The sequence below is a fragment of the Heptranchias perlo genome, chromosome 2 (assembly GCF_035084215.1).
Source record: "Heptranchias perlo isolate sHepPer1 chromosome 2, sHepPer1.hap1, whole genome shotgun sequence".
Classification (NCBI taxonomy): Eukaryota; Metazoa; Chordata; class Chondrichthyes; order Hexanchiformes; family Hexanchidae; genus Heptranchias; species Heptranchias perlo.
In genome coordinates, this window is record NC_090326.1 from 148373989 (window position 1) to 148617781 (window position 243793).

The 243793-nt window shown below is 43.1% G+C and overlaps 1 protein-coding gene across 2 annotated transcripts; it reads right to left on the reverse strand.

Annotated features, from left to right (window-relative positions):
- Nucleotides 1-40251: 40251 nt before the first annotated feature.
- ube3c (ubiquitin protein ligase E3C) lies at nucleotides 40252-239471 on the reverse strand. Of its 2 annotated transcripts, none has more exons than XM_068008212.1 (24): nucleotides 239411-239471; nucleotides 238242-238343; nucleotides 216401-216454; nucleotides 207780-207854; nucleotides 206889-207035; nucleotides 206107-206222; nucleotides 204381-204538; nucleotides 199931-200093; nucleotides 197390-197622; nucleotides 196620-196774; nucleotides 194141-194328; nucleotides 161820-161906; nucleotides 149725-149885; nucleotides 143906-144138; nucleotides 133135-133239; nucleotides 131377-131464; nucleotides 115560-115657; nucleotides 114182-114314; nucleotides 110313-110560; nucleotides 75365-75577; nucleotides 71907-72095; nucleotides 70223-70289; nucleotides 58370-58500; nucleotides 40252-41429 (listed from the first exon to the last, which is right to left on the reverse strand). In XM_068008212.1, the coding sequence occupies exons 2-24, from the start codon at nucleotides 238305-238307 to the stop codon at nucleotides 41259-41261; spliced, it is 3279 nt and encodes a 1092-aa protein (XP_067864313.1). In that variant the 5' UTR covers nucleotides 238308-238343; nucleotides 239411-239471; the 3' UTR covers nucleotides 40252-41258. The 2 variants fall into 2 exon arrangements, with proteins under 2 accessions (XP_067864313.1, XP_067864317.1); XM_068008216.1 differs by lacking the exon at nucleotides 239411-239471 and adding an exon at nucleotides 239194-239386.
- Nucleotides 239472-243793: the final 4322 nt, after the last annotated feature.

Sequence of the window (243793 nt, forward strand, 5' to 3'; positions counted from 1 at the left end):
CCCCGAAAATGGGCACAGGGATCGCGGTATATGATTAACCCATGCCCGTTTATAGCAATGCAGGTTAAATTTGTGTTGCCTGCTGTTTTAAATGATTGCTGCCTGCAGCCATCGCTACCTGCGCTGTTGATTGGCTGAACACATCACCAGGGGGCCCGATATCGCAAGTGGCTCGCGCTTCTTCAAGGCAGCATGCACCTATTAAAGGGGAGGTACATTGTGGCTGCAAGAAGTGTTGGGAATCCTTCGTGAAGCGATTCGGTGCTCTAATACTTTGAAGAATGGCTGAGTCCGGGAGAGAGCGTGCACCAAGGTTCTCTGATATTGCACTGGAGGCCTTGGTGTAAGAGGTTGAGAGAAGGAGGGGCATCCTGTATCTGCAGGGCTGCAGGAGGCCCTCCAGGCATATGCTGAAGAGGCAATGGGAGCAAGTGGCGGAGGAGAGCAAATGCCAGGAGCATGTCTCCAAGAACATGGACGCAGTACAGGAAGAAGTTAAATGATTTAACACCAGTTGTCAAGGTGAGTGAGTAAGTTCAATCTTCAAGTGGCAACTGCCAACTGCACCACTAGTCTCATCCACTGCTCAATTCACTACATCTCCATCACCCACCTACCAACAACTCAATCAATCAGTACTCAACCCTCCAATTCATATGGTTTATCTCACTCTCACATTTAGCACTGTTGCAAGCCTTACACCCACAACTCACAGCTCACACATAAGAACATAAGAAATAGGAGCAGGAGTAGGCCAATCGGCCCCTCGAGCCTGCTCCGCCATTCAATAAGAACATGGCTGATCTGATCCTAATCTCAAATCTAAATTCATGTCCAATTTCCTGCCCGCTCCCCGTAACCCCTAATTCCCTTTACTTCTAGGAAACTGTCTATTTCTGTTTTAAATTTATTTAATGATGTAGCTTCCACAGCTTCCTGGGGCAGCAAATTCCACAGACCTACAACCCTCTGAGTGAAGAAGTTTCTCCTCATCTCAGTTTTGAAAGAGCAGCCCCTTATTCTAAGATTATACCCCCTAGTTCTAGTTTCACCCATCCTTGGGAACATCCTTACCGCATCCACCCGATCAAGCCCCTTCACAATCTTATATGTTTCAATAAGATCGCCTCTCATTCTTCTGAACTCCAATGAGTAGAGTCCCAATCTACTCAACCTCTCCTCATATGTCCACCCCCTCATCCCCGGGATTAACCGAGTGAACCTTCTTTGTACTGCCTCGAGAGCAAGTATGTCTTTTCTTAAGTATGGACACCAAAACTGTATGCAGTATTCCAGGTGCGGTCTCACCAAAACTTATGTAACTGCAGCAATACCTCCCTGTTCTTATATTCTATCCCCCTAGCAATAAAAGCCAACATTCCGTTGGCCTTCTTGATCACCTGCTGCACCTGCTTACTAACTTTTTGATTTTCTTGCACTAGGACCCCCAGATCCCTTTGTACTGCAGTACTTTCCAGTTTCTCGCCATTAAGATAATAACTTGCTCTCTGATTTTTCCTGCCAAAGTGCATAACCTCACATTTTCCAATATTGTATTGTATCTGCCAAATCTCTGCCCACTCACCCAGCCTGTCTGTATCCCCCTGTAGGTTTTTTTATGTCCTCCTCACTCTCCACTTTCCCTCCCATCTTTGTATCATCCTCAAACTTTGATATGTTACACTCGGTCCCCTCCTCCAAATCGTTAATATAGATTGTAAAGAGTTGGGGACCCAGCACCGACCCATGCGGAACACCACTGGCTACTGGTTGCCAGTCCGAAAATGAACCATTTATCCCAACTCTCTGCTTCCTGTTAGATAACCAATCCTCCACCCATGCCAGAATATTACCCCCAATCCAGTGATTCTTTATCTTGAGCAATAATCTTTTGTGTGGCACCTTGTCGAATGGAGATGCTGTCACTCTGCCAGTGCCCTTGCTGTTGCCTGTCAGCCAGCCGGTCCAGACTGCTGCAGACCAGGCTGAGATAGTGCAGTCTGAGGCTGGCCCCACTAGGCCCAAAGCTGGTCAAAGTCATCCTCTAAGGCCATGTGCTGTCTCCACAATTGAATGTCAGCAGCCTTCCACCTCCCATACTCCAGCCACTGGGGAAGCACCTTGTAGGGGCACTAGGAAAGGAAAGGCACACAAAAGATCGGCACTAAGGGAATGCACAAGGGTGAATAGCCTCATATTGTATGCATTATTTCATAAGTTAATTTATAAATATGGATTTAAATTTGCATTTATTGGTGGTTTTTATTTCTGCAGTGAGCTGAGGGAGGAACCAATGTATAATCATAAAGAGGACAATTTGTTGGTCTTGTAAGAGAGGAGAGATAAGGAGTGATGAACCGTTGGTGAATGAGGTGTAGATGAGGTTGTTGGTATCGCTCATTAATAATCTGATCACGTAGATCCCTGGCAGAAAGGGCCTGCCTACGTTGTAGCCTCCCATCCTCTTGCACTTCCTCCTTCCACATTGCCTCCTCCTCCAATTCTTCCTCCTCCTCCTACTCTTGCTCATGCTCCTCAGGTTCTCGCTTGATAGAAGGTGGCAAGGGGACTGTTCCCTCATGATGGCCAGGTTGTGCAGCAGGCAGCATACAACCACAAATCTTGATACCTGCTCAGCTGAGTACTACAGAGCTCCTCCAGAGCGGTCCAGGCAGCGAAAGCGTTGCTTGAGGATGCCTATGGTGTGCTGTATGATGTTCCCTGTGACAGCATGGCTCTCATTGTGGGCTTTCTGTGTGCGTGGATTCCTGACCGGAATCATGAACTGTTTCGTGAGGAGATAACCCTTGTCGCCCATTTGCCAGCTTTTGACTTGCTGTGCTGCTTCATATACGGGTGGAACAGAGGACTGCCTCAAAATGAACGAATCATGACTGCTGCCAGGATAGCGGGCTTTGACTTCCATGATGCGCTGGGTGTGGTTGCAAACCAGCTGCACGTTGAGGGAGTGGAATCCCTTTCTGTTGATAAATGTGGCCGTGTTCAGATGCGGAGCACACAAGGCAATTGTAATAAACTGGATAGCCAGGTGGTGAAGGATAGAATACTAGAGGCTGGTCTTCAGTTGCTTCCAAGCCTTTATTCACAGAGATCCATATTATCCACTCCACACTCTAGCTAAGCTCTCATATAAATGGATACAAGAGAGTACCCCAATTGATATCCATCACCTGAATACAATTAACACTAATTGATATGGATACATTTAACAGATTCCCTCCTCTCAATAAAAAAAATAAACTTTATATATACAATACAAACAAAAATTTCAAAAATCAAAAACTTCCATACTCTGTACAATTTATACTATTCTAAGCATTACATTGTGAGGCGACCTTTCTCCAGGACCCCTAATAATTTCTTCGTACGTGTACTTCTTTTAGTAAAACAATCAGACAGTTAGTGGCTTGAATCCACCCATTTAATTTTAGAGATTTCCTTTCTCTCCAGCATTTATTTCAAGCCAGCAAGGTCAATCCGTAATCTCTTCCCACTCAAATATTTCGTAGAGTGTACATTATCCCACAATGAATGATTGTCTATATTACATTCAATGGGTATACTATCTTCATTACTCACATTGTACAGGATGTTACTCAAAATATTTGCCAAATAGAATTCCATATTCACTGTGTCAACAAGAGCCAGAGTTTCAGCAGCCAGAGTACTTCCAACAACCCTTTTTATTTTCTTAGCTTCCCTAGCTAAAGGACAACATTTCCCATTCTCACCCATAAGAAACACTATGGGCTCAATTTTGAAATGGTGGTGGGTTGGCAGTGGGGGGGCGGGGGGGTGAAGGTGCGTGTGGCAAACTCAAATAAACAAAACTTAACCGTTTCCGACGCGATCGTATTATAATTGATGGTGATTAACGTGCTCTCTGGGTTTCGCGCCTGGCAGCCAGCATGATTGACAGGCTGGCTGCTGTCAGGAGCTGCAATGCGAGGCAGGGAGGCAAAGGAGAGAAAGAGAGAGTGAGATGTCATCCGGCGCTGGAACGGAAGATAGGGGGGAGAGGGGAAGATCGGGGGGGGACAGAGGGGAAGATTGGGGGGGCGGGGGTGAAGGGGGGAGATCAGAGAGGGAGACACCGGAGCAGGGTGGAAAGGTAGGTTGGTTTTGTATTTTAACTTCGTGCAGTGGTTTTTTATGTAATTTATTTTGTTTCTTTTTGCCTGATCCGGCCCTTCACGCCTGGTTTTACCTCATTGAGGTACTTGAGGCACTTTACTTGTGACATATTAGGTAGATAGAACAATTTTTAAACTTACCTGGGCGGCTTTCCCACGGCTTCTGATTCACGCCTGGTTTTACCAGGCGTGAATCAGAAGCCGTGGAAAAGCCGCCCATGTAAGTTTAAAAATTGTTCTATCTACCTAATATGTCACAAGTAAAGTGCCTCAAGTACCTCAATGAGGTACATTTGGCTCTTTAACTATCATGTGGACTTCCAGATTTGGGACGCCCGCGCGCACACGGTGTGTCCGTGGGGAACTTGGAAGCCGGTGGTTTGAAGCCGGGCTCCAAACTGGAACTGGATTTCCCCGATTTTCAGAGCCCCCCACCCCCAAAGCACCCGCAATTTCCCAGGAAAATCAAGCCCTATGAAACTAGAAATACTATAATAAGAAACACTATGCACTAGAATACCCATCAGGAAGATTAACATGTGAAGCATCGCTAAAGATAACTAGCTTCATTTTCTTTGGGTCACCTAAGGATGGGAACTTAAGTACGCATTTATCTATATTTAATTTTCGTAATGTTTTATTTGCCCTTAAAACATTCTCTACTATGGGGTGTTTCATTGAAGTTCTTAACTCAAACACATCAAAACTAGCATCTGGTCTAATCTGAGTGCACAACCAGTTCAACTGACCAATCAAGCTTTGTAATTGCTCCGTCTCTTCTTTAGATATAATATCACCTTTCTGTGATGACCTAGTACGATTCACTGGGATGGGAGTAACACTGTCTAAATGGGACTGTTGATTTAAAGTTATACCTGACCCACTCTGCTTAATATCTAAACCAATATATTTAAAAGCCCCACAGGCCTGACTCCCAATATTAAATTCTATTCTAATCTCATTAATGATGAATTTCTCAAATTCCGCAGTAAGAAATCATCAACATGCATCATGAAGATGCCTGAAAGTTTTCCGTTGTGGTGCCCAATAAAACATTGCAGGATCTGATTTTAGTTGAACACAATCTATTTTAAGCAAAACAGATCTCACCAAAAAATACCATACCTGGAAGCATTATTCAGGCCATAGGCGCATTTGTTTCGTTTCCATAGTTTTCCTTCCACATTTGCTGACTTTTTAGGTGGTTTCAGAACCACTTCTCTCTGAAAAGTATTGCCTTGCAGAAATGGGGCTCTTATGTCAATTGACCTACACTCCCATGAATATGTTGCTAAAAGAGCCAAAAAGATTTTTTAAGATTACCTTTCCAGCAGTGGGAGAATCCATTCAAACATCTGTATCACCCAGTTTCTCTTCAAAACCCCTAGCTACCAACCTAGCTTTAGCCTTATAAGTCCCATCTGCAAGGACTTTTTCAGTACAAACCCACCCATGCGACAAAGCTGGTTGACCCTTGTACCTCAGAATAAACTCCAAATTCTTTCCAACTAACTCCCTTTGTTTTGCCTCTCTTACTCGTTTATCCTCAAGTTTCTTGGCAGCCACCAAAACTTCATGATCATGAGGACTTCTGCTTCTCGTTCTGTTACGTGACTTCTGTGTTATTTGTTTCATTGTCTGACTAGTCAAGCTACGTCTTCTACTTCCACTTCTACATCTGTAGGAAATACTGCGGTGAGCTCTCCCTCTTTCATCTCTAGTTCGCAATTGTTTTCTGTCATGAGATTCTCTTCCAGATTCCCTATCTCTACTTGTACTCTGCTTTCATACTCTCCACTCTTTTACCCCACTCTGCCAATCCATGGACCTCGCTGCATGGCCTGAACATTCAACCAAAATTTAAACCTACTAGTAGCTTTGCCTGTACGTCCCAAAATTGTTGCATCCCTCCATTCATTAGTCCCTTCTGGAACATATGTCACCCGTGTACCCACTTTGGGTAATTGTTCTGTGGATGTGATAGCTCTGACATGTGTGACATTACCACTGTCCAGCCCTTGATCTACCTCAGTCTGTACCTCAGGACCTCATCAAAAAAAATCATGAACATCTGAGGCACAAGGTCCCACATTTACATTTACTTCTATCAACTGCTCAGAGTCCGAGATTTTATAATTAATTCCAATTAATCGTGAGGAATTAACAGTTTGATTTCCATGTTGGACAATTACTGTCTTACCATCACGACCTATTACCTCACCAGGGCCTTTCCATTCCCTATGACCCACTCTTTTATAATATACCAAATTTCCTGAAAAGAACTCTGTCTCAGATGGTCCAATACAATGCCTCAGTGTTCTATGAATTTTCTCTGATACCTCAGCCTTGATAAAAGCCTGTCTCCCTGCATGCATAGCATTTAAATGCTCAGAAAAAACAGCGCTAATTGTAGTACCTTCTAGAGTAGGAGGATTATCACAAAGAACAGAAGGCAATTTGGGATTGCGTCCATAGAATAGTTGGTAAAGATTATATTCTCCAACCATCTGAAGAGAATTCTTTGCATGAACTGCCTATGGTAGGGCAGTTGACAATTTACGCTCTGTTTGATCAGCCAAAATTTTATGCACTATGCTATCAATCACAGCATGATTCCTTTCACAAAGACCATTGCTAAAATGGCTCTCAGCTGCTGTATTCATGACAATTATATTCATATTCTCACATATATCTCTGAACTCTGCGTTAGCGAATTCAGCTCATTTATCAGTCAAAAACTTTGCTGGTGTCCCAAGTCCAATCCCTATCCATTTTTCCATAATTTTATCTAGAACAATTTTCTTACTAAATATTAGTGTAGAAATACTAAATCTTGTAGTCAGGTCAATAAAATGTAAGATGAAAACATTTCTGTCTTTGCCCCATAACTTTAGATCCATGGCAGCTACCTTGTTAAAGTCACGTGCTAATGGAACACTTAAAGTAGGATGTGGGGGTGTCTATACTTCTTACGGATTTCACAGTTCTCACTAATCTCTCCCATGAGCCTCGTATATCAACTACACCTGCATCTTTTAGCAAGATCTTTAAACTTTGACAAGTAGGGTGGGCAAATTGTCTATGTAACTTTAAGACAATTTGTTTTTTTCTCTCTTATCCTTATCACCTGAGGCCATTAATATTTGCCTAACACGCTGATGAGAAACATTAGATTTTATTAAGGGTTACAATAATGCCCTGACTGGGTAAACCGCAAATCAACCAATTTCCCAAAAATTATTGCCTCATCGTGTTCCATGTGAAGTTTCATTTTTACCTTTTTCATGGAAGGTTTACCCAAAAGAATAGGTATCTCACTAGATACTACGAGCTAGAAAGTGGGCCGTATAGCGCCAGTTGTTTCGGCACTATGCGGCTTCCCGAAGTGCCAAGATGGCGTCTTGGCTGTGCACGCATGTTTCCAGCATGACGTGTGCCGGACGCCATCTTGGTATAGGTATTAGCGCATGCGCAAATACCGAATGCCAGCAGCATGGAAAGTAGGGAGAAAATGCGTACAATCAGTGTGCAATGCTGATTTTAAAGTGATCGACACCATTTTGGGACTTAACACTCAACTCAACACAGAGTCTTAACCATGCATATTTGAACATGAGGACCTCCCACCAGTGCAATTTAAAGGGACCATGCAAGCGTTGCAGGTTATTTGCTAGACTATTGCTTGTGGCTGCTGGTAGAATAGGAAGTATTTTTTGAAGCTCCCTATACTTATTACGAGATGCTACAGTACATTTGAGAGTGGTTTGACAGGTACTGCCTTATGGTTCGGAAAGTTACAACCGTGGTTGAACAACATTCCTGGCAACCATGGATAGTCTGCTAGGGTTGCCGCTGGGCATTGAGCACGACTGGGAGCATGCAGAGAGGCCAGGTACAGTAGGTCAAACTGCGAGGAGAGGGAGAACGAGGAGGCTCAGGGCACTGAGCAGGAGGCCATATCCACTGAGGGCCTTCCGGAACCAATTCTCTTACCTCAACATGAGCGAGGGGCATTGCATCTGACGGCTGTGGTTCACCAAGGAGGCAGTGACGAAGATCTGTCAACTGGTGTGGCAACAACTGCAGTCTCAGAGCAGGGCAAGGACAGCATTGCCTGTGGCTGTCAAGGTAACCGTGGCGCTGAAGTCGTACCCCTCAGGATCATTTCAGGCCTCTGCTGTGCAATCTCTCACAGTATGCAATGCGCTGCTGCATAAGGGAGGTCACAGACACATTGTATGAGATGAGGATCAGGTTCATCATCTTCCCTCTTGACAGAGACAAGCAGAACGAGCAAGCACGGGGGTTCGCTCGCATTGCTGGCTTCCCCATGATGCAGGGTGCCATTGACTGCACGCACATTGCCCTGCGTGCCCCGCATATCAACTCGGCCGTCTTCGTCAACTGAAAGTCCTTCCACTCCCTGAACGTGCAGCTGGTGTGCGACCACCCGCATCGAATCATGGAGGTCGATGCCCGCTACCCTGGGAGCAGTAACAATGCCTTCGTTACGCGGCAGTCCAACATGCCAGCTTTCTTTCATATGGCTCAGCAAGTCAAAGACTGGCTACTGGGCGACTAGAGCTATCCCCTCACGCCATGACTCAGGATACCAGACAGGAATCCATATGCACGTGCACAGCAGGCCTACGTCGTGGAGCACACCATAGGCCTCCTGAAACAATGCTTCCACTGCCTGGACTGAGGAGCCCTCCAGTACTCTGCTGAGTGGGTGGGAAGATTCGTGGGGCTATGCTGCATGCTGCACAACCTCACCATCATGAGAGACCAGCGCTTGCCACCAATGATCAGAGAAGATCCTGAGAAAGGCAAAACCTTCATCATTATCCAAAAGACCTGCATCAATCTCAAAGAATACCTTACTTCTGATTTTCGTTGAGGAAGCGACAACGCCAAGGCCATGCCTTGTTTTCTCTTTGGCAGAGTCGTAACCCGTGTCCACATATCAACCTCATTCTTCCACTGATCCTACGGTTCAAACTCCAAGTACATTGGAGGGAAATCTTACATCGACAATTTAAACTTGCTTTCTGCCGTTTTCCACAATGGCCATTAGGCTTTCAAGTTTTGTTTTTTATGTCCAAAAAAAATCGTAGTTTCCAACCTTCACCTTTAGGCAACCATTCTCAGCTACCATGTAATAAACTGGTAGCCTGGTGGTGAAGGATAGAATACTAGAGCTTGGTCTTCAGTTGCTTCCAAGCCTTTATTCACGAGCTCCACATTACCCACTCCACACCCTGGATAAGTTCTCTTTTTTTTTTATTCGTTCACGGGATGTGGGCGTCGCTGGCGAGGCCAGCATTTATTGCCCATCCCTAATTGCCCTCGAGAAGGTGGTGGTGAGCCGCCTTCTTGAACCGCTGCAGTCCGTGTGGTGACGGTTCTCCCACAGTGCTGTTAGGAAGGGAGTTCCAGGATTTTGACCCAGCGACGATGAAGGAACGGCGATATATTTCCAAGTCGGGATGGTGTGTGACTTGGATGGGAACGTGCAGGTGGTGTTGTTCCCATGTGCCTGCTGCTCTTGTCCTTCTAGGTGGTAGAGGTCGCGGGTTTGGGAGGTGCTGTCGAAGAAGCCTTGGCGAGTTGCTGCAGTGCATCCTGTGGATGGTACACACTGCAGCCACAGTGCGCCGGTGGTGAAGGGAGTGAATGTTTAGGGTGATGGATGGGGTGCCAATCAAGCGGGCTGCTTTATCTTGGATGGTGTCGAGCTTCTTGAGTGTTGTTGGAGCTGCACTCATCCAGGCAAGTGGAGAGTATTCCATCACACTCCTGACTTATGCCTTGTAGATGGTGGAAAGGCTTTGGGGAGTCAGGAGGTGAGTCACTCGCCGCAGAACACCCAGCCTCTGACCTGCTCTCGTAGCCACAGTATTTATATGGCTGGTCCAGTTCAGTTTCTGGTCAATGGTGACCCCCAGGATGTTGATGGTGGGGGATTCGGCGATGGTAATGCCGTTGAATGTCAAGGGGAGGTGGTTAGACTCTCTCTTGTTGGAGATGGTCATTGCCTGGCACTTATCTGGCGCGAATGTTACTTGCCACTTATCAGCCCAAGCCTGGATGTTGTCCAGGTCTTGCTGCATGCGGGCTCAGACTGCTTCATTATCTGAGGGGTTGCGAATGGAACTGAACACTGTGCAGTCATCAGCGAACATCCCCATTTCTGACCTTATGATGGAGGGAAGGTCATTGATGAAGCAGCTGAAGATGGTTGGGCCTAGGACACTGCCCTGAGGAACTCCTGCAGCAATGCCCTGGGGCTGAGATGATTGGCCTCCAACAACCACTACCATCTTCCTTTGTGCTAGGTATGACTCCAGCCACTGGAGAGTTTTCCCCCTGATTCCCATGGACTTCAATTTTACTAGGGCTCCTTGGTGCCACACTCGGTCAAATGCTGCCTTGGATACAAGAGAGTCCACCAATTGATACGCTCCACCTGAATACAATTAACACTAATTGATATAAATCATATGGAAACAATTAACAGCAATATGCGAGCAGTCAATGGCACCCTGCACCAAGGGGAAGCCTGCAATCCGAGCAAAACCTCGTGCTTGCTCCCCCTGCTTGACTCTGTGAAGAGGGAACGAGATGAATGTGTTTCTCATTGTATAGAGAGCCTCAGTGACCTCCCTTATACTGCAGTGCACTGCAAACTGCGAGATGTTGCTTATATCTCCAGCAGAAGCCTGAAAGGACCCAGAGGCATAAAAATTAAGAACCACGGCCACCTTGACAGCCACGGGCAATGCTGTCCTTGCCCTGCTTTGAAGCTGCAGTTGTGACTGCAACAATTGACAGATTTCACTCACCACCTCTTTTGTAAACTGAAGATGCCTCGTGCACTGGTGGTCGCTGAAGCTGAGGTAAGAGAATTGCTCCCCGAAGACCCTTCGCAGATATGGCTTCCTGCTGAGTGCCCTGCTCCCCCTCCTCCTCTCTCCTCGAGCAGCTTGTCCTGCTCAGCGTGGCCTCTCTTCATTATCCCAGCCTTGTTCAATTCCCAGAGGAAGCCCGACCAGGCCACCCATGCCTGGAAACAACTTTTTTCAGCATATTATTTTAAATGACACTAGAAGTACTGCAAGATCAGCCAGACCACTCATTTAAACTTTAGCCAAGTATAGGAAACCTCCAAAAACACATACAATTGCACCAGCAGCCAGAAGAAATAATCCAGCAACTAACCTGTAAGTACTTCATGATCCCTTTAAATCGCGCTGTTGGGGGGGTCCTTCAAACCGTTTAACATCGTGTTCAGCTGTGCGAGGTTAAGACAGGGCTTTGACTGGAGTGTGGAATTCCCAAGTAACAGCAGTGCCTTCAAATCGGCGCTGCACACTGATTCACACCATATTCTCCCTACTCTCCATGCTGCCGGCGGTCGTTAGGTGCGCACGCGCAAACCCCTTTACCAGATGGTGTCCTGCATACTTACCATTGGAAGTGTGCACGTGCATCTCGGACTCCATTTTTGAGGCTTAGTTGTCTGCGTAGCGCCTAAAAATGGTTGCTATATGGCCCAATTTCACCCCCTTTGCCTCTATTAATAAAGCCAAGGATCCCATATGTTTTTTTAACAGCCTTCTCAACTAGTTCAGCCACCTTCAAAGATTTGTGTACATACACCCTCTGGTCTCTCTGTTCCTGCACTCCCTTTAAAATTGTACTATTTAGTTTATATTGCCTCTCCTCATTCTTCCTACCAAAATGTATCACTTCACATTTCTCTTCATTAAATTTCATCTGCCATGTGTCTGCTCATTTCACCAGCCTCCTGAGATCTGTTACTATCCACCACATTGTTAACTACATTTCCAAGTTTCGTGTCATCTGCAAACTTTGAAATTATACCCTGTATACCCAAGTCCACGTAATTAATATATATCAAAAAGAGCAATGGTCCTAATACCAACCCCTGGGGAACACCACTGTGCACTTCCCTCCAGTCTGAAAAACAACCGTTCACCAGTACTCTCTACTTTCTGTCCTTAGCCAATTTTGTATCCACGCTGCCACTGTCCCTTTAATCCCATGGGTTTTAATTTTGCTAACAAGTCTATTATGTGGTACTTTATCAAATGCCTTTTGAAAGTCCATATACACATTAACCGCACTACCCTCATCAACCCTCTCCATTCCTTCATCAAAGAACTCAATCAAATTAGTTAAACATGATTTGCCTTTACCAAATCCGTGCTGGCTTTCCTTTATTAATCCACACTTGTCCAAGTGACTATCAATTTTGTCCCAGATTATCGTTTCTAAAAGCTTCCCCACCACCGAGGTTAAACCGACTGGCCTGTAGTTGCCAGGAATATAGAAGATTGAGGGGTGATTTGAGGTTTTTAGGATTTTGAAAGGAATTGATAGGGTAGATAGAGAAACTTTTTCCACTGGAGGGGGAGTCTAGGACAAGGGGATATAACCTTAAAATCAGAGCCAGGCCATTCAGAAGAGAAGTTGGCAAACACTTCTTCATGCAAAGAGTGGTAGAAGTGTGGAACTCTCTCCTACAAAAAGCAGTTGATGCTAGCTCAATTAATAATTTTAAATCTGAGATTGATAGATTTTTGCTAGCCAAGGTTATTAAGGGATATGGAGCCAAGACAGTTAAATGGAGTTAGGATACAGATCAGCCATGATCTCATTGAATAGTGGAACAGGCTCAAGGGGCTGAATGGCCTACTCATGTTCCTATGTTCCAATCTAAAAAGTTCCTTAACCAAAGGGCAGTTAACATACAGAGTGACCTCAGGCTGTGTTTAGTTATAGCAATTAGATGTTGTAGTCTTAAAGAGATAGGCCATTTAAATACAACTCCATCCTAGCAGCAGAATGATGCATTGTGCATCACTTGGTATAATATAAAACACTGGATCGTTACTGTGAGGAATGGCACAGGAGATCTGCCAGTGCACAAAAAGAACACTAAATATTTATTCACCTACCTATAACTGTATTTAACTGAACGGCTCATTTTATCACATGTACAGATTAGCCTTCAGAAGACTGGAAGTAGCTCTAACCAGCAACATCCTGGAGGAAGGAGGTTTGCTGCTTTACACCAGAGTGGCAAGCAGGTTGATTAGACATCTAACATGTTCCACCAACTATAACTAGACTGATTAGTCAATATTATGCAATATAGTCATGTCATTGTGCTTCTGAAGATATCTCAATAGTATGTTGTACTGCATTATGTAGCAAAAATACCTTCCCTCAGTGTAGTATGTTGAAGGACCAGCACACCTTTCATCTCTGGCTGATGTGAACCCTGATCTTCTACGGTTGGCCCTCTACTTTGGGCAGTCCAAGGAAGGTTCATGTGGAGAATTCTACTATTTGCTTCTGATCTAAGGAATGGAAGAATCAGCTGGATTTTTCCACTTTTGATTGCTAACTATTGACTCCTCCTGGAAGGTGTGTGGATGAAAACAGAATCGTGCTAGGCTGTGAAGCCCCTTGAATCCTATTTGAAGAATTTGGAGCTGCTAACACTCATGGAATTGGAATAAAGTTACAGTATCAGAGTACTGAAAGTTGAAACAATCCACTAGTTTAGTAGCTTTTTGCTAAGTTTTACAGTAGACTAAATCTGCAGAACAGAAGTATTTGTAACAAACCATTCCACCACCAAAGTGGGAAATCTGTCAGTTGACCTTTAAAATGTAATGACAGATCTGATTCGGTTTGGATAGCTATTCACTGTTTGTCTGAAAGGACTCTTTCTCTGATTCTTTTCAGAGTGAGCTGTGTAAAACTGCACCAATTAATTTTTGTTTGTCAGTGTTTCTAGTTGTTTAATGAACAGTGTCCATGGGGTACGGTAGCATAGTGGTTATGTTACTGGGCTAGTAATCCAGAGGCCTGGACTAAAATCCAGAGTCACGAGTTCAAATCCCGCCACGGCGGCTGGTGAATTTAAATTCAATTAATTAAATAAATAAAAAATTTAAATTAAATTTAAAAATCTGGAATTAAAATACTAGTATCAGTAATGATAGCCATGAAACTACCGGATTGTCGTAAAAACCCATCTGGTTCACTAATGTCCTTTAGGGAAGGAAAACCTGCCGTCCTTACCCGGTCTGGCCTATATGTGACTCCAGACCCACAGCAATGTGGTTGATTCTTAATTGCCCTCTGAAATGGCCTAGCAAGCCACTCAGTTGTAAAAATCTCGCTAGGGATGGGCAATAAATGCCGGCCTTGCCAGCGACGCCCACATCCCGTGAACGAATAAAAAAAAATAACAAATGTTTGTACGAGAATGAACGGAAACCCATGGAGAGGTTTTTACACAAGGTAACAATGTTTAATAGGAAGTTTTCTATTTTATTACGAACATTGTTAAAAATGATTCCTTTTTTAAAAAATAAGCTGCTGTTACAACTTTCATCACTTATTTGTCTTTGGGCAGATGCCCTCAAAACGAGACTAGGTTCTGGTCATTGTACAAATATTTTTTTTCTCTTTTCAATAAAGAACAATAGCTTAGTAGGTAGCAAAACCCCAGGTTTGACCTTTTGTCTGTGCTGAGTTAGTTGATCTCAGCTGATGCAGTGATGCTATATTTGACTTCAGCCCTACTGGGCTAGCAAGGGGAAAAAGCCAGGATTTCAATTTCTTATCATTATTCAGTGATTCCTGTTGGAAAGTTTGACTGGGCATTAGGTGAAGGCAATCTCGGGCTCAGCTGTGATAGTGTGTCAGTATTTACATTAAGAATGGCCACTTGGCACGGTACCAGAGGAAGCCAGTGCTCGTGGAACTGTAACCCAGCAGGAGTCACTGACTTCTGGAAAGAAGGGATGGAAAGAGGAGAAAATTGAGAAAACAAACAAACTTGACTAATAATCAGCTGGATTCCATTGACATTGACTGGATACTTGGAGTGAATGAGTACTAACCTAGCCAAATATTTTTCCTTTTCCACATGTGCCAATGGAACCTAACGTATCCATTGTGTACCTTGTGTTTGATTTCCCCTCATTTTACTGTTTTGATTTAATTTTAGTTACTTGTGTAGTTTATTTTGTAAAATCAGTTTTGGTGTGCTAATTCCTCCCTGAACTTTTATTGGTGCCCTCCCTATAACTAAGGGGCTTCAACTTCTCCACTCCATTTTACACCTGAAACAAGATAGATCCTGGTCATCCAGTATTTTCACTAATTTCATCTCTGGCTTTGTTTCTTGTTCCTACTTTTTGCTTAGCCAGAATTCTGATTGATTTCTCCTTTGCATGAAATGGTTGCATTACTTAAAAAGAGATTACAGTAAAATATCACATACAAAAAAAATGTCTTTCTTCTAACTGTGGAAATGACAGATTTGTTCATTTATTGAGACAGCATCTTGGGAAATTAGATGAAGTGATTCAGCTGTCATAAGAACATAAGAAATAGTAGCAGGAGTAGGCCATATGTCCTCTTGAGCCTGCTCCGCCATTCAATAAGATCATGGCTGATCTTTGACCTCAACTCCACTTTCCCGCCCAATCCCCATATCCCTTGGTTCCCTTAGAGTCCAAAAATCTATCTTTCTCAGTCTTGAATATACTCAACAACTGAGCATCCAGAGCCTTATGAGGGAAGAGAATTCCAAAGATTCACAACCCTCTGAGTGAAGAAATTCCATCTCAGTCCTAAATGTCCGACTATGCCCCCTAGTTCCAGACTGTCACGGAGGTGTCACTGCTTGTTTGCAACGGCAACAACAAGGCTACCAGAGATTCCTCTGTAACCAGTTTAAGAGAGTGTTAAAATGATAAAAAATAAATGTCCAAGCTGGAAATTAAAACAAAAACAACATGTAAATGAGGAACATTTAGGCTATTTTGGTTCACTTAACCCTATAATTAAACTGTGCTTGTTAACAGGGTTCACGTTTATTGCTTGGCCCTATGTCATCGAATGTTGGTGTTCTATTGGTCTGATGCATGGTAATGTAGGACATTTGCCCTCTCAGCAAGCTTCCAATCACAAACATTTAGGGGAAATACTAAGTAGAAGAGAGACCCAAGGAGGGAGCCCAATCAGAAAGAAAGGCAGAATTGAATATCACCTGAATGAGCAAGTTTGGGGAAGACAATTTGGCTGCTTGTCCAACCATCCTTCCAGTGGAGGAATTACTCACTGTATGGGAGAACAACCTAAAACAGTAAAAAAAAAACAAGTTAAAAAGGGGGAGTTAATGATTTACTTTTACAACCAATCTTTCTTTTTTATCCTACAGTTAAAATTATTTTCCTCAACAATTTTTTTAATGCAAACTGTATATTTTTACAGTTCCACTTCTTAGGTGTAAAAAATCCATATTTCTACTACACAAGGATACCCATTAAAAGTGACGGGTCAAGAAAGAGTAATAGTTCATCACTCATTAAAGGTGCACAAGCAGTTTGAGTGGGTATAGGGAAAGCAAATAGGAATTTAGGGTGTATTGCTAAGACTATTGAGTACAAAACTGGGCGTTATATGAAGCTGTGGTGCATCCACACTTCATAGAATCATAGAATGGTTACAGCATAAAAGGAGGGCATTCGGCCCATCGAGCCTATGCTGGCTCTTTGTAAGAGCATTCCAGTTAGTCCCATTCCCCCGATCTTTCCCTGTAGTCCTGCAAATTTTTTTCTCTTCAAGTATTTATCTAATTTTTTTTGAAAGCCATGATTGAATTTGCTTCCAGCATCCTTTCAGGCAGCGCATTCTAGATCATAACTACTCGCTGCTTGAAAAAAGTTTTCCTCATGTCGCCTTTGGTTCTTTTGCCAGTCACCTTAAATCTGCGTCCTCTGGTTCTCGACCCTTCCACCAATGGGAACAGTTTTTCTTTATTTACTTTATCTAAACCCTTCATAATTTTGAACACTTCCATCAAATCTCCTCTTAACCTTCTCTACTCTAAGGAGAACAACCCCGGCTTCTCCAGTCTATCCACGTAACTGAAGTCCCACATCCCTGGAACCATTCTAGTAAATCTTTTCTGCACCGTCTCTAAGGCCTTCATATCCTTCCTAAAGTGTGGTGCCCAGAATTGGACACAATACTCCAGTTGTGGCCAAACCAGTGTTTTATAAAGGTCCAACATAACTTCCTTGCTTTTGTACTCTATGGGCTTGATTTTCGGACGTCCGAGACGGCGGGTTTGTGGTGGGGGGGCTCCGAAAATCGGGGATTCCCGGGGTGGGTCCAGAGCCCGGCTCCAACCCGCTCGCTTCCGGGTTCCCACTTAAACCAATTAATTAGATAGTTCAGGTCGTTTGCAGACCTGATTTGTAGGATATTTTAGGAGGGGTGGGATTTTCAACTCAACTGAGCATGTTTCCCGTACTGGGGGAAACACTCCCAGTTGAAATGGATGTGTTGTAGCCACCAGCCTGTGGCAGCTGCAAAGGTCCATTTGACAGGTGGTGGGGGGGGTGGAGGGTGGGAGACGGGGGGGGGGGGGTGACGTGGGGGGAGACGGGGGGGCGGTGGTGGGGGGGGTGGGAGGAGATGGGGTGGGGGGGGGAGAAAGACCCTCACTCATTGCAGGAGACCACTCTGTCACTTTGGACAAAGTTTGGCCTGCACCACCCTCCTAACAGACTTGCAACCTCAACCCCGGTGTGCAGACACATTTACCTACCTTGCGGATCCCATCAAACGTACATCTTCCGGATGGGGGCCGCATTGCTGCAGTCATGACCTCCTCGGAGGACGAACAGCATCACCAGCCTCGCCGGCCACACCGTCCACCTCTGACACGTGGAGCTCCACAACACAGCGCTGTGACACATCCACCTGCACAGCAGGAGGGAGGGCAACTGCAGAGAGAGATGCGTTGCAGAAGGCACTACCCTCGCCACAGGGTCCACAGACTCAGCTTCCTGGACCTCTCTGAGGAGCAGTGCACACGGAGGCTCAGAGTCACTCGACATGTCGTCATGGACATCTGCAGCCTCCTTCATGCCGAGCTGCTCCCGGCTGACCCGAGCACCATCTTCTTACCTGTCGCTGTCAAAGTCACCACTGCCCTTAACAACTTCTCCTCCGCATCCTTCCAGTGTGCCACCAGGGACATCGCCGACATCTCTCAGTCGTCTGCACAAAAGAGCCCTGCAAATACACCTAAACCCACTCTGCAGTGACACAATGGGTGGCATCAGGTGTGGGTCTTCATGGTGATCCTCAGGAAACGGCATTATTGCACAAACTAGACAAGATTTGCAAAGACGTGGCAGTAGTGGTGACAATATAATATGTAATGTGAGTTGATCAGAAATCAAATATAAGTAAAAACCATGACAAACCCTCAAACACCCTTGTACATCCCCTTCATGCACACGATACGTTTGCCTTACGCTTCCTACTGCACATTTGTGATGCATGCCCTGTGGCTGCAGCATAGGTAGTGGCAGGTTAGGTGAGGCTGACCGTGAAAGAGATGCATGAGAGGGTTGAGTATGAGACGGAGCCATGAGATTGTATGAGGATTGGGTTGAGTGGTAATGGTGGGATGAGTACTGGCGAGGTGAGTAAGTGCAGGTAAGATGAGGATGAGCTTTGAGTGGGTGTGAGGAGTGATGTGATAGAGTAGTGTTGGCAGTGCAGAAGGAGATGTGGGGTGGGGGCAGTGATGTGGCAGACGGAGTGTAGGGGAATGAGTAAGTGTACTACTTAGGTCATTGAAGCGCCTCCTGCACTGTATGCAGGTGCGTGATGTGTTGGTGGTGCTGGTGACCTCCTCTGCCACCTCGAGCCAGGCCTTCGTGGTGGCAGAGGCAGACCACTTCCTCCCGTCCGCCGGGGAGAAGAACTCTGTCCTCCTCCTCCTCACCCCATCCAGTAGGATCTGGATTGAGGCATCATTAAACCTGGGAGCAGCCTTCCCCCTGGGCTGCTCCATGCTGTAATTTTGGCTCCTTTCTGCAGCATCAGTCAGTGGAGGACTGCCCCTTTAAATAGGGCTCCTCCAGCTGACAGCCTATGATGCGGCTGCGCTGTCTGCCTGCTGCGCAGCTTTCCAGCACGAAACCCGGAAGCCAAGGTAAGTGCCTTCAATTAGGCTGCGATCGCGTGCGGAGCAACCCGAATTAACTGGGCGCGTGGCCCCCGCTGCCAACCCGCCTCCCTCCTAAAATCGAGCCCTGTGTCTCTATTAATAAAGCCACGGATCCCATATGCTTTTGTAACGGCCTTCTCAACTTGTCCTGCCACCATCAAAGATTTGTGTACATACACCCCCAGATCTCTCGGTTCCTCCCCATCCTTTAAAATTGTACCATTTAGTTTATATTGCCTCTCCTCATTCTTCCTGCCAGAATGGATCACTTCGCAATTCTCTGTGTTAAATTTCATTTGCCATGTGTCCACCCATTCCACCAGCCTGTCTATGTCCTCTTGAAGTCGATCACTATCCTCCTGCCTGTTTAATACAATGCCAAGTTTTGTGTCCTCTGCAAATTTTGAAATTGTGCCCTGTGCACCCAAGTCCAAGTCATTAATATATACCAAAAAAAGCAGTGGTCCTAGTACCGACCCCTGGGGAACACCACTGTATGCCTTCCTCCAGTCCGAAAAACAACCGTTCACCACTACTCTCTGTTTCCTGTCACTCAGATAATTTCGTATCCATGTTGTTACTGCCCCTTTTATTCCATGGTCTTCAATTTTGTGACAAGCCTATTATGTGGCACTTTATCAAACGCCTTTTGAAAGTCCATATACACAACATCAACCACATTGCCCTCATCTGATCTCTTACCTCATCAAAAAACTCAATCAAGTTAAGTTAAACACGATTTGCCTTTAACAAATCCTTTGTTGTGCTGGCTTTCCTTTAATACATCCACACTTTTCCAAGTGACTATTAATTTTGTCCCGGATTATCGTTTCTAAAAGCTTCCCCACCACTGAGGTTAAACTGACTGGCCTGTAGTTGCTGGGTTTATCCTTACACCCTTTTTGAACAAGGGTGTAACGTTTGCAATCCTTCAGCCCTCTGGTACTACCCCCATATCTAAAGAGGATTGGAAGATTATGGCCAGTTTCCACCCTTACTTCCCTCAGCAATCTAGGATGTATCCCATCCAGACCGGGTGACCTATCTACTTTAAGTACTGCCAGCCTTTCTGGTACCTCCGCTTTAGCAATTTTTAGCCCATCCAGTATCTCAACTACCTCCTCTTACTGTGACTATGGCAGCATCTTTTTTGTGTGCAGTTTAGGTTCTCGTACTGGAGGGCAGGATGACCACAGTGATACCATATCTTAGAGCTCTTAGATATGAAGAAAGGCTCTAAGAGTTAGGGTTATTTGCCTTAAACAAATATAGGCATTAGTGAGATTATGATAGAGGTTTTTCAAATGATGAAGAAATTCAATACAGTTTTTTTTTATTCGTTCACGGGATGTGGGCGTCGCTGGCGAGGCCAGCATTTATTGCCCATCCCTAATTGCCCTCGAGAAGGTGGTGGTGAGCCGCCTTCTTGAACCGCTGCAGTCCGTGTGGTGATGGTTCTCCCACAGTGCTGTTAGGAAGGGAGTTCCAGGATTTTGACCCAGCGACAATGAAGGAACGGCGATATATTTCCAAGTCGGGATGGTGTGTGACTTGGAGGGGAACGTGCAGGTGGTGGTGTTCCCATGCGCCTGCTGCTCTTGTCCTTCTAGGTGGTAGAGGTCGCGGGTTTGGGAGGTGCTGTCGAAGAAGCCTTGGCGAGTTGCTGCAGTGCATCCTGTGGATGGTGCACACTGCAGCCACAGTGCGCCGGTGGTGAAGGGAGTGAATGTTTAGGGTGGTGGATGGGGTGCCAATCAAGCGGGCTGCTTTATCTTGGATGGTGTCGAGCTTCTTGAGTGTTGTTGGAGCTGCACTCATCCAGGCAAGTGGAGAGTATTCCATCACACTCCTGACTTGTGCCTTGTAGATGCTGGAAAGGCTTTGGGGAGTCAGGAGGTGAGTCACTCGCTGCAGAATACCCAGCCTCTGACCTGCTCTCGTAGCCACAGTATTTATATGGCTGGTCCAGTTAAGTTTCTGGTCAACGGTGACCCCCAGGATGTTGATGGTGGGGGATTCGGCGATGGTAATGCCGTTGAATGTCAAGGGGAGGTGGTTAGACTCTCTCTTGTTGGAGATGGTCATTGCCTGGCACTTGTCTGGCGCGAATGTTACTTGCCACTTATGAGCCCAAGCCTGGATGTTGTCCAGGTCTTGCTGCATGCAGGCTCGGACTGCTTCATTATCTGAGGGGTTGCGAATGGAACTGAACACTGTGCAGTCGTCAGCGAACATCCCCATTTCTGACCTTATGATGGAGGGAAGGTCATTGATGAAGCAGCTGAAGATGGTTGGGCCTAGGACACTGCCCTGAGGAACTCCTGCAGCAATGCCCTGGGGCTGAGATGATTGGCCTCCAACAACCACTACCATCTTCCTTTGTGCTAGGTATGACTCCAGCCACTGGAGAGTTTTCCCCCTGATTCCCATTGACTTCAATTTTACTAGGGCTCCTTGGTGCCACACTCGGTCAAATGCTGCCTTGATGTCAAGGGCAGTAACTCTCACCTCACCTCTGGAATTCAGCTCTTTTGTCCATGTTTGGACCAAGGCTGTAATGAGGTCTGGAGCCGAGTGGTCCTGGCGGAACCCAAACTGAGCATCAGTGAGCAGGTTATTGGTGAGTAAGTGCCGCTTGATAGCACTGTCGACGACACCTTCCATCACTTTGCTGATGATTGAGAGTAGACTGATGGGGCGGTAATTGGCCGGATTGGATTTGTCCTGCTTTTTCTGGACAGGACATACCTGGGCAATTTTCCACATTGTCGGGTAGATGCCAGTGTTGTAGCTGTACTGGAACAGCTTGGCTAGAGGCGCAGCTAGTTCTGGAGCACAAGTCTTCAGCACTACAGCTGGGATGTTGTCGGGGCCCATAGCCTTTGCTGTATCCAGTGCACTCAGCCGTTTCTTGATATCACGTGGAGTGAATCGAATTGGCCGAAGACTGGCTTCCGTGATGGTGGGGATATCGGGAGGAGGCTGAGATGGATCATCCACTCGGCACTTCTGGCTGAAGATGGTTGCAAACGCTTCAGCCTTGTCTGTTGCACTCACGTGCTGGACTCCGCCATCATTGAGAATGGGGATGTTTGCAGAGCCTCCTCCTCCCGTTAGTTGTTTAATTGTCCACCACCATTCACGACTGGATGTGGCAGGACTGCAGAGCTTTGATCTGATTCGTTGGTTGTGGAATCGCTTAGCTCTGTCTATAGCATGTTGCTTCCGCTGTTCAGCATGCATGTAGTCCTGAGTTGTAGCTTCACCAGGTTGGCACCTCATTTTTAGGTACGCCTGGTGCTGCTCCTGGCATGCTCTTCTACACTCCTCATTGAACCAGGGTTGATCCCCTGGCTTGTTGGTAATGGTAGAGTGAGGAATATGCCGGGCCATGAGGTTACAGATTGTGCTGGAATACAATTCTGCTGCTGCTGATGGCCCACAGCGCCTCATGGATGCCCAGTTTTGAGCTGCTAGATCCATTCTGAATCTATCCCATTTAGCACGGTGGTAGTGCCACACAACACGTTGGATGGTGTCCTCAGTGCGAAGACGGGACTTCATCTCCACGAGGACTGTGCGGTGGTCACTCCTACCAATACTGTCATGGACAGATGCATTTGCGACAGGTAGATTGGTGAGGACGAGGTCAAGTAAGTTTTTCCCTCGTGTTGGTTCGCTCACCACCTGCCGCAGGCCCAGTCTAGCAGCTATGTCCTTCAGGACTCGGCCAGCTCGGTCAGTAGTGGTGCTACCGAGCCACTCTTGGTGATGGACATTGAAGTCCCCCACCCAGAGTACATTTTGTGCCCTTGCTACCCTCAGTGCTTCCTCCAAGTGGTGCTCAACATGGAGGAGGACTGATTCATCAGCTGAGGGAGGACGGTAGGTGGTAATCAGCAGGAGGTTTCCTTGCCCATGTTTGACCTGATGCCATGAGATCTCATGGGGTCCAGAGTCAATGTTGAGGACTCCCAGGGCCACTCCCTCCTGACTGTATACAAACTGCTTAGATAGGTTGGACAGGGATAGCAGGACTAGAATTCATGCCTATAAAATTCCTTATGTCAAAGAGCTTAGATGCCAAGAAGTATTTCTTTTCAGAGGGAGTCATCGTTCCTGGAATGGATTACTAAAGTGTGCAGTGAAAGGAGTTGCTTCAGCTCTTTCAAAGGGAACTGGACAAGTTCCTGAGACCAGGTGACATTTACAGTTATAAGGGGTAAGTTTCTAGTTAGTTGAGATTCAAAGGAGTTATGGGCCATCATAGTCTCCTGATTGCCATAGGAAGTTTGAGAGGAATTTCCAGAGTTTTCTTTTGTGAATTCGTCACAGATTTTTCCCCCCAGTCTTTGCCTCTCCCAGGAGATAGCATGATTAAGGGTGGGTGAATGGTGCACTGTTGATTGAATGGGCTAGGCTTAATGGCTTTATTTCAAATGTTTGTATATATTCAGCCCAGCTCAGTTGATAGCATATGCATTCAAGCCCCATTACAGACTTCAGCAGATAATCTGGACTGACACTTCAGTGCAGCACTGAAGAAATGCTTCATTGTCAGAAGTGCTGACTTTCAAATGAGGCGTTGGACCTAGTCCCTATCTGCCTGCACAAGTGAATTTAAAACATTGCTTATTTGAAAAAAGCAGGAAGTTCGCCCAGTGTCCTGGCCAACATTCTTCCCACAACCAACACCACCAAAAAACAGATTTTCTAGTGCTTCATTCATTTTCTGTTTGTGGGGCTTAATGTGCACAAATTGGCTGTCACACTTGCCTATGTAACAATAGTACCTGCACTTCAAAAAATAATTTGTTGCCTGGAAAGCACTTTGAGACCTCAAGGCTGTGATAAAATGCTACATAAATGCAAGTTCATTCTGTTCCTATTTTATTAAGACTTAAGCTGTAGATGCTAATGGATGACATGCAAATGCTTAATAATTGCCAATAAAAGTAAATTAGGAGTTTGAGGTCCTTTCCATCCTTTATTGGAAGACCTTATATTTTATTGGATTGAAATCTAAAATGCCTTTCACCTTTTGCAGAAAGCACTTTCTGTCATCGTGACATACACACAGGTCCACTAGAGGGCAGACACAGTTTACTTAAAGAACATTTGCAGTGCCCTTTCAGCAAAGTCTTTGAGAGCTATACAAAAACGTTATAGTAAGAAAGGTCATACTATAAATAGAGAGGGGCTCTGTTTTTTTCAATGTATTAATGAGTAATCAATAAACAATGGAGTTCATTTCCGCCTTCCATGATGCTGTTGTTAATCTTGCCACAGGCTCGGTACAGTGGATTGGGTAGGAGTGCTACAAATGATTCAATATTAGCAGAAAGACGAAGGAGAATCTGATTGCTACTAAAAAATCCATGAAGGCCACTGGGGTGGGTGGGTGGTGGGTGGGTGGGTGGGGGGGGGGCGGTGGTGGGGGTGTGTGGAGGGATCCTCTCACCCCTGAGACATTCTTGCAGAGGGAAAAACCCTGAGCGTTGCGTAGAGGTAGATGTGACTGGCTGGAAACAATGATTTTATTCAAGTTTGTATCTTGAGCACTTGAAATGTTTCAAAAGCACTAGCACTTTTCAAGACTAGTGACAAAGAGTGTGAACCATGGCTAATTTTTCCCTTCCTCATTCCATTGCTGTTATGCTGAATTGATACACAGCAACTGGGGGAGAGACTGCATCATATAGAAGGTAAGTGTCTTAATAGATCCATCTGATCTCCTGGACTGGTTTCGATCGTCTGAGGGGGCCGGAGAGGGATTTTCCAGAATATTTTTTCCCTTATTGGCCTTGGGTTTTTCCTCTTTTATTGCCTCTCCCAGGAGATTACATGGCTGTGGGGGGAGGGTAAGGAAGTGTCTTGTCATGACGCTCCAGGCATCATGGTGTGGAGCAGGCTTGATGGACCAGCTGGTCTTTTCCTACCCGTCAATTTTGTATCTTCGTAACTGCTGCTCCAGCTGAAATTAGTTTGAATGTTGAAACTAAGATATTCGTGGGCCTGGTCATACGTTCGTATGTTGGTCAGTATGGCTAAGTACCACACGTTTACCCACCAAGTAATCAAGGTATCATTGAAAGCTCTGTACTAAGGTTTACTAAGGACTTAAAAGGACTTAACAGCATTGTTTTAAAGGGAAGGCTGCACTATATCTCCAAGTGCTAGCTGGATGAAAGAATATTTTAAAATTAATCTCCAATTGCCCTTCCAGTTTTTTACTTTGTTTTGTGGGTGAAGAGCCAAAACCCACAGTGCAGGACATCACCAAGGTTGAAAAAAGGCAAACAAATACAAGGTTAATCAGGAAGTAATGATCAGGTGATGCCAAACTTGGGTTTCAAAAGCCAGGAGGAGGAAGGAAAGGCTGAAGAACATAAATATTGATGATCTAGTTCCCCTTCTATTAACTGATAAAGGATGTAAGTACACACTGGTAGTTGGAAGATTATTTTACTAAAATGGACAGCCCATGAACGGAACAGTAGTGGAAGAATTCATTTGTAGATTTAGAGAGTCACGTCTATTAAATATTGTACTACAAAGGAATAGAAGTAGCTATGATTTTCTAAGTAGCTATCCTGAGTCTAGGAAATGTACAACATCCTTGGCATTCAGAAAATTGAATGGCTATCCACTTCAATCAATCTGCGAAAGAAAGACTTTTTTTAGTCTTACTGATGAATCAAAGAATTATCACCACTAAGAGAGACTTCTGGTCAGCAATTTATTAAACCACAGTCCAATGTAAAACAAGATTTTTAGTGTGAAATTAATTTGTCAATTGAACTTGTGTTTCACAGTCTGGAGGACTATTACTTCAGTTAGATAATGTTCTGTTTAATTATATCCCTGAATTTTGTTATTCCATGTGACTTGTTAACTGACATGAAAATAATTGTTTGGGATTGGAAGTTTTCCCACAGGACCTACTTAAATACCTCATGAATGCAGTTGTTTTATGTGAGATTACACTTGTGACTGAATATAGAAAACTGTCCCTCCTGACTATATAAAGCCTAGTATGGTAAACCTAACAGTAAGATGGTTAATGGACATACTGAGGCAATAATTATTTCAACTTCACAGATCAATTCAACAATAAAGTCATTATTAAAGTTCTTTACCACAAATCCCGTTCTTCCTTTGATCATTTATTGAACCGCAGTGGGCTCGATTTTTGGATGTCCTAGTGGGTACGTTGGTGGCGGGGAGGCTCCGAAAATTGGGGATTCCTGGAGCGGGTCTGGAGCCCTGCTCCAACCTGCCCACTTACGGGTTCCCCAATGACGTGCTTAGATGCGCGCGCAGCCCCCGCCTGTGGCAGCTGTAAAGGTCCATTTGACAGGTGGGGGCAGACCCTCACTCATTGCAGGAGGCCACTCTGTCACTTTGGACAAATTTGGCCTGCACCACCCTCCTCCTAACACAAAAAAATCACAAACTTGCAACCGCAACCCCGGTGTGCAGACACATGTACCTACCTTGCGGACCCCCTCAAACATACATCTTCCGGATGGGGGCCGCCATAACTGCAGTCATGACCTCCTCGGAGGACGAACAGCCTCACCGTCCATGCCGTCCACCTCTGACACGTGGAGCTCCACAACACAGTGCTGTGACACATCCACTTGCACAGCAGGAGGGAGGACAACTGCAGAGAGAGATGCGTCGCAGAAGGCACTACCCTCACCACAGGGTCTACAGACCGAGGCTCAGCTTTCTGGACCTCTCTGAGGAGCAGTGCACACGGAGGCTCAGAGTCACTCAACGTAGTCGTGGACATCTGCAGCCTCCTTCATGCCGAGCTGCTCCTGGCTGGCCCGAGCACCATCTTCTTACCTGTTGCTGTCAAAGTCACCACTGCCCTCAACAACTTCTCCTCCGCATCCTTCCAGGGTACCACCGGGGACATCGCCGACGTCTCTCAGTTGTCTGCACAAAAGAGCCCTGCAAATACACCTACACCCACTCTGCAGTGACACAATGGGTGGCATCAGGTGTGGGTCTTCATGGTGATCCTCAGGAAAAGGCATTATTGCACAAACCAGACAAGATTTGCAAAGTCGTGGCAGCAGTGGTGATAACAAATTTTTATGTTTTTTTGCAAAACAAACAAAAGTAAATCAAAAACATGACCTTTTGTCTTACACCCTTGTGCATCCCCTTTATGCTCACAAAACCTTCGCCTTACCTTTACGGGAACCCCTACGTGGTGCTACCCCTGTGGCTTCAGCAGAGGTAGTGGCAGGTTGCTCTTGTCCGTGCCCTGACCGATGAAATGCTTTGCGCGGACGCCCTCTGGGTTTCAGTGCCCGTGAGGGCCCCTCCAAAGACTGCTCCGCCTGCAGCTGTGCAGGGACAGACTTGGCCACCTGGAGAGGGGGCAGCATTACTGGTTTACAGGGGGGCAACGGGTGAGACGTGGGAGCACGTTGAGTGGAGTCCCCACTTCCATATCCCCTTTCACCATCATCCCTCTCCTGGCCCAGGCCCAGGCCCACATCACTCTTCCACCCTGCTGGACGACAGTTTGGAGGACTTGTGTGAAGCCTTGGAAGGCCAGTTGTAAGGTATCTGTCAGCCTGTTTAAGGCGGCAGAATGTTGCTCACCCTGAATCCGAACGGCCGTTATCAGGGCCTGAACGGACTCATCGTTGAGCCGTGCTTGAAGCTCGATGGAGGCTAGCCTTTCCTCCATCGCAGACATTCCCGCACCTACCCGCGACACTATCTCAGAGATGCCTTCACGTTCCTGTGACACTATCTTGGAGATACCTTCCTGTACCTGTACCACCATTCCACTCATGCAGGAGTTGGACTCCTCCATCCTCTGCTCGATTGTGGAGAGTGTGCATGGCAACTGTTCCAGTACCTCGGCAATGTGCTACTGGACCTCGATGACTCTCCTTTTCATGGCTGGCCCCCAGGGTTTAGCATCTGGGTCCAGCTGAGCAGAGCCTGGAGAAGAGTGCTCCCACCGACGCGGACTCTCCACGGCTGCCTCTGCCACCAGGGTCTGTTTTTGCTCACGTGCGTGGTGACTCACCATGTGCAAGCCCAACTAAGTGAGGACAGGGACCCACTGAGGTTTGTGTATCTGTGCTGGTAGATGGCTGACTCAGATGTGACGATACACCCTCAGAGGCCGGCAGGTTGTCTGAGGAATCGCCCTCCGCAGTCATGGCGCTCGCAGATGGCCCTGCAAAAGAACAGAAAGCAATATTAAGCATGTGGACAGATGTTGAGGTGCTGCAGATGCCATGTGATGCTAAGATCATTCGCAATCATGAGTGCTGAGTGTTAGATTTCTGTCACCAGCTGTTTGTGCACTCCCAGTCTCGGCGTCCGCCACGGACAAACACTCCAGCATCCGGCTTATTTCTAGTGCCTGCTGCTCCGCGTTTGGTGTGGCAGGCCCCCTCCAGTCCTTGCCCTCTCCCGGGCATTCTGGCATCTCTTCTATCAAGGCAAAACACAGAGGTGTGATTGAGTGATGGTTGCATGGTGACCTTCTGCATGCATTGGTGTGGGTGGGAGTGAGCGTGAGGGAGATGCATGGGAGGGTGCGTGTGAGACATAGCCATGAGATTGTATGAGGATTGGGTTGCGTGTAGTGTTCGAATGGGAACTGCGGCGGTGAGTAAGTGCAGGCAAGGTGAGGATAATGGTTGAGTGGATGTGAGGAGTGATGCGAGAGCGTTGTGGTGGCAGTGCAGAAGGACCTGGTTAGGTCATTAAAGCACTTACTGCACTGGACCCAGGTTCTGCACACATTGCCGCTACTGCTGACCTCTTCAGCCACCTCCAGCCAGGCCTTCTTGGTGGCGTTGGGAGGCCACCTCCTCCCATCCGATGGAAAAAAAAATTCCCTCCTCCTCCTCCTCACCCCATCGAGCAGCACCTGGAATGAGGAGTCAGAGAACCTTGGAGCAGCCTTGCCTCTGGCCTGCTCCATACTCCAAAATTGGTTCTTTGCTGCAGGAGGAGCATTGGAGGACTGCCCCTTTAAATTGGGCTCCTCCTGCTGACAGCCTGTGATGTGGGTGCACAGTGCGCCCGCTGGGCAGGTCTGGAACGGGAAACCTGGAAGCACGCGTAAGTAACTTCAATTAAGGCTGCGATCGCGTGTGGAGCACCCCGAATTCACTGGGCGGGTTACCCACGCGCCCAGTCGACCCCCCACTGCCAACTCGCCTCCCTCCTAATATCGGGCCCTGTATATTGGGATTTCAACAGCAACAACTTGCATTTCTCTAGTGCCTATAACCTAGGAAAATGTCCCAGGGAGCTTCACAGGTGCATAATCAGACAAAGATTGACAAAGAAGGAAATATTAGGAAGGGTAACTAAAAGCTTGGTGAAAGAGGTAGGTTTTAAGGGGATTTGAAAACAAGGATAAGAATTTTAAATTTGAAGCATTGGTGGACTAGGAGCCAATGTAGGTCAGTGCGCACAGGGGTGATGGATAAAAGGGACTTGATGCGGTTCGGATATGGGCAGCAAAGTTTTAGATGAGCTCAAATTTATGGAGGTTGGAAGATGGGAGGTTGGCCAGGAGATCATTGGAATAGTTGAGTCTGAAGATAACAAAAGCATAGGTGAAGGTTTCAGCATCAGAATGGCTGAGGCGGGGCAATGTTATGGGGGTAGACGTAGATGATCTTTGTGATGGAGAAGATATGGGGTTAGATGCTCAGCTTAGGGGTAAATAGAACGCTGAGGTTGTGAACAGTCTGGTCCAGCCCGAGATAGTGGTCGGGGTGGAGGGGATGGAATCAGTGGCAAGGGAGCAGAGATTGTGGCGGGGATGAAGACAATGGCTTCAGCCTTCCCAATGTTTAATTTCCTTTCCTACAATGATCTGTTTTGGTTGGTTAATGTAGATGGTTTGGAAAAAGCTCTTCAAGGAGAGTATGATAATGTTTGTTGTGTAGATAATGGAGTAATTCCAGAGCTTAAACCGGTCACCAGCTTTGTCATTTGTTTTGCCACATCTATCTCAGCTGTCACTTGCATAATAGTTTGGCATTTTTGACTGTATCTCTCCACTTTGCTTCTCGGATGTTTACCTACTGGTTTCCAGTCAAAAGCTTCTAATAATATGCTCAGTTGACATGATAAAATGGACCTCCACTGTCGAAAGACAAACTGTGATAGTTATTTTTGTCTTAGGACAGTTACAGCTATCTTTGTCCAGTCATTTTTCATGTTCCATTAAGATTTGAATTCAGTTGGCTCATGCTGATCTTCTAACAGATTCTTCATTGCAAGTTAAAGTGGCAAATTACTGTAACTGACAATACAAATAACTAGTCCTGGCATGTCAAACACTTGGCTCCAATCACTGCAGTTAATAGGGAATCCACAATGAGGTAAAACTTTAGGCTCAAACATTAACTGTTGAGTTGCTTCAAATGCAGCTCTATATTAATGTGGTGTTGCTTCAAATGCAACTCTACATTAATGTGGTGTTGCTTCAAATTCAGCTCTATATTAATGTGGTATTAAAAGGTTATAATGGGTTCTAGCTCTGAGTCAAGATAAATTACAGGCCCCTATGTGGAATTCAAAGTGAATTAGCTCAAAAGAAAATTTCGATCATTTCTGTGAGTTTGATGGTTATTTAAATATAAATTTAAATACAAGGGAAACATTTTAGGTATGTGAGAATTTTATGGAAACCAGTACTAGTAGTTTTACCATTGCTTTTGAAACATTATGGGTTCAATTTTGAAACGGAGCCGGGAAGGGGGCGGGGGACAATTTGAGGTCGGGAAACCCATTAGTACAGGTTCCTGAACATCCTTACGATTTTGACGTAAGGACGGCGTTTATTTTTTTTTCCGTCTGACTGACCGGCTCATCGACAGGCTGGTCTCAGTTGGACGGGAGACCAGTCAAGAGAGAACATCTGCAAGTAAGTCTTTGTTTGCGTGGAAGTGGGGGGGGGTGGGGGGGGGAACAGGGGGATAGGTGGGCAAGGGGCACAGGTGAGCAAGGGGCATAGGTGGGCACGGGGGTCGTGAGTCATGGGGGATGGGATCGGGGGTCAGTCAGGGGGGCAGGATCAGGGATCATCACGGGGTCAGGGGATCGGGGTCGGAGGATCGGGTCAGAGGGGGAAGATCGGGGTCGCATGATCGGAGTCGGGGTCCACGATCGGGGAGGAGGTGTCGGTGTGGGTAGGTTTGTTGGGCCTGAGGGAAGCACGCTTCCCGGCCCACAAGCTGTGCCTTTCTAGGCACTTACCTGCAGTCTGGGGCCTTCTCGCCTCCTTTCACGAGGCGTAAAACAGAAGGCCCAGGAATACCGGCCCCCCGGGGTTGAAATCAGGAATTAGTTAAAAATGGAGGGCCTGACACCTCCTTGAAAGGTTTTAAGGCCCGACCCTCTTCCTGGGAGTGGGTTGGCTGCCTGCCCCTCATCCCGCCAGAATGGCCGTGTTGGGGGCGGGTCTGAAATGGCAATATTCAATGCCCCCCTACCAGCCCACCTGTTTTTTACTTTTAAAATCGAGCCCTATGTCTTTATCCCCATGAACAAGAGTCTAACATTTAAATGCTATTATATTTTCCTTCCAAAAGTACATACTGCTGGATAGTGACACGTTAGTAACAAAGTTGGGCCTTTCCAATAAAGGTGCCTGCCCATCTGTATATGTTAAATTATTGCAAGGGCGTTACACAGGTATATATCCCAGAGTTGCTTTTATAACAACATAGGCCTCAAATCAATGAAGCATCCGATACACTTTAGTAATTATGTGGTTTCATTTTAAAAGAAACACTGGACTCCTATGTACAGTATCTTTTGCAAAATACATTGGACGCTAAATTGGGCCGTGTAGCGCCCATTGTTTCGGCGCTACGCAGTCTCTCAAACATTCAAGATGGCATCTTGGCTGCACACGCACGTTTCCAGCGTGACGTGTGCCGGACACCATCTTGGTATAGGAGTTAGCGCATGCGCAAATACTGAATGCCGGAAGCATGAAAATTAAGGAGAAAATGTGTGCAATCAGCGTGCAACGCTGATTTAAAGTGATAGACACTATTTTGGACCTTAATGCACTGTCTTAACCATGCACACCTGAATGTGTCTTAGAGCGCCTGGAGGATTCCCCACCAGTACTATTTAAAGGGACCATACAGGATTTACAGGTTAGTTGCTGGATTATTGCTTCTGGCTGCTGGTGGAATAGGAAGTGTTTTTTGAAGTTCCCTATACTTACTGAGAGTTTCTAGAGTACATTTGAGAGTGTTTTGGCAGGTGCTGCCTTACGGTTCGTGAAGTTACAACCGTGGTTGAACAACATTCCTGGCAACCATGGGTGGTCTGCTAGGGCTCCCGCTGGACATTGAGCACGACTGGGAACATGCAGAGAAGCCACGCACAGCAAGTTAAGCTGTGAGGAGAGAGAGGACGAGGAGGCGCAGGAAACTGAGCAGGAGGCCGTATCCAATGAGGGCTTTCCGGGATCAATTCTCTTACCTCAACATGACCGAGGAGGATTGCATCTAACGCCTGAGGTTCACCAAGGAAGCCGTGACCGAGATCTGTCAACTGGTGCGGCCACAATTGCAGCTTTAGAGCAGGGCAAGGACAGCATTGCCTGTGGCTATGAAGGTAACTGTGGCGCTGGATTTCTATGGCTCAGGATCATTTCAGGCCTCTGCTGGCGACATGTGCAATATCTCACAGTATGCAGTGCACTGCTGCATAAGGGAGATCACAGATGCACTGTACCAGATGAGGAACAGGTTCATCACCTTCCCTCTTGACAGAGACAAGCAGAACGAGCGAGCACAGGGGTTTGCTCGCATTGCTGGCTTCCCCATGGTGCAGGGTGCCATTGACTGCACACAAATTGCTCTGCATGCCCCACATATCAACACAGCCGTCTTCATCAATCAAAAGGGTTTCCACTCCCTGAACATGCAACTGGTGTGTAACCACACGCATCGAACCATGGAGGTCGATGCCCGCTACTCTGGGAGCAGTCACGATGCTTTCGTCATGCGGTAATCCAACGTGCCAGCTACCTTTCACCCGGCTCGGCAAGTCAAAGGCTAGCTACTGCGCAACAAGGGCTATCCCCTCACGCCGTGGCTCATGACTCTGGTCAGGAACCCACGCACACGTGCACTGCAGGCCTATAAGGAGATCCATGCTGCCACATGCAACATCGTGGAGCACACCATAGGCCTCCTCAAACAAGGCTTCCACTGCCTGGAGTGGTCTGGAGGAGCCCTGCAGTACTCCGCTTAGCGGGTGGGCAGATTTGTGGTGGTATACTGCATGCTGCACAGCTTTGCCATCATGAGGGACCAGCCCTTGTCACCGATGATTGGGGAGGACCCTGAGCCAGAGGTTGAGGAAGAGGAGGAGGGGGAGGAGCTAGAAGAGGAAGTGGAGGAGACGCAAGGCGACGCAAGGGTGCAACAAGGACCATACGCCTTGTCTGCAAGTGCTCTGTGTGCTCGCCTGATCCGTGCCCGCTATCAATTATATCAACTACTTCCTCCAACTCACCAACAGTCCTACACTCCCCACCTTGCCGCTCCCACAAGACAACAAAATCGCCCTCCATCTGATTGCACATTGGTTTCCCCCTCAGCTCACAAATGAAAACTACCACCAAATGCAAATTCAAAGTCACATTTATCAATAAATATATGAAATTAGAACAGAACAATTCACCCTTGTGCATTGCGTTAGTGCCTGTTGTTCATGTGGCTTTACCTATCCTAGTGCTTCCCCACTGGCTGGAGCATGGGTGGTGGGAGGCTGCTGGCCTTCAATGGAGGAGTGTGTAGATGGCCTTGGAGGACAACCTCCAGCAGCTCTGGGCTGGAAGGGCCCGGCTTCAGACTGCACCATCTCAGCTGTAGCTGTCTGGCCGATAGATAACAATGGAACTGGTGGAGGGGTGGGGTAGTAGGAGCAGGAATGCTGTCTTCCTGAGAGAGGACAGCAGGTCCGACTACCATGGCACCACTGCCACTCTCCCGGGGTGGCGCCTCAGCATTCCTGGTGATTAGCTGGAGAACGGATTGCTGGGGTGCTGAGATGCCCTGTAAGCCCCATTCCACAGTGGTCCCCAGAGCTACGATAGCAGATGTCTGAGCTTCTATTGCAGCAGTCCGAGCAGCAACCGTAGCTTGCAGACCTTTGATGACATCGGTTTGTACTGCAATGGAAGCAGTCACATCAGCCATCAGACGCTGCATCATGGTGGGTTCCATGTTGGAAAGCATAGGCTCCAAGCTCTGCGCAAAGCTCTGTACCAAGTTGGAGCTGGACTCCTCCATGCCCCTTGTCATTGTGCACAGGCTTTCTGGCAGGCTTTCCAGTGCCCCAAGCATTTGGCTGTGTACGCCCATCAGCTGCCTTCTGTAGCCTGGCCCACTAAAGTCCTCATCTGACTCCTCTGTAGCAGAACTAGTGAGCGACTTTGCCCTCCGGCAAGCTGGCACCTGTGGTATCCGTTCCCTCCTTGCCGGCTCCTGCGTACTTATGCCCGGTGTCTCACCACGTGCAGATCCCTCCTCTAAATTAGCCTCTAAACGACGCTGGGCTGGTGGAAGCGAGTGTCAGATCAAGCGACAGTGTGGCTTCAGTGTCCCCCTGCTCCTCCTCGGATGGTGCCGGCACCTGTTCTTAGATATCTGCAATGACAAAGGGAAACAGGTTGAGCGGGGAGAGGAGTAAGTAGGATATGCTTGCCGACAGCATCTGCCGCACGTGGGAGGAAGGAGATGTGGGAAAGGAGAAGGAGCATTGGAAATAGAGACCCCCTTCATGGGACCTCCAGCGCGACATGTTGTCACGGCTGCAGTAACGGCCCGCCCAATGATCCGAAGAACGGTCTCCTGTAGGGGGGTGAGGACATTTAAGCATCCCCATCCACCCTCATGTCTCTCTTGCTGCTGGCTGTTATGCGCCACCTTCTCCTGCAAGACAGAGGACAGTGTGAATCCTGCAAGGTGTGTGGGTGATGTGCCTGTCGTGGTTGAATAGCTGCCAGTGTGTGTGACCTGTGAGTGGCAATTGTGTGGTACAATGTGCGGGTGAGATGCAGCATGTCGAGTGCAGAATTGCTTATGGATGGGTAGGGTTGGTGGGTAGGTGTGATGCATGGAGCAGTTGGTTGGATGTGCCACTTGACACTTGCATTCACTCACCTTGACCACTCGTGTCAAATTATTGAACTTCTTTCGGCACTGCACCCACGTGCATGGTGCTATGCTCCTGGCATTCACTTTCTGTGCCACAGCCTGCCAATGCCTGCGGAGCTGCAGTCTAGAGGATCTCCTGCAACCCTGCAGGTACATGTTGGCCCTCTTTCGTCCACCTCTTCTATCAGGGCCTCCACTGCACCATCCGAGAAGAGTGGGGCCCTCTCTTGCACCGGTCCTGCCATCTTTCCCTCCTCCTAGCAGACTGTGCATATCCCATTTAAAATGTGCACCTGCGCCTTTAAGAGGTGCAGGCTGCCGATGATTTGTGCTGAGCACGCCCAATTTCCGACTTCCTCATTCCCCGTGCAACATCTCAACAGCGCGGGTAGCGCTGGCTGCACGGAGATATCATGGTAAGTAGCAGGCAGCTTGAAATTCACACGCTGCCTGCGTAGGGGCCGTTGGACGCGGGGTAATAGCGGATCATGCTAACCGCGCCTGAAAATGGGCCCAATCGAATATTCTCCCCCCAGTTTCCTACATACCATGCTGAATGACCTGAAAAGGTAATACAAGTTAGTGACATATGCAAGCTAAATAAAACTTTACAGGACCAGTTAGAAGAGCTTCTCATTTAACACATGTATAGATGTATAGGCACATTTTGTATAAATTTTGATTTTTAATTAAGAATGTGAAAGGTATCAAAAGCAAAATACTGCGGATGTTGGAAATCTGAAATAAAGACAGAAAATGCTGGAAATACTCAGATCAGGCAGCATCTGTGGAGAGTGAAACAGAGTTAACGATTCAGGTCGATGACTGTTCATTAGAACTGGAAGTAGAAAAGATTTAACAGCTTTTAAGCAAGTACAGAGCCAGAGAATGTGGGCGGCGCGGGGGATTGGAGGAAAAGAGAAGGGGAGGCGAGGAAAGAACAAAAAGGGAAGGTCTGTGAAAGGGTGGAGGGCAGGAGTGATTAAATGACAAAAGGGATGATGGTGTAAGGCAGTTCTGACGAAAGGTCATTGACCTGAAACATTAACTCTGTTTCTCTCTCCACAGATGCTGCCTAACCTGCTGAGTATTCCCAGCGTTTTCTGTTCTTATATTTGAAAGGTATATTCATTTCAGAACATTCCCTCCAGTTTCCCCCTCCAAAATCTATAAGGTTAACAAACTTCCATTCCTGTAAATTTTAATGTAATTCATAACATACAAGTTACACTGAGAATTTCTTCCACCCACTAAATTATTTGTCTTAAAACTAAATCATACATGTAGACAATCTTGAGTATCAACTGACAATGAGATTGCAGTCTCCCTGGAAGTACTTGTTGAAATGAGTTGTTTAGACCCTATCCACACAGATTTCTAAATGGTGGTTGTGCTTCTAGAATTCTTTGAAGAAATAATGATAGATAAGAGATGCAGTGTATGCAGCTTATATGGATTTTCAAAAAATATTTAGTAAGGTACTACATTAGATACCAATGGCAGATGGTAAGAGTAAATGGAAATTTCTTGGACTGGAAAGATGCGGTGAGTGGTGTTTCACACGGGTCTGTGTTAAGGCCGCTGTTATTTACAATATTCATAAATAATCTACACTGGTTCAATACATGAACCATGGTTATAAACAGAATATCCAAAGTCATCTTTAAGAACTAGGAAGACATTCTACTTATGATTTGATCTACATAACCCACAAGTTTAAGAAACTTTAAGGGTGTTCATAGGAATGGAAGTAGGCCATTCAGCCCCTCAAACCTGTTTTTCCATTCAGTTAGATCATGGCTGATCTGTATCTCAACTCCATTTACCTACCTTTGTTTCATATCCATCGAGACCCTTACTGAACAAAAAAAAAATCTATTGATCTCAGTCTTGAGAATTTCAATTGGCCCAGCATCCAAAGCCTTTTGGGGAAGAGAATTCCAGATTTCCACTACCCTTTCTATAAAACATTCCTGATTTCACTCCTAAATAGCCTGGCTCTGTTTTAAGATTATGCTCCCTTGTTCTGGATTCCCCCCCAGAGAAAAGAGTTTTTCTATATCTACCCTATTGAATCCCATTATTATTTTAAATATATCATAGAGAGTCATAGAGTCATAGAGCACGGATAGAGGCCCTTCGGCCCAACGTGTCCGCGCCGGCCATCAGCCCTGTCTACTCTAATCCCATATTCCAGCATTTGGTCCGTAGCCTTGTATGCTATGGCATTTCAAGTGCTCATCCAAATGCTTCTTGAATGTTGTGAGGGTTCCTGCCTCCACAACCCTTTCAGGCAGTGAGTTCCAGACTCCAACCACCCTCTGGGTGAAAAAGTTCTTTCTCAAATCCCCTCTAAACCTCCCGCCTTTTACCTTGAATCTATGTCCCCTTGTTATAGTACCCTCAACGAAGGGAAAAAGCTCCTTAGTATCCATCCTATCTGTGCCCCTCATAATTTTGTACACCTCAATCATGTCCCCCCTCAGCCTCCTCTGCTCCAAGGAAAACAAACCCAATCTTCCCAGTCTCTCTTCATAGCTGAAGCGCTCCAGCCCTGGTAACATCCTGGTGAATCTCCTCTGCACCCTCTCCAAAGCGATCACATCCTTCCTGTAGTGTGGCGACCAGAACTGCACACAGTACTCCAGCTGTGGCCTAACCAGTGTTTTATACAGCGCCATCATAACCTCCTTGCTCTTATATTCTATGCCTCGGCTAATAAAGGCAAGTATCCCATATGCCTTCTTTACCACCTTATCTACCTGTTCCGCCGCCTTCAGGGATCTGTGAACTTGCACACCAAGATCCCTCTGACCCTCTGTCTTGCCTAGGGTCCTCCCATTCATTGTGTATTCCCTTGCCTTGTTAGTCCCTCCAAAGTGCATCACCTCGCACTTTTCCGGGTTAAATTCCATTTGCCACTGTTCCGCCCATCTGACCAACCCATCTATATCGTCCTGCAGACTGAGGCTATCCTCCTCGCTATTTACCACCCTACCAATTTTTGTATCATCAGCGAACTTACTGATCATACCTTTTACATTCATATCCAAGTCATTAATGTAGACCACAAACAGCAAGGGACCCAGCACCGATCCCTGTGGTACCCCACTGGCCACAGGCTTCCAGTCACAAAAACAACCTTCGACCATCACCCTCTGCCTTCTGCCACTAAGCCAGTTTTGTATCCAAAGTGCCAAGGCACCCTGGATTCCATGGGCTCGTACCTTCTTGACCAGTCTCCTGTGCGGGACTTTATCGAAGGCCTTACTGAAATCCATGTATACCACATCCACTGCGTTACCCTCATCCACACGCCTAGTCACCCCCTCAAAAAATTCAATCAAATTAGTCAGACATGATCTTCCCTTGACAAAGCCATGTTGACTATCCCTGATTAATCCTTGCTTCTCCAAGTGGAGACTAATTTTGTCCTTCAGAATTTTTTCCAATAATTTTCCTACCACTGATGTTAGGCTCACTGGCCTGTAGTTCCCCGGTTTTTCCCTACTCCCCTTCTTGAATAATGGTATTACATTAGCGGTTCTCCAGTCCTCTGGCACATCCCCTGTGGCCAGAGAGGTTCTGAATATATGTGTCAGAGCCCCCGCAATCTCCTCCTTTGCCTCACACAGTAGCCTGGGATACATTTCGTCCGGGCCTGGGGATTTATCCATTTTTAGGCCTGCTAAAACCGCCAATACCTCCTCCCGCTCGATGTTAATATGTTTGAGTATATCACAGTCCCCCTGCCGTATTTCTATGTCTACATCGTCCTTCTCCATAGTGAAAACAGATGCAAAAAATTCATTTAGAACCCCTCCTACATCTGCCGGCTCCACACACAGATTGCCATTTTTGTCCCTAATGGGCCCTATTTTTTCCCTAGTCATCCTCTTACCCTTAATATACTTATAAAACAATTAGATCAACCTTCTAAACTGAAGGGAATACAAAGCAAGTTTATGCAACCTGTCCTCATAATTTAACCCTTTAAGCCCTGGTATAATTTTGATGAATCAGCACTGCACCCCCTCCACAACCAATATATCTTTCCCGAGGATTGATGCTGGATGCAGTAATCCATATGGTATCTGGTCAAGGCTCGGTACAACAGAAGCATCACTTCCTCACTTCTGCATTCCAACCTCTGAGATAGAGGCCACCATTCCATTAGCCTTTGTGATTACTCACTGAATATGAATACAAGTAAATATCTTCTGTAATAGCTGATAATGATATGAATCAGAGTAGGTTTCATTAAAGCTAATTTCGCAAATCACAGAATAATATTGACTTGAAAAACTGAACAAACAGGAATGGTGGATCAGAACTGTGTGGTGTAATATAGGTTTCATATAATGCAAAGATGGCTAATAACTGACATTACAAACACAAAATTATTTACTGGATTATTAATTCTGGTAAATAGTTTATGTGGGACTGCATTACTGTTTTTGATTCCAGCAGGTTATTCATTAGCTTTAGAAGTATAATCTTAGAATATGTGTTCCTCAAAACAACTCTGGAGTGTTGGAAATAAAGACCATACACCCAATGCTTCTTAAGCATTTTTTCCCCTGAAAAATCCTTTTATTGAATAAAGGATGAGATCATCAGATAAATTTATAAAGGCATTTGGTAATTAATCATAATTAGTGTTCAAATACTGTTAGCATCAAACAAGTTTCTTTGCAAAAAAAAACCAAAACCCAGATGGAGCACCTTTGTTTTCTTTAACCCTACTTTCGCATGTAATTTGCAGTAATTATCTTTCATTATGGAAGACAAAGTATGCAAATATATGATACACACCAGTTCCATTATTCAAATTTTGTTTAATAGCTGTTAAAGTTATAACTCATTTAACAGTTCTGATACCACAGAAGTTTAATACACAAGGAAAAACTGTACAGATACAGAACAAAAACATTAAGTATTCACAGATGCAGAGAAAACATATATGTATTCACATCTCTGTTTACAGAAACTGCTGACTAAATCCTGGTCTCAAAAACGTTTACCATAGCATAATGGAACAATTTGTATGAGCAAGCTGAATCCTATTGCAATCAAGAAAAGTAATCTCCTATCCACATAATATCTCATCCACTTAATGCGTCTTTTTCAGAATTCACACCACAGTTATGCAGAAGGGACATATAATTAATAGCACAGATAATGTCACACCGTACAATTTTAATCTAGGTTTTAAATTGCAACTATGTTTTATTGGGTTCCATATAGGGACATAATTGTGATTTAAAACACAGATTGTAAGAAATGTGCAACTTTTTAAAAAAAATGTAAAATGCAGCAGTATTACATGGTCTATGTGCTCCCACCTAACCATGATGTTAAATGCAAGAAACCAGTATGAAATTTTAAAAAAAAACTATATTAGCCACATAAAGATAGGCTTCTGATGAGGAGGCCAACTTTAAATGCAAATATCTTCCATTATTATGGCTTGCTTTATTGCCTGTTTTGACCAACACATAACATTTGCTGAATCTTTGGTTAATGTCACACAGCACAGGCTTATTTTTCTGTTAATGTATAGTGATGATCTGATCATCACTACTAAGAGGCCTCTTGCCCAGAATGTAGTCTCCATTTTAACAGTAAAAACTCCCAACGTGTACCCATATGATCATAAATCCATCTGAGCTACAAACATATTAAAAGAAGCCTTATCTTTGCAGTGCACTTCATTAAAACCTCTTTGATTCTATACAATTCAGTTCGAGTCCATTTTGAGAACTTTGATTGTTGGTACGTGTCTTAAGCACCATCCATCATTCTCACAAGTATCAGCAGTCTCATTCTTCAGCTTAGCTCAAAGCCTGCTGCTGATTCAATTGCATAAAGTAATTTGCTCCTCATAAGATTTTCATCGTAAAACTCTGGAAGTTTCAGAAGGTTCATGCAAGTGCTAGCTGTGGGTAATCGCTCTAGGTCAGTCCCTCCATTGTGTATACAAAATGCTGGATACAGTTCCTAAAGAAAAATTAAAAAAGGGGTTAGGCTATCTTTCTACAAAGGAAACAATATTGTCCATTTACAGGTAAACTTAATTATAGCAGTTTTTTAAAAAAAGCAATTCCAGCTAATTTTCCTTCATATCCACCCCCCCCCCGACCAAAACACTCCTAGGGGTAGCCAGAGTACGAACATGAATCAAGATTGTAATTTAAATTCACTCAAGACTTGAATGCTTGTGTTTTTAGCTACTGGAACATCTCAACATTCTCAAGCGGAGTACTAAAAGATTCAAACATTATAATTCAAAGCCTATTACATGTTTATAAAACCTTGAATAAATTCACAAAAGCTGTATAGAAAAGTAAAGTTTTAGAAATCACTTGTCTATATTACTTTCAAAGTCACTTCATCTAAAACTGTCAAGTAAGCAGTTATTTACGAGAAACCAATTTGGTCCTTTCCTGACAGTTGAAGCTAGAGTGACTGGTTACTTTAACCGTGAAAATTTATTGGACAGATTTGGATGAGGAAGGCCATTTGGCCCATCCTAGTTCATCCATTTGGAACGATCCAAAACCTCCCCCCACCCAATGAAGGTATACAATTGCTTCTTAAATGATTCTAGGGTTTTTGCTAACACAAGCTGGAAATCCTTCCTTGTATTGATCACATTGTGTGTGAAGAACAGCTTCTTAACACAAATGCTAACTTTGACTTTTACTAACTTGAATTTGAATAATTGTTAATTTTTAATGTGACTCACTGTTTAGCATTCTGGATTTACCATTTCCTTATTGTTTACTATTTTTATATACTTCTATAAGATCAGTTCCTCCGTTCAAGGCTAAGAGAAAACCCAAGCTTCCGCAGTCTTTCCTCAACTTAGTCCTCAAATGCTGCGCATCAACTTTGAATTGCCTCGAAGGCCTGAACGTCACGATGATCAGAATGGAAAATACTCAAGGTGTGATCTGACAAGAGTTCATAATAGATCATATTTATCATGATAGATATATATATATATATATATATATCTCATCATCATCATCATCAAGATATATATTGCAAATGTTACACCCTGTTCAAAAAGGGGGAGAGGGATAAACCCGGCAATTACAGGTCAGTCAGCCTAACGTCAGTGGTGGGGAAACTTTTAGATTCAATAATCAGGGACAAAAATTAATCGGCACTTGGAAAAGTATGGGCTAATAAATGAAAGTCAGCATGGATTTGTTAAAGGAAAATCGTGTTTGACTAACTTGATTGAGTTCTTTGATGACGTAACGGAGAGGGTTGATGAGGGTAGTGCAGTTGTTGTGTATATGGACTTTCAAAAGGCATTTGATAAAGTACTACATAATAGACTTGTTAGCAAAATTAAAGCCCATGGGATTAAAGGGACAATGGCAACGTGCATACAAAATTGGCTAGGGGACAGAAAGCAGAGAGTAGTGGTGAACAGTTGTTTTTCAGGCTGGAGAGAAGTATACAGTGGTGTTCCCCAAGGGTCAGCATTAGAACCACTGCTTTTTTTGATATATATTAATAAGCTGGACTTGGGTATACAGGGTATAATTTCAAAGTTTGCAGGTGACACAGAATTTGGAAATGTAGTAAACAATGCGGAGGATAGTAACAGACTTCGGGAGGACATAAACAGACTGGTGAAATGGGCAGACACATGGCAGATGAAATTTATGGCAGAGAAGTGTGAAGTGACGCATTTTGGTAGGAAGAATGAGGAGAGGCAAGATAAACTAAATGGTACAATTTTAAAAGGTAACAGAGAGATCTGGGGGTGCACATACATAAATCTTTGAAGGTGGCAGGACAAGTTGAGAAGGCAGTTAAAAAAGGGCTTTATTAATAGAAAGCGAGGAAGTTATGCTGAACCTTTATAAAACATTGGTTAGGCCTCAGCTGGAGTATTCTGTTCAATTCTGGGCACCACACTTTAGGGAGGGTGCAGAAGAGATTTACTAGAATGGTGCCAGTGATGAGGGACTTCTGTTATGTGGAGAGACTGGAGAAGCTGGGGTTGTTCTCCTTAGAATTTTGAGAAAAGAGATTTTATAAGTGTTGAAAATCATGAACGGCTTTGACAGAGTAAAGAAGGAGAAACTGTTAACATCAGCAGAAGGGTCGGTAACCAAAGGATACAGATTTAAGGTGATCGGCAAAAGAGCCAAAGGTGACATGGGGAAATTTTTTTTTAAAAACACAGCCAGTTGTAATGGTCTGGAATGCACTGCCTGAAAGGGTGGTGGAAACAGATTCAATAGTAATTTTCAAAAGCTAATTGGATAAATACTTGATGGGAAAAAAATTATAGGGCTATGGGGAAAGAGCAGGCGAATGGGATTAATTGGATAGCTCTCTCAAAGAGCCGGCACAGGCACGATGGGCTGAATGGCCGCCTCCTGTGTGTATCTGCTATGATAACACATCTTTTCATACACAATGTTAAATTGCCTCTTTTTTTCCTGAATTGTGGAAGATTTTTGGGAATTGTGCAAAACCACTATATCAGAAAGCATGGAATGAGAAGATGTTATTCACCATCGAGTCCACTCCTTCCAGACCATATATCAATCTGTCCCATCATGAATTCCATCTCCTGATGTAAAAACTCACCAGGACACACTTACATTGGTCCTTCTGTAAATATCAGAAAAATGGACTTACCTGAACTGGTTGGCAGATAATCTTAACAGGGTTAATTTACTACCTGATGAATTTAAGATTTTGGTAAAAGGAAGAAAATATAAGTAAAAACACAACAATCTCATACATCATTCATGGTGGTGTTGGAGGGCAATAAGAAAACAAGGCCTTGAAAGAGGACTTTCCTCTGAAGTTTCTGATGCCAGAGCAGTAGCTTTTTGAGGGCTAGCAATGGAACCATAAACGTTCACAGCATGGAAGGAGGCTATTCAGCATATCATCTCTGTACCAGCTCCTTCCTAGAGCAATCCAAAACTAATCCCTCTGCTGTAGTCTCTTCCCTATAGCCCTGTATGTTTCTGTGCTTCAAATGTTTATCAACTCGTCCCTTAAGATATAATGGTCTCTGCCTCAACATCTCCGTGGCAAAGCATTACATGCTCGAATAACTCTGCATAAAGAAACTTCTCCTAACCTCTCTCCACACACTCTAACTGACAATTTTAAATTGATGACTCCTTCATCACGGACTCCCCAACCAGAGGAAATAGTCTTTCCCCATTTACTATATCCAAATTTCATAATTTTAAAAACCTCTTAAATCTAAGCCTTCTTTGCTCCAATTGAAATAGTCCTAGCATTTCAATCTCTCCTCATAATTTAAGTTGAACAGAGAAATGACAAGAAGGGGAAACCATATGGACAGAACTGGTTGCAATGATTAAACTAGACTATTGCATTATTGCAAAATTTGCTTATTTAGCTATATATATAGAACCTCTAATCAAGTACCATTTTAGAAAATAGGAAGAAGGTGTGTCTGCAAACACATGGGGCTCGATATTACCAGGGCTGCGGGGGGCGGGCGACTGGGCGCGTGGGTAACGTGCCTGGTGAAATCAGTCTGCCCCGCGCGCGATCGCAGCTTAATTGGATCCACTTACCTGGTCTTCCGGGTTCCCCGCTGCTGAGCTGCGCATCGGGTGGACTGCGCATGCGCAGTAAGGTCTGTCAGCTGGAGGAGTTCCAATTAAAGGGGTAGTCCTCCACTGACTGATACTGCAAGAAATAGGAAAAAATACAGCATGGAGCAGCCCAGGGGGAAGGCTGCTCCCAGATTTAATGATGCCTCACTCCAGGTATCATTGGATGGGGTGAGGAGGAGGGGGAGGACAGAGATCTTCCCCCTGGCGGGCGGGAGAAAGCCGCCTGCCTCTGCCACCAAGGAGGCCTGGCTCAAGATGGCAGAGGAGGTCACCTGCACCACCAACATATCACCCACCTGCATACAGTGCAGGAGGCGCTGCAATGACCTAAGTAGGTCAGCCAAAGTGAGTACACTTACTCATTCCCCTACACTCCGTCTGCCACATCACCGCCCCCACCCCACTCCTCCTTCTGCACTGCCAACACTACTCTGTCACATCACTCCTCACACCCACTCAAAGCTCATCCTCATCTTACCTGCACTTACTCATCTCGCCAGTACTCATCCCGCCATTACCATTCAACCCAATCCTCATACGATCTCATGGCTCTATCTCATACTCACCCTCTCATGCATCTCAATCACGGTCATCCTCACTCAACCTGCCACTACCTATGCTGCAGCCATACGGCATGCATCACATATGTGCAGTAGGCAGCATAAGGCAAACGTGTTGTGAGCATGAAGGGGATGCACAAGGGTGTTTGAGGGTTTGTCATGGTTTTTACTTACATTTAATTTCTGACCAACTCACATCACATATTATATTGGCACCACTACTGCCACATCTTTGCGAATCCTGTCTGGTTTGTGCAATAATGCCCTTTCCTGAGGATCACAATGAAGATCCACACCTGATGCCACCCATTGTGTCACTGCAGAGTGGGTGTAGGTGTATTTGCAGGGCTCTTTTGTGCAGACGACAGAGACGTCGGCGATGTCCCCGGTTGCACCCTGGAAGGATGCGGAGAAGTTGTTGAGGGCAGTGGTGACTTTGACAGCAACAGGTAAGAAGATGGTGCTCGGGAGCAGCTCGGCAGGAAGGAGGCTGCAGATGTCCACGACTACATGTCGAGTGACTCTGAGCCTCCGTGTGCACTGCTGCTCAGAGAGGACCAGGAAGCTGAGCCTCGGTCTGTAGACCCTGTGGCGAGGGTGGTGCCCTCTGCGACGCATCTCTCTCTGCCTTTGCCCTCCCTCCTGCTGTGCAGGTGGATGTGTCACAGCACTGTATTGTGGAGCTCCAAGTGTCAGAGGTGGACGGTGTGGCCGGCGAGGCTGGTGATGCTGTTCGCCCTCCGAGGAGGTCATGACTGCAGCTACGGCGGCCCCCATCCGGAAGATGTACATCTGAGGGGGTCCGCAAGGTAGGTACATGTCTCTGGACCCCGTGGTAAGTATGCAAGTTGGTGAATTTGATTGTTAGGAGGAGGGTGGTGGAGGCCAAACTTTGTCCCAAGTGACAGAGTGGCCTCCTGCAATGAGTGAGGGTCTCCCCCCACCTATCAAATGGACCTTTGCAGCTGCCACAGGCGGACAGCTACAATACGTCCATTTCAACTGGGAGTGTTTCCCCCAGTACGGGAAACAGTCCCAGTTGTTTGTAAAATCCCACCCCTCCTAATATAACAGGTCAATCAGGTCTGTAAACGACCTGAAATAGCAAGATAAATACTGTTAAGTGGCACCCCGCCGGCTTTAATTGCCTGCGGGAGTCCCACATGCAGGGGCTGCGCGCGCACCTCGGCGCGTCTGTGGGGAACCCGGAAGTGGGCGGGTTGGAGCCGGGCTCCCGACCTGCTCCGGGATTCCCCGATTTTCGAAGCCCCCTGCCAGGAACGCACCCAATAGCGGGTGCTAATATCGGGCCCATGTTATCAGTTCCTTGGTGGCTGTTATAGACCAATCTCATTTGGTGATAAAGTTTTATCTAGTTTTGCATTTATTTATCAAACTCAGCAAAAATCTATTTTATAAATGTGGCTGAATGAAATATGTAACAAAAATATCATTTTATTAAGGGACTATTTACAGGTAAGTACATCACTGTGCAATTTTGGAGCAAAAGTGGCGATATTTCTTCAGTACAATAAAAATAAAAGCCAAGTTTTGCAATGCAAAAATTGAAAATGAACAATTTCTGCAGGTACAGTTTATACAGACTGTATGATTAGAGATTCTGGATTTCCCACAACATTCCGCAGCTCCTTGGCCTTTAAAATCAACATGATTCCTGCTCAGATAGTGTCTTAATAATTCTTGTAAAAAGGATCATAAAACTCTTATGTAAAATTAAATGATACTTCCCAGAAATTTGCAGTTGGCAGGGGTATTGTCAATTTATTCAGTGATCCTAATGAATAGCAGAGATTTAGCAATTTAAGGCTGTGGTGAAATGGCCCCTTGAACTTTCCCAACAACAACCCATTTTTCTGCCTATTAACTTATTAAACTATCATTGCCTGCAGGATGCTTTATTCTGGAACAGATGATTTTCTGAAAAAGATTTCAATCATCTTCTAAAATGGATTAGCGTTGACAGTGCTATTTCTTTTCTAATGAATTTTTGGACATTTATTGCACTTAATTAAAGATAAGGCAGCATTAGTACAGGGCAAAGTCAAAGTGCAGCCTTTGAGCAGAATGCTTATCAAGCAATGAAACTGCTGGTGAAAATAAATGCAAAGTAGTAACAGCTAAAAATGGATGGCTTAGAAGCTTTATATGCTTGGCAGATTGTGTTCTGATTCACATTACATTACTCTGGGCACTTCAGTCTCCTTAGTGCATATATAAATCTGTCTACTTATATTACACATGTCCATCTAGCTGTGCCTTCTCTATATTAGAAGATTGCATAGTCTGTTCATGCTACCTACTCATCTTGAAGATGCTTTTGTCAATTCACTTTAGATTGAGAATTGTTGAGAGATGGAAAGATGGTACCACAAAAGAAAAGCATAAACGAACTCCACCAATGGCTCAACAGGACACTCAAGACACTTTTAAAGTTGACACTCCTGTAGTTCAGACAATGGGAGAGCAATATCTGTGCACCAGCACTCCACATTCGCATTGCTAAAACTGGCTCCCTTATACCAACAGCAGAATTATAGACTCACTACAAAGCACTAAATGTAAAACTACCTTCAGTAGCTAGCTGAACTATACAGTCTAGGAAAGTCGCAGCCTGCTGAATTAACTGATCTCAGCTGGGGTGGTGGTGAGGGGGTCACAATTGGCCTTGGGAGGATAATGGAAATGGAAAAAAAAGCATACAAACTGCTGAATACAGACCAAATGGAGAGGTATGCAGTACTTTTCCTTACCATTAGATGTTTCTAATGTACATGTGTAGGTATCTCCAATAATGCCTTCAATTGGCAGTATGTCTAAACATACCATTTTCCTTTTTAAAAAAGCAAGAGTCATGGGGTGATCATTTCACAGGATACCCAATGTGCCATACATCTGAACATTCTAATTTATGTGATACTTTCTGGTTTTAGATGAAATTTTATGCGACTCAAAGCTTAGAATCATAGAAAGGTTACAGCACAGAAGGAGGCCATTCAGCCCATCGAGTCTGTGCTGGCTCGATGCAAGAGCAATCCAGATAGTCCCACTCCCCCACCCTATCACCAAAGCCCTGCAAATTTTTTCCTTTCAAGTACTTATCCAGTTCCCTTTTGAGGGCCAGGACTGAATCTGCCTCCACCACCCCCTCGGGCAGTGCATTCCAGATCCGAACCACTCGCTGCGTAAAAAAATTTTCCTCATGACACCTTTGGTTCTTTTGCCAATCACCTTCAATCTATATCCTCTGGTTCTTGACCCTTCCGCCAATGGGAACAGTTTCTCTCTATCGATTCTGTCTGGACCCTTCATGATTTTAAATACCTCAATCAAATCTCCTCGCAACCTTCTCTGTTCCAAGGAGAACAACCCCAGCTTCTCCCGTCTTTCCATGTAACTAAAGTCCTTCATCCCTGGAATCGTTCCAGTAAATCTCTTCTGCACCCTCTCTAAGGCCTTCACATCTTTCCTAAAGTGCGGTGCCCAGAACTGGACACAATACTCCAGCTGTGGCCGAACCAGTTTTATAAAGGTTCATTATGACTGCCTTGCTTTTGTACTCTATGCCTCTATTTATAAAGCCCAGGATCCCCTATGCTTTTTTAACTACTTTCTCAACCTGCCCTTCCACCTTCAACGATTTGTGCACATATACCCCCAGATCTCTCTGTTTCTGTACCCCTTTTACAGTTGTGCCCTCTAGTTTATATTGCCTCTCCTCATTCTTCCTACCAAAATGTATCACTTCGCATTTTTCTGCATTAAATTTCATCTGCCACGTGTCCGCCCATGCCACCAGCCTGTCTATATCCTCTTGAAGTCTATCACTATCCTCCTCACTGTTTACTACCCTTCCAAGTTTTGTGTCATTTGTGTCCTGTACACCCAAGTCCAAGTCATTAATATATATATTAAAAAATAGTCCTAGTACCGACCCCTGGGGAACACCACTGTACACCTCCCTCCAGTCCGAGAAACAACCTTTCACCACTACTTTCTGTTCCCTGTTACTTAGTCAATTCTGTATCCATGCTGCTCCTGCCCCTTTTGTTCCATGGGCCTCAATCTTGATGACAAGCCTATTTATGCGGCACTTTATCAAACACCGTTTGAAAGTCTGTATACATCACATCAACTGCATTGTCCTCATCTACCCTCTCTGTTACTTCATCAAAAAACTCTCAAGTTAGTTAAACACAATTTGTAGAAAACATTATGGTGAGCTAAAAGAAGTCAAGTTTACTGCAACAAAATGTCTTTATATTACTGGGGACATATAGTCTGTAAGTTTCTCAATTCCAACAGCTGGATGCAAACTCAGCTTTGTAAAAATGTATACTTGGTATGCAAATGTATATAATTTGAAAAATGATTTCCATTTCTGGTTCTCACACAAATGTTCAACCAGTCAAAATTGCTAGCAAACACAACACTCTTGACTATATCAACTGAGTCTCAAATCGCAATATAATGTGAAAGGTAAAGAACTGTAAAGGCTAACAAGGATCAACTCAACCAGCAGAATGCATACATTAGTTAAGGACAATATGGGCACTTTTATCTGGTAGTTATTTGGAAGTGATTAGTCAAATACTTCCTAATGACAGCTATTTATTCTTCTCAAATTAAGTGATTACTATCTGGCAAATTCATCCTGTTTTATTGATTGATAGGTATTAACTGAAACCCTCTAACAACAGTACCACAGCAAGGAAGACTTACAGCTCAGTCCTAGGTTATCATGCTCTGGATAAATAATTAGAAAAATATATGCATAGCACTGCATTGTAAAAATATAAAAGCTCAAGCACAGTTCATGACAGAGCATTTCAAACTTCCCCTAGGTATTACACAGAACAAGTTAGCTCACGTTTATCATATACAATTTACTGAAGTTAATTCTACTAAAAATACTAAATTCATACAAAATTATACAATAATAAAGTAAATTGCATAAATTTGCAGTTTATATTAGTTAAATTGCAGAAGTGTAAAAATCTAAACACTTAGTTTTTTTTTAAAAAAACAAATGTATCCCTTCGGGGATACTTCTTCCTTCCACTCAATTTTCTTGCCTTCTCTCCTGAAGGCTGACATTCAATTGAAATCCAGCTTTCGGTGTACAGTTCCACAGCTACCCTCTAGTACCTCAACCAAACTACCACAGGCATCTGTGCTTCTAGTCAGATTGTAGTGGCAGGCGAGTCTATCATGGATGGGATGTTATAACCAGGCTTGAATTGCATCCTCACACTTTCCAGTAGGGAATGCTGACTGATTTTTTTTCCTCCTTCATAGCTCAAGGATATTATAGTCAATTGTACTGCTACAACTTCCACCTCAGCTGAGATCAGCCAACACAGCAGAAAAAAATGAACTGAACCTTGGATCTTCCTGATGTGCGCACTTCAGTCCACACCATGCACTCCATTTACAGTGAACCATTGGGGATGCCCTATATTTCTTTTTCTAAGATAACACAAATAAGCTGGTCACATGGATCTGAGTTAACAGGAAACGAATGTAAGGATGTTACTATAAACTACGCAACACATATGAAAACACACCTGTTGACATTTCTGGTGTAGACCCTTCAACAACTGTCTGTTCTCTCCACAGATGCTGACTGACCTGCTGAGTGTTACAGAATTTTCTGTTTCAGATTTACTGCATCTGCAGTTTTTTGCTTTTTGAAAACACACTATAACACCTAGGGGGTAATATAACATTTTATGCTGGTCTTGCATACTCAGGTTTTTAGCTGGTCAGCCTTTGAATTCCACTATTCTTTCCCCCCCGAATGGAAATATGCATCAGAATGTACACAAATTACACCACACATGACATGATTTGGCTGGTTGTATTGTTACCCACACTTCTATCATTGAAGAGGGCTGCTCCACACTGCATGTGCTGTGTAAACAAGGTAAGTTTGATCATACTGTTTCAGCATCTGGAGTGAACAAAGTGGGATCATTTCAGGCCCACAGAAGCACCTGCTTAAATATGTCAATCATAAAATATCAGACACTGCATTTAAGTAAAACTACTGCTTTTGATAGTCTGTAGCAATCAATAATGACCCATATATTGAGCCTGCAAAGATGTCCTAATTCAGCATCAGCAAATGTTTCACTAGGCTTATTTAGTGTAATTGGTACCAATGCACTATAGGAAAAATTGTATTTAAGCCAATACACTTTAATGTTATGTTGTGCTCGTAAATTCATTACCTCAAATTGCTCCACTACCATCAACAGTGACTAGCCAGTATCCACCCAAGTGCTGTATAGCTCACAACTTAAGTTGTTAAGGACAAAAATCAGTATTTATACTGCTGGGCATTTTTCATCATAGAAACATAGAAAATAGGAGCAAAAGTCGGCCATTTGGCCCTTCGAGCCTGCTCCAACATTCAAAATGATCACGGCTGATAGTCCAACTCACTACCCCGTTCCCGCTTTTTCCCCATAGCCCTTGATCCCTTTAGCATTAAGAAATATATCTACCTCCTTCTTGAATACATCTAACGACTTGGCCTCCAGTACCTTCTGTGGTAGAGAATTCCACAGGTTCACCACCCTCTGAGGGAAGAAATTTCTCCTCATCTCGGTTCCAAATGGCATACCCCGTATCCTGAGACTGGTTCTGGACTCCCCAGCCATCGGGAACATCCTCCCTGCATCTAGTCTGTCTAGTCCTGTTACAATTTTATATGTTTCGATGAGATCACCTCTCATTCTTCTAAACTCTAGTGAATACAGGCCGAGTCGACCCAATCTCTCCTCATACGTCAGTACTGCCATCCCAGGAATCAGTCTGCTAAACCTTTGTTGCACTCCCTCCTTGGCAAGGACATCCTTCCTCAGATAAGGAGACCAAAACTGCACACAATACTCCAGATGTGGTCTCACCAAGGCCCTGTACAACTGCAGTAAGACATCCCAGCTCCTGTACTCAAATCCTCTTGCAATGAAGGCCAATATACCATTCGCCTTCCTAACTGCTTGCTGCACCTGAATGCTCGCTTTCAGCGACTGGTGTACAAGGACACCCAGGTCTCGTTGCACCTCCCCTTTTCCCAATCTATCACCATTCAGATAATAATCTGCCTTTCTGTTTTTACAACCAAAGTGGATAACCTCACATTTATCCACGTTATACTGCATCTGCCATGATCTTGCCCACTCACCCAACTTGTCTAAATCACATTGGAGCTTCTTTGCATCCTCCTCACAGCCCACATTCCACCCCAGCTTTGTGTCGTCTGCAAACTTGGAAATGTTACATTTAGTTCCCTCATCCAAATCATTGATATATGTTGTGAATAGCTGGGGCCCAAGCACGGATCCCTGCGGTACCCCACTAGTCACTGCCTGCCACCCGGAAAAAGACCCATTTATTCCTATTCTCTGTTTCCTATCCATCAACCAATTCTCAATCCATGCCAGTATATTCCCCCCAATCCCATGTGCTTTAATTTTGCACACTAACCTCTTGTGTGGGACCTTATCAAAAGCCTTCTGAAAATCCAAGTACACCACATCCACTGGTTCTCCCCAATCTATTCTACTAGTTACATCCTCAAAAAACTCCAGTAGATTTGTTAAGCATGATTTCCCGTTCATAAACCCATGCTGACTTTGTCCAATCCCGTTAATGCCTTCCAAGTGTTCTGTTATCCCATCTTTTATAATAGACTCTAGCATTTTCCCCACTACTGATGTTAGGCTAACTGGTCTGTAATTCCGTTTTTTCTTTCCCTCCTTTTTTAAATAGTGGGGATACATTTGCCACCCTCCAATCTGTAGGAACTGTTCCAGAGTCCAAAGAATTTTGGAAGATGATCACCAATGCATCCACTATTTCCAGAGCCACTTCCTTTAGTACTCTGGGATGTAGATTATCAGGCCCTGGGGATTTGTCAGCCTTTAACCCCATTAATTTCCCTAGCACTATTTTTTTTTACTAATACTGGTTTCCTTCAGTTCCTCCCTCTCACTAGATCCTTGGTTCTCTAACATTTCTGGCAGGTTATTTGTGTCTTCCTTTGTGAAGACAGAACCAAAGTATGTGTTTAATTGTTCTGCCATTTCTTTGTTCCCCATTATAATTTCCCCCATTTCTGACTGTAAGGGACCTAATTTGTCTTCACTAATCTTCTTCTCTTGACATATTTATAGAAGCTTTTACAGTCAGTTTTTATGTTCCCTGCTCATTTACTCTCATACTCTATTTTCCCCCTCTTAATCAATCTTTGTCTTCCTTTGCTGAATTCTGAACTGCTCCCAATCCTTAGGCTTGCCGCTTTTTCTGGCAATTTTATTTGTCTCCTCTTTGGATATAATACTATCCCTAATTTCTTTTGTAAGCCACGGTTGAGCCACCTTTCCTGTTCTATTTTTGCGCCAGACAGGAATGAATAATTGTTGTAATTCCTGCACACATTCTTTAAATATTAGTCATTGCCTATCCACCATCATCCCTTTTAGTAAAGTTCCCCAATCTATCATAGCCAACTCGCACCTCATACTTTCATAATTTCCTTTATTTAGATTCAGGCCCCTAGTTTCGGATTCAACTACTTCACTCTCCATCTTAATGAGGAATTCTATCATGTTATGGTCGCTCTTCCCTAAGGGACCCCGCACAACAAGATTGTTAATTAATCTTTTCTCATTGCACAAAACCCAGTCTAGGATCGCCTGTTCTCTCGTCGGTTCCTCAACGTATTGGTCTAAAAAACCATCACGTACACGCTCCAGGAATTCCTCCCCCACAGTATTATTGCTAATTTGGTTTGACCAATCTATATGTAGATTAAAGTCACCCATGATTATAGTTGTAGCCTTCTTGCATGCGTCTCTAATTTCCTGTTTAATGCCCTCCCCTACATCTCCACTAATGTTTTCTGCCCCATAGACAACCCCCATTAATGTTTTCTGCCCCTTGATGTTTCTTAGCTCCACCCATACAGATTCCACATCATGATTTTCTGAGCCAATATCCTTCCTCATTATTGCATTGATTTCCTCCTTTACTAACTCTACCCCATGTGGACTTAGTACAAAATCTTCACACACCAACTATTAATCTTTACTGCAATCCCATTGGGGGGAAAAGACCACCCACAATAAGGATGTGTGAAATCTCACATGCTTATTACACTTCATTGAAATCTCAGTGACAACACTGATTGTGCAACCATTTGAATAACGCGTCAGTTTCCTGGGCTTTGCAGAGCAGCTCTTAAATTTTACTTTGCAAAGTTAGAAGAATGTTAGAATTCACCACATGACAAACACAAGGGAGGCAAGTGCTTCATATTCAAAGTACTTGATATTCAAAGTACTTGGCCCTACAGTTACATTTTCCCTTAATTACACCACTGACAGTTAAAGTGAATGTGAACTGACACCATCAGAAGGTTATAATAATCTGCTAAAATGCTGTTACTGCAAATAATATAGACAAGTGATTCATGAAAGGGTAGAATCATATTGTATATAGCAGATAACATAACTGACACTTGAATACGCACCTGTATGAACTGACATACAATTTACACTCCAAAAGGAAAGAATACGGTTACAGTCAAAGTACGATGGAATTTCCAAGCTTTGATCAGTTCATGTCAGCCCTACTCTTTCCTTAGTTATCCTCTTGCTCTTAATGTCTTTGGGTTTTCCTTGATTTTACTTGCCAGTATTCTTTCATGCCCTCTCTTTGCTTTCCTAATTTCCTTTTTAATTTCACCCCTGCACTTTCTACACTCTTCTGGGCTTTCTGCAGTATTGAGTTCTCGGTCACTGACAAAAGCTTTCCTTTTCTGCCTCATCTTACCCTGTATCCAAGGGGCTGTAGAATTGGCAGTCCCATCCTTTTTCTTTGTGGGAACATGTTTATTCTGAACCCCTTGAATCTCCCCTTTGAACGCCTCCCACTGCTCTGATGTTGATTTACCTTGAAGTAGCCGTTTCCAGTCCATTTTTGCTAAATCACTTCTCAGCTTAGTAAAATTGGCCTTTCCCCAATTGAGAACTTTAACTCTTGTTCTATCTTTGTCCTTTTCCATAACTATGCTAAAACTAACTGAATTATGATCACTACCACCAAAATGCTCTCCCACTGATACTCCTTCGACCTGCCCAGCCTCATTTCCTAAAACTAAATCCAGAACTGCGCCCTCTCTTATTGGGCTTGCTACGTACTGGCTAAAAAAGTTCTCTTGAATGCAATTTAAGAATTTTGTGCCCTCTATGCCTTTCACTCTGTTTGTATCCCAGTTAATATTAGGGTAGTTGAAATCCGCTACTATTACTGCCCTATTATTTTTGCACTTCTCAGAAATTTGCCTACACATTTGCTCTTCTATCTCCCTATGACTGTTTGGGGATCTATAGTACACTCCCAGCAGTGTGACTGCCCCTTTTTTGTTCCTTAGCTCAACCCTTATGGCCTCATTTGATGATCCTACTAACAGATCATCCCTCCTCACAGCTGTAATTGTGTCTTTATCCAAAATTGCTGACCACCCTCCTTTTTTATCCCCCTCTCTATCTAGTCTGAAAACCCTGTAACCAGGAACGTTGAGCTTTATTGTCCCCTTGCAATAACGGCCAACATACCATTTGCTTTCCTAATTGCTTGCTGTACCTGCATGTTAATTTTCTGTGCTTCGTGTACAAGGACACCCAAATCCCTCTGAACATCAACATTTAAAAAATATTCTGTTTTTCTATTCTTCCTACGAAGTGAATAACCTCACATTTCCCCACATTATACTCCTTCTGCCACCTTCTTGCCCACTCATTTAACCTGTCTATATCCTTTTGCAAACTCTGTGTCCCCCTCACAGCTTACTTTCCCACCGAACTTTGTATCGTCAGCAAACTTGGATACATTACACTCCCTTCATCTACATCATTAACATAGATTGTAAATAGCTGAGGCCCAAGCACTGATCCTTGCAGCACCCCACTAGTTACAGCCTGCCAACCTGAAAATGACCAGTTATTCCTACTCTCTGTTTTCTGTCCATTAACGAATCCTCTATCCATGCCAATATATTACCCCGAACCCCATGAGCCCTTATCTTGTGTAACAACCTTTTGTGTGGCAACTTATCGAATGCTTTTTGAAAATCCAAATACACTACATCCACTGGTTCCCCTTTAACTACCCTGCTAGTTACATACTCAAAAAACTCTAATAGATTTGTCAAAATGATTTCCCTTTCATTAAACCATGCTGACTATGCTTAACATATGATTTTCTAAGTGCCCTATTACCACTTCCTTAATAATAGATTCCAGCATTTTCCCGACGACTGATGACCGGCTAACTGGCCTGTAGTTCCCTGTTTTCTCTCTCCCCCCTTTCTTGAATAGCGGTGTTACATTTGCTACCTTTCAATCCACTGGGACCATTCTAGAATCTGGGGAACTTTGGAAGATCACAACCAATGCATCCACCATCTTTGCAGCCACCTCTTTTAGAACCCTCGGATGTCGACCATCAGGTCCAGGGGATTTGTGGGCTTTTAGTCCCATTAATTTTCCCAGTACTTTTTCTTTACTAATAATAATTACTTTAAATTCCTAACTCTCATTAGACCCTTGGTTCCCCACTATTTCTGGTATATTTTATGTGTCTTCTACTGTGAAGACAGATACAAAATATTTGTTTAACGTCTCTGCCATTTCCTTAATCCCCATTATAATTTCTTCTGTCTCTGCCTCTAAGGGACCCACATTTACTTTTGCTACTGTCTTCCCTTTTACATACTTGTAGAAGCTCTTACAATCTGTTTTTATATTTCTTGCTAGTTTACTCTCGTATTCTATTTTCTCCCTTTTTATCAATTTTTTGGTCATCCTTTGTTGGTTTCTAAAACGCTCCCAATCCTTGGGCTTACTACTCTTCTTGGCAACATTATAAGCCTCTTCTTTTAATCTAATACTATCCTTAACTTCTTTAGTTAGCCGTGGATAGATCACTTTTCCCGTGGAGTTTTTCTTCCTCAGTGGAATGTATATTCATTGAGAATTAGGAAATATTTCTTTAAATGTTCACCATTGCTTATCTACAGACATATCTTTTAATCTAATTTCCCAATCAACCTTAGTCAACTCGCCCCTCATATCTATGTAATTGGCTTTGTTTAAGTTTTAAGACTCTAGCTTTGGACTTAAGTACATCACTCTCAAACTCGATGTGAAATTCTATCATATTATGATCACTCTTTCCCAGAGGATCCCTTACTATGAGATTACTAATTAACCCTGTCTTACACATTACACAAGACAAGATCTAAAATAGCCTGTTTCCTGGTTGGTTCCAAGTAATATTGTTCTAGGAAACTGCCTCGAATGCATTCAATGAATTTGTCTCCAAACTACTTTTGCCAATTTGATTTGCCCAGTCTATATGCAGATTAAAGTCCCCCACGATTATTGCATTACCTTTGTTACAAGCTCCTCTCATTTCTTGATTAATACTCTGTCCAACAGTATAACCACTGGTAGGGGCCTATAAACTACTCCCAGTAGTGTTTTCTGCCCCACTGACTCGTGCATAGAAATTATTGTATTTCTCTGTTACACTGTGCTATAAAGTTTAAAAATATGGGATTTAGATTTTCCGTTAAAAAAATCCCATCGAAGTATTTACAGGTCAGTATGTTTCCTTTAAGTGCAGAATATCTATAAAGGTTCTTATTCTTTACCTTAAATCCCAGCAGAGGTGGTCGAGAGCAACTGGTGACAAACTTCAGCAACTTGCGCTTTTCATCGTTAGTGAAACTCTCTACCACATTCCAGAATATTTTAATGACAGCATGGTCTGCTGAATAACCACCTAAAAAGGGGACAGAAAGTACAGACAGTCACTCTTCAGAGGCACTTCTAAAGTTATGATTTATCATGTCATATTTTGAAAAATATCAGCAAGCCAATTTGAATGTCACTTGCTAGTTCTTGGTAAACGTCAAAACATTCAATGATAGTTAAGAGCTCGTCTTCTGGAAATACTCAATCACTTTCAGGGCACTACTCATGGTAAGTCAGAGGATGTACTGTTTAATGAGCACGATACAATGTAAAACGAAGGCTTGGAGTTTCCTACGCATTTGTGCCTCGTTACACCAGTAATCTGGATGCAAACGAATTATGTGGCTTAAAAGATCGGGGAATTTTGCGCATAACTGAATTTATGCGCGTAACTACAAAAAGCCCACGTCTCCTCGATCTTTTATGACTGTCCATCAAACCCTCCGTCCAAACGAATTTCCGTCCACAAAATTAGCCACATGCCTGACTCTCAAATGTGAGTATCCTCCAATTGTGCCTGTTCGGGGTGGAGAGGAGAGAGGGCGGGTCTCAATATTGTGACCAGATTTACAGGCGCAGCAGGAAAGAGTCATTTTTCTGGTCTTTTTTTGACAGTTTAAAAAAAAATGTCCTCACTGAGACCTGCTCTGTATTTTCTAAGTCATATCAAAAATTGAAAAGCTTCCCTGATTGCAGGTTCCTAAACATGTGTATAAATGATGGTTAAATGAGTTGAAACTTACATTTTCATATTCGAAGAAGAAATATACGATGGGGGTTCAGCACTTTCATTGGGCACTATTTGTTCACGCTATTTTACACCTATTTTTAAGTTTGAGTGTATTCTAATGAGATTGGGCGGATATTTGGGTGAACTTGACATCGGCAAGATGGGCACAACATGGGGCGCATTTTCAGGTTGCACCCGGGGAGGAAAATTGTTCTATTAGTAAACGCATGTCTATCTTTCTTTTAGTAAAATATACAACAAATTGTAATTGCTTTACATTCCTGAAATACTCAGGTCACTTATTTGTCAGGCTGCAGGTCAGAACCCTGGCTGTGTTTGTGTAAAGGCCAATGCAAGCATTCTGGCATTATGTATGATAAACAAACGTGCATTAGATAGCGTATAACGTCTGGAGTGTTGACATACCGTTTTATATAATGCCTCTCTCATACATTTACATCTATCTGTAAATATTTTGTTTCAGGTGTCACATTTTCTTACAGATGCAAAGGAATCTTTTTAACAAGTATAAAAGTGAAAGAAAGTTGGTCATTCTTGCTGTTTTTCTGACCTAGTGAAGCAGCAGAGATTTACAAACAGCTACCAATCTACAGAGGAACATTTACCCTCTAGAACTGACCTCAAGAAGTACCTATATAAGCAATTATACTTTGTAGCCTTAAAAAGGTACAAGTTAGGTTGTACACATTCCATCCCAGCAATAGAATAACACCGTGCATAACACAGTATAAAGTGATAATGAAATAATGAAATAGTTTATCTTCCAACTTAGTGAGCAACACTAGGAGATTTGAAAATATTAAAAGTACAAAAAAAATCTAGAGGTGAAATCAGTGTTCCTTTCACCTCCGGGACCTAGATCTAAATCAACCTAAGCCTGATGGATGAAAATCTCCTGGTCCAACGACTAACTAAAAAAAAGTCACTAATTTTCACGAACTGGCATTTTACTTACAGCTGCTACTGGGTTGGGTGATGAGAAATGGGAGAAAAAAATGCAGTTGAGAATGCTCCTTTGAGGGTTAGTTATGGCATATTTTTGAGGGAGAACAGATAGACCTTTACTCTGCACCTGGCCATATTGCAAGTGCGCAGGAATTGTTGGATACCGACAACAGACGCTTGAAATATAAAAGTGATTTTCTACAGTATTGAAAAAAAATGTTTGAGAAGTACTCAGGTAGTCTAAGAACTTCAGTTACATTTCTCATGATAGAGAGCTGACTCCTTTCAATACGTAACCTTTTAAATAGTCTCTAACTAGAATCTAATTTTTTTTTTTCGGAAAGTATAGCAGTCACACATCCGTGAGCAGAACAGTATCCATGCATTTCCACATGTCCAAACTGAACTGTGCTTTCACTGATTGAACAGGACAAGCAGGCAGTATCCTGTGGCTGGTTGCTTTCACTGCTGGGTATAGAATAACTGGGGCGTCAAACATACAAGCTTGTCACCAGAGGTCTCCTATGTACTGCAATTCGATCATTCTTACAGATAATGTCAGATAAAAAGGAAAATACTAATTAGCAGAACCCAGATTATCAATGGTGGAAGGTGTTATTCTACAGTGTTTAATAAGCCCAGTAAGGCTATTTGAGGAACAGACAGAGACACACAGCAAGCAGAAGGAAATGGAAGATGTGCAAGGACAGACAGTAAGTCAAAAAATGGGGATAGTGAATGTATTGGATTGCTGCCTGCTGTTCAAAATCAATACACATGAATGACTGAGCATCTGGCTAAGTATCCATGCTGTGATCTTTCTATCTTCATATTCCTGCATTCACTGTCTGAGGTACCATCACATCTCAGAATGATGATTTTCTCTCAAAGAAAATGATTTCAATTTCACTATAAACAACGGGATCCATTTTAGCACCCGCTATCGGGTGCGTTCCTGGCAGGGGGGCTCCGAAAATCGGGGAATCCCGGAGCGGGTAGGGAGCCCGGCTCCAACCTGCCCACTTCCAGGTTCCCCACAGACGCGCAGACGTGTGCGCACTGCCCCCACATGTGGGACTCCCGCAGGCAATTAAAGCCGGCGGGCTGCCACTTGAGAGTATTTATCTTGTCATTTCAGGTCATTAACAGACTTGATTAAGGGAATATGTCAGGAGGGGTGGGATTTTAGAAACAACTGGGACTGTTTCCCATACCAGGGGAAACACTCCCAGTTGAAATGGACGTGTTGCAGCTGTCAGCCTGTGGCAGCTGCAAAGGTCCATTTGACAGGTTGTGTGTGGGGGGGGGGGGGGGGGGAAAGAGACCCTCACTCATTGCAGGAGGCCACTCTGTCACTTGGGACAAAGTTTGGCCTCCACCATCCTCCTCCTAACAATCAAATTCACCAACTTGCACACTTACCCTGGGGTCCAGAGACATGTACATACCTTGCGGACCCCCTCAGATGGACATCTTCCGGATGGGGGCCGCCGTAGCTGCAGTCATGACCTCCTCGGAGGGCGAACAGCCTCACCAGCCTCGCCGGCCAAGCCGTCCACCTCTGACACATGGAGCTCCACAACACAGTGCTGTGACACATCCACCTGCACAGCAGGAGGGAGGGCAACCGCAGAGAGAGATGCATCGCAGGGGGCACTACCCTCGCCACACAGGGCTGTATTAACGCAACAGTGACAGCTGCCAGCATGTTATGAATTCACATGCAAGAAGCTATGTCATCACAAATGAGCTGTACATTTAAGGAACAGAAGCCTCTGTGGTACATATAAATAAGGAGACATATTTGGGGCACGCAATGATATGGGCGCAATCAATAGTTCCCGCAACCCTACAGAATTCTGGCAACTGGAAAAAATTGATAGCCCTTTCAGTCACCTGCCTGGGAGAACTGTTGGACTATATAAATTGAGATGCCATGGCAATGAGCGTGTGCGTGACTTGCCTTGTGGAGGAATGCACAGCAAACTGGCTGATCTGCCAAAAGTTCCCTGCGGCTTCCTGGAATGCGCCTGTGGTATACAAGATGCCATCTGTGGTCGCACTCTGCCACAAACAGAGCTGTGCAGCTGTGGGTCTTGGTTACAGATCTGGCTTCAGCAAGAAACAAGAGTTCCTCCAAAGCTTCATGACTGAAAAGCAGCCTCCTGAGACAGAGCTCCTGGGGAAGAAAGTGCACCTGGGTCTATACATCCTGCTGGATGGATAGTGCCGGGATGGTCTCGCCCTCTTCTATGGCTGCCTGATCAATCTAATTCCCTTATAGACTCCTGTTGCTCCCTCTTCCTCCAGCATATATAACATGTAAAGTGGGATTCCCATTGGGAAGCCCTCAGGTATTCTTTTGAAATACAATGCTTTCCATTGTATCGCAGGGAAATTACAGAGAGGTGCAAGAACCATAGAGTAGTGATAATGGGGGACTTCAACTACTCGAATATAGACTGGGGCAGAAATAATGTAAACGGCAAAGAAGGGGAAGAATTTCTGAAGTGTGTACAGGAGAACTTTCTTGATCAATATATTTCCGGCCCAACGAGGAAGGAGGCACTGCTGGATCTGATTCTGGGGAATGAGGTGGGTTAAGTGGAGCAAGTGTCAGTGGGGGAATATTTAGGGAATAGTGATCATAGTATCATAAGATTTAGATTAGCTATGGAAAAGGACACAGAAGGCCAATTTTATTGAGTTGAGAACGGATCTGTCCTGGGTAAATTGGAATCAAAGATTGGCAGGCAAAACTGTAATCGAACAATGGGTGGCCTTTAAAGAAGAGATGGTTCGGGTACAGTCCAGGTACATTCCCACAAGGGGGAAAGGTAGGACAATCAAAGTCAGACCTCCCTGGATGACAAAGAGAGAGAGCAAGATGAAGCAGAAAAGGGGGCAAATGACAGATGTCAGGTTGTTAATACAAGTAAGAACCAGGCCGAGTATAGAAAGTTCAGAGGGGAAGTAAAAAAAGGAAATAAGAGGGGCAAAGAGAAAGTATAAGAATAGACAGGAAGCTAACAAAAGGGAACCCAAAAGTCTTCTATAGGCATTTAAATAGTAAACAGGTAGTAAGGGGAGGGATGGGACCGATTAGGGACCAAAAAGGGGATATACACATGGAGGCAGAGGTATTAAATAAGTACTTTGCATCTGTCTTTACCAAGGAAGAAGATACGGCCAAAGCCACAGTAAAAGAGGAGGTAGTTGAGATACTGTATGGGATAAAAAAAAATGAAGAAGAGGTACTAGAAAGGCAGGCTGTACTTAAAGTAGATGTCACCAGGTCCGAATGGGATACATCCTAGGTTGCTGAGGGAAGTAAGGGTGGAAATTGCAGAAGTACTGGCCACAATCTTCCAATCCTCCTTAGACATGGGGGTGGTGCAATTGCAAATGTTACACCCTTGTTCAAAAAAGGGTATAAACGATAAACCCAGCAACTACAAGCCAGTCAGTTTAACTTCAGTGGTGGGGAAGCTTTTAGAAACAAAAATCCGGGATAAAATTAATAGTTACTTGGGCAATTGTGGATTAATATGGGAAAGCCAACACGGATTTGTTAAAGGCAAATCATGTTTCACTAACTTGATTGAGTTTTTTGATGAGGTATCAGAGTTGATGAGGGCAATGCAGTTGATGTTGTGTACATCATTTACATTTGGGTCCCACTGGGAGTGTAGGCTCTTCTTGAGCGCACCCTGAAATGCCACAAAATTTATATTCTGCAGCAGAATTCTAGCTCCATAAAGGCACAATTGTCGACCCTCTCTCAATCCAGGAATTTCAGTGCCAGAATTCTTCTGAGCTGAGATTTCCAAGTGAGACAGCAGTCAGCCCCAAGTCCCAACCAATTGCGTTGGGCAGCAAAATTCAACAAACATAACTGATACTACTGTGAATCTCCATTCAGCAAACACAGTCATGCAAAATAGGTCCACGGTATAGAATACTCGGGGTCTTATTTCTCACCATCTTCCTTTTACAAAATAACAATGGCAATTTAATTTATTTGTAGGTTCTTTCTCGTAACTTGTGTTTTTGCTCGTGATGGTTGACAGTATGCATTATACCCATGATGTGGAAGGACACTCACAAAAGGGTATTGTCTAGGATGTTGACATATGAATAATTTTCAACCTATGGTTGATGATGATTCAGTCTAGTTCATTTGTATTATGTAGAGAACTGGAGATTTGGCAATGAGTACAAGTAATCCAATCAACGGGTTTAAATGGAATCATAAGACTGCATTTGTACTGCAACTTTAACACTACAGTACACAGTATTTTTCTGGGTAGAAACAATGCAATACTGTAGTGTAAACAAAGTACTACCTAGGCTGGAACCCATATTGCAGCACCATTACTTAGACTGGTAGCTGCAGTATAAATGCAGCCCTAATCACGTGGGAATAGTTAGGAACATAGAAATAGGAGTAGGCCATTCAACCCCTCAAGCTGTGAAGCCATTCAATTAGATCATGAGTGATCGCCATGTACTTACTGTCTAAAGATAAGAACATAAGAACATAAGAAATAGGAGCAGCAGTAGGCCAATCGGCCCCTCGAGCCTGCTCCACCATTCAATAAGATCATGGCTGATCTGATCCGAACCTCAAATCTAAATTCATGTCCAATTTCCTGCCCGCTCCCCGTAACCCCTAATTCCCTTTACTTCTAGGAAACTGTCGATTTCTGTTTTAAATTTATTTAATGATGTAGCTTCCACAGCTTCCTGGGGCAGCAAATTCCACAGACCTACTACCCTCTGAGTGAAGAAGTTTCTCCTCATCTCAGTTTTGAAAGAGCAGCCCCCTAGTTCTAGTTTCACCCATCCTTGGGAACATCCTTACCGCATCCACCCGATCAAGCCCCTTCACAATCTTATATGTTTCAATAAGATCGCCTCTCATTCTTCTGAACTCCAATAAGTAGAGTCCCAATCTACTCAACCTCTCCTCATATGTCCGCCCCCTCATCCCCGGGATTAACCGAGTGAACCTTCTTTGTACTGCCTCGAGAGCAAGTATGTCTTTTCTTAAGTATGGACACCAAAACTGTATGCAGTATTCCAGGTGCGGTCTCATCAATACCTTATATAACTGCAGCAATACCTCCCTGTTTTTATATTCTATCCCCCTTGCAATAAAAGCCAACATTCCGTTGGCCTTCTTGATCACCTGCTGCACCTGCATATTAACTTTTTGATCTTCTTGCACTAGGACCCCCAGATCCCTTTGTACTGCAGTACTTTCCAGTTTCTCGCCATTAAGATAATAACTTGCACTCTGATTTTTCCTCCCAAAGTGCATAACCTCACATTTTCCAATATCTTACCATTCGGTTGATTTTCCAATTGGACATTATAGAAAGGGTCCAAATAGATGTTATCCAAATAGGATGCCAGAGACGTCAAAGGACTAAAAGATAGGGTGGTGTAGTACTGATGTTCTGTTCTAGGTGGCACCAGCACATTTAGTAAATACCAAGGTACACAAATATAGCCAGAGGCAGAAATTAGCCGAATTTCTAAAATTTTTAAAATTAGGCTGTGTCGTAATACCTACATTTTTTTGTGATAGCCAGTTAACACCATCACGTTAACAAAGACACACACAAAAGCACTAACCAACATCTGAAGACCATACAAACCAGGAGAGCTAATGAGAAAGGAAATTAAATGCAGCTGTTTCTCAAACTATAAAAAGGTGAATTATGGTCACCATTTTCAATATGTTCTGTCCTTCAAACATATTAATCAAACAGCATCTTTTATTCAGGGGACTCATCAATTTTAGATTACTTGGATTCTAAAATTAATGCTAAAACATCAGCACTTTAGCACACTGACAGGCACAAAGAATAACAGCAAGCTTACTTCAATAAAAGGATGATGTATAGTATTAGGACTATGTTACATGTGGTGGAAATATCGACAAAACAATGTAAACAACTGGACACAATTGCATTGTAGGTGGTCGAGATGGAAATGATTGCACTTTGTTGGATGCAAATTGTAAACCCTGAATATTGCCATGCAACGCCAGGCTTTATTTGCCTTTTCTTTGCTATACTGCATTCCAAAGTTAATTTCTGGAGTTCTGCAAATCAGGAAGTAGACATGTATGTTATGATCAAATGCTAACTAGAGGTTATGTGAATTTACGAAGGTCTGTGAAGCACCTTTAATTACAAGTGTGATTTATACACACAGTTAACATATTTCATTATTAGAGTGACCATTTTCTTATTGCCATTAAATATAGTGCACTCGGATTAAAATTTTAAACACGAAAGATGATTAGCAAAATTTACTACCAGAATATGTTTCACCTCTTTCTACCTATACAGAAAAAACTGCAATCAGAAACAGCATCAAACTACACAGAATAAAATATTTGGAAAAGTTTCAATTATGTGTACATCGTCAAAAAAAAAATACAGCAATACGAGTTTAAATGTTTCACTGAATGACACTGCAATAACTAACTCTGGCTTTCCCCACACATTTTCCTTCTTTATTCATCATTACAATACACTGAGTAGCAGTACTTTACAGATTAATGATAAAAAACATTCCTGCAAACAAGACAAACTCAAATGTTTAGCTGACTAACGAATAAATCGTCCTCAGACTTGCCATAAAAAAAGATTTCAAAATGGTGAGGAGAGTTATTTTAACCCTGACATTTAATCCATGGACATAAATCACTTGAAGGTTTCTTATTCTTTAACAATGAGTTGAACAAACATGAAGGCAATTATAAAACTAAACCACATAATAAAAAAATCAAATCTATGATCAAATTAGACCTCAGCCCAGATATAGCACCAACATAATAAATATACTTATTAATCACAAATTATGGTAATTAACTGACAACTGATCTATAACCACAAGTTAACATTACAAACAATAATTAAATAGTAACTGATATTTATTATTTCACCAAATTGAAGCACAAGGACAGTTTGCTTTGTTACGATTAAAAGCAGCAGTGTTGGTCTTGGCTATTAGGCCAGAGAAATCTATTGGCAAAGCTTATATCAAGCTCAAGCAGGTTTTGCTATGTATACTGGGCCAAAAATGTTATCAGTCATGCCACAGAGCTACTAAATCTGTTTGCACAGTCTCTTTAGATGATACTTATGAAATAAGCTAAAATTAAGTTTTTGGTTTACAATCCTGGTTTGAGGCACAGCTTCACAATTAACCATAACAGGGATGGAATATAGACAAGCCACTCCATCTATTTGTAATATAGAAAGCAAATGGAGTACTTTTAGGCATTTTTGTTTGACAGTGACTTTCCTGGATTGTATTGTAAGTTATGTATGGTGAATGAACTGTGACCACGATAGATTTTGTGCATAAATTCATAATTAGCTTCAGAGGGCTCGATTCATTTTTTTTCTTATCTGTTCTGGGGACGTTGTTGACGCTGGCAAGACCAGATTTATTGCCCAGCCCAAATTCCCCGGAGAAGGTGCTAGCGCCCACCTCTTGAATCACTCGAGTCCTTGTGACAATGGAGCTATACTTGGCCCGCTCCACGTCCTCATCTACTTGCTGCCCCTTGGCAACGTCAATAGCCAATGTTGCTTCTTACATCCTCCTCCATTCACATCCTCCTACTGCCTTCCAACCCCACGTCCTTATGCACCACCCTGGGAGGGGGGGGGGGGGGGGGAGGGGGAAATAAAAACTTCCCAAATCACTTACAACTGTCTAAGCCTTTGGCTCTTCATTCACCACAATATTTCTGTAGCCGTTGATCTGCTCAATCACTCCCTCATCTCAGCCTTTGATGCCCTTGTTCCCAGTAAAATCTTTACTCTCTCATATCCTTGTCATTTCCCCTGGTATGGTCCCCACCCTCATTCCTTCAAGTCCAAGAACGCAGGCTTGCACATATCTGGCACACAACTAGTTTAGCCATTTATCGCCAAATCAGGCTGGACCACATCAAGCACTGACGGGCTCTGCTCTCCTACACCAGGACTGCTCACCATTCCAGGATCATCCTGGAAAGCAAAGATAACCCCTGGCTTCTTTTCTCCACTACCAGCAGTCTCCTTAATCCCTTCCCTTCTGCCACCTCCACCCGCACATCCAACGTGTGAGGACTCCTGGATGTCTTTGTCCTCAAGATTGAGACCATCCGTTCAGTTGCTTCTGCTACATCCCTTCTGCCCCACCAAGGCAAGCCTCCCCGAGGTACTCCCAGCACCCTAGCTCTCAACCTGCATCTCCTCTAGTTTCTCTTCTGTCCCCCCTCATGCCTTCTCCGAGCTTATCTTGTCCATGAGACCCATCTTCTGCTCTCCCAACCCCACTTCCACTAAACTGCTGACCACCCATCTTCCCTTCCTGGCCCCCACTGTCCCCCTCCTTAAAAAAATTCCACCCTCTATCCTTGCAAACTACTGCCCATCTCCAATCTCCCTTACCTCTCCAAAGTCCTTAAATGTATTGTCGCCTCCCAAATCCGTGCCCATCTTTCCTACAACTCCATATTTGAATCTTTCCAATCAGGTTTCCGACCCAGCCACAGCACTGAAACAGCCCTAATCAAAGTCAAAAATGACATTCTCTGTGACTGAGATATGGGGTCCTTCTCAACCTCTCTGTAGCCTTCGACACAGTCAATACTCTTACCTATGGCAACCTGTAATGGTGTAGAGGACCTCTGCAGCCTCTTCCAAAGCCTCATCTAGTTGTAAACCTCAATGGTATCATCCAAAGACGCTGACGACACTCACCCATCCCCTCTGTGCTTATTGATATACATTGGCTCCAGGTGCCCAACGCCTTCAATGTAAAATTCTCATCCTTGTGTTCAAATCCCTTCATGGCCTTGCCCCACTCTATTTCTGTAACCTCCTCTGGTCCTCAAACTCTGAGAATTCTGCATTCCTCTAACTCTTGGCTCAAATGCATGCCCCAGTCCCTTCTAACAATCACTGGCCATGTTTTCAGCCATTTCGGTCCTAAACTCTGGAATTCCCTCCTTAAACCTCTCTGCTTCTCCGTGAAGACCATCCATTAAAACATACCTCTTCGACTACGGTTTTAGTTAACTCTACCAATATCATCTTCATTAGCGTGGTGTCATTTTTTCTCTGATTACACTTCTGTGAAGTGCCTTAGGATGTTTTTTCTACATTGAAGGCACTATATATGTTGTTGCCGTTGACCAGAGCATATCCAGCAATAGCTTCTCTTCTTGCCCCTGCAAGATTACTTCTGGAGTCCTCCAAGGATCTATCCTTGGCCCTCTCCTCTTCCTATGTTCATCTACCTGCTTTTCCTTGGTGACCTCATCCGAAGTCTTTGGGTCTGCTTCCATGTGTTTGCTGACGACACCTAGCTTTACCTCTCCATCACCTCCCTTGACCCCTCCACTGCCTCTTTCCAAAATCCAGTCCTGAATGAGCTGCAATTTCCTACAGTCAAGTATTGAAAAGACCTAAGCCATCGTCATCAAGACCAGGGAGAGATTGAAACACAAGGATGAAACATTTTAATTTTGAGATACAACAACAATTTGTATTTTTATAGTGCCTTTGATGTAGAAAAACATCCTGAAGAAAGAGATTCAGGCAGGGTGACTAAAAGTTTGGTCATTATGATTGGTCACTTGAAGTAATGGCGGGCTGCAGGAGACTCTGGAACCATGCCCCACTATGCGTCAGAATCTTCAGGGGAGGAGGAGAAAAATCAGGAGATTTTTTTTGGGGGGGGGGCTGCTGGGTGGGAGGGGTGGAAACACAATTAGTTTGCTTTGCTTTCTGTACTTTTCCTCATTTCTTCTCAGCAAGGATCATGTACCATATCGTTAGCACACGGATTTAAATGCTCAATGTACATATATCTATAAGTTTTGCATATAGCATGAATTTCCTGTAAGCATCACACTTGCTTCCCATCGCACATCCAATGTCACAATTCAGTGCATCCTCTGATTCGCCATGAGCAATGCCATGCAAAATCTGCTAGTAATTAAGAATAACCCATGGGCTTAGGTTAAAAGTATCTATACCTGAATAGTTTGTGAAGTTTTTGAGATCCTCCAGATTTATTGGTATTTGTGCTCCAGATATCAAAACCTAATAACAGAAAAAAAAAATTGTAATATTTGAAAATGTAATAGCTTTGTAATAGACATTAGGCTCTCCATTTCCCCACAATTTTCCTTAAGAAAAAAAATAATACCTTTCTGTATGAAATTTATGGTAATATTCTGCCATTATTACATTGCAATCTAAATTTCATTCCCCAGTTTCCCTTCCGCTCATCATTCACCATATCCAACACCCTTTAAAGTGCTTTGAGACATCTTTCTTTATGGTGGGAGCATTATACAAATCTAAGTTGCTGTGATCAGGCATATTATTCAGTTATTGCAATTTTTTATCGGCTATAATACAACTGCCAATTTATACCATACAATAAAAATAATCCTGATGCATAAAAGAATCTGCAACTATAGCCTAGCAGTATCAGCAGAAAAAATGTGTAAGTATTATGTTATAAAAACATATGAAAGTAAATGAGTAACAGACAGCTAATTAAGAGGTTTGCATTCTCATGATTTAGGTCATCATCTGGACCCCTTCATTAAAAGGCAGATTTATTAATTGATATACAAGCCATTGACTATTTAAAAACATCTGGCTCAGTTGATAGATGTAATGTCCAATGTGGATCTGAGCTATATAGACCCAGAATGCTCCAGGTTTGATCCTTGGTCTGACATGTCAGCAGAAATCCTAGCTCATTTTTCCCCACTTCCCCTAGCCCAGAGACTCAGATCAATTGCAACCACTTCATCCTCCCACCCCACCACTACAATGAGCCAACTGATCACAGATCTGGTATGCACCACCAGGAAGCAGAATCAATAGTAGCTTTCAAAAGGGAATGGGATATATAACTGAAAAGGAGACACTTGCAGGGCTATGGGGAAAGAGCAGCGGAGTGGAACTATTTGGACAGGTCTTTCAAAGAACCGGCACTGACATGATGGGCCACATGACCTCCTTCTGTGCTGTTTGATTCTATGTCGTCAGCAATTGAACCTGGAACTTATCTTGTCTGTATGCTCGGTTCCACACCACATGTTGCAATGACTCTGGGCTACAGAAGAATTTAAAAATTCATAATCAAAAGGGACCTGAATATTTTCTCATAATTATGTAATGTTACCAGCCTTCATTCTATGAAAAGTTTCTAGAAAGTGCGGTTATTAACTAAATTAGTCAAGATAAAACAATGCTATTCTATGAGAAATATTGCTAGTAATCTTTGTAACTCCTGTATGTAACTGTTGGAAGTAATTTATGAAGTACACCACTGATGTTAGAAAAAGAGCTATTGGAGCTGTGAAACAAAACTTCTATCCATCTTTAAAAGCTGAATAAAATTTGGAAACTGTAAATGCTATTAAGTCTTCAAACTTCAATAGTTGTAAAAGCGTAGTTAAGCTAAAGCTACCATTGCATTATTCCTACAAAAATAACAGATTTCCCAGAACAGTATTGTTGGAGTTTGGATCACAAAAAATGTTATCAGGCTAGATTTTTAATTCTTATCGGGATATTTTATATTTCTTAAAAGCGATAATAAAATCCACTAACAAGTTTCTTCCATCAGATGGTGAATGAATGCCTTTGGTGAAGAAAGTTTCTGGTGGTGTGACATTACATATTATATAGATGGTTTACCTGAAGCTCTTGTTGATCAAACATCCTCAGCCACTCCAGGTTCACAACATTAGCCACCCCCTGTCTGAATGCAAGGCAGTGTGGTCGGATCTGCTTGTTAAGCCTGTAGTCCGCAACAAGATGAATGTAGGCTATCCTGTTAGCACTGGTAACGGGAATATCCTTCCCACCAGCCTTCAGCTCCACCACCTAACACACAAAAGGTTTTCAGTCAGAATACCGTAGAAATCTTTTAATTGCACTCAGTAAACATTTAAGGAACATACAGGGCCAGAAACAACCACTGCGGACCATCTGCCCTCATCATCTGGAAATACCACATCCCATAATACCTCTGAGCTCTTTCCCAAATGTTTGCAGAGATTGTGCACTAAATTTTAAACTTTCCCTTCATGTCACGCTCTCTGTAATTGGGTATTTTTGCAGTGATCATATTTTTTGCAGACCAGCCATTTCAGAGAAAGCAGCAAAAATATTTTTTATGCGAAGTAACAACTTGTACAGCATACATACATTTTGATTAACATGTATATTTTTGATATTGTGGTTTTGATATCACTCTAGAAAATGTAATTCTAATTAACAAATTTATTCAAATATGTCATTACCAACTCAGCACATTTGTTGACATTAATATTGGATATTTATACATTAATTTAAGTTGTTTATCCGCCTTTAGATACAGAAACTTTGCCTAATGATTTACACTTCCAGCTTAGCATTGGTGAGAGGATGAAATCGCTGAATCAAACCTAAACTTGCAGTGTAAATGCATCATTCGAAGAACAGAATTCAAAGTTACTTTGGCTCACTCAGTATATGGTGACGTTATTATTTTAAACCTACATTAAACCTCAGGGCAGTGTCCTCGGCCCAACCATCTTCAGCTGCTTCATCAATGACCTTCCCTCCATCATAAGGTCAGAAATGGGGATGTTCGCTGATGATTGCAGTGTTCAGTTCCATTCGCAACCCCTCAAATAATGAAGCTGTCCGAGCCCGCATGCAGCAAGACCTGGACAACATCCAGGTTTGGGCTCATAAGTGGCAAGTAACATTCGCGCCAGACAAGTGCCAGGCAATGACCATCTCCAACAAGAGAGAGTCTAATCACCTCCCCTTGACATTCAACGGCATTACCATTGCCGAATCCCCCACCATCAACATCCTGGGGGTCACCATTGACCAGAAACTTAACTGGACCAGCCATATAAATACTGTGGCTACAAGAGCAGGTCAGAGGCTGGGTATTCTGCAGCGAGTGACTCGCCTCCTGGCTCCCCAAAGCCTTTCGACCATCTACAAGGCACAAGTCAGGAGTGTGATGGAATACTCTCCACTTGCCTGGATGAGTGCAGCTCCAACAACACTCAAGAAGCTCGACGCCATCCAGGACAAAGCAACCCACTTGATTGGCACCCCATCCACCACCCTAAACATTCACTCCCTTCACCACCGCATCACTGTGGCTGCAGTGTGTACCATCCACAGGATGCACAGCAGCAACTCACCAAGGCTTCTTCGACAGCACCTTCCAAACCCGAGACCTCTAACACCTAGAAGGACAAGAGCAGCAGGGACATGGGAATACCACCACCTGCACATTCCCCTCCAAGTCACACGCCATCCCGACTTGGAAATACGTCACCGTTCCTTCATTGTCGCTGGGTCAAAATCCTGGAAATCCCTTCCTAACAGCACTGTGGGAGAACCTTCACCACACGGACTGCAGCGGTTCAAGAAGGCGGCTCACCACCACCTTCTCAAGGGCAATAAATGCCGGCCTGGCCAGCGACGCCCACATCCCATGAACGAATAAAAAAAAAGGCTGGGTATTCTGTGGCGAGTGACTCACCTCCTGACTCCCCAAAGCCTTTCCATCATCTACAAAGCACAAGTCAGGAGTGTGATGGAATACTCTCCACTTGACTGGGTGAGTGCAACTCCAACAACACTCAAGGAGCTCAACACCATTCAGGACAAAGCAGCCTGCTTGATTGGTACCCCATCCACCACCCTAAACATTCACTCCCTTCACCACCAGCACAGAGTGTGTACTATATTTACAGCTGGCTAGTCTAATGAGTGCAGGAGTCACCAATGCAGCCCTACGTGGCCAGAGGAGCTTTGCTGAGGTGCATTATAGGGAGACATCGGCATTGCGTGATCCATTCCAATCCTGCAGTGATTTTTGTTTTAAATGAGGAGATTCAGATAAGTGAACAGCAGAGTTAAAATACTAATGGTCATGTATGGGGATGCACTGATGGACCAGAAAAGTATGAGCCATTGTTGCACTGAAATATACTGCCTTTCCAGGGATTTTCACAGTTGGTATAGAATAACACATTTTTTAAAAAAGTTAGGTAAGAATTATCTTTTTGTTAAGATGTCATTTTTATCGTCTTTGTGGGTTCAAGGAATTGCTACACAAAAATAAGTTTGGCAAGGGAGGGTACATTTTTGCATTAAACTACAATTTTAAAATATACCACGATTACAGGGCTACAGCAACTGTACAGCTATAAAAAAAATCCTGAACAGCATTCAGTTGCTGGAGTTAATTTCAATTTAAAAATCTATCAATACAAGTTTGTTTTAGGGACTTCAGTTTTTCCTCTCAATTAAATGCAACAAACATGTTTCTACAGCAATCTTGAAGGAAATCTCTGAAATGTGTTGAGCAAAGGATATTATTGTCAGTCATGCATTCTGAATTACAAATGTCAAAGGTCAGTGCCATAGTAATTACAGCAGAACTATTCAAACACTAAAGCCTTGTGTTGCTGTGTAAAACTGCCTGTGGAAATTAGCTGAAAGGTTAGCAATTTTTACTACTGATTTTAGGACTGCACCAGTAAAGTAATGATTTTATTTAAAGCTAAGGGGAAGACAGACCAAAGGTCACAATGTTAAAATCATTTATTCTATTCTCAATTCAAGAGCTCTCTAGTTTACTGAAGTTTGCTTTATGCTAAGTCATGATTTACGAAAACCAGTGTACACAACTTTCTTGTGCTCAAATTATAATTCAAATAATGTTAAAATTACTTCAGAAAACATATATAAAGAGAAGTTAATAACACAAGTAAAACTAAGCAAACAGGTATGGTAATAAACAGGTGACAACCACACTGAGGAAACACTGCTCTAACTTCAAATAACATAGCTAGGGTCCAAATTACCAGTGTTTATGACAGTGGAAAAGGACAATGATAAAAACTAGAAAAATAATTGAGAAAAAGATAATTGTCAGCTGTTTTGTACACAGTTACACCAGGCCGGACATACAACCTCATTCACACCTCAAACTATTGAAATGGTCAATAAAACTGTATCTCCGTCGAAGAATTGTACAAAGATCACTGCCACAAGTGTGCTCTATCTGTTCAATCTGTCCTGCAATCAGATAATTTCATTAATTATTAACTGTGATTCAAAAAATTTGCAGGACCAACCTGTGCTTCTCCAAGCTCATTGTTTACCACTGTGAAATTGAGTCCAAGTTCCTCAACATCATCTTCATAGCTCTTTAGGAAAAGCAGGTTTTTGTACATTTCAGGATCTAATGAGGCAAGGTGATGAATGTCAACGTCTGCACTAGTCCCCAAGAGCTTGGACAAAAAGAAGCTGGCAAATGGAAGCTCTACCAACATGTTTTCATATAGGGCCTGCAACAAAACAAAACAAGAGAATTAGGCAATAATCAGCATTTCTTTGATTTTTCCGTCGGAGCAGCAGCAATCACCTTAGTTCCCACTCTCAGTCAATCATCTGATTTACTTGAGTACACACTCTACCACAGCCAAACACCAGGGGTCGCTAACGCAATTATGAAAATCAAACATCCAGGCTTTCAATTTGACAGTACAAATTTCACTCCTTAAATATTAGTGGATTAAAATGTAAAAGAATGATTGTGTCCTCATGACTACAAGCAAGCTACGCACTCAGTAATTAAGAACATAAAAACATAAGACACAATGGGCCGAATGGCCTCCTTCTGTGCCATGAATTTCTATGATTCTATAATAGGAGAAGCAGTAGTCCAGAAAGCCCCTCGAGCCTTTCAATAAGATCAAGGCTGATCTTCGACCTCAACTCCACTTTCCCACCCGATCCCCATATCCCTTGATTCCCCTAGAGTCCAAAAATCGATCAATCTCAGCCTTGAATATATGCAACAACTGAGCACCCACAGCCCTTTGGGGTAGAGAATGCCAAAGATTCACAACCCTCAGTGAAGAAATTTCTCCTCATTTCAGTCCGAAATGGCCGACCTCTTCTCCTGAGACGATGCCCCCTAGTTCTAGACTCTCCAGCCAGGGGAAACATTCTTTTTTTTATTATTCGTTCATGGGATGTGGGCATCGCTGGTGAGGCCGGCATTTATTGCCCATCCCTAATCGCCCTTGAGAAGGTGGTGGTGAGCCGCCTTCTTGAACTGTTGCAGTCCGTGTGGCGAAGGTTCTCCCACAGAGCTGTTAGGAAGGGAGTTCCAGGATTTTGACCGAGCGACAATGAAGGAACGGCAATATATTTCCAAGTCGGGATGGTGTGTGACTTGGAGGGGAATGTGCAGATGGTGTTGTTCCCATGCACCTGCTGCTCTCGTCCTTCCAGGTGGTAGAGGTCGCGGGTTTGGGAGGTGCTGTCGAAGAAGCCTTGGCGAGTTGTTGCAGTGCATCCTGTGGATGGTATACACTGCAGCCACTGTGCGCCGGTGGTGAAGGGAGTGACTGTTAAGGGAGGTGGATGGGGTGCCAATCAAGCGGGCTGTTTTGTCCTGGATGGTGTCGAGCTTCTTGAGTGTTGTTGGAGCTGCACTCATCCAGGCAAGTGGAGAGTATTCCATCACATTCCTGACTTGTGCCTTGTAGATGGTGGAAAGGCTTTTGGGGGGGGGGGGCGGGGGCGGGGGTTGTCAGGAGCTGAGTCACTCGCTGCAGAATACCCAGCCTCTGACCTGCTCTTGTAGCCACAGTATTTATATGGCTGGTCCAGTTAAGTTTCTGGTCAATGGTGACCCGCAGGATGTTGATGGTGGGGGATTCGGCGATGGTAATGCCGTTGAATGTTAAGGGGAGGTGGTTAGACTCTCTCTTGTTGGAGATGGTCATTGCCTAGCATTTGTCTGGCACGAATGTTACTTGCCACTTATGAGCCCAAGCCTGGATGTTGTCCAGGTCTTGCTGCATGCGGGCTCGGACTGCTTCATTATCTGAGGGGTTGTGAATGGAACTGAACACAGTGCAATCATCTGCGAACATCCCCATTTCTGACCTTATGATGGAGGGCAGGTCATTGATGAAGCAGCTGAAGATGGTTGGGCCTAGGACACTGCCTTGAGGAACTCCTGCAGCAATGTCCTGGGGCTGAGATGATTGGCCTCCAACAACTACTGCCATCTTCCTTTGTGCTAGGTATGACTCTAACCACTGGAGAGTTCTCCCCGATTCCCATTGACTTCAATTTTACAAGGGCTCCTTGGTGCCACACTCGGTCAAATGCTGCCTTGATGTCAAGAGCAGTCACTCTCACCTCACCTCACCTCTGGAATTCAGCTCTTTTGTCCACGTTTGGACCAAGGCTGTAATGAGGTCTGGAGCCGAGTGGTCCTGGCTGAACCCAAACTGAGCATCGGTGAGCAGGTTATTGGTGAGTAAGTGCCGCTTGATAGCACTGTCGACGACACCTTCCATCACTTTGCTGATGATTGAGTGGACTGATGGGGCGGGAATTGGCCGGATTGGATTTGTCCTGCCTTTTGTGGACAGGACATACCTGGGCAATTTTCCACATTGTCGGGTAGATGCCAGTGTTGAGGCTGTACTGGAACAGCTTGGCTAGAGGCGCAGCTAGTTCTGGGGCACAAGTCTTCAGCACTACAGCCGGGATGTTGTCGGGGCCCATAGCCTTTGCTCTATCCAGTGCACTCAGCCGTTTCTTGATATCGCGTGGAGTGAATCGAATTGGCTGAAGACTGGCTTCTGTGATGGTGGGGATATCGGGAGGAGGCGGAGATGGATCATCCACTCGGCACTTCTGGCTGAAGATGGTTGCAAACACTTCAGCCTTGTCTTTTGCATTCACGTGCTGGACTCCGCCATCATTGAGGATGGGGATGTTTGCAGAGCCTCCTCCTGTTAGTTGTTTAACTGTCCACCACCATTCACGACTGGATGTGGCAGGACTGCAGAGCTTTGATCTGATCCATTGGTTGTGGAATCGCTTAGTTCTGTCTATAGCATGTTGCTTCTGCTGTTTAGCATGCATGTAGTCCTGAGTTGTCGCTTCACCAGGTTGGCACCTCATTTTTAGGTACATCTGGTGCTGCTCCTGGCATGCTCGTCTACACTCCTCATTGATCCAGGGTTGACCCCTGGCTTGTTGGTAATGGTAGAGTGAGGAATATGCCGGGCCATGAGGTTACAGATTGTGCTGGAATACAATTCTGCTGCTGCCTCATGGATGCCCAGTTTTGAGCTGCTAGATCTGTTCTGAATCTATCCCATTTAGCACAGTGGTAGTGCCACACAACACGTTGGATGGTATCCTCCACGAGGACTGTGCGGTGGTCACTCCTACCAACACGGTCATGGACAGATGCATTTGCGACAGGTGGATTGGTGAGGACGAGGTCAAGTAGGTTTTTCCCTCGTGTTGGTTCACTCACTGGATGTTCGCTGATGACTGCACAGTGTTCGGTTCCATTCGCAACCCCTCAGATAATGAAGCAGTCCGAGCCTGCATGCAGCAAGACCTGGACAACATCCAGGCTTGGGCTGATAAGTGGCAAGTAACATTCGCGCCAGATAAGTGCCAGGCAATGACCATCTCCAACAAGAGAGAGTCTAACCACCTCCCCTTGACATTCAACGGCATTACCATCGCCGAATCCCCCACCATCAACATCCTGGGGGTCACCATTGACCAGAAACTTAACTGGACCAGCCATATAAATACTGTGGCTACGAGAGCAGGTCAGAGGCTGGGTATTCTGCGTCGAGTGACTCACCTCCTAACTCCCCAAAGCCTTTCCACCATCTACAAGGCACAAGTCAGGAGTGTGATGGAATACTCTCCACTTGCCTGGATGAGTGCAGCTCCAACAACACTCAAGAAGCTCGACACCATCCAAGATAAAGCAGCCCGCTTGATTGGCACCCCATCCACCACCCTAAACATTCACTCCCTTCACCACCGGCGCATTGTGGCTGCAGTGTGCACCATCCACAGGATGCACTGCAGCAACTCGCCAAGGCTTCTTCGACAGCACCTCCCAAACCCGCGACCTCTACCACCTAGAAGGACAAGGGCAGCAGGCGCATGGGAACAACACCACCTGCACGTTCCCCTCCAAGTCACACACCATCCCGACTTGGAAATATATCGCCGTTCCTTCATTGTCGCTGGGTCAAAATCCTGGAACTCCCTTCCTAACAGCACTGTGGGAGAACCGTCACCACACGGACTGCAGCGGTTCAAGAAGGCGGCTCACCACCACCTTCTCGAGGGCAATTAGGGATGGGCAATAAATGCCGGCCTTGCCAGCGACGCCCACAACCCGTGAACGAATTAAAAAAAAAAAAAACCTGCCGCAGGCCCAGTCTGGCAGCTCTGTCCTTCAAGACTCGGCCAGCTCGGTCAGTTGTGGTGCTCCCGAGCCACTCTTGGTGATGGACATTGAAGTCCCCCACCCAGAGTACATTCTGTGCCCTTGCTTCCCTCAGTGCTTCCTCCAAGTGGTGCTCAACATGGACGACTACTGATTCATCAGCTGAGGGAGGACGGTAGGTGGTAATCAGCAGGAGGTTTCCTTGCCCATGTTTGACCTGATGCCATGAGATTTCATGGGGTCCAGAGTCAATGTTGAGGACTCAGGGCCACTCCCTCCTGACTGTATATCACTGTACCGCCACCTCTGGTGGGACTGTCCTGCCGGTGGGACAGGACATAGCCAGGGATAGTGATGGAAGAGTCTGGGACGTTGGCTGAAAGGTATGATTCTGTGAGTATGGCTGTATCAGGCTGTTGCTTGACTCGTCTGTGGGACAAATCTCCCAATTTTGGCACAAGTCCCCAGATGTTAGTGAGGAGGACTTTGCAGGGTCGACTGGGCTTGGTTTGCCTTTGTCGTGTCCGGTGCCTGGTGGTCCGATGCCGCGTGGTCCATCCAGTTTTACTCATGACTTTTTTTTTTAAGCGAGACTGTGTAACGGAGTGGCTTGCTGGGCCATTTCAGTGGGCAATTGAGAATCAACCACATTGCTGTGGGTCTGGAGTCACATATAGGCCCAGACTGGGTAAGGACATTAGTGAACCAGATGGGTTTTTACGGCAATCCGGTCGTTTCATGGCCACCATTGCTGAGTATGGCACCAAGGAGTCCTAGTAAAATTGAAGTCAATGGGAATCAGGGGGAAAACTCTCCAGTGGCTGAAGTCATACCTAGCACAAAGAAACATGGTAGTGGTTGTTGGAGGCCAATCATCGCAGCCCCAGGACATTGCTGCAGGAGTTCCTCAGGGCAGTGTCCTGGGCCCAACCAACTTCAGCTGCTTCATCAATGACCTTCCCTCCATCATAAGATCAGAAATGGGTACGTTCGCTGATGATTGCACAGTGTTCAGTTCCATTCACAACCCCTCAGATAATGAAGCAGTCTGAGCCCACATTCACCTGACGAAGGAGAAAGCCTCCGAAAGCTTGTGATTTTCAAATAAAATTGTTGGACTATAACCTGGTGTTGTAAGATTCCTTACAGTTCCCATTGGCGGAAGGGTCAAGAATCAGAGGACACAGATTTAAGGTGATTGGCAAAAGAATCAAAGGCGACATGTGAAAAAACTTTTTTTTTTACACAGCAAGTGGTTACAATCTGGAATGCACTGACAAAGTGGGTAGTGGAGGCAGATTCAATCGTGGCTTTCAAAAAGGGAATTGGATAAATACTAGAAGGGAAAAAATTTGCAGGGCTACGGGGAAAGGGTGGGGGGAGTTGGGCCAGCTGGATTGCTCTCAGAGAACTGGCATGGGCTCGACGGGCTGAATGGTCTCCATCTGTGCTGTAACCATTCTACGATTCCAACTGTGTTCTGTGAGCTGTGAGGAACATAGGGACAGGAGTAGGCCATTCAGCCCCTCGTGCCTACTCCGCCATTTGATAAGATAATGGCTGATCTGTGATCTAACTCCATATACCTGCCTTTGGCCCATATCCCTTAAGGATGCAAAGAGGCTCCAATGTGATTTAGACAAGTTGGGTAAGTGGGCAAGAACATGGCAGATGCAGTATAACGTGGATAAATGTGAGGTTATCCACTTTGGTTGTAAAAACAGAGAGACAGATTATTATCTGAATGGTGATAGATTGGGAAAAGGGGAGGTGCAGAGAGACCTGGGTGTCCTTGTACACCAGTCGCTGAAAGCGAGCATTCAGGTGCAGCAAGCAGTTAGGAAGGCGAATAGTATGTTGGCCTTCATTGCAAGAGGATTTAAGTACAGGAGCAGGGATGTCTTACTGCAGTTATACAGGGCCTTGGTGAGACCACAACTGGAGTATTGTGTGCAGTTTTGGTCTCCTTATCTGAGGAAGGATGTCCTTGCCATGGAGGGAGTGCAACGAAGGTTTACCAGACTGATTCCTGGGATGGCAGGACTGACGTATGAGGAGAGATTGGGTCGATTAGGCCTATATTCACTAGAGTTTAGAAAAATGCGAGGTGATCTGATCGAAACATATAAAATTCTAACAGGACTGGACAGACTAGATGCAGGGAGGATGTTCCCGATGGCTGGGGAGTCCAGAACCAGGGGTCAGTGTCTCCGGGGTATGCCATTTAGAACCGGGATGAGGAGAAATTTCTTCACTCAGAGGGTGGTGAACCTGGGGAATTCTCTACCACAGAAGGCAGTGGAGGCCAAGTCATTAGATGTATTCAAGGAGGAGATAGATATATTTCTTAATGCTAAAGGGATCAAGGGATATGGGGAAAAAGCGGGAACAGAGTACTGAGTTAGACGATCAGCCATGATCATTTTGAATGGCAGAGCAGGCCCGAAGGGCCGAATGGCCTACTCTTGCTCCTATTTTCTATGTTTCTATGTCTATATTTTCTATGTTCTACAAGTGGCCTTACTAATCTTGTGTCAACCTTGGCCTAGGAACATAGGCCCCTCGTACCTGCTCCGCCATTTGATAAGATCATGGCTGATCTGTGATCTAACTCCATATACCCGCCTTTGGCCCATATCCCTTAATACCTTTGATTGCCAAAAAGCTATCTATCTCAGATTTAAATTTAGCAATTGAGCTAGTATCAATTGCCATTTGCAGAAGAGAGTTCCAAACTTCTACTACCCTTTGTGTGTAGAAATGTTTTCTAATCTCACTCCTGAAAGGTCTGGCTCTAATTTTTAGACTGTGCCCCCTACTCCCAGAATCCCCAACCAGCGGAAATAGTTTCTCTCTATCCCCCCAACCGTTCCCCTTAATATCTTATAAACTTCGATCAGATCACCCCTTAACCTTCGAAACCCCAGAGAATACAACCCCAATTTGTGTAATCTCTCCTCGTAACTTAATCCTTGAAGTCCAGGTATAATTCTAGTAAACCTACGCTGCACTCCCTCCAAGGCCAGTATGTCCTTCCGAAGATGCGGAGCCCAGAACTGCTCACAGTACTCCAGGTGCGGTCTAACCAGGGTTTTGTATAGCTGCAGCATAACTTCTGCCCCCTTGTACTCCAGTCCTCTAGATATAAAGGCCAGCATTCCATTAGCCTTATTGATTATTTTCTGCACCTGTTCATGACACTTCAATCATCTATTTACCTGAAGCCCTAAGTCCCTTTGGACATCCACTGTTTTTAAACTTTTTACCATTTAGGAAGTACCCTGTTCTATCCTTTTTTGAACCAAAGTGGATGACCTCACATTTGTCTACATTGAATTCCATTTGCCACAGTTTTGCTCATTCACCTAATCTATCAATATCACTTTGTAATTTTATGTTTTCATCTACACTGCTTACAATGCCACCAATCTTTGTATCATCGGCAAACTTAGATATGACACTTTCTATGCCTTCATCTAAGTAGTTAATAAATATTGTGAATAACTGAGGCCCCAAGACAGATCCCTGCGGGACTCCACTAGTCACATCCTGCCAATGTGAATACTTACCCATTATCCCTACTCTCTGTCGCCTTTCGCTCAGCCAACTTCCTAACCAAGTCCGTACTTTTCCCTCGATTCCATGGGCTTCTATCTTAGCTAACAGTCTCTTACGTGGGACCTTATCAAATGCCTTCTGGAAGTCCATATAAATAACATCCATTGACATTCCCCCGACCACTACTTTAGTCACCTCTTCAAAAAATTCAAATCAGGTTTGTCAGGCACAACCTACCTTTTACAAATTCATGCTGGCTCTCTCTGATTAACTGAAACTTCGAGGTGTTCAGTCACCCTATCCTTAATTATAGACTCCAGCATTTTCCCCACAACAGATGTTAGGCTAACTGGTCTATAATTCCCTGGTTTCCCTCTCTCTCCTTTCTTAAAAAGCGGAGTGTCAGAAAGTCATTCATCAACGCCAAACCAGCACATAAACTAATAGGACACTCCATTGCAACACTGACGGATGACTATGACACTACTTGGAGAAGGGGAGTTTTTCCAGTATCCTAGTTAGCACTTACCCCTCCACCGCCAAAAAAATACTTGCTGTTATGGAACCTCGCTGTGCGCAAATTGGCTACCGCGTTTGCCTATAAAACGGTGACTTGAAAAAGAATTAATTGGTTGTAAAGCATTTTGGGCATCCTGAGGACATGACAGGCTCTATATAAATGCAAGTTTGTTTTTTTAGATGGTTAAACTGCTCTTTTTAAGCCTATAATCAGTTGTACTGGGATACACTTCAAAGCCTTGATTAATCTTGTTGATAATACATTGCACTAACTGGATACTTGGTGAGTAATCAGCATTGTACACAAATCCTTTTCCATTTTGTTTATAGATACCATTTATTGTACAAGTAATTTATGTTTCAGTGTGCATTACAATACTTTTATCTGTATCAAAATCCATATGCCATTCCTTGCCTAAACCGCTAAACTGGTCCACATCTTTAAATTCCATCAATATTCTATGCATTTATTATCCTTCCACTTGTCTTGGTATTTTCAGCAATTTTTACATTGATAGACTAGAAGTACTTCAGTATTGTTTATAGACAGTGAAAACAATAAAGGGATCCAGAACAGACCCCTGCAGAACTCCACTAGTCGCTGTACACAGAAAGAATCTTTTCTTTGGATCACTATTAGCCTTCCATTACCAGCTAGTTCAGTCCAGCTATCTAACCTAAGTTTGGGAGACTAATCCTCTCACGTGCAGAACTTTATTAAATATTTCATGACAATCCAAATATAAATTATATACACTGTAAAATCACTGCCTGTGAAATTGGCTACATTCTCAAAAGATTGCAGTACATTGAGTGCCTATCTCAACTGCTACAGGTCTCAGGCAGATACTTAATTGTTTGAGTTTCCTTATGATACATGCTTTATTGGCTCCCAGCCAATTTAAGTCAATCTGGAATCTGTTCAATTTGCTTGAAATAATTTAACACAATTGGACCAATTCCCCACCATATTTTGCCCCCCCCCAAAGGTTTTCCCCTTAAAAGGACCAGTTAATCCTTAATATTCAGTCTAGAGTATCAAAACAAAAGTATTTATCTACCTAAAGACTCCCAAATTCATTACACCTAATGACTCCTAAATTCATTACTCTTTCCTTGTGTATACATATCTTTAAAACTATTGTTCACCTGTCGGGCAACGTTTGGCCTCCTTACTCAGCCACAATAGTATATGATGTGGAGATGCCGGTGATGGACTGGGGTTGACAATTGTAAACAATTTTACAACACCAAGTTATAGTCCAGCAATTTTATTTTAAATTCACAAGCTTCACATCGTTCACCTGACGAAGGAGGAAGCCTCCGAAAGCTTGTGAATTTAAAATAAAATTGCTGGACTATAACTTGGTGTTGTAAAATTGTTTACAACAATAGTATATGTTAGACTTAAGGTGGCATATCTGAACCAGCATCATGGCAACAATGAAAGATAATTTGACAATACAGCAACTATTCACGCTGATGGTGCTGTGACAACTCTATTCATATGAATACAGCATGGTTCACTGTCAAATGAGGCCGCTGGAGGGGTTTGGGTCGTCAGTTTTGACTAATCGCTGACACCAGAGGCAGGCTTTTATATTTTTTAAAAGCCAGATAGTGAAGTGCTGATAGAAGGTTAAAAAGTACGAGACTGCAGAAGGAGAGGTTCTGCCCTTGACTGTAGGACAAAATGCAGAGGAACTGTGTTTAAGTTAAAGATGACCCACTGAACTAGGGATGCTCATGTTCTGTATGTTATATTATTAAACAGATATGTGTTATAACTATTGATCTAAGCAACTCTGGTTATACTGTCACTGTACACCTCAGTACTGCAGAATAAAGCAGGTTGATAATTTGAAGCAAACTTCACCTCATCTAACGCTAACGCAAGCTGTCGGGAGAAATTGAAAAGATACACATGCAATAAGCATGAATGTCCTGGTCCAGATCACAAAGGGATCCTACTGTTGTATCCCAGGTTATGCTGTACAGGTATATATAGGGCAGTCACAGTCAACTCAAATAAAAGCTCCTCACACCACTTATAGGAGCAACTGTTGCCACTGAACCCAAGATATCTATGGCAGTCCCAAATTCATAATCTACTTTCTAGGATCCTGACGGTCTCTCTTTTTTAAAAAAAAGAGAATTAATTTTTCATTTCACTTCATCCAATCTTAGAGCTCTTCATAATACACATCAATAGTCCACTTTAAAAGTCCAAAAATTTAAAATGCAAATTTGTGTTATCACATTTAAATAATATGCAAGAAAACCAAATTCTAATTTACTTTCAATTTTGAACAGTTACTTTTGCAGCACTGCTATTGCTTTAGGTTGCACTGCAAACTAATTTAAATGCAGTCCACGCTTTTAAATGCACATTTAAATGTAATTTAAAATGTATTTTAGGTTAACCGTGTAACCTTAAACACCAGGGTTTTTATATTTGTTAATCAATTTCTAATGTGAATTGATGATCTTTGTAATATGCAAACCGACTCATTTTTTTTGAATATGTACACTCTTTGACCCAGTCCTGTTAATATTCCAGTTACAAAGCTGGATCAACAACAGTATTAAGGAAAGCTATAAGAAACATTTCAAGGATCTATGTTTTATGGATATATTTACTGCCCAAAATTGTGCCAAAATGATTGAGCTAAAAAGGATTAATTATGCAGGAAACCTTTTTAATACAAGTAAGTGCTGTGCAATTAATGCAAATGGTGGTGCTATCTGGAAAATAAATGTGAACAATATCAAAAGCTGCCAAATAGATTTAGTTACTTATGGCATCGAGAATCAATAAAGAAACAAAATGCCTACTTTTCTTTGGCCATCAATCGGAATTATACTTTGCACAAACACTCACCTTCACAACACATTTTTGCTTGGAATACAATATTGTTGCCAAATGAATATTTTTATAACTGGAGGAAAGTTATTGGGTAACCTATTTGTGCAGGATACTATAAATTATTCTCTAAGAGTCAAATACAGGTTCCAATATAAGAGAATAAGCAGACAGAACCTTGCAAAAAATATTTTTGTATGAAATGTACATCAGATGAACAGGGCACAAGAACTTTTTTTAAAATTAGACTATAGAATATAAAATTGTGTTAATATAGCAGTTATTTAAAACCTGTGTGTGAGGAAAAATGATTTAGAATTTGTTAAAGGGAGATTGCACTAATTCCTGTGACTAGTGTACAAGAGACTTTACTGTACTAGAATAGAACGGAGCTGGAATTATTCTCAACAAAAAAAAATCAGGTGATGATTACTAGCAAAACAAAAAAGTTTTTCTGCAATTGGTGACCCGCTAACAAGATTGCTACAAGCATAGCCTTGAAACCTGCAAGATCTGAAAATGTGATTGTCAGCAAATTGACTACAGGATGTTGACACTTTTCATTAAAAAAGGATATTGACTCCCTATAAAATCTGGTGCAATATTGATTCATGCAAGTACAGTAAGTTCTGCTCATCAGAGTAAGGAAAATACTCAGTGAAGTAGGAAGAAATGCTTCCATACAAGCTGCATTTTCAAGAATATGTTAGCCCATAATTTGCTGTCAAAGTAACAGTGAGGCTAATCGCGCTTGCCGTTATTTATGCGCAAATGCTACAGCAACTTCAGGCGAGGGTGTGTGATTAAACGCGAAAATCCAAAAGTTACTGTCCAAGACGTGCCGCTCCGCCGTTAGTTTTGCGAAAATGGCATCCCACTGTCCGGCTCACCATTGAAATACATTGAATGGGGTGAAGCTGCCGTATTTGGGTGGTAGAAACGAATTAAACTCGCCACAGAAAGTTGAAGCTGGTCTGAAGTGACGTTGGGAGCCTGTCTTGGAGCTATGTGAGGTCTGCACATATTTCATTAAGCCTAGATTAGCGGTCAGAGATTCTTTTAATGATGTGCTAAGTGTTAATTACTGCCAATCAACCTCTCTGGCAAAGAAAATTAAATATTTCAAGTGTGAAGCCTCATTCCTTCAGGTTTTAATTGTTGTTGGAGATTTTAAAAATGTAAAATGAAAACTTTTTTTTTAAACTTCTCCTTTGTCTCTTTCCTCTCTCTCAATACATCTTTTTCTCACTAGTTCTCTTTCTGTACCTGATTTGACATTGAATTCACCCATTCTAATTTACACTTCCTTCTCAGTCCTTGCGCTGGTAATTTCACAATTCTTCAATCTTAAGGAGGTACACAGTTGCTTGCCCTGTTCACTCAGGTCCCAGATGCCTGGTTTGCCTTGCTGCGATGTCATCAGCTTGCACTTCTAGCAACTTGCTGCGCAAAATATTGTTGAGATAAAATGGGAAAGTCTAATTAAAGGCGGACACCGTCCGTTGCCCTGCTACAGCAAATTATGAGCCATTATGTTGGTAGCAGAAAGATGAGAATAAGGCTCAAAGCCAGATACTTAGGATTTGAAACTTCAATAAAACTTCAAGATTCTTAATGTTCAAGAACACAGCAACTTTAAACCGACATTGGGTTACTTGGGTAAACTTGGGTTACTGACCACTTGAGAACCATGACAGACCAGTACAAAAGAGCTTTTAATATAAACAGGAAGATTCCCCACGTAGCGGGTTTCTTGAATTATGTTTCTGCGGGGAGTTGCCAAGCCAAGACCAGATGCTTCCCCACAGGGAGTGAAAGAAAAAATCCCCTCCTGCCAGCTGGCATCTTAAAGCTAAAAGCACAGCTACACACCAGCTACTTGTCCAAAGAAACTGCATACATTAGGAGAACAGAATAAAATAGCAAAAACAAAAGCCACTCTATATACATGGCAGTTTAATGCAAAAATCCTTACACTTCACTAACAATCTTCTATTTAAAGCACTATACATGTGATACATGCTATTTATTAATTTCAAGAATGCAGAACAATTGTACCTTATAGCCTTGAATGGATACACAACTACATTCCATTTAACATGGTATAATTTCTCTGTCCTTATAAAACAGCATAACCTCTGACTTACTGTAAGCATTCCACAGGAGATTCATTTCAATATTATTACAACCGATGTACTTTAATATATTATATTATTGGTCATGACAAAGCTACAGTATTGATATTTGTGTCAGATCCATCAGCTTGCACTATAAGTATGCACAACTACTATTAACACTATAACATTAGGAAACTATGTTTTGTCGCTTGGCTTATATTTCAATGTGTATTACCATAAATAACAATGATGTCTATTGGGATCTTCCTTACAAGTCTGCAGTCCCTTAGGCAATGGTTGTAAAAAGCAATAACAGCATCCACTCCCACACAATCTGAATTTTCTCAATAGTATCAGCTTAGTTCAGATGGTAGCAATCTTGCACCTGAAGCAGAAAGTTGTGGGTTCCAGACTCACCAGGACTTGATTTTATAATCTCAGGTAAAAGTACCACTCACTAACATTTACTTTTCTAATGCGCAGCTGGTCTTGTAAATTGGCTGTACTGTTCAGGCCCGTATAGCTTGACTATTTTTGCTAGTTCATGTTCACAGTGTACTGATGTCAAGGTGTTGCATCATGACATCACTAGAGGGAATAGTGATGTTTGTACATGCTGCTGCTGATATCATAGCATCGCCAATGTGTGCTGCTGCCACGAAAAGAGTGATCTTTGGTCTCAGTAGCTATCAGGAAGACCCAATAAGAAAACAGATCTTTCTGGTTACAGGTCTAAACACTATTTTTGAAAAGATCAGGGAGTTGTCGTATTCTGGAGAAGAGGAATTTTAACCAATATTTTTAATTTATTTATTTGTTCCTACATTACAACAGTGACTACACTTCGAAAGTACTTCATTGGCTGTAAAGTGCTTCGGGATGTCCTGAGGTCATGAAAAGAGCTATGTAAATGCACGTCTTTCTTTCTTTGATGGAACATGGACAATGTCAGCAAGGCTGCATTTATTGCCCATTCTAGTTCCCCTGATTGTCTGTGCTACTAAGTATCTTGACAGGCTACTTCAGAGGGCATTCAGAGTCAACCATGTGGACTAGAATCCAGTGTAGGCCAGATCACAGAGATGGCAGGTTTCCTTCCTTTTTGGAAAACCTAACGCCAGACCAGACTTACATGTTCAGGTGGAATTTGAACTCATGACTTCTGGGTTGCTAGTTTAATCCCATAACCACATCATACTGTTGAGTTACTGGTATTTGCCTATATAACAATAGCCAGTGTATTCCAAAAAGTAATTCAAAGTGTGAAGTGCTTCGAGACATTTGAACATAAGGACCAAATCATTCTTTGTTGGCACTTCCTACAGAAAGGCCCATAGCCCCATTGTTTGACTACTGTAGTAACTTTATTATAGGAAAAGATTAGTAGATTTAGAAATAGACAATTATCAAAAACAAAAATTCTAGTATGAGAATAGATTAGCAGCTAACATAAAAGGGAACCCAAAAGTCTTATTAACAAATAGTAAAAGGATAGTCATAGGAAGAGTGGGCTGATTAGGGCCAGAAAGGAGATCTTCTTGTGGAGGCAGAGGGTACTAAATGAATACTTCGTATCCGTCTTCACAGAGAAGAGGATGCTGCCAATGTTGCAGTAAAGGAGGAGGTAGTAGCAATATTGGATAGGATAAAAATAGATAAAGAGGAGGTACATAAAAAATTGGCCGTACTCAAAGTAGAATAGTCACCCAGTTCAGATGGGGTGCATCACAGGTTACTGCGGGAAGTAAGGGTAGAAATTGCAGAGGCTCTGGCCACGATCTTCCAATTCTCCTTAGATATAGGGATGGTGCCAGAAGATATGGGGATTGCAAATCTTACACCCACTGTTCAAAAAAAGGGGCGGGGCATAAACCAGGCAAATACAAGCCAGTCAGCCTAACGTTGGTGGTGGGGAAACTTTGAGACACAATAATCCAGGAAAAAATTAATTGGCACTTGGAAAAGTATGGACTGATAAATGAAAGTCAGCATGGATTTGTTAACGGAAAATCATGTTTGACTAACTTGATTGAATTCCGTGATGAAGTAACAGAGAGGGTTGATGATAGTGCGGTTGATGTTGTGTATATGGCCTTTCAAAAGGCATTTGATTAAGTATCACATAATAGATTTGTTAGCAAAATTAAAGCCCATTGGATAAAAGGGACAGTGGCAGCATGGATACAAAATTGGCTAAGGAAAGAAAACAGAGTTGTGGTGAACGGTTGTTTTTCAGGCTGGAAGGAAGTATACAGTGGTGTTCCCCAGGGGTCGGTATTAGGACTACTGCTCTTTTTGATATATATTAATGGCCTGGACTTGACTATACAGGGTATAAATTTCAAACTTTGCAGAAGACACAAAACTCGGAAATATAGTAAGCAATGAGGAGGATAGGAACAGACTTTAGGTGGACATAGACAGACTGGTGAAATGGACAGACACATGGCAGATGAAATTTAATACAGAGAAGTGTGAAGTGATACATTTTGATACGAAGAATGAGGAGAGGCAATATAAACTAAATGGTACAATTTTAAAGTGAGTACAGGAACAGAGAAACCTGGGGGTGTATGCACACAAATATTTAAAAGGTGGCAGGACAAGTTGAGAAGGCTGTTAAAAAAGCATATGGAATCCTTGGCTTTATAAACAGAGGCATATAGAACAAAAGCAAGGAAGTTAAGCTAAATCATTTTAAAACACTGGTTAGGCCTCAGCTGGAGTATTGTGTTTAATTCTGGGCACCACACTTCAGGAAGGATATCACGGCCTTAGAGAGGGTGTAGAAGAGATTTACTAAAATAGTACCAGGGATGAGGGACTTTAGTTATGTGGAGAGATTGAAAAAGCTGGGGTTGTTCTTCTTAGAGCAAAGAAGGTTAAGAAGAGATTTGATAGAGTTGTTCAAAATCATGAATGGTTTTGATAGAGTAAATAAGGAGAAACTGTTTCCAGTGGCAGAAGGGTCCATAACTAGAGGACACAGATTTAAGGTGATTGGCAAAAGAACCAGAGGTAACATGAGGGAACAATTTTTTTTTACACAGCAAGTTGTTATGATCTGGAATGCACTGTCCGAGAGGGTGATGGAAGCAGATTTAATAACTTTCAAAAAGGGAACTGGATAAATACTTGAAGGGAAAAAATTTACAGGACTGTTGGGGGGAAAGCAGGGGAGTGGGACTAACTGGATAGCTCTTTCAAAGAGCCGGCACAGGCACGATGGGCCAAATAGCCTCCTTCTGTGCTGTATCATATTATGAAACTATCCTCCAACTAGAAATGCCTTCCATCAGAAAAAAACAGCACAAATTGAGAAATAGATAAGGATTCAATAAATAAGATATGGTAATCATCTTCTGGGAGGAGTACTTCCAGTATACAGTATATGGATTCTGAATTTGAGAGATATTTATAAACCAGATGTCTGCAATAAAAAGCCTTTGATATATTGCTTGCACCCACTGATCACCATTTTCAACCTTTCACAGTTTGCACATTTGATTTCCATTATGAGTTCTTAAGTCAATACATATAATGCTTATAACTTTGATAACAAAAAAATATTAAATTTTCCAGTTTGGGAACAAATCAATACAAACTGCAATTTAGTGCCAATCCATTCTGGAATCTGTGTTATATCATTGAACAATCATACTCCGGTTATTTGAGGAATATCTATAGACTCACTGTGACCAGCTATATTTGAAAACTTTCAAAATTACACTTATGGGAAGCTCCCTCAATGGGTGTCTGCCAGTTAAGACAATGACTAACAGTCACATACACCAGGAAAGTTCATGCTTCAATCCCTCATTTGTGCTGCGTCAGCTTGGTACAGTGGTAACACTCGCCTTTGAATCAGATGATTGTAAGTTTAAACACATAATCTAGACTGACATTTCAGTGCAGTATTGGGGGAGTGCTGCTTTGTAGGAGATGCCATCTTTTGGACAAGATGTGAAATTCAGGCTAATAATTTCAGTTTAAAACACAAGTCTGCCTGAAGTAGCTGCAGCTTTGATGGATTACTGATGACTTATTACGGATTGCAGACCTCCTCACTGCCGCCCAACCATTCTCCCAATGTCATCAGTCTGTATTCTTGATTTTTAGGTTGGACTTCAAAGTAAATGCAGGAATCACTGTAGATCTGGATGCACTCCAACAGCATTATTCCAGTTTGAAGCAGGCATTAATCCTCAACAGGTTCGTTCCACTTCAAAATGTGATACTGATTTGATAATCCTGTTCAGAGACTGCAATCAGCATGGGAAAGAAAAGTGCAATAATTGTACAGAAGGAGATGCTCTTCTGGGATTAGTGTTTGAACAGATCAAAGACAAAACAGTAATACAACTGCAAAATGCCATGACCCATGGATCCATGCATTTCCTCTATACATACGAGAGACACCAAGAAACACACGAAAAACACATTCCTTTTCTTAGTGTGATGGTATTCTTTAGTGTATCAGAAAATGTCAGAAGGAGTGTGGTACGAGATACAGGAAGCATGCATATTATGGCAACACTATGAAAGAAGAAGAAAACTGGATGAGGGAGGGCTACAGAGCTTGATCTGTTGATTGTGGGACTGCTTAGCTCTGTTTACAGCCTATGCTTATTGTATTCAGCCTACAGGTAGCCCTGTCATGGTTTCATTAGGTTAGAAACATAAAAATATACGGCATAGAAAGAGGCCATTTGGCTTAAATAAGGGCAATTATAAAGATGAGGGCGGAATTGGCTAAAGTGGACTGGGTAAACAGATTAGATGGTATGATGGTGGATAAGCAGTGGCAAACATTTAAAAAGATATTTTATGACTTGCAACAAAAATATATCCCTGTGAGGAGGAAAGACTCCACAAAAAGGGTGAACCAACGATGGCTAACTAAGGAAGTAAATGATGGTATCAGGTTAAAAGAAAAAGCATACAACATGGCAAAGATTTCTGGTAAGCCCGAAGATTGGGAAAACTTTAAAAACCAGCAAAGGATGACTAAAAGAATAAGAGGGAGAAAATAAATTATGAGAATAAACTAGCAAGAAATATAAAAACTAACAGTAAAAACTTCTACAAGTATATAAAAAGGAAGAGGGTAGCTAAAGTAAACATTGGTCCCTTTGAGGATGAGACTGGGGAAATAATAATGGAAAACAAGGAAATGGCAGAGGAATTGAACAGATTTTGTATCTGTCTTCACAGTAGAAGACACTAATAATATACCAATAACAGTGGAAAATCAAGGAGAAAAGGGGAGGGAGGAACTAAAAACAATCTCTATCACAAGAGAAAAAGTACTAGGTAAACTAATGGGTCCAAAGGCTGACAAGTCCCCTGGACCTGATGGCTTGCATCCGAGGGTCTTAAAGGAAGTGGCTACAGAGATAGTGGATGCACTGGTTGTAATCTTCCAGAATTCACGAGATTCTGGAAAGGTCCCAGCGGATTAGAAAACCGCAAACGTAACACCCCTATTCAAGAAGGGAGTGAAACAGAAAGCAGATATCTATAGACCAGTTAGCCTAACATCTGTCATTGGGAAAATGCTGGAATCCATCATTAAGGAAGTAGTAGCAGGATATTTGGAGATTCACAATACAATCAAGGAGAGTCAACATGGTTTTATGAAGGGGATATCATGTCTGGCAAATTTATTAGGCCAGGACCTACTCAGTTAATGGTAGGGCGTTGGGGAGAGTTATAGAACAAAGATCTAGGAGTACAGGTTCATAGCTCCTTGAAAGTGGAGTCACAGGTGGATAGGGTGGTGAAGGAGGCATTCAGCATGCTTGGTTTCATTGGTCAGAACATTGAATACAGGAGTTGGGATGTCTTGATGAAGTTGTACAGGACATTAGTACGGCCACACTTGGAATACTGTGTACAGTTCTGGTCACCCTATTATAAAAAGGATATTATTAAACTAGAGGCAGTTCAGAGAAGGTTCACTAGGTTGATTCTGGGTATGGAAGGGTTGTCTTATGAGGAAAGATTGAACAGGTTGGGTCTATACTCATTGGAGTTTAGAAGAATGAGAGGAGATCTTATTAAAACAGACAAGATTCTGAGGGGACTCGATGGGGTAGATGCTGAGAGGATGTTACCCCTCATGGGGGGGGATCTAAAACTAGGGGACATAGTCTCAGAAAAAGGGGTCGCCCGTTTAAGATGGAAATGAGGAGGAATTTCTTCTCCCAGAGGGTCGTGAATCTTTGGAATTCTTTACCCCAAAAAGCTGTGGAGGCTGAGTCATTGAATACATTCAAGGCTGAGTTAGACAAATTTTTGATCAGCAAGGGAGTCAAAGGATATAGTCAAAGGTACAGTAGCAGAGTGGTTATGTTACTGGGCTAGTAATCCAGAGGCCTGGACTAAAATCCAGAGTCATGAGTTCAAATCCCACCACGGCAGCTGGTGAATTTAAATTCAATTAATTAAATAAAAATCTGGAATTAAAATACTAGTATCAGTAATGATGGCCATGAAACTACCGGATTGTCGTAAAAACCCATCTGGTTCACTAATGTCCTTTAGGGAAGGAAGCCTGCCGCCCTTACCCGGTCTGGCCTATATGTGACTCCAGACCCACAGCAATGTGGTTGATTCTTAATTGCCCTCTGAAATAGCCTAGCAAGCCACTCAGTTGGAAAATCTCGCTACGAAAAGTCATAATAAGAATAAAACCGGACAGACCACCCGGCATCAGACTACGAGGCACCAGACACGACAACGGCAAAACACCAAGCCCAGTCGACCCTGCAAGGTCCTCCTTACTAACATCTGGGGACTTGTGCCAAAATTGGGAGAGCTGTCCCACAGACTAGTCAAGCAACAGCCCGACATAGCCAAACTCACAGAATCAGATCTTTCAGCCAATGTCCCAGACTCCTCCATCACCAACCCTGGGTATGTCCTGTCCCACCGGCAGGACAGACCCACCAGAGGTGGCGGTACAGTGATATACAGTCAGGAGGGAGTGGCCCTGGGAGTCCTCAACATTGACTCTGGACCCCCATGAAATCTCATGGCATCAGGTCAAACATGGGCAAGAAAACCTCCTGCTGATTACCACCTACCGTCCTTCCTCAGCTGATGAATCAGTCCTCCTCCATGTTGAACACCACTTGGAGGAAGCACTGAGGGTAGCAAGGGCACAAAATGTACTCTGGGTGGGGGACTTCAATGTCCATCACCAAGAGTGGCTCGGTAGCACCACTACTGACTGAGCCCTGAAGGACCGACCTGCGGCAGGTGGTGAGCGAACCAACACGAGGGAAAAACTTACTTGACCTCGTCCTCACCAATCTACCTGTCGCAAATGCATCTGTCCATGACAGTATTGGTAGGAGTGACCACCGCACAGTCCTCGTGGAGATGAAGTCCCATCTTCGCACTGAGGACACCATCCAACGTGTCGTGTGGCACTACCACCGTGCTAAATGGGATAGATTCAGAATGGATCTAGCAGCTCAAAACTGGGCATCCATGAGGCGCTGTGGGCCATCAGCAGCAGAATTGTATTCCAGCACAATCTGTAACCTCATGGCCCGGCATATTCCTCACTCTACCATTACCAACAAGCCAGGGGATCAACCCTGGTTCAATGAGAAGTGTAGAAGAGCATGCCAGGAGCAGCACCAGGCGTACCTAAAAATGAGGTGCCAACCTGGTGAAGCTACAACTCAGGACCACATGCATGCTAAACAGCGGAAGCAACATGCTATAGACAGAGCTAAGCGATTCCACAACCAACGGATCAGATCAAAGCTCTGCAGTCCTGCCACATCCAGTCGTGAATGGTGGTGGACAATTAAACAACAAATGGGAGGAGGAGGCTCTGCAAAGATCCCCATTCTCAATGATGGCGGAGTCCAGCACGTGAGTGTAAAAGACAAGGCTGAAGCGTTTGCAACCATCTTCAGCCAGAAGTGCCGAGTGGATGATCCATCTCCGCCTCCTCCCGATATCCCCACCATCACGGAAGCCAGTCTTCGGCCAATTCGATTCACTCCACGTGATATCAAGAAACGGCTGAGTGCATTGGATACAGCAAAGGCTATGGGCCCCGACAACATCCCAGCTGTAGTGCTGAAGACTTGTGCTCCAGAACGAGCTGCGCCTCTAGCCAAGCTGTTCCAGTACAGCTACAACACTGGCATCTACCCGACAATGTGGAAAATTGCCCAGGTATGTCCTGTCCACAAAAAGCAGGACAAATCCAATCCGGCCAATTACTGCCCCATCAGTCTACTCTCAATCATCAGCAAAGTGATGGAAGGTGTCGTCGACAGTGCTATCAAGCGGCACTTACTCACCAATAACCTGCTCACCGATGCTCAGTTTGGGTTCCGCCAGGACCACTCGGCTCCAGACCTCATTACAGCCTTGGTCCAAACATGGACAAAAGAGCTGAATTCCAGAGGTGAGGTGAGAGTGACTGCCCTTGACATCAAGGCAGCATTTGACCGAGTGTGGCACCAAGGAGCCCTAGTAAAATTGAAGTCAATGGGAATCAGGGGGAAAACTCTCCAGTGGCTGGATTCATACCTAGCACAAAGGAAGATGGTAGTGGTTGTTGGAGGCCAATCATCTCAGCCCCAGGGCATTGCTGCAGGAGTTCCTCAGGGCAGTGTCCTAGGCCCAACCATCTTCAGCTGCTTCCTCAATGACCTTCCCTCCATCATAAGGTCAGAAATGGGGATGTTCGCTGACGACTGCACAGTGTTCAGTTCCATTCGCAACCCCTCAGATAATGAAGCAGTCCGAGCCTGCATGCAGCAAGACCTGGACAACATCCAGGCTTGGGCTCATAAGTGGCAAGTAACATTCGCGCCAGATAAGTGCCAGGCAATGACCATCTCCAACAAGAGAGAGTCTAACCACCTCCCCTTGACATTCAACGGCATTACCATCGCCGAATCCCCCACCATCAACATCCTGGGGGTCACCGTTGACCAGAAACTTAACTGGACCAGCCATATAAATACTGTGGCTACGAGAGCAGGTCAGAGGCTGGGTATTCTGCGGCGAGTGACTCACCTCCTGACTCCCCAAAGCCTTTCCACCATCTACAAGGCACAAGTCAGGAGTGTGATGGAATACTCTCCACTTGCCTGGATGAGTGCAGCTCCAACAACACTCAAGAAGCTCGACACCATCCAAGATAAAGCAGCCCGCTTGATTGGCACCCCATCCACCACCCTAAACATTCACTCCCTTCACCACCGGCGCACTGTGGCTGCAGTGTGCACCATCCACAGGATGCACTGCAGCAACTCGCCAAGGCTTCTTCGACAGCACCTCCCAAACCCGCGACCTCTACCACCCAGAAGGACAAGGGCAGCAGGTACATGGGAACAACACCACCTGCACGTTCCCCTCCAAGTCACACACCATCCCGACTTGGAAATATATCGCCGTTCCTTCATTGTCGCTGGGTCAAAATCCTGGAACTCCCTTCCTAACAGCACTGTGGGAGAACCGTCACCACACTGACTGCAGCGGTTCAAGAAGGCGGCTCACCACCACCTTCTCGAGGGCAATTAGGGATGGGCAATAAATGCTGGCCTTGCCAGCAACGCCCACATCCCGTGAACGAATAAAAACAAAAATATGGGGAAAAGGCGGGAAAGTGGAGTTGAGGTAAAAATCTGATCAGCCATGATCTCATTGAATGGCGGAGCAGGCTCGAGGGGCCAAATGGCCTACTCCTGCTCCTGTCTCTTATGGCCCATCATGTCTGTGCCAGTCGAAGTAGAGCATTCAACCCAATCCCACTTTCCAGCACTTGGTCCGTAGTCCAGTGGGTTATGGCTCTTCAAGTGCAAATCCAAGTACTTTTTAAATATGAGGATTTCTGCCTCAACCCCCTTTCAGGTAGTGAGTTCCAGACCCCAACTACCCTCTGGGTGAAAAATTTTTTCCTCAACTCCCCTCTAATTCTTCTGCCAATTACATTAAATCTATGTTCCCTAGTTATTAACCTCTCAAAGGCAAATAGGTCCTTCCTGACAACTATCAAGGCCTCTCAATTTTGTACACTTCAATTAAATCACCCCTCAGCCTCCTCTGTTCCAAAGAAAACAACCCCAGCCAATCCAATTTTTACTCAGATAAAATTCTCCAGTCCTGGCAACATCCTCATAAATCTCCTCTGTCCCCACTCCAGTGCAATCACATCTTTCCTGTAATGCGGTGACCAGAACTGTATGTAGCACTCCAGCTGTGGCCCAACTAGTGTTTTATACAGTTCGAGCACAACCTCCCTGCTCTTATAGTCTATGCCTCGGCTAATAAAGGGAAGAAAAGGTTAGGTCTTCGTTCTAAGGTATGCCTGGTGCCGTGCCTGGCACATCCTAATACAGTCCCCATTGAACGAGGGTTGGTTTTCTGGCTTGTTGGTACATAGGAACATAGGAACAGGAGGAGGCCATTCAGCCCCTTGTGCCTGCTCCGCCATTTGATAAGATCATGGCTGATCTGTGATCTAGCTCCATATACCTGCCTTTGGCCCATATCCTTTAATACCTTTGGTTGCCAAAAAGCTATCCATCTCAAATTTAAATTTAGCAATTGAACTAGTATCAATTGCCGTTTGCGAAAGAGAGTTCCAAATTTCTACAACCCTTTGTGTGTAGAAATGTTTTCTAATCTCACTCCTGAAAGGTCTGGCTCTAATTTTTAAGACTGTGCCCCCGACTCCTAGAAACCCCAACCAGCGGAAATAGTTTCTCTCTATCGACTCTATCCATTCCCCTTAAAACTTAACTTCGATCAGATCACCCCTTAACCTCTAAACTCTGGAGAATACAACCCCAATTTGTGTAATCTCTCCTCGTAACTTAACCCTTGAAGTCCAGGTATCATTCTAGTAAACCTACGCTGCACTCCCTCCAAGGCCAATATGTCCTTCCGAAGGTGCGGTGCCCAGAACTGCTCACAGTACTCCAGCTGCGGTCTAACCAGGGTTTTGTATAGCTGCAGCATAACTTCTGCCCCCTTGTACTCTAGTCCTCCAGATATAAAGGCCAGCATTCCATTAGCCTTCTTGATTAATTTCTGCACCTGTTCATGACACTTCAATGATCTATGTACCTGAACCCCTAAGTCCCTTTGGACATCCACTGTTTTTAACTATTTACCATTTAGAAAGTACCCTGTTCTATCCTTTTTTGATCCAAAGTGGATGACCTCACATTTGCCACATTGAATTCCATCTGCCACAGTTTTGCCCATTCACCTAATCAATATCCCTTTGTAATTTTATGTTTTCATCTACACTGCTTACAATGCCACCAATCTTTGTGTCATCGGCAAACTTAGATATGAGACTTTCTATGCCTTCATCTAAGTCGTTAATAAATATTGTGAATAATTGAGGCCCCAAGACAGATCCCTGCGGGACTCCACTAGTCACATCCTGCCAATGTGAATACTTACCCATTATCCCTACTCTCTGTCGCCTTTCACCCAGCCAATTTCCTAACCAAGTCCGTACTTTTCCCTCAATTCCATAGGCTTCCAACTTAGCTAACAGTCTCTTATGTGGGACCTTATCAAATGCCTTCTGGAAGTCCATATAAATAACATCCACTGACATTCCCCTGTCCACTACTTTAGTCACCTCTTCAAAAAATTCAAATCAGGTTTGTCAGGTACGACCTACCTTTCACAAATCCATGCTGGCTCTCCCTGATTAACTGAAAATTCTCGAGGTGTTCAGTCACCCTATCCTTAATTATAGAATCCAGCAATTTCCCCACAACAGGTGTTAAGCTAACTGATCTATAATTCCCTGGTTTCCCTCCCTCTCCTTTCTTAAAAAGCGGAGTGACATGTGCAATTTCCAATCTAGAGGGACAGTTCCTGAATCTACAGAACTTTGAAAGATTATCGTTAGGGTATCTGCAATGTGCTCACCTACTTCCTTTAAAACCCTGGGATGGAAACCATCTGGTCCTGGGGATTTGTCACTCTTTAGTGCTATTATTTTCATCATTACTGTTGCTTTACTTATGTTAATTTTATCGAGTCCCTGTCCCCGATTCAATATTAGTTTTCTTGGGATTTCCGGCATGCTATCCTCTTTTTCTAATGTAAATACTGACGCAAAGTAATTATTCAACATGTCCGCCATTTCCCCATTGTCAATGACAATATCCCCACTTTCAGTTTTTAAGGGGCCAACACTGCTCCTGACCACCCTCTTTTTCCTAATATAACTATAAAAGTTGTTCGTATTGCTATTGATATCCCTTGCAAGTTTCTTTTCATACTTTCTTTTTGTAGCTCTTACAATCTGTTTTGTGACCGTTTGTTGATCTTTGTATCTTTCCCATTCGCCAGGATCTGTGCCATTTTTGCATGCCCTTTCCTTATGTCTTATACTTTTCTTTATTATTCGTTCATGGGATGTGGGCGTCGCTGGTGAGGCCGGCATTTATTGCCCATCCCTAATTGCCCTCGAGAAGGTGGTGGTGAGCCGCCTTCTTGAACCGCTGCAGTCCGTGTGGTGACAGTTCTCCCACAGTGCTGTTAGGAAGGCAGTTCCAGGATTTTGACCCAGCGACGATGAAGGAACGGCGATATATTTCCAAGTCGGGATGGTGTGTGACTTGGAGGGGAACGTGCAGGTGGTGTTGTTCCCATGTGCCTGTTGCTCTTGTCCTTCTAGGTGGTAGAGGTCGCGGGTTTGGGAGGTTGTGTTGAAGAAGCCTTGGCGAGTTGCTGCAGTGCATCCTGCGGATGGTACACACTGCAGCCACAGTGCGCCGGTGGTGAAGGGAGTGAATGTTTAGGATGATGGATGGGGTGCCAATCAAGCGGGCTGCTTTATCTTGGATGGTGTCGAGCTTCTTGAGTGTTGTTGAAGCTGCACTCATCCAAGCAAGTGGAGAGTATTCCATCACACGCCTGACTTGTGCCTTGTAGATGATGAAAAGGCTTTGGGGAGTCAGGTGAGTCACTCGCCGCAGAATACCCAGCCTCTAACCTAATCTCATAGCCAGAGTATTTATATGGCTGGTCCAGTTAAGTTTCTGGTCAATGGTGACCCCCAGGATGTTGATGGTGGGGGATTCGGCGATGGTAATGCCATTGAATGTCAAGGGGAGGTGGTTAGACTCTTTCTTGTTGGAAATGGTCATTGCCAGGCACTTATCTGGCGCGAATGTTACTTAACACTTATGAGCCCAAGTCTGGATGTTGTCCAGGTCTTGCTGCATGCGGGCTCGGACTGCTTCATTATTTGAGGGGTTGCGAATGGAACTGAACATTGTGCAATCATCAGCGAACATCCCCATTTCTGACCTTATGATGGAGGGAAGGTCATTGATGAAGCAGCTGAAGATGGTTGGGCCTCGGACACTGCCCTCCAACAACCACTACCATCTTCCTTTGTGCTCGGTATGACTCCAGCCACTGGAGAGTTTTTCCTCTGATTCCCATTGACTTCAATTTTACTAGGGCTCCTTGGTGCCACACTCGGTCAAATGCTGCCTTGATGTCAAGGGCGGTCACTCTCACCTCACCTCTTTTGTCCATGTTTGGACCAAGGCTGTAATGAGGTGTGGAGCCGAGTGGTCCTGGGCAGAACCCAAACTGAGCATCGGTGAGCAGGTTATTGGTGAATAAGTGCTGCTTGATAGCACTGTCGACGACACCTTCCATCACTTTGCTGATGATTGAGAGTAGACTGATGGGGCGGTAATTGGCTGGATTGGATTTGTCCTGCTTTTTGTGGACAGGACATACCTGGGCAATTTTCCACATTGTCGGGTAAATGCCAGTGTTGTCGCTGTACTGGAACAACTTGGCTGGAGGCGCAGCTAGTTCTGGAGCACAAGTCTTCAGCACTACAGCTGGGATGTTGTCGGGGCCCATAGCCTTTGCTGTATCCAGTGCACTCAGCTGTTTCTTGACATCACGTGGAGTAAATCGAATTGGCTGAAGACAGGCTTCTGTGATGGTGGGGATTTCGGGAGGAGGCGGAGATGGATCATCCACTCGGTACTTCTGGCTGAAGATGGTTGCAAACGCTTCAGCCTTGTCTTTTGCACTCACGTGCTGGACTCCGCCATCATTGAGGATGGGGATGTTTGCAGAGCCTCCTCCTGCCGTTAGTTGTTTAATTATCCACCACCATTCACGACTGGATGTGGCAGGAGTGCAGAGTTTTGATCTGATCCGTTGGTTGTGGAATCGTTTAGCTCTGTCTATAGCATGTTGCTTCCGCTGTTTAGAATGCATGTAGTCCTGAGTTGTAACTTCACCGGTGCTGCTCTTCTACACTCCTCATTGAACCAGGGTTGATCCCCTGGCTTGTTGGTAATGGCAGAGCGAGGAATATGCCGGGCCATGAGGTTACAGAATGTGCTGGAATACAATTCTGCTGCTGCTGATGGCCCACAGTACCTCATGGATGCCCAGTTTTGAGCTGCTAGATCTGCTCTGAATCTATCCCATTTAGCACGGTGGTAGTGCCACACAACACATTGGATGGTATCCTCAGTGCGAAGGCAGGACTTCGTCTCCACGAGGACTGTGCGGTGGTCACTCCTACCAATACTATCATGGACAGATGCATTTGCGACAGGTGGATTGGTGAGGACGAGGTCAAGTAAGTTTTTCCCTCATGTTGGTTTGCTCACCACCTGCCGCAGGCCCAGTCTGGCAGCTATGTCCTTCAGGACTCGGCCAGCTCAGACAGTAGTGGTGCTACCGAGTCACTCTTGGTGATGGACATTGAAGTCCCCCACCCAGAGTACATTTTGTGCCCTTGCTTCCCTCAGTGCTTCCTCGAAGTGGTGCTCAACATGGACGACGACTGATTCATCAGCTGAGGGAGGACGGTAGGTGGTAATCAGCAGGAGGTTTCCTTGCCCATGTTTGACCTGATGCTATGAGATTTCATGGGGTCCAGAGTCAATGTTGAGGACTCCCAGGGCCACTCCCTCCTGACTGTATACCACTGTATCACCACCTCTGGTGGGTCTGTCCTGCCAGTGGGACAGGACATACCCAGGGATGGTGATGGAAGAGTCTGGGACGTTGGCTGAAAGGTATGATTCTGTGAGTATGGCTGTGTCAGGCTGTTGCTTGACTAGTCTATGGGACAGCTCTCCCAATTTTGACACAAGTCCCCAGATGTTATTGAGGACGACTTTGCAGGGTCGACTGGGCTTGGTTTGCCGTTGTCGTGTCCGGTGCCTAGTGGTCCAATGCCGGGTGGTCCGTCCGGTTTTATTCTTGTGACTTTTCGTAGCGAGATTTTACAACTGAGTGGCTTGCTCGGCCATTTCAGAGGGCAATTAAGAATCAACCACACTGCTGTGGGTCTGGAGTCACTGTCCCGTACCTCTTCAGTTGTCCATGGCTGTTTTTTTTGGCAAGTGGAGTTCTTGCCCCTCAGGGGTATAAACCGGTTCCTGTATCTAGTTAAATGTTTCTTTAAACATTTCCCACTGATCATCAGTCGTTTTACCCATTAACAGATTTGCCCAGTTTACTGTGGACAGTCTGTCTCATCCCATTGAAGTCGGCCTGGAATCTTAGCAGCTGATTCACTTTTTTCTGTTTCAAACACGACTTTGAACTCGATCATGTTATGATCACTACTGGATAGATGTTCACGCACAGTTAAGTGGTTAACTAAATCTGGCTGATTACTCATTACTAAATCTAGTATGGCTTGCCCCCTTGTTGCCTCTAGGACATACTGCTGTAGAAAACTATCCCGGACACACAAGAAATTCACTACCTTTCTGACAGTTGCTAGTCTGCTTTCCCCCATTAAAAGGTTAAAGTCCCCCATTAAGACCACTATGCCTTTGTTAGACGCTTGTCTAATGTCTGCATGTATGCAATCTAGCACTTCAGAGCTGAAGAAGTGATGTGATACATCAATGATGATATTGCAAATGGTGGCGGCACACAATTCTATTGCTGCTGATGGCCCACAGCACTTTACAGAAGTCCAGTATTGGGCTGCCAAATCTGTCCCACCTGGAACACAGTTGTGTCATAGTACACAATGGAGAATGTCTTCACTGTAGAAATTAGACTTTTGTCTTCACAAGGACTGTGCGATAGTTACTTCTCCCAATGCTAAGAACAGGCTTCCACCAAGTGTTGTTCAATGTAAAAAAGTACACATTGAACAACACTTGTTACAGGGAGCACTTGGGAGTGAACTTTGGGCTTGCAAGGTTGAGGTGGAGTTGTTATTGGACAGTTTCTAATGGTGATGCTTACGGAGCACTTTACGCTCTCTTGACAGCAATCATTTGAGGGTGTGGAGTCTTCTCCACCACTATTATTGACATGAGGGTCTTGGAATAGTATTCACAGATAAGTCAAGAGGTTATTTTTTCCCTGAATCTGTTGCACTTCCCTTTTCTCTGTTAACTTGTCCCCGTGTCTCAGTTACTCCTCCTCTTTCATCATCACCATTGATGCCCCTGTTTTCTTCATTATTCTCTCAATGCTCCTGGTGCTTTCTCTGTTACTCCAGCAATCTTTGACAACTGTGTCTTTTTTCCCCAGTGATCTGAAACTACTTCTTCCTCCAGTAATCTCATGAAGGGTTCAGAGCTGTGGGAATGAGGGCCAGTACCTTGACACTGCAGAGAGCTGCAAGTGGAGTAGGAAAGTGGGCAGTGGTCTGACTGGCAACAATTGTAGAATCACGAGAGAGTACAGCAGCCAGAGATGGCACCAGAAGATGAGGTAGCATGGATTACTAAATCACAAATGACCAGATATAATTTTGGGAAGTAATTTGTTGGCCCCTAGTTTGCATTAAAAATGTCGGATTGAAAGTTAACCCATTCCATCTTCTATCATGAAGAAAGCACTAAACATAGTACAAAACTCCTATAGTTTTTCTCGAGATTATACAGTGTACAGAAAGACAAGCTTGCTTTGGAGCAATAGTTACAAATTTGCATACCTGCATGTTAGAACACCATGAACTTCTCTTACTGATGCCACATTACAAAAGTGAATACACTTCAAAAGTACTTCACTGGCCGTAAAGCGCTTGGGGACGTCCTGAGGTCATGAAAGGTGCTATATAAATACAAGTCCCTTCCTTTAATGCTACCTAATTTTGAACTCTGATAGGGTCAATGGAATACAAATGCATGCTCGTTAGAAAATAAAAGACTGCAAAATTGTATTAAAACCAGCTGACTAGACATTACAAAGGTGAGCCGCATGCAAAGTGGAACTTACTTTAATAAATATTACAAGATAAATCAACTGAGATAACCTTAAAGGTCTTTCTAACTGTGAAACAGATCAAAATGTCATTACCACATATTTTGACTGCTTATTTATGCTCTGTCTGGCTGCTTGATTTAAAGCCAACAAAATGCAATCACTACACAAACAGAATCAAGAATCATCTCCTAATGGAAAGTTTAATTGAGAAGTGACCAGCGACATGAGGTAATCCCTTCTGTTAAGATGGCTATAAAGACCTTAGTGCACTGAATCACACTAAACAATCACTACACATGCATTAAAGAATATTTGAATTCATTATGCCCCAATAAATATAGATAGCAATCAATATCCTCCTAAAAGGCATTTTTTGTTCATAGACTTTGAACATTCAGTATTTATTATCTACATCCTGTTTTCATTTGTAATCAAAATATAATTAGTTCCGTTATAGACGACTTTGCAACTTGCTGTCTGTCATAGATTTAAAGTAATCTGGATGGGTAAATACTTGGAAGTAATTCATGTATTACTGACTAAACCCATTCTGCATCACATTTTTTTCCAACTTGTAAAACACAAGCACATTTGCATTGAAATGTCTGAATACTACATTGGATACCTTCAAATATTACAAATCAGTAAATAGTTTACAAAAATAATAAGTCTTTTCCGAAAACAAGTGTATATGCTCAGCTTCATGTAAAACTTTTCTTTCTAGGACTATAAGTCTTCATCGTGGTATTTACCACCGATGGAAGCTAATTCATTGCCAACAATCTTAGTCTGAGGCTTGTTGAGAAGGAGGAACTTGTACATAAGGAACAATACATATGTACAACTGTGGCAGAAGGCCTGGCTGGAGTTGCTATCTTTAAGCTGAAAAGTTGTGCAAGCCATTATTGCTGAGACTACAAAGCATTTATTATAATGATCACTGTTGCTTCCATGCAAACCTTTTTTTTGCAAACTGTGAGAGAGTAAAAACTTGCTCTTAAGTTCTGAGTCCTTGAATTAAACCAATGATGTTAAATCAGTTTCTACATAACTTCACTTAGAGATAGGAAATTTACCATGTCTGTTTAAAAGAGGTTACACTCTAGTTCTGTCACTATCACTGTCTAACCTCATTAGGTACTGAGGTGAGTATTAACTGGTGCTCGCTTCTCCAGTCACCTGGCTGGATAATATGAAGGAAAAATGAGATTCCCCTCTCCTTGTTTATGAACAGATCATCCAACCTCAAGCACCACGTATAGATTATCTCACAAAATAAAAAAAAATAGAATGTTACCTACATGGGTCACAATTTTAAAAAATATGTCATTTGGACTAGAAGGGATTTTATCATCCCTTATCTTGAAAATATGTGCCGATTTCCTTTGGGATATTTCGGTCACTAGTGTCAGAGAAATAGGCTATGGTTGCAACTTGAATTTACAGACTATCTTGGGATTTGGGTCATCACCAGTGCAATGCTATTGCAGAGTCTTGGCTAATCAATACCTCGGCCAGAGAAGTATAGGTGTCCATTTGCGTGAGCAATTTGGTTGCCGCTGCAGACCCAAGCCTATTACTTAGATTTTTTTTCCCCCGTCTTGAATCTCAGTTCATTGTCTCAGGCTGAACCAGACTGTTCGCAATCTTGGTGTCCTATTAAAACCCTGAGCAGACCTTCCGATCCCAAAGACCACCTCCTGCCCTGACCCTGCCTCAGTAACCCTCATCCATAGCCTCGACACCACCACAATTGACTATTCAATGCTTTTGACCATCCATCCTCCACACTCTAAACTTCAGCTCATCCAAAACTCTGCTGCCCATATCTGATCCCACACCGTTCCGCTTATCCATCAGCTCTGTTCTTGCTGATCTGCATTGGCTCCTGGTCACCTAATGCTTCCAATCTCCAGTTTCAAATTCTTCTCCATGTGTTCAAATCCCTTCATGGCCTCACACCTTCCTAGCTCTGCAATATCCTACAAATCTACCCCTTCCCACCAGAACTCTGTTCCTCTGAATGGCTTTTTGTGTATTCTCCCTCCCTTCATTCCACCATTGGCGGTCATGCCTTCACCCGTCTATACCCCATGCTCTGGAATTCTTTCCCTAAACCCTCTGCCTCTCCATCTCCTCCATTAAGACCCTCCTTAAAACCCACCTCTTTTGACCAAGCTTTTGGTCACCGTTCCTAATCTTCTCGGTGGTCGATTTCTCTGTGAAACACCTCGAAACAGTTTTTTTTTCTCCATTAAAGGCACTATATAAATGCAAGCTGCTGTTGTTTTTGTATGTTAGGGAGATTAAGTGAAGAGATCCAGTTGCACAACTTACGTAAAAAAAGCTATGCATGGGAAGTCACAAAAATGCTGCTGGCATCAGCCCTAAGCCACAGCACTGGTGGGATCTCTAGTCCCTGAAAAACCAAAGAGACAATTTCTTGGTGCAAAGCTCCCTTTTAAAAAATAAATTTCAACAGTAACCAGTTACCCAACAGTGGAAATTAAAAGGACACTGTCCCTTTAAGACTTCTTGACCTATAATCCAAAATCATTCCATTCTATTCACAGATACGTATACATTTTGCACTTGGTCTATTCCTCAGTAATTTTCAACAAAGGAACTAGAATTAAAAATCCAAGGATTACAGAAACTACATTAAAATCCAGGTCATCATGTCTCAACACAAAAAATATTTTACATGAAGATCAATTTAAACAGAAAAATGACGAGCCTTATAATGACGATGGGTGAACCACACTTCTGCTTTATTTATTGTCCTCCACCTCCCAATGCATTCTACCCAGTGATACCCTATGATTCAGATCCTAGACCCGCATCTAGAATTACTCTGCCAAAACTAATGAAGTCTTTGGAAAACACTAAGCAAATTAGCAGCTGAATGGCAAATGACATTTAATGCTGACAAACATACAAGTAATGTATTGTGTCCAAATAGCAAGTATCATACAACAAAGAAGGGTATATTGTAAAATAAAGCAGGGAAGGAAAATTATTCCAGTAGAACAACTGACCAAACATTAAGTGTCATCACACTGTACTGCATTAATTAGCATAGCAAATTAATAGAGGTATATGTGTAGAGTCATCAAATACAACACTCAAACATGCTAATCAAATCCCACTGATTTATGAATTGGTAACTGAAAAACCTGGAAACAATTCCCTTGTAGACTTCAAAATATGATTTGAGAATCAGTGGGTAGCAAGTAAAATATTAAATTTTTCTTTAAGGGAATAATATTGGGAAAAAATTGCATTCGTGAAAAATACAGCACAATAAAAGATGGATATCCATCCCACTGAGAACAGGATAAAGAGTCTTTATTTCCAATGGCAACTTGACACAGTCGGTGATGCCCATACAACCTGATTAAGAAACCAAACGGTTTCTATTTTCTCCACAAGATTACAGAAAATCCTATGGATTAAAAAAAGGAAACCCTTTGTGAGGATCAAATTGAAATCATACATTACATTTAGGTTTTCTTTATCCTGCTAAATTTCTACCCTCCCCTCTTTTGACTCTTTGCTATAGTACAGGTTCACAAGTGTTTGGCACCCTCTGCTCAAGTGTCCATTACTCAATGGAGAACCTGGAGTGTCAGCAGACTATTTAGCATGGGGTGCATCACAACTAAACCTGTCTTATCTTCACCCAACCTCCAGCATAGGTCACTGTACAGAGATCAAGACGTGAACCCAGGGACTTTAAAGCCAACTGTGGTGCCATTATTGCTGCCATAACTGAGATGAGCTAACAGCACACTTTGTAGAGAAATTGCAATGTTAAAAGCTGAATTTCTGCCAATATTTTGTTTTTGCAAAACCATGGCAGTAAATTACGGAGTGTTGAAGTATATGTTTTTGAACAGGATTGATGGCTCCTTTAATTCAGCTTTTTCTTCTTTTCAGTTATATCACTTAAACTTACCAATTCTATAATATAACACCCTGCTTCCTCAATTAGAAATTAGAGATGGAGCGCACGTTGACTCAGAGAGGGATCAAACCTGGGGGCTTTCCAGTCTGTACGGCTCAACTATTCATATAATGAAGTCTCCGAGTCAATGTGAGCTTCATCTCTATTTTCTAATTGAGGAAGCGGGGTTTTATGTTATATGGGATTGGTAGTTTAAGTGATTAACTGAAAAGAAGAAAAGGCTGAATTAAGAGCCGTCAATCCTGTTCAAAAACATATACTTGAACACTCTGTAATTTTCTGCCATGGTTTTGCAAAAGCAAAATATTGGCAGAGATTCAGCTTTTAACATTGCAATTTCTCTACAATGTGTGCTTTTTAAAGACAATCCTGCAAAATGCATGGATTCCAAGGCTAACAATTTGTGGCAAGCATACATTGTTTCTTAAAGCTAGTTTGAATAAAGAGGTTTGATTACCTCCTTCCAGCTGTTTCCCAAGATAACATTCATTTTGTCAAGGCACATTTGATATTTAAAGAATTCAATTCTCACCTTTCCCAACATTCTTCCTAGAAAGTAGTAATGTCTGGTGAAGTGATCTCCAACCAGCATTTTTGCTGCAGGATTCGGATACAGAAGCCCTTCGTTTGTTGTTTTGAAAAATCCCTGGTTTGGGTTAAACCCTGTCTTGAGCAGTTCATTAAGAAACTCTCTGAATATTCCTCCACCATCAATTCCAGCTTCATCTAAACCATGTGCATTTAATAAGTGAACACGTATTCTTTTTCTCAGGTCAGATTCTGGAAAATAGGGCAAAAAGGATATTTTTAAGCAAGTATTGCTCTTAATTGTTGTTTTACAATGTAACACATACTCTTCTGCTAAAGTAATGAGTAAATGTTTAGTTTGTCTCATTTAATTCAGAATAAAGTCCCTCAGAAATCAGCTATTATCTGTGAAAGAAGTTTGTGAAAGGCCCTTTCAAAACAAATCACTTAGTTTTGATTTTATTAACTGGTTTTAAAGAAGTTGAATAAAATTTAATTAACACAATACAATCCTCCGTCAAGTGCCAATTATCAAATTATTTTTCTGGGCAAATTCAGCTTGAAACATTGAGGGTGGCAGAGTCTTCTCCTTGCTGGGAAAGCCTGACTTAGATGTAGCAGGTTCTTCGTAAAATGGGCGAGGCTTCGCATTCAAAGTCATTTGTTAAAAAAATTCTGTCCTGTAATCAGTAATTAGTGTTCCTGAAGCAAGGATCACGGAGTGATGCGGGAGGTAAGTCTGTGATAGATCATACATTGGCTCCGGATGGGGCAATCTGGATGGGTTGAAGGATCTTTTCTTGCTCTTGATTTTATTTTTTAAATTGGTCAGTGGGGCAGAATTTTTTTTTTTTAAATCACACTATTTTGGATAACAGGTTTCATTTAGGCTTACGGCAAGTGATTTTTTTTTGCGGCACAATTTCCTCTACAAACCCTATGAATTTCTACTTAATACAGAGAGTTTGATTTGCTGTCAGAGTACAATTTTGCATAAAAGGTCCCAAAGGCTATGAAAATGCTGCTTTCTGAATGAATCCGAGCAATAAAAAAAAAATCACTTGTCACAAATCATTTGCCTCATGATAGCCACCATTAATTAAGAAGGAATATTAATAGACTTTGGGTTGAAAAACAATAATGTTACAAGCTGTATTTCTCCAAACATTTGATAAGTCAAAACAGCAGATTGCAATGGTGAATGATGAAATGCACTCATTTTAAGCTCCCCATTAACTTGTATTAATAGAACGCAGTTTCCCCAAACATCAACACAAGCACTACTACTGTTGATTTAGCATTTTTCTTGTGGTACGAGATCACCTGGAAGAGTCTTGCACCAGTTATAGATGCTCAATTTTGAAATTCCAATGTCAAACACAGTTCGCAGGATTGAATTCTTCTTAAACTTTGTTAAAAAAGAGCTATGAGACAATCAGTTCATTTTCAACTTTAAACAGGTCATTGGCATTTGTACAAAAATACACTTTCTGAATAAGCTCGATATCTATAAATATACTAAATGAGTTTGGTTGTATACAGTCGTACAATATTGTCACCAGAATTTTAGTCAAACACAATGGTGGTCATGTGAAATTTGCACACTATGAAAAATTCCCCGCAGTACAATTACACATTCTGTCCGTCGAAATTTGCATTGTTTCTAGAGAGCATTTTCAACCATATAACACAAGGGTGAAGTTTACGCCTGTCGCTAATTGTTGCAGTAATGGTAGGAGCAATAGGAGCCGATGAACTAAGCGTACTTCACAAGTACAAGAACTTAGATTTATTTAGTGCCTTTAACTGAATAAAGATATGAAAGCACTCCAGAGAGGTGGAGCCATTCACAAAGCAATGATTGGAGAAGAATTAGGGGAGGTGACCGAAGGCATGATCAAAGAGGTAAGTTTTGAAAGAATGGAGAGAGGTGGCAAGGCAGGGGACCTGAGGGAGAAGAGTTCCAGAATGTTGGGCCAAGACAGCTGCTGGGTATGCAACTGAAGGTGCATTGGAGAGAGGGAAGGATGCAAAGTCAGCCAGAGTTGGAATAGTGGAGGGTAAGCGCTTACACGTAGGGTTCCAGGAAATAGCAGAGGAAGAGAGGCCGCGGAGGCACCTGCAGATGAAGACTCTAGCAATATTCTACATAATGGAGGGGGGTAAAATTTAAGGCTGAATCAAGCACCCGCACAACTTGTGAGATCACCAAAAATAGTCCAGGAGCCAAATTGTGAAAAGTGTCTAAATAAACAAAATCACAGCAATCTCCATGACAGAAAAGGGACTGTTTCCATTTCTAGAAATGTTTTTTACCTACACTCTATCACACAGAAGTCTAAAACATTTTCTGTCAAGGACTGCTATGGTGCCAAATTTATCAGGTTTTGACTGCAAGACTGAAACCTTTGAATGTATCAGAGCACCATAACAAATCATTCATTCTTCTAGGCTTATTAATCTACTGCTTTTATTTTTTTCAAACATGCATTAAACAATAAGAAAATGCCCCAAAATGGCTGTTGGTGCACCGTAATGTTGATTCTATCTGTATTGCAGTGATAAGATATTACTACAGATAATATAAATTTTGAACAATCTTACTTTGTATTTTTTTTTGTATGTTCTACTTTGTTATTATTTTATATATCCTACTTTGTTTATTCTTATATTAAAAATGAATGATCAGTGAGGCACTTCTGCACTTGATGAAGTAGTTATCACACTGACCAGAAATATCTGGCTGATTGGAGCTATTTTGTGCAAAACACATTTTTTGCATATCTTTAATTAATATAAATTTTCAAATAAGTTTTTCATAAACTGTGTTTAGCAGCAGTACAGGTGGCAAACTGTAATAAGTGATTTCTACATGAGTCGATTGGGCTAAAAATAACTTTGCCACATCATTAGACAAAAACCATCACTCACAGGCTCTAAAGCAAATTTATCACAGGCAGACCATTTGGCTCCATGAGGGAAGAAAGTGTGAAACAGTTTAATAACATTATTAAGTAAGAAACCTGCTGTTCAGAGACAGTTTCCAAAAACATGTTTATAAGAAGCGCTGATTAATGGAAGCAGTTTTATTTTCTGGCTGATCAGATCTATTAATCTTGAATCATATTAAAATTATTTTTTGTTAATACACAGTAAAAGAATAAAATAATTTTACTGTTCAGCATACAAATAATCTCATCTGTATGATCCACAATAATTTTGCAGCTTGCATGTACATCAAAAGCAATTAGGGATGGGCAATAAATGCAGCAACGCTCACATCCCATGAATGAATTTTTAAAAATTAATAGAAGTTTAAATTTTGCACACCGTAAGTTAAATAAATGAATTTAAAAATCTTAGTCTTGTAGTGAATAGCAAGGTCATATTCATGCATTACAAGAGTGTGAAATGAGCTAGGTCAGTCCCAAACCAGTTTCCAATAAATGCAAGTCCAACAAACAAAGCAACCCATGATTTGGCAGTTTAAGAGAGGCTGATGCAGAGAATTGAGATGTCAGTGGTGCAGTCTGAACTGTTCTTCTGAGGTTATAACTTGAAGCATTGCACAGGAAGCACTGCTCTGAACCTAACTTGCACAGTACCTAAAAATAGTAATTACCAGTATTTTTAAAACTAAAGTAATATAAAATGTGTTTATAACACCTTGCAACAAAAGGTGTGTTGTTGACAATCTTAAATCCCCTGACCATTCTCGGCATTTTTGTATTTAATGAAGACGACAGAGGGAAATCGTTTCTTAACCATGGGGTGTTCAACTGACAAGAAAATTATCTTAGTTACATAAACATATCATTGAATATATTTTATTCAAAAGCAAATGAAAATGGTGCCACTCTCCACCTCACCTACCGTTTTCTGGTGACAGCTTGTCATATGCATCTTCATAAATATAATTGCGTCGAATTGTGACATTAATCCCATCCAAAAATGGTCCCTCCCCTTGCACTTCCTGTTTGTCGGCAAAGATCAATCTTTGGAAGATCTTAAAAAGAAATCACTGTAGGTAAAATGAAGGCAAACTGACAAAAAAAAAACACTGCCAAATAGACACCAATTTTGATATATTCATTTTATTAGTTCAATTGGCATGTAAATAGCAGTGATTAATCTATTTAGTTGGTCATCTAATTTTCCTACACTTGTGCCCAAATTACAATTACAAAACTTTTATACGTCGCAGCATATCCAGGATCCTACTTTATCTGGGTGATGAATACTCACACTATAGCACCTCAGATTAAACTGAAGTTATTTTTTTGAAGTGCAGTGACTAGTTCTGTCAGCAAAAAGTAGACAATACCACAATAAATGTTACATTAATGAAATTACCCATGACAATGAAACACCTTCATTTAAAGGAGTATTAATGAATATTAGCCACATAATTTTTCACTTTTCTGTGAGTTATAATCTTTGATGTTGTTAGAACAATCATGGAATACTGCTTCTGAGTACTTGGTCTTTTTCTCATGCATGCCGAATTCCATACAGATCTACAGGATATACATGCAGAGTCTGGATATACATGGAATCACTTGGGAACATAATTTGTGATGTCAGGGGTTAATTGGGCAATAGCCACATAGTGTTAGGTTTTGATGTCAAGTGTTCTAACTTCACATATTCAATGAATGTTGTGAAATTCTACTGTGGTTTTATTTTTATAATAACATAGGTGACATGTAAACCAGCTACATCAGTGAATAAGTCAGAGATTAACTTGTATATTCCAGACAAACACAGGTGCCTTCATGTATGTGGCTCAATTATTCCCACTGTGAGTAACATGCAATCTGTAAAAATAAAATATGTGCAATGGGCTTTAAGCAACCAGAATTAGGATGAGCACAGACATCACATGAATTTGACCCTGGTGGTTACTGGGAACAAAAAAAATTTACTCTGTGGGAGTAATTATCAGAATAATCTAACAAAGAGCAAAATTTGAGGTGGAACCAAGTAAATTGAGAATTTGGAGTGAACTTTTCATAACAGTAGAAATTCTAACGTGCACTGCTTTTTAAACTAAAAAAAGGCCTAAAAATTACTTTTTTTTTTGCAAGGTTAGCAGGAGACACTTTATGGAGACATTAACCGATTTCAAATAACAAGTACCCTGTCCATTAAAACAGCAGACAGAAAACTTGTATGAATGCATAAGGCAGTCAGACACTAACATTGCAAACAGTAGTTTCTAGGATGTAGTTTAAAGCAGAATACTATTTACCTTTACTCTTTCTTCAAATGGAACAACAAATGGTAGTTCAGTTAAAATGGCAAGATGACGTTCTTCAGATACCGATAACTGAGCTGGCTCCTGCCCAACTGAAAAAATACGATAGGAAAAAAAATGAGAGGCAATGCCCAGAATTTCATTACCAAATTCCAAAATATCTCTAACACAAATCCAGCACACTGATGCTACCAGATACGCAGGAATAATTCCATGTTCAAATGACACTTAGAACTTAATTACGCACATACATATATATACACACACACATTCTCATGTATTTTATACATTATAACAGAGACTACACTTCAAAAATACTTCATTGGCAGTAAAGCACTTCAGGACATCCAGGGGTTGTGAAAGGTGCTATATAAATGCAAGTCTTTTTTTCTATCTTGCCATTTTCTTTTTCATATTTTTCTTGAGAAAACCAGGAACTTTTAGCAGTGCAAACTACAAGTACATTGTGTACACAAGCCTTCAAATAACTCAACCACCGGTGGGAAGCATCCCGAACTTCAAGAAGAATATTTTTCATCTGGCATTTGTAAGTTATGACTAAAGTACATAGAACAGAAGCAGCAATAAAAGAGTGTTCATTAGGGTTCATATATGCACAGAAGAAAGCAATAGAAGATTCCTCCCAATAGCATCATACTGCGAAACATATTTTACTGAACCATGACAGAATCTCATTCAGCAGGAGGGGAGGAAATATCAAGGGTCGCAAACCTTTCTGTCCGCAAAATAAAATCACTTGGGAGACAAACATTAATTAAAGGTGTTTTTTGCCAATCACTGTTCACACTACTCCAATGAGGGAATCCATAATTTTATGAATGTATCCTGATTTCACTGCCAATTACACACTGCTATTTTCCAGAGCATTTGTATCAAGGCAAACTGCTTCGGCAGTAGTGTCTGGTACCGCAAGACTGGGATACATCATGAAGCGTACAGGGGGAGCTTGGTAAGTTAGTCCACGGTAGCTCAAAGAGGATGTCCACTGGGAGTCATAAAAGTTAAAGATTTGGGTCATTGGTCATCCCTGTGATGGACTTAAACTCCAATACATTAGTCGAGAATGATTGCACCATGTGGATGAGATCTTAATATGTGGAAAAGTCTTCAACAGCAACATCTTCGGCATATTCATCTATTGATAGATTCTAAAAGTGCACAGGAATGGATTCTAAGGTCCCCAAACTAAAACCTATTATAAGAGATAGTTATGAAGCTGGAATGCTCCTATTCCAGCTTCATAACTGGAGGAACAATACCCACCTTCTGCATTGCAGATCCTTGGCATTGAAAGCCGAATGGTAGATGGAAAGTAAAACTAGTTTTGTTGCAGAAGTAACTATGAGCAAAAAGGGTATCACCCAGGAATCTATCAAGACTTCCTGAAACAAATAACGTGCCAGATCATGAGGTAATGAAATTATTACACCCTTCAAGGTGCTATTTGTGCTGCAATGAGTTGTATGGTGAGACAGATTAATTCTCCAAAAGTCTGAAGAGGTGAATGCTCTTGTCCCATCGCTATGGTGAATTTCTCTGCCTATAGAATTAGGGAGGATCAGGATTATATTATAAATGTGAAATGATAGTTAAACTGACTGAATATAGCAAAAGTGATGTGACCCTCCAAATGTACAGAACTGCCCAAAAGTGGGAAATTGGTGCACAGTACTGCTGTTTTATCTCTCTCCAAGGGTATTTACAGAGAGTATGAATTCAGTCCAATATGAACTAAATCTAAGGTAATAGAACAATTAGAAACACTTAAATATCCTATTTTTCATTTGCCAGATTGAGGAGACCAGAGAGAAAATTAGTTGTGCATTAGCTACAGTAATGAAAGATTCATTGGATGCTGAAGAGGGTCCACAAGTCTGGAAGAAAGTGCTTAAAAAGGGGGATAAATTGAGCCCAGATAGCTACAGGCTCTTAACACTTAACAATACCTAGTAAAATAATAGAAATTATACTGAGTAAGTTGGAGAAGTACCTAATGAAACACAGGAACAGGCAATGCATTCTTTGACATCCTAGAGTACATTACAAAAAAAAGTATGTCAAAGTCCCTACGATGCAGCTTCTTTGGGCTTGCAGAAGGCCTTTGTCAAAGTCACGCATGAAAGACTATTAATTGAACTGAAATCTATCAGAATCCAGGATAGAATGTGGGAATCGGTAAGAAATTGGATTAAAAAGTAATGAGTACTCATGAGAAGCATCATAGCAACTGGGATGAGGATACTAAGTGCAGCACTGGGGAAGAGTCAATTTGTGAACCCTTATATCGCGACACTACAGACTTCCTACAAAAACTCAGCACCCACGGACCAGTTGAACCAGGAACACTCCTCACCACAATGGACGTCTCGGCACTCTACACCAGTATCCCCCACGATGACGGCATCGCTGCGACAGCCTCAATACTCAACACCAACAACAGCCAATCTCCAGACGCCATCCTACAACTCATCCACTTCATCCTGGATCACAATGTCTTCACCTTCGACAACCAGTTCTTTACCCAAACACACGGAACTGCCATGGGGACCGAATTCGCACCCCAATACGCCAACATTTTCATGCACAAGTTCGAGCACGACTTCTTCACTGCACAGGACCTCCAACCAACGCTATACACCAGATACATCGACAACATTTTCTTCCTATGGACCCACGGTGAAGAATCACTGAAGAGACTACACGATAACATCAACAAGTTCCATCCCACCATCAAACTCACCATGGACTACTCCTCAGAATCGGTTTCATTCTTGGACACACAAATCTCCATCAAAGACGGGCACCTCAGCACCTCACTCTACCGCAAGCCCACGGACAACCTCACGATGCTCCACTTCTCCAGCTTCCACCCTAACCACGTCAAAGAGGCCATCCCCTATGGACACGCCCTGCGAATACACAGGATCTGCTCAGACAAGGAGGAACGCGATGGACACCTACAGACGCTGAAAGATGCCCTCGTAAGAACGGGATAGGACGCTCGACTCGTCGATCGACAGTTCCGACGGGCCACAGCGAAAAATCGCATGGACCTCCTCAGAAGACTAACACGGGACACAACCAACAGAGTACCCTTCGTCGTCCAGTACTTCCCCGGAGCGGAGAAACTACGCCATGTACTTCGCAGCCTTCAACATGTCATCGATGACGACGCACACCTCGCTAAGGCCATCCCCACGCCTCCACTACTTGCCTTCAAACAGCCACCTAACCTCACAGACCATCGATCGCAGCAAATTACCCAGCTTTCAGGAGAACAGCGTCCACGACACCACACAACCCCGCCACGGCAACCTCTGCAAGACATGCCAGATCATCGACACAGATACCACCATCACACAAGAGGACACCACCCACCAGGTACATGGTTCATACTCCTGTGACTCGGCCAACGTTGTCTACCTCATACGTCGCAGGAAAGGATGCCCCGGAGCATGGTACATTGGCGAGACCATGCAGACACTGTGACAACGGATGAACGGACACCGCACAACAATCGCCAGACAGGAGGGTTCCCTCCCAGTCGGGGAACACTTCAGCAGTCAAGGACATTCAGCCTCCGATCTTCGGGTAAGCATTCTCCAAGGTGGCCTTCGAGACACACGACAACCCAAAATCGTCAGCAGAAATTGATAGCCAAGTTCCGCACCCATGAGGACGGCCTCAACCGGGATCTTGAGTTCATGTCACACTACATGTAACCTCACCTGACGTAGAGTCATCCAGACTCAAGTCGTTGTTGGCTTGTTCTCCATACACAGATGCGGCCGGACCTGCTGCGATTTCCAGCAAAAAAAAGTTATCTGTTTTTAATACAAACCCCAGCATCTGCTACATTTGACCCCTGGTGACCCCACCTCAGTATTCTTGGATGTAATGTTTCCCTGACTAACCTGTTTGAACACCATTCACTTCTTTGATTGCTGTGATTATCTCTCTGCCGAGGTGTGATAAAGGGCAGTTAGAAAGATTATCTGTAATCACCAGACATTGTTCTCTGACTATATATGCTGTGCCTTTATGCAACTCTTCTCTTCACCTGACGAAGGAGCAAAGCTCCGAAAGCTTGTGATTTCAAATAAAGCTGTTGGACGATAACCTGGTGTCGCGCAACTCCTTACACTTATTATTTTAATCCTACATCAATGACCTGGGTGCAGAAACCAACTGCAGACTTGTTAAAGTTGTAGAAAACACTAAGATAGGGACTGCAGTAGAGAAAGAGAATGCAGGTCAGAATTTCCGAGAAGGTTTTAGATCTGTTATGCAGATAGCAAATAAAAAAGCAAATAGAATGATGGGACATATAGCTAGAAAGTGGAGTACAAGTCTAGGGAGAATATGCTTGGCTTCATAATGCACTTGTCACTTAGAATACTATGTCATGAGTAAGGGAAGAATAATTATCTCTAGTACTCCAATTTTGAGTGATCTGTATTGATAGAATCATAGAAAGGTTATACCACGGAAGGAGGCCATTCGGCCCATTAAGTCCACGGCAGCTTGATGCAAGAGCAATCCAGCTGGTCTCACTCCCCCGCCCTATCCCCGTAGCCCTGCAATTTTTTTCCTTTCAAGTACTTATCCAGTTCCCTTTTGAAGGCCATGATTGAATCTGCTTCTGCCCCCACCACCCCCTTGGGCTTTGCATTCAAGATCCTAACCACTCACTGCGTAAAAAAGTTTTTCCTCATGTCACCATTGGTTCTTTTGCCAATCACCTTAAATCTATGTCCTCTGGTTCTTGACCCTTCCGCCAATGGGAACAGTTTCTCCCCATCTACTCTGTCTGGACCCTTCATGATTTTAAATACCTCTATCAAATCTCCTCGCAACTGTCTCTGTTCCAAGGAGAACAACGCCAGCTTCTCAGTCTGTCCACATAACTAAAGTCCCTCATCCCTGGAATCATTCTAGTAAATCTCTTCTGCACCCTCTCTAAGGCCTTCACATCTTTCTTAAAGCATGGGGCCCAGAACTGGACACAATACTCCAGCTGTGGCTAAACTATTGTTTTATAAAGGCTCATCATGACTTCCTTACTTTTGTACTCTATGCCTCTATTTATAAAACCCAGGCTCCTGTATGATCTTTTAACCGCTGTCTCAACCTGCCCTGCCACCTTCAACGATTTGTGTACATATACCCCCAGTTCTCTCTGTTCCTGTACCCCTATTAGAGTTTCGCTCTTTAGTTTATATTGCCTCACATTTTTCTGCAATAAATTTCATCTGCCACCTGTCCGCCCATGCCACCAGCCTGTCCATATCCTCTTGAAGTCCATCACTATCCTCCTCTCTGTTATTCCATGGGCCGCAATCTCGATAAGCCTATCATGCGGCACTTTATCAAATGCCTTTTGAAAGTCCATAAACACCTACCCTCTCTGTCAACTCATCAAAAAACTATCAAGTTAGTTAAACATGATTTGCCTGTAACAAATCCGTGCTGGCTTTTTCTAATCAATCCTCACTTGTCCAAGTGACTGCTAATTCTGTCCCAGATTATCGTTTCTAAAAGTTTCCCCACCACCGAGGTTAAACTGACAGGCCTATAGTTGCTGGGCTTATCCTTAAACCCTTTTTTGATCAAGGGTATAACATTTGCAATTCTCTAGTCCTCTAAGGATGTTTGGAAGATTATGGCTAGTACCTCCCTTACTTCCCTCAGTAACCTAGGATGCATCCCATCCGGACCGGGTGACTTATCTACTTTAAGTACAGCTAGCCTTTCTAGTACCTGCTCTATCAATTTTTAGCCCATCCAGTATCTCAACTGCATCTTCCTTTACTGAGACTCTGGCAGCATCTTCTTCCTTAGTAAAATACTCATTTAGTACCTCGGCCATGCCCTCTGCCTCACATGGCAACATCAACCAGTACACATTATAAAGAATAAATGGCTGGCAGATACAAACAGTTAAATCTTGTAGTGTTACCATTCTTAAAGTGCTTGTGTTTCAGAGTTGAAGTTTAGGATACAATATATTACATATATATCTCTGTGTAGAGTTTCACAACACACAGGACTGTGGTAAACTGGATTTGCACCATTTTGCACGATAGTTTTAACCACTGCCCAAAGTTGTCTTTACCTTGCTACTGAGTGTTGAGTGGTACATTTAAATGACCAACTGTCTCAGTCTAGTGCGCCAGAAATTAAAACATTGTTTACTTGTTCTAGTTGAGGTAATGAGTTTTCATTATACAGGCTCTTTTGAAATTGATGTCTGCAGTTAGTGTTTCCAAATTTAGTGTTAATATTCCTTTTGTAAAGGGCTTCATTACAATAGTGCCTACACTTCAAAAGTATTTCATAGAAACATAGAAAATAGGAGCAAGAATAGGCCATTCAGCCCTTCGGGCCTGCTCCGCCATTCAAAATGATCATGGCTGATCGTCTAACTCAGTACCCTGTTCCCGCTTTTTCCCCCATATCCCTTGATCCCTTTAGCATTAAGGACATCCTTCCTCAGATAAGGAGACCAAAACTGCACACAATACTCCACATATGGTCTCACCATGTCCCAAAGTGTTTCACAGGCAATCATGAGGTCATGAATGATGCGATATAAATGAAAGATTCTTTTTTTCAAATTAATATTAATGTTATCTGACATCTTTACCAGTTAAAATCAGCAGCTACACTACAAACATAAATCAAAACAAATGCGTTTTCAAGTTAATACATTTAAAACTGTTGGCAATATCCCAAACATAATTTCAGCAGTGAATTTCACTTTTTTTTGAATGATAAGTTTATAGAAATGAAAAAATCGTAACTCCTGATACAAATATGTCTCCAAGATTTATGAAGAAAGCCACTGGTTTTTACATTGGCAAGATTAAATTGGGGAGGGGTCAAAGTGGAAAAGGACTTCTCTGCAAAGTAATCTCCTGCATCTAAACAAAATCAGTGCTCCCTGAAACAGTTTAATACCATCAGTGCTACCATTTTTATATAGTAATGCACAGGAACAGAAAAGACCATAACAGTCCATCTGGCTGGTCCCAGTCCCAATTTCCATAGGTTTATTTTTATACCACACGCATAACAGGAGATACTCAATTGGTTACTTACACACCGCTTTCCCTGCAGCAACCATCATACCACAGATCAAGGACAATTAGCATCACTTACATTATAGCCAAAAGAAAAATAAAGTTCAAGAATATAAAATTTACTTTAAAAAAAATTATGTTCATTCTTGCCATTTTCCAGCTTATGCCAGCTCCTATATTTGCTTCTTATTCCACAAGCTGACAGCTTTCTTCCATCAGCAGAATCCTGGCCAACATTTATCCCTCGATCAACATCAATAAAATAAAACAAATTACCTGGTCATTTATCTTACTGCTGTTTGTGAGAACTTGCTGTACCACAAATTGGCTACTGAATATCCCTACATTACAACACTTCAGAAGCACTTCATTCGCTATGAAGCACTTATTTTACTTGTGCATCCCCAATTTTCATCATTCCACCATTGGCCGCCATGCCTTTAGCTGCCTAGGCCCTACGCTCTGGAATTCCCTCCCTAAACCTCTCCCCCTCCACCCTTCTCTCCTCCTTTAAGTCGCTCCTTAAAACCCATCTATTTCACCAAGCTTTTGGTCACCTGTTCTAGTATCTATGTGGCTCGGTGTCAAATTTTGTCTGATGATGCTCCTGTGAAGTGTCTTGGGACCTTTTTATGTTGAAGACGTTATATGAATGCAAGTTGTTATGTCCTATTTACTCCACACCTGCTGCACTAGTTTACTTCTTTCAAAACACTTCAATCTGGTCTCGTTCAAGGGTGTCAAACATATGGTCCATGGGCCGGATCCAGCCCGCAGAGTTCCCATGAGTCTTCATTTATCTTGCTGGAGTGACACCCTGGCCAAGCTTGCTGGGCTTATAACAAGTTGAAATCACTTACACGACCCTCCCCTATTTAATAGCCATAACGGCCAAGACCTGGTAATCGCGTCAGCCACTGTTGGTCTGACCCAATTTTTCAATATATCCTAACACTGACCACATCTTGCAACACGTTTCAACATCTTGTAATATTGATCCCTGATTTTTAATTTCTATAGTGACAAGTGGTCCCCATCTTTATCCAAGAAGAGAAAGGTAGATAAAGAGTGCCATGCATTTCAACAGAAATGGAGAATTTCGTATTTCTTTGTGGACATGAATGGAAAGCCCACGTGCTTGATTTGTAAGCAACAGGTAGCTGTAGTGAATGAATACAACATTTGAAGACACTGTTAAGGAAACCATGGTGAGAAATATGATCAATACCCAGAAGTTATGTGAAGATAAATTTTCTGAAATACCACAGCTGTTGGAAAAGCAACAATCAATATTTACTAATGCTCACCATGTGAAGCAGCTACAGCGAGCCATGTGATTGTCCATGTAATAGCTGTTATCAGAACCATTCTCTGAGGGAGAATTTTTGAAGAACTGTATGCTAAAAGCTGCAGAAACACAGTGTCCAGATCCAGATAAACCGCATGTTTTTACAAATATCAGCTACTCAAAAAACACCATCGCTGAAAGAATCAATGATTTAGCTGATAATTTGAACAGTCAACCTTGGGACAAAGCAAAGTCCTCTGCTGTTTTTTGAATTGCAATTGATGATAGACTGCAGAAGCTGGGGTTATTCTCATTAGAGCAGAGAAGATTTGATAGACGTATTCAAAATCATGACGTGTTTAGACATAGTAAATAGAGAGAAACTGTTCTCATTGGCGAAAGGGCAGAGACAGATTTAAGGCAAAAGAACCAAAGGCGATATGAGGAAAAACTTTTTTTTTTACGCAGTAAGTGGTTAGCATCTGGAATGCATCGTCTGAGGGGGTGGAGGAGGCAGATTCAATCATGACTTTCAAAAAATTGGCTAAGTACTTCAAGGGAAAAAATTTTCAAGGCTACGGGGAAAGATCGGGGGAGTGGGAACATAGGAACAGGAGTGGGCCATTCAGCCCCTCGTGCCTGCTCCGCCATTTGATAAGATCATGGCTGATCTGTGATCTAGCTCCATATACCTGCCTTTGGCCCATATCCCTTAATACCTTTGATTGCCAAAAAGCTATCTTATCTCACATTTAAATTTAGCAATTGAGCTAGTATCAATTGCCATTTGCAGAAGAGAGTTCCAAACTTCTACCACCCTTTGTGTGTAGAAATGTTTTCTAATCGCGCTCCTGAAAGGTCTGCCTCTAATTTTTAAGACTGTGCCTCCTACTCCTAGAATCCCCAACCAGCGGAAATAGTTTCTCTCTATCCACCCTATCCGTTCCCCTTAATATCTTATAAACTTCAATCAGATCAGCCCTTAACCTTCGAAACTCCAGAGAATACAACCCCAATTTGTGTAATCTCTCCTCGTAACTTAACCCTTGAAGTCCGGATATCATTCTAGTAAACCTACACTGCACTCCCTCCAAGGCCAATATGTCCTTCCAAAGGTGCGGTGCCCAGAACTGCTCACAGTACTCCATACCAGGTTATAGTCCAACTGTTTTATTTGAAAATCACAAGCTTTCGGAGGCTTTCTCTGGAGAAAGCCTCCGAAAGCTTGTGATTTTCAAATAAAACAGTTGGACTATAACCTGGTGTTGTAAGATTCCTTACATTTGTCAACCCCAGTCCATCACCGGCATGTCCACATCACAGTACCCCAGGTGCGGTCTAACCAGGGTTTTGTATAGCTGCAACATAACTTCTGCCGCCTTCTACTCTTGTCCTCTAGATATAAGGGCCAGCATTCCATTAGCGTTATTGATTATTTTCTGCACCTGTTCATGACACTTCAATGATCTATGTACCTGAACCCCTAAGTCCCTTTGGAATCCACTGTTTTTAAACTTTTTACCATTTAGAAAGTACCCTGTTCTATCCTTTTTTGAACCAAAGTGGATGACCTCACATTTGTCTACATTGAATTCCATTTGCCACAATTTTGCTCATTCACCTAATCTATCAATATCCCTTTGTAATTTTATGTTTTCATCTACACTGCTTACAATGCCACCAATCTTTGTGTCATTGGCAAACTTAGATATGACACTTTCTATGCCTTCATCTAAGTCATTAATAAATATTGTGAATAATTGAGGCCCCAAGACAGATCCCTGCGGGACCCCACTAGTCACATCCTGCCAATGTGAATACTTACCCATTATCCTACTTTCTGTCGCCTTTCGCTCAGCCAATTTCCAAACCAAGTCCGTACTTTTCCCTCGATTCCATGGGCTTCTAACTTAGCTAACAGTCTCTTATGTGGGACCTCATCAAATGCCTTCTGGAAGTCCATATAAATAACATCCATTGACATTCTCCTGTCCACTACTTTAGTCACGTCTTCAAAAAATTCAATCAGGTTTGTCAGGCACGACCTACCTTTCATAAATCCATGCTGGCTCTGCCTGATTAACTGAAAATTCTCGAGGTGTTCAGTCACCCTATCCTTAATTATAGACTCCAGCAATTTCCCCACAACAGACGTTAGGCTAACTGGTCTAAAATTCCCTGGTTTCCCTCTCTCTCCTTTCTTAAAAAGCGGAGTGACATGTGCAATTTTCCAATCTAGAGGGACAGTTCCTGAATCTACAGAACTTTGAAAGATTATAGTTCGGGCATCTGCAATGTGCTCACCTACTTCCTTTAAAACCCTGGGATGGAAACCATCTGGTCCTGGGGATTTGTCACTCTTTAGTGCTATTATTTTCTTCATTACTGTTGCTTTACTTATGTTAATTTTATCGAGTCCCTGTCCCCGATTCAATATTAGTTTTCTTGGGATTTCCGGCATGCTATCCTCTTTTTCTACTGTAAATACTGATGCAAAGTAATTATTCAACATGTCCGCCATTTCCCCATTGTCAACAGACTAGCTGGATTGCTATCGCAGAGAGTCAGCATGGGTTAGTCAGGCCGAATGGCCTCCTTCTGTGCTGTAACCATTCTATGAAAGCCCTGATGTAACTGCCATGGCTCAGTTAGCAGTGTTCATTCATTTGGTTGATGAGAGCACGTGCATTACAGAGGAGCTTGTAGAATTAGTGCCAATGAGAGACATAACAGCAAATGACTCCAACAACTTTGTAGGAACTCTGGACAAATTGGATGTGGGTTGGACAAGAGTGGAGATTCTGGCCAGCCTCAATGATGGGCAAAAAAGCTGGAGTCGTGGCAAATTTGATGGCCAAATTGCAAACTATCCACCCAAACCACCAGTTTCGTTGTTTTCATGGCATTTTACATCAAGAAGCTCTGAATAGTAAAACTTTGAAATAATCCTATGGATTGTTTATTTGAAGTGCAGGTCTCAATCACTGGCAGTTTAGCCTCTGTTGGAAGAATGTGAAATTCACTGGATTGAAATATCACACTACTGCTGGGGAGATGTGTTGAAACACTTTTTTGAATTGCATGGGGAAATCCAAGTTTACTTGGATCAGAAAGGGAAAGAAGTTACTGAATTACAGGACAATGAATGGCTTTAAGACCTGGCTTTCATGGTAGATATTACGGAGCACCTGAACTTGCTCAATAGAAAAATGCAGTTGCGCAACTTCGTGACAAATTACTATGAGAACATTCGCATCTTTGAGAATAAGCTTCAGATGTGGGACAAGCAACTTTCCCAGAGTAATTAGACACATTTTTCCACCTTGAAATTACTACATGACACTGTTGGGATTCAATGTGATAGTGCCACAGAACAGTACATCAGCAAAACTACTGAACTGAGAATGGAATTTCAAGAATGATTCCTGACTTCAAGAACCACGAAGTAGAGTTTGCAATTTTCAGCACACCATTTTCTGTCAATATGTATGATGTGCCAGAGGAGTTCCAACTGCAGTGTGACACTCTATTGAAGGACAAGTTTTCTGATATTGGTATTACCAAGGTTGATGAATTCCTGACAACAAATTATCCCAAACTGAAGATCTTTGCATCAAGAATTCTTTCCAAATTTTGGACCACGTACGTGTGTGAATACGTATGCGGCGTCATGAATATTAACAAGTCTAAACCAAATTCTCAACTTCGTGACACAAACCTGAACTTGATACTCTAGATAGCTTCAGCCCAGTCAGTTGATGCAATGGTTCAAGCTGTGAGATGCCAGGTATTGGGGAGCAGCAGTAGCAGTAAATAAAATCCAAATATAAGTATCAATATGATTTATCTTAATTTCTATTTTAATAACTTTAACTGAATGTGGCCCATGCCAAGTGCCTGGACATTGGATCAGGTTCGCATATAAAATGAGTTCGACACCCCTGGTCTAGTTGCCATGCTGCTGTATTGTTGGTTTCTTTCAGTGAACCATTAATGAAGTTAATCTGGATCGAGATGCCATAGCACTTGACCTGTCACCACTGTGGAACATGTTAGCCCTGCTCATCATCATAGCTCACATGCAAACAAAGATAAATCATTATGTTAACACCCAGTCCCAGAGTGATACATTTATACCTGACCAAACAAAATCCCAAATTTGTCACTCAGGTTATCTCGTTGGATCAAAGAGTTTATAATGTAATATCGTACCAGCAAGTTACCTGTATCCTTCTTAGTTGGAAGGTTACAGAGCACTCAGGAAAACCAACACTGCAGCATAATGGTACTACTCTGCCTTAGAAACTGCATTTTCTAAGTAGAGCACTGATTACAAGCAGCAGGAACTATCAAAGAAAAAAAAATATGGAGCTTAACATAGTGTCCACTGTTACTGCGTAAGAATTAGGAATCAGAGACAATACAAGACTTCTTGATAGTGAAAAATTATTTATAGGCAGGCATGGGGCCATTAATGGCATTTGTATAGGAAAGTAATATCAATCTATGGAAGTTACTTCATGATGACAAGTGATTTTTAATTCTGTTGGTTATGTATCCACATATAATGGAACTTTTAACTTAATTCAATGCAAGAATAAAGATATAGTCACAATATAAACACTTACTGCAAAAATTGGTAGAAATTTATCAGGTGGATACTTTTCATTAAGTCAATGTTTGTTGTTCATTCACAAAGGGTTAAAGGCATTTAAAGCAAAAACTGCCTGTACAGCAAAGCGAAACCACTATCCTACTACTAGAGCTCAATTATTCTGGTCAATTAGTCAATTTTATCTGCATTTCTCCATCAAGTTTCTATCTTTTACGAGAAATATGTTCTCTACTGGTCAATGCAGTCGATTTATCATTCTAGTGGCTGCCATTTAAGTAAATGAAAAAGGCCAAACAAACACAGCCATATGTGCTTCAACAGTACTTTCACACTAATTGGGTTTATTCCATATGGAGTCAAGTGGCATTAAACAAATCATACACACATTGTTATCTGCTTGTTTCACACTGTACTGCTAGCTGAACTATATTCAAAATTCAAGTTGTTTAAGGCTTAGTTGCTCTAACAAGAAAGTACCTCAGAACCTGGAGTACACTCATGAAAACTACCCAATGCTACTAAAAATGAAAGTAAAATTTCAGTTCATTATAAAGCAATTCACAAGAATGGATTTACGAATCTACATTTTACTAATTCAGTATCTTTAAACCAAAGTGAAAAATCTTCCAAAATCAGACTACAAGGAACTTGCAATAATAAATGAACACCATATCAAGACTGGACATTTTTGTTTCACAAGATCAAACGATAGATATGGATAAGGATTCGGCCCATTCCAACTCATCCATTCAGGAAAAATCCTACAACTCCATTATTACAGCATCTAACTGTTTCTTAAATGATTCCAAGGGTTTTACATCAATTACACTACCCATTCTGTATGCTGATCACTTGCTATGTGATGAACAGCTTGCATTTATACAGTGCCTTGAATGTAGAAAAAGGACCCAAGGTGCTTCACAGGCATAATCAGACAAGAATGGATGCAGAGCAAGAGAAAGAGCTATCCAGAGGTGGGTTTTAAAGAAGACGGTTGGGGGTGGGGGGGGGGGGGGGGGGGGGGGGAGGGGGGAGAAAAGTAATTTTAGAGCAAAGGGTCACCAATGGTGAGGCAAAGGGAAGGGGATGCACAAGAAGCCACAGTCAGGGGAACACAGCTGGAGGAAATTACAGAAATAGAGAGGGGCAACCCCATAAAGCGATTTCAAATTGGAGGCATTGGGGGCCAATGCAGGTTTGTAAAGATAGGAGTGATGGATAAGCGGGAGTCCTAGAACACGCATCCTTGTCTTACGGTTAGGCCCTGACACAGTTTTCCAGATTTACTGTCTTAGAATCATAAAAACCACGAGTTCCCTCCTTAGTTACCTACTTTGAAGGTTGAAAAGCCCAAATTTCTCAAATCTATCTTTCTTAATTCATTCCTGAGGATAAGGATCAGTCTCATGACTCTTCTCTGCACTGCTTCTTGAGTCTTAGTAACCAGAACTAGATACATCAAGGTATGGTCTGACCACAGCAGTGCATAGGTTAAGCACAACTTTCTCTGACTACTGTTTTTTCTATCTAGTGCTGTTTTGGCTATATAGTTCAGCATTATATTTGCACTATCCATTGATGCTCCACAGTGACTAGACTTTCATGCACCCCCTCTGTCAAAATCCCTAGATTATTTCAACTTCATCCTATGCTATTTCAACATCATTCATGTGTCAGTCATCTTTTCATCCTATGTGCAAAATGTTACATTTACCTGTACCAAGTTTCATCTAAGACCCAATGCTGTTTTTCTACCCCTCATAGTTTTTCATGGTGATGAAGTTATAATAAAATACAAAGATACTAAGCCAATAAATTAAAAATAAAAACCCACAAATGCTGAAAGCAGAATATGCTGGAAATGCACAGTTAGCCGTGAGCACTGAGGGATAAAGCGCTAATATTTAGGGTTGATATCCTTCATCAGATCAGTTCTGATGAAGGGTTTCTCTCTGAAAAATTAATCTGTCTTTTCAAATACTGACAGACCTGCTGTGTACTGCCAGCATTTTCTGTTTTTAATCCAAGTAAATCCCAGATTCTAAACAAAATATGTACAGGAGAAACTTGGAATATTGTGTACAGTTCTGGTCACCCTATTATAGAAAGGATATTATTAAACTAGAAAGAGTGCAGAAAAGATTTACTCGGATGCTACCGGGACTTGATGGTTTGACTTATAGGGAGAGGTTGGATAGACTGAGACTTTTTTCCCTGGAGAGTAGGAGGTTAAGGGGTGATCTTATAGAAGTCTATAAAATAATGAGGGGCATAGATAAGGTAGATAGCCAAAATCTTTTCCCAAAGGTAGGGGAGTCTATAACGAGGGGGCATAGATTTAAGGTGAGAGGGGAGAGATGCAAAAGGGTCCAGAGGGGCAATTTTTTCACTCAAAGGGTGGTGAGTGTCTGGAACGAGCTGCCAGAGGCAGTAGTAGAGGCGGGTACAATTTTGTCTTTTAAAAAGCATTTGGACAGTTACATGGGTAAGATGGGTATAGAGGGATATGGGCCAAGTGCAGGCAATTGGGACTAGCTTAGTGGTATAAACTGGGCGACATGGACATGTTGGGCCAAACGGCCTGTTTCCATGTTGTAAACTTCTATGATTCTATGATTCTAAACAGTTTGTGTTGTTTTCTACTTGACAACATATTTATAGGTAATACTTCCTTTTGATGAAAACAGTGACAGCAGTTGCTGCAGTCCTGTATTGACTAAGCAGTGAATATTGCAATAAACTTCTTAGTTTAAAGAGATAAATACTGACAACATAAATTAACTTAAGTAAAAGGAAGGCAATTACCATCTAGTGTTGACTGCAATGGTCCTATCCTGCCCATTCGGCGCATCCTCCAGACATGTCTAGCTGAGGGTACATACAGCTGTGTGACCTAGTATTAAGAGTAAGTAATCATTATAACCTTTGTGGATTTTAAAACAGCAACTTTACAATCTATATCTTTATTTTAAATGCCTCACAACATTTCAAGAAATCAGTTTTTCTGTAAAGAACAAAATGGCACATCAAATAATCAATTCAGTATTGACAAATGAAGTGACTGCAAAATGAAAGCAATTAAGATAAGTAATGCATTACTTTGAGTGTATTTCAAGATTTTTTCCAGCTTGTTTAAATTTCAACTACATTGTTCAGTATGGTCTTGCCTGTAACATTATTTCTTGGTCAGGTGAGTGTCTGACACATAAGGAAACAAAGCACCAGGGCCCAACAGGATGAATCCTAGGATCTGAAATTACCATGGCTCTTGAAATTATATTTTAGGGCTCAGAGTGTGGATGTGTACTAGAAAACTGGAGAGTGTATTATCCATAGTACCTATTTTTAAAAGGGGAGCCAGATTAATGAAGGTAATTATACGCCAGTTAGTTTAACATTTGTGGTAGAGAAGGTTTGAGAGTCTCTAATTAAGGATAAAATTACCAAATAACTAGAGAGAAAATAGTAAGAAGTAGCCAGCACTGATTTCAAAAGCAGCAATTGCATTTGACAAACCACATAGAATTCTTTGAGGAGGTAACAGACGTGGTAGATGCGGTAAATGCAGTGGATGTAGTATACATGGACTTTAAAAAAGCAAGGTAAAAGAAAGACTTGCATTTATATAGTGCCTTTCACGACCTCAGGACGTCCCAAAGCGCTTTACAGCCAATTAAGTACTTTTGAAGTGTAGTCGCTGTTGTAATGTAGAATAAGGAACCATACAGGAGATTACTGGAGAAAATTAAAAGGTATGGAATTGGGGGAGGACAACAAGTTAAAAATTGGTTAGAAGGAAGGAGTGAGTATGAGTTAAAGGTAGTTTTACAAAGTGGCTAGAAGTGGGTAGTTGTATCCCACACAGTTCAGTTCTGGGGCCACTTTTGTTCGCTGTGTATATTGATGATTTGGATAAAGGCCTAAATGGAGTGGTGTTGAAATTTACAGATGGTACCAAAATAGGAGTTATAGTTAATTCTTTAGAAGGCCAAAGGAAACTGCAAAGACGGAGGAATGGGCTAAAAAAGTGGAATTCAATGATAGGTCAATGAAGAAAAAGGGAATGAAGGGATATGGGAACCAAAATTGTAAATGTGATTAGGACTCACTCTTCACACGGAGAGTAAAAACACAGGCTGGGTGGGCCAAATAGCCTGTTTCTTTGTTGTAACTGCTATGGTAAGGTTCCCACTGAATGTGCAGCTAAAACCAGCTTACCCATTAAGGCATTGTTTTGCAGGGTTATCTGGAGCCAAGTGGGAAGAATTGCAGTCTCCAGTGACAGGTGTACTGTTTTCATTAGTGAACTAGAGTGACTGGTCAATCATTGATAGTGCTCTGGAGTACTGCTATCGGGCCTGGATCAGTCTGCCACAGAGATTTGATTTTAGTCTGAACTTCGAGCGTCAGGCACATCTTGAAGTGACCTAATTCACAAAACCTGATTATGCGTATATTATTTATTAACCTCTAAAGTAATACAGAAGAGTTGTTACAAAAAAACAAAAATTGCATTCCAGAAAGTCACTTCATCTCCCATACATCCAGATGAGAAAAACACACCTTATCTGCTCTGATGTTAACTTGATCAGAAAGCCAGTGATCAGGAGGACAAAACTGCCTTCTTGTGTCTCTCGACTTCAGCATTTTCACTAAATTAGAGATCACCTTTATGAAAGAAACAAACAAATGACTTAAATAATAGCATTTTGCAATACATTGATATGCTGGACAGGTAACTTGGGGCTTATTTCACTTGCACACCTTTCTTGTTACTCCTTCACGAAGTGCAGAAAAAATCTGATTGCAAGGAACACATTAATTGAGGAGTTGAGAGTGCATGGTAACAGCAGAATGCTGATCAGGCAGTTTATGAAGGCTATCTATTTCAAGATTAAATTATACACAATCACTGCATGCTAACTTTTCTCAACCAATTTTCTTCTCTTTTCTCTCAAAGGTGCGAACACTTGCTGGGGAACAATGCAACGCCCACCAGCAGCTTTTGGCACCTTACCCAAATGGCCTTCCTTCTTGTGACAGCAGGTTATCTTCCTTCTCCCTCCTTGCCCCCAATTGAGCATCATAACCTAAGCCTGCTCCTATCCACCAAATGTTCACACTCGCCCTTTCCAGCAGCCAAAAGCAAGAAAATGGTTGATTTCCCCTTCCCCAGTTAAGTAATGCTGACACTAATTGTAGTGCCTCCTATGCTGAGATTTGGTAATTCTACACAGACTGGAGATCGAGCCTGAGATTATCAAATGGGTGTATAGTTTAGTATCAGTGTACCCACTAACCCATTAAGGTACATAGCTTTTAAAATGAATTTTAAAAACTTGAACTTTTTTTAACGTAATTGTTTCTACCCCCTATTGATTTTAAGCCCCCCCCCCCACCAACAAATAGATTTCCCATGTAAACTGTAATGCAATACAGCAATGTGACACTCATTATTTGAGAAGCAGTGATTCAGCTGAAATGAAATTCTACTCCCAATGTATGTAATTTAACACAAAACTCAATAATCAAGAGAAATCTTTTGGTCAGTCACCTGCTATAGCAAATGAAAATTAATGAATGGTTGCAGTCAGCTGTTAGTAACATCAGATTCATTGTAGATAGCATCTCAGAAATAACAGTTTTCTCAACGGTACAAAGGAAACACACATGCCATCATAACTGCTTGTCACCATAAACAAATAGAAAAATATTGAATATTGTACGTGGTATGGCTTTTAAGTTTTTTTAATGCTGCATCTGAAAAGAGGATTTGAGTCAACACCGACGTCACATTTCTTTTGTTAGATGGCTACCTTATTTTACAAAACAAAAATCTTTTGCTGAAGAACACAGCTAACTTTGGGACTACATCTTGGATACATTGGTGTATTTTGGTTGCCAAATTATGTACTGTGTCAACTTATTTTAGCCAGATTGGTGTTAGAGGAGCAAGAACTGTAACCTCAGTACTCCTGCTTTGGTAGGGGAAACAAAGACAGCCGAAGACGCTGAGTTAAAATCCTAGTATTTTGTGCCAACCACCCATTATGAGAATATCAGCAACATGAGGACTGCTGCAACTGTTCAAGAAGATCAGCCATCACATTCTCAGAGTAACTAAGGGTGTAGTAACTAAGGGTGGGTAATAAATGCAGCCTTGCCAGCATCGCCCACATCCCAAGAACAAATAAATTCCCACTTCTGATCAGTATCCAGTGACCCCTGCTGGAAATTTCAGGTGAGGACAAGGCAAGGCTCAACTCTGATGCCATCCTCCGTAGAAAAATAGCCTGACGACACGATCCTCAGACATGAAGAATGGCTACTTTGGCAAAGTAGTAGGGCTTCTGGTGTCTGTGGAACTATACCCCAACATTCGTGCCTCAAAGTGGGGGCGGGGGGGGGGGGGGGAAGAGACGGAAGAAAAATCTCAAGCTAAAGCAGTAGCAACTAATTAAGAGTACAGACAAACAGATAGACACAGATAGTTAAAAACCCAGTTGAGAATTTCAGATAATTTATACAACAGTGCTGACAAAAATCATCTAAACCCGCGGCACTGAATCTCACTCACTCCTTGGTATGTATTATTTTACAAAAAGCTGCAGCCGAGCTGCTGGGGAATGATTGTTCTGCAGTGCCTGCTGTGCTCAGTTAGCAGAATTTTGCTATTTACAGAAGGGCATTTGAACCTTCTATGATACAATTACTGAAGGATCACACTAATTATGAGCAAAATCACTTTTTATTTTATTTAACTGTATAATAGGGATATTCGCAAAACAGTACACATAAAAATATGCTACCATCTTTTGGTTAAGCAAGCATTGAGCATCATGGAGAGTAATGTGCTGACATTATGCTGAAAGAGACCCAGTTGTTCAGATGGTGTTCGTCAGCCAATGTATGAGTCAGCTGCCCAGATAATAAACTAAAAATAAATTTCAGTGCTTGTTTTCTTTTTCCAATAAGGTCAACAGTCTTGCATTGGGCAGGATTTGAAATACACCACCAAGTGTGTATTTATGACTGCCTTTTGTGATTAATTCTCATATAGTAAGAATCAACTGTTTAAATTCTAACTCAATTACATTTGATCAATCCTAGCACTGTAATGAAACCAAAATAAAATGAAAAAAAAATACTAAAACTATATAGAACTTAATCCCCAAAAATACAATTGTTCTCAACTTCCAAAAATTGTATTTTGGGAGATAATGTTAATTTAGATTCTTTATTGCCCACAAAAAATGGATAACTTGTGACAGGCTCGAAAGTTACTGTTGTAAATGAATAAGATTTGAATTTTGAACACTACTTTAAAGCAAACCATTGGATGAAAAGCAACTTTTTAACGGGTAGCTCAAACGCCATACATGGTAGGAACTAGTTATGGTCAGGATATTGTTAAAAACAAGACATGCTTAAATTTGGAGAAAAGAAATAATAACTTATTACTACTCCAATTAATTCTGATTTGGATATTACCATAGCAGTCTGTCATTTAAACCGTTTAAATGACAAATGGCTCAAATTGTCTGTAAATGCCTGACCATATCAATTAGCAAGTGACTGCTTATTTCAGCATCTCTGCAAAAAGAACACATATGGTGCGCGTTTACAGCAAGTACCAAGAGTCTGTCCAAGTGATCTTCAAGCTGATTTGAATGATAACTATAAAATTTAACAGAACAGCTTGCTCCTGAGCAGAAAGCAGCATTAAGTTCGGAAGCAGCTGTAAATCAAATTGAACTCTGACTTAATTACTACAAATAAATTGACTAAAATTAGTCAAAAACAAGAAGTTATTTTGCCAATGATTCACCGGCCTTCCCAATTATAATTTTAAATTTACTAATATATTAACACTGTATTCATCTCAATCAAAACATCATCAGTTACTATCCCTGCCAGTACTAACAGCTTTCTTTAAGTGCAATACATTATAAAGAATAAGCTGATTGGTTTGAATAGCAGCTATCCCTGACTTGTAGAATGAATAAGCATTCCTTAATTAGCCCATCAGGTTAAGTGCAGGCATTAATGGGTGCCTGCAAAACTCCAGCATGACATCTCTTTCCAAACACGGCCAAGCAGAATCTTCCATTAGCAATATTAATACAAGCTTAGTTGATCATTTTCATTCAATTAACTTCTTTCAATTAAATAGATAGCTTTGTTCTGATCCGACAAAAGAAGCAATAAAAGAATAGAAGAGATAGTTGATGACTTGCACTGAACATTAGTGTGTTATGGATCACTGGGAAAAAAAAACTATAAATCTAATCTTCAATTTGGGAAATGCATTTCTTTTATGCTAACTGTAAGTGAGCAGCTTCAGATGACTACTGTGTTTCCTGTTCCCTGTCATTTACAAACTTTTTTCCAATGAAAGTTCACAAACTATTTGTGACATTTACAGCTAGCATTATAGAATCCAACAATGAGGTGGCCCAATTACAATTTTACACCTTATTTCACTTCTTTCACTATTGTCTCATCTTTTCTTGTTCTCAATTACTGATTATCCTGCAACCCTCATCCAATTGAAGCATGCAGTAGGTGGGTACAGGTTGTTAGGTACCGATTCTGTCCTGTAGATTGAGTGTACAGCGAAAGGGCAAAGTGGGCCAAATAGCAACTTCATGTAGGAAAGTAGCATTGAGAAACAGTCATTCTGCCCATCCAGCCCACTATGTCACCCCACTTCAATTTCAAGGCCTGCAGTGACCATTTTTCATTCAGTCCAAGCCACATAATTTGTGTTGCGATCAAATTAGTGTACCCAGCATCTGCTGTATTACTGCTTGTATATGGCTCAAAAGAGAGCTCAGACAAAAATCCAGTGGGCCAGCAGATTAAAACAGTAAGTTGTTGACACACGGATCAGGAATGTTCCTCGGTCTCTGCTGATCTCAACCAGAGTGGTAGTATGGCAGCATTTAAGTTTGCAGTTGCTATCCAGCAAACCAGCACTGGAAGCGCACCTGTGAGAATATACGACGACAGGCGTGGAATCAGCTGTAATATAAAAGCCTAAAAACACTCACCATCAAGACCATACATGAAGTGTGGTTTCAAAGGCCACCTGGGTAAAGTACCAGAGCCTTTGAAACCACACCCTAGCAAGGAGCCTTCAAGAGAGTAAAGGAGACGGATGTGAAAATTGGTGGATATAGAAAGAAAATAAAATACAAGCTCAGAAAAGCCAATGATCCATTCTGTGGGATTCTTGTATCCTACCTTCAAATCATGTATTCTTGATATCAATGGCTGTGAGCCATCAAGGAAGTACTGCCTCTGCGCGCGCACAGTCATTACCAGCAAAATGGTACTTTAGGCCAGAATGCATTGGTTCCTTCCATTTTTTTGGAAAAAACTAGCAAGATTGAAGCATGGAATGTTCCAAATTGAATCATGTCCACACCACAAGAAAACAGAAGGTTCTGTTCTTCTAAAGCCAACATTCCTAAATTTCAATTAAATCCCAGAGACTAGCACAAGAAGTCCTGCTGATTCACAAAACACTGGATACAATCAGTATTGTAAAGGCACAATTAACTCTGCTGGTAAGTGAATCTTGTCTTTTGTTCTGGTTCTTTCAAGAAAAGAACTCTACCTTCCTTTCAGGGGCAGGCTTCTGACTGGGCAGGTGGCAGGGCAAACTATTTTAAACATAATGTCAGGAAATTCTTTAAGAGTGGTCTTAGAAATTTCCATTATCGCCTTCACTTGCCACCTCAATCCCTTTAAAGAAAGGTTCACTGAAAATTAGATGTTTAACCTAAAATCAACAGGGAAACAGAGAATTTTGAACCAGTTCTATGCAAAAAAGGATTCCATGGGCTGCAAGCCACACCACCACACACAAACATCAACGGCAAATTGCTGTACCCACGTTAGTCCACACTGCCAAGGGCATAATCCTGGATAGCACTGATGTACTAACTGGTGTTATCCAATGACAAACCTAACCCAATGAATTTGATAAACTGCAATCTTCCTCTGAAGTCCTCTTCTCCCATATATCTAACTTTTCAGATTATTTTTCTTGAATTCATAGGCTTTTGCCTCAGATGGGTGTATTTTATCCTTAACTTGAATATCACAGAAGAATCCGTAAAAAGCAAAGAACAGCTTCCTCTGTGTTGAAAGGATCAGTCAAACCTTCGTGGAAATACAGATGGGTATTGGCAGAGCAAAACAAGAAAGCCATCTGGCTATTGGCAAGAGCCTCGCTCGAGGCATAGGTGTTCAGACATAAAGGCCTGATTTGCAGCCAATATGAGCACAGTTGTCATCAAAAGAAATGCATCCAGAATATAAGATACACAAGATGTTCCTCTACGTGAAGGGTGTTATGTATGAAGAAGTTGTTGGTGTCATCTTCTCCCCCTCTCTTGTTTTGCATGGTATTTCTCCTTGGATGGTTCAAGATATTGTTTAACAATTTGAGCGTCATCTGCATCAATTGACTCATGATGAATGAGTGATCAGACCCTCCTAATTGGTCTTCTGTGTGATGGGACAATGCCAAATATAATGCATTCTCCATTCTCAATCAATGCAATGGCCAAGGACTGGATCTATAACAAACCATCACATTCCAGTTGAGGTCTTGCATTCTGTGGAGCTGGTATCAAAACCTTGAGGAAATTTTTGGAAGCGGTTCTGGGTTGATAATTTGTCCCAACGTTACAGAACCAGCATTGGTGAAGCCAGTGGCAGCCAAACATAGCAAATCTGTACAGCATAAACAGGGAAGTCAGAAATGCTTATAAATATTGCTACTTGCACCTGGCTGTCACTTTTATTCAAGACCAATGTCCTGTATGCTGAGAATTGACAAGAAAAATATGTTCAAAAACAATTTCTAGCTCTCTAGTGTGCATCAATCATTGGAAAAAAACCAATACCAACGCTATATTTTTAAAAATCTCTATTCTCGATTTTCTCTCTCTTCAACCAACAGTTCCTATTTGTTTCAGACTTTCTCTCCTTGGTTGCGCTCTTCAAATTTAGGTCTGATCAGTTCCAGGCTACCTCTCTGCAGTTTCTAGCCATCATCTGATTTAGCACTGTTTTTCTCAATTGCCTCCATTTTTGTTTCACCACACTCCAGTGAGTTCAACACAGTTTCCAATCGGAGTGTGTGTTTTGTATATAAAATACCAAATAAAAAGTCTTGCCATTGATTAAAGATTTATGGTAGTTGGAGAAAAATTAAAATTCTAAAATAGTTGGTCTTATCCATAGGTCTCCCTAAACCACATCTACATTCACCCTCCATTTAGCATTTCGGTGTAGAGTATCCTAATATTATTTTATTTTAAAATTTAAATCCGTTATTAAACAAATAAAAAGAGCCAAAGATTATTTTTTAAATTAATGGTTGATATTTCAGGACCTGAGCACATAATTTGAGCTGAGATTTAAAAGTGCAGTACTGAGGAGGTTGTGCAGTCAAAGATGTAATTCTGCAGAAGGTTAAACCAAGGATCTGTCGGACTGCTCTGATAGAAATTAAAGATTCCAAGGCACTAGTTGAAGCAGCACAGGGATTTTTCCTGCTACCCTAGCCAACATTCTTATCTCAACCTACACCACCAAAAACTGATTATCTAGTCATTCATTGCTGCTTGTGGGGCCTTACTGTGTGCAAAATGACTACCAAAAAGGTGTCATTCTTTCATCTATATTGAGTGAATGTACATTATAGAAAGTTTCACCAACGTTTAAGAAATTATTGAAGTTGCTTTTTTAAAGCTTAATCTTCAGTGTGGTGCTTCAGTTTTAAAATCTTAGAAATTTAATTTAAAATGTAGAAAGGTTATATTTGTAAACTAATTTACCACTTTATGTATGATGTGGATTTATTCTATATTACACAAGATTTTTATTACATGATTATAGAAAATAAATCTATCCTAAAATATTTAATTTCACAAAAGAAAAAATGTTGTTTCCACACAAATAACAAAATACCACTTTACACTGAGTATTTAATACATCTTGGCATCTCCAAGATAAAATCATTTAATGGATGTCCTTAAATTAGTGTGTAGAATTATCAGATTGGATGCGGTATACAATTTCATAATGATGCTTGATGAATGCACCAATTAAGCAGTGGAAAAGAATTTAACTATAATGAGTACTTAAATATTCATCATGTTCCAATCTCTAAAACAGAACATAAATCTTTAAGGATTTTATTTTACAGCAGTAAAATAGAATTATATAGTGACATTTTACAAACTATATCTTTTAGAATAAATGCTTGAGAGAACCTTCACACAGCAGTGTTATGCGTTATTTCAAAATAAAAAAATTATTGAACATGTTTTATAAATACATGAAGAGCAAGAGGATAACTAAGGAAAGAGTAGGGCCTATTAGAGACCAAAAAGATAACCTATGTGTGGAGGCGGAAGATGTGGGTATGGTTCTTAATGAATACTTTGCGTCTGTCTTCACAAAAGAGGGGGATGATGCAGACATTGTAGTTAAGGAGGAGGAGTGTGAAATATTGGATGGGAAAAACAGTGAGAGGAAGTAATCGGGGTTTAGCATCTTTGAAAGTAGATAAATTGCCAGGCCCGGATGAGATGTCTCCCAAGCTGTTAAGAGGAGCAACGGAGGAAATAGCAGTGCCTCTGACCAGAATTTTCAAATCCTCCCTGGCTGCAGGCGTGGTGCCAGAGGATTGGAGGACTGCTAACGTTGTGCCATTGCTTAAAAAAGGGAGAAAGAGATAGACCAAGTAATTATAGGCCAGTCAGTCTAACCTCGGTGGTGGGCAAAGTTTTGGAATCAATTCTGAGGGACAGCATAAATCATCAGTTAGAAAGGCACGGATCAATCAAGGATGGTCAGCATGGATTTAAGGGAAGGTATATCTGACTAACCTGACTGAATTTTTTGAGGTGGTAATAAGAGGGTCGATGAGGGTAACGCATTTGATGTAGCGTACATGGATTTTAGCAAGGCTTTTGACAAGGTCCCACATGGCAGACTGGTCAAAAAAGTAAAAGCCCATGGGATCCAAGAGAAAGTGACAAGTTGGACCCAAAATTGGCTAAGTGACAGGAAGAAAACAGTTATGGTTGACGGGTGTTTTTGTGACTGGAAGGCTGTTTCCAGTGGGGTCCCGCAAGGCCCGGTACTAGGTCCCTTGCTTTTTGAGGTAAATATTAAATGATTTGGACTTGAATGTGGGGGGCTTTATCAAGAAGTTTGCAGATGATACAAAAATTGGCCATGTGGTTGATGAGGAGGAAAGCTGTAGACTACAGGAAGATATCAATGGACTGGTCAGGTGGGCAGAAAAGTGGCAAATGGAATTCAATCCAGAGAAGTATGAGGTAATGCATTTGGGGAGAGCAAACAAGGCAAGGAAGTATACAATAAATGGGAGGATACTGAGAGGTGTAGAGGAACAAAGGGACCTTGGAGTGCATGTCCACAGATCCCTGAAGGTAGCAGGACAGGTAGATAAGGTGGTTAAAAAGGCATACGGGATACTTTCCTTTATTAGCCGAGGCACAGAATAGAAGAGTAGAGAATTTATGCTAGAACTGTGTAAAACATTAGTTAGGCCACAGCTTGAGTACTGCATACAGTTCTGGTCACATTACAGAAAGATGTGGTTGCACTAGAGAGGGTACAGAGGAGATTTACGAAGATGTTGCCAGGACTGGAGAATTTTAGCTATGAGAAATGATTGGATAGGCTGGGGTTGTTTTCTTTGGAACAGAGAAGGCTGAGGGGAGATTTAATTGAGGTATATAAAATTATGACAGGACTAGATAGAGTGGATAGGGAGGCTTACTTCCCTTAGCAGAGGGGTCAGTGACCGGGGGCATAGATTTAAAGTAATTAATAGAAGGATTAGAGGGGGAGCTGAGGAGAAATTTTTTGACCCAGAGGGAGGCGGGGGTCTGGAACTCACTGCCTGAAAGGTGCGAGAGGCAGAAACCCTCAACTTATTTAAAAAGTACTTGGATGTGCCCTTGAAGTGCCGTAACCTACAAGCCTATGGACCAAGTGCTAGAAAGTGGGATTAAGCTGGATAGCTCTTTTTCGGCCGGCATGGACGCGATAGGCCAAATGGCCTCCTTCTGTACCGTAACTTTCTATGATTCTAAGATAACAAGTATGTTAAAATTATGAATATTCCTGATCTAACTTTTTATAAATTGCTAATAATGGACGAGAAAAATATCACTGGAAATAGCAGGTACATTTTCAGTTCCAGGTTTAGAATAAAAGGTGGTCTTTTATTTTTGCTTGTAAATAAACATTTGCAGGGTATCAGAATATGTTGTATGAACATTATAGCACAGTGTTGATATGCATCAGATACAATATAATTAGTAGCATATAATTGAGTATCTTGCGAATGATCCAGGCAGGTTAGTTCACACAATCTGTTAGTTTACACAGATTGTATAGTCTTCCCCCCCACCTATTTCAAAGTGTAGAAAACGAGACATCACTAAACTTAAGAACCAGACTGTAGCATCATGTGTTAACTAAGTGTTATTTACTTCAAATGTCACCATGGCTTTCCAAGAGGACAAAGGACCAGATAGATAACTCAAGTTTCAGAGCAGAAGCTCTTCCACAGCAAACATCCTTTGTGGTGAAATTCAATGGGCAGGAATAATCTAGTTTGGGAAGATGATCTTTGCATAATGACTACTGACAGCTATTGCTTTAACATCAATCGTCATGAACACTGATAAAAGTTTTAAAGAAGTGTGTTGAAAAAGAAATAATAGGTTACAGATTAAGCTTTAAAAAAATAGCAATTTACTAATTTCCTAAACACTGGTACCACTTTCCACCAACATGCATCCACTCAGAATAGATGCAATAATGACACAGAATCAAATCAAAATTTATTTTTGTACTTTTTACATAAATGCATTTTGGTTCTTAATTAGGGAGTTCCTACCTTCAACCAATGGGGAAGGCAATCCTGCTCTGTAACTGGTTAACAGAAGATACACATCAGAAATGAAAGTCAGATCACCCTTTCAATTTCCCTCTTTCACAGTGAAGGCATCTTGCCCCACTACACAATACCAACAGATGAAGAACTTGAGAGTCAAGCATTCAATGGTGCAGCATATTCATGTGCTAACCGTCGTGCCATCAGCCATCTCCAATGGCAATTTGATAATGAATGCATCAAGACAAAATAAAATGTTTTAACACTAATTTCAAACTGTGGGTTTAAGATTTAATTGAGAGTAAATTAGAAACTGCAATATAAACACGTAGGGAGTGTTATTTACAAGTTTCTACTCTCCAACACACAATGTACCTTAAAAAGCTGAATCCATCTTTTTCTCTCAGCTTCTATTCGTTGTTGCATTTCTGCATTGGTTCGGACACCAATGCTCTTAAATGCTACTATGTACTCCTCCCGAACCTCTGGTTTGGTTTCTGGATATGCCAAATGAATTATTCCAAGGCAAGCATCCCGAAGACATCGGGATAACGTCACTAACTCTCTTAAAGTGAACGGCATCATTGTTGGCGGCTGCTGACCCACACCTAAGGAAGCAGAAATGTAACATTATTGTGATTCATCCCTTATGTTTTTACTTCCAGCAAACAAGCCTACATCATCTTTTAGTTGTGTTTCTAGGTCAATTACCTAATGACATTCATTTTTTAATCTTTACGGGATTATTCAATGTAATTCAACTTGTATAAACTGCAAAACCATTTTACTGCATCAATTTATTGTATATTCTCTTCTCTAACAAACTTAATTAGAAAATCTATTCCTCTTAATTTGAAGTTGCTAATTCCAATAATTTAAACTTTTTTTTTTTAAAAGTGCAAAAGTGATTCTGAATTATAAGTGTATATATTTACATCTTCTGCAATGATGAATATCAAAAGCAAATACTACAGATACGAGCACTCTCACCTCAGAATCAGAAGGTTGTGGGATCATGCCCCACTATTGATTTGAGCACATAAATTTAGACTGAAACTTCAGTCTAGTACTACGGGAATCCTGCATTCTCAGACATGCAGTCTTTCAGATGAAACGTTAGACCAAGACGCCCACCAATCAGGTGGGTGTAAAAAAATCCCACAGTACTAGTCAAAAGAGGCCAAATATCACGATCAACATGCCTCACCAAAAACAGATTAGTTTGCCATGCACTTGTGCACAGATTGACCACCATGTATGCCTACATAATAACAGAACTTGCACTTCAATAAGGAGCCCATTGGTTGTAAATTGATTTGGAGAACCCAAAGGGCAATAAGGCACTACATAACTGCAAGTAGTTCTTCATTTTTAAAAAACTGTACAAAGTGCATTTTTGGCACCAATTTTCTCCCCTCATGTGAAGGCATCAACTCTTTGTAAGCATACAGTTCACAGACACCAAGCACTTGCCTTATCTCAGCTAGCCATTCTTCACATGCTAGCCTAAACAACGAGTGTTCGCAGGCTGTTTGACAAGTGAGCATTAAATCCGAGCTCAGCCCTGTTCTCCCCTAACATGCTTACAAAAGCACACTTCCAATCTGGGCCACTGATGGCAATTAATAATGAGAGCCCAAGCAGATTACCCTCTCCCTGACCCAGGGGTGCTGAGTCCAATCGAAGTGTTCCTACCTCCACCTCAGCTGGGATCAACTAACAACACAGATCAGAAATCAGACCAGGAACAAAGTACATTTTGATTGAACCATAGAAAATTCTACTGTCTTTTAAATGAATGAAAAATTCTACTGGTGTACAAGGATGCAGACTACCATAAAAATGTACACCAAGTGCAAAATTATTCATACCAACCAAATGCAATAGTTCCGCTCTCCCTTTTGGTAGTTTATTGGAAGAATACATATTTCACAATACAGCAATAACTCTGGTTCCAGATATATATCATTAGCTTAAATATTATTTCTATCTTCAATGCTTAACATTCTAATTCAAGTTTATAAAGTCAGCTGAAGCTCTTTTGTGGCTTGTAGTCTGAAGACCGTCTTATACCTAGAGCTGAACATTTTTAATGCACACATTATAGAGCCAAAGTACCCTCACAAAACCAAGTCATCTCCTTCACAGCAATAACTGAGCTTTTATTTCGTAAATTGAAGACTACAGAGAGTTCAGGCGGAGAGGAACTGGGTAAGCACCAGACAGGAACAGGCAGGAATCCCCTGGGAGTGTGGTACTCACATTCAATGTTGAATACCAATGAGGGTGATGACAGGGAGGAGTGCAGTCAGGAGCAAATCCACAGCACTGTGGGAGACTCAGCTGCACAGGGGGGCCACAAGAGTATGTAGAAATGCAGTTGTTATAAGGGATTCGATAGTCAGGGATAGACAGCTGTTTTTGCAACTACAAACGTGAGTCCCAAATGGTGCGTTGCTCCCCTGGTGTCAGGGTTAAGGATATCACTGAACGGGCGCATAACATTCTGCGAGGGGAAGGGGGAACAGCCAGAAGTCGTGGTCTATGTTGGAACAAATGACATAGGAAGGAAAAAGGTTAAGGTCCTTCGGAAAGTGTTTCAGAAGCTAGGAAAAAAATTGAAGAACAGGACCTCAAATGGTGGTGATCTCTGGATTACTCCCAGTGCCACGTGCCAGTGAGTACAGAAACAGGAACATAGTGCAAGTGAATGGCTGGAGAAATGGTGCAAGAGGGAGGGCTTCAGATTCCTGGGGCATCAGGACCAGTTCGGGGGCAGGAGGGACCTGTACAAGCCAGGTGGGTTGAACCTGAACAGGGCTGGGACCAATATTCTTGACGGGAAGTTAACTCGTGCTGTGGGGGAGGGTTTAATCTAATTTGGCAGGGGGAGGGGAATCAAGACGTAGCAGAGAGGTGAGTCAAGCTGCATAGAAAATTAGCAGGGACAAACAGTAACAGAATAAAGAATAGTGTAGAGAGAGCAGGAATTAGATGGAGGAAAAAAGCAAAGCCGACTAGCATGGTGTTGGAATGCATGTCTGTTAATGTGAGGAGTGTTACAAATAAGGTTGATGAGCTGCTGGCACAAGTTGCCACATGGGGTTATGATATAGTTGCAACAATGGAGGCCTGGCTTAAACAAGGATAGGAATGGGAACTAAACATTCCTGGCTACAATGTACATAGGAGGGATAGGGAAGGAAAGAAGGAGGAAGGGGCAGGTGGCAATATTGATCAAGGATAATATTACAGTTCTATAGAGAGACGATATACTAGTGGGTTCAAAGACTGAATCTACTTGGTTAGTGTTAAGGAACAGAAAAGGAGCTGTTACATTACTGGTTGTTTACTAAAGACCCCCAAATAATGAGGAGATAGAGGAGCAAATCTGTAGGCAAATTTCAGAAAAATGTAAAACTAATAGAGCAGTAATTGTAGGGGACTTCAATTTTGCTAATGTAGGCTGGGGAAAAAAAAAGTGTAATGGGCAAGTAGGATGAAGGATTCCCAAAATGTGTATGGGGGAAACTTTCTTAATCAGTATGTTTTCTAGCCCAACGAGGAAGGAAGTAGTGCTGGATCTAGTTCTGGGAAATGAAGTAGGGCAAGTGGAGTGTGTTTCAGTGGGAGAACATCTGGGTGACGATGATCATAATATAATTAGGTTTAAAGTAGTTATGGGAAGGCACAAAGAAAAATCAACGGTGAAAATACCCAACTGGAAAAGAGCCAATTTCAGTGATTTGACAAGGGACTGGGAACAAAGATTGGCCAAGAAAACAATGAATGAGCAGTGGCAGGCCTTCAAGGTGGAGACAGTTTGGATACAAACCAAGCATATTCCCATAAGGAGGTAAGATAGGGATCCAAAGCTAGGGCTCCCTGGATGACAAAGGAAATAGAGGTTAAAATAAAGCAGAAAAGGGAGGTTTGTGACAAATGTCAGGTACAGAATACAGTAGAAAACCTGGCAGAGTATAGAGAGTGCACAGGGAAATTGAAAAAGGATTTAAGAAGGGCTAAGAGAGAATGAGAAAAGATTAGCAGGTAACATAAGAGGGAACCCAAAAATCTTTATAAACATATAAAAATTAAAAGGATAGTTAAAGGAATGATGAGGCCGATTAGTGACAGTGGAGGCAGAGGACATGACTGAGGTACTGAATGAGCCTGTCTTCACAAAAGAGGATAAGGTTAATGTCGCAGTAGAAGGAGGAGTAGCAATATTGGATAGGATAAAAATAGATAGAAAGGAGGTGCTAAATAGAATGGCATCACTCAAAGTTAATAAGTCACCCGGTCCAGATGGGATGCATCCTAGGTTGCTGAGGGAAGCAAGGGTAGAAGGAGCAGAAGCTCTGACCACAATCTTTCAATCCTCCTTGGATATGGGAGTGATGCCAGAGGACTGGAGGACTGCAAATGTTACACCCCTATTCAAAAAAGGAAAGAGGAATAAACCTGTTAACTACAGGCCAATTAGTCTAACGTCAGTGTGAGAAAACTTCTAGAGACCATTGTCAAGGACAAAATTAATTCTCATTTGGAGATGCATGGGTTAATAAGGGACAGCCAGCATGGATTTGTTAAAGGCAAATCGTGTCTGACTAACCTGATTAAGTTCTTTGATGAAGTATCAGAGAGGGTTGATGAAGGTAGTATAATAGATGTTGTATATATGGACTTTCAAAAGGCATTTGACAAAGTACCACATGACAGACTTATTCTGAAAATAGAAGAACATGGGATTAAAGGGACAGTGGTAACTTGGGTACGTAATTGGCTATGGGATAGAAGGCTGAGACTAGTGGTGACTGGATGTTTTTCTGACTGGACAGAAGTATGCAGTGGGGGTCCCCCAAGGATCTGTATTAGGACCATTGCTTGTCTTGTTGTATATAAATGACCTGGACTTGAGTAGAGAGTGTACAATTTCGAAGTTTGCGAATGATACTATTTACTACATTGTCAAGTTTTGTAAGGCTAGTAGCAGACTTCAAGAGGACATAGACAGACTAGTGAAATGGACAGACGCGTGGCAGATGCAATTTAATGCGGATAAGTGTGAAGTAATGCACTTTGGGAGGAACAACATGGAGAGACAGTATAATCTAAATGGTACTATTTTGAGGGGGTGCAAGAGCAGACTGACCTGGGGATGCATATTCACAAATCTTTGAAGGGACTAAATTGGACACTCTTTCAAAGAGCTGACACAGGCACAAAGGGCTGAAAGGCCTCCTTCTGTGCTGCAAGATTCTATGATCCTATTCTAAGACAATTAAAAAATACTTATGTAGTTAACTCCTTACAGCTGCATTTAAAGATTACTAGGCTCTTATGATGGCTTACTTGGTCTGGAACCAAGTCAAATAGATCTGTAAGGTTCCAGGTTTGATCATGTTTGCTAACTTAGCTGATCACAACCATTGCAGCAGTAGGACAGAAAAAAATAGCCTCAGTGCCCAGGGAAGGGGGAAAACACCCAATTTACTGTTCCAGATCACTATCCAGTGACCCCTTTTTAAAAGTGCAGTTGTGGCAGTATCAGGCAATGACAAATTGAGCATGGCTGTGATGGCTCATAATTGCATAGCATGTCAACACTCACACATGGAGAATATCTGCTTGCACAATGATTTTAGCTCTTTTGGAACCATATTCAGGAGCAGATGGAGAAAAACTGGGGTAAGATTAATAGTTTAGCATAAGTAGGAATACTAAGGAGATCAAAGAAAACCTGAGAGAACCCTCAGCAGTGTGGGACTGCGCCATACAGAACAGGACAGTTCAAAGTTCGATCCCTGGTCTGTATTGAGTTAGCTGATCTTAACCAGGGAGGTAAACAATGGCCTGAGTGTCTCCTGACTGGAGACAAAGGAAAGAAAAGGCAAACAGTCAGGCAGGGTCCCCACTCCTGATCACAATCTAGTGCACCTTGCTGGAACGTACACATGCATGGACAAGATACAGAAATCAAACACCCCCAGAATTCTGATACCAACAGCAATGACAGAGATAATTGAGGTAGCATCTCAATCTAAAAATCCATTGAGAACTAAAACAACAATGCACTTCTAAATATATGTAGTACAGCATTCTAGCACAATGAAGTAGTGGATACTCCAACATGTTGAGATCCAACACAAAAAACGTAATATAAGCAACAATGTTCCAATTGTACAGGTTACCTCCTTGAGTTTGTTCTCCAAAGAATTCATTGTCATGTATTGAAATAAGGGAATGGCTGAAGAGGGAGCTAAAGAGGTAAAAGAGAGGTATGATCCGATGGGAGTCCTCAAGTGACATTGGAGATCCTCGTGAGATCAGTTGAAGCAACGGTACCATAGACCTTAGATGCACAAAAAGACAAGATTAATAGTTCCATTTCAGTAAATGTCAAGTACTTTGCAGAATTCTACACACAAAACAATCCAAATCTACATGAAATAACGCAGGAGGTGTCGAGAAATAAATCTTCCTTAATTTAACCAAAGAAAAACATACAGATCAGAGTATGCATAAAAAAGTTTTCTTTGATTTGCAGTAAGAATAAAATATTTTCTTTAATTTCTACTAAAAAAAATGGGAGGTGAATTTCGTGCTCATCAAGATAGCAGATGATAAACGTGATTGTCTTTAGCAGGTATGGTAAAGATTACGGTATCAAGCTGGCAACTCAGTGATCTTGAGGACAAATCCCATCAGTTCTGATGAAAGATCTGAAACATTACCAGTTCTCTCCACAAATGGCAACTTACCCGCTGAGTGTTTACACCATTTTCCGGTTTTGTTTAAAATGCCACCATGGGAAGTTGTGAAATTTAATTCAATAAATCTAGCACCAAAAAATGATTAAGACCAAACTGGTTCACTAATATCCTTCAGGGGAGTCCACCACCCCTACCTAATCTGGCCTACATTACATGGCCTGGTAAGCCACTCAGTTGTAAAAATAATTATGGTAACTAGAAATGAGCAATAAATGTGACCTTCCCAACATCTGCCATATCCTGAAAATAACATTTTTAAAAAAGGACTTTGAACTTTTTGACAGTACTAAGTAATCCAAAGACAGATACGGTGTAAGCAGCTACAGAATGAGATTCCTTTCACTCTGCCCTACCAATGTGCCATGGCCATAACCTCAACCTCGGACAAGCGACGGCTACTATACAAAGTCTGAATTTTTCTGAAAATCACACTAGCCATTCTTGTGGCCGTTCTAAGAGACTGTCAAATTTAGAATCATATAATGGTTACAGCACGGAAGAAGGCCCATTCAACCCATCAAGTCCATACTGGCTCCAAGCAAGAGCAATCCAGCTGGTCCCACTCCCCCACCCTATCCCCATAGCCTTGCAAATTTTTCCCTTCAAGTAGTTATCCAATTCCCTTTTGAAGGCCACGATTGAACCTGCGTCCACCACCCCCTCAGGCAGTGCATTGCAAATCGTGACCGCTTGCTGTGTAAAAAAGTTTCTCCTCATGTCACCTTTGGTTCTTTTGCAAATCACCTTAAATCTATGCCCTCTGGTTCTTGACCCTTCCGCCAATGGGAACAATTTCTCTCTATCTACTCAGTCTAGACCCTTCATGATTTTGAATACCTCTATCAAATCTCCTCTCAACCTTCTTTGCTCCAAGGAGAACAACCCCAGCTTCTCCAGTCTATCCATGAAACTGAAGGCCCTCATCCCTGGAACCATTCTAGTAAATCTCTTCTGCACCCTCTCTAAGGCCTTCACATCCTTCCCAAAGTGCGGTGCCCAGAACTGGACACAATACTCCAGTTGTGGCTAAACCAGTGTTTTATAAAGGTTCATCATAGGCTCCTTGCTTTTGTACTCTATGCCTCTAATTATAAAGCCCAGGATCCTGTATGCTTTCTCAACCTGCCCTGCCACCTTCAACAATTTGTGCACATATACCCCAGATCTCTGTGCCTGCACCCCTTTTAGAATCGTACCCTTTAGTTTATATTGCCTCTCCTCGTTCTTCCTACCAAAATGTATCACTTTGTGTCAACTAGTAGCAAATTAATACCAATTTTGCACTACTTGTTTATGCCCACTAGGAACTGGATTGGCTCTGCTAAAACTCACTTCACATAGGACCCTGACTGCCAACAGTAACAGCAGACCTTTCTGCCCTGAGCATGGGTTAGTTTCAAACCCAAGTCCCTGCAACATATGAAACGTACCACACTAGACAGCTTTACCAAAAAACAAAAACTTTTGAGATTCTATTCTGCAATAATAATGAATGCTGCACAACCTCCTTAGTAGGAACATTCCATTTCATATAAAACACACTTCCTTCGGGTCGAATCCTTCGCACACCATAAAGTGATAGTACCAAATCACATTGCTGGGGGGGTGAGGGCAAATCAATAAAAGGGATAACCTCCTTTAGGATGGTTTGCATAATCATAGGTATGCCATGTGACCTTTCCCTCTCCTAAACACTATATAAAGGTGAAGCCTTTCCTTGGGCTTCGATTTGTTTTTCCCAGCACCATAGTTCCAATTGTTCGACTAAGGAAACACCACAGAACAGGCAATGAATTATTGCTCACTCAAACCTGCCCCTTAAGCAAATGCTCCCAGTATGAAGTTCCCATAAAGGGATTTACAGGTATATTATATAAATTAAAGACCACTCCTCTTCGGATTAAATAAGCGATAGCTATATCATTACCCTATGTATAAGGAACCCTTGAAAAAACTAACGACTTTTTTGCCCCCTCAAATAAACTGACCCATTTTTTTTTTAAAAAGCACAGAGCTGAAGAACTGGCTATTGACACTATCTTTCATAGAATCATAGAAAGTTACGGCACAGAAGGAAGCCGTTCGGCCCATCATGTCCATGCTGGCCAAAAACGAACTATCCAGCTTAATCCCACTTTCCAGCACTTGGTCCGTAGCCCAAAAGGTTAGGGCACTTCAAGTGCACGTCCAAGTACTTTTTAAATGCGTTACGGGTTTCTGCCTCCACCACCCTTTATGGCAGTAAGTTCCAGACCCCCACGCCCTCTGGGTGAAAAACATTTCTCCTCACCTCCCCTCTAATCCTTCTACCAATTACATCCGCTGGTCACTGATCCCTCTGCTAAGGGAAATCCACTCCATCTAGTCCAGTCATAATTTTATATACCTCAATTAAATCTCCCCTCAGCCTCCTTTGTTCTAAAGAAAACAACCCCAGCCTATCCAATCTTTTCTCAGAGCTAAAATTCTCCAGCCCTGGCAACATCCTCGTAAATCTCCTCTGTACCCTCTCTACTACAATCACATCTTTCCTGTAATGTGGTAACCAGAACTGTACGCAGTACTCAAGCTGTGGCATAACCAAAGTTTTATACAGTTCTAGCATAACCCCCTTGCTCTTATATTCTGCGCCTTGGCTAATAAAGGAAAGTATCCCGTATGCCTTTTCAACCATCTTATCTAACTGTCCTACTACCTTCAGGGATCTGTGGAAATGCACTCCAAGGCCCCTTTGTTCTTCTCATCGTCCCATTTATTGTGTATTCCCCTACCTTGTTTGCCCTCCCCAAATGCATTACCTCACACTTCTCTGGATTGAATTCCATTTGCCACTTTTCTGCCCACCTGACCAGTCCATTGATATCTTCCTGCATTCTACAGCTTTCCTCCTCACTATCAACTACACGGCCAATTTTTGTATCATCTGCAAACTTCTTGATCAAGCCCCCCACATTCAAGTCCAAATCATTAATATATAATCACAAGAAGCAAAGGGACCTAGTACTGAGCCTTGCGGAAACACCAGTCAACCATTACCCTTTGCTTCCTGCCACTCAGCCAATTTTGGATCCCATGAGCTTTTACTTTTTTTGAACAGTCTGCCACGTGGGACCTTGTCAAAAGCCTTGCTAAAATCCATGTACACTGCATCAAACACATTACCCTTATTGACCCACCTTGTTACCACCTCAAAAAATTCAATCAAGTTAGTCAAATATGACCTTCCCTTAACAAATCCATGCGGACTGTTCTTGATTACTCTGTGCCTTTCGAAATGACGATTTATGCTGTCCCTCAGAATTGAACCAACACGAGGGGAAAAAACCTACTTGACCGCGTCCTCATCAATCTACCTGTTACAGATGCATGTGTCCATGACAGTGTTGGTAGGAATGACCACCACACAGTCCTTGTGGAGACGAAATCCTGTCTTCACAATGAGGACACCATCCAACGTGTTGTGTGGCACTACCACCGTGCAAAATGGCATACATCCAGAAAAGATCTAACAGCTCAAAACTGGGCATCCATGAGGCGCTGTGGGCCATCAGCAGCAGATTTGTATTCCAGCACAATCTGTAACCTCATGGTCTAGCATTTTCCTTACTCTACCATTACCAACAAGCCAGGGGATCAACCCTGGTTCAATGAGGAGTGTAGAAGAGCATGCCAGGAGCAGCACCAGACGTACCAACCTGGTGAAGCTACAACACAGGAATACATGCATGCTAAACAGCGGAAGCAACATGCTATAGACAGAGCTAAGCGATTCCACAACCAACGGATCAGATCAAAGCTCTGCAGTCCTACGACATCCAGTCGTGAATGGTGGTGGACAATTAAACAACTAACGGGAGGAGGAGGCTCTGTGAACATCCCCATCCTCAATGATGGCAGAGTCCAGCACGTGTGTGCAAAAGACAAGGCTGAAGCGTTTGCAACCATCTTCAGCCAGAAGTGCAGAGTGGATGATCCATCTTGGCCTCCTCCCATATCCTCATCACAGAAGCCAGTTTTCAGTCTATTCGATTCACTCCACATGATATCAAGTAACGGCTGAGTGCACTGGATACAACAACGGCTATGGTCCCTGACAACATCCCGGCTGTAGTGCTGAAGACTTGTGTTCCAGAACTAGCCGTGCCTCTAGCCAAACTGTTCCAGTACAGCTACAACACTGGCATTTACCAGACAATGTGGAAAATAGCCCAGGTATGTCCTGTCCACAAAAAGCAGCATAAATCCAATCCGGCCAATTACCGCCCCAGTCTACTCTCAATCATCATCAAAGTGATGGAAGGTGTCGTCGACTGTGCTATCAAGCGGCACTTACTCACCAATGCTCAGTTTGGGTTCCGCCAGGACCACTCGGCTCCACACCTCATTACAGCCTTGGTCCAAACGTGGACAAAAGAGCTGAGGTGAGAGTGACTGCCCTTGACATCAAGGCAGCATTTGACCAAGTGTGGCACCAAGGAGCACTAGTAAAATTAAAGTCAATGGGAATCAGGGGGAAAACTCTCCTGTGGCTAAAGTCATACCTAGCACAAAGGAAGGTGGTAGTGGTTGTTGGAGGCTATTCATCTCAGCCCCAGGAGTTCCTCAGGTCAGTGTCCTTGGCCCAACCATCTTCAGCTGCTTCATCAAAAGGTCAGAAAAGGGGATGTTCGCTGATGATTGCACAGTGTTCAGTTCCATTTGCAACCCCTCAGATAATGAAGCAATCTGTGCCCGCGTGCAGCAAGACCTGGACAACATCCAGGCTTGGACTGTTCAGTGGCAAGTAACATCCGTACCAGACAAGTGCCAGGCAATGATCATCTCCCACAATCTAACCACCTCCCCTTGACATTCAACAGCATTACCATCGCCGAGTCCCCCACCATCAACATCCTGGGGATCACCAATGACCAGAAACTTAACTGGACCAACCACATAAATACTGTGGTTACAAGAGCAGGTCAAAGGCTGAGGATTCTGCGGCGAGTGACCCACCTCCTGACTCCCCAAAGTCTTTCCATCATCTACAGGGCACAAGTCAGGAGTGTGATGGAATACTCTTCACTTGCCTGGATGAGTGCAGCTCCAACAACACTCAAGAAGCTCAACACCATTCAGCACAAAGCAGCCCGCTTGATTGGTACCTCATCCACCACCCTAAACATTCACTCCCTTCACCACCGGCGCACTGTGGCTGCAGTGTGTACCATCTACAGGATGCACTGCAGCAACTCGCTAAGGCTTCTTCGACAGCACCTCCCAAACCAGTGACCTCTACCACCTAGAAGGACAAGGGCAGCAGGAGCATGGGAACACCATCACTTGCACGTTCCCCTCCAAGTCATACACTATCCCGACTTGAAAATATATCGCCGTTCCTTCATCGTCGCTGGGTCAAAATCTTGGAACTCCCTACCTAACAGCACTGTGGGAGAACCTTCACCACACGGACTGCACTGATTCAAGAAGGCAGCTCACCACCACCTTCTCAAGGGCAATAAATGCTGGCCTTGCCAGTGATGCTCACATCCCATGAACGAATAAAAAAAAAATTGATTTCAATAATTTGCCCACCATCGAGGTTAGAACGACTGTCCTATAATTACTCAGTCTATCTCTTTCTCCCTTTTTAAACAAAGATACAACGTTAGCAGTCCTCTAATCCTCTGGCACCACGCCTGTAGCCAGGGAGGATTGGAAAATGATGGTCAGAGCCTCTGCTATTTCCTCCCTTGCTTCTCAACAGCTTGGGAGACATTTCATCTGGGCCTGGCAATTTATCTACTTTCAAAGATGCTAATCCCCGTAATACTTCCTCTCTCACTATATTTATCCCATCCAATATTTCACACTCCTCCTCCTTAACTACAATGTCTGCATCGTCCCCTCTTTTGTGAAGACAGACGCAAAGTAGTCATTAAGAACCATACCCACATATTCCGCCTCCACACATAAGTTACCTTTTTGGTCTCTAATTGGCCCTACTCTTTCCTTGGTTATCCTCTTGCTCTACGTATTTATAGAACATGTTTGGGTTTTCCTTAGTCTTACTTGCTAGTATTTTTTTCATGCCATCTCTTTGCTTTCATAATTTTCTTTCATTTTACCCCTGCACTTTCTATGCTCCTCTGGGCTTTCTGAAATACTGAACTCTTGGTGTTTGACATAAGCTTCCCTTTTTTGCCAGGGGGCACTGGAGCATACAGGGTAAGATATGGCAAAAATTTCTACTTTCGTAGAATATACAGCAATAAAAAAGAATCCAATGATTACAAGCTAAATTTATGCACAATGTCATATGATTCAGAACAGTTAACAAGAGAATTTTTTAATGAATAAAATTACATGTTAATTAATAGGGCAGATTTCCCATTAAGAGTAGATGTGGTAATCTGGGAGTGTGCCAAGTTAATGAGTGGATGATTTAATAAGAATTCCTAAAATGGTTACCAATGATTCCGCTCCTGTAGATCTTGAGAGAATCACTCTTTTTCTCCCAGGTTTTTAATACGGTGAGAACGTAAAAGGTTTCTGTCCCATCAGTCTCAGATGGATTTAAGCCCAGACCTAAAATCTGAAAAGAGTGTTGTCTCACTGCCGTTCTGGCTCCTGGAACTGTTGCATTTCATAAGTATGGTAGTGATGAGTTATAAATTTCAGTTTAGATCATGTTTGGAATGGCGTTGAATACTTTAATGCAAAGGTCAATAAGAGTTACACAGATGCACCTTAGTAGCTATCCTAGTGAAAGCTAAGTAAAGGGTATAATGTTTGAATTTGTATTGTATGAGCAAAGTGACCTGTGCAGGGAAATCCTGCATCACCACACGGTGGACAAATTTCCAACAATCACCACGAACAGCTATGCTTCTGGAGTTTGTGATGACAACAAAGGCAATAAATAGTAAAAGCACAAAACAAAATTTGCAACGTGAAGAATTTTTGCCTCACACACCACTATATCAATTACACCCACTGAATACCTGACTGACATGCATTGATTTAACCTCGGTGAGGAGGAAGCTTTTAAAAACAATAATCCGCCACAAAATTACTTGTCACTTGGACAAGTGTGGATTAATATGGGAAAGCCAACATGGATTTGTTAAAGGCAAATCGTGTTTGATTAACTTGATTGAGTTTTTTGATGAGGTAATAGAGAGGGTTGATGAGGGCAATGCGGTTGATGTTATGTATATGGACTTCCAAAAGGCGTTTGATAAAGTGCCACATAATAGGCTTGTCAATAAAATTGAGGCCTACGGAATAAAAGTGGCAACAGCAACATGGATACGAAATTGGCTAAGTTTTTTTTTATTCGTTCATGGAATGTGGGCGTCGCTGGCGAGGCCGGCATTTATTGCCCATCCCCAATTGCCCTTGAGAGAGTTATAGCAAACAGAAGGTAGTGGTGAACGGCTGTTTTTCAGAATGGTGGAAGGTACGCAGTGGTGTTCCTCAGGGAAAGAGCGGAGGAGTGGGACTAGCTGGGCTGCTCTTGCAGAGAGCCGGCGCAGGTTTGATGGGCCGAATGGCCTCCTCCTCCTGTGCCGTAACCATTCTATGATTCTATAATAGCTATTCACTGTACTGCATTCACAGCATAATTGCCCTCTCAAACTTCTGATGTGTACAAATAAACAGAGATCAGCACAGCACTCAGACCATGAGCTGCAATAGCAAGTCAAGCGGAGGAGTCAAAATTGGTAAAATGTTGGTTAATGGATGATCGATTCTTCAGTCTAAAAAAAGTCACTGGGACAAAAACAATGTATGGTCTTTTATGAAATTAACACGTTCTCATCACATAAAAACCTGGGGGAAAAAAAATTACAGGATATTATCAGTTAGAAAAATGGGAACTACTGTCGAGGTGATGAGCAATCCTTTTAAGTATGATTAACAGAAACTCACAAATCTGGCCAGTGGCATTACTCCACTACCTCAGGAACTCAGTGTGACAGAAATAGTTAACCAGTTTAGGAAGACTAAGCTCTTTTGAGTCAACGAGGAAATAGCAGAGATATATTTGCACTGTGAAAAAATGCCATCGTCACAATTCAGAAGTAAAGAAACAACTGTCAGTACTGACTGTTTTCTTCAATCATCCAGTGATGGTAGCCAAAACCAGACATTTTGACCGGTCATATTTTCAAACATAATGAACTGGCTAAGTGTTGCGTCATTAAAAAATGTCACAATTAAACTAATTTCCATGGCTTTGCAGATAAATCAACCACCTAGTGTGCTATGAAGCCACCAGGTAAGGCCTAGGCTCTATCTCTTGTTTTTGCTGAGCTGGAAGATCTAATGTTGTTACTAATTAAATAATAGATGCTAAAATTGATTTCTGTGTCCCCAGCTTCCTGCACCTGATTGCTAGCGGATGGGATCAGGCACAGCTGTAATGACCTCCAGTACTGAATACTCTGCCCACTTTAAATGACTAAGCAAACACATGCAGAATGTCAATTTGAGTGAGGTACTGTATGGCAGGCAGCAACCTTTGAGTCACTGTGCTGCAGGTGGCTAGGCTAAAACTGGATTCCAACAAACAATCTGGCTGATTCAAAGACCTCACCCCTGTGCAGACGATCTTCTGTACACACACCAATGATGTACTAAGACTGTGGCTATACCATTGCCAAGTTTGTAGAGTTTCTGCACTGGAACAAGCCATAATGGTACGGTCGGACCAGATGTAATGTGAATAGGTCAATTGTTTAAGCAGGGTTAAATGTGAAGGTGCTGTGGGTTGAAGAAAGATTCGCCACCACAAATGCTTTGTGAATATTCTGGATGTTGACATCAAAGAGGAGTATATAGATTACTGCCTTTCATATCATCTCAAACAGCTTTAATAATAAATTCTTATTCCTGTATAGAAGTACAGATCTCTCCATGACCTCAGCCCTCCCTATCTTTAACCTTCAAGATCTCTGTGCTCCTCCAATTCTGGCCTCTTGCACATCCCTGATTTCCATCGCTGCACCATTGATGGCTGTGCTTTCAGCTGCCCAGGCCTTAAGTTCTGGAATTCCCTTCCAAAACCTTTCTGGCCATCTACCTCGCTCTCCTCCTTTAAGAAGCTCCTTGAAACGTATCTCTTCTGTCCTAATATATCTTCATGTAGCTCAGTGTCAAACTTTTGTTTGATAACGCTCCTGTTATAACGCCTTGGGATGTTTTACTTCTTTAAAGGCGCTACATAAATGCAAGTTGTTGTCGTCTATAACCTCTAGTCAGTCTCCTGGAAATAATTTCCTCAACTTCATCTCATGAATAAAAACCCACTAAGACCTTTGGGTCTTGAATGTTCTAACAGTAGGTTTTTGACCCAGAGTAATAGTATTTGGACCTATTGTCTAAGGGAGCTCTCTTTATGGCTTAAGAAAGCTGAAACCTCTCTTGCCTCCTAAACCAAAATTCTCTTCACCTGAGCACTGAACAGCATTGCTAATGCATGCCACTTGCTGGTGGATGAACCTAATTCCATGCACTTAGTAAGCTGGAATTCTCATTTTTAAGTTAAGTCTGGGCACATACTTAGAGATTTCTGAATTCTTTCTTCAGGGGGTACAGAGCTCTGGCACCTTCACCTTGACATCATCAATGGTGGAGCTTCCACATAAATGTAATGTGGGACATTCAGAGGACATGAAAGGTGGTTTGCAAATGCAGGTTTTTTCATTCTTTACACCGTACATTGCAAAAAATTGCTGAGACACTTAGTCCCAAGCTGCACAACATGCTCCATGGCTGGCTACTACCAATAATCAGACCACAAAGGCAGCACAAACAATATGATAACACACTATCAACTTGATGTAGTAATTAGCAGCCCCGAGACATGGATATGGATAGTTAGCGTGCCAAAGCAACTTTGGTTGCTACGAAACATGGGCTGTATCCAAGGCCATATAGGTTGCAAGAATCCACACAATACTACATCCGGCACTATGATCAACCTGACTCTAATGATATTGATTGCTCAAAGCAGGAAACCTGAAAAACACCAAACTCAACGTAAATTTAGATGTACTTGTGATCAGATTACATGAAATACACAGACATTTGTGATATTAAAGTTAATTCCAATCAAACTATAAATCACTTCAGTGACGTTTGCCTGATCATCAGGCTTCACTTTATTTTACACTTAAACCTAAAGGCCAAATTTACGGATATGGTAGCGTAGAGGTTATGTTATTGGACTAGTAACCCATAGGCCTAGACTAATAATCCAGAGAATGAGAGTTCAAATCCCACCAATGCAAATTTAGAATTTGAATTCAGTTTTAGTATCAGTAAAAGTGACCATGAACCTGAGAAGATTGTCAGAAAAATCCAACTGGTTCACTAATATCTTTTAAGGAAGGAAACTTGCCGTTCTTAACTGGTCTGGCCTATATTTGACTGGTCCCACACCAATGTAGATGACTCTTAACTGCCCTTTGAAGGGAGCAACTCAGTTGTACAGGGCAACTAGGGATGGGCAATAAATGCCAGCAACGTCCACATCCAGTGAACGCATTAAAAAAATTACACAAAAAACCTCAGCTATCCAGTCTACAAGTTGCACCTCAGCCAGGTTTTGTGTCGTACAATTGCTCCCCTAAATTTAGACATCAGATTTTATGATAGGTGGTTGCAATAGAACAGCAAATGTACAAAGGACATTCAACTTTTAAGAGGTGCAACATTGTAGGGAAGTGCAGATATAATCAGACTAAAATGGATAAAATAAAAAGGAATGTAAAATTCATTTTCTTTTATAAACTACAAGTCAACTCAGTACACTGCATATTTGCACAAGTAAATCCTTAAAAAGGTGAAATTTCCTCTCATGAAATATTAGAATAAATTTTCTGTATTCACACTCCCAGCATGAAGTTTTGCTTGCTGGGAGCACATCAGGAAGTTGGTCACAGGGGTCAATGGACGATTTTCCTTTTGGGTGAAGCTTCACACAGAAACAATCCATAAAATTTACACAAGAACAAATAAAATAGGCAATTAAAAAAAACTTAAGGAAATAGGTATTTATGACAACAAATTAGCCCTTCATCCCATTTTTAAAAGAAATATATGGTCATCTTGTGTGGTGATTAAAAGGGAGAGAGAGAGAGAGAGAGAAAATTCTGGTGGAGGAGTCCAGAACAAGGGTCCTTAAAATTAGAGCTAGGCTGTTCAGGGGGTGATGTCAGGAAGCACTTCACACAAAGGATAGTGGAAATCTGGAACTCTCCCTCAAAAAGCTGTTGAGGTCAAGTCAATTGAAAACTGAGATGGATAGATTTTTGTTAGGTAAGGGTATTTAAGGGGTATGGAGCAACGACAGGTAAATGCAGTTGAGGTACAGATCAGCCACGATCTAATTGAAAGGTGGGACAGGCTCGAGGGGCTGAAAGGCCTACTCCTTTTCCTATACAACATAAGTGCTTATCAGCATGACTAGTAACAGTAAATGTTTAGCAATGTAGAGTGCTGGACATGCATATCTATGTTCTTACCCTGTGATCATTTTTGTTGTTACAGACGTGATCAAATTCCAAAGATGTCGCAGGAATCTTGCATTGAAAGCCAAACTATACAGAAGTCTGAAAGAAACAATAAAGATTTTAAGAAACATCTGCAATTTGAAGAAAAAGTTCTTATCCAATTTCTAAATTTAAAAATCTTTGTCCAGCATACAATAAACTCGATCCTATGCTATACATGATAACTTACTAGTGCAAATCATCATTCTGGCAACAAAAACAGTAAAGTAGGATACTCAAAAACATAAACTGCAACGAATCAAAAAGGAAAGGGGTAAATAAAAATTTGAGAAGCAAAAGTATTTGTTTGTATAAAGTTTAATTTTGAGACTTCATGATGGGGATGAAAGGGAAGAAGTTAATAATCCATCATCTGTGAAGCACTTTGGGACATGCTGAGGACATGAAAAGCATTACTTTCTTTCTTTGGCCCTCTTTACTTCCCTGACCGTACAACTACAAATTGCTGGAAGTATTAGTTTTGCAAGTGTATCGTTTTCACTGGACCAAATCATACATTTCAGACAACAAACTTCAGAACCTCCTTATTACCTTTCTCATTCCATTTTTATGAGTCATTGACAACACATTTTGCTGCTCAATAAAGTATTGGAAAATTCACAACCCAGTTTGCACTTTGGTTTAAAACAATCACACATTTCAGTTCTTCTCTCTCCCCTCAATGATCTGCATAATTGGAGTGACTTGGCGAAGTACAAAGACGTTCTTTGGAAAGCAGCTGGCTTTGTAGCACTTTAAAGCATTCAATGGGTGGAGGGAAAGAAAGGTTTTTTGTGTGTGTTCAATTACTTACCTGTAAACAATCCTAGATCTGCAGGAATTTCTCAACTTGGTTTATAAGGTGATAAATTCCTTTGTGCACAGAGATAGATTAAACAAATCATTAAGACTTATTTAAATTGGCAAAAGCATGAATTTCATTCCTAGGATTAAAGAAATCCCAGTTTCTTACATGGAATCTAATTCAAATTAACAAAAATACAACTTGTTACCAGTGCACATAATGCAGAAAAGGTCATGCAATTTGAGGATGCTTAAGGCCAAATGATATTATAGATTGGATCTTAGGAGAGTGGTGTTCTCCTGAAGTCACAATGTTCATTTCCCTCTGAACCAGTGCAAAGTGCACTCTAGAGGGTTGTGCATGACAGATTGGTCACATCACATACACAATATAATTGTGTCACGATGTCATCTACTAATATGTGAAACGTCCCAGGTCCAAGCTTTCTTCAGCACGTTATTGACCATATACTTGATGAAGTCATTACGTAATGGAGTTGTTGTGAAGGTTCTTCAAGGTGAAGCTGGTCTTGGCCAGCAGCAAATCTCCATGTAAAGGAAAATTGGGCGGGGTGTAAAACGGGCTGCTGATTTTATCGCCCATTTTGCTCTACTGCCCAAGACCAATTTCACGTCCTTTTAAATGCTACCACTCGTTCAGCTTATTTATAGCCATAACCAGATTGGCAGCAGGCATTAATTTTCAGTTTTAAAAAAACTTTTTCCCTAATCGCCAATCTAACAAAATGAGAGTATTTTATAGTTCACGTGGTGAGTGCTGTGGGAGACGTGGGTAATGGGAGTCAGCAGCCGAAGATCAATATACAAACAGCTTTAATTTAACACTCGAATAATAAAAATGTGCGAAGGACAACAGATAGGGCATTGATGGGTGCCATTCATTAGAACTGTTCTCATGCGCATCTATCAGGAGGCATTCTTTTGTCTCTTGACCTTTGTTAATGGATATCACTTTCACACCTTTCTTTGAAAGGGACTTGAGATGAACACAGGACATGTGCCTGCAAATTAACACGTCTAATATAATAGGCATTATAAAAAAAAGTCCTGAAAAGGTCAATTAATTTCATAAACATCTTGATTTCCCAGTATTGCTTCAACACAAAACATTAGATGCAGCTGATTTTAAGGAGAAGCTAGATAAACACGAGGAAAAAAGGAATAGAAGGATTTGCTGATCAGGTTAGATGAAGTACGGAGGAAAGAGGCTCGCGTGGAGCATAAACCTGTTGGGCCAAATGGCCTGTTTCTGTGCTGTATAATCTATGTGATTCTATGTAATACAGATTTTAAAAATCACTTTGTCCATAAAAATTTGAGTTATCCAGTAATTTGAATTAAACAATTGCACAGTAGCCCCTTTAAGGACTATTTGAATTATCCAGTAATTCAAGTTAAGCAACTTTGAATTAAGAGTGGACTGTGAACCTAATTTTAAAATACTAAAAAGATTAAAAATAATTGTCTTTATCCCCCTTTATTTGTATTTTGTTGGCTCTCTATCAATTTATTTTTAAAATATTACATTGCTACTTTTCTCAGTTTTTCTATCTCCTCTCCTGCTTCTCTCTCATCTCTTGGCTCTCTCTCGTCTTTTCTCCTCTTCTTTGTCTCTCTTCAGTGTGCGCGCGCACTTTATTTCCTGGTGCTCTTCTACTGATGTCGGTTTTCCTTTTTCATTTCAACCCAGATCATCAAGTGTGGCAGATCTTCAGTGAGAAAAGAGATCCAGGCCGGATCCCAGGCTGGTGTAATATGGCTGGTCATCAGTGCATGGAGGGATCCAGCCAAGGGCCCAGGCTGGTGGGGCATCCCTCCGGCCAGTGATCCAAGTGGGACCACAGCCCAATTTTTGGGTCAAGAGGTGAGGAGGCATCTGGCCAGGGATGCAGGCCGGTATCAGAGAGAAAGTAAAACACTGTGGTGGGTGCAAAGCACTACCGAGCTTGGGGAGGGCTGAAAGGCAAGTATGATGGGAAGTGCACATACCATACAACTTACATTTTTGTCTGATTATACCTCTGTGAAATGCCTTGGAACATTCTTCTACGTTAACCGCACTATATAAATGCAAGTTGTCATTGTTCAAACTAACACCTAGGTGTGATGGAAATCGTTGCGACAAATTGCAACACAGGAAGGAAAAAATATATCACCATTTACTTGTGTAAAATTAACAATCTGAGTATGTTTTTCAATTATAATAGACTTAGCCTCTACAGAATAAACTGTGTGCAGATCTGCTATATTGAAAATAAAGCAATGTGTCTACTGGATTTTTTTTTTAAAAAGCAAGTGAGTTGTAAAGTCTGAGGTGTGCGTGGGACCACGAGCAAAGGAAGGGTGTGGGTAATGCAGTCGAGAGCTGGTGAAGAGAGTGGTGTTATGGAGTCTTAGCAGAAGGCCAAAACAGGAGAGTTAGGGCCTCATGTCAAGAGGGAAAATGGAGGTTACATAAGACTGAGACTGGATTAAGCCAAACCTGTATTTTTGTTGCAATATGATTGAAGAAATGTTTTTTGGTGATTGTGCAGATTTTTTTTTGTGGAATGTGATTGGGGACAAGGTTTTTTGCAACATGATTGATGAATAACAAAAATAGAAAACAATTTTAAAATAACCAATTAGAGAAGAGTAAAACGCAGAGACAAACACTTAATGAATGGGGAAGAAAAAACTTGAGCAATGGCCCTTGGGTATCAAACCTAAGTGCCACTCTATATGAAGGAAACCATTTGCTTTCCCTCTCCCTACCTCAGGAGTACCCACGGTCAAATTCAATGCCTCTATCATCACAGACCACCAACAACAAACTGCATTTATATAACGCCTCTAACACAGTAAAACGTCCAAAGGCTCTTCACAGAAGCATTATCAAACAAAATTTGACAGAGCCACATAAGGAGATATTAGGGCTGGTGAAAGAGGTAGGGGAGAGAAAGGTAGAGAGGCGGAGAGGTTTAGGAAGGGAATTCCAGAGCTTAAGGCCTAGGCAGCTGAAGGCATGGCTGCCAATGATGGTGCGATTAAAATCAGGGACACGCAACAGGAAAAAATTGGAGGAGTGCAGAGATCTCAAGAGGGCTGGAGGAGGTTACAGAGATAGGGAGGGCCGAGGCTATGGACGGATTTGAAAACTAGGATGAGAATTTTAAAGTCGAGGCATTGCTGGACCAGGAGCCAATGTAGGTCAGTGAGCAAAGGGGTGATTGGTGAACGGGACTTGGCGCGAGTTAGGATCTAACCTGGAATATCGCTGGTCAGAATGGCTCAGTACCACATCAGGCAGTGTATTTGCTCACTGAGCTTTTGTTCACACCAGTTGAAGTTGATTGGCAGCTTCATCCAAATGCATATATTAAAATAATGAAATTTCAGCAACAGACACAGCAATAGCGTAACTTATCAAAAAGGTCTCTCTGAATAAAACTGTATATGGGAGTGGAACTATTTTTTTTAAATACGCATCAGTTTTACACGATACTTTTTTGGCTTCCAAATTAAATTAAAAGGAGCAAATATAACCCACTTTCCCTATCTCATTTACTGATGAACAAAAAATTCCCAGTAATCAATTAAATCAGTTACATCGAGTCAACAGCACAGAAAAAGGCCATTCGGTCCAACTGGTCTATGCCGGTATTCATACTCCACACGAGCCTCCTCCCTCCCTACCTCACTTATCCCCATCAGCGTACCCTGCTATTCCTTTCTCCCTCGTGTGCTTATCTAGCTTCCCCTTAAATGCATGTATGCTATTTGCCTCAACTACTCCTTGTGGTAGCATGTTCCACATTCTTACCACTCTTTGGGTGAAGAAGTTTCTCCTGAATTCCCTGTTGTATTTATTAGTGACTATCTTATATTTATGACCTCTAGTTTTGGACTCCCCCACAAGTGGAAACATTTTCTCTCTGTCTACCGTATCAAACCCTTTCCTTATCTTGAAGGCCTCTATCAGATCACCCCTCAGCTTTCCCTTTTCTAGAGAAAAAAGTCCCAGCCAGTTCAGCCTTTCCTGATAAGTATATCCTCTCAGTTCTGGTATCATCCTTGTGAATCTTTTTTTGCACCTTCTCTAATGCCTCTATATCCTTTTAATAATAGAGACCAGAACAGTGCACAGTACTCCAAGTGTGGTATAACCAAGGTTCTATACAGGTTTAACATAACTTCTCTGCGTTTCAATTCTATCCCTCTAGAAATGAATCCCAGTGCTTGGTTTGCCTTTTTTATGGCCTTATTAACTTGCGTTGCTACTTTTAGCGATTTGTGCATCTGTACCAGAGATCCTTTAGCTCCTCCACCCCATTTAATCTATTATCCAAGCAGTATGTGGCCTCCTTATTCTTCCTAACAAAATGCACCACCTCACACTTACCTATATTGAAATTCATTGCCAATTACACAAACCACTCTGCAAGTTTACTAATGTCTTCTTGCATTTTGATGTATTCTTCCTTTGTATTACAACTTGGTGTTGTCCGCAAATTTTGAAATTGTACTTCCGATTCCAAATCGTTAATGTAAATTGTGAACAACAGTTGTCAACACCAATCCCTGTGGAACACCACCTCCCAACTTTTGCCAGTCTGAATAGCTAACTTTAACCCCTGTTTTCTGTTTTGTGGCCAGCTTGCTATCCATTCTGATGCCTGTCCTCGGACTCCACATGCTCTGAACCTTAGTCATGAGTCTCGTCTTATTGAAGGCCTTCTGAAAGTCCAAATATACTACATCTACTGCATTACCCTTGTCTACTCTTTATTACTTCTTCAAAGAATTCAATAAGGTTGGTCAAGCATGGCTTTCCCTTCTGAAATCCGTGCCGACTATTATATTCTCATTTTCTAGATGTTTTTCTATTGCACATGAGTAAAGATTCCATTTTCTTTCCTACCACTGACGTTAAGCTAATCGGTCTATAGTTCCCTGGACTGTTCTATCTCCTTTTTTAAATGTAGGAACAAAATTAGTTGTCCTCCAGTCCTCTGGCACTTCTCCCTTTTTCAATGAATTTTTATATAAATATAATGTAATATAGTGTCTCTGCTGGCTCTTCCCTAACTTCTTTTAATAAGTGCGGATGCAATCCATCTGGACCAGAGGTTTTATCTTCTCTAAGTTTGATTAGTTTATCAATTATCTCCCCCACCGCTTTCTGTCTTAAATGTCTTTTTTTCTTTTTTGATCTCTTCCCTGATTCCACCGCTGCCAACAGATTTTTAAAAAATAAATCCAAAAGGGAATTCAGGAGAAACTTCTTTACCTGGAGAGTGGTTAGAATGTGGAACTCGCTATCACAAGGAGTAGTTGAGGTGACTAGCATAGATGCATTTAAGGGGAAGCTAGATAAACACGAGGGGGAAAGGAATAGAAGGATCTGCTGATAAGGTTAGTTGAAGTTTTTTTTAAAAATTCGTTCATGGGATGTGGGCCAGCATTTATTGCCCATCCCTAATTGCCCTTGAGAAGGTGGTGGTGAGCCGCCTTCTTGAACCGCTGCAGTCCGTGTGGTGACAGTTCTCCCACAGTGCTGTTAGGAAGGGAGTTCCAGGATTTTGACCCAGCAACAATGAAGGAACGGCGATATATTTCCAAGTCGGGATGTTGTGTGACTTGGAGGGGAACGTGCAGGTGGTGGTATTCCCACGTACCTGCTACCCTTGTCCTTCTAGATCGTAGAGGTCGTGGGTTTGGGAGGTGCTGTCGAAGATGATACACATTGCAGCCACTGTGCGCCGGTGAAGGGAGTGAATGTTTAGGGTGGTGGATGGGGTGCCAATCAAGCGGGCTGCTTTGTCCTGGATGGTGTCGAGCTTCCTGAGTGTTGTTGGAGTTGCACTCATCCAGCCAAGTGGAGAGTATTCAATCACATTCCTGACTTGTGCATTGTAGATGGTGGAAAGGCTCTGGGGAGTCAGGAGGTGAGTCACTCGCTGCAGAATACCCAGCCTCTGACCTGCTCTTGTAGCCACAGTATTTATATGGCTGGTCCAGTTAAGTTTCTGGTCAATGGTGACCCCCAGGATGTTGATGGTGGGGGACTCGGCGACGGTAATGCCGTTGAATGTCAAGGGGAGGTGGTTAGACTCTCTCTTGTTGGAGATGGTCATTGCCTGGCACGAATGTTACTTGCCATTTGTCAGCCCAAGCCTGGATGTTGTCCAGGTCTTGCTGCATGCGGGCACGGACTGCTTCATTATCTGAGGAGATGGAGGAGGCTCATGTGGAGCATAATCACTGGCATGGACCTGTTGGGCCAAATGGCCTGTTTCTGTGCTGTACATTCTATGTAATTCTAATGTCATGCCTACCTTGTTAGTCTCCTTGGTAAATACTTAGGCAAAGTAACTATTCAATATTTCTGCCATTTCACTGTCATTACCTGTGGGTTTATCTTGTGCATCCCTATCCCTATCTGGATTTTTCAATTTAAAAAAATTAACCCACTGACATCTTTTTAAAAAAAAAACTCATTGTAGATGCTATGTAATTCTATAAGAGTTAACTAAACTGGGAGGAAGCTCATGTGGAGTATCAGCCATGATCTAATTGAATGGCAGAACAGGCTAGAGGGGCAGAATGGACTACTCCTGTTCCTATGTATTGACTAGTTGGGCCAAATGGCCCGTTTCTGTACTGTAACTTGATCCATTGTTAATATACATAAATGCGAGTTTCTTTTCTAGTACACAATTTTTATATCGTCCACTAGGTTAGCTAAGCTATTTCGCATCCAAAGAACTGTGCCCACTTAATGCTACATTGAAAAACTTTTATTCTTAAACTGACATCCAAAGTCAGGCCTTAACCATCAGGCATGGCACACTACCAACTGACCAAACAGACACATTCAATACTGATACTATTTAGAAGATGTTTTGCCAAAACATGGGTACAAGCCCTTTATACCAATTATTTGGTTAAAAATTAAAATATACATTCACCAAAACCCTTAAATTATTCGCTGAGGAGGTGCACATACATAAAGATCTGTGGGACCACAAGGAAACGTAAAGTTCAAAGATGAGTGCGTGCAAATAAAACAATTCTACATACATGTCAATATTGCTATACCAAATTTTGCAGCAACACAAACATGTAGAAAGCAATCCCAACACACTTTAAAGAGGAGTGAGGAAAATAGACACTAAGCCAAAAGAAAACAAAGAGATTAGGAGCAGTATCCAAAAGCTTGGTCAAAGACGTGGGGTTTTAAAGAGTATCTTAAAGTGTAAGGAATCTTACAACACCAGGTTATAGTCCAACTGTTTTATTTGAAAATCACAAGCTTTCGGAGGCTTTCTCCTTCGTCAGGTGAGTGTGGGATTCCATGGAAGGTTACCGCATTTATAGTCAGAGAACAATACCTGGTGATTACAGATAATCTTTCCAACTGCCCGTTGTCAAGGCAATCAAAGTGTTCAGACAGAGAGATGTTACCTACAGGACCAACGAATATACAAACGGCCAGAACAAAAGACATAGAGAGAGAGAAACATCCGAAAGGAAGAGAAAGACAGAGAATGACCCGTTGTATTAAAAACAGATAACTTTTTTTCGCTGGTGGGGTTACGTGTAGCGTGACATGAACCCAAGATCCCGGTTGAGGCCGTCCTCATGGGTGCGGAACTTGGCTATCAATTTCTGCTGACGATTTTGCGTTGTCGTGTGTCTTGAAGGCCGCCTTGGAGAACGCTTACCTGAAGATCGGTGGCTGAATGTCCTTGATTGCTGAAGTGTTCCCCGACTGGGAGGGAACCCTCCTGTCTGGCGATTGTTGCGCGGTGTCCGTTCATCCGTTGTCTCAGTGTCTGCATGGTCTCGCCAATGTACCATGCTCCGGGGCATCCTTTTCTGCAACGTATGAGGTAGACAACGTTGGCCGAGTCACAGGAGTATGAACCATGTACCTGGTGGGTGGTGTCCTCTCGTGTGATGGTGGTTTCCGTGTTGATGATCTGGCATGTCTTGCAGAGGTTGCCGTGGCAGGGTTGTGTGGTGTCGTGGACGCTGTTCTCCTGAAAGCTGGGTAATTTGCTGCGAACGATGGTCTGTTTGAGGTTGGGTGGCTGTTTGAAGGCGAGTAGTGGAGGTGTGGGGATGGCCTTAGCGAGGTGTTCGTCGTCATCGATGACATGTTGAAGGCTGCGGAGAATATGATGTAGTTTCTCCGCTCCGGGGAAGTACTGAACGACGAAGGGTACTCTGTTGGTTGCGTCCCGTGTTAGTCTTCTGAGGAGGTCCATGCGATTTTTCACTGTGGCCCGTCAGAACTGTCGATCGACGAGTCGAGCGTCATATCCCGTTCTTACGAGGGCGTCTTTCAGCGTCTGTAGGTGTCCATTGCGTTCCTCCTCGTCTGAGCAGATCCTGTGTATTTGCAGGGCCTGTCCATAGGGGATGGCCTCTTTGACGTGGTTAGGGTGGGAGCTGGAGAAGTGGAGCATAGTGAGGTTGTCCGTGGGCTTGCGGTAGAGTGAGGTGCTGAGGTGCCCGTCTTTGATGGAGATTCGTGTGTCCAAGAAAGAAACCGATTCTGAAGAGTAGTCCATGGTGAGATTAATGGTGGGATGGAACTTGTTGATGTTATCGTGTAGTCTCTTCAGTGATTCTTCACCATGGGTCCATAGGAAGAAAATGTCGTCGATGTATCTGGTGTATTGCATTGGTTGGAGGTCCTGTGCAGCGAAGAAGTCCTGCTCGAACTTGTGCATGAAAATGTTGGCATATTGGGGTGCGAATTTGGTCCCCATGGCTGTTGCGTGTGTTTGGGTAAAGAACTGGTTGTCGAAGGTGAAGACATTGTGATCCAGGATGAAGCGGATGAGTTGTAGGATGGCGTCTGGGGATTGGCTGTTGTTGGTGTTGAGTACTGATACTGATTCTGTGTCTTTTGTTCTGGCCGTTTGTATATTCGGTGGTCCTGTAGGTAACATCTCTCTGTCTGAACACTTTGATTGCCTTGACAACGGGCAGTTGGAAAGATTATCTGTAATCACCAGGTATTGTTCTCCGACTATAAATGCGGTAACCTTCCATGGAATCCCACACTCGCTCACCTGACGAAGGAGAAAGCCTCTGAAAGCTTGTGATTTTCAAATAAAATAGTTGGACTATAACCTGGTGTTGTAAGATTCCTTACATTTGTCAACCCCAGTCCATCACCGGCATCTCCACATCATATCTTAAAGTGGGACAGGGAGGCAGATGGGCCAAGGAATTTAGGCTGGGAAATTTCCAACTACACACGGTCAACCTGAAAAGATTAATACCTTTGTGAAAGCAGCTTTTAGAAAACACTGTAAATTGTTAAGAAAACACAGAAGGAAAAATAATTGCTGAACATACTATTGATGTAAATACATAAGCATTAAATCAAAAACAAATGAAATAAGAATTAAGAGTTAAAATCAGAAAATGCACAGATCAGTCAGCATCTGTAAAGAGAAAAGACAGGTTAACATTTTGGGTGTTGACCTTTGTTCAGGGCTGAAAATTGAAAGGTATGCAAACATTTCTAGCATTTTTGGTTTTAATTTTGATTTCCAGCTATTTTCCTTTTTACTTGAAGAGTTAACTTTGGGATTAACTACTCCTAAATGCCATCAAACAACCTCTGTTGAAAATACACTTGCGTGAACAATGGGTGAAGGCAAGATCTGACTCAAATGTGAAACAGCTTCCTACCCACGGTAGAACAGCATGCAAACATTCACTGGCAGGATTAATGTGAATAATGGCTATTTGAGCAACGATCTGGAGGGCACCAGGATGCCAGCAAGGAATGAACACCTTCAAAAGAGAGGGAGAAAATTAAGGAAATAAGTTCTCTTGGTGGCTCTTGACTTTATCTTTAAAGCCATGATGTGGAGATGCCGGTGATGGACTTTGATCTCCATCAAAGACGGGCACCTCAGCACCTCACTCTACCGCAAGCCCACGGACAACCTCACGATGCTCCACTTCTCCAGCTTCCACCCTAACCACGTCAAAGAGGCCATCCCCTATGGACAGGCCCTGCGATTACACAGGATCTGCTCAGACGAGGAGGAACGCGATGGACACCTACAGACGCTGAAAGACGCCCTCGTAAGAACGGGATATGACGCTCAACTCGTCGATCGACAGTTCCGACGGGCCACAGTGAAAAATCGCATCGACCTCCTCAGAAGACGAACACGGGACGCAACAAGAGTACCCTTCGTCGTCCAGTACTTCCCCAGAGCGGAGAAACTACGCCATGTTCTCCGCAGCCTTCAACATGTCATCGATGACGACGAACACCTCGCTAAGGCCATCCCCACACTTCCACGACTCGCCTTCAAACAGCCACCCAACCTCAAACAGACAATCGTTCGCAGCAAATTACCCAGCTTTCAGGAGAACAGCGTCCACGACACCAAAACAACCCTGCCACGGCAACCTCTGCAAGACATGCCAGATCATCAACACGGATACCACCATCACACGTGAGGACACCACCCACCAGGTACGTGGTTCATACTCCTGTGACTCGGCCAACGTTGTCTACCTCATACGTTGCAGGAAAGGATGCCCCGGAGCATGGTACATTGGCGAGACCATGCAGACACTGAGACAACGGATGAACGGACACCACGCAACAAACGCCAGACAGGAGGGTTCCCTCCCAGTCGGGGAACACTTCAGCAGTCAAGGACATTCAGCCACCGATCTTCAGGTAAGCGTTCTCCAAGGCGGCCTTCAAGTCACACGACAACGCAAAATCGTCGAGCAGAAATTGATAGCCAAGTTCCGCACCCATGAGGACGGCCTCAACCGGGATCTTGGGTTCATGTCACGCTACACGTAACCCCACCAGCGAAAAAAAGTTATCTGTTTTTAATACAACGGGTCATTCTCTGTCTTTCTCTTCCTATCGGATGTTTCTCTCTCTCTGTCTTTTGTTCTGGCCGTTTGTATATTTGGTGGTCCTGTAAGTAACATCTCTCTGTCTGAACACTTTGATTGCCTTGACAACGGGCAGTTGGAAAGATTATCTGTAATCACCAGGTATTGTTCTCTGACTATAAATGCGGTAACATTCAAGGAATCCCACACTTCACCTGACGAAGGAGAAAGCCTCCGAAAGCTTGTGATTTTCAAATAAAACTGTTGGACTATAACCTGGTGTTGTAAGATTCTTTACATTTATCTTTAAAGCACCGCGGTTCACATCTGTCTCTTGCAACAGAAGGCGAACACTTACAATTACTTTTAACATGATTCTGATTCCCAACAATGACTGAAAAAAACTTAGTGCTTGTGCTAAAGTCTACAGCAAACTATAGAATAATGGTGGTAGAATTAGTCATCTGGGATGGCCTCATTTACCATTGAAGCAATCAGACCAATATGCAGAAGCAAACAAAAGTTCTTTCATCTGAAGATGGGGGAAGTGAGACATTAACCACTAAAGCCCTATTTAAATTCTTCTTAATTCAGGAGCAAATCTAGTTATGGACTTAAGTATAACTGGGGCATATTGGACTTAACTAAAATGATACTGTATAGACTACATTCTCAACACTGATGCAATGGAGAACTGCAGTTATACTGCCTAGTCACATATATAAAAAAAACTTTGAAGAGTAAAGTTTAAAAAGCAGTCTGTGTGGCTACAGTTGTATTGTAGCCAGCATGCAGCACCTGATGAGGCCTCAACTGATCAGGTTCTCTCACTTATGACAAATTGCATTGCTACCAAACACCATGGGCTCGATATTACCAGGGCTGCGGGTTCTCGGCGGGGGGGGTCTATTGGGCGCGTGGGTAACACGCCCGGTGAAATCAGTCAGCTCCGCGCGCAATTATAGGATAACTGAAGCCACTTACCTTTGGTTCCAGGTTTCCCGCTGCTCAGCTGCGCATCGGGCGGACTGCGCATGCGCAGTAACGTCTGACAGCTGGTGGAGCTCTATTTAAAGGGGCAGTCCACCAATGCTCCTCCTGCTGCAAACAACGAGTGCAACATCATGGAGCACTCCAGGGGGAAGGCTGCCCCAAGATTTTCGGACTCCCCACTCCAGCTGCTGCTGGATGGGGTGAGGAGCAGGAGGGAAACATTGTTCCCATCGGATGGGAGGAAGTGCCCTCCCTCCACCACGAGGAAGGCATGGTCGGAGGTGGCAGAAGAGGTGGACCTGGCTCCAGTGCCGCAAGAGATTTAATGACCTAACTAGGTCAGGCAAAGTGAGTACACTTACGCATTATAGAATCATAGAAGTTTACAACATGGAAACAGGCCCTTCGGCCCAACATGTCCATGTCGCCCAGTTTATACCACTAAGCTAGTCCAAATGCTTTTTAAAAGACAAAATTGTACCCGCCTCTACTACTGCCTCTGGCAGCTCGTTCCAGACACTCACCACCCTTTGAGTGAAAAAATTGCCCCTCTGGACCCTTTTGTATCTCTCCCCTCTCACCTTAAATCTATGCCCCCTCGTTATAGACTCCCCTACCTTTGGGGAAAGATTTTGACTATCTACCTTATCTATGCCCCTCATTATTTTATAGACTTCTATAAGATCACCCCTAAACCTCCTACTCTCCAGGGAAAAAAGTCTCAGTCTATCCAACTCTCCCTATAAGTCAAACCATCAAGTCCCGGTAGCATCCTAGTAAATCTTTTCTGCACTCTTTCTAGTTTAATAATATCCTTTCTATAATAGGGTGACCAGAACTGTACACAGTATTCAAAGTGTGGCCTTACTCCCACACTCCGTCTTCCACATCACCTCCACCACCACACAACCCCTTCTGCACTGCCACCACAACGCTCTCGCATCACTCCTCACATCCACTCAACTATGATCCTCACCGTGCCTGCACATACTCACCGCCCCTGTCCCCATTCGAACACTACCACGCACCCCAATTCCCATACAATGTCATGGCCATGTGGCACACACACCCTCCCATCCATCTCCCTCACGCTCAACCCACCCACACCAATGCATGCAGCGTCTCACCATGCAAGCATCACTCAATCACGCCTGTGTTTTGCCTTGATAGGAGAAGAGATGCCAGAACGCCCGGGAGAGGGCACGGACCAGAGGAGACCCGCCACACCAGGTGGTGCTAACGGACGCGGAGCAGCAGGCGTTGGAGATCAGCCACACGCTGGAGTGCCTGTCCGTGGCGGATGCCGAGGCTGGGGCTGCACAAACGGCCGGTGACAGAAAGCCAACACTCAGCACTCGTGATAGCGAATGATCTTAGCATCACTTGGCATCTGCCGCACCTCAACATCTGTCCACATGCCAAATATTGCTTTCTGTTCTCTTGCAGGGCCGTCTGCGAGCGCCATGACTGCGGAGGGCGATTCCTCAGACGACCTGCCGGCCTCTGAGGGTCCATCGTCACATCCAAGCCATGCATCCACCAGCGCAGATACACACACCTCAGTGAGTCCCCGTCCTCACTTAGTTGGGCTTGCACATGGTGAGTCACCACGCACGTGAGCACGAGCAGACCCTGCTGGCAGGGGCAGCCATGGAGAGTCCACGTCGGTGGGAGCACTCTTCTCCAGGCTCTGCTCAGCTGGACCCAGATGCTGAACCCTGGGGGCCAGCCGTGAAAAGGAGAGTCGTCGAGGGGCAGCAGCACATTGCCAAGGTGCTGGAACAGGTGCCACGCGCACTCTCCACAATCGCGCAGGTGATGGAAGAGTCCAACTCCTGCATGAGGGGAATGGTGGCACAGGTACAGGAGGGTATCTGCGAGATAGTGTCGCGGGTAGGTGCGGGAATGTCTGCGATGGAGGAAAGGCTAGCCTCCCTCGAGCGTCAAGCACAGCTCAGCAATGAGTCCATCGAGGCCCTGACAACGGCTGTTCGGATTCAGGGTGAGCAACAGTCTGCCGCCTTAAACAGGCTGACAGATACATTACAGGTGGCCTTCCAAGGCCTCACACAGGTCCTCCAAACTGCCATCCAGCAGGATGGAAGGAGTGATGTGGGCCTGGGCCACGAGAGGGATGATGGTGAAAGGGGACGTGGAAGTGGGGACACCACTCAAAGTGCCCCCATGTCTCACCCATTGCCCCCCTCTCAACCAGTACCCGCAATGCTGCCCCCTCTCCAGGTGGCCGAGCCTGCCCCTGCACAGGTGCAGGAGGAGCAGTCTTTGGAGGGGCCCTCACGGGCATCGAAACCCAGAGGGCGTCGGCCCAAAGCATCTAACCGGTCAGGGCATGGACAAGAGCAACCTGCCACTACCTCTGCTGAAGCCACAGGGGTAGCACCACGTAGGGGTTCCCGGAAGCACAAGGCTAAGGTGTTGTGAGCACAAAGGGAATGCACGAGGGTGTATGACGATCTGTCATGTTTTTATTTATATTTGTTTAGTACACATCCACAATAAACCCCATTGTTATCACTACTGCCACGTCTTGCCCATTCTTGACTGGCTTGTGTAATAGGTCCCTTTCATGGGGCTCACCATGAAGACGAACACCTGGTCCCACCCATTGGGTCATACTACAGTGGGTGCAGGTGTAGTTGCACCACTGTTCCGTGCAGGGGGCAGGGGAGGGGGCTGGTATGGCTGCTTCTCGGTCCAGGTGATGAAGTCTGGACTCTTCAGACAGTCTGATGTTAGGAGAAGCGTTCACATATCAGTGCCTCCCTGGTCTCACGAGCAGCCAGGTGAGCCGCTGTTCTGCCCATGGATCATTCCTCCTCGGCCCCCTTCCTCATTCTCAATATGGGTGGCGGATGTGGATGGGGCCTCCTCCAGCGGCACCCCTCTCTGTTGTGCCATGTTGCGCAGGGCACAACAAACTACTATGATGCGTCCCACTCTGCGTGGTGCATATTGGAGCGCTCCCCCAGACTGATCAAGGCACCTAAAGCGCATCTTGAGCAGCCTTGTAGCCTGCTCAATCGTGGACCTGGTAGCGACATGGCTGTCGTTATACCGACGCTTTGGCTCAGTGGTGGGGTTCCTCAGTGGTGTCATAAGCCACGTGCACAGGGGATATCCCTTGTCCCCGAGGAGCCAGCCCTTGCGGGTGTTGGGTGAGTGAAAGAGGGGCGGCACGGTGGACTCCGAGGATGAAGGAATCGTGGCAGCTGCCAGGGTATCTGGCGCACACGTGTAGAAATCTCTTGCGGTGGTCACAGATGAGCTGAGTGTTCATGGAGTGATACCCCTTCCTGTTGATGAACAGTCCTGGCTCATGTGGAGGTGCCCGTATTGCTATATGGGTGCAATCGATTACACCCTGCACCTGTGGGAAGCCAGCCACAGCATGGAATCCAACTGCGGTCATCCATGGGGAAGTTGATGTTGTGCGAGGCCCTGTGAAACAAGCAGTCGGTGACCTGCCTTATGAACTTGTGCGCAGACGACTGAGAGACCCCGGTGATGTCCCCGGTGGCACCCTAGAAGGATCCGGAGGCGAAGAAGTTGAGGGCAGTGGTGACTTTGACGGCGACAGGTAAGAAGATGCTGCTTGGTCCATCCGGGAGCAGCTCGACATTAAGGAAGCTGCAGATGTCGGCGACTACCTGGCGACTGACTCTGAGCCTCCGTATGCACTGCTCCTCAGAGAGGTCCAGGAAGCTGAGCCTCGGTCTGTAGACCCTATGGCGAGGGTAGTGCCTTCTGCGACGCATCTCTCTCTGCGGTTGCCCTCCCTCCTGCTGTGCCGGTGGATGTGCCACAGCACCGTGTTGTGGAGCTCCACGTGTCAGGGGCGGACAGTGTGGCCGGCGAGGCTGGTGATGCTGTTCGTCCTCCGAGGAGGTCATGACTGCAACTACGGCGGCCCCCATCCAGAAGGTGTACGTCTGAGGGGGTCCGCAAGGTCGTTAAGTGTGTCCGCACACCGGGGTTGAGGTTCCAGGTCGGTGAATTTTCTTGTTAGGAGGGTGGTGGAGGCCAAACTTTGTCCAATGTGACGGAGTAGCCTCCTGCAATGGTGAAGGGTCTCCCCCCCCCACAACCTGTCGAATGGACCTTTGCAGCTGCCACAGGCTGATGGCTGCAACACGTCCGTTTGAACTGGGAGTGTTTCCCCCAGTATGGGAAACAGTCTCAGTTCATTGCAAAATCCCATCCCTCCTAATATAACAGGTCAATCAGGTCTGTAAACGACCTAAAATAGCAAGATAAATACTGTTCAGTGGCACCTCGCCGGCTTTAATTGCCTGCGGGAGTCCCACCAGTGGGGGCTGCGCGCGCACATTGGCGCGTCTGTGGGGAACCCAGAAGTGGGCGGGTTCCCCGATTTTCGAAGCCCCCCCCCCCCCCCCCGGCCAGGAACGCACCCGATAGCGGGTGCTAATATCAGGCCCCATGTACTTCATTGTTATGGCTTAAAAGGTCATGTCACAACAATGCAAAACATTCAGTATAACTGGAAGATAAACTTTTCACACCACTATCATCACCAGTATTTGTTCTTCTAATCATCACAAAGTAAGCCTACAAACCAGAAGTGCCAAAAATATTTATACCCGGTTAATTTTTGTGTGGCATAACAGAGTACAGCTGAAGAAAACTGGATCAAGGGGAGATGTCACACAAAATTGACCCTAGAAGTTACTGGGAGTACAGAATACTTGGAGGTTATAGACTATTGCATGCTCCAACAACCCCCGTTCAGCAAGAAGGCACATTTACATTACTGTGAGTCTCCTGGTCAGCCACCAGAACTTTGACCTGCCTCAGTGGCCTGCTAAATGCAGTGAACTGGTTCAGTGCACCAGCATACTTGCAATGTAACGAGAGTGCACGACACACTGAACCAATTGAGCCTCTCAAATGTTTTTTAAAATTGAAGCTTTTAAATTGAAAGATCAACAGCATCCTCCACTACAGCTGTACTGGAGGCAGATTAAGAAAATGGTGGACCGGTCTTTTGCACATGTTCACAAGACCATGTTTCTGTTTTCTAAATCAGCCTCAAATAGGCCTGTGGGGACAGTACAAACATGGGACAAAGATGTGCATCGATTAGTTTGGCCACCTCTGAAAACAATGATTTAAGTGTAAAAAAAATGCCTCAACTCTGCATCCGAACTTCTGCAAATAAGGAAGACTTCCATTTGATTACACTGTCTGGGACAGTGTTCCATGGACAGGAGGAGTGATGTGCACTAATAGTCTGTGGAGGACTTTATATGTTGCATTTATCTTACAGCAATGTCGCAGTTCTGTAATATTAATGCCGCAATAAATTGACAAACAGTCATACAATAGTTATAGCAGGTCTCATGTTCCAGGCATGAATGTGAACATCTTAAGCAATGGCAACAGATGATGTCACTACTTATAATTTTGTAAAGGACTAACCACCCAAATGCACTTCTACAAGTATGTGCATGTTCTAATTACGCAGAATACAATGTCCACTTGCAATACAAAACACTCACTAGGATTCCGCATCTATCTGGACCCACCTCAGGCCGTGGTCAACTTAAGGTCCTTGCCACAAAGCAGGTACACAATTTCCATTCTTGAATTACACGTATATAAAAACACCATTGCTGCCTCCAATCGCTCCAAAATTGGTTTGCTTCCCTGTGCAACATGTTGGCTGCTCCACAAGGGCCAATGAAGAGATATGGATCATTGTTATAATTTTTTTAAAACATAATTATAAAATAAAGGGGTAGATTTTCATCTTCACCACCCAAGTGGTGATCAGAAGAATGAAAATCAGGCAGGTTCTATAGAGGGCGGGCGATCCACTCCACCAGATTAATGCCCAGGTGAAGATGAAAATTTGTCCCGAAGAGTCAGTTTCTCTCTCTCTTCCACCCCACCCCTCCAACCAGCACTTTCACAATTAATCTACATACCTTCTGCAGTTAAACACTGGTAAATGTCATGCATTACTAGACTTACAGGAACAGATGTATGATCAGAATATGTACAACTTACAGGCTGCAGTTAAGTGATTGTAAACAAAACTCCTAGTTTAGAGGATACTGGACTTTTAATTGGTACTTAATTGGAATCTGTAGTTATCAGTATTGCTTACATTATTACACAATAGTGCCAAAATGCATTTGCAACATTCGCCAAGTAATAAAGACTTAAGTGGAAATAAATGAGCAGATTTTTTTTTCACAGCATGATTTGATAATACTTAAATATCAGTTTCAAATTACTGAAGGTATGTCCAACTCCTCTGTAAACCTACTGTGGGAAATAAAATGGTTGTCCTGTTTGCAAATCATCAGTCACAATTTTCTCACAGTTTAACAGTTATTATATAATTCTGAGAACATCAACCACCATAGGAACAGAATTAGGCCATTCAGCCCCTCGTGCCTGCTCTGCCATTTGATAAGATCATGGCTGATCTGTGATCTAACTCCATATACCTGCCTTTGGCCCATATCCCTTAATACCTTTGATTGCCAAAAAGCTATCCATCACCACTATCAAATATAACTAATCGGCAACAATTACAACAGTGCCAAGCACTGGAACACCGGAACACCAAAGCCTGGCACCACAAAGTAGTAGGATAAAGGGTTGAATTCCGCCCATACTCCATTGGGATGCTAATTTAAGTCAGACTGCTGTGGAGAAAAAGCAGAGGTTTGGTACCTCTTGTGCCTCCCAACAGCCAAATCATGCCAGCTTTTAAGAAGTTTGGTTCCTTTCTCAGACGTGATTGTTGACGGTCTCTTTCATCCAGTCATCATTGTAGTCCCTTTCCCTTCTATTTTGTAACTGCATTAACTGCTTCGGTGTGACAGAAGTCAGCATTTCTGGCTCCTGACTTTTACTCCTCGTTTCCCACCCCCCGCCCCTTCATTTTGTTTGGTTCTATTAACATGCTCATTTAGCTTCCATCTATACCCAATACATTAATCTATATTTTTTCTCTTCAACTGCTGACAGGCCTGCTGCGTATTTCCAGCATTTTCTATTTTCATTTCAGCGTGGCATTGCGCGCGCGCACACACACACACACACACGCACGCACGCACGCACGGAATTAAAAATTGGAATTCAACCTTAGGGTCTCTTGAAATGTATAAACTGCATTAAACTTTGATCTAGGGGCGCATGATGCAGTATCAGAACCCACAGAACAAAACAGAACCACACAAGTCTAATCTTTATCCTATGTACTGACTGGAAAAACATACCAGTAAATTCAATCATATTTTATCATGAAGATTACAAAAAATTGTTTTGGTGCCACAAGCATCTGTATCAATAAATACCCAAATCGATTCTAACAAAGGTCTATACCTGAAAAATGTAGTGAAGCACCGCCAATTATCTAAAGCCTATAAATAAACTTATGAATGAATGATTTTAGGCCATTCTACTGTGCTGATTCTCAGTAAAAATGCTGGTTCAGAGCTAGGCATTCCACACAGGAAATGGCAGCTGTGCTCATACAATTATAGTCATGGTCTTGCTTTCTTCACTTCAGTAAGCACCTTTACAAATTGTTCACTAGTAAACGCAACCAGTGTGATGATGCATTTAAAATCAGTAGTTATTACCCGGGGAGGCAGATTATTTGCAGCAATAAATGCAGACATCCCAATTCAGCAGTAGCTATGTTCTTGAAACCTCACATCCTGCCCTGATGTAATTAGTCCACAAAAAGCTAATTATCTTAATCGAGCATTGACAGTTTCACTGACATCTTACTTCCTCTAGTAGCCATAAACACTCCTAAACTAAGACAGCGGCTAATAGGCTTTCAGTGCATTATTTACATTGCTGTTTTGCAATGAACAGCATTAAGTAAATCACAAGATCGACAGAAGCATTTAACCTGTTTTGTTGCAAACATTTCATTTTTAGAATGTTTAAAAACTCGTCTCTGTAAAAAAATCTTCAGGAGAGTGAAAATGCCTGAAGTTTTAATACAAATTTCTTCATGAGGATAATTAACATGTTGAAAACTCCAATGGCATTTCTACATCAAAATGTGATTTTCTTTTTTGTTACTGAAAAGCAGGGCCAATTTAGGAATGTTCCACAGTACACCTGAGTTTCTTTCAATCAGTATTTTAAATCCCTTCATGGTCTCGTTCCCACCCTAACTCAGTGATCTCCTCCAGTTGTACATTCCATACGCATCTTCCACTCCTCTGACAAAGGTATACATCTCAATCATTGCTCTTTCTACTCCACCAGCAGTAAAGAATCATTCAGCCACAATGTCCCTGCCCTGTCAGATTCCTTCCTCAGTCTGGACACCTCCAAGCTCACTTTCAAAAACCTCCTAAACCCATTCCTTCAATTGTACTTTGGCACCATGCCCCGAACTTTTCTGTTTCCTCTCTAAATTGTTTCTCTCTTCCATCCTACAAATTTTCCATAGTCCATCTGTGTGTGAGAAATTATAGAGATGCAAGAAAATATTTGGTAGAATGACAAAATGCCAGTCAGTAATTCAAAAGCTACAAAGTATGTTCAGTACTCATGGGGTCACAGCAAATTTTCAATTTTTACTGGGCATATTTCTTCAAGAAAGCAACTTATTTTTCAAATTCCACAAGCTTAACATAGCACCAACTCATGCTTGAAAACAGTTCATGACATGAACAGAGAAGTTGTGTTAAACTTATATCGAGAACAGTGGTCCCAGCACACATCCCTGTGGAACTTCACTTCCCACCTTTTGCCAGTGAGTAGCCACACTTAACTCCTACTGTTTCCTGTTTTGTAGCCAGCTTGCTATCCATCCTGCTACCCATTCCTTGACTCCACATGCTCTGACCTTAGTCATGAGTCTACAATATGGTATCTTATTGAAGGCCTTTACATCTACTGCATTACCCTTGTCTACCCTTTCTGTTACTTCTTCAAAGAGCATAAGAAATAGGCCCCTCAAAGCTGCTCCGCCATTCAATAAGATCATGGTTGATCTTCTACCTCAACTCCACTTTTCTGCCCTATCCCCAATATCCCTTGATTCCCTTAGTGTCCAAAAATCTATCGATCTCAATCTTGAATTTACTCAATAACTGAGCATCCAGACATCTGGAGTAGAGAATTCCAAAGATTCACAACCCTCTGAAGAAGCTTTTCCTCATCTCGGTCCTAAATGGCTACCCTCTTATCTTGAGACTATGACCTCTAGTTCTAGCCAGGGGAAACAGCCTCTCAGCATCTACACTGTCAAGCCCTCCAAGAATTTTGTATGTTCAAATGAGATCACCTCTCATTCTTCTAAACTCCTGAGAATATAGGCCCATTCTGCTCATCTCTCCTCATAGGACAACCTTCTCATCCCAGGAATCAATCTAGTGAACCTTCGTTGCATCCCCTCTAAGGCAAGTATATCCTTCCTTAGGTAAGGAGGCCAAAACTGTACACAATAATTCAGGTGTGGTCTCACCAGAGCCCTATATAATTGCAGCAAGTCCTCCTTACTCTTATACTCCAGCCCCCTTGCAATAAAGGCTAACATACCAATTGCCTTCCTAACTGCTTGCTGTACCTGCATGTTAACTTTGTATGATTTGTGTACAAGGACACCCAAATCCCTCTGAGTACCAACCTTTCTTAGTCTCTCACCTTTTAAAAAATATTCTGCTTTGCTGTTCTTCCTACCAAAGTGAATAATTTCACATTTCCCCACATTATACTCCATCTGCCACCTTCTCACCCACTTAACCTGTCTATAATCCCGTTACAGCCTCTTGGCATCCACCCCACAGCTTACTTTCCCACCTACCTTTGTATCGTCAGCAAACTTGGATACGTTACTCTTGGTTCCCTCAAGTAAGCCATTGGTATATATTGTAAACAGCTGAGGCCCAGAGATCCTTGCACCACCCCACGATTCCCCTTTCATAATCAAAAGCAAAATACTAGATACTGGAAATCTGAAATAAAAACAAAATGCTGGAAATATCAGCAAGTTAGGCAGCATCTGTGGAGAAAGAAGCAGAGTTAACTTCAACTTTTAATCTTCAGCTTTTTCCAGTTCTGACAAAGGGTCATTGACCTGAAACGTTAACTCTTGCTTCTTTCTCCACAGATGCTGCCTGACTTGCTGAGTATTTCCAGCATTTTCTGTTTTTATTCCCTTCCATAAACTGTGCTGACTCTGCTTAATCATATGATTTTCTAAGCGCCCTGTTATTACGTCCTTAATAATAGATTCTAGTATTTTCCCTACTACTGATGTCAGGCTAACTGGCCTATAGTTCCCGGTTATCTCTCTCCCTCCTTTCTTGAATGGTGGGGTTACATTTGCTACCTTCCAATCCATGGGGACCGTTCTAGAATCTAGGGAATTCTGGAAGATCAAAACCAATGCATTCACTACCTCTGCAGCTACCTCTTTTAAAACCCTACGATGTAGGCCATCAGGTGCAGGGGATTTGTCAGCTTCTAGTCCCATTAATCAATCAGGCTGGTTAAGCATGACTTTCCCTTCCGAAATCCATGCTGAACCATATTATATTTTTGTTTTCTAGATGTTTATCTATTACATCTTTGAGTAAAGATTCCATTATCTTTCCTACCACCAATGCTAAGCTATCTGGTCTATAGTTCCCTGGACTTGTTCCCTCTGCCTTTTTAAATACAGGAATCGCATTAGCTGTCTGCCAGACCTCTGGCACTATTCCCTTTTCTAAGGAATTTTTATACTATAGAGTGCCTACCGCTTCCCTAACTTCTTTTAATATGCACGGATTAGCATAGATGCATTTAAGGGGATCTAGATAAGCACATAATGGAGAAAGGAATAGAAGAATACGTTGATGGGGTTAGATGAAGTAAGATGGGAGGAGGTTTGTGTGGTGCACCAGTTGGGCCGAATGGCCCGTGTCTGTGCTGTAAAATTCTACGTAATTCTATGTAACAGCATTCCAGTACAAGCCCAAGGGACCGTGAGCAGACAATGAGTGCTGACAGGCTATTCGACTACAGGGGGTATTGCAAATGAGCCCAATCTTATCCTTAAATAACAACCGCACAATTTCGAGCAACGGTCACTTCATAGCAATCGGTAAAGAACCTTTGCTCATATCTTCCCCTTCCATAGCCTGAGAACGCAGAGGCTGATTGTAGAGCCCTACTGCCACCCTGGCTGAGAACAGTTAAATTAGTAAAGACCAGAGATTAAATTTGGGATATTCTTGGCCTGTATAGCTCAGTAAAGAACCTGCATTCATAATGTTACCTTTCACATCCTTAAGGCATCCCAAAGCACTTTATAACCAGTTAATTATTTTAGAAGTGCAGTCACAGCAATGTCCCATGAACAGCAAGATGAAGTTAATTTGTTTCTGATGGTGTTAATGAGGGAGGAATGTTGGCCAGAATGCTGGGAGAATTCTCTGCTTTTCTTTGAATAGTGCCATGGATCTTTTACAACCACTTGAAAAAGCAGATGGGGCCTCGGTGTAAAATTCATTTGAAAGACAGCACCTTCGTTAATGTAGCCTTCCTCGGTACTGTGCTGCAAACATAGATTACATGCTCAAATCCTGGAGTGGAGCATGAATCGTCTGACTCAGAGACAAGAATACTTCCAACTGAGTTAAGATGACACTAGTGAAGGAGCTAGTCAAACCAGATACTAATCAACAGCACAGTGCATGTACCCAATGGGCTATGGCACAGTGGATTTTGTTTAATTTTTATGCTCATTCAAGAACTAATTGGTGTAGTACTGTCATTCATATTAGAAACTTTATGCAACAGAAACTGCATAGAATGAAGCTATGAAAAATATATTATTTATTACAAGGAGTCTGCAACCGCCTCACTGGGGAACATACGAGATTCTTAACCATTTCTTCCAGGTCAATATTGGCAAGAGGAATCTGCAAATATTCTGGTCTCTATTGTAAAACGGATAGGGACACACTGGAGAAGGTGCAAAAAAGGTTTACAAGAATAATACCAGAACTGAGAGGTTACAATCGTCTGGATAGACAGAGCAGGCTGGGGCTCTTTCTCTAGAAAAAAGGCTGAGGGGTGACCCAATAGAAGTCTTTAAAATTATGCAGGTGTTTGATAGGGTAGACGTAGAGAAGATGTTTCCACTTGCGGGGGAGTCCAAAACTAGGGGTCATAAATATAATATAGTCACTAATAAATCCAAGAAGGAATTCAGGGGAAACTTCTTTACCTAGAGAGAGTGGTTAAAATGTAGAACTTGCTACCACATGAAGTAGTTGAAGCGAATAGCATAGATGCATTTAAGGGGAGGATAGATAAGTACATGAGGGAGAAAGGAAAAGGATATGCTGATAGGGTTGGATAAAATAGGGTGGGAGGAGGCTTGATTTCAATGTTGGCAGGTGTGAGGTCATCCACTTTGGACCTAAAAAGAATAGATCAAAGTACTTTCTAAATGGTGAAATGCTCGAAACAGTGGCAGCCAAAGAGACTTCGGGGTTCAGGTACATAGATCATTAAAATGTCACGGACAGGTACGGAAAATAATCAAAAAGGCTAATGGAATGCTGGCCTTTATATTCAGAGGACTAGAATACAAGGGAGTAGAAGTTATGTTACAGCTATACAAAGCCCTAGTTAGACCAAACCTGGAGTACTGTGTTCCGTTCTGGGCACTGCACCTTGGGAAGGATATACTGGCCTTGGAGAGAGTGCAGCGTAGATTTACTAGAATGATACCTGGACACCAAGGGTTAAATTACAAGGAGAGATTACACAAACCAGGGTTCTAGTCCCTGGAATTCAGAAGATCAAGGGGTGATTTGATCGAAGTTCTCAAGATATTAAGGGGAACTGATAGAGAAAAAGTATTTCCGCTGGTTGAGGAGTCTAGGAATAGGGGGCATAGCCTAAAAATTAGAGCCAGGACTTTCAGGAGTGAAGTTAGGAAACACTTCTACACGCAAAGGGTGGTAGAAGTTTGGAACTCTCTTCCGCAAACAACAGTTGATGCAAGCTCAATTGTTAATTTAAAATCTGAGACTGATAAAATTTTTGTTAACCGAATGTTTTAAAAGGGTACGGGGCTAAGGTAGGTATATGAGGCTCGATTTTCACACCCGCAATCGGGGATTCCCGGGGCGGGTCGGGATCCCGGCTCCAACCCGCCCCGTTTCCAGGTTCCCCACAGACGCGCTCACATGCGCGCGCAGCCCCCACATGTGGGACTCCCGCCGGTAATTAAAGCCGGCGGGGTGCCACCTAAAGCAATTAAACAGGTACTTCAGGTGGTTTACAGACCTGATTGACCTGTTATTTTAGCAGGGATGGGATTTTGCAACTGACTGAGATTGTTTCCCATACTGGGGGAAACACTCCCAGTTCAAATGGACGTGTTGCAGCCATCAGCCTGTGGCAGCTGCAAAGGTCCATTTGACAGGTGTGGGGGGGGGTGGGGGGAGACCCTCACTCATTGCAGGAGGCCACTCTGTCACTTGGGACAAAGTTTGGCCTCCACCACCCTCCTCCTAACAATCAAATTCACCAACTTGCACACTTACCCCGATGTCCAGACACATTTACCTACCTTGCTGACCCCCTCAGATGTACATCTTCCGGATGGGGGCCGCCGTAGCCGCAGTCATGACCTCCTCGGAGGGCGAACAGCATCACCAGCCTCGCAGGCCACGCCGTCCACCTCTGACACATGGAGCTCCGCAACACAGTGCTGTGACACATCCACCTGCACAGCAGGAGGGAGGGCAACCAGAGAGAGAGATGCATCGCAGAGGGCACTACCCTCGCCACAGCTTCCTGGACCTCTCTGAGCAGCAGTGCACACGGAGACTCAGTCACTCGACATGTAGTCGTGGACATCTGCAGCCTCCTTCATGCCGAGCTGCTGCCAGCTGGCCTGAGCACCATCTTCTGACCTGTCGTTGTCAAAGTCACCACTGCCCTCAACAACTTCTCCTCCACGTCCTTCCAGGGTGCCACCCGGGACATCGCCGACAACTCAGTTGTCTGCACAAAAGAGCCCTGCAAATACACCTACACCCACTCTGCAGTGACACAATGGGTGGCATCAGGTGTGGGTCTTCATTGTGATCCTCAGGAAAGGGCATTATTGCACAAACCAGACAAGATTCGCAAAGACATGGCAGTAGCGGTGCCAATATAATATGTAATGTGAGTTGATCAGAAATTAAATATAAGTAAAAACCATGACAAACCCTCAAACACCCTTGTACATCCCCTTTATGCTCACGACACGTTTGCCTTACGTTTCCTACTGCACATATGTGATGCATGCCCTGTGGCTGCAGCACAGGTAGTGGCAGGTTGAGTGAGGCTGACCGTGAAAGAGATGCATGAGAGGGTGAGTACGAGATAGAGCCATGAGATTGTATGAGGATTGGGTTGAGTGGTAGTGGCGGGATGAGTACTGGCGAGGTGAGTAAGTGCAGGTAAGATGAGGATGAGGTTTGAGTGGGTGTGAGGGGTGATGTGACAGAGTAGTGATGGCTGTGCAGAAGGAGATGTGGGGTGGGGGCGGTGATGTGGCAGACGGAGTGTTGGGGAATGAGTAAGTGTACTCACTTTGGCTGACCTACTTAGGTCATTGCAGCGCTTCCTACACTTATGCAGGTGGGCGATATGTTGGTGGTGCAGGTGACCTCCTCTGCCACCTCGAGCCAGGCCGCTTCCTCCCGCCCGCCGGGGGGAAGATCTCTGTCCTCCCCCTCCTCCTCACCCCATCCAGTAAGAGCTGGAGTGAGGCATCATTAACCTGGGAGCAGCCTCCCCCCTGGGCTGCTCCATGCTGTAATTTTTCCTATTTCTTGCAGAGTCAGTGGAGGAGGACTGCCCCTTTAAATAGGGCTCCTCCAGCTGACAGACCTTACTGCGCATGCACAGTCCACCGGCCGTGCAGCTTAGCAGCGGGGAACCCGGAAGAACAGGTAAGTGGATCCAATCAGCCTGTAACTGCATGCGGAGCAGACTGATTTCACCGGGCGCGTTACCCACGCGCCCAATCGCCCCCCCACCGCGAACCCGCCGCCATGGTAATATCGGGCCCATGGAGTTAGGTCACAGATCAGCCATGATCTCATTGAATGGCAGACAGGCTTGAAGGGCTAAAGGGCCTACCTTTATTCCTATGTCCCTATGTATGGAGCATAAACACCAGCATAGACCAGTTGGGCCAAATGGCCTGTTTCTGTGCTATAAATTCTATGTAATTCTATGTAAAATACATTTTTTTCTTTTAAAAGTCTATTTGAAATCTTACTCTAGAACTCCCAACCCTTAACTACAATCCGCTCCAAGACTCTTATGGACATGGGAAATGGAGAGTAGTAGAATTTAGGAACATATGCTCTGCAACATGGGAATAGTTGATCCCACCGCAACAATTTAGAAATACTGGACACGATCATATTTATTAAATAAAATTGTGCACGTTGATTACTTCCCAGTTTAAAAACCGCAATAGAGCCTCATTTATGGTAAACTTACACATCAACACTAAGGACGTAAAAAATTTTCAAATGAAAAAAACTATTTGACCCATCAAGCTCCTGGCACAGACCACATACTGTCTACTCTATCACAGACTTTACCCTTATCTATTTAATATCCCGAGGGAAAGCTCTGTGTAAGAAGTCCCTGCCTCCCACAAAAAAGGTAATCAAGCAAAATTCCAGAATATTCAACTATCTCCACTATTCAGCCCTGACCCGCTGTCCTCAAGACAAATCCAATCCGGCCAATTACCGCCCCCATCAGTCTACTCTCAATCATCAGCAAAGTGATGGAAGGTGTCATCGACAGTGCTATCAAGCGGCACTTACTCACCAATAACCTGCTCATCGATGCTCAGTTTGGGTTCCGCCAGGACCACTCGGCTCCAGACCTCATTACAGCCTTGGTCCAAACATGGACAAAAGAGCTGAATTCCAGAGGTGAGGTGAGAGTGACTGCCCTTGACATCAAGGCAGCATTTGACCGAGTGTGGCACCAAGGAGCCCTAGTAAAATTGAAGTCAATGGGAATCAGGGGGAAAACTCTCCAGTGGCTGGAGTCATACCTAGCACAAAGGAAGATGGTAGTGGTTGTTGGAGGCCAATCATCTCAGCCCCAGGGCATTGCTGCAGGAGTTCCTCAGGGCAGTGTCCTAGGCCCAACCATCTTCAGCTGCTTCATCAATGACCTTCCCTCCATCATAAGGTCAGAAATGGGGATGTTCGCTGACGACTGCACAGTGTTCAGTTCCATTCGCAACCCCTCAGATAATGAAGCAGTTCGAGCCTGCATGCAGCAAGACCTGGACAACATCCAGGCTTGGGCTCATAAGTGGCAAGTAACATTCGCGCCAGATAAGTGCCAGGCAATGATCATCTCCAACAAGAGAGAGTCTAACCACCTCCCCTTGACATTCAACGGCATTACCATCGCCGAATCCCCCACCATCAACATCCTGGGGGTCACCATTGACCAGAAACTTAACTGGACCAGCCATATAAATACTGTGGCTATGAGAGCAGGTCAGAGGCTGGGTATTCTGCGGCGAGTGACTCACCTCCTGACTCCCCAAAGCCTTTCAACCATCTACAAGGCACAAATCAGGAGTGTGATGGAATACTCTCCACTCGCCTGGATGAGTGCAGCTCCAACAACACTCAAGAAGCTCGACACCATCCAGGACAAAGCAGCCCACTTGATTGGCACCCCATCCACCACCCTAAACATTCACTCCCTTCACCACCGGTGCACTGTGGCTGCAGTGTGCACCATCCACAGGATGCACTGCAGCAACTCACCAAGGCTTCTTCGACAGCACCTCCCAAACCCGCGACTTCTACCACCTAGAAGGACAAGAGCAGCAGGCACATGGGAACAACACCATTTGCACGTTCCCCTCCAAGTCACACACCATCCCAACTTGGAAATATATCGCCGTTCCTTCATTGTCGCTGGGTCAAAATCCTGGAACTCCCTTCCTAACAGCACCGTGGGAGAACTGTCACCACACGGACTGCAGCGGTTCAAGAAGGCGGCTCACCACCACCTTCGAGGGCAATTAGGGATGAGCAATAAATGCCGGCCTTGCCAGCGACGCCCACATCCCGTGAACGAATAAAAAAAAATATTACCCCCGCCTCAACATTACATTACGGGAATCAATGGCCCCAGTTTTCACCTTCAGCATACACATAGCAGATCGTTGGAGCAATCGTTGGCGAGGCCCCAGTATTTGGTTGGTAGGCATCATTTACATGGAATTGACATGCAGCCTGCACATTTCGAGCACTGATTGGTCGCTCACCATTTTGGGAGGTGGGAAATGTGGCAGAGCAACCTAAGAGCATGGGCCTGCAGCAGCACATTAAAAGGAGAGGGAGGCGGAGGGAATTAAAACTATTAACTTTGAAGACGGTATGGGGAGGGCAATTAGATTTGAGCCTTCAGGATCAGTTTATCTGACCTGCTTCCAGCAACTCCTTTAATTGATGCAGGTCTTGCCCAATTCTTGCCCTGTTATTGCCCATGTATAGTAGGCAGTTTTACTCCTGAATGGGTTGCACACTAGTAACAACCAAAATGGCACTGAGGTCCTAACTATGTCATAGGAGCCCGATTTTCATGCAGTAACGAGGCTCCCGTCTGTTTCTGGCAGAAGCGCTGGCTGTCTAAACTGAGGCTCGTCTGAAAATCGCAGCAGGTGGGAAATGGCGATTCACTCTGAAAAACGAGGCAGTAAAGAAACCAGAGGGAAAAATTGAGGCCAATGCTTGCTATGGAGTATTTGGTCATCTCAGTAGATACCCATCACCAGATCCACTGAAAAATTGCAGGAATTTTCCCTCATTTCAGGTGTAGAAATTTCAGACTGTTGTAGATATGCACAAGTAGTCTGTTGCTAATTCCGATAGTTAAATTGTTTTAAAATTCTTTATTAATCCCATCTGCTTAAGCCACTATGCATACCTCCCACCTCTTGTTCACTGACACTCTTCTCCCTCCTTGCCAATTCACATTGTCACCTGTTTCCCAATCCCATTTGTCCCCCAAGTTCATGGAACCAATCTTCCCCATTTCCCCCCTCACCCTGTTCCTGGTTCCTACCAATTCAGCTGCTGCGCTGGGAAATCCACTGCTCCTGAACTATCAGGAATTCCTGCCAACTGTGTACAGCACGGTGAGATTTCCTAGAGAAGCAGCATCAGATGGAGCCAGGAGCGGCAGTGAGGATTGAGACGGGAGTGGAGCAAAATGATCAATAGAAGAATGAGGGAAGTTATAATAACTTTTTTTTAAAACACAAAGAAGGTGTGGCTATTGACTACAATATAATTTTAAATGGGAACTGGATAAATATTTAAAAAGGAAGCTCCTAAAAGGGCATGGGGAAACAGCAGGGGGATGGGGTTATAGTAGATAGCTCCAGGGGAAAAGCCATCAACATATGCCCATTGGGCTGAATGGGCACCTTCTACGATTCCAAATTGATTGTCTTGACACACACAGAAACCACTCAGCTGACCCAAGAGTGTTGAAGCTTCCTAATTTAATCCTGTGCCTTCTAAGCCTGCACTCCTAGATCAAGTTAAATGGGCTGTTTACATCCTCATGCCTCTGCCTCTCATTAATTTAAAGACCTGGACCCTATCTTTCTTCAATCTTCACTTCTCAAGTGAAAACAAGTACAGCTCTGAAAACCTCTCTTCAATTCAGGACCAATTTCATGTGTCCAGACTTTGCTTAAGAAACATTTAAATCATTGTGTAGTCATGGGATGAAGGTTCGATCCTAAATGCCACCAAGTTCCCAATCTCAGCAAGCTGATTCATCAGGATGAGGGACGGTCACCCTGGGAGGTCAGGGAAGGGAAAGCAACAGAGGGGCAGTTTACTCAAAACACCCGAAACTTGCCGTTGAAAATTGTAGTAGAATAAACGTTACAACTCCCAGTTCTTTACCACATTTTTAAAAACAAATGTTAAGATTTTGGATGTTTGGAAATGATACTGACACAGTAAATTGCAATGCAAAATCATATTAAAAGACATTTCTTGTCCATCTGGCTGGTTGATATCACTAACTCAGACAGGAGCTATAGCTCCAAATTCAGGGTTGACATTCAGCAGGGATACTGGCTGTTGGTGCCCCTCCCCATCATATGCGTTGTAAGAGCCCATAAAACCCTCCTGCCTTGTAGGAGTAGCCACCCTACTAGCTGGTATAAAGATGGCTATGGCTATGGCCATGGAAGGAGCACTCGCGTGGCGGTCTGAAGGACTAATGATCAGCAAATCCTTCCACTACTTCATACTATTCTCCAAGGAAAGGGTGCAAAGATATAGTAACAACTGTAACTGAGTTTTAAAAATTGTCATTTAAAACAAGTGATTCAGATTTATTTCTAAACCTTGAAGCCAAATCTGAAATTGCTAATACACAAACTGCATAACTGCTGCACATTTTCAATTGCAGAGCCACTTTAGAGGGACAATGACACCGATCCCTAAGAGCAAATTTTTCCAGTATAATTCTCAAAGAAAGCTAATCTCTCATGGTAACCCACTTACCTGATTTTTGGAACCATCATCCTGTGTTGCACCATCAGTGTGTGGCAGATGGACGCCATCATTGTGAAAACATCTTCACTCACAGATTCTTTCCATACCAAGTTTAGCAACGCATTTGTCTGTTGTTTAGTGTCCAGCTTCTTGAGACACTCCTTAGTAATTAAATTCACAGAAATTCTACCATCGCCCTTTAAAAAGAATTAAACATGAATGAATCCATTCAAGCAGACAGATTTTACAAAAGGAACATAGACATTCTTATAATTAAATAAAAACATGACTAAAATCAACAGTTGAAGAAATCACAGGGTGTAGTGCATTTTATTTTAAATGTATTTTTTCAGATTTTGCTCATGATAAACCATAACTACCACTGTTATTTTGTGGAAGAGAGAGAAATTGTTTGCAAAGTCATTAAAAAGTGAGAAAATTGTAGACATGTAAATGTCAGTGAAAAATCTATTAGTTCAATGCTTACTGAATGTTTGGTTTTCTATGAGTTTTAGAACACGAAACATGTGAAAGCATATAGTCAAAAGACCAAACTAAAAGGGAAAAAGAGAAAATCAAAAAATTCTCATTCCTGAAAAAGATTGACAGAAAATTGAGAGAGACTTGTTCTGAAAGTAAACACAACAGAAAAATTCAAAGTGTCATGGGATAGCAGTAGCCAATGTATTATAACTATTTTTTATTACGTTAAAGCGTAGTTATACTGCATGTTTGGCAATAATGAAATGTGATGTCTAATCTTATTCCAATGCGACACAGCTGAATTTATGGAATCAGACTATTGCAGCACAGAAACAGGCCTTTCAGCCCATCCTGTCTACACCAGTGGATTTTCTCCATATGAGCCACCTGCTCTAATCTCACTTAGCTGTGTGCTCCCAGTAGCCTTCAATCTTCCTCTTTCAAGCAACTAGTTTCCTTTTAAAATAATTTATTGACTCTGCTTCAAACCTAATTATTTGGTGTCAGTAAGCAGTATAACTCAAGTGATGCAGATAGCTCTCCTAATAGATCAGCACATTTATCTAGCGAGTATCTATCATTAGGAAGGACCCAGTTTGAATCCCTTGTTTCTGCTGAGTTAGCAGACCTCAGCTGGGGCAGTAGTAAGGGCGATACAACAGACTTCACCCCAACTGGCTTGAATAGGTGAAATCCTTGATCATTATGCAGCCACCCCTGCTGGAAAGTGAAGCCATGTAGATGTTAGGTGAGCACAGGATCGCTCAGATACAATTTCCACTGCAATTGGATTAGCCTGCCAATACGCATCATACATGAATAACGCCCACTGAGACGAGGTTACAAAAGGGCAAGAGGCACCTGTGGAATCATAACCCATCAAGATACTTATGTCTGGGGTGGGGAAAATTAGCAAAAACATTTTTTTATAAAAGTAATTCAAGCAAACACCTGCAGTTTTAATACCCATTTGATGAAGCATAACCACGGCATAGTTACATTCATGTTATCTTAAAATATGCGTTTTGCACTCTCTCGATCTCTGAACAGGTCTGAAATTAACCCAACAGCTAATGACAACAGAAAAGCTACTATAAATTGCAGTCTATACATGGCAGGATTTTATGTCCTGTAAACTTAGGGATATGACTTACACCCAACTGGAGTGATCTTTTGACACTCAAGAGTAAAAATAATAGGCATTACTATAGCAACCTATACATCTTCTTTGTGTTATAAAATATAGTTTATATTTTTTTGGTGAGTTTTGTGCTCAAGATGAGGGCTATTAGCTCAAGGAAATGGAAGATTTTACATTCAGATACCCAATGTAATCATCAAACTCCCAGTTCAAAAATAGCAGTTAGATGCATCTTACATTCCAATTATCCTGTGGCTTGTCTGAATTAAATTGTCAAATTATTTCCAATTAAAGCCAAATTAGGGGCAGTTTTACGCTATGGGGCCATACTCAGTTGGAACTGGATTGAGGCTACCCAGACTAATTTTTCATTGAAATCTTACAAGCAACAGGGAAGACATTTTTCACCCCGCCAGTTCCAGTTGGATTTGAATCCGAAAGCAAAATTTTAAGTATCATAAAGTTACTGAGTGTAAAGTAAGTGCTCAGAAGCATAACAAAGCTGTCCTCCTCGCTGTAAACAGTGAACAGTGTAAAACTAAACACATCAATCAGTGTAAGGAACTGGATGCCTGATGACAAATAGCCACTTGTGCAGTACTGTTTACATATAGACAGCTGAATTGTGGTTTAGCATCATAAAAAACATGATAAAAATAAATGTTTTTTAAAAATTGTAAGTACCACAATGTTATGGTTTTATATTGTGTTGGAATTTTGTACATGCTACAATCTGTCACAAGTTAATTGCAATCACAACTCACTTTCAATAAAATATGTGGATCTGAAGAAACTACAAATAATTAAATCTTACACCCAATTAAAAAAAAACTTAAATGAGAAACAATTCTGGGCTTTTCTTACCTTACTGGTAAACATCTTGCGCTCCTCTTCCTCTTCATTCTCCGAGTCGCTACCAATTTCTCTGCCATTTGAGCCAATCAGTGAAACCGGTAACTGTGGTAAAAGGATCTGCAGCATCCTCAAGTACACAAGCATGCCTTCCTCAGACAGAATCGCTAATATTGGTAAGGGTGAAAAAAAATGCAAGAACGGTTACTGCCATATACATGTGTGTATACAGATACATAGACACACAATTGTAAACAAATTATTAATTATATAGCATTAACATTGAGCTAGCAGAATACCACTACAGGTGGCACAATAGCAAGGCGGCAAAATGATGCTTAAATATTTGATGCAGAAATCAACATTTGCTGAAGAACAAGTTGTTCGTAAGGCCCAACTTCTTGCATAGACAAAACACTCTCTTGCCATCAAAGACCACTTCTCCGCCATATAAAAGCACTATTACACACGCTGAAGGAAGATGCTGTATGAATGTCACTTTGACAATATTTTGGTCACTATTCAACAATTTCAAATGTGCAAAGAATTCTCTATAAAAATGAGTTTTAAAAAATACTATTTTAAATCATTGCGATCTAAAGGCAACACAGGCTTAGAAGTCACAGTATACGGAATGAATTCCACTTGAGACACAAACCAAAAATCTTTTTGTTTGCTGCGAGCCATCACGCTAGGTCACTCAAGGCGAGTACTGTATAGAATGACTACAACATGCTTCTTCAATGTATAACACAAACCAGCAAAGAAAAAAAAAACCATACCTATCTGTGATTCTCCAACAGCAAGAACAAAATACAGAAGCCAAGGTGCCATATCCCTGGTAAAAGCCAGTCCTACTGAAGAGGTTGTCTTCGGTATTAACAGTGCATTCAGGAAAGGTACATAAGGAAAGGAAACCCTTGAAGCAGACAGTGCTGGAACAAGGAAGTTGAAGATCTGGTCTGTGAACGGTGCAATGAAAAACTCTTTTGCCAATGCAGCAAAAACCTGATGCCTGTGTAGACAAGTATATTCATGATTTACAAATTATAGTAAAGTTAAGTTTGGCAGATAATACTCATCACATTGACTACAAGGTGCAAAAATGATAAAGTATTAATGTGTACAATATCTACATTTTTACAAATTACAGCAACAAACAATACTCTATGCCTTTACCCTCCCAACCCATCCAACGGTTCAGTGAAGAAATGCAACTTCTATGTTAAAATGAGCCAGACGAGGAAGGTTGCTGGTCTGCGCTGAGTAAGTAGATCTCCACAGGGGCAGCAGTGAAGCTGCAAGCGGCTTCCATATTCCCAAGGCACCACTGGGGAAATTTCTGCCAGGCATTTTGCTCCTGAATGCTACCTTTAACCTGAGTTGTAAGTGCCTATGCATGAACACCAGTTGTGAAAAGGATCCAGTTTGGTTGTGATGGCCCCAATGGTCAATAGGCTCTCCAACACTCACTGTTTAGGCTCAACTTAAGAAAGTCTGGCTATTTGTGCAAGGTGCCAAAGGGCAGGCTGTACAACTGTGCTCCCATGAGTAAGGCTCCTGGTTTTAGGTTTAAATGGTTAACTCTGCCTTCCTTTGGAATGGAAAATTTTAAAGTCTCAAACCATACTTAAAAAAAGGTAAATGGCTATGGAAGGCAATGGAATTAGTTTTGGATTGCTCTAGCAAAGAGCTGGCACAAACTAAATGGGCTGAATGGGCTCCTTCTGTGCTCTAAAAACTTTCTATAGTTCTATTTTACTTGTAGAATTTTAATTAAAATGCTACCTCTAAAACAAAATTATTTTACATACCTCAACACAATACAAAGGAAACAGTGATTTTGTCTGATTAGGGATGGAACAGTACTCCAATTTCCCCCTACTTTAATCTGATATTACTTTATAAAAAGAAACCAAGCCCTAATGAAACCTAAATTTAGAGAAACTGAAAAAAAAAATGGCTAACATACACCCCTAAATCATATAAAATTCACTGGAAACCCCACCCATCAATTACTGCTTTTAAGAGAAAAGCAGTTGAGGAAGAAAAATCAGATCAATTCAAAACAAAATTAGTTAGGTTCTGCTAGAATTACTCTAAAATCAAATGCTGGGAGCTATGCAACACCAGTGCAACTTGACCTGCTTTATCATTTGTCCTCATCACCTGATGGCTTACTCTGTGGCTTCAAATCCTTGCTGGCTACCTGTCATTAGGAAATCACTGTGGCAATTTTATTTTGAAGAGTAAGGGGGGAATCCAAACGCTACCACACCATGGCAGAACACACAAGTCTGTCTGCCTCTGGCGTGCCCAAGGATACTTCTGGTAACGTTAACACTATGAATAAATATACAAGTTTTAAATATTACATCCGTATTAGTTGACCTCCATGGCATGGCTCATGGCAAGTCAAAAGATGTACTGTTTTAAAAGGGCAGGAATGTGGTACCATGTGACTCTCATCTTATTAATCTGCTGGCAAGATGCTGCTGTGTATAATCTGACTGTTCTTTTAAGACCACAAGATTGAATTGTTCCAACACTGAGGTCAACTGCTTTTATGGACATTGAGGTCAATTAGAAGATGTCTTCTGCCTCCAGGAAGATTTCTCTGGAGGCTGGAAAGACTGGTTTCTACACTTCCTATCCCTTCCCCCACCAGAAATGTGAACAGTGCAATACCAGAAGTAGGATGGATGCATCGGAAAACCTGTTTTTTGTCTCGTTTAGTCCCTTTTTACCCCCACTTTTACTGGGGTGGGATCCTGGCTAATTTTCCTTCCCTAGAGGTGCCAAGGTCAATTCTATTGGAGCATTAGAATTTCCCTGGCTAATTTAGAGACCAGGAACTATACTTGGGACCTTCTGGTTTGTATTGATAGGCACCACTTTTATCCACTAAGTCGTGGGGTGGTGGGGTATGCAAGTAGCTTTCTTCAAATTGAAAGCCTTAATGTAACCAAACATTATGCACTTGCCGACAAATGTATTATTTTTACAACAGTTATTTTATTGCTATTACTGATCATTTTTTTAAAAAATAAACCGCTATTCATCAATAATTTGACCCCTATGGAAAAGCATCCAGCTTGCATTTGGCACTCCACCCATTAGCACAATTGAGAAAAGAAATTCACTGTATAAGGGGAAACCCAGTGGCAAAAGCCCATATACTGTGGTACACTGCACTGCAGTACCAACATGACACAATGACAAGAACTTCCAACGTAGCATGAAAACATATGACTAAAAATTGTCTTGTGATCATCAAACTCTGATCCTTTATTTGAAATTTCAATGTTAGAACTTATTCCTACCTTGCACCTTCTGGGCAGGAGGCATATTGAAAGTGCAGGGGTTTCAGGAAATTCTCTAACAGTGTCATAGCAAGTGGAACATGTGAAACACGTGAAACATCAGAATACTCTAAACTTGATGGAAGCCTATGATTAATTAACATGTAAAGTGATTTGTAGTAACCTGCAACAAAACAAAAGAACCAGTTAAAACCTCTGAGAAAAACAAATATTGTTCAATTACTTTAAAAGTATTAATATGTACTTAATGGCTTATTTCCCAAGTAACCTGCTGCGAAAAATATGCCTATTATGTTGTACATTACCTTCAGGTTCTGACTCACTATGTATTAACCTTTCACCCAAGTGCTCAGCTCACTTACCACAATAGTAAGAGAAGTCAAATGGACATTTTTATAAAATATAGTGTCTGAAAATGTGGGGTATAATGCATCTTTAATATCCTCCACTGAAGAAAGGCAAGAAACAAGTTTGCACCCATGATTCTCCAAGCAGGATATTCCTAATTCCAGCCAGGTCATTGGCTGGGGCTAAATGGAGTTTCAGGACTCTGCACAATAAATGCAGCCCATGTAAAACATACAATGCTACATATGATGGCAAGCCGCCTATCTCACATTGTATCATACACTACAAAAGCAACATAGTAGGTCTCAAAATTCATTGTTATACCTCAGTTTAAGATTTAGCCTTCAGGTGTCCAGACTCATGCCTAACTTCAATGACCAACAGTTTCTCTTCACAATAAACAAAATCCGTTCTGTTCCAAGAAGCCTAACATGTCACAAGCGAACTATAATGAGTCTTGTTGCTCGCACTTCCAAATTTTGGTTATTATTAATTCCAAAGATGGGTGAAGAACTACAGCAGGAGAGCAATTTTATGGATCAGATTAAGATTGAAGGTTTGAAATTAGATTTTGACTTTTGGCAGACATGTGAAAAAACAAGTTTCACCCAAAATATACAAGAGTACATTTTATGAATTTGTGCTCCCATCGTCGGAATTTTGCGCACTAGGCAAATCCCAAGGATTTTCCATCCATTAAAATTAATGGACACGATAACCCAAAACATGCTCCCAGCGTGTGAAGCTCCGCACCAGAAGTGTACATTCATAAAATCTACCCTAAGATATTTAGGTAAGATGTAGGACATGTGGAGCTGACCACATGGTATTGATGCAATACCATGACATGACATGTCCATTTTGAAAGTCTACTCAAGTCTAATCCAAATAAAATAAAGCATCTTGTATATAAACTGATTAATACTGCATAAAAAAAGCACACAGGAAAATAACATGAATAGTTGGAAGCATATAGATATCAATTTTGCTGATAGGAATTTCTACTCGAGAGCGTCAACAGTAACCTTTTCCAAAATAACATCATTTAGAAAACACATTAAGAATTGTGCAGGAAACTCAAAGCTAAAGAAGTATATGAATAGCACACTGCAGAATATTCACCATTGTAAACTTCTGGGTTTGAGTTCAAGAAGAAATGCAACTTATTTTATACAACTGAAAGCCAGTTTTGAACAAGCAAATTTAAACATAAAACCCGGTGTAACGGTCACACTGGTTTTTAAATAAGGCGGTACATTAACAGCTTGCACCTTCAGATATGTAGGTCAGAGACACATGCATAAAGGCAACTTACAAACTGAATTCATACCATCGCAGTTTGAATGTAAATGGTTACAGTAATAAATTTCCCAACATCATGCAACTATGTGTACTCTATTTATAAATGTTAAAACTCAAAATAGCACAGTAGTTTTAGTAGTCATGTTACAATCCCTATTTTTACCATTGAAACCAAGCATTTAAGTAAGAACATGGGAACATAAACATAAGAAGTAGGAAGAGTAGGCCGTACGGCCCCTCGAGCCTGCTCCGCCATTCAATAAGATCATGGTTGATCTTCGACCTGAACTCCACTTTCCCACCCAATCCCCATATACCTTGATTCCCTTAGTGTCCAAAAATCAATTGGTCTCAGTCTTGAATATACTCAGCAACTGAGCATCCACAGCCCTCTGGGGTAGAGAATTCCTAAGATTCACAACCCTCTGAGTGAAGAAATTCTCTTCATCTCAGTCCTAAATGTCCGACCCCTTATCCTGAGACTATGCCCCCTAGTTCTAGACTCTCCAGCCGGGGTAAAATCCTCAGCATCTACCCTGTCAAGTCCTCTAAGAATCTTATTTGTTTCAATGAGATCACCTCATTCTTCTAAACTCCAGAGAATATAGGTCCATTCTACTCAATCTCTCCTCATTGGACAACCTTCTCATCTCAGGAATCAATCTAGAGAATCTGCGTTGCACCGCCTCTAAGGTGAGTATATCCTTCCCTAGGTAAGGAGGCCAAATCTGTACACAGTGCTGCAGGTGTGGTCTCACCAAAGCCCTGTACAATTGCAGCAATGCTTACTTACTCTTGTACTCCAACCCCCTTGCAATAAAGACCAACATACTATCTGCCTTCCTAATTGCAGCCAAATCCTAATAGTTTCTCACCATTTAAAAAATATTCTGTTTTTCCTACCAAAGTGAATAACATCACATTTCCCCACATTTTACTCCATCTGCCACCTTCTTGCCCACTCACTTAACCTGTCGATATCCCTTTGCAAACTGTGTCCTCCTCTCAGCTTACTTTCCCACCTAACTTTATATCGTCAGCAAACTTGGATACATTACACTCGGTCCCTTCTAAGTCATTAATATAGATTGTAAATAGCTGATGCCCAAGCACTGAACCCTGCGGCACCCCACTAGTTACAACCAGCCAATCCGAAAATGACCTGTTTATTCCTACTCTGTTTTCTGTCCGTTAACCAATCCTCATTATACATACATATATACACACACACACACACATATACATATTATATATATTAATATATTACCCCCAATCCCATGAAACCTAATCTTGTGTGACACCTTATTGAGTGCCTTTTGAAAATCCAAATATACCACATCCACTGGTTTCCCCCTTATCTACCCTGCTAGTTACACCCTCAAAACTCTCAGATTTGTCAAACACTATTTTCCTTTCATAAAACCATGTTGACTCTGCCTAATCATATTATAATTTTCTAAGTGTCCTGTTACTATGTCCTAAATAAGAAATTCTAGCAGTTTCCCTACTACTGATGTCAGGCTAGCTGTTTTCTCTCTCCCTCCTTTCTTGAATAGTGGGGTTACATTTGCCACCTTCCAATCCACAGGAACCATTCTTCCAGAATTCCCTAGATTCTAGATCAAAATCAATGCATCCACTATCTCTGCAGCCACCTCTTTTAAAGCCCTAGGATGTAGGCCATCAGGTCTAGGGGATTTGTCGGCTTTTAGTCCCATTATTTTTTTTAATACTTTTTCTTTACAAATCTTACTTACTTTAGGTTCCTCCCTCTCATTAGACCCTTGGTTCCCCACTATTTCCAGTATGTTTTTTGTGTCTTCTACTGTGAAGACTGATACAAAATATTTGTTTAACATCTCTGCCTTTTCCTTATTCCATTATAATTTCTCCTGTCTCTGCATCTAAGGGACCCACATTTACTTTTGCTACTCTCTTCCTTTTTACATACTTGTAGACGCTCTTACAATCTGTTTTGCTAGTTTACTCTCATATTCAATTTTCTCCCTCTATCAATTTCTTGGTTATCCTTTGCTGATATCTAAAACCCTCCCAATCCTCAGGTTTACTACACTTTTTGGCAACATTGTAAGCCTCTTTTAATCTAATACCATCCTAAACTTCTCTAATTAGCCACGGTTGGGTCTCTTTTCCTGTGGAGTTTTTAATCCTCAAGGGTATGTATATACGTTGGGAATTATGAATTATTTCTTTAAATGTTCGCCATTGCTTATCTACTGTCATATCTTTTAATCTAATTTCCCAATCTACCTTAGCCAACTCGCCCTTCATACCTACATAATTAACCTTGTTTAAATTTAAGACCCTAGTTTTGGACTTAACTACATCACTCAAACTCAATATGAAATTCTATCATATTACAATTACTCTTCCCCAGAGGACCCTTTATTATAAGATTACTAATTAATCCTGTCTCATTACACAATACTAAATCTAAAATAGCCTGTTCCCTAGTTGGTTCCTCGACATATTGTTCTAGAAAACTGTCTTGGATGCATTCCGTGAACTCGTCCTCCAAACTACTTTTGCCAATTTGGTTTGCCCAGTCTATGAAGATTAAAGTCCCCCATGATTATTGCATTACCCTTGTTACATGCTCCTCTAATTTCCTGATTTATACTCTATCCAACACTAACTACTCTTGGTGGGGGCCTGTAAAATACTCATACAAGTGTTTTCTGCCCCTTGTTATTTCTTAATGAGGATACCAGCTTCATTCTCATCTTTTAAAACACACTCACCCGAAGGATTTTAATCATAGTTATTCGAAGTTACTAACCTTTCTGAACCATGTAGTGCAAAATTTGTTCAACTAACGACGCTACACTGTAAGCATCCTGTACAATGGGCAAATATGTTTTTTCTGAGGAAAAGGTCTCCAGCATCCTCAAAGGCACGGTAACATTCAAACTCTCATTGTTACAGCTCTTCAGTAACCTATGAAGCCAAAGAAAGTAATTGCTTGAAAAATTTAGTGAGGTAACAAATTAAATAGTTAATAAACTTTTACAATACGTTATGATGATGATACAGTCTGCATTATTAACTATTATTTCCTTCTCGGGTTTAAGCGCTCTCAAAGGTCAAAAACATTTTGGAAACTATGAAGGAACAGATACTGATCATATCACTTTTTTAAAAAACTTTTCCCATATGATATTGACTCCTTGCTGGGGCATAGTTCCACAGGCACCATCAGTCCTTTGCCCCAATGGCCATTCTTCAAGTATGAGCCTGGACATATAAACAGGCTTTCAAACTGTGGAGAACCTGATTTTATCCTCACCCCACATTTACAGGGGTCACAAGTTAGGAGGCAGGAGAAGGAACCCCTGACTGAATTTTTTTCTCCTCTTTAACTCAATAGGCACTAATTCAGCATGGACCTGGGACTTTCAGGTCAGTGTATGAATTTGTGCTACACTGGGCAGTGCCTTGACCTACTAGGGAAGCTGGACACTGATAATTTATATAAACTATTGCATTGAACTTTTAATTTATAATTTCTTTCCTCCTCCCATCATACAGTTATGACAACCTTGGCAAGGCTGATAACAACTTTGGGTGATAATGTTTAATGACCAAATAAACCAGGACGAAACAATGCCAGTAATAAAGCAAAATCAAACTTGGGTAACAGGAATAAAAAGCAGTATATATTAAAATTGGTGGATAAATCCCCTTAGAAGTACATCAGCATGGTGTATCACAAATGATGATATAACACAATCAAGCTCCTGACTGTGGCCATATCACAGCTGTTGTGGGGGGTGGGGAGGTAATTTTTGTCCACAACACAAAGGGAGGGGGAGTGACAAAAAAAAGCCTTCCTGAACCTGAATCACAGCGGCCCTTCTCCCAACATGTTACACAGCGAGATCAGCAAAAGTCTGGGTGCGAGACATTCCCATCTTCATGACTGTAGGAAAATGCATGGCAAGGAGAGGACTCAAAAATAGATAAAAGATGCAAAATAAAAAGCAGCAAATCAATAAAAGTGGAAAAGGAGAAAATCTGTAATGTTAAGGAAATGCAGCAGCTTCTTACGCTTATCATGTATATGAAACAGCTGACTAAAGTCAGAGGAAGTGATCACAGTGAGGAAAGGGTTGCAGCACAATGTTCTGTTCCCCACTGCTTCACTGTGATTGTGCAGCCGAGAGGTGCACTTTTACCTAGCACCAGTGCAACATTGACAAGTACAAACTAACCTGTACAGCAACAGAGTGAAATTGTTCTAATACTAGCATACAAACATTTACCATGCTCATATAAATACCATTGCTATTTTAAACAGGTTAACAATTCTATTAAAAACAGTGATCGAAGGAAAATCAACAGTTTAGCATTTATTTACCAATGCACAAAGTGCAAATTCACCCCACAAATATTCTTACAGTACTCCATATTAAAATTAAAGGTCCCACTACCCTTTAAGCTCCCAATTCTAATGGCATTCACAGCACATACTGTAGTCCGCGTGTGCCCTAAAAAAAACTGCTTACCTGCAACATAAACCCAATAAACGTTTAATTTGATATAAACATATTTGTTTGTTAGAATCAGCTAGCTGCTGCACATACTGAGCACTGTGCTTAACCAAATTTTGACACATCCATGTCTGAAAAACAGGGGAAATTAAAGTAAATTTATATCTTACATAGAACAATTTATAAAAACACAAGTCTTACTTTGATATTTAACACTCAATACCCATTACTACTATGTCAGTCTCAGGCTCATTCAAGGCCAGCTACAACATCAAAGATGAATGTGAGCTTATCATATTCACAGAGGGAAACCAATGAGACTGTTGGATAAGAACGTGCATAAGCAGTGTCTTAAACCAGTCTCCTTCCCACCGCCAGCACCGACACAATGATCCAAAGTACAAAGTTTGGCAAAGGAGGATCACACATTCTTGAAAATGATTCTTTTTAAAAACAAGGAGGACATCAGTTTAGAAAAGTTTCCCACAGTTGGTGACCCATGTGTACAAGATGTGAATAACAAAGTTGTAAGTTTCCTTCTGGTTTGAAATAATAAGGAGTTTAAACATTTAAGCTAATGGAAATGCCTTGGATGTTTCAAGTAGTAAAATTCCACTCCTGCAGGGCTGTAGTGTTGCTCCTTGGAGATTCAATAGGTGGGGGGGCGTCAGAAAGGGGGATGAGATAGCCAAGAACACGTGTAAAACAACAGTTGATGTAGTACTTTCATTTTTCTGTGTAAATTTGGAGCTATATAATTCAAGCAGCTGATTACAATGGCATATTTCTTCTCTTACCAATCTATCCAAATCTTCACTTTGTTTGTAAAAAAATAGGAGTTTCCTTATTAAAACAGTCAAATTATATCCATCACTGATAGAAAAATTTCCTCCTGGTTGGGCTAAGGAGACACAATGATCAAATTCACTTCGCTGAATCGTATGCTGTAAATGAAATTTAAAAAGACATCAGAATTCAATTTTCTAAAAAAAGGGGATTATTTTACAAAGATCTGCATGAGATAGAACGGTATTTCTGATCAATATCCAAAACATTCCCCTCGTTCCAGCATCCAAACATTATACTGACACCCAGATACAAATCCCTTGTTAAAATGGGATTCTACATTCTTCCAAATCCACTTACAAAAATGTAACTATCTCCCCAAACGTTTTTTTTTTAAAAAGGGAAAACCCTGACAGAGGGTTGTCAAGTCATATAATAAAAATTCTGGTTATTGTAACAAACTGAAATTTTAACCTAAAATGACGACTGCAACACTAGTTAATGTATGAGCACAATTTTTACTGTGCTAATGCTTCATTCCAAAAGCAAAACTCACTGTATAAAAAAATGCTACATGAACTTTTAACTAGGAACAAATTTGCTCATTTCCTGCTCAACTGTCACTAATCTTAACACACAACCCCAATAAAAATCATAAATGCGTAGGCTTCAAGGAGATCTTGAAACATTTGCCTGAGGAAGGAGAAAATCTCCGAAAGCTTGTGAATTTAAAATAAAATTGCTGGACTATAACTTGGTGTTGTAAAATTGTTTACAATAAAAATCTACTGAGCAGTACCATTATTAAAAGTCAGAAATGCTCTAACTGCACCCTTTTTATTCATTTCTCAAGCCTCTCCAAATACTCCGCACTTTAATTTCAATTAATTTCTGCAACGTACTTGCTGTTTTCTGTCTCTATATCCCCGTAGGAAGGACTGAATAATAACTGCGTTCCTCTGCCTTCGTCTTTCTTCCTGAAGAGAAGAAATAAATGTTTAACAAGTCTGTTCTACAAATTTTGCTGCTTCATATTTCCTCAGTGCTCAATTCTTCACAACAGAATTTGGCTTCATTGAGATAAGTGAGAACAGAGCCTGCACTGCTCAAGGGACCAACAATTAGGTCCATCTACAAGGTCCATCTTCATCGTGCTGCCCTCTACATCAAGGAGAATATAGTGGAAAAGGGGACAAAGAGATAATTCACAAAGTATTCTCGTGCCATCACCAGCAAACCTTTCAGAGCAAATCAATGTTTTGAAGAAAATCCATAAGCACATGCATGCATATTTATATCTTGATTATAAACTGTAAATCACAATGTACTAAACATCTCCATTGTCCTGGCTTCAGTGGGGGAACATAAGTAGCATGCAGAGTGTCTGCTGGGAATTCCCAGTTTTACAGTCCATCACTTCTTTCTTTTCTTTCTCTTGCTTTGGGAATCAAACGTGCATCCTCCAGTAGTAGTGGACTCAAATGGGTGCTCCAGCATTTCCATTTGGTCTTAATCAGTTTCATTAATTTTGTTCAGCAAACCTAAGTTTCACAATGCACGGTACCTCTCATCTACCAAAAACAGTTTGGGAAGATGTCAGTGGGAGGTGAAAAGAATTATTGACTATTTATTAAACTATGGAGACTGAAATAAACACTTTTAATGGAACATCCTAAGACAACCGCCACAGCAACAGAGTGAACAACCAGCCATTAAACCAAAGTTCAAATCCCAATCTTGATCACCACCTGCATTTGGGCTTTCTCTTTGGGGGGCGTCTCGGTTGTGCTGTCTGGGAAAGTAAAGGAAACTGGAGATAAACAATGGTCAGTATGGACACGTTGGGCACTAAATTGGGCCATGTAGCGCCTATTGTTTTGGCGCCACACGGCCTCTCTGACATCCAAGACGGCATCTTGGATGTGCACGCACGTTTCCAGCATGACATGCGCCGGACGCCATCTTGGTATAGGAGTTAGTGCATGCGCAAATACCGAACACTGGAAGCATGTAAAGTAGAGAGAAAACGCGTGCGGTGTGCAATGCTGATTTAAAGTGATGACATCATTTGGACCTTAACGCTCAACTCAACACACAGTCTTAACCCCAACCATCTGAACGTGTCTTACAGTGCCTAAAGGACCCTCCACCAGCGCTATTTAAAAGGTATTGCAGGTTAGTAGCTAGAGTATTGCTTCTGGTTGCTGGTGGAGTAGGAAATGTTTTTTGAAGCTCCCTATTCTTATTGAGAGTTACTAGACTACACTTGAGAGTTGTTTGGTAGGTACTGCCTTACGGTTCGGAAAGTTACAACCGTGGTTGAACAACATTCCTGGCAACCATGGGCGGTCTGCTAGGGCTCCCGCTGGGCATTGAGCACGACTGGGAGCATGCAGAGAGGCCACGCACAGCAGGTCAAGCTGCGAGGAGATGGACGACAAGGAGGCGCAGGGCACTGAGCAGGAGGCCCTACCGGGACCAATTCTCTTACCTCAACATGACCGAGGAGGATTGCATCCAACGCCCAAGGTTCACCAAGGAAGCCGTGACCGAGATCTGTCAACTGGTGCGGCCACAACTGCAACCTCACAGCAGGGCAAGGACAGCACTGCCTGTGGCTATGACACTGAATTTCTACGGCTCAGGAGCATTTCAGGCCTCTGCTGGCGACATGTGCAACATCTCGCAGTATGCAGTGCACTGCTGCATAAGGGAGGTCACAGATGCATTGTACCACATGAAGAACAGGTTCATTACCTTCCCTCTCCACAGAGGCAAGCAGAATGAGCGAGCACGACGGTTCGCCTGCATTGCTGGCTTCCCCATGGTGCAGGGTGCCATTGACTGCACGCATATTGCCCTGCGTGCCCCACATATCAACTCAGCCGTCTTCGTCAACCGAAAGGCTTCCACTCCCTCAACATACAGCTGGTGTGCGACCACACGCATCAAATCATGGCAGTCGATGCCCGCTACCTTGGGAGCAGTCACGACACCTTCGTCATGCAGCAGTCCAACGTGCCAGCTACCTTTCACCCGCGCAGCAAGTCAAAGGCTGGCTACCGGGCAACAAGGGCTATCCCCTCATGACATGGCTCATGACACCAGTCAGGAAATCACGCACACGTGCACAGCAGGCCTATAATGAGAGCCATGCTGCCACACACAACATCGTAGAACACACCATAGGCCTCCTCAAACAACACTTCCACTTCCTGGACCAGTCTGGAGGAGCCCTGCAGTACTCCCGAATGGGTGAGCAGATTTGTGGCTGTATGCTGTATGCTGCACAACCTTGCCATCATGAGGGACCAGCACTTGTCACCAATGATTGGAGAAGACCCTGAGCCAGAAGTGGAGGAGGAGGAGGAAGAGGCTGAGGAGGAGGGGGGGGTGGAGCGGAAGAGGAAGTGGAGGAAGACGCAAGGTGCAACAGAAACCACTCGGCTTGTCTGAAAGGGCTCAGCGTGCTCCCCTGAACTGTGCCCACTATCAATGTGAACTACATCCCCAACTCAACAGTCCTACCTTTCTGCTCCCACAAGACAATCAAATCGCCCTCCATCTGATTACACATTGGTTTCCCTCTCAGCTCATTGCATAAATAAAAACCACCAAATGCAAAATTAAAGTCTCATTTATCAATGAATAAATGAAATTATGCAAACATAACAGAATTATTCACCCTTGCGCATTCCCTTACCGCCTTTTGTTCGTGTGCCTTTACCGATCCTAGTGCTCCTACAAGGTGCTTCCCCAGTGGCCAGAGCATGAGTGGTGGGAGGCTGCTGGCCTTCAATGGAGGAGCGTGCAGATGGCCTAGGAGGGAGACCTCAAGCAGCTCTGAGCTGGGACAGCCCGGCTTCAGACTGCACCAGCTCAGCTTGGGCTGCAGCAGTCTGGCCTGGCTGACCGAGGGGAAACAACAGGGGCACTGGCAGAGTGATAGGGGTGGGAACAGTAAGGCAGTCATCCTGAGAGAGGACAGCAGGTCCGACTGCCATGGCACCACTGCCACTCGCACAGGGCAGCGCCTCAGCAATCCTGGTAATCAGCTGGAGAACGGATTGCTGGAGTGCTGTGACGCCCTGGAAGCGCGCTCCACAGTGGTCCCCAGAGCCACGAAAGCAGCAGTCTGAGCTTCTAAAGCAGCAGTCCGAGCTCCAAATGCAGCAGTCAGACCTTGGATGGCAGATGTTTGTGCTACAATGGAAGCTGTGACATCAGTCATCAGAAGCTGCATCATGGTGGGTTCCACAGGTGCGCTGATGGAGGTGACCACCCGTTCCATGCTGGAAAGGATGGGCTCCAAGCTCTGACAAAGCCCGGTGCCAAGTTGGAGCTGGACTCCTCCATGCCCCTTCTCATTGTGCGCAGGCTTTCTGGCAGGCTTTCCAGGGCCCCAAGCATTTGGTGGTGTGTGCCCATCAGCCGTCTTCTGTAGCCTGGCCCATCGAAGTCCTCATCTGACTCCTCTGCAGCAGAGCTAGTGAGCGACCTCACCCTCCGGTATCCATTCCCCCTGCCCCGGCTCCTACGCACTTGTGCTCGGTGTCTCACCACGTGCAGATCCCTCCTCTAACTTAGCCTCTAAAGGATGCGCAGTCTCAGTCTCTGAGCTGGTGGAAGCAAGTGTCAATCGAGTGATGGTGTGGCTTCAGTGTCCTCCTCGGATCGTGCCGCCACGTGTTTTTGGGTATCTGCAACGACAAAGGGAAACAGGTTGAGTTGTGGAGTGGGGAGAGGAGCAAGTAAGACGTGCGTGCTGACAGCATCTGCAGCACGTGAGTCAGAGAAGATTATGGGAGGAGGGAGATCCGGGAAAGGAGAAGGAGCATTAGATATGCAGAGACCCCTTCATCGGGACCTCCAGCGCGGCATGTTGTCACGGCTGCAGCGACGGCCCGCCCAATGATCCGAAGCACTGTCTCCTCTAGGGGATTGAGGATGTGTAAGCGTGCCCATCTACTCTCAGGTCCCTCTTGCTGCCGGCTGTTATGCGCCACCTTCTCCTGCAAGACAGAGGACAGTGTGTGAGTGAGTATCCTGCAAGGTGTGTGGGTGATATGTCTGTCGTGGTCAAATAGCTGCCAGTTTGTGTGACCTATGAGTGGTGATTGTGTGGCCTGTAAGTGTGGTACTATGTGCAAGTGAGAAGCAGCATGCCGAGTGCAGCGTTGCGTATGGATGGGCAGTGTTTGGTGGTGGGACACGGAGTGAGATGCGTGGAGCAGTGGTGCAGTTGGTAGAATGTGCCACTTGACACTTGCATTCACTCACCTTGACCACTCGTGTCAAATCATTGAACTTCTTTCAGCACTGCACCCACGTGCGTGGTGCAATGCTCCTGGCGATGACTTCCTGCGCCACTGCCACTGCGGAGCTGCACTCTGGAGGGTCTCCTGCCACCCTGCGCGTACATGTTGGCCTTCCTTTCATCCACCCCTTCCACCAGGGCAACATCGGAGAAGCATGGAGCCCTCTCTCGTGCCAGTGCTGCTATCCTCGTGGCCATCTTTCCCTTCTCCAAGTAAGCTGTGTACCTGCCATTTCAATTGTGCTCCTGCACTTTTAAGAGGTGCAGGCGGCTGATGACATGCGCTGTGCACGCCCCATTTCCAACTTCCTCATTCTCCATGCAGCCTCTCAGCAGCGCGGGTAGTGCTGGCTACACAGAGATATCATGGTAAGTAGCAAGCAGCACGGAGATCACATGCCATCGGGCGCGGGGTACTAGTGCATCATGCTACCCCCGCCCGAAAACGGCTCTTATCAAATTTTTACCCCTATAACAGTGCACCAATAGCTGATTTTATATCGGTTTAGTTGTGTGCGATTGTCAGCGGTTCTTAACATGTCTCACGCAGCTGGTAGAAGTAAAAGCTTGCCAGATTCTCCAAGGTAACTGGTGGGTCTTCCCAATAGACAGGGCTTTGAGAATCCAAGCTTATTTTGGGGTTGCCACTGGCTACTCACGTGTCAGGACCTGGCAGCACTAGCATATAACAAGCAGCTTAAATGATGAAGCAGCTAGATGGACCAAACTGCCTCAGTTCAACATTATTTGTTTTTCAGTTGCTACATTACTCAAGCAGACCTCCTGAAAGGACCGACAATCATATCCATCTACAAAGACTTCATCGAGCTGCCCTCTATACCAAGGAGAATATCGTGGGAAAAGGGACAGAGATAATTCACAAAGCAATAAAAATGCCCAAAAACAAAATTGCATATAATATTGAAAATTAACAAACTCAAAAAGAAACTTAATTTACCGTTTAAGAAAAGTCAAATATTTCTAACAAAACACAGAACCAGGGACATCAATTATGTAAGTAATAAGAACATTAAACTTGAAAAAAAATAAAATTACCACTAGTGGGCTGCAAATTATAACAGCAACTGAATCAGAAAAGGTGCAGGAAGTATCGTCCCAACATTTGCGATCAAGATTCCAGGGAAAGGCAGCTAATTCTTGGAATCATTGCATGCATCAGTAATTTTACTTTAATTCACCAGTACTGTAATTTTTTTTTTAAACAAGTGTTTTAAATCAAAATATAATTGTTAATGAAACAGAATAGAAAACTATGCCTAAGGGAAAGCTTGTTCGAAGTACAAGATAAGGAAAATGATGTGTCATTGCTAAAGTATCGTGAAGTGAATGCTGTCTTGAAATTGGCTAAAACTATTAGTTTGGATCAATAACTAAGGACTTCCTCTACAAAGTAAAAAAAGTCAAGATACCAGAAATTATTTCAACATATTAGGGCATAAGGGTCTCAAACATAAATAACCACTGAAAAGCATCTATCAGTTAGTTAACGGTCTTAGCCAGAGTTAAAGGGTCACAAAAAAAGTCTAGCGCTAGAAATGGCCACAATCAGCCCATTACACAGCTTGGGTGTTCGTGGATTAGAATGAACCTCGGCCAAATTTAAGATAAGTGTGAGGTGGTGCATTTTGGTAGGAAGAATAAGGCAGCCACATACTCCTTGGAAAATAACAGTTTAAATGGGGTAGAAGAGCAAAGGGATCTAGGGGTGCAGATACCACAAATCTCAAAAAGGAACTCAGGTTAATAAGGCCATAAAAAAGCAAACAAAGCACTGGGGTTCATTTCTTGAAGGATAGAATTGAAAAGCAGAGAAGTTATGTTAAACTTATATAGAGCCTTGGTTAGACCACACTCGGGAGTACTGTGAAGAGTTTTGGCCTCCATATTAATGAAAAGGATATGAAGGCACTGGAGAAGGTGCAAAAGAGATTTACAAGGATGATACCAGAACAGAGAGGTTATAACAATTAGGAAAGGCTGAACAGACTGGGGCTCTTTTCTTTAGAAAAAAGGCTGAGAGGTGACCTAATAGAGGTCTTTAAAATTATGAAAGGATTTGATAGGGTAGACGTAGAGATGTTGTTTCCATTTGTGGGGGTGACCAAAATTAGGGGCCATAAATATAAGATAGTCACTATTAAATCCAAGAGGGAATTCAGGAGAAACTTCTTTACCCATAGAGTGGTTAGAATGTGGAACTTGCTACCACAAGGAGCAGTTGAGGCGAATAGCATAGGTGCATTTATGGGGAAGCTAGATAAACACATGAGGGAGAAAGGAATAGAAGGATATGTTGATACCGTTAGATGAAGTAAGGTGGAGCATAAACACCGGCACGGACTAGTTGGGCCGAATGGCCTGTTTCTGTACTGTACATTCTATATTAGAACATTTTAACTTGAATAAGTCCCATAAAACAAGATTTGTAAACATATTTCTTGTGTTTTTGCAATTCTAGGGACATTTTTTTTTAAATAAGGTTTGTTGACATTCTCCACATTGTGTTCTGCAATTACAACATTGAGATGATTTTAGGTTCAGTGTTTGCTTTACAATAATTTTTGCAAAACATTCATAACCACGAATTGTTTCAAATCCATATTTTTGACTCTCAACGAGAATTGCCTTTCCATTGTCTACCTGTCTTCCAATTCATAAACATTAATCACACACACAAAATACTCAGGTCAGAGGAATTCATATTAGAACTGGTTGCAAGTTATGACCAGTTGCCAGAAAATAGTTGAATTTTCTATTAATACAATTGCAAGCTCAAGTCTTGGGCAGTGTAATTTAGCTTTGCTGGGTGGCAGTGCAGATGACAAAAATGCCGAACATACAAGTTCAGCTACTGGAAGTTTGGTTTGATCATACAGCAAATGAAAATGTATTTGATCTATTAAACTGAACTGTATTTTACAATATCAGAAAGTACTAGAGAACTGCAATTCTGTTTATTGCTCTGTCAAATCCACAGGTCACTTCAGTAAACCAAGGACAAATACTTTAATAGTGCCATAAAACTGCATTTTATTATACTCAAGGCTATAGTCATTAACCCGTGCATTTATTGGAAGTCAGTGTCTGGATTTTCAAATCAGTAACTCAGCATTTCAATATGAAAGCTAAAACAGTGCAAGACAAAATGTTTATCAGAAGAAAAACCACATACACATTACAACGGCAACTAACAGGGGAAAAAAAATGTATCAATGTTTATAAGAAGCAGAGGTAAAAGGTGACAAGTCCCAACTGCCCTATTGACAGTGATACTGATTGTCTGGGTTTAGTCTCAAAGAAAGCCTGCTTGTGGTAGGCATTGCCATTCCCAAAATCCGTCAGTATCACCTTCAGAAGATGAAGGATTAGGGGAAAAAAAAATAAAAGAATAAAATAACTTCTGTTGGAGGACTGGGTGGCACACTGGATCGGCACAATGTCCTTTAAAAGGAAGACAAGCAATAGAATCCAGCGCAGTAAAATTGAATAAAAGCTTTTTCTTCTTTGCTGGCTCAAAGTTCTTAGCAGCACAAAAATACCCATAATTTGGGACAGACAGTTTAAGAAAGGCCATTAAGAGTGGTTGGTGTGAGAAAATGAGGTGGGGAGGGAGGGGAGGGGGGGGGATTATATTGGTCCTCTACTGGGTGCTTACAGGAGACTGAGACAGAATCCAGGTGCGTGACTCTGTATCTTGCCATGCTATAGCCTCCATCTGACCTGGGAATGCTCAGTAATGGCATGGTGTGTCAAAAGTGGAAAGGTGTTGTGTTTGGTTGCCTAGCATTGACATGTTTTACATTGATAAGCATAAAGTTATAGCTTTTGTTCATTAAGAGTTCTAACTTATATATATCTTTTCTTCCTTTTCAGGTTGCTTTGCACTATCTGCAATTTCTGATATACTGCACCACTTATTACGGTGTTAAAACAAAAAAGTTTAAAATGCTCATTCAGCAGCATTTCTTTTTTGTACCCAGTTGTTGACACTAACAAAAATGATTATGGCAAAATCTGAATATGTACTAATTTACAAACATTCCAATCTGCATTTATTGTAGGATAATGTTACTATAAGGGGGTAGGGTCTTTTATAAAATTAAAAAGTAAAAATTCACTGTACAAATGTTACCAAATGCATACCATTGTTCATTTTAAATCAATGTGAATGAAATCTCAATTTACCTCTCGCTTTCGTCTTTCTTCCTGGGTTCGATGCAGCAGTGAAGCTTTTTCTTCCTTCAAAAAGATTTAGAAAAATTATTAGTTTTGTAAGTAACTATGTTCCCACTGCCCAGCACCTCTGTAGTTTACAAACCTCTGTACAGTATAGGACTTAATCAGCAATTGGAGTTAAATCAGCCAAAAACGAAGACAACTCAATACAAGCTACTTTTGCACACCTTTCAGGTGATCAGAGTGGCATTGCAAGAAATAAAACAAAACCATCTAAATATGGAGCAGAACAACCAAACTCCACAGCAAGCCATTACTTCTGAGAGGCAACATAATTCAGCTACTTACTCAGATCCCCTGCTACTGAAAGATCAACAAAGCACCACATAAGGAATCTTGCAAACATCACAGCAAGTTCTATGATTCAAGACGGTGACAGATTACAACAACAACTATTATGGCAAGTGAAACTGAATAACCAAAAGGTGGTCAACACAAATCAACTACCTTCAACTAACATGCAGCCAAATACCAATACACACACTTGCAGACAAACTAAACATAATTTTCAGTATTTGTGGCTACAGCCAAGAGGAAAATAAGCAACAGAATATAACTCCACATATTTTACATAGTTTACAATAAGCACAGACTCTCACTTTTCTAAAATACAATTAATAAAATCAGTTCTTGATCAGTGGCACTACTACATATATATAAAAATTCATTAAAGAGAAGAGAATAGTGCCAGGAGGGCTGGCACACAGCTAATGTTATTCCTGTATTTAAAAAGGGAGATAGAACAAGTCCAGAGAACTATAGACCAGTTAGCTTAACATCGGTGGTAGGAAAGATAATGGAATCTTTACTCAAAGATGTAATAGAAAGACATCTAGAGAACGAAAATATAATAAAGAATAGTGAGCAGGGATTTCAGAAGGGAAAGTCATACTTGACCAACCTTACTGAATTCTTTGAAGTAGTAACAGAGTAGACAAGGATAATGCAGCAGATGTAATATATATGGATTTTCAAAAGACCTTCAGCAAGGTACCACATTATAGACTCATGGCTAATGTTAGAGCATGTGGAGTCAAAGGACAAGGAGCAGAATGGATAGTAAATTGGCTACAAAAAAGAGTGGAGCTATGGGTCACTGCTCAGACTGGCAAATGGTGGGAAGTAGTGTTCCACAAGGATCAGTGCTGGGATCACTGCTGTTCACAATTTACATTAACGATTTGGATTCAGGAATAGTAAGTACAATTTCAAAATTTGCAGACTACACCAAATTGGGGGGGGGGGGGGGTGTACTTAATACAAGGGAAGAGTATGTCAAAATGCAAGAGGACATTAATAAACTTGCAGAATGGGCATGTAATTGGCAAATGAATTTCAATATGGATAAGCGTGAGGCGGTGCATTTTGGAATGAAGAATAAGGAGGACACATACTGCTTGGATAATAAGAGTCTAAAGTCTAAACAGGATAGAATCCTCCGGGACGGGAAGTATGCGGTGTGCTTTCTGCAAGAAACCCACACCGTTCTGGGAAACGAGGCCACGTGGATCCTGGAATGGCAGGGGGGGGGGGGGGGGGGGGGGAGGGGTCTACTTGAGTCACCTCGCCAGCGCTTCGAGCGGGGTGGCCATCTTGTTGGCCCCGACTTTTCAGCCAGAGATCTTGGGGGTTAAGGAGCTGGTGCCAGGCCGCTTGTTCCATGTAGCCCTTCGCCTCAGGGACGTGCCACTTCACCTGGTGAACGTGTACGCCCCTATACCGGAGCTGAGCAAGCGAGCTTCTTTGAAGAAGTGTTCACTTACCTGAAATACGTCAACGCCGGCGAGTGCACTGTCCTCGGGAGGGGGTGGGGGGATTTTAACCGTACCCTCAAGGCGAGGGACCGCTCCGGTCCCCTGCACTGCCGGCGGCGAAGTTGAGGGACCTGGTCGGGTCCTTCGACTTGGTGGACGTCTGGCAGAATCTCCATCCCGACTCCAGCCAATTCACCTTTGTGGGGGCTGGAGGAGGGAGCTCCAGAATTGACCGCCTGTACGTTTCGCGGGCGTAAGCCTCCTGCGTCCCGTCGGCCTCCACGCGGCCGGTGTCGTGCTCGGACCACCACCTGGTGTGGATGGAGCTTGCTCTGCTCCGCGCTCGGGTGGGGTCTGCGTATTGGCACTTTAACAACCGGCTGCTGGAGGACACGTGCTTCCAGGACTCGTTCCATCGATTCTGGACCGACTGGAGAAGGAAGCAGGGAGGCTTCTCCTCCTTGAGGCTATGGCGGGACGTGGGCAAGGCTCACGTCTGTCTCTTCTGTCAAGAGTATTGAGGGGGTCGACCAAGAGGCGGGAGTCCGAGGTCAGGGGGTTGGAGCAGGAGGTGCTTGGCCTGGAGTCCCATCTCAGTCAAGCCGCCAAGGATCCGGCCCTGCGGCTGGCGTACGAAGAGAAGAAGGGCGCTCTGAAGGACGTGCAACCGGTCGGGTTCCGAGGAGCATACGTGAGGTCGCGGCTCCAGCTCCTTCAGGACCTGGACCGCGGCTCCCCCTTCTTCTACTCGCTGGAAAAGCAGCGGCGGGGGGGGGGGGGGGGGGGGGGGGTCGGTAAGCAGCTCCTTACGCTGCTGGCCGACGACGGGTCCCTCGTCTCGGACCCGGAGGGGGTCAGTGCCCGGGCACGGTCCTACTATGAGGCTCTGTTCTCTCCGGATCCGTCCAGCGAGGAAGCGCACAGAGTTTTGTGGGAGGACTTGCCGAAGGCCAGCCCGGAGGGCGCCGACCGGCTGGACGCTCCGCTAAGTCTGGCAGAGCTGACCGGTGCCCTCCACCAGCTCTCTAGGGGGAAATCCCCGGGCTGGACGGACTGACCGTAGAATTCCTCAAGACCTTCTGGGACGTCCTGGGGGGGCAACTACGCACGGGTCCTGGGGGAAAGTCTGGCGAACGGGGAGATGCCCCTATTGTGACGCAGGGTCGTCATCCTGCTGCCGAAAGGGGATCGCCGTCACCTTAAAAACTGGCGCCCGGTCTCCCTCCTCAGCACGGATTATAAGGTCTTTGCTAAGGCGATGTCTGCTCGCCTTGGCACCGTGCTGGCCCACATGATCCACCCTGACCAGTCCTACATGGTCCCGGGCCGGAGAATCCACGATAACATCCACCTGGTCCGGGACCTGATCCACCATTCCCAGAGGGCTGGTCTGTCAGTCGCCTTCCTTTCCCTGGATCAGAAGAAGGCATTCGATAGGGTGGATCACGAGTACTTATTCTGGACTCTGCGCACTTTCGGGATCGGGCGCATTTCGTCGCCCGGATTAGACTTCTGTATGCTGCTGCGGAGTGTCTGATTAAGGTTAACGGATCCTTGACGGCACCTCTTCGTTTCGGGAGAGGAATGTGTCAGGGATGCCCCATGTCCGGCCAATTATACACCGTCTGCGTGGAGCCTTTCCTGCGCCTCTTGCGGAAGAGGTTGTCGGGACTGGCTCTGCGTGATCACGGATCCCATTGACTTGCGGAGGATGCGCAAGTGCCAAAAGGTGTACGCTGCCGCGTCCTCCGCAAGGATCAACTGGGAGAAATGTTACGGACTCCTGGTGGGTCAGTGGCGGGCAGACTCCCTGCCGGAGAAGCTACAAACTTTTGCCTGGAGCACCTCGCACCTCCGGTACCTGGGAGTCTACCTTAGCCCTGCCGAGGAAGCCTGGCCAGCGAACTGGCAAGAGCTGGAGGTCAAAGTCACCGCTCGCCTAGGGCACTGGACAGGTCTGCTCCGAGTGTTATCCTACAGGGGTCGAGTGTTGGTCATAAACCAGCTGGTGGCCGCAATGTTGTGGTACCGGTTGGTCACTTTGATCCCTCCTCCTGAGTTTGTCGCCAAGATTCAGAAGAAGCTCGGCGACTTCTTCTGGGCCTAAAGGATGCACTGGGTCGCTGCTGCGGTCCTGAGTCTCCCGTCTAGGGAGGGCGGTCAGGGGCTGGTGTACGTCCGCGCCCAGGTGGCGACTTTCCGCCTTCGGACCCTGCAGCGATACCTGTACGTTGAGGATCCTCCTAGATGGCGTGCGCTGGCGAAGTATTTCTTCCGCCGGCTGCACAGCCTGAACTATGACACGCAGCTCCTGTTTATCACGTTGCCGGGCGGCCGCATGTCTTTGCGGGAGCTGCCTGTCTTTTACCAGGATCTGATCAGGGTCTGGAATATGGTTGCCTCCTGCCGGTGCTCTCCCGTCGGGGGTGGCGGCCATCCTGCAGGAGCCGCTGCTCAGGAATCTGCTCCTCCGTGGTATTGGCTTCGGCAGCACGCGGCTGACGGAGGAGAGGGTCCTAGTCAGTAAGATAACCAGAGTCAGGGATGTCCTGGATGGGGGAGGGGCAGGCTGGATGGCGCCAGGGACACCGGCTGCACGGATGTCCTTGCGCCGTGTCTGGAATGCGGCCACCGCCATCCGGGCGTTGAAAATGACACTCAGCCTTGACTCCACTCGGTGCGTGGAGGAGGCTCAAGCGTGTGGAGCCATCCTGTCCGATCTGGCCCCCGTTCGGACGGAATTCCTCATCGGCATCAGGCCCCAAAACCTCCCTCGGAGGGCTGTGCCTCACAACTTGAGCCGTCTCTCAGAAATTCCCTCCGTGCCATTTCACTCTGCGCGGAGGGATTTCCTGTACGGGCTGTTCCTGCACACTCTCCACTTCCTTGCCCTCGTCTCTCGCCCGGACACGCCCTGGCGTACCATCCTGCCGTCCAGCGGAGGCCCCCAGTGGAGGGTTCTCTACTTGGGGAACCTCCCGTGTGCCATTGGGGACCTGGGGTGGAGAGTGTTGCATGGAGCAGTCACGACCAACAGGCGTTTACGCCATTTCACGGACTCCCAGGCCGCCTGCAATTTCTGCGGCCTGGATGAGTCAGTGTTTCATTTGTTCACAGGGTGTGGGAGGCTGCAGCCCCTGTTTGACTATTTAAGGGGGCTGCTCCTCAAGTTCTGGCTGCACTTCAGTCCCACGCTCCTGATCTTTGGCCGCCTGGTGAGGGGGAGGGGGAGGGGGGGCGGGCAGGTCGGTGGATGTCCTCGTGGGCCTGTCCAAGGTGGCTATCCACAGGTCCAGGTTAGACGTGGCCCGTGGGGGCGGTCGCTCCGACTGTATGCCTCTCTTCCACGGAATTCTCCGTGCCCGCTTGGCCCTGGAGAGGGAGTGTGCGGTGTCTGCCGGTACGCTTGAGACTTTCCGCGACCAGTGGGCACCGCAGGGGCTGGAGTGCATCCTGGACCGAGATAATAAAATTATAATTTGAGGCTTATTTTTGGGTTTTTTTGATTTACTGCACATAAATACACCCTAACCACCCCCCCCCTTATAAAAGGGGGGACCTAAAACGAAAAAAAAGAAAAAAAGGATAGAGGAGCAAAGAGATCTAGGGGTACAGATACACAAATCACTAAAAGTAGCGACGCAAGATAATAACACCATTAAAAAGGCAAACCAAGCACTAGGGTTCATTTCTAGAGGGATAGAATTGAAAAGCGAAGTTATGTTAAACTTTTTTTTAATATTTATTTCTTGAAAAAAAACCACCCCTGCAGACTCCCTCCTTCCCATCCTACCATCCCTCCCTCTCATGTTAAACTTGTATTGAATCATGGTTAGACCACACTTGGTGTTAATTATATCTATGTGATTTATAGCAATTAGTGTTAATTGTATTCAGGTGGTACGTATCAATTGGGAACTCTCTTGTATCCATTTATAAGAGAGCTGATTGAGGGTGTGGTGCTCTGTGAATAAAAGCTGGGAAGCAACTCAAGACTAGTCTCTTGTATTCTATCCTTCACCACCTGGTTATTCAAGTTATAACATGGTAGCAGAGATTGGAAACTTTGATTATTTTTTGGATTTAAAACAAAACTTGGAAGCCTAGTGGCCATTGTGGAAAATGGCAGAAAGCAAGTTTAAATTGTTGAGGTATGATTTCCCTCTGATGTTCTGAGTTTGAACCGCATGATCAGTGGAAGAATGAGGTTGATATGTGGACACTGATTACTACTCTGCCAAAGAGAAAACAAGGCACAGCCTTGGTGTTTTATTATTTGTTCATGGAATCTGGGTGTCGCTAGCAAGGCCAGCATTTATTGCCCATGAGAAGGTGGTGAGCTGCCTTGAACTGCTGCAGTCTGTGTGGTGAAGGTTCTCCCACAGTGCTGCTAGGTATGGTGTTGAGGATTTTAACCCAGTGCTGAAGGAACAGTGATATATTTCCAAGTTGGGATGGTGTGTGACTTGGAGGGGAATGTGCAGATGGTGGTGTTCCCATGTGCCTGTCCTTGTCCTTCTAGGTGGTAGAGGTTGCAGGTTTGGGAAGTGCTGTCGAAGAAGCCTTGGCGAGTTGCTGCAGTGCATCCTGTGGATGGTACACACTGCAGCTGCTGTGCGCCGGTGGTGAAGGGAGTGAATGTTTAGGGTGGTGGATGGGGTGCCAATCAAGCGGGCTGCTTTGTCCTGGATGGTGTTGAGCTTCTTGAGTGTTGTTGGAGCTGCACTCGTCCAGGCAAGTGGAGAGTATTCCATCACACTCCTGACTTGTGCCTTGTAGATGATGGAAAGGCTTCGGGGAGTCAGGAGGTGAGTCACTTGCTGCAGAATACCCAGCCTCTGACCTGCTCTTGTAGCCACAGTATTTATGTGGCTGGTCCAGTTAAATTTCTGGTCAATGGTGACCCCCAGGATGTTTATGGTGGGGGATTTGGCGATGGTAATGCCAGTGAATGTCAAGGAGGTGGTTCGATGCTCTTGTTGGAGATGGTCAATGTCTGGAGTGAATGTTACTTCGTGAATGAAGTAAAAAGTAGGATTTTTTTTTTTTTTTTTGAGGTGGATGCAGATCTCTTGGATAATTAAGGTTTTACCTTTTTCTAATAGAATTTTTAGATCAAATCTACAAGAAAGATGACCTGTTGAGTGCCTACAAGATCTGGTCACCATTACAGATTTTGGAAAACTGACATTCATTCATTGATTGGAAGAGTATATCATGGAACATTGTTGACCTTTTGTACAAATTGAGAATCTCTGGATCGGTAGTAGTGTTTTAAATTACTACATTGTGCTAAGATGTCTCAAATGGACGGGCAACTGGTCGTAACTGGCACCCAGTTCTTGGAAAAGGAGGCTTTGTTGGATTAAATGTCTGCTGCCTTAAAAAAAATTCCGAGGGAAACCAGTCATTCCCTTCAGCCTTCATTGAACAATTGGGGAGTTCTGCTGTGATGCAAAGAATGGAAGATTGTATTGTTACCAGGTTTCGAAATGTTCCAGATACTAAACTCGGGTGCCAGTCCTGGTTTCAAAATTTGAGACCAGACGTAGGCATCAATATGGAAAGATTAAAGGCAGCCAAATCGGTGATGAAAACAGGTACAGCAAATCCAGTTATATCAACTGGAAGACAAAATTGGGACAGGAGTAACTGGCAAATGAATTCCAGGAATGCCCAAGGAGGAAGGGAGGGGGGGAAAAAAAAAAATCAGTAGATGCTTTAGATGTGACTAAGTATCATTGAGGCGAATTGCCCAGAGCAAAGATGCAGGTTCTTTGAAATGACGCACTAAGAAAGTAGCTCTAAGGATGAGGTTGAATATAATATGAACAGATTATACTGGTCACAAGGAGTTTTAATCCTGTGGTGAATGTATTAGTTGTGGATTCCTTTAATTGTGCAATGTTAGTGCATGTACTTTAACTGTATGCGGGGTAGATTGGTTAAAATGTTATCTTTATTCACTTTAGTGAGGATTGAAGCATAGTTAAGGAATCTCAAAGTTCTACATGTTTTAGGTTTGGAGATAACACCTTGAGGTCCTTGAGTGTGGTAATTCCATGCAAGATAGTTGGAGTAAGCCATTTTATAAGTAAGGATGTAGTCTCCAGTGAGACACCTATGCTTTTGGGTAAACCTTCCATTTTTAAAAAAGGCAAAAATGAAACTTCACATGGAACATGAAGCAATCATTTTTGGGAAATTGGTTTATTTGCAGTTTACCCAGTCAGGGCATTATTTTATCCCCTTAATAAAACCTGAGTTCTCATCAGTGTGTTAGGCAAATATTAATAGTAATAGGGAAGAGGAGGGGAAAAAAGTCTTAAAGCTACATAGACAATTTATCTTGTCAACATTTAAAGTTCTAGCTAAAAGATGCAGGTGTAGTTGATGAGGAATACATGTGGCTCATGGAAGAGATTAGTGAGAACTCTACCTTCTCAGAGGTAGAGACAGACATTGCCATGTCCTATTAGCATGTGACTTTAATGAGGTAGTTGCCATGGATCTAAAAAGGTATAGGACAAAGACAAATGTTTTCGTCTTCATATTTTACTGACCTGGCTGAGATTTAGTATTTCTACACTAATATATAGCAAGGTGGTTATTCTAGATAAAAGTGGATTTGGGACACCAGCAAAGTTTTTGAATGATAATGGAGGTGAATTCACTAACGTGGAGCTTAGTTATGAGAATAAGGTAACATTAAAAGGAGTAGGCCAAACACAATAAGATCATGGCTCATCTTCAACCTCAACTCTACTTTCCCGCTCAATCCCCAGAGTCCAAAAACCTATACCTCAGCCTTTAACATATGATTCTCTGAGTACTTATTCGGGACTCTGCGCGCTTTTGGGTTCAGGTCACATTTCGTCACCCAGATTAGACTTCTGTACGCTGCTGCGGAGTGTCTGATTAAGGTTAACTGATCCTTGACGACACCCCTTCGTTTTGGGAGAGGAGTGCGTCGGGGATGCCCCATGTCCGGCCAATTATACACCGTCTGCGTGGAGCCTTTCCTGCGCCTCTTGCAGAGGAGGTTGTCAGGACTGGCTGTGTGTGAAGGTCGTCCTTTCGGCTTGCGTTGACTACGTGCTCCTCGTGGTCACGGATCCCGTTGACTTGCGGAGGATGCGCAAGTGCCAAAAGGTGTACGCTGCTGCGTCCTCCGCAAGGATCAACTGGGAGAAACATTCCGGACTCGTGGCGGGCGGACTCCCTGCTGGAGGAGCTACAGCCTTTTGCCTGGAGTACCACGCACCTCCAGTACCTGGGAGTCTACCTTAGCCCTGCCAAAGAAGCCTGGCCGGCAAGAGCTGGAGGTCAAAGTAACTGCTCGCCTAGGGTGCTGGACAGGACTGCTCAGTGTTATCCTACAGGGATCGAGTGTTGGTCATAAACCAGCTGGCGGCCACAATGTTGTGGTATTGGTTGGTCACTTTGATCCCACCTCCTGAGTTTGTCGCCAAGATTCAGAAGAAGCTCGTCTACTTCTTCTGGGCCAAAAGGAATGCACTGGGTCACTGCTGCGGTCCTGAGTCTCCCACTTAGGGAGGGCGGTCAGGGGCTGGTGTGCGCCCACACCCAGGTGGCGACTTTCCACCTTCGGACCCTGCAGCGATACCTATGCGTTGAGGATCCTCCTAGATGGGGTGTGCTGGCGAAGTATTTCTTCCGCCGGCTGCACTACCTGAACTACGACACGCAGCTCCTGTTTATCACGTTGCCAGGTGGCCACACGTCTTTGCGGGAGCTGCCTGTCTTTTACCAGGATATAATCAGTGTCTGGAATATGGTTGCCTCCTGCCGGTGCTCTCCCCGTCGGGGGTGGCAGCCGTCTTGCAGGAGCTGCTGCTCAGGAATCCGTTCCTCCGGTGTTTGCTTCGGCACCTTGCGGAGGAAAGGGCCCTGGCCGGTAAGGTAATCAGTCAGTGATGTCCTAGATGGCGCTGGGGACACTGGCTGCACAGATGGCCTTGCGGCGTGTCCAGGACGTGGACACCCCCATCCAGGCATTGAAAGTGGCGCTCTGCCCTGACTCCTTGGGGTGTGGAGCCATCCCGTCCGATCTGACCCCCGTTCAAGCGGAATTTCCTCATCGGCGTCCGGCCCCGAAACCTCCTTCGGGGGGCTGTGCCTCACAACTTGAGCCGTCTCCGAAATTCCCTTCGTGTCATTTCACTCTGCACTGAGGGATTTCCTGTATGGGCTGCTCCTGCACACTCCACTTCCTCGCCCGGACACACCCTAGTGTGCCATCCTTCTGTCCAGCGGAGGCCCCCAGTGGAGGGCTCTCAACATAGGAACAGGAGTAGGCCATTCAGCCCCTTGTGCCTGCTCTGCCATTTGATAAGATCAAGGCTGATCTGTGATCAATTGCTGTTTGCAGAAGAGGTGTGTGTGCGTGCGTGCGTGTGAATCTACTCTGGGATCCTCCCGTGTGCCATTGGGGACCTGGGCTGGGGAGTGTTGCATGGAGCGGTTACGCCATTTCACTGACTCCCAGACTGCCTGCAATTTCTGCGGCCTGGATGAGTCAGTGTTTCATTCGTTCACAGGGTGTGGGAGGCTGCAGCCCCTGCTTGACTATTTAAGGGGGCTGCTCCTCAAGTTCTGGTTGCACTTCAGTCCCACACTCCTGCTCTTTGGCCGCTGGCTGAGGAGGGGGGTGGGCGGGCAGGACGGTGGACATCCTCGTGGGCCTGTCCAAGGTGGCTATCCACAGGTCCAGGTTAGACGTGGCCCGTGGGGGCGGTCGCTCCGACTGTCTGCCTCTCTTCCGCATGAATGTTGTCCAGGTCTTGCTGCAGGTGGGCACAGACTGCTTCGTTATTTGAGGGGTTGCAAATGGAATGGAACTGAACACTGTGCAGTCATCAGCGACCATCCCCATTTCTGACCTTATGATAGAGGGAAGATCATCGATGAAGCAGCTGAAGTTGGTTGGCTCGGACACTGCCCTGAGGAACTCCTGAAGCAATCTTGCTTTGTGCTAGGTATGACTCCAGCCACTAGAGTTTTCCCCGATTCCCATTGACTTCAATTTTACTAGGACTCCTACATGTTACTCAGTCAGATGCTGCTTTGATGTCAAGGGCAGTCACTCTCCTCACTTCCTATATATCCTCTCTTCGATAAGGAGACCCAAACTGTACACAGTACTCCAGCTGCGGCCTCACCAAAGCCCTCTACAATTGTTTTAAGACTGCCTTACTCTTGTACTCCAACCCTCTTGCAATAAAAGCCAACATGCCATTTGCCTTCTTAATTGCTTGCTATACCTGTGTTAACTTTGTTTCTTTTGAGGACATCCAGATCTCTGAACATTTAATAGTTTCCTCACCATTATTTTTTTTTATTCTCACTACTAAAGTGAATAACCTCACATTTCCCCACATTATACTCCATCTGCCACCTTCTTGTCCACTCGCTTAACCTGTCACTATCCCTTTGCAGACTATCCTCCTCACAGCTTACTTTCCCACTTAGCTTTGTATCGTCAGCAAACTTGGATACATTCCACTCAATCCCTTCACCTAAATCATTAATAGCTGAGGCTCAAGCACCGATCCTTGCAGCACTCCACATTACAGCCGGTCAACCTGAAAATGGCCCCTTTATCCCTTTTCTATCCATGTTAATATTAACCCCATGAGCCCTTGTGTAACAATCTTTTATGTGGCACCTTATCGACGATCCAAATATGACATCCACTCGTTCCCACCTCGAACTCTAATTTGTTAAGCATGATTTCCCTTTCAATAAACTAGTGTTGACTCTACCTTAATGATCTAAGTGCCCTGTTACCACTTCCTTAATAATGGATTCCAGCATTTTCCCAACAACTGATGTCAGGCTAACTGGCCTGTAGTTCCCTGTTTTCTCTCTTCCCTCCTTTCTTGAACAGAGTGGTTACATTTGCTACCTCCAAACCACTGGGACCATTCTAGAATCTAGGAAATTTTGGAAGATCATAACCAACGCATCAACTATCTCTGCAGCCACCTCTTTTTAGAACCCTAGGATGTAGGCCATCAGGTCCAAGGGATTTTTCGGCTTTTAATTATCAATATAATTGTTATGCTTACAGCAGCCGCTAGCTCTTTGAGCAATGGTCTTTTGTGAAAGGAATCATGCTGTGAGTGATAGCAGTGCATAAAATTTTGGCTGATCAAAGTGTAAATTGTCAACTGCCCGACTATAGGCAGTTCATGCAAAGAATTCTCTTCAGATGGTTGGAGAATATAGTCCTTACCAACTAGTTAGTTAATGGATGCAATCCCAAACTGCCTTCTGTTCCTTGTGATAATCCTCATGCTCTAGAAGATACTATTAGCATTTAAATGCTATGCATGCAGGGAGAAAGGCTGATCAAGGCTGAGGCAGTTCAGGAGATTTGGTATACTATAAGAGGGTCATAGGGAATGGAAAGACAGTAATTGTCCAACATAGCAATCAAACTGTTAAGGTTTATTCCTCATTAATTGGAATGAATTATAAAATCTCGACTCTGAGCAGTTGATAGAAGTAAATAAGGCACCTTGTACCTCAGATGCTCATGGTTCTTTTGATGAGGTTCCTGAGGTACAGACTGAAGTAGATCAAAGGCTGAACAGTGGTAATGTCAGTGATCAAGAAACACGTGACAGAGCTATCCCATCCACAGAACAATTACCCAAAGTGGGTACACTGGTAACATATGTTCCAGAGAGGACTAACAAATGAAGAGATGCAACAATTTTGGGATGTGCAGGCAAAGCTACTGGTAGGTTTAAATTATGGTAGGATGATGGTCATGCAGCAAGATCCATGGACTGGCAGAAAGGGGTAAGAGTGGAGTGTGTGAAAGCGGAGTACAAGTAGTGAGAGGGGGTCTGGAAGTGAATCTCACATCAGAAAATGTTCATGAACTAGAGATAAGAGGGAGATCTCTCAGCAGTATTCCCTACAGATTTAGAAGTGGAAGTAGAAGACGTAGCTTGACTAGGTCAAAGACCACAGAGCAGTCACGTAATGGAACTAGGAGCAGAAGTCCTCACGATCATGAAGTTTTGGTGGCTGCCAATAAACTTGAGGATAAACTAGTATGAGGCAAAACAAAGGGAGTTAGATAATTGGAAAGAGTTGTGTTTACTGAGATAACAAAGGTCAACCAGCTTTGGTGCATAGATGGGTTTGTACTGAAAAAATCCTTGCAGATGGGACTTAAGGCTGGTAGCTAGGGGTTTTGAAGAGAAACTGGATGATACAGATGTTTGAGTGGATTCTCACTGCTGGAATGGTAATCTTAAATCTTTTGATCATGGGAGTGTAGGTCAATTGACAAAAGCCTTGGAGTAGCACATTCCACATTCTTAGAGTAAACAAGTTTCTCCTGAATTCCCTATTGGATTTATTAGTGACTATTTCATATTTATGACCTCTAGTTTTGGACACCCCACATGTGCAAACATTTTCTCTATGTCTACCCTATTATCTTAAAGGCCTATCAGGTCACTCCTCAGCCTTCCCTTTTCTAAAGAAGAGCCCCAGCTTGTTCAGCCTATCCTGACAGTTCTGGTATCATCCTCGTGAATCTTTTGTACCCTCTCCAATGCCTCTATATCCTTTCTAGAATATGGAGACCAGAACTGTGCACAGTACACCAAGTGTGGTCGAACCATGGTTCTATACAAGTTTAACATAACTTAACTTTTCAATTCTACCCCCAAACATCAACTGTGGAAAACCATGATCTATTGGATATAAGGCAAGATACTCCAATTGGTGTCAAATATCTTGCTCTGGGCAGACAGAAATGGGTTGCTTCATGTGCCACCAGGCACAGTAGACCAGATCTAATAACGAACCAACCAGTCACTTCCAGTGAGAGAGAGTTTACAAGAATCTAAGAAAACAGATGTTGCGGGTTCAAGTTCCACACCAGGACTCGAGCACAAAATCTAGGCCAAGGGTGTCCAAATTTTTGTATTCGTGGGCCACATAGGCATATATGCTTAAGTTTTGGGGGCTGTCCAAAATTTAAATCCAGGTCACCAATAATTTGCGTATATGTGACATTGCTGATACTAACAGATCTTGGAGTTTTAATGTTGGATTTGTGCATCAATGAAGCAAGAAAGTTAAAACAACCATTTCCAAATGTCAAGGCCTACAATGTCCTGGCCAACATTTAAACATATTATCTGGTCATAAATTGACTGCCGTATTTCCAACAGTAACTACAGCCAATGAAGTACTTTTGAAGTGTAAAGTGCCTTGGGACATCCTGAAAGGCACTATTTAAATACAAGTTCTTTGTTTCACAAAATTCACACCTCACACTAGCGAGTGTAAATAGGATTCTGTTTCCAGGGCTGCGAGGGCAGCATTGTCAGGGCTCAGGGTTATGTGTAGCCCTGAGATTAAGATTGACCGTCTAATGCAGTACTGAAGGACTGCTGTGTTGTCAAAGGTCCTGTTCTTTAATGTTCATCTGAACAAGACCTCGGCATCACATTTCAGTTAAAGATCCCATAACACTATTCAAAGAAAAGCAAGGGATTCTCCTGCTCGACATTCCTTGGTCATTCATTTCACTGGAATCCCGCTGCATAAAGCCTACATAAGTCACTACACTTCAAAAATTAATTCACCATAGCTAATTCAAGCTTGAAATTGACAAAGTTAACCATAAAATAATAGCTGGAGGGACAAAAATCACAAACATGTAATAACCAAACACCTACACATATGTAGCTAAGAGAGAAACATCTCAAAATAGGACTTAACAATGTACCAAGAGATTTCTGAAGGAGTTAAACCTTTAACTCTACTCGCTTCCCACATTGCCACCGCCACACCCCTTTGGCCTGACCATCATGTGATCTCAGGTCTCCATCACCAACAAGTCTCTGGCCATTTTTGCACCTTCTTTCTTTAACATAACTTGTCCCAAACCTCATCCTCTGACTCAGCAGCCCTGGGATAGGGACAGCATTAAAAAGGATTCAGTCAGGGTCCACACCCCTGATCACTATTCAGAGCCATTGCTAGAAAGTGCATGCCATTGATGAGAGCTTGGCTATGATGCCCTCCACAGTTGAGTAACCTCAGTGTTCAATTCAGACTTGAACAATGACTATTTGGGAAAGATACAAGAGGGCTGCTAGCACCCACTGAACGCCAGCAAGAGGGGAAGATATAATTTTAGGCAGGAGAAAAAAAGGCATTAAATCTATATTTTTTTTTTCGACGATCCATTTGACAAGCGCAGAAACCTATCACCATACTTAAGACTCCAAACCAAGCTCCTGTGAATTCCACAGGTCTAGTTTCTGTTTGCGCAATAAAAAGAGTGCAAACACTCTTCCCATACAGACATAGGAACAGGAGTAGGCCATTCAGCCCCTCGAGCCCGCTCCCCCATTTGATAAGATCATGGCTGATCTGTGATCTAAATCCATATACCTGCCTTTGGCCCATATCCCGTAATACCTTTGATTGCCAAAAAGCTATCTCTCAGATTTAAATTTAGCAATTGAGCTAGCATCAAATGCCGTTTGCAAAGAGTGTTCCAAACTTCTACCACCCTTTGTGTGTAGAAGTGTTTTCTAATCTCACTCCTGAAAGATATGGCTCTAATTTTTAGACTGTGCCTCCTAGTCCTAGAATCCCCAACCAGCAGAAATAGGGTAGATAGAGAGAAACTGTCTGTTCTCCTTACTCTAGAGAATATAACCCCAATTTGTGTATTCTCTCCTCGTAACTTAACCCCTGAAGTCCAGGTATCATTCTAGTAAACCTACGCTGCACTCCCTCCAAGGCCAATATGTCCTTCCGAAAGGTGCGGTGCCCAGAACTGCTCACTGTACTCCAGGTGCGGTCTAACCAGGGTTTTGTATAGCTGCAGCATAACTTCTGCCCCCTTGTACTCCAGTCCTCTAGATATAAAGGCCAGCATTCATTAGCCTTATTGATTATTTTCTGCACCTCTTCATGACACTTCAATCATCTATGTACCTGAACCCCTAAGTCCCTTTGGACATCCACTGTTTTTAAACTTTTTACCATTTAGAAAGTACCCTGTCCTATCCTTTTTTGATCCAAAGTGGATGACCTCACATTTGTCTACATTGAATTCCATTTGCCACAGTTTTGCCCATTCACCTAATCTATCAATATCCCTTTGTAATTTTATGTTTTCATCTACACTGCTTACAATGCCACCAATCTTTGTGTCATCGGCAAACTTAGATATGACACTTTCTATGCCTTCATCTAAGTTGTGAATAATTGAGGCCCCAAGACAGATCCCTGCGGGACTCCACTAGTCACATCCTGCCAATGTGAGTACCTACCCATTATCCCTACTCTCTGTCGCCTTTCGTTCAGCTAAATTCCTAACAAAGTCCGTACTTTTCCCTCGATTCCATGGGCTTCTATCTTAGCTAACAGTCTCTTAACCAAAATGAGAGAACGTAGATGCAGGTTGGCAAGAGCCAAGACTCAGAGACCCTTTTCCTTTTTTCTTGTCCCCTGCTCAGGTATGAGCAGGAATGCTGCTGGGGTTCAACCAGCTAAAATCATAGTCTCCAAACACAGAGCTTTGTTAAACTTCCTACTACTTGTACAGCCAGGACAACCTTCTCTTTGTATTCCAGCCCCCTTAAGATAAAGGTCAACATTGCAGTGGCCTTTGGAACCATTTAAGATAACAAATTAAGAGCATCACAAAAGCCATTTATTAGCACATTAAAGAGTATTAACTTAACTACAACTTTTCCTGCAACATTTTGGCACCAATACACTGGACACAGCACTGTAGCGAACCAGACACTCTGCAGTGCAGGTGCTGGATTTGAAAACATTTATCTTGATATGGCAGGCTTACATCATCAAGCTGGGCTTTAATAAAATAATTAAGACAGGAATCAAAATATAAATCAAAAGCAAAATACTGTGGATGCTGGAAATCAAATAAAAACAAAATGCTGGAAAAGCTCAGCAAATGAGGCAGCATCTATGGAGAAAGAAACAGTTAACGTTTCAGGTCGGAGACCTTTAGTCAGAACTGGAAGACGTCAAAGTTAGGTTTTTAAGCAAGTACAGAGCCAAGGAAAGGGGGGCGGGGGTAGGAAAGAACAAAAGGGAAGGTCTGTGATAGGGTGGAGGGCAGGAGTGATTAAATGACAAAAGGGATGATGGTGCAAGGCAAGGAGGGTGGTAATGGGTCAACTTAAGAAATAAAAGATTGGTCTAGAGTAGCTGTAAATGGCAACAGCAGAACCAGAACCATAACCAGCAGCTACAGTCCAATAAATTTTTTTTAATATTTTTTTTTTTTAAATGGGAGTAGTGGTTATGGTCTGAAGTTATTGAAATCAATGTTGAGTCCGGAAGGTTGTAAAGTGCTTAAACAAAAGATGAGGTGCTGCTCTATGAGCTTACGTTAAGCTTCATTGGAACAGTCTAAGAGTAACAGTGTAATCAAAAATAAATCTGCAGGCTAAAATTAGCTCCTTAATGTCAATTCAAACGTGAATATTAATGCATCAATGTGCTTCAAGAGCCCCTCAAGACACGCCAAATAAAATTGTGCATTTCATAGAATGCTACAGGAGAGGAGGTAGTCACTCGGCCTGTCGTGCCTGTTCTTTGAAAGAGCTATCCAATTTGTCCCACTCCCCTGCTCTTTCCCCACAGGACTGGAAATTTCCCGCCCCCCGTCAAGTATTTATCCAATTCCCTTTTGAAAGTTATGATTCGGCTTCCAGCACCCTTTCAGGCAATACGTTCCAAATCATAACTCACTGCTTAAAAAAATATTTCCTCAGGTCACCTCTGGTTCTTTTGCCAATGACCTTAAATCTTTGTCCTCTGTTTACTGACCCTTCTGCCACTGGGAACAGTTTCTCCTTCATGATTTTGAACACCTCTATCAAATCTCCCCTTAATCTTCTCAGCTCTGAGAGCAACCACAGTTTCTCTTGTCTCTCCAAATAATTAAAGTCTTTCATTACTGGCACCATTCTCTTCTGCACTCTCTCTAGAGGCCTTGACATCCTTCCTAAAGTGTGATGCCCAGAATTGAACACAATACTCCAGCTGGGCACTAGCCAGTGTTTTATAAAGGTTTAGCATAATTTCCTTGCTTTTGTACTCTATGCCTCTATTTGTAAAGCCAAGGATCCTGTATACCTTATTAACAGCCTTCTCAACTTGTCCTGCCACCTTCAAAGACCTGTGTACGTACACCCTCAGGTCTCTGTTCCTGCACCCTCTTTAAAATTGTACCATTTTGTTTATATTGCCTCTCCTCATTCTTCCTACCAAAATTAATCACTTCATATTTCTCAACATTAAATTTCATCTGCCCATTTCCCCAGTATGTCTAGGTCCTCCTGGAGTCTGGTACTATCCTCCTCACTGTTGAAATCATTTCCGAGTTTCATGTCATCGGCAAACTTTGAAATTATGCCCTGTATACCCAAGTCCAGATCATTAATATATAGCAAAAAGAGCAGTAGTTCTAACTCCGACCAGTGGGGGACACTACTGCACACTTCCCTCCAGTCTGAAAGACAACCGCTTACCACTACACTCTGCTTTTTGTCCCATAGCCAATTATGTACACATGCAGCCACTGCCCCTTTAATCCCATGGGCTTCAATTGTACTAAAGTCTACTACGTGGTACTTCAAACGCCTTTTGAAAGTCCATATACTCAACATTAACCACACTACCCTCATCAAACTTCTCCATTACTTCATCAAAGAACTCAATCAACTTAGTCAAACACTATTTGCCTTCAACAAATCCGTGCTGGCTTCCATTTATTAACCCATATTTTTCCAAGTGACAATTAACGTAGTCCCGGATTATTTTCTCAAAGTTTCCCCACCACTGACGTTCGCTGACTGGCCTATAGTTGCCGGGTTTATCCCTCACCCCTTTTTGAACAAGGGTGTAACAGTACCTAGCACAAAGGAAAATGGCCCCAAAACATTGCTGCAGGAGTTCCTCAGGGTAGTGTTCGAGGCCCAACCATCTTCAGCTGCTTCATCAATGACCTTCCCTCCATCATAAGGTCAGAAATGGGGATGTTCGCTGATGATTGCACACTGTTCAGTTCCATTCACAACCCCTCAGATAATGAAGCAGTCTGTGCCTGCGTGCAGCAAGACCTGGACAACATCCAGGCTTGGGCTGATAAGTGGCAAGTAACATTTGTGCCAGACAACGACCATCTCCAACAAGAGAGAATCTAACCACCTCCCCTTGACATTCAACCGCATTACCATCGCCAAATCCCCCACCATCAACATCCTGGGGGTCACCATTGACCAGAAACTTAACTGGACCAGCCACATAAATACTGTGGCTACAACAGCAGGCCAGAGGCTGGGTATTCTGCAGCAAGTGACTCATCTCCAGACTCCATATGACAGGCATAGCAAAGCAGAGGGGTTTAGGGAGAAAGCTGCAGAATGTGGGCCCAAGAAACTGAAGGCTCTGCCACCAAAGCCAGGGAGGTGGGTTGGAGGGAAGATGCAGAGGCCACATTGGATATCTGTTTTTAAATATGTGTCTGTACAGAGCACAGGGAACATGATTTTCAAGCAACTGCCATATTTGCCTATGTAACAACACTAATGACACTTCAAAAGTAATCCATCAGTTGTAAAACACTTTGGGACATCCTGATAACATGAAAGGCGCTTTATAAATAAAAATTCTTCAGGACTCGGCCAGCTTGGTAGTGCTACCGAGCCACTCTTGGCGATGAACATTGAAGTCCCCCTTCCAGAGTACATTCTGAGCCCTTGCTACCCTCAGTGCTTCCTCCAAGTGGTGCTCAGCATGGAGGAGGACTGATTCATCAGCTGAGGGAGGGCAGTAGGTGGTAATCAGCAGAAGGTTTCCTTGCCCATGTTTGACCTGATGCCATGAGATTTCATGGGGTCCAGAGTCAATGTTGAGGACTCCCAGGGCCACTCCCTCCTGACTGTATATCACTGTACCGCCACCTCTGGTGGGTCTGTCCTGCCGGTGGGACAGGACATACCCAGGGTTGGTGATGGAGGAGTCTGGGACATTGGCTGAAAGATCTGATTCTGTGAGTTTGGCTATGTCGGGCTGTTGCTTGACTAGTCTGTGGGACAGCTCTCCCAATTTTAGCACAAGTCCCCAGATGTTAGTGAGGAGGACTTTGCAGGGTTGAGTGGGCTTGGTTTGCCTGTGTCGTGTCCGATGCCGAGTGGTCCGTCCGGTTTTATTCTTATTGTGACTTTCTGTAGCGAGATTGTACAACTGAGTGGCTTGCTAGGCCATTTCAGAGGGCAGATAAGAATCAACCACATTGCTGTGGGTCTGGAGTCACATAGTCCAGACCAGGTAAGGACAGTAGGTTTTCTTCCCTGAAGGACATCAGTGAACCAGATGGGTTTTTACGACAATCCAGTAGTTTCATGGACGCCATCACTAATACTAGTTTTTTTATTCCAGATTTTATTAATTGAATTTAAATTCCCCAGCTGCCGTGGCAGGATTTGAACTCGTGACTCTGGATTATTAGTCCAGGCCTCTGGATTACTAGTCCAGTAACAACCACTATGCTACCGTACCTGTACTTCAACTACTGTTGACAACATTTTCCAAACTTAAAAGGCCCTAAGCTCTGTGCAAGAATATTTACTGCAGGTAAAACCCTGCATTACTGTGACTTGTGGAAGGGATACCACATCAAGAATCTGGTCGTTGTTCCTGCTGCACAATAATGTACAGTGCTCATAGCTAGTGGAAGATTGGTTTGTTAGCCTAGTTAATTTATTTAAATACACAGTTCTACTACCGTGATGCATTACAGACAGCTCCCTGTGTACTTCTTGATGACATCAAGTTACATAGAATTTTACAGCGCAGAAACAGGCCATTCAGCCCAACTGGTCTATGCCAGCGTTTACATAGGAACAGGAGTAGGCCATTCAGCCCCTCGTGCCTGCTCCGCCATTTGATAAGATCATGGCTGATCTGTGATCTAACTTCATATACCTGCCTTTGGCCCATATCCCTTAATACCTTTGATTGCCAAAAAGCTAATCGATCTCAGATTTAAATTTAGCAATTGAGCTAGTATCAATTGCCGTTTGCGGAAGAGAGTTCCAAACTTCTACCACCCTTTGGTGTGTAGAAATGTTTTCTAATCTCGCTCCTGAAAGGTGCGGCTCTAATTTTTAGACTGTGCCCCCTACTCCTAGAATCCCCAACCAGCGGAAATAGTTTCTCTCTATCCACCCTGTCTGTTCCCCTTAATATCTTATAAACTTCGATCAGGTCACCCCTTAACCTTCTAAACTCTAGAGAATACAACCCCAATTTGTGTAATCTCTCCTCGTAACTTAATCCTTGAAGTCAGGGTATCATTTCACCAGGGAAGATAGACAGATGTCAGCCTAATCTCAATTCTCCTTTATCACATTCAGGATGTGAGCAAGTGACATGTAGAGCTCTTGCCTCCTATCCATTACAGGCCTCCACGTTTCTGTATTACAGTTCCAATTAGTACAAACTGCACACTTGGGAAGATCAGTACACAGACTGGATTTTTAAAATCACTACATATAGCAGGAATAATGCAACAAAACATCATTTTTGTTTGGGATAATCCATGAAAGAACACTATTACAATTTCCAGGATCAAAACTTTTACTGGACATTCTTCAAATCAGTAACAAAAACTGAAAATGATTATGTACACAACAGTAAAATGTGAAATTAAACCTCCTCCACATTCTTGTACACGCAAGAAAAAATAAATACAAAAGTACTGGGGGGGTTCTACAGTATTCACAGACTACACAAACATCACTCACTGTTTATATCATCTGAACTCATTGATGCAAATGCTCTATGATATAGTCCTTGGCCTCTATTGTATAATCACCACAATCCAAATGAATTTGCAGTTTAAAACAAAATTTTACTAAATTATTAAATCCACTTATTGTACACACATTAAAACTTTTTCCTAGCAACAGCAAGCAATTACTAACCTTTCTGCTTGCTCCACCAAGAGATACCTTGGGCCGTGTTTTGAAATCGCCTTCAAAGCTGAACATGTCTGTAAATTATCCCATCTAGCAGAGGTACAGCTCCTAAGTGACAGATTATATTTCCAATGAAACAAGCGTTATTTACAATGAATAGTTTAAACCTAGATTACAAAAGAATGCACCTCAAAAATCAGTTGAATATAAAGCAAAATATCTTTACTATATAAAAGAATAAGTACACAATGGTAGCAGTGAACAGAAAAGACAGAGGACTCCCCCACCCAGAACAGGAAATTATCAATTGTTTAGCATGACAGTGCAAATTTACAACATATACTATTTTAGTTATACAAGTACAACATATACTAAACCACTGAAGGACACTAGCTTAAAATATCACAACACTCATTTTCTTCTCCGAGTCTTCAAATACACTTTATTTGAACTGGATGTAATTCTAAAAAAATCAACCATGTCGCTATACAAATATAAAGGACACACACACACACACCACACACACATACACACACACAAAGATTTTCAAAAATGAAATGTTGCTGCTCTGAGGCGTACGACATGCTAATGAATCACATCCAGTGTACTAAACCCAAATCTCTTGTTGGGAGTCTATGATAGCAGCAACCAAATCCGTGTAGTTTAAAAGAAAAAAAAGAGGGGGGCGAGACTGTTTACAACTACACAAGACGAGGGCAAAGATATATACCATCGAGCAAAGAGTGTTTTTCAGTGATTTGTAATTAAACAAACAAAAAGCCTCCTCTCTCTCTCTCTCTCTCTTTGACTGGGAATAGGCCGTGATGCCGAGGCCTGGCCAGAGGGAGTGAATTGTCAGCCTGTAACTGGGCTCTTTCCCCCCTCCCTCTCACCGACCCCACTTCTCTTCTTTCTTTATGACTCAGCAGGACACAAAAATAACTAAAACGCTGCTTACATTTAAGACAAGGGGGGCTTCTATAAAACATCTGCTGCACAAATACCCTGTAATTTAATAATTTTTTTTCAGAAACGGATTTTTGAAAGAAACACACACAAGATTTTTTTTTTTAAAAAGTAAAGTTAAGGAAAAGAAAAAGAAAAGACCATTGACAGAGCTCCTCCCCCTCTCTCTCTCTGTCTCTCTCTCTCTCCCCCCGGCCCGGCTTCTTTACCTGACGCACCAGCTGCCGTCTATAACTGAAACCAACTGCACACACGGAAGTAGTCACCGCGAGCTCTCGTTCCAAACGGCTCCTTGCCGGATGTCCCGCCTTCCCCGAGCGGTGACGCAATAAAGCGTTTGGCCAAGCCATTGGCTCAAACAGACGTCCATTTTACGCACCGTGCGTCACCGCCCCCCCCCGCCGTTGCGCCTTCAGATTCTTCCCTTTCTTCCTTTCCCGCTTCATAAATTTAATGAGCGTTATTCCGGCGACGGATCAAAATTCAGACGCAAGCCAAGCGAAACAAAGAAAAAAAAAAGAAAGGGTGTTTCAACCTTCTATTGTAACGCGGTGTTATTTGTGAATTGTTTTTTTTGTGCGGATTGTTATCGTTTGTGCGCGGGAGGGGGAGGGGGGGAGGTGGTGGTGGTTTCCCCTCCCCCTCCCCTGAGTTTGAAACCAACTGTATTTGGAAGCGATTGTCAGAGCGGCGGTGATGTCATTGGTCACGCAGCCGGAAGGCGGGGCGGGGCGGGGCAGGCGGGTGACCTTTGACCCACTGGTTTTTGATGACCTCTCTCCTCCCCTCCCAATCCCTCTTTCCTTTTCCCTTTCCAGTCCTCCCACGTTGTCGTTAAAGTGTTTTGCTTTGGATTTGGGGATGTGCAGTCTTCCAAATTCGGAGCGTACTAGCTGGGAAAGTGTCAACATATGCACTGGCTGGTGCATAGTTACTAAAGTTATTTGTGTGGTGACCCATTTCTAGTCAGGCTTTGGTCATAGAGGGTCTCCAATATCCAGAAGGTGGCAAACACATTTGACAAGCCTCATCACACAGTCTCTTACTTTAATTATTTCTAGAACCTCTAAAATTGCAACTCCTTTACTTAGCATTCTGATTCTCTTACAGTAGGCTTTTAAAATCCACACTTGTCTTTTAGCTATTATTTGTTTATTTCCCTGCTTTTTCTCCTCTTTTTAATGTAGTTGGTGTCCTGGACTGCAGACCAAGGCATTTTACCTAAAATTCTTAGTTTTAAAAAACAGATACATAAAGTAAATGTGTTACACTGCTTTGTATCACTTGTATGCTCTGGGACCTAAGGACATGTATTTTTTGTTCATTGTATCAATGTGAATACAATAACATGCTACAAGTGGAGAAAAACAACTGGACACCAAAGAGGAAAAACGGAGAGTACAGGGCACTAGACAAGGTCAACAAAGAGGTTTTAAGGAGGTTTTTGAAAGCATAGCACTGTGAATGTATACCTTTCAAGTATTTATTCAGTTCCCTTTTGAAAGTTATTATTGAATCTGCATCCACCATCCTTTCAAGCAGTGCAATCCAGATCATAACTTACTGCTTCAAAAAATTCTTCTCATCTCGCCTCTGGTTCTTTTGTCAATTACCTTAAATCTATGTCCTCTGTGACTCTTCTGCCCCTGAAAACAGTTTCTCCTTATTTCACAGCCTCACGTCCAGCTTTGGTGCCCTTGTCCCCATTAAAACCATTACTCTCTCTCAACCTGGCCATCCCCCCTGGCACGGCCCTCATCTCCATTCCCTTAAGTCCAAGGGACGCTGTCTTGAACATTTATGGCGGACGATTGATTTAGTCATTCATCGCCAGATCTGGCTGGACTACACAAAGCACTATCGGGTCCTGCTCTCCTCTGCCAAAACTGCTCACTATTCCAGGATCTTGCTGAAATGCAAAGATAACTCCCGGCTTCTCACTATAAACCGTCTTCTTAAACCCCTCTCCCCTGCCTCCTCCACCTTCACCTCCAACAACAAGTGTGAGGAGCTCGTGGACTTCTTTGTCACTAAGATTGAGACCATCCGCTCTGCTGCTCCTTCCGCTTCCCTCCCTTCCCCTAGCCCACCAAGCCAAACTTCCCCAAGGTTCCCCCCTGCACTAGCATCTTTCTCTAGTTTCTCTCCTAACATGCCCTCTCCGAGCTAATCTTGACCATGAGACCCACTTCCTGCTCCCTCGACCCTATTCCCACCAAATTGCTGACCGCCCAATTTCCCTTCCTTGCCCCCATGTTAGCTGATATTGCTAACGGTTCGCTCTCCTCAGGTACTGCTCCCCCTCCCCTTCAAATCTGCCATCATCACCCCTCCTCTAAAAACCCACCCTTGACCTCTCTGCCCTTGCAAACTACCGCTTCATCTCCAATCTCCCCTTCCTCTCCAAAGCCCTTTAACGTGTTGACGCCTCCCTAACCTGTGTCCATCTTTCGCACAACTCCATGTTTGAATCCTTCCGATCAGGTTTCCACCTCTGCCACAGTACTGAAACGGCCCTTATCAAAGTCACAAATGATATCCTGTGTGACTGTGGGAAACTGTCCCTCCTCATCTTTCTCGACCTGTCTCCGTCGTCCAGCTCCGTGGGACTGCGCTCGTCTGGTTCCATTTTTATCCAGTTGTAGCCTGAGAATCACCTGCAATGGCTTCTCTTCCCACTCCAACACCATTACCTATGGAGTCCCCCAAGGATCTAACTTCCTATTTCTCATCAACATGCTGCCCTCCTGCCACAAACTCCGTTCCCTAGCCACTGACTCCATCCCTCTCCCTGGCCACTGTCTGAGGCTAAACCAGACCATTTGCAACCTTTTCCTATTTGACCTTGAGATGAGCTTCCAACCACGTACCCACTCCATCACCAAGACCACATACTTCCACCTCCATAACATCGTCCATCTCCGCCCCTGCCTCAGTTTATGTGCTGCTGAAACCCTCATCTATGCCTTTATCACCTCTAGACTCATCTATTCCAATGATCTCCTGGCCAGACTCCCATCTTTCACCCTCCATTAACTTGAGCTCATCCAAAATTCTGCTGCCCGTCTCCTAACTCGCAAGTCTCATTCTCTCATTCACCCATCACCCTTGTGCTCGCTGACCTACGTTGGCTCCTGGTCCATGAATGCCTCAATTTTAAAATTCTCATCCTTGTTTTCAAATCTTTCCATGGCCTCATCTCTCTCTGTAGCCTCCTCTAGCCCAACAACTCAGATCTCTGCGCGCCTCCAATTCTTGCCTCTTGCGCATCCAGCAATTTTAATCGCTCCACCATTGGCGGCCGTGCCTTCAGCTGCCTAGGCCCTAAGCTCTGGAATTCCCTCATTAAACCTCTCCACTTCTCTCTCCTCCTTTAAGATGCTCCTTAAAACCTACCTCACCTGTCATAATATCTCCTTATGTGGCTCTGTCAAATTTTGTTTGCTAGCACTCCTGTGAAGCGCTCTGGGATGTTTTACTACATTAAAGGCGCTATATAAATACATGTTGTTATTGACTCTACCAACACCCTTCATGATTTTGAACACCTCTATTAAATCTTCCTTAACGTTCTCTGCTCCAAAGGAGAACAACCCCAACTTCTCTAATAAAAACAGAAACTGGTGGAGAAGCTCAGCAAGTCAGGCAGCATCGGTGGAGAAAGAAACAGAGTTAACGATTCAGGTCGAAGACCTTTCGTCAGAACTGGAAGACGTTAAAAGAGTTAAAGTTTTTGAGCAAGTACAGAGCCAGGGAAAGGGAGGGGAGGGGAGGAAAGAACAAAAGGGAAGGTCTGTGATAGGGTAGAGGGCAAGAGTGATTAAATGACAAATGGGATGATGGTGCAAGGCAAGGAGGGTGGTAATGGGACAGGTTAAGAAACAAACGTTTGATCAGGAGTAGCTGTAAATGGCAGCAGCAAAACCATCACCACTGCCCCCTTTATTCCATGGGCCGCAATCTTGATGATAAGCCTACCATGCGGCAGCAGATGAACCATTACCAGCACTAGCTGACAAAAAATGGGAGCCATGATGTGGAGATGCCGGTGATGGACTGGGGTTGACAATTGTAAACAATTTTACAACACCAAGTTATAGTCCAACGATTTTTATTTGAAATCTACAAGCTTTCGGAGGCTTCCTCCTTCCTCAGGTAAATGTTTACCTGAGGAAGGAGGAAGCCTCCGAAAGCTTGTAGATTTCAAATAAAAATCGTTGGACTATAACTTGGTGTTGTAAAATTGTTTACAAAAGAAAAAATGGGTGCAGTGGTTATGATCTGAAGTTATTGAAATCAATGTTGAGTCCGGAAGGTTGTAAAGTGCCTAAACGAAAGATGAGGTGCTGTTCCTCGAGTTTACGTTGAGCTTCATTGGAACAGTGTAAGAGGCCAAGGACAGAGAGGTCAGAGTAGGAATGGGAAGGGGAATTAAAATGGCAAGTGACCGGCAGGTCATGGTCACGCTTGCAGACAGAACGGAGGTGTTCAGCAAAGCGATCACCCAGTCTGCGTTTGGTCTCCGCAGTGTAAAGGAGAGCACATTGTGTGCACGGATATAGTATACTAAATTGATAGAAGTACAAGTAAAC

Excerpts from the sequence above, each read along its gene's own strand:
- ube3c (XM_068008212.1), bottom strand. The coding sequence starts at position 238,307 with ATGTTCAGCTTTGAAGGCGATTTCAAAACACGGCCCAAGGTATCTCTT. Across the intron at positions 161,907-194,140 it reads ATGATGGTTCCAAAAATCAG|ACTTCTGTATAGTTTGGCTT; the intron begins GTAAGTGGGTTA and ends TGTTTCTTTCAG. Across the intron at positions 75,578-110,312 it reads TAGGAAGAATGTTGGGAAAG|GCCCTATATGAAAACATGTT; the intron begins GTGAGAATTGAA and ends GTTTTGTTGCAG.